This window comes from Populus alba, chromosome 6 (assembly GCF_005239225.2).
Source record: "Populus alba chromosome 6, ASM523922v2, whole genome shotgun sequence".
Classification (NCBI taxonomy): domain Eukaryota; kingdom Viridiplantae; phylum Streptophyta; class Magnoliopsida; order Malpighiales; family Salicaceae; genus Populus; species Populus alba.
Genome location: NC_133289.1, coordinates 4,471,804 through 4,741,363, shown reverse-complemented (window position 1 = coordinate 4,741,363; position 269,560 = coordinate 4,471,804). Strand labels below are relative to the sequence as shown.

General features: G+C 32.9%; 28 protein-coding genes, 2 long non-coding RNA genes, 1 other non-coding gene and 2 pseudogenes across 45 annotated transcripts; 17 read left to right on the top strand and 16 right to left on the bottom strand.

Annotated features, from left to right (window-relative positions):
• Window positions 1-8,923: 8,923 nt before the first annotated feature.
• LOC118032644 (protein RGF1 INDUCIBLE TRANSCRIPTION FACTOR 1) lies at window positions 8,924-10,934 on the bottom strand. Its single transcript, XM_035037410.2, has 4 exons — window positions 10,444-10,934; window positions 10,055-10,300; window positions 9,813-9,953; window positions 8,924-9,441 (listed from the first exon to the last, which is right to left on the bottom strand). The coding sequence occupies exons 1-4, from the start codon at window positions 10,444-10,446 to the stop codon at window positions 9,100-9,102; spliced, it is 732 nt and encodes a 243-aa protein (XP_034893301.1). The 5' UTR covers window positions 10,447-10,934; the 3' UTR covers window positions 8,924-9,099.
• A 4,799-nt stretch (window positions 10,935-15,733) lies between these two features.
• LOC118032646 (uncharacterized methyltransferase At2g41040, chloroplastic) lies at window positions 15,734-20,193 on the bottom strand. The gene is made up of 8 exons (XM_035037411.2): window positions 19,940-20,193; window positions 18,960-19,060; window positions 18,727-18,867; window positions 18,288-18,369; window positions 17,790-17,983; window positions 17,541-17,652; window positions 16,862-16,966; window positions 15,734-16,140 (listed from the first exon to the last, which is right to left on the bottom strand). The coding sequence occupies exons 1-8, from the start codon at window positions 20,090-20,092 to the stop codon at window positions 16,012-16,014; spliced, it is 1,017 nt and encodes a 338-aa protein (XP_034893302.1). The 5' UTR covers window positions 20,093-20,193; the 3' UTR covers window positions 15,734-16,011.
• A 5,929-nt stretch (window positions 20,194-26,122) lies between these two features.
• Window positions 26,123-28,477, top strand: LOC118032647 (probable flavin-containing monooxygenase 1). The gene is made up of 5 exons (XM_035037412.2): window positions 26,123-26,695; window positions 26,800-27,037; window positions 27,260-27,435; window positions 27,538-27,896; window positions 28,023-28,477. The coding sequence occupies exons 1-5, from the start codon at window positions 26,258-26,260 to the stop codon at window positions 28,372-28,374; spliced, it is 1,563 nt and encodes a 520-aa protein (XP_034893303.1). The 5' UTR covers window positions 26,123-26,257; the 3' UTR covers window positions 28,375-28,477.
• Window positions 28,478-28,952: 475 nt separating this feature from the next.
• Window positions 28,953-30,804, top strand: LOC118032648 (protein CHLORORESPIRATORY REDUCTION 6, chloroplastic). Its single transcript, XM_035037413.2, has 4 exons — window positions 28,953-29,258; window positions 29,777-29,911; window positions 30,007-30,215; window positions 30,307-30,804. Exons 1-4 carry the CDS (start codon window positions 29,048-29,050, stop codon window positions 30,508-30,510), a joined length of 759 nt encoding a protein of 252 aa, XP_034893304.1. The 5' UTR covers window positions 28,953-29,047; the 3' UTR covers window positions 30,511-30,804.
• An 11,715-nt stretch (window positions 30,805-42,519) lies between these two features.
• Window positions 42,520-44,243, top strand: LOC118032649 (uncharacterized). Its single transcript, XM_035037414.2, has 5 exons — window positions 42,520-42,729; window positions 42,835-42,884; window positions 42,994-43,078; window positions 43,559-43,626; window positions 43,754-44,243. Exons 1-5 carry the CDS (start codon window positions 42,669-42,671, stop codon window positions 43,958-43,960), a joined length of 471 nt encoding a protein of 156 aa, XP_034893305.1. The 5' UTR covers window positions 42,520-42,668; the 3' UTR covers window positions 43,961-44,243.
• An 11,142-nt stretch (window positions 44,244-55,385) lies between these two features.
• LOC118032650 (ubiquitin-like domain-containing protein CIP73) lies at window positions 55,386-65,608 on the top strand. 4 transcript variants are annotated; one of them, XM_035037416.2, is made up of 16 exons: window positions 55,386-55,546; window positions 57,350-57,493; window positions 58,322-58,439; window positions 59,504-59,584; window positions 60,407-60,522; window positions 60,621-60,695; window positions 61,269-61,421; window positions 61,540-61,609; window positions 61,706-61,884; window positions 62,160-62,324; window positions 62,416-62,487; window positions 62,590-62,725; window positions 62,818-63,264; window positions 64,046-64,455; window positions 64,646-64,723; window positions 65,318-65,608. In XM_035037416.2, exons 2-16 carry the CDS (start codon window positions 57,371-57,373, stop codon window positions 65,324-65,326), a joined length of 2,232 nt encoding a protein of 743 aa, XP_034893307.1. In that variant the 5' UTR covers window positions 55,386-55,546; window positions 57,350-57,370; the 3' UTR covers window positions 65,327-65,608. The 4 variants fall into 4 exon arrangements, with proteins under 4 accessions (XP_034893307.1, XP_034893306.1, XP_073266056.1 ...); XM_035037415.2 differs by lacking the exon at window positions 65,318-65,608 and adding an exon at window positions 64,971-65,247; XM_073409955.1 differs by lacking the exons at window positions 55,386-55,546; window positions 65,318-65,608 and adding exons at window positions 56,425-56,449; window positions 64,971-65,248.
• Window positions 65,609-67,655: 2,047 nt separating this feature from the next.
• On the top strand, window positions 67,656-68,946 carry LOC118032522 (uncharacterized). Its single transcript, XR_012170085.1, has 3 exons — window positions 67,656-67,829; window positions 68,518-68,654; window positions 68,741-68,946. It is a non-coding gene; the product is annotated as an uncharacterized lncRNA (long non-coding RNA).
• A 1,242-nt stretch (window positions 68,947-70,188) lies between these two features.
• LOC140955677 (uncharacterized) lies at window positions 70,189-70,824 on the top strand. Its single transcript, XR_012170071.1, has 2 exons — window positions 70,189-70,468; window positions 70,514-70,824. It is a non-coding gene; the product is annotated as an uncharacterized lncRNA (long non-coding RNA).
• A 3,272-nt stretch (window positions 70,825-74,096) lies between these two features.
• LOC118032651 (probable protein phosphatase 2C 27) lies at window positions 74,097-78,746 on the top strand. Its single transcript, XM_035037418.2, has 4 exons — window positions 74,097-74,688; window positions 75,867-76,070; window positions 77,312-77,523; window positions 77,865-78,746. The coding sequence occupies exons 1-4, from the start codon at window positions 74,509-74,511 to the stop codon at window positions 78,430-78,432; spliced, it is 1,164 nt and encodes a 387-aa protein (XP_034893309.1). The 5' UTR covers window positions 74,097-74,508; the 3' UTR covers window positions 78,433-78,746.
• Window positions 78,747-82,137: 3,391 nt separating this feature from the next.
• On the bottom strand, window positions 82,138-86,798 carry LOC118032653 (CDK5RAP3 protein homolog). Its single transcript, XM_035037419.2, has 10 exons — window positions 86,523-86,798; window positions 86,304-86,438; window positions 86,126-86,220; window positions 85,937-86,031; window positions 85,698-85,833; window positions 85,454-85,603; window positions 84,766-85,332; window positions 84,333-84,544; window positions 83,393-83,525; window positions 82,138-82,516 (listed from the first exon to the last, which is right to left on the bottom strand). Exons 1-10 carry the CDS (start codon window positions 86,581-86,583, stop codon window positions 82,385-82,387), a joined length of 1,716 nt encoding a protein of 571 aa, XP_034893310.1. The 5' UTR covers window positions 86,584-86,798; the 3' UTR covers window positions 82,138-82,384.
• A 1,554-nt stretch (window positions 86,799-88,352) lies between these two features.
• Window positions 88,353-93,026, top strand: LOC118032654 (outer envelope pore protein 16-3, chloroplastic/mitochondrial). 3 transcript variants are annotated; one of them, XM_035037420.2, is made up of 3 exons: window positions 88,353-88,512; window positions 88,832-89,178; window positions 92,571-93,002. In XM_035037420.2, the coding sequence occupies exons 2-3, from the start codon at window positions 88,848-88,850 to the stop codon at window positions 92,717-92,719; spliced, it is 480 nt and encodes a 159-aa protein (XP_034893311.1). In that variant the 5' UTR covers window positions 88,353-88,512; window positions 88,832-88,847; the 3' UTR covers window positions 92,720-93,002. The 3 variants fall into 3 exon arrangements, with proteins under 3 accessions (XP_034893311.1, XP_073266088.1, XP_073266087.1); XM_073409987.1 differs by having other exon boundaries at window positions 88,388-88,512; window positions 88,839-89,178; window positions 92,571-93,026; XM_073409986.1 differs by having other exon boundaries at window positions 88,394-88,512; window positions 88,836-89,178; window positions 92,571-93,026.
• Window positions 93,027-96,149: 3,123 nt separating this feature from the next.
• On the top strand, window positions 96,150-98,899 carry LOC118032655 (rhodanese-like domain-containing protein 9, chloroplastic). 2 transcript variants are annotated; one of them, XM_035037422.2, is made up of 6 exons: window positions 96,150-96,379; window positions 97,001-97,251; window positions 97,330-97,480; window positions 98,261-98,346; window positions 98,443-98,547; window positions 98,662-98,899. In XM_035037422.2, the coding sequence occupies exons 1-6, from the start codon at window positions 96,336-96,338 to the stop codon at window positions 98,700-98,702; spliced, it is 678 nt and encodes a 225-aa protein (XP_034893313.1). In that variant the 5' UTR covers window positions 96,150-96,335; the 3' UTR covers window positions 98,703-98,899. The 2 variants fall into 2 exon arrangements, with proteins under 2 accessions (XP_034893313.1, XP_034893312.1); XM_035037421.2 differs by having other exon boundaries at window positions 98,632-98,899.
• Window positions 98,900-99,614: 715 nt separating this feature from the next.
• Window positions 99,615-105,826, bottom strand: LOC118032656 (uncharacterized). Its single transcript, XM_035037423.2, has 9 exons — window positions 105,222-105,826; window positions 104,200-104,364; window positions 103,555-103,938; window positions 102,916-103,020; window positions 102,284-102,424; window positions 101,574-101,777; window positions 101,091-101,183; window positions 100,768-100,879; window positions 99,615-99,967 (listed from the first exon to the last, which is right to left on the bottom strand). The coding sequence occupies exons 1-9, from the start codon at window positions 105,711-105,713 to the stop codon at window positions 99,924-99,926; spliced, it is 1,740 nt and encodes a 579-aa protein (XP_034893314.1). The 5' UTR covers window positions 105,714-105,826; the 3' UTR covers window positions 99,615-99,923.
• Window positions 105,827-113,397: 7,571 nt separating this feature from the next.
• On the top strand, window positions 113,398-117,302 carry LOC118032657 (FT-interacting protein 3). 2 transcript variants are annotated; one of them, XR_004684684.2, is made up of 3 exons: window positions 113,398-113,678; window positions 114,424-116,981; window positions 117,091-117,302. XR_004684684.2 is itself a non-coding variant. In XM_035037424.2 (2 exons), the coding sequence occupies exon 2, from the start codon at window positions 114,555-114,557 to the stop codon at window positions 116,880-116,882; it is 2,328 nt and encodes a 775-aa protein (XP_034893315.1). In that variant the 5' UTR covers window positions 113,398-113,678; window positions 114,424-114,554; the 3' UTR covers window positions 116,883-117,302. The 2 variants fall into 2 exon arrangements, 1 of the variants encoding a protein (XP_034893315.1); XM_035037424.2 differs by having other exon boundaries at window positions 114,424-117,302.
• Window positions 117,303-133,855: 16,553 nt separating this feature from the next.
• On the top strand, window positions 133,856-140,051 carry LOC118032660 (bZIP transcription factor TGA10). The gene is made up of 12 exons (XM_035037428.2): window positions 133,856-134,013; window positions 134,175-134,518; window positions 134,688-134,788; window positions 135,426-135,499; window positions 135,638-135,772; window positions 135,922-135,993; window positions 136,098-136,157; window positions 136,282-136,359; window positions 136,450-136,513; window positions 136,597-136,868; window positions 137,616-137,855; window positions 139,464-140,051. Exons 2-12 carry the CDS (start codon window positions 134,217-134,219, stop codon window positions 139,611-139,613), a joined length of 1,548 nt encoding a protein of 515 aa, XP_034893319.1. The 5' UTR covers window positions 133,856-134,013; window positions 134,175-134,216; the 3' UTR covers window positions 139,614-140,051.
• Window positions 140,052-141,646: 1,595 nt separating this feature from the next.
• On the bottom strand, window positions 141,647-141,718 carry TRNAC-GCA (transfer RNA cysteine (anticodon GCA)). The gene has a single exon. It is a non-coding gene; the product is annotated as a tRNA-Cys (tRNA).
• A 2,091-nt stretch (window positions 141,719-143,809) lies between these two features.
• On the bottom strand, window positions 143,810-146,922 carry LOC118032659 (FT-interacting protein 1). Its single transcript, XM_035037426.2, has 2 exons — window positions 146,545-146,922; window positions 143,810-146,444 (listed from the first exon to the last, which is right to left on the bottom strand). Exon 2 carries the CDS (start codon window positions 146,291-146,293, stop codon window positions 143,903-143,905), a length of 2,391 nt encoding a protein of 796 aa, XP_034893317.1. The 5' UTR covers window positions 146,294-146,444; window positions 146,545-146,922; the 3' UTR covers window positions 143,810-143,902.
• A 4,835-nt stretch (window positions 146,923-151,757) lies between these two features.
• Window positions 151,758-152,981, top strand: LOC118032662 (polygalacturonase inhibitor). Its single transcript, XM_035037431.2, has one exon. The coding sequence runs from the start codon at window positions 151,792-151,794 to the stop codon at window positions 152,803-152,805; it is 1,014 nt and encodes a 337-aa protein (XP_034893322.1). The 5' UTR covers window positions 151,758-151,791; the 3' UTR covers window positions 152,806-152,981.
• Window positions 152,982-153,126: 145 nt separating this feature from the next.
• LOC118032663 (polygalacturonase inhibitor-like) lies at window positions 153,127-155,908 on the top strand (annotated as a pseudogene).
• Window positions 155,909-156,263: 355 nt separating this feature from the next.
• On the bottom strand, window positions 156,264-159,237 carry LOC118032661 (uncharacterized). Its single transcript, XM_035037430.2, has 5 exons — window positions 158,287-159,237; window positions 157,855-157,939; window positions 157,581-157,750; window positions 157,123-157,397; window positions 156,264-156,699 (listed from the first exon to the last, which is right to left on the bottom strand). Exons 1-5 carry the CDS (start codon window positions 158,660-158,662, stop codon window positions 156,523-156,525), a joined length of 1,083 nt encoding a protein of 360 aa, XP_034893321.1. The 5' UTR covers window positions 158,663-159,237; the 3' UTR covers window positions 156,264-156,522.
• Window positions 159,238-162,088: 2,851 nt separating this feature from the next.
• LOC118032665 (3,9-dihydroxypterocarpan 6A-monooxygenase pseudogene) lies at window positions 162,089-163,466 on the bottom strand (annotated as a pseudogene).
• Window positions 163,467-165,195: 1,729 nt separating this feature from the next.
• Window positions 165,196-167,091, bottom strand: LOC118032666 (3,9-dihydroxypterocarpan 6A-monooxygenase). Its single transcript, XM_035037432.2, has 2 exons — window positions 166,115-167,091; window positions 165,196-165,925 (listed from the first exon to the last, which is right to left on the bottom strand). The coding sequence occupies exons 1-2, from the start codon at window positions 167,024-167,026 to the stop codon at window positions 165,284-165,286; spliced, it is 1,554 nt and encodes a 517-aa protein (XP_034893323.1). The 5' UTR covers window positions 167,027-167,091; the 3' UTR covers window positions 165,196-165,283.
• A 5,708-nt stretch (window positions 167,092-172,799) lies between these two features.
• LOC140955664 (3,9-dihydroxypterocarpan 6A-monooxygenase-like) lies at window positions 172,800-173,153 on the bottom strand. Its single transcript, XM_073409648.1, has one exon. It carries the CDS (start codon window positions 173,151-173,153, stop codon window positions 172,800-172,802), a length of 354 nt encoding a protein of 117 aa, XP_073265749.1.
• A 1,775-nt stretch (window positions 173,154-174,928) lies between these two features.
• On the bottom strand, window positions 174,929-176,833 carry LOC118032667 (3,9-dihydroxypterocarpan 6A-monooxygenase). Its single transcript, XM_035037433.2, has 2 exons — window positions 175,875-176,833; window positions 174,929-175,775 (listed from the first exon to the last, which is right to left on the bottom strand). Exons 1-2 carry the CDS (start codon window positions 176,784-176,786, stop codon window positions 175,146-175,148), a joined length of 1,542 nt encoding a protein of 513 aa, XP_034893324.1. The 5' UTR covers window positions 176,787-176,833; the 3' UTR covers window positions 174,929-175,145.
• Window positions 176,834-179,177: 2,344 nt separating this feature from the next.
• Window positions 179,178-182,039, bottom strand: LOC118032668 (protein POLYCHOME). The gene is made up of 3 exons (XM_035037434.2): window positions 181,916-182,039; window positions 180,827-181,191; window positions 179,178-180,078 (listed from the first exon to the last, which is right to left on the bottom strand). Exons 2-3 carry the CDS (start codon window positions 181,184-181,186, stop codon window positions 179,692-179,694), a joined length of 747 nt encoding a protein of 248 aa, XP_034893325.1. The 5' UTR covers window positions 181,187-181,191; window positions 181,916-182,039; the 3' UTR covers window positions 179,178-179,691.
• A 3,770-nt stretch (window positions 182,040-185,809) lies between these two features.
• LOC118032523 (ras-related protein RABA4d) lies at window positions 185,810-187,943 on the bottom strand. The gene is made up of 2 exons (XM_035037233.2): window positions 187,701-187,943; window positions 185,810-186,316 (listed from the first exon to the last, which is right to left on the bottom strand). Exons 1-2 carry the CDS (start codon window positions 187,922-187,924, stop codon window positions 185,878-185,880), a joined length of 663 nt encoding a protein of 220 aa, XP_034893124.1. The 5' UTR covers window positions 187,925-187,943; the 3' UTR covers window positions 185,810-185,877.
• Window positions 187,944-191,347: 3,404 nt separating this feature from the next.
• LOC118032669 (transcription factor bHLH130) lies at window positions 191,348-194,233 on the bottom strand. 2 transcript variants are annotated; one of them, XM_035037435.2, is made up of 6 exons: window positions 193,295-194,233; window positions 192,364-192,671; window positions 192,113-192,283; window positions 191,888-191,953; window positions 191,744-191,812; window positions 191,348-191,662 (listed from the first exon to the last, which is right to left on the bottom strand). In XM_035037435.2, the coding sequence occupies exons 1-6, from the start codon at window positions 193,674-193,676 to the stop codon at window positions 191,591-191,593; spliced, it is 1,068 nt and encodes a 355-aa protein (XP_034893326.1). In that variant the 5' UTR covers window positions 193,677-194,233; the 3' UTR covers window positions 191,348-191,590. The 2 variants fall into 2 exon arrangements, with proteins under 2 accessions (XP_034893326.1, XP_034893327.1); XM_035037436.2 differs by having other exon boundaries at window positions 192,364-192,572; window positions 193,295-194,231.
• Window positions 194,234-200,003: 5,770 nt separating this feature from the next.
• On the bottom strand, window positions 200,004-204,224 carry LOC118032670 (receptor protein kinase-like protein ZAR1). The gene is made up of 2 exons (XM_035037437.2): window positions 202,698-204,224; window positions 200,004-200,872 (listed from the first exon to the last, which is right to left on the bottom strand). The coding sequence occupies exons 1-2, from the start codon at window positions 204,022-204,024 to the stop codon at window positions 200,235-200,237; spliced, it is 1,965 nt and encodes a 654-aa protein (XP_034893328.1). The 5' UTR covers window positions 204,025-204,224; the 3' UTR covers window positions 200,004-200,234.
• A 5,848-nt stretch (window positions 204,225-210,072) lies between these two features.
• Window positions 210,073-213,760, bottom strand: LOC118032671 (OVARIAN TUMOR DOMAIN-containing deubiquitinating enzyme 4). Of its 4 annotated transcripts, XM_035037441.2 has the most exons (7): window positions 213,407-213,620; window positions 211,941-212,348; window positions 211,743-211,835; window positions 211,474-211,595; window positions 211,111-211,151; window positions 210,607-210,705; window positions 210,073-210,426 (listed from the first exon to the last, which is right to left on the bottom strand). In XM_035037441.2, the coding sequence occupies exons 2-7, from the start codon at window positions 212,335-212,337 to the stop codon at window positions 210,267-210,269; spliced, it is 912 nt and encodes a 303-aa protein (XP_034893332.1). In that variant the 5' UTR covers window positions 212,338-212,348; window positions 213,407-213,620; the 3' UTR covers window positions 210,073-210,266. The 4 variants fall into 4 exon arrangements, with proteins under 4 accessions (XP_034893332.1, XP_034893331.1, XP_034893330.1 ...); XM_035037440.2 differs by lacking the exon at window positions 213,407-213,620 and adding an exon at window positions 213,627-213,760 and having other exon boundaries at window positions 211,743-212,348; XM_035037439.2 differs by having other exon boundaries at window positions 211,743-212,587.
• A 6,586-nt stretch (window positions 213,761-220,346) lies between these two features.
• LOC118032672 (protein cornichon homolog 1) lies at window positions 220,347-225,263 on the top strand. Of its 2 annotated transcripts, XM_073409797.1 has the most exons (5): window positions 220,347-220,632; window positions 220,953-221,134; window positions 222,587-222,709; window positions 224,198-224,291; window positions 224,661-225,263. In XM_073409797.1, exons 1-4 carry the CDS (start codon window positions 220,558-220,560, stop codon window positions 224,259-224,261), a joined length of 444 nt encoding a protein of 147 aa, XP_073265898.1. In that variant the 5' UTR covers window positions 220,347-220,557; the 3' UTR covers window positions 224,262-224,291; window positions 224,661-225,263. The 2 variants fall into 2 exon arrangements, with proteins under 2 accessions (XP_073265898.1, XP_034893333.1); XM_035037442.2 differs by lacking the exon at window positions 224,661-225,263 and having other exon boundaries at window positions 220,348-220,632; window positions 224,198-224,586.
• A 15,599-nt stretch (window positions 225,264-240,862) lies between these two features.
• LOC118032673 (transcription factor bHLH48) lies at window positions 240,863-246,344 on the top strand. Its single transcript, XM_035037443.2, has 7 exons — window positions 240,863-241,594; window positions 241,686-241,808; window positions 241,895-241,960; window positions 243,794-243,862; window positions 244,438-244,509; window positions 245,243-245,450; window positions 245,972-246,344. The coding sequence occupies exons 1-7, from the start codon at window positions 241,139-241,141 to the stop codon at window positions 246,025-246,027; spliced, it is 1,050 nt and encodes a 349-aa protein (XP_034893334.1). The 5' UTR covers window positions 240,863-241,138; the 3' UTR covers window positions 246,028-246,344.
• A 6,461-nt stretch (window positions 246,345-252,805) lies between these two features.
• LOC118032674 (uncharacterized) lies at window positions 252,806-253,144 on the top strand. The gene has a single exon (XM_035037444.2). The coding sequence runs from the start codon at window positions 252,806-252,808 to the stop codon at window positions 253,142-253,144; it is 339 nt and encodes a 112-aa protein (XP_034893335.1).
• Window positions 253,145-264,579: 11,435 nt separating this feature from the next.
• Window positions 264,580-269,288, top strand: LOC118032675 (uncharacterized). Of its 3 annotated transcripts, XM_073409738.1 has the most exons (9): window positions 264,693-264,735; window positions 264,978-265,082; window positions 265,285-266,416; window positions 266,509-266,800; window positions 267,075-267,284; window positions 267,470-267,643; window positions 267,943-268,137; window positions 268,235-268,348; window positions 268,707-269,288. In XM_073409738.1, the coding sequence occupies exons 3-9, from the start codon at window positions 265,329-265,331 to the stop codon at window positions 269,040-269,042; spliced, it is 2,409 nt and encodes an 802-aa protein (XP_073265839.1). In that variant the 5' UTR covers window positions 264,693-264,735; window positions 264,978-265,082; window positions 265,285-265,328; the 3' UTR covers window positions 269,043-269,288. The 3 variants fall into 3 exon arrangements, with proteins under 3 accessions (XP_034893336.1, XP_073265839.1, XP_034893338.1); XM_035037445.2 differs by lacking the exon at window positions 264,978-265,082 and having other exon boundaries at window positions 264,580-264,735; XM_035037447.2 differs by lacking the exons at window positions 264,693-264,735; window positions 264,978-265,082 and having other exon boundaries at window positions 265,351-265,490; window positions 265,571-266,416.
• The last annotated feature ends 272 nt before the right edge of the window (window positions 269,289-269,560 follow it).

Sequence of the window (269,560 nt, the reverse complement as noted above, 5' to 3'; positions counted from 1 at the left end):
CTCGGTTGAGTCCCTCAACTATTTAAATTTTGATAAATCAACACTACTATGATCTATAAATAACGATCCATTAAATAACAACTTTATAGATGTATAAAGCTGCTTTAAATTTTATGTGGATTATTGAACTTCAAGAATTATTTATAATAATCGTTTTAAAAAAATTATATAACTAGCTGGATTATGTGGATTGTTGATTTTGCAAAGTTTTGGTTAAGATGATCAATCAAGCACTATGCATTCAATTTATGCACCTCGCATCAATGTTATTAAGACAGATTTTTTATACAAATTCTCTTAACGGACATATGTTGGAGTTATTTTTTTAATTATTTATCATATGTTTTTTATTATTTATAGATTGATAAGTAGTTTTTATTGAGATTTTAATATGAAGATTTTACTTATATATCACTTTCCTTGCTGTAAGGCACCAAATTAATGGTTGATCCAAGTGAGTTAAACTTATAAATTGTTCGCTATTATATTAGTTTATGTTTTTTGTCTGGTCACGGAGAAAGTAGCATTTGATTAATCAAATAGTTTTTATTTTTTTTAGTAGCCTGACAATAATTGCATGATTATTGCATTTCCACCCTTGTTTAGGTGTGTTTTCATTGAAGAAGCATCAAATAAATGTTTTTTTAGTATTTTTTTAATAATTTCAATGAACTAATATAAAAAATAAACAAAAAAACCTAAAAATTGATATTTTAATCTATTTTTAAATGAAAAATATCTTACACCACACACATACTTAAATAGGTTTCAAACTTTTGTTTTGTTAAAGGTTTAAAAATAACATAATAATAAAAAAGACATGTTTTATTTATTTTGTATGCAAAAATCCATCCCATGATAATAAAAAAAACATATTTTTTTTAAATTTAATTTTTTAAAATTACGATTAAAAATATTTTTATAAAATCTATTTTTGAACACACACTTACAAATGGAGAATTCTAAAAAGACAAGGAAAAAAAAAAAAAAAAAAGGAGGAGAGATAGGTAAACCATGACACGAATAATGGAGGGGCACCCTGTCTTTTCATAGAGTACTGTTTTTATTTATTTATTTTTATTACTTATTATTTTAAAGTTTTGATCAGGCAGTGGCGTGTTATGGTCAATATACATTTGAAAACGTAATGGATGAAAGCTTCCTCCCTTTTGACACTGATAGTTCTTTCCAGTAACAAAAGAATAAATAAAAAAAATGAAGGAGGCTGTAGTTAAAAAGAAAAGAGGGCAACTACATATATTCACCCCTATAATTCAGAGATATGCCACTTTGGCTCCCGTATTGAGATTAGATTTCAATATAGCCCCTAACCGATAAAACCTCATGATAGGATCACATTTTGAATTATTTATTTTCAAATTACTTTAAGTTTTATAGTATTTTCATTGTAAACTATCACATTTTTACAATAAAATAAACATTCTTGGTTTTCTTATAAGATGCATATATCACCTGTGACTAGCTTCGTAAAATAAAATAAAATGATGAATTATTAAATATTCTTATAGAATAGCCATTATTAGTAATTAGAGAAGAACATGGGTGGTACTGAGACTTTTTGAAGATATAAAGGCTGATATTGAAATAAAAATTATAGAGATAAAAAAAGGATAATTTCTTAATCTATCAAATCGGCATATGCCCATCATACAAACAGACAAACCATCCACGGACTCCGACACACCGCGGCATCCCTCCAGCCACCATCTCCCGCCCCCCCTTTCTCCTGTGGAAAGCAGCTATGGATGGCTATCTCTTCTCCCTCTCCCAATCAAGTGGGCCCAGGAGATTCTGGACACCTTGTTTTTCCTTTTTTGTAGTTAACGAAAGAGATCGTTGCAGGTTTCGTTTCGAATTCTTACAGGTTTGCCTGTCACGTGGTGACCCCCCATTTGTCAATCTCACTGATCCTTATGGCTGACGTGTCCACTGTCCACCCACCACATTTCCCCCCTCATTTTCCTCAACGTTCTGCCTAGCTCATAGAAGTCTTTTGTGAGCTATGCGTGTTTGGTTCTTAATTTTGGAATACTTGGTTGCTACGTGTGTATTTTTTCTTACTGAATTTTGATCCTTTTTGTTGACCTACTACCAATGTTGCTTAATTAGGACAAGAAAGAGGTAAAGGTCCTCGCGAGAAGGAAATTGTTCCGGACGAATGATTTCTTCTGACAGAAAAAGGAATTATCTTCCTGCTCTTGTTTCAAATAGTCAACCTAATAGCTTCAAACAGAAAAGGGAAAATACTCGGGGTATAATATCTATATTGTTGTTGTTACTTTTTTGACATTATAGTATCAATATTATCAAAAATTTATAGGATAAAAAAAATAGAAAAAATAGAGTATGGGATTAAGGAATTTTGCTACTCACGTGATCTCAGGACTCTATTTTTGTGTTAATACGATGACTACTGAAAACTTATATAATCATTAACTTCAGGGCTCGTGGGATTAGTCGAGGTATACAAAAACTGGTCCGGACATCCATATTAATAAAAAAAATTATAAAAAATAAAGACAATATAGCAATGTTTTTGAGGAAAGAAATTATTCTAAATCCATAAGATTTACAATTAATGAGTTTTTTTTATATAAGAGTTCATTAATGCTTCTAGATTTTAGATATGAAAGGATATCAAATGATTTTCTTTTTCTTTTTGGTTTCTTGAAGTGTACCTCACCCTCAAGTACGCATGGCTCCTCCCTACTTTTCATTATTCTTTTTCATCCAAACACGTACATATATAATTATTGTAAATTTCTTCGTTGGTTTTATTCCACCGAAAGTTAAACCGATGGGATTTTTAGGTTATATAACGGATTGTTTTCTTTCAATTCCTTAGACTTTACCCTACAAATCCTTTTCAAGGCTCCAACCTAAAAAAAATTTAGTTTTAAAAAATAAATTTACAAGTGCTATTTTTTTTTCTAGATTAACATAAAAATAATTTATGCATATCTTAACTAATCTTTATAAATTATAAAATTAATCTTAGTATAATATAAGTATAAAATGCAATAAACAACATAACAACGTCCAAGACTGGAACATGCTAAAAAATGCAAAATGAAAGAAAATTTTGGGGAAAAAAAAAGTTTTAAAAATGTAATATAAGAGAATGAAATTGAAAAATCAAAACTTTAAAAGATAAAAAAAAAAAAAAAACAAAAAGCAAATGAGAAAATAACAAAAATGCCACATGAAAGCAGCCACAAAAATTTTAAAATTTACACATCTCTACAGTAATTTCACTGCAGATAAACCCATTTATTCACCACATAAGGGGGGAAAAACAAACAAAAATTAATTGCATTAATGGAAAAGGAAGGTTGGGTTTATTTACCATGGTTTGCCCTACCACGTACAGATATGAAATTATTTGCTAGACACCAAACAATGGAGCAGTCCTTACTTGAAATAAAATAAAAAAGAAGATGGATTAATTTGTGGTTATGATCGAGTGCCAAGCAAAACCTTATCTTCTCAGCATTTGGCTCTATCACTCGGCACAAAATTCTAAAGAACTTTTACGAGTCTTTGTAAGAACAATGTCCATGGCAATCATAACATCGATTAACAAACTGTGAAAAAAGCCAATTAATCATAATTTGTAGTGACTAATTAAGTAATTAGCTAATTGCCTGGTCTTAATCTTAGTCTTCATGATAATGTTTGGGAACGCGGTTGAACGGCGTTTTTAAAAAATTCAAAAGTTTTTTTTTGTTAAAATTTAATACGGTTTGTACTTTTTAAATCGTTTTGATGTGCTAATGTCAAAAATAATTTTTAAAAAATAAAAAAATATCATTGACACACATTTCAGCACAAAAAATTATTATTATTACACTGCCAAACACGCTTTATATATCCAAAAGAAAACACAGAGATTAATCCAAAGATTTGAAGTCTCAAGATCCTGCAGATTGAGCAGTAAAATGGCTTTTACTAACCAGTTACATTCTGGAGTATTTTCTGGGGATTTTATAAAAAGGAGAGCAAACCATTTTGACTTGCAAATATTTAATCCATGCCCTCCCTTCCCCACAGAAAACCTCATAGATACACCTTCTTGTTGCAAAGGACAACCCTGGGTTGGGTTTTGATTCTTATTCTTGGCTTGTTCGTTTGTCACCATTTATCAAAAAAGACTACAAGACGCGGTTTCTGGTGGCAGAAAATCTATTATACCTCACATACATGCATTATTTAAGCAAAAGCTCGTGGTGGTGTTGACAATGGTTTGTTATACGGTCTCTATAATTTGTTCCAAATGGCACCGTTTTATTTGATCTTGCTTAAATAATCATGGCAGCACCGTCCATTACTAGGATTTCTTTTCAATTTAAAGAAGGTGATCCGGTATCATGCTTTCTTTCTTAGTTCTTTGAACTCAAATCTTACAGCTAACATCTAAAAGAATTTATTTATGTGCTCGTTTGGTGTGAAGAAACTTTAAATTACTCATGTATACATGTATGAATTTCTCAAGAATTGTCCAACAACTCTTCCATGTGCATTGATTTCACGTAAAAGTTGTTGGGGCCAGCATTGACTATCCTGTGGACTAATATTGAATGAAATAAATATATTGTATTTTCTGTAAAATTAGAATTAATCGTGTAGGGCACACCGATCATTGTTCAATGATATATATATAGAATCTGAATTTGTTGGATTTTAATAACTTTACGTGTTGCAACTTTGAGCTAAAGTGATTGGATTCTCTCCTTCTTGTTTTTTTTCTTTATTTCAGTGATTTTTGGATTTGAATGTTGTATATGGGGACCATTTTACAGGGCTTTATTCCATTTTTTTAAAAAAAATTTATCTCAGCAAGCTTTATTCTCACACAGTGAACTTGCATTGCATGTGTTATGGAAAAGCAACATTCCTAGATATCTCTTGTCGGAATACGCACTACCTGTGTTTGCCAGCTATGGCCAGCGGTATCTCCATGATCTTGATAAACATAAAGTTTCAAAAATTAATGTCACACATTGGAGGTACTATTTAAGGTAGACAATTTCAAATTATTGAGCTTGCAGCTTAATGAATATATAATGTTTCCTTTCTTCCTAGGTTATCTCGATGAGCTTGGACCTTTCCTAGGAAAACAAAAAAAACAAAACAAAACTAGCCGATTTCCGTATACACCCGAGGCATAATTATAGTAGCCGAACACTTGCTTAGCTTATTGTCTAGGCAAATCAAAAGGGATTAGTAAAAAATTAAGTTCTTAATCAGGGCATAAAAATTAAGTTACAGGGCCGGAGACATCGATCGGCAAGGCCGGCCACTCAAGCTTCGTCCCTTTATGCTTGATGCGATGTAGCCGAGGGCCGCACAAAAACAATTTTTGCTTTGCCATTTTCCTTTTCCTTTCTTACGTAACATTAGAATGTACTTTGTAGATGCTTCATTTAATTAGAGACAGCATAATTAAAGGAAAGGAAAGAAAAGAAAATCATATTCTATAATCTCATTTAATAACTTAAATTATTGAGTTGGAATGGTTTTATGATATGGTATTAGAGTTTTGATAATCAAGTGGTCACGAGTTTGAATCTCATTATCTCTATTTATTTAATAAAAATCAAGCACAAGATAATATGAGCATATGTAAATTTCAAGCTCGAAGAGCTTTTACTTGAAGAGGTGTATCAAAATATAATATAAATTATATCATGAGATCTCACACTAATTTTCATGGGGATCAAAATTTATCTACCTCCAAGGCATTAAATTGAGGTTCTCAGCTTGCCGACTTGGGCCGACTTGGATAACTCAAATAATATTTTGTTTACTCAAATAAAGTTTTTAAGATTTATTTTTATACTTATAACCATTCAAAAGATCTAAAAAAAAATAAATTTAATATTTAAACAAAAACAATTCAAAACATACTTTAAAAACAATGTATTATAACACAGAAACAAACACCCAATTACTACGAAGCATGTATTGTGACTTGTAAATGCAAATGATGCACACTTTGACTAAACTGGATTAATATCTAGTGCTTGGGTATAATATTAGCTAATCAATCTTGCTAGGTAATGAGAAATTGGTTCACATTCAATTAATTACAAAAGTCAAGTGAGTAATCATAATAAGAACAATAATTTTCAACTTTGGACACTTCAGTTTTTTCAAAAGCTAAATTATTCGAGTGACATAAGCGATGCTAGAGTCCCTTTCAGCTCACAGATGGAAGTAAATTGAAACTTAATTAGACTTGGTGCTTAGCAAGTCCTACGCAATTGGAATATATATATTTTTGGCATTTAACTTGGATATTTGGTTGATGTAAAAAATTGGACAGCAGAGCTTCTTGCACCCTGCCTTTAATCTTCCTGTTTTTCTTTGTTTGATTTTTATTTATTAAAAAGGTGGGTTTTGAACGTAAATATTTTTTATGTTTAATAATAAATATTTAAATTCACGTTCTCCTGTATTTTTCCTGTCACCCAATTCCATAAAAAAAATCCTCAGGTTCAGCAGAACTTTGATGGGTTAGGGTTCAATTTGCATCATGTAACTGGGCTAGCCTGAATTAAAAGGAATTGGGCCAACACTTACAACATTTTGTTTATTGTTTTTGATTTGTGGGTCAAATAATTTATTCCTCATTTTTTCTAACCTATTAATTTGTGGGTCAAATACTTTATACCTCATTTTATACCCCATTTAGCTTACTTTCCAGGCTCTTAGCAACAAAACGCAGCCCAATAAATACCCAAGTCTTGTGGGCAACCTTTGAGGGCCGAGTTTCGACTATAGGCCACAAATCATTAGCCCATTCATTTTCCAAGATAATCCCCTCCTGTTCCAGGTTTTGCTTTTGAAACTTTGGAAGTCAGCGTTTTTCTTAAAACAATACAATCAAATATATATAGTTTTTCCTTTTTATAAATATTACATTTAATAGTTCATTCCCGACATTATACATTGATGTTATTAATTATTTATTTTATATTAAAAAATCCTCTCAATTAAAAGACTTAACCATTAAATAATATCTTATAAATGATTTTATATTATTTTTTAATAATAAATAATAACGGGTGTTTTAACTATTTGGAATTAGCCCAACAGAAAAAGAACAAAAAAAAAAACTGCTACAGAAAAGGTTAGAGTCAAGGTTGTAAATGCTTGGGATAGTGATTTGATTTTAGAATTATGATAATAATTTAAAGTTACTGTAATAAAATCTCATAACAACTCAATCTTCTTCTTTGTTTTTTTTTTTTTTTTTTTTTAAATTTTATTTGTTATGATTGGGCTCAACACTTGGTTGAGTTCAAAAAATACTGGGTTTTGTAGTCTTGACAGACTGATGTAAGTTTGGGTTCGACACTTGACTAAGCCAAAATACGTTAGGTCTAGTACCTTTATCAGACCCCTGTATGATTAGTTGATTTTGTCAGAGAAAAATATACTTGACTTTATAAAAGAAAAATCAGAGCTTGGTTGAGCCTATAGACATTAGGTAAAAAAAATATATGAAAAATATTGATCCATCAAAAAATATAGTTAATTTGATTTGTTTTTATGTAATAAAATTAAAAACAATACCCTTATTATATTAATATTTTTTTCTTATCCGTTTTCTTTAACATTTATTCTTTTATTTTTAATAAAACTCACCAAATAAAGAATTCATTAATTGTGATTAATTTTTAAACTTTTATTCCTTCGGGGTTTGAAACAAAATTAATTATAATTTGAAATCACTGTTTTGTCATAAAGAAAAAAATTAGAAAAAATAGTAGTATAAATCTTTCAATAGAAAACAAAAATGGATACAATTACTCAAATTTTAAAAATATGATTACAAATATTTTAATAAAAAAGAAAAAAAATGAAAACAAGCACCCTAACAGAAAAAAAAAAAAAAAAACAATAAATATAAGCACCGATTGGACCATTATTTTTATGATTACATAAATGAGATAGAATGAGGCGTCGAACACAGTGCTATGTGTTCACTTAACAACCACAATCAATTTTAACAAAAAGATAATTGAAGTACTCGATTGATAAAAACAAAACAATCCATACCTTTCAATATAAAAAATAAAAAATTCAAGTACTAATTTTATAATTAAGTATATATGTAACGGTCAAAAGAAGCCCACCCTAAGGAGGTGGTGCTCAGAATCTATTTGGGATTTATGTTCCATTTTAAATACCAGGTCGAATGACTTTAAAACCAAGTTAACCATATTCAGATTTCTAAGCTTTACTGAAAAGGTTACTTTTATAATAAAATGATTTTGAATGCAAATAGATGCAACTAGACGAAGATACTCCAACAAATACGAGGAAGAAACTAAGCAAAGTGTTTACGAGTACGGAAAATTGGGTGTATTTTACTTTTAAAAAAATATTAAATTAATATTTTTTTTATTTATATGTTGCTGATTTTGTTATACCAATGTTACAAATAAAAAAAAATAATGTATTTTTAAATGATAAATATTTTTAAAAAATATTATACATCACAATACTAAATATACATACACACACAAACAGGATAAGAAACGGGTATGATTTTCAATTGCCAACAACCATAATTAAAAAAAAAAAAAAATGTTAATTTGTTCAATTCAAACCTTGTGCTGCCATGAAGCCAATTTGTCTTGTTGAAATTAGAGTACTTTAGCTTACAAAATTCATTCATTGCTCCTTCCCTTCCCCCTTTACCTAGTAAAAGCAAATGTCGTGTACCAATGCGAACGAAATTAACAAATATGAAAATGTACTATATAATTCCTAGAGGTGTACAAGTTTGGAACAATAAGGCCCTCGAATTGATGGCTTGAATTATTAATATAAGCATAGAAAAATAGAAAAATGTACGAAACCATAACTTGGAATTGGGAATCACGTGATGCCATTAAGACAAAACCCCCCGATCAATTGATTAATTAACTTAAGTTTATGAGTGAAGAGAGATGATGAGATATTGAGAGCGAGAACATCTTGAACGTGAAGGATTCAGTCAAAATATCCAAGTAAAACTAGTTAAAATTTTAGTAGTAATTAATAAATGTTTTGTTTTAATTTATTTTCCTAACATAAAGGAGATCGATGAGGAATGCCTTTTCTTCTACTCATGCTCGAAGCAATGTCCTCATCAGAAACCTTATTCATTGATCTTGCACATACGTATAATCCACTTCTCTTCTTCCGTACAATCTCACTGCTGGCCATGCTCATGTTCTCGGAGCCCGATGAACTCGAAGACCAGCTCATCGGCTCATCGGAGTCCACGATTGTTGAATGAGGTGTCTCATTGGTCATCTCATCATCTGCTAAATCTTGAGGGATGAAGAAGTCAGGCCCAAGAGTTAATGTGTTGCATCTCCTCAAGTATGGAGAAAGATCCTTGTAATGTTTCAGCACAAAGTCCACCTACAATAAACGTAGAAGGAAACGTTTTAATGTTATATATTAATTGTCATATAGCTAGGTTATTAAGAATGAATGATCATAATTAAGACATCCCTCTAGAAATTTGGTTCGTCCTAGAACACACACACACACACACATGTATAATTCCTTATCTCCTTAATTATATATCATTTAAGTTGAATTAACTTGTATTATTAGTGTGTGCCACATTTTCTATCTCGTTTGAAGATGATCTGTGGAAATTTGATCATAATTGAGTGCAACTTTATTATGATATGCTCTTTAATTAAAAGGGGTAGTAAAAGGAATATTTCACCAAAGGTGGAAAAACCCTAACTGGGATTTAGGATGAAAATTGAGTGGTGGAGTACCTTGCAGCCAAGAGAGCAATGGGTAAAGGGTTCTTGAAGGCTTCTGTCACAGGAAGTACAATAGTTTCCGGCCCCTTTGAATTGCCTGTTCTGAGGTCTCTTCTTGATGAACACCACTTTAGCACTATTTATAGTATAGGCCTACAGGCAATGCTAATAGATTAATATCTAGCAAACTACGTACTGAATTTTGCTAGAGCAACATATCAAGACAGAAAATTAAGATTGTTTAGACTACTAACCTGAACATTTGAGCAATCTATCAGCTTTTCGATGTCTTCTAATCGGACAACATCATGATAAACATAACGACGAACTTGAAGGAGCCTATGGAAGCGGTGAGATGGTATACAATGAGGGCAAATACTAATACAACAATCCAAACAACATACGTTCTTTTCGTTCTTCTTCGCAGCGTCATGATAAGAGCACCCCACAAAGAACTTCTGTGCGTAAAGAGCTTCCAACCATGCAGGCTTTTGAGTTCCCTAAAAACACACCATGTTCACAAAAATTAACAAGATTAAGCAAAAGAGACACTTAAAAATTCAGTACATGAATCAAAATTCAGGAGAATTTCGCTATAGATCATAGAGATCAAGAACCAGAGAGAGAGATCAGTGACACACACCATGATCACAAAAACCAACAAAAAAAGACGAGCCCTCTTGAGCTGATACCAAGATAGTGGTGTAACAAGAGAGGAGAGAGAGATTAGGGTGAGCAGATAAGAGTATTTATGGAGGTTCACAAGAGATGAAAGGGTATATATTTATTCCTTGGAGAAATAGACAACATTTTGTCAATTGGGAGGGCCTGTACTTATATGTGTGAGTGTGTGAGGGGAGAGGGAGGGGGGAGGGAAAGGAAGTATTATTAAATAATGAAAGTAAGATATGAGGAGAACGTGGGAGCTGTTTCTGTGTCTCCCATTCTCTACCATCCCTTTAAACTATTTTTTCTCTCATCTTCTTGGCTCAAGAGCTCTAATGCTAAACTAACAAAACTCTTCTTGGAGCAGCTGCCCTAGCTTATATTTTTTTTGCCCGTTTCTTTCTTTCTTCAATTATCAATATCTTTGAGATGAGCTACACACTTGAATTTGGACTTGGAGATGAGAGAGATGCAACAATTTATTCAATATATATACTGTTTTAGGTTATAAATGTATGGTTTACTTTGTTTACAAATGGTCATTTATGAGTTGTTGATAGCTAGCAATCATAGAAAATTGTTTGATATATGTCATTAGAATAGTACTTTTAATCTTATCAAAAGATTCTTCCCCAAAAATAGTATTTCGCAAAATCTCAACTATTGAATTTATAAGATTTATTCGTTCATTTTTTAGAAACTTATTTTCGAAAGAATATTCATATAAGAACAATTTACGTCCTATTCATTTATCAGCCTAAGATGATTTTAAAATACGGCTATAATTAATTCCTTCTATGCATATCTAAATCAAGTAGCCGGCAAAAAGTTAATTAGTTGAAGTTAAGAGCACAACTTAAAGTGGGATTCACTATAAAATTGCACCTTTTCCATAGAACTTCCTTTTGCCTTAAATATTGCTTTTTGTCACATGTTTTTCTTCGAGTCTAATATTACACAATTTCTCTCATTCTTTTATTTCAAATCTACTCCAAAAGCAGGCGGTACAATCATATAACAGGCAGCTGGGTGGCAATATCAACAGCATAAATTTAATTTATAACAAATCTTGTAATTAATTAATTAAACCTTAATAATTAATGACCTGAACTTGTAAAAGTATGGCATGCTCACATTCTGTCTGAGTGCACGATCCTCACACGAGTGCTTGACTTGCTGGGTTCCCAACTATATACACGAGTGCTAAGGGACTATATACAAGTGGTTCTAATTCAAAAAATAATCGTATATTGATTAATTCTTAATTAGAACTATTTAAAAAGAGATAATTTAATCTTAATTAACATACAAGTTATTCAAAAAACAAATATATCCCTTATCATAAAAAATAAACATGTAATGACGTCTCTATGTATCATCAGAAAATCTATTTGTCAATGGAATTATTACTTCTATGTATCTGGTCGGTATTTACGAATTTAACATTACAAAATATAAATCAATTGGACTTTGAACTGATGATACAAAGCTAAGAACCAGACATGTACGAGGAAACCCGGTTTTTCTGGAATCAAACATGGCAACATTAAGCAACCAACCACTCCACTAGCGAGCTAGCTAGAAGCTGTGGTTTGAACAATAATGTGTGGTCTTGTAACAAACACCAGACAGACAAACACAACTCATTGAGCACTTGCTCGTAAGATTTATTAGGCTTATTAATTTGCCCTTTTACTAATTTTGAGAGAACTTTTCTTTGCCTTTAGGCTCTCGCCAAGAGCTGATCTCGGGTTTTGCCACTCTTTGTATCTTTCCCCTTATGCCCTTCTAGTTCATCCCTAGCTAGACCATATTAAATCTTTCGGTTGTCAATCATAGCATGCCATATTACAGTGCCGATGGCTCTTCTTTTGGTGAACATATTTACTCAAAAACAGGAGAAGGTTTGATTATATTACTTTACTTCTGTAGAAAAAATCAACTCTCGTTAAGAACTAATTATATATGCCTAGGCTTGAGTTGGCGTTGGACAAGAACTGATTGCAAATTTGACAATTCATTGGCCATATCTCTTTTGCAAGAATAATTAATCGCTTGACATTTGCTGTAAAGGACATTAATAATTACAACAAGCATAATCAGATTCTTGAAGGCAAAATCTCAGGAATAGTACTACTCAGTGTCATTTATTTGCTTAAACCATAACAAATCTCAAGCTGATCTGTGTAATTTATCCTGAATTAAGCTGTTTAGACTTGGATTTTTTTCATTTTCTGTACACAAAGTGGCTCGAATCTGAACATTATTAAGAGCAGACAACATGCAAATTGAACTTATTGGCTAATGATCATTTCCTATACATAAACCATCAATTGATTTTATGACTTCCTTTTTCGTAAAGTCTGTCCTAGTGAGATTCATACCGTTCACAGCTTGCCATGTTGGACTCGTGTTATACTACGAGCAAAAAAACAGGAAAAAGTCTAAGAGTAAAAAAAAAATTGTTAAGAGAACACACATTTGTTTTCAAAAAGTTAAAAAAAAAAAAATCATGATTTGGGTCATAGACCTAACTAGATCAATTAAATTTATCTTATATAAGGATATTTGATGCATTGATCTAAGAAAAAAAATGATTGATTACAATAAAAAAAAATTTATTAAAAAAATCAATAAAGATATATTTTAATCTAATCGGTAGTATTATAAATAAATTCAAAATTAAAAAGAAAAAAAATGACCCAGGTGAAGTGCACTTGCCGACATGTGACCCATGCCTGAGATCGTTACAATTTTTCAAGAATATAAAGTGTCGAAAGATAAAATTAAAAAAAAAATTAATTAAAAAAGAAAAAAAAAAAACCAATATCACCCGGGTTAACTTTCGAAACTTGTTACCTCAGTTATAAGCTCGATGTAACCCAATTGGAGAAAACCACAACCCTCAATTTTCAACCAACCTAATTTAAAGGACAAAAAAAAAAAATGAATTTGACACCCACCCAAAAAAAGAGAGAAAAAAAAGAGAGAGTAACATAAAATAATGAGAACCAAATGTCAAACAAAAAACTAGGGGAGGAAATAAAATTAAAAAAATCAAACATTTTACAAACGAAATAAAAAAAAAAAAGAAAGAAAGAGGATCATATCTTAAACCAAAACAAAAATAAGAGGGAAATTAACATTTAATATTAGAGGATGAAATTAGAAAATAAATTTAATTTGACAAGGCCTAAAAAAAAAACAATAATAAAAGAATGAGGATCAAATGCCAAACAATGAAACAAGGGGGAATGATATCCATTGATTTAAGGGTAAAATTGAAAATATTAAAATATTTTACAAAAAGAACTCAAAATTAAAAGAAAGAAGATCAAATCTGAAACCAAAACAAAATAAGAGGGAAAATAGAATTTCAATCAAGGGTGAAATAAAAAAAAAAATTTTAAATTTACAAAAGAAATCAAGGAAAAAAAATAAAAAAGGATTGAATCAGATATCCGAGAAAAATAAAAGGACAGTGTGTGTTTTTTTTTGCTTGGGCAACGCCTTTTTCTAACCACAAAGATGGAAAAAGAGAAGAAAGAAAGAAAACATCGTTGGAGTCAAATCGCCACACGCAACACAACACGCGCCACCTGATATAGACAGGGATGCCGTGAGATTTCGAACATCGTTGGGATTGCATAATTTTCACGTCATAATGTTGTCGCACTCGCTGCTTTAATCATGCGAAGGGGTTCCAAACGCCGGCGTGAGCTACACACGAGTCAAAAACTTTTCTATCAAATTTTTTATTTATTTATTTTAAATATGTAATTGCACCTGTCTTAACCTTATAATCATGATGTAACCAAGTAAATTGAATATGGGTCCTTGTACAATTACAAAACTACTCCCTAAGCCTAGCAGATGAGTTTTTTTTTTTTCAAAAAAAATATATTTAATATCCGTTCTTTATTTGTATGCTGTATTCCACAGAGAAAATCTGTATTAGATAATTGCAAGAATGAAAATATCCAATCTTGATTGCATAAGATATTTACCCTCTCCTAGTAGTAATTGTCTAATACACACTCCCACTCGTCCTTTTCGAAGAAAGTATATTTCCCAATCACTGCTTGACTTCATGTAAGGTTGCCAGTACAATTCCCACTTAAAAACTCCATCGAGGACGACTGTTAGTAGATATTCTTTGCAACTTGCGAGAGGAGAGATCAGCCATGGGTGCTTTAGAGTTCTTAAGTTATAAAGCATAATTACATATATTATAATAAAAAGATATTTGGGACTAAAACTAAACCATTTTTTAATTTTATATATATATTACTTCTTAAAATATCCATCACACCAAGTGGATTCCGTCGATGATAATTGTGATTTCTAGGGGGTGATTGGGGAAAGATCTTCGATTAGAAGTAACATGACATGTAAGAATTTGAAGCAAAATAAATAAATAAATACATAAAATGCTAAAGGGTTACCGACCCCCACGTGCCATGGAAAGCAGAATGGGATTACAGTAGGAAAGAAGGTCACGTGCAAGGGATCCAATGGCCTGAGCCTGGCTTCGAAAAATAAACCAAGGGAAACCCTAATAGGTACTTGTTCTTGGACAGGCCAAATATTCCTCTTTATTTTTCTTTTGTAGCTGTGCATTTTGTTGGCTGGTCAAAGGTCAAAGATACAGACGATAACAGAGATTATATGATGGGTTCCTTTAGGGCAAAGAGCATAGTAGAAGAACAAACAGAAAGCTGGTCAGCTTGTGAGCCGCACGAGGGGTTCTCTCTGCCCATATTCTAGACTTCACAGACCCACTTTGCCTTGTTTAAAAAGGGCTTCTTTATTGGTCGAACCACCTCCTCGTGGACTATTTTTTATTCACTTTTGCCCTTATTTTCAAGGACGGGGTCATGTGCGAACCCTTTCCACTAGACCCTGACTTAATCATTTAATAACCTCTCATCATGTGAGTTCTTGAGTCATGCCTGCATAGATTATATGTTGCAAATATCAGTCCAAAACCATCAGTCCATTTCATCAGTCACAAGAATTGTGTTGCAGATCGATCCTACTAAAGAACTCCATCAAGGTGGTCCTGTCATGAGGAAAAACCAGTTTACATATGGTGCAGAACTGCATATGTGCATGCTTGACCTGACAACACACAGCTAAAACCAATTTCATGAACCAAAGGCGGGCAAAAAGACCTGACTGACTGATCCATATTTTGCCCAACCATCGCTCGTTAATTAGGTATGTGTTTGTGGGGATCGTTACAATGATTGTGGACTCCAACCATCTCAGCAGCATCAATTGCTTTCAGATCACTTTCGACAAAATCTAACAACAGAAAGGCCTCGCCTGTGATTAGTGACAACTAGCCACTGACGAGGTTCTAATCAAACAGTAAAAGATGGGACTTTTTCATCAACAATGACACTTTACATCTCCCTAGGTTTACCACCTTTAAGGTCTTTCTATTATTTAAAATGTCTATACAATATTCTATATCCCATATCAGCAATGAATGATATAGCCAGCCTAGATCAAATGATGTTCAAATGAACTAAGCCTTGTTTCATGGCTTCTGAGCAGAGAACATGATGAAGGATCGCTGAACAATTCTAGTGTAGTTGGTAAGACCACATGTTGTGCACAAGTCTTCGATTTCCTCCTCTGTGAAATAGTTGTAGTTTTGCATAATCCTCTGCCGGATGCATCAAGAATTTTCGATCCAAAGAAAACAAAATATAGTCAGCAAAGACCAAATGATCCTCCAATCATTTAGATTCAATTATACTCGTGAGTATGGACTACCCAGCAGTTTAGATGGAGTTCCACCTATAAGTAGACACACCACAAGTAAAAACCTAGGTTACAAGAAGAGAGGATGCCGCACTTGCAGGTTTCACCTTCGTAAAGCTGAGCTACCTTTTACTGTGCATATCCAACTTTCCCAACAAACAAGCAAGCAGTAGCTTAGGGTTGAGATGGTCAATTAACAGACCTGAACCATCCTAGTTTAGCACTTTTTGTACTCCAAGTTCTAAATAAATGCTGAAGTCTCCATGAAATGACATGGAATATAATTGAAATGTGAATTTAATATGGTATAGGAATGGACAAGCAAAATAGAAGTAAAAGGGTAAGCTTCACTAACAGAATGTTTTAGAAACTTGAAAATTCTAAAACTTCAATGCTTTCCACTGCCTACTGTAAAATTCACAATCTAAATTAATCTGGACAGGATTTTCACCATTGCCAGTTTGGCAGGTGAGTATACCAGAGCAGCCAACATTTAAGGGGGGAGATGCACAAGCACATACTGTCTTGCTGAAGGAAGTATCTCAAGGCATAGTAATTAATGCAAACAGTTAATGTTACGATTACGATTTAAAGAAAATAAAACACTTGATGAAAAGTATTACCTCTCGGAAAGGTCGTTCTATCCAGGAAGTGGTTGAACTGTATTGAAGAAAAGTGGTCCCAACAAAGACTCCACCACTTCGCAAAGCACGGCAAATTTCAGCAACCTGGTATTAGTAGACAGTATCACTATTTGAACAACAGGCTTCTGAAAAAGTTCTATGCCTCTTTCCAGAACTTGGGCGATCAATTCTTGATTACTGGACCAACAATGTAATTTTACCCTGCTCACAACCTGATGCTTGGTGCTTATGCACCAACCACATGATGGGCACCTAACATAATTGATTTTGTCATATTAACCACATAACTTAAAATGATCAACTATGTAACTCCATTTATCCTCTACTTAAGGATCTGGCTGCCGGGATACTGCTATTAGAAATATCTACTACATTCCTAAACAAGAGAAGACAATACCAGCATATACCAGCATGACATCTTACACTCCAATGGTATATTCAATGTGGGGATCACCCTAAACAGAGTAAGATGATGGACAAGATCAAGACACCACCAGACAGCAACATAGCAGGGACAAATTGCATTAGTTTTTAGACATAAAGCGGGTAAGATTTCACTGCCTATTTTCAAATTCAAAGGGATTTTGGCAGATTGGTTTAGAATATCCAAAAGCCTGAGTCACCCATAAGAAAATGAAAAGGAAGAAAGATCACTCACAGCATTGGAAGCAGATGGCCAGCAATGCAAGGCAGCACCAGCATGAATAGCATCAACTGAACCTGAAGCAAAGGGAAGTCTTGAAACATCTGCCCTGACGAGAGCAAGATTTCTGAACGCCATCCAAAAAAATTTGTGAATCAGTTCTCATTTTTTAAAAGTCCTATGTATAGGAATAAAAACATTGATGTTCGAGCACAATTGCTGATCTAACTTTTGAGATTCTAATTCAGGAAAAAAGAAGCTTACCTCGTTGACATAGTATCATCTTGCTTTATGAAATCATAGCATTGGCGAAGCATATTTTCAGAAAAATCAAGTGCAATAACTTTAGAATAGGTTCCAGATTTGGCAAATTTTCTGGAAAATAAGCCACTACCACAGCTAACATCTACTAGAAGACCACCTTCTGTGGGTTTGAAGTACTCCTGAGCCATTTTGAACTGCAGTAACATCAAACTATTACAAACTTAATTAATAATTATGGACTCAAAAGCAAATTTCAGCAGAAATGAAGAACAAGAATGAATATTACTGCCATTTCCGCAGGTGTTAATTCCATTTCACAGTATATCATCTTCCATGTTATCCAAGTTTCATAGAGAGAATTCATAAGTCAGCTTGCTATAACTCATCTTTTCAGAATGACCTTAATTAAACATTCTCAATAAAGAAAAGACCTTAATTAAAGATTCCTCCTTGAGCTAGTGAATTTGAATTCCTAAACACAGATGAAGGAAAACAAACCTCTTCATCAGGACCAGGAAAGCCACTTTGATTAAAATTTTGACGCCAGCCACGTTCATACAAGAATGAAACAAGTGGACTCCTGAAAAAGGTGAAAGGAACTAACATGAGACATGACAATTTCCCCAAAACAATTCAATCCCATCACAAAATGTCATATTCAAAAAACACCCACTTTCCTATTTTTTCATCATAACTCAAAACCAAAGAAAGGATCTTGGAAATTGGGATAGAATATAACCGGCTACCTCTCTCATTAACAGAAACTATGATGCATACTGCTAATAGAGACACTCGAATAAGATAAGCATTATTTCAAGGGTTAAAGACTCATGGGGTTATAAATGGGAGTGCATGAACTTCATACGCTTATTCATGGATGCATCAGCATAGTGCCAAGAATGATACAACAACATCAGTATCAGTAATGCATGTATACCGGAATAGCTCAGTACGAACTGGTTTGACTTCAGTGTAGTCCTTCATTCCAGCAGTAATGGTAAGGTCTAGATAGTTTTCTTTGCTGGAGTATGTTTTGTTGCATCTATTACACTTGAAACCAGACCGGTAGATTGCTGGCCTGCAGGTTTTGAGTTATTATTCTACCAGACCCAACAGAAAAATAAAAATAAAAATAAAACTGATTTATACCACTATGTGAACTCAACTTACAAGTTAAAACCTGTAGGACCTTTTCTTATCAGAGGTTGGTAGCATATTGGGCATGCAAATGGGTCAACCTCTAAAGTTTGACTCTGCTGTGTGCTTAATTCCTGAAAGCAAAAGTTCTTAGAAATTCGATATGCAACTGAACAAGGATAAGATGTGACAATGGTCAGAAGAAAATCCTTTCCTATGAACACAGATTCAGTAGTGCCTCACTGTTAATTACAAGGACTAATTAAATGTCTATATTTTCCGAATTCGCATATCAAACAGAACACTCCTATCTATAACTAGCAGAAAACTACAAAAGCCACCCAGCAATAGCCAAACTCTTTGATCACACAGTTCAGCAATAACTTCAAATTGCCAAAAGCTATGATGAATAATCAAATGTGACCTTTGATTCTTGAAAGCTCAATCTACTGAGCTATTTGCGAATGTCTACCAATTTGGGTCATAAACAATGACAAAATTGACATTCAAAATTCTAACTTTTCTCAATAATCCACAAATCAATCTACTGAGCTATTTGCGAATGTTTACCAATCTGGATTATTAACAATGACAAAACTGACATTCAAAATTCCAACTTCTCTCAATAATCCACAACCATCCCATTTTTCCTAGAAAAACGCCAAGATAAATTCAAAACCTTTTAGAGCAGCTCAATTTTGATTCTTACTTCACACTTTTATTACCTCCATAACTGAATATAAAAACCCAGAATAGCGGAGAAATTAAAACGTTTATTTTTTTTAATATCCCTCCATTTTTCAATCATTTTTTTCTCAGCAACCAAACAAGAACGACCCTTTTACCAGCACTTCATTTTCACAACTCACAAGTATCCAAAAAACTATAATTAAGTATTCCAATTCACAAAAACCTGTAGTGGCAGTGGTGGTTTAGTGTTAAAACAAAAAAAAAAAACAGAAAGCAATGACTACAAAAAGTGAAAATAGAGAAACAAGAGATGATGGTTTTACAGGTTCAAGAGAAACAGCTGAAGTGGCGCGAATTGTAGAGGGAAACCGAAGGGAGGTGAACCGGAGACGAGTGGGAGGAAACCGTGAATTATGAAAAAGATGAGGGTACTTTGGAGATAAAGATTGGTGAAGAGAAGTGGAAGCCATTGCCATGAAAGATTTGCTTAGGCTTAGCTCTCAAGAATTCTCACTCTTTCTGGGTCTAATTTCTTGTGTTTGTGCGGTGTTCCGTGGAGACGTGGCCATGCGTTTGTAGTTTATATGAGTGATGAGGGAGTTTTCAATTTTTTGTGGAAATGGTGGGACCACGTTAGTTTAAAGTGGACCTCTCAAATAACAAGTATACCAAGGAATGGTGATTTTCCATAGCCATAAACACACTTCATTAAGAGTACTGTTAACATTATGCCATTAAGCTATAAACAGTTTAATTGTTTTGGAATCAGGAATATTTTGATATTTTTACATGATGTATTAGTTATTTTTAATTTATTTAGATATATTTTAATTTATTTAATATTTTAATAAATAACTAAAATACTTCTAAGAGTAAAAAAAAATCAATTGTTTCAAGTATGAGTTTTTCAGTATTTTTGTTTTTTTATACATTAAAGAATTACACATGTATACGTGATCAAAAAATAATAATTATTTGAGGTGAGAGGTATTGGTGTCTTTTAGCCTCATTTCGTTTTGTGAGTTGTTGGTTTAATTGAGAATAATGATGTAATTAAACATTAAAATAATATTTTTAATTGAAAAGGTCGTTGGCATGTGAAAGCTATCGTGTAATTTGGTCATCTCATATGGCAACTCCTAGTGGTAAAAAAAAAAAAAAAAAGCTTTCTCTGTATCATTTTATTTCTTATTGTCTCCTCTTTCATTATAAATGAGGCATTAGTCCAAATATGACTAGTTTTATTGCATGTAACCCTTTCTTTTTTTTTCTCTTTCATTTATATCTCCTACTCTGATAAATACACCATGGTCCTCATGGTTATTGATATTTCAGATTCATTCCTTTTAGTTCTAATTTTTGTCATTTTTCCTTTTATTCAAGTTTTATTTATTTTTAATTTAACCCTTGATTTCTAATTTGTATATATAACATTTATTGATTTAGTCCTTTTAATTTATTTATTTTTTCTTTGCTCCTTTGTCAAAGTCTTTATAAATTTCAATTTTATAATTTAAATAAGGTTTATGATTTTTGTTTTTTCAATGATAATAGTAATGATTTCAATTTGATCCCTTTTCTTTTGATTTCTTATTATTTTTCTTGGTTATTTTGTCAAAGTTTCTTTAGTTTTTAATTATATCCTTCAAATCAAGTTCATGATTTTTATTTTCTCAATAGTAGTAGTGGTGGTGGTAATAATAATAATGACAATAATAATAGTAATAATAATAGTTTATTATGATGGTGATTATAAGTTTGATAATAATAGTAATGATAATCATAATTGTGATAGTAACAGTAATACAAATAATAAAAATAATATTAGTAATAGTAGTAATGATAATGATGATAATAACTACAACTACAACAATGATAATGGTGATAAAACTATTAATAATACTAATAATGATTGTAATGATAATAATAATAATGGTGATGATAGTTGTAATAATTGAAAAAATAGTAATAATACTAATAAGACGCTACTATTATTACTAATAATGATAATGCTAGCAATAATGGTGGTGACAATAACAACAATATTAGTAATAGTAATAACAATAATAGTAGTATAGTAGTAGTAGTAGTAGTAATAGTAATTTTAGTAATAATAGAAATAATAATAGTGATAATAATAATATTGATGATATTATTTATTATTAATAATAGTAATAATGATTTTGATCCTCATTTTTTGAATTGTTATTTTTTTAAATCCTTTTGCATGATTGTATTTTTTTTTTCAATTTCATTGTCTAATATTTAATTTATTGAAACTTGAACTTCATGATTTTTCTAGATTAAATATTTTAGATCTAATGACTTGGATCACAAGTTTAGAAAGTTAACATATTTTTTTTAAAATAAAAGCTTTATAACTTTCTTTATTTTTTATCGGGTAATTCTAATTACATAATCTGGATTGTGGGTTTGACATGTCATTCCATGTTGGCTTAGCTCTAATTGGTATTGTTACACATTTTAGGAATTCTTTTTATGTCATTTTTTTGTAACTCCATTTAAATATATAAACACTATTTTTTGTATAAAAAAAATTTATCGTTTAATAAGTTTTAGAGATTAATTTTTTTTCCTAAGGTGTTTAAGGTTTATTTTGATTATATTATTGCAATGTGAAATATCTAGATGATTTTTTTAGTATATAATACAATGTTAGACAAGTTAATATTTTGATTAAAATTTAGATTAATTACACAAGTACTGTATATTTATCGGTAACATCTCCTTAATGCCAAGCATATTCTTTCTATTTCTCCTTTTCTTTTTCTTTTTTTTGTAAATTACTCATATCGAGTACTTTTTAATTACAAGTATTATTTTTAATTCATATTTGGAATTTGTATCATACATGAATTAGACTTTTCAGCATTGTCCTCGCAACGCATGGAGGATTTGTCTAGCTATTTCGATAAAAAAAAACACATTCATTAAATGATCGTTGCTGACTTCTCCATAAATTATAAGGAAAAATCGCCGAGTATAAAACATGATATATGGCTTAAATTTCTCAGATAAAAAAAAGAAAAAGAAAAAGAAAAGAAAAAGAAGAAGAACAGAGGATGGACAGTCGAAAAGAAAGAACAAGGAGAAGAAAACAAAATGATAGGAAGCAAAGATAGCTTGGCTAGAAGTGTTTGGATTAAAAAAGAAGAAGATATAACACAAGTTAACCTGTAACCCCGTTCATAAACTCTATTAGATTTAATTAATTTGTTTTATTATATTATATAATAAGAAAATAAAAACCAATAAATGTGAAGGTTGATTAAATTAAGGATACAATTAAAAAAATATATGATTTATAAATCTTAGGAAACTAAGGATTAAATTGAAAAGATAAATTAATTCAATTAATTCAGGGTTTCAATTGAAAGAAATTCCAAGATTAAATAACTTAATTGAATTGGAATTGAAAAATCCAAAAGCAAGGGCTGCAATGAAAAGGAGGAAATATTCTAGGGACCCATTGGTTTTTTTCTAATTCATATTCTTAGTCCAACTGTTTCCAATTGAATCAATTCAGTTCAATTTTCAATTCAATTTTGTCCAACTGATTCAACTTAGTCCTAAAGCAATTCATGTTTTATTTAAGTCCAAATAAGAAAATCAGTCTCTCCACTCGGCTTTTCAATCCAAAATACCAGATAATTTTGCAAGATCCAAGCTCAAGTTGATTGACTACAATGAACTATCCAACAAATATAGCCCAAATTGAATCAATCCCCAAAATCTTGCCTTCAATTGATTTTCCAGATCGTTAAAACTCCAGAACCCTAGCCTTTCCTCTTCATAAAAACACCAACAATCTAGAAACAAGGGGGGAGACAGATCCAACACCAGCCTCTCATTCACCCAGGATAAGAACAAGACCGAGAGAAAAGATCAACAACAACGAAAAAAAAACCTTACACGCACCGCCTCTCACTTCTATTATGCATTTTCCAAAAAGATAACCTCATTGTTTCTTCTCCCCCAATAAAAACTATCACTTCTACCAAACACAAGACGACCTCCCTTCCAGAAAGAAAAAAACCCCATCATCAGAGCCCTCAATTCATCAACCCCCACCATCTCTGTTGGCCACTGAACCAACACTAACAAATCAGTGCGTGGGATACGTGGGCTAGTCTATATTTTCCCACTGTCTTTTTTTCTTTTTGGGTGTTTTCCGTCAATTTCAAACCCCTAATAAATGTTTGCGTTATCTAGGAGTTGTGTATGTTTATATTTTATTTGTGAATGAATTTTATATATGTGTGAGTACAGATATTATCAGTAATAAATATTCCCCATTAAAATATAAATAATTCATAATATAAAAAATTATTTATTGATGTAAATTTATTGTTGCACATATGTTATAATAATTTAGGCTGGTCAACATCTCCCATCAAAGCATATTGATTAAAAGTTATATCTTTTGGGTCCATTTTGAATTTTTTTTTTGAGGCATATTGATTAAAAGTTGCATCTTTTGGGTCCATTTTGATTTTTTATTTTAATGAATAACCAAAATAATACGTCTTTTTTTTTTTTTATATATAGAAATCAATATCAAAATCTTGCAATAAAGAAATCTTATTTTTAGGGGAGTAATAATAATTTTTTCATGAATAACCAAAGCGACAAGTTTTTTATTTTAAAAAGAGACTAATGTCAATAAAACGAAGATTGAACCTTGTTACCAAATCTAAATTCAAAATCATTGTTTAGATCTTAGTGTGTGTATCAGTTTAGACAAGACTCTTAGCATAGCATGTAAGTGCAGTAGATATATTTATCATTAAAAACTTTTGATATAATAATATACATAATGATTATTATTTTTCTTATTATATAATCAATCAATCTCTAAGGAGCAGCGACTCATTTTATATTCTTAATTTTTTATTTTTGTACGTGTAGTTCACCTCAATATCCGACCAAATACTTTAAATACAGAAATCAAGTAATGTGACTAATGCAATGTCCTAAATGCCTTTGGTTAATGTCTATCATCATGATCTTTGCCTTCACAGTCATTTTGAGTGGCATCTGAGTTTCTGCTCAAGAGTCCTAAGTGCTAAAAACTAAAGGATAAGCTTATCTCAATAAACAGTCCAAGCCGGCGCTATAGTGGACCACCAAAACTTTTGCAATCGAAAGAAAGAAAGTTGTCTTTTCTTTTTCCCTTAAAGGCAGACACATTTCTTGCAACTATATCCCACTTCATTCCTCCAACTAAGTAGATGCAAAAACTTGACCCCCACAAACCATATTAACCCAAAAAAAAAAATTTACGAGGATATAACTTAATTGATCAGATTCCTTTCACTATTTTAAATCTCATAAATTTCAGGGTAATTTGAGGCTTATATGATTTATTAATTTTAAAGCCTGTAAATTAATTGCCGAGATGCGTATACAGTTAGCCCAAACATCTAGGTTAATTTAAAAAAAAAAACAAAAAAATTTTCTACTTGTGGTGGCAGCAGATAACTCACAGTTATTTGGTAGTTTAGCATATAATATTTTTTATTTAAAAATATATTTAATTTTTTTTTTTTTAGTATATTAAAAAACACATAAAATATCAATTCAATATTTTTTTAAAAATAAATATATTTTTAAAAAATACCATAAAATAAAAGTTACTGCAAACCTAAACATTTCAATTGATATAGTGGCCAGTCTATTCATAGAAACAAAAGATTGTACTTTTACATTATTGCCGTGAAGAACATGAGCCTTTGATGGATTTTGATATCACTACTAATTAATTAGTATTTAACTAGAATGGTGCCCGCCCTATATATTGTATTATTTTTTATATATATATTTATACATCGTAGGTGCATTTTTTTCAAAAAAATTAATAATTCAAGTTATAATCTGATCAACTAAATAAGCTGATTTTATTTAAATTTTATATATAAAAAGACAATGATAGTAAATGAAAAAAACACATATAAAAAAAATGATTGCAATAACATGGAAAAAAAAACTTTTATTAAAAAGTAAAAAAAGAGTTATTTATCTAGTTGTGCTTAATAACTTTTTTTATTAAAATTAATTTGTGAATAGAAATCGACACATATATAAAATTTATTAAATAAAATAAAATAAAAAAACTATGTACAAGGCTGCACATGTTAAAAATATAATAAAGAATAAATATTTAATCTATAAAAAATATATAAAGATTTACATATAATCATCTTTTATCAAATATATAATCCAAAAATAATAAATAAAAAAGATAAAAACAAAAAAAAAAGAAGATAAAACATTTTTTAAAGTGAAAAATGTTTTTCTTTTAGTTAATATTTTAATTAGTTCCCAATCAAACTTTAGATTTTGTTAATATCCTGGTACTAAATGCATCTCACAGTTAAAAAAAAATTTTACCCCCTCAAGCCAAATTAACAAAAGAAGAAGAAGAATAAAAAAATTGCTACTTTTGTAGACATCAGACAAGCCATACTGTGGCCAGCACTAATCAGAGAAGAACCAAAGATTCCACTTTTACATTATTGCCCTGTAGAACCTGAGCCTCTGATGACTTCTGATATTACCTAGCAATATATTACTATTTAATGCAATGATCCTAAATGCATCTCTCAGTTGACACATGACAGATGGAAAAGCAGATTGTTATCATCGGAGCAGGAGCAAGTGGTCTTCTTGCCTGTAAGTACGCTCTCAACATTGGACTCAACCCGATTGTGTTTGAAGCTGAAGATAGAATTGGAGGAGTTTGGTCTCATACTTTGGAGTCAACCAGACTCCAAAACACCAAAGAAATTTTCCAGTTTTCTGATTTTCCATGGCCGCCCTCGATTACAGACACATATCCTACTCACACTCAGGTGATGGAGTATTTTGAATCTTATGCACAACATTTCAACCTCTTTCCTTGCATCAAGTTCAATTCCAAGGTCATCGGTATAGACTATGTTGGGGTGTCTGATGAAGAGATGGAGTCATGGGCTCTTTGGGGTGGGACAGGCAAGCCCTTTGGCACCGAAGCGAAATGGCATGTCAAAGTTCAAGACACAAAAAATGGCAGCATACAAGTAATTTCATTTTTTCAAGAAGTCAATTAATAAATATATCCATGTTGTTACGGACTCTGGTTGTGGCTGTTTTTTCATAATAACTAAAGAATTATGTCGGTCAGGTGTTTCATACAGAATTTGTTGTTCTTTGCGTTGGACAATTCAGTGGCCTTCCAAATATTCCAGAGTTCCTTCCAAATAAAGGGCCTGAAGTGTTCAAGGGCAAGGTGATGCATTCAGAGGACTTCTCAACCTTGAACAATTCGACTGCAGCAGAGTTGATCAAAGCAAAGAGAGTTACAATTGTTGGTTCTCATAAAACTGCAGCTGACATAGCAGCAGAATGTGCCAACGCAAATGGTAAGAAAACTTTCTGTTAAGGCAAATGTTCCCACTTGAACTCTTTTATCAGCTTAATGAAAAGACTAGCGTGTCTCAAGTAATTCCTTTAAGAAGCTGCAAGGTCTACGCTATGTTCAAAAAAGCCCTTTATTTAGTTAGATCTGTGGATGGAATGCTTGATTAAAATCCGCGTTGTCGTCATTTGAAGTTTACTCTGCCTTTCTATAATCAATGATTTAGGAGTCAGGTACCCTTGCACAATGATTCAAAGGAATGCTCACTGGTTTTTGCCTAGTGACGAATTTAGTGGACTTCTACTTGGTTTCTTGTACTTCAATCGATTCTCGGAATTCCTGGTTCATAAGCCTGGTGAAACATTTCTATTAAGTTTTGTGGCCACCATGCTTTCACCCTTGGTAACTTCTATTTCACTCTCCCAATTGCTTTTGTTCATGATTGTTATATATGTGTGAATTGCTCTGAATTATTATGCCAATATCTTGCTTTTAACTTTTTAGAGATGGGGAATTTCAAAACTCATTGAGACCTACCTTAGATGGAAACTTCCACTGAAGAAGTATGGAATGTTACCAAAAATCAGCTTTCTTGAAGATGTTTCTGCCTGTCAGATTGTAATGCTGCCTGACAAATTCTACGACAGAGTTGAAGAAGGAAGCATCATTATCAAGAATTCCCAAATCTTAAGCTTCTGCGAAGAAGGTCTAATCATAGATGGAGAAAATCAGCCAATAGAAACAGATGTTGTGATTTTTGCTACAGGATTCAAGGGTGATGAAAAACTGAGAAACATTTTTGAGTCTCCTGTTTTCCAAAACAACATAATGGGGTCACCGACCTCTACAGTTTCCCTCTATAGGTCTTTTGTTAACTTCTTATTTCTTGCCATCTATCTTTCTATACGTTCTTTAAGTTTCTCTATGAATGCATCCAGCTTGATATTTCATGGTTAGTGCTAAAAAAATCTCTTTTGCATTTCCCTCAGACAGATAATTCATCCTCGAATTCCTCGATTGGCTATCATAGGATACAATGAGAATTTCTCAAATTTGGGTCGCTCAGAAATCAAAAGTGTATGGCTATCACAATTCCTTGATGGCAACCTTGAATTGCCAAGTATAAGAGACATGGAAAAGGAAGCAAACATGTGGGCAGATCACATCAAACAAGTTACAGGCCGCTACTTTAGGAGAGCTTGTATTAGCAACTCAAGCATATGGTACTATGACCAACTTTGCAAGGACATGGGATGCAATCCCAGAAGAAAGAAGGGATTTCTAGTAGACTTGTTTATACCATATGATCCAACAGATTATGCCGGTCTCACTAGCAAGTGAGGTTGTCCAAAGTTTGTGAAAACTCCATCACAAGTTGAAACTATGTAATTTTATATGCTTGCTCCTGCAAGCTGCTCAAAGCAGAATAATTAATTCAGGGCAATGATATTCTCTGGGTAGCAAACTAGTAATGGATTTATATTTCCAGTTTATAATTAGCCTTCTGCTTAAAATTTAAGCAGGAGTCGTGGACTTGACTGTTATAATTGATGTTTCCTCCTAAGCCGAAGCAACATTTTCTTCCGTATTCCATGACCTTTGTTAAGGCATATACCAGATGAAGATTTATTTGTATTAGAACTGCTCACCCATTATATAGTTTTTGGATTTTCTCTGAAACTTATCAGATTTGATCAAGCAGCATTGGCAGACTAAGAAATTTTGACATTTCAGTGTAAATATGCATATTTCAATGTCACGAGGGTTCCCTTTTGGGCCATGGTGTTATATTACTTAATGGATACCAATGTAGCATCACTTTTGTAGTAAAAGATAAATGAGAGGACCACAACAATTGTTAGGTGATAGGACTGGGCTGCGTACCATCAAAACCAAAAAAGATGTGAGCTTCTTAAAGACTAGGCCACAAAACAATAAAGATAGATAAACTGAAAAAACAAGACAAAGCTGCCTCATACCATATATTATGAGACTTCCTGCATAGTTTACCACCATGGCTACAATCATCAAACCTTTTTTGCCAAATTTTCCTTTGCAAAAACAGACACTACCGTTGAACTCTCAATGGATTTCTTGCAAACCAGTCTCAGATTCAGTGACTACTTTGCCAGTTTCTCACTTCAGACAACAAGGACAATTTGCAGCTTCTGTTGCTTTCAATCCCTCTGGAAATTTCGACCTTCCTATATATGATGGAGAAGAGGGTAATAATCTCATTTTAATTCTATTCTTGAGTCATTTCCGGTTATAGTTATGCGTCCTCCAATTAAAATACTGCTACAGAATTGGTGTCTTGTAGTACTAGCTCAGTCTTAACAATCATCCCATTTGAAGGCATTATCAAGAAGAAGAGCGAAATATAAGGCTATTTTCTTAATTTAGCTGTTTTCCTTTGGAAGTTTTGGGACATGTTCTAGCTTAGGCCTTGTAGCTTCTAGACGTTAATTTTGATGTGAAGCAGATGAGACCTGCATTCTTGGAGATATTATTGTTTTAGATATCAAGTTTCCCTTTTCCTGCTATTTCAAAACTTGCCGAATTCGGCAGTCAGTAATGTCCATGATTGGTGATTAGTTCACGATAGTTGAGTTTGAACAATGCTATGAATATGATTCCATTAGTTATTGAACTTTTCAGTTTACATTAGCTGTGGTCTAGTAAGTTCTGTTTAAATTGTTCTTGGTATTCAATTCTGTTTAATTTAATCTGTACTGATTGACAGATTCAACTGAAGTTAAACCACCTCCAATGCCCCCAACCGAAGGCAGATTCGAGATTGTAATCGATAATGATATAGTTCGCCGTCTTGACTTGTCCCCGTTTCACAACGTCACAGGGTTTGTTTCACCCTCGCGAGGTAAGCACCATATAATCAAAGCTTAAACTCTTGTATCTGGGACTAGTTATATGCCATGTAGCCTTGATAAGGCCTTCTTGGCAACCTTTTTGTAGTGGAACCGAAAGAGTTTCTTGAGCGTACAATTGGATTTACCATAAACTACACGAGAGAAGATCCGATGGATCCTCGAGAACTATCAGAGTTCCCTGATATAAGACTCTGGTTTTTGAGGCTTGATGCTACTTATCCTTGGTTACCTGTCTTGTTGGACTGGCGAGCGGGAGAACTGGCTCGTTATGCAGCAATGTTGGTCCCTCACCAGGTAATAGATAATGAATGAGAGTACTGCATATGATTTAAGCAGCTAATAGAGCATGATGGGAAGGCCTGACTTCTGAATTTTCTACTGGCAGGTGAACATGAAATTGGGAGTAGTTTTTAATCCTGAGGCACTGGAACTGTTTGTGATGAAGAAAGTTTTCGTCGTGTACTCTTGGTTGCAGCAGCAGAATGTTCCAAAGCCTAGACTCAAGACTAGTGACATGGCTAGGATGCTTGGATTTGGGATAGGAAATGAACTCTTTGACTTGATCGATCAACATTCTCCGGTTTCATAAGTATGGAAAAACTTTGCTGTCAGGCTCATCCAAGATTTCAGACAGGCTTAGAGTTCCCCTTGCGATGACCAATTGGTGTCACTTGGGATCTTAGAAGAGCTGCAACCCACAAAAGGAAATCGACGGAGCCTGAGGGGGACAAAACCTCAAATTGCATTCTTGCCGTGGAGCTGCACAGAAAGGGTTCCCTAAAGTCCCAACAGAACAAAATAATGATATCAAGTATTATGCACACCTCTATTTTGCTCTTCAATGTGCCTTTACTGGTAATATTATATTAGATTTCTGTGTCCAGATGTATGAGGTGTTTTATGCATTTTGAAATTTTCCCAGAAAGTAACCTGAAATGATAATGGCTTAAATCACCAAATTACAGTATGTGCAAGATGTTTGCGGCAGTAACCTGCTAATGCTGTGAAGCTCTCGCTTTAAGAAATAATTTGGCTTCACTTTTATGTTAACTGTATCTCCTTCTCTATAATCTATGCTTAAAATAAAAAATACATAAAAATTGAGGGAAGTTATTAACTAAAAAAATTGCAATTTTTTTTTTTTTAAAAAAAAAGGAGAAATAGAGGTCAAACGTTAATAAGCGTGAAAGGTCACGTCCAAGCACCTAACCAACTATACTAGCCTAGGCATGCCTGGGCACATAAACCCGCTCATGTATTTGGGCTTAATTTTTTTTCCTGCAATAAGAGTATGAGTTTAATTTTTAAGAATTTAAAAACAACTGATGTTTTGTCTGATGTTGCCATCTCATGCAGTGGAAACTTATTGAAAAGTCGGATTTTTAACTTTTAGTTCAAAAAATCTCATTTTAACATATCTTTTCACATTAAAAAATCTAAGAAACATTCTTAATAAACTCATTTATGTCATTAAAATAGCAAAAGAAAATCATTTGAAAATCACAAAAACAACCTAAAATCATAAACTTTACAATGATCGATCTATTTTTCCAGGCAATATAAATGTCATAATCTAAATATCAAACTTTTCTTGCTAAATGAAACCTTTTGATGCCGCTTTAGATCATTTTAGTTTTTAGAATCATGAAAACTAATAATTTTATCTCTCTAGATATTTTCCAATGACTTTCTTTCTTTTCTTTTAAATTTAAAGACTAAAAAATTAACAAAATGAACTTTAGGATCAAAATGAAAAGTTTTGTAAATTTCAAATTAACACATGTATTATATTTATGTTTAATATTTTAGTTCTTGTTTTTTTAATCTGGTATCACTTACATAATTTCAAACCCAATCACATAGGCTATAAAGGGACTAAATACAAAAAATGATATTAAATTGAAAATAAATAAATGAGGAGTTTAAAGAGTGAAACTCCATAAGAAAACCCATAATTTTTTTTTATTGGGATTTGGGGCATAAAATATGTATGGTATGCATCTTTTGGAAACCATATGGCCTGGCAAGAATGTAGTTAGGGTCTCTGAGCAAGAGCCCATAACTTTATTATGGAAAAGGCCAGTCATGGGCTTTTGTTTTGAATGTTGAAAACCTTCTCTTTGGTTGCAGAGAAAGTTTCTCCATTATTATGGAAAAGGCCAGTCATGGGATTTTCTTTTAATTAAAAAAAAAATTTCTCCATTATTTTAAATAAAGTTACGCATCAAATATGCTAACGTTTTGCATGATTATATTTTAAAACCTTGAAGTTCTTATTTATATTATCACCGTATTCAACTCTCTTTTTTTTAACTTAAAAATTACTTTCTTAATAATATAAGTTGAAAAATTTATATAAATGAAATGTATATGTTTAATTTTTTTTTTGTACAATTTATATTTGTTATCTTATATCTAAAAACACAATAATAAAACTTAACCAAATGCTTTAAATATTTATAAACATTACATAGTAATTAGTGCCACACAATTATCAGAAAATATCCTTTCATCTTCCTGCATGATCGCTTGCCCTTCTCGATAAAAATGAATTCTTTAAAATGATCATTTTCAAATCAGCCGAGTCGGTAGGGAAAATATCATGAATAGGCGTTTGATGAGAATGCAGCGTCAACAGAGTTTCATTAAAAAAAAAAAAAATTGGTTTAAAATTATTTTATTTTGTATGTTTTAAATTATTTTGATATGATTGATTTTAAAAATAATTTTTTTAAAATAAAAAAATTATTTTAATATATTTTAATATAAAAAATATTTTAAAAAATAATTATAATTACATTTTCAAACAACGCCGTAATGAAATGTAATTTGTCACTAGCTAGAGATTGTTCCTTGGGGGAAAGCTGTTTGTTATATAGAGTTTTTTTTTTTTTTATAATCATTTTTTCCATTAACGACAGGATATGTTACTGCATAAAACCCATGTATGACAATCTTATCATTTTTTCCATCAACTCTATATAACACCTAACAACCTGCATCCAATTTAAAAAAAAAAAAAGTATATCTTGCACTAAAGTAAAACTACATAGATTCCTTTCTTTTATGATAAACCTAAAAAAAAATATTAAAATCATAAAGAAAACATCTAAAATAATATCAATTTAATATTATTAAGAAAATATTTTAAAAAAAATCATAACCACTTACAAAATATAAAGAACTTTTAATCTCGTAATCTCGTAATCTGTTCACAAGTATAAAGAATTCATTATTATTGAGTGAACATAAAACATATTAGAGCTTATAATAGATGTCGAAGTTACTGAATTTTCATGAATTTTTTTTAATTTTAAATTATTGTTTTTTATATTTTTGGATTGTTTAGATACATTGATATAAAAATGAATTAACAAATATTATTTTAAATAAAAAATATTTTAAAACTACAAACATCCTCTCTCAGTTGAAGTATATAAAATGACTTTGTGAAAAAAATAATTCCAACCTTGACTAAACTAGCTAGATGAGTGGGTTATTTTAAAAAGAAAAAAGAAAACAAGAACTAGAAGAGTGGTGAGACGGTGCGCAGAGCCACCACATTGACTTCAAATATAAGGTTAAACTGTCAAGTACATCAAGTGAAGTCATGTCTCTCAAAGACATGTATACATGGCACTTCATAGACGGGATCAAGTCTAATCAAATGGTCGGTGAATTTGATGGCAAATCTTGACGAACCATCCTAACCCTTTTGAATTAATTGATCACGAGCAGCCGCTGCTGGCGGGGCTCATGCCCATGTGAAGGTGTTAGCACAAGAACATGTGAGGGTTTTCACACGTCGGTATGGGAAAGCATAGAACTGATCAAGAAAAGGATGGGTATTAGGAATTATTGTTTTTGTGTTTTATAAGTATTTTTGAAATTGTTTTTATTTTTTTATTAATTTTAAATTAATATATTTTTAGTGTTTTCAAATCAGTACTAATGTCAAAAATAATTTTTAAAAAATAAAAAAATCATTAACATGCATTTTGACACGAAAAGTTATTTGAAAAATAACCACAACCACCCTGCCAAACAAGATCTTAAAATAGGATAGATCAATTGGTTAGATTTTAATTTTGTTTTTTAACAATTACAAGTTTGAGTCTTTTCAATGACACTAAAAATTTATATAATTATTAATTTTAGGACTTATAAGATTAACTAAAGTATGCAAATGCTAGCTCAGACACTACATGTTAACACACAAAAAAAAAAAAAACAAAGGGATGTTTATGGACATTGTGAAGATACAACAGGACGAATTTATATCTTTGTGTTGTCAAAGATATATATGCACGGAAAGATTTGATTGCCTTGCATGCATATATACTTTGTGAGACAGGTTAACAAAAAATTCAACGTCTGTGCCTAATGGAATTTTGTTTACTTGTGTAAGAGAAGATGGGTTCCTCCTCTTGCGTTGACGATCATGTTCATGTTGTAAGGGATGTGGGGACGTTGTAGTAGACGCATAATTTGTTTCATTCATCTCTCGTCGTGGGATTTTCTTCTAATAACGTGTGCAAGAAGACCTAGAGAGTTGAGACAGCTGATATTGCAGCGGTTCTCCGGCGAAGAAAATTAATTCTCAGTTATGTGTTTTCGATATATGTGCCAGTTATAGCTCATACCAAAATTATAGTGGCTGCAAATCAGTTAATCGCTTAATTAATTAAGTCTTAAAAAAGTGGCTAAGATGATATTTCCTTCTATATTTAGAGATTATGTATTTTACAGAGGCTAGCTCCCTTTCGGATATCTCCGTCTGCGTGGCTGGGCATTTTTTTTTTTTTTTTTACTTGACAACGTGTATTGTCTGAACTTGCCTAGATTATGATCATAACGGTGTCAAAAAAAAAAAAGTTTAAGTTGTTTTTATCTAAAAATATGTTTTTCAATTTATTTTAAATCCAAAACACCTATAAAACATTTTAAATACCGTGATAAATCTATTTATTGTCTAAAACCATCCCAAAAATCAAAATCATCTTAAAACAAAAAATCTACTCGAAAGCTCATATTTGTTTTTTCATTAACTTTAAAGGTTAAAAAAACATAACATAAACTCTACTCATAAAAAGAAACAATTTGACACAAATATAATTTCGTTTTAGGTAGCCTAAATCTATATCAACGACGTATTTTTTTTCTTATCGCTAAAATCTGAAGACCTTCTTTCTCTCTCTCTTTTCTCTATTAACCTGGGATTAAAAAATAACAAAAATAAATTTTTATACCAAAATCAAATTTAAAAAATATTAAAGTATCGAAATTGTATAATTTATGTTATTTTTTAAGTCGGGGGACCAAAGTGCATCTTTCTCAAAACTTATAGCACACCACCTATGTTTAGCATCCTTTTCATTTAAATTCCTTATTCTTTCAATCTTATCTTTTCATAAAAAATCAAAATCAATTTGTTTTAAATTAGAACTAAATCATTAGGAAAAAAAGTTTGAGAAATAAAATGAAAAGACAAAATTTGTGTACATGTACATACAAATTAGTAATATCTAATATATACAGTTGCATTTTCTTGATACGAGACAAATGCATATTAAGATTAGTGTTTTTTGTACAAATAAAATACACACAAATGCAAATATGAATCACGAGTGACTTATTGTATGCGTCGAAGACATATTTTCATACACTAAACTTCACCCTGTGAGTTGGAAATAAAGATCATGAACACAATTGACTCAATTAACAGCTATACTAAAATTTAATTAACTATAAACGTATAAAAATCCCTGGAGTAACAATTTTTTTTGGTCATTTTATTTTCACTTGTATATAATTAAATTTTGTGACAAAGTTGGTATATAAGCAATAACTATAAGGACCGTCGATCCTGGCGGAGCAGAGGCTAATTGTTCTCTCTGCTGCCCTGCCATCATTTTCAAGGATGCATGTGCATCAATAAAAGCAGTGGAACCTGACAAAGTTAATAAAAATTCTCCAGATTTTGTTGATATAATTAGAAGTGGTTATAAATTCGGGCCATCCTAAAGTCCACACGACTCTTAATTATTCAAGTCAACTTTATCATGCATATGAGCATTTTCTCTGAATTTGAAAACATTTCAATGAAGTTTCAGGAGAAAATCGCGTAACAAAACAAATTAGAGACCAGAAAATTAATAGCATGTAAAAACAATCACACAAGTTTTTGTGGAAGACATGTTTTCAAGGAAGGGGTGTGTTGAATTATTTGCCTCTGGTGCCCATTTACTGCTACACCGGCATGTTCTTTGCATAGAGGTTGGTATCAATGGAACAACGTCTCTTCATTTTCCGAGAGCTAGGGACACCTTAAATTAAAGGGACTTTAAGCAGATCTTGACCTTAGGGACCCAAAGTATAGGGTGATTATTTTCGGTTCGATTTTTATAAAAAAAAATATAACCAAAACATTTTTTTAAAAAAAAAAAACTGGTTCAAATCGATCAATTTTGATTCGGTTTGGTTATTTTAAAGTAAAAACTAAGGTTTTTTTTGTTTTGTTTTTTTCTGATTTGATTCAGATTTTTTTTTATTCGAGATAACTCAAGTTAAAGGGATTTTTAGGGACCCAAAATATAATAATTCAGATTCAGAGACATAGATAAGCACACTCAAGCTACTGGTCAACGAATGTCTGCGAAATTGTAAAACATGAAATGCTAGCTAGCTATGTCGCAAGAAAAAAAATGTATGCTAAAAAGGGTATATATAAATTTATTTGTTGGAAATATTAATATAAAAAAATGTAATTAATGGTGGTGCCTATATGAAAATCAATATTTTGGAAATAACTTCAATGTCTTTTTTTTTTTTTGGCATGCATTAGACATTGCTATTTATAGTCCAATTTGTTACATCAACATTCTATTGATATATATTTTTTGAAATAAATTATAGTTACACTCATGGGCTATTTAATTTTGTTATCATTTGTATGATTTATGGCTGACTTGAATATTGATTAAGAAGATTGCTTTTGGTGGATTAGTGCTTGATCTTTGATTGCAGCTGATATGATGTCTTTCATAGTCTCAACAGGAGTTCATGAACATTGAAAGAGGTTTGTAGAAGGTTGAACCTAGGGTTCTGCAATTGTTTAGTAAGTATATCAACAAGTTAATCCGCGAAGAAAATGAATTTAACATGGAGAGCATTAGAAGCAACTAGATCACAAACAAAGTGAAAGACATCCTCATTATATTTTGTACAAGCATGAAACAATGAATTGACAATGAAATAGGTAATGATGATGTTGTCACCCCAAATAGAAGATGGTGAGGAGGGGGGGGAAACCAATTTCATGTAAGAGAGATTAAATCCACATAATTTCGATAGTAGTGTTTGATATAACTTAATATTCAATTTCAGCACTACTATGAGCGACAATGGGTTACTTAAAGAAGCTCTAAGAAATAAAAGTATGATCAAGAAAAATACAATAACTATTAGTAAAGCATCTATCATCAGTTGAACCTTCCCAATCAACACCCGAAAAAAGCTTGCCACGAGTGAGAACCAAACCATGATTCGTAGTTTGCTTAAGATACCATGATATTATTTTAACAATACTCTAATGATCAGTAATTGTAGAATGCATGAATTGACAAGCCTTAACTACAACATAAGAGATTTATATTTGTGTAATTTTCTTGGTATTTATCGATGGAATATTTCCATCGGTGTTTACTGATGGATACTGCAAGTGCATATGCTGTTGGTAAAATTTACTACAATTTATCGATAAAAACATTTCGTCAGCGTTTCTATTTGTATTTGCTACTGTTTTGGTAATGGACATGGTTGTACTTCTAACGACATGATAAAAAGGGCTTTTTTATTACGTAAGGAGGCTATGCGCTCATCATTTGAAGTGCGTGGATGTCCCTCATGCGCCTTTTATTTTTTTATATTTAGATAAAGAGTAATTTTGTATTTGTAAAAAGATGAAAAAACCCTTGTGGCTAGTTTTAATTTTTCAACTTTCAATGGTATTTGGATCGTGTTACCATGCTTTTTATTATTTTGTATATTAAGGCAAATACAAAATTACTCATTATCTTAAATAAAAATATCAAATTGTCCTTTGTTGTCGGTATTGAGTTTTTTATTTTTAAATGTACTTTGATGTTTTCAAAGTGCTTTTAAAATAAAAAAAGATATACTTATCCCTGATCAATTTGATAATGACTAATGCGTCATGTAAAAAAACCTTAATACCCACAGTAGCGAGTTTAAGTTTTTTTTTTTTTTTTTTGTGAAAATCACAAATACACCTTTACACCTTTACAGTAAACAATGCCAATGAGTATGCATCTATAGTATTTTTCAATCCTCATTTAGCTTTTGATAATTTTCCTTGTATGATCTTGAATTTATTTATTTTTTTCTTACAACACCCTAATTTGTTTTTTTAGGAAAAATAAAGAAAGTGAATAAAAGAAAATGAAGATGGATGCGCCTCGGGCGTCTACCCTGACCAAATTTTAGGATCCGTCTCAGCTACAGCCCGTGATTGTAATAAATGAAAGTGGACCCACACCAGCAGTATGGGACACAGTAGCCCTCAAGATGTTTATTTGCTGTTCAAAGCATGAGCACACCTCGTGAACCGGCATTGACCACGTGGCAAAATGTCTTGCCACGCCATACATTACGGGGCCCTTGGATGTGGACGTCCACGTGGATTGCCCACCCATTCGAGCATCAATCGGACCAAAGTGGCCAAGTTGTGATATGTGATCAGACAATTGGTGGTGACTTTCAGCCTTGTCTGTCACCAGTCACATTAACTCCTCTTGTTCCCTCTTCAACATATTGGGCCAATGGCTCATGACCCTCGACGTTCGATCTCTCAATTGTCTTTTGCTTTATTTTCTTGCCTTTGCAAATGGAAGAAACTCCTTTTTACTCTCCATTTATTACGTTTCCCATTCTATATGGAAGAAATTTTGTTTTTTTATAAAATGAAAGTGAAGGTGGATAAAAAAAAAAAAACAGAGGATGGTAATGCATCCTTTAATTAGATATAAATATGTTATGTCAGATCTAAATAATTTAAATTTCACAGTTATATTAGACCCATAAATCTTAAATTAAATGGTCATGCCAAACTCATGGACCCAAGTGTCTTGGGTCTTGCAGTCATGACAAACCCGAGACAGTCATGTCTAATTATTTTTTTATAATTTTTTTTTTTTTTTATAAAAAAAATAAAATATCCTTAAAATATCCTAAACAAAAATTTTAATTAATATATATATACATATATATAAATTAAATTATCCTTTAAATATCCTTAAATAGAAATCCTAACTAATGTTTTTATATATTTTTTATAAAAAAATATTTAAAATATCATTAAAGTATTCAGAAACAGAAATTCTAATTTAATTTTTTTATAAAAAAAATATTATTTTTTATATAAAATAACATTTAAATTATCCTTAGATAGATATCCTAAACATAAATTAAAGTCTAAAAATTATTTATAAACAACAAATCATCATCAAAATCTAATCTAATGTCTTAGATCTAAAAATTTAAAATCATATATTTCTATTAAAATAATTTATTTTATATTTTATGAATTTGTTATTGCTTCAATTGAAATTCTCTCTTCTCTTTTTTTTCTCTCTTCTTTTTATGAACTTGTATTTTTATATATATATTTTTTACTCAAACTCATTGCAAAAAAACTTATGCCGGACCAAGGCATCTTAAGTTTGAAAAAGATGTAAAAATATTAAAACGTTTTCATGGTCCTCTTAATTATACAAAACACTCATATAAAAAATATTAAAATACCATTAAAGGCAAAGCCTCTTCTTCTTTCTTTTGTCTTTTCTAAGGCTAAAAACATTATTTGTTTGTACTTGAAAATTGAAAAAACCTAAATACTCATGTGGAAAAAAGTTAAAAAAATGTTTTATCTACCCGTAAAAAGATAAAAAATTAAAAATGAAACTACTATATATTACAATTCACAGTAACATATCTTTTGATCTATAATGATTTCTTCATACTATTTAGGTTATGTTATAATTATATATGTCTTCCATATATATATATATATATATATATATATTTGACCATCTTCATTGCTATAGAATCTCCACAAATGTATGAGAGCAACAAAATTGAGCACCGACAAGTAGATACATGTTCAGACAAATTTTAAGGTGAGATTAGTTTACCCTTGTTCAATTGACAATAAAGGACAAACTCCTAAACATGTTCTCTACAACCCTTCTATCGTTATTTGTGGACGAAATTGATCTGCTAGTAAATACCGATATGGAAGAATAATTTGCAACCTTAAACAATGTCATGTCATATGATTACCACGGCCAAAAAACTAAAAAGTTTCCCGAAGAAGCTCCAGCAAAGAAAAAAAAAATGACTACAAAACTCGTGCATACAGAATGGATTCAGCAAGATGCCCCGTCTCTTCCAAATTCAGCCATGTCGTTTACAATTAACATTTTAAAAAAAATTATAAATCAAAGAAGTTGATTTCTATTTTATTTTATATCATTTTTTGAGATTGAATTTTATTTACAATTCAATTTTTAAAATTTAAAATAGTTTTAAACATGAGATTTTATTGAAAGTTTGAATTAAATTCAATTCAAAGATTCCAAACATGACTGTAAGTATTTTATTAAAAAAAATACTTATATTTTCATAATTTATAAGAGAATAAATAGAATCCCGTGACTACTGAAATCACGATCCTTGAAGGGAGGTCAACTAAAGATTTCAAATGATGGTGAGAGTTTTAAAAGAACAAAAAAAAAAAATGACTACAAAACTCATGCATACAGAATAGATTCATCAAGACGGTCCATCTCTTTCAAAATCAGCCATGTCCTTTACAATTAACATCCTATCATCGAAAGCCAGCATGCGTTAAATATAATTAGCAATGTGGTATGGATCGATCACTCAAGAGGGAAACTAGCTACCTATGGCTATAGCCATATCATGATCTGATCAATCATCTATGGGGATCTAGGGCTTAGTGGCTAAGATCTAGAAGATATAGGCATGCAAATGATGGTGATAGTAGTGCTAACCAAATTGCCAAATCCAATTTTTAGTCTAATCCGAAATAACGAGACCTAAAACACAATGGGACAAGAATTACTCATGTAATGGAGTGGTAGCGTGCTTTTGGGAAGAACAAGTTGTGCTCGATGAGACAAAATTTGAAAAGGAATTCTCAAGATATCCTCATTCTACAGTAATGGAGTAGGGGCCGGCAGGTCCTGAAATGCACAAAAAACAAGTCTAGCTGTGCTCGTTTACCTACTTTTAACTAGTTTCTAAAAGTTACATTTCTGTCGAGCACTTGTTTTGCAATATCACCCTTTATATTTATATATATAATTGATGTATTATTGAAGTTCTCGTGTCATTAAGTAAATGGCGAAAAGAAAAAGATTTCAAAGAATATAAACCAAACCAAATTTAATAAGAAATGACAAGAAAAATGAAAAAAAAAAGTTTAAAACAATATCAATTACTCCAAAATAAAATGTTTTCTGAATCTCTGAATAGATTTAAACCTGGATAGAAGAATTTATTATTGAAATTTCTCAATCATAATGTTAAATGATGAAGAATGAGCTCATAAACATCATTGCAATCTAGTTCCTCATGTTTATAGCAATCCAAATACCTTAGGAGATAGAAGAAGAAATGAAAAAATCTTGCAATGTCACAATCTAATATATAGAACAACAGCAGCATCAAGCACGCGTGGTTTACAAAAACACAGTGAAATGTGATAAAGAAAATGACTGCTCGTGTCTCTTTACATTGAATTACCCCGCTTGTAATATATATATATATATATATATATATATATATATAAAAATTAAAAAAATGAATTAATTTTGACGAGAAAAAGGTAAGTTATTTACAACGAAATTAGACAATTTATGAAATTTTATTTCTCATGATTTGACATAAGATTTGAATTTCGATAGCTAAAGAGATAGTGTATTTTACCCTAAACAACTCTTAACACTTTCAATGGGAAGAAAAAGAAAAAAGGGTTGAAAGTGACAAAAGGAAAAAAATGGAGAAGCCGTCTTCTGAAAATACAAATCTAACCCCATAGGCTTTTAAACCCCATCTACTCGTAGTTAAACCAAGCTAGTCCCCCACAAGCCTTCGCTTTTTCCTTGCTGAATTAAGATATAGGTTGCCCTAATGAGTAAGTGATTCGTCATTTCCTTAAATAAATAGCTGCACTTTACTCTTTAAGATTTTTGGCAGTCATGATTTTTAAAATATTTATTTGTTTGTAAATGTATTAAAATAATATATTTTTTATTTTCAATATAAACACTGAAATAATTAAAAAACACTAAAAGTAATAATTTAAAATTAAAAATTAAAAATTTAGAAAAATACAGTAAAACCGCAGTCCAAACATCACCAAAGAAAAAACAAAAGGAAGTGGCAGAAAAATTCCCCTTCTTATTTTAACTTCGTGTTGGAGAGCTTGCCTGTGGACCCAAAAGCTTTGTCTCTATATATACATCTAGCATTCATTCACAATATCTACAACACTCAAAAGTTCTGCAAAGAATTACAAGCAAACATTAAGAAAAACCCACATTAGTTCTGTCTCTTCTTCTATATCTGACTTAAAAGTACCAAAACCGATCATATCCTTCCCCTTCCCTCGCTCTAATCTCTTGTTTGCAGTCTTTTCTCGAAATGAGGCCTTCTGTAGTAGTTTCTCTTCTGCTTTTGTCCTTTCTCCTTCAACAGGCTCAAGGTATATATGTGCTAAGAATATCGATCGTTTCAAGTTGGCAAAGAGTCTTATTTTTGCATTTTATATCGTTAGGTTTTAACATCTGTTGTTATTAATCTTCTGCAGGGATTCGTTTAGAAAAAGGATTCAAGCAAGTTGGAGCTCAAAAGGTCCAGGTGGGTTGCATGTTCAGCATCTTGATCATCCATTGTGATGCATTCAAATGAATATTTTTACTTATTTCTAATTTACCTTCAGTTCTGATGGAAAGCAATTAATGTGCAGGCGGAGAAGAGTCCTTCGAAAGAAAAAAGTAATGATGGTGGTGTACTGGGAGAAGCCATTCTCTGCAAACAAGGGCAATGTACAGGTACCAAGGAGAAAAGAGTTTCTAAATCAGTTTCCAAGAAATCTTCACATCACTGGTTACCAAGCATTCATGAAGATTACTATGGTCCTAGGAATCACAAACCTAAACACCATTAATTCTCTCTTCTCTCTAATTATGACTGTCTTTTAGTTCATGTCCATGGCAATTAGTACTACTAATGCCTTTTCTTTTTCTTTTATTTTAGCTGAGATTCTGACATGAGAGCTAGCTTCTGGGTTTTAGGAGATTTAATTAAACCCTTGATCATGTACTACTAGTATTCTCTAAAGCAAATTATCCCCAAGAAACATATTATAAAACTGTCATTCTTCAATCTTCTCACCAATTTAATTAACTTCGGTCCTTAAATGGGGTTCATGTCTGAAAGTTTTGAGTAGAAACTTCATGGATCAAACTGCTGATCCCATTCCATCCAATCATAAACATATCGTAAATCAATCTCCATATCTATTTTTGCAGGAATGAATAGGAAACTTATTGCTGTGACAGCCACTACTTCTAGCAGTACTACTATCACCGTCTCTAAGGTTGGTTATTGCGTTAAAACTCTATAGTTTGCAATAATAACTAATTAAATTTGCTTAGATAAATAGGGAATGAATAATAAGAGCTCCAGCTTATCTTTCTTACTCTCTTTATATGACTGTACTACAGAATGAGAAGAATGGAGAAAATAAAGCTGACCCCATATCCAAGGGGAGATCAGCTAATGGAGAAATAGTAGGAGAGCATGAAAAATTATCTGTTAGTTCTTCGCCGAATTCTGAGCATCGAGTTACCAAGGATCATTATGAGGAAATTATGGACTTGACTGAAATGGACTATTCTCCGGCAAGGCGAAAGCCTCCGATACACAACTAAGTGCAGTAGGTACAGCACTGAAGAGAGAATTAAAGGCTTCTTGATTAGGATATAATAAAGTGAATAGAAGTTAAACAGCATTACAGGAATGCTGCAGGTTTTTAGGGTTAGCTAGGAATGATTTTGTACATAAGATATCCTATTTTATTAATATTATAGAGATTCTTATACCATGATGTTGATGATCATTGAATCATCATGAGCACATTGTGGAAGCTGACTAGGCTTTGTAACCCTTGAAGTTACATGAAAGGATAAAATAATATCATATCGTTACAATGCATGTCGAGCGTCTGTGCTTTTTTTTTTTTTTTTAATTTCTTAGATGCCTCGGAGCCTCGGACAGAGGACAGCTAACAAACTAATTAATGAAAATTCCCCCTGAATCTAATTTTAAACTCTGATTAAATAAGAAATCGAATAAATTTATCAACTTTTTAAACTGGGTTAAACTAGTAATATATATCTAAGTAATTCAGCCAAGAAAATCTTAAAAGTGGCACCCAAAAAGATCAAAATATTGTATTGGAAGCATGTGCTAGCTAGGATCCTATACTATATAACTCCAATTTAGACACCAAAGGTCATTAAAGCACAATGGGTATGAGAAACTACAAAAAAAAAAAAAAAAAAAAAAAAAAACAAAAAAAAACCTAGAAAGGCCGACATATTTAATGAAGGAGGTGTGACCATAGGTAAGCTGCCAAGAGCTCTGTGGGTGTTTCCTTTCTTAGGCAAATGGGATTCTGGGCTGGGTCCACCATGTCTCACTTATTGAATGCCCTGTATGACTTGTCACTTTTGCATGTGGGCTCACATGTTGCCTGTTGGGTCGTGTAGGATTGTGGCCCAACAGAGCCGAGATTGCGGGGAACCATGAAATTCAAACAGAATTAGGGAATGCATTTAGGTGATTGTCTTATTCGATCCTACATCGTATTCTCTTACAAGTTTATACTTCAATTATTGATATTATTTTTTTAAAATTATCTAAAAACGCATTTCTTGCATTAGTTTAGTGCATTTAGAGCTTCGCATATGTATTATTTAACCCTTTTTTCTGATTTTTAATAGAGTGTTTAAAAGTTACTGTAAATGTAAAGCAATTGGATGTTTTAATTATTCAATATGCATGTTTTATTTTTAAATAATTTTTTATAAATATAATTTTTTGAATTTTTACTAGATTTAAGTATATATTAGAGTCATAAATTGAACTATATTTCAAGTTTTAAATAAATAAATGTAAAATAATTATTAAAAGTTACATTACAGCCCTTTTCAATTATAGGTGACGTGAGTTTAAATAAAAAATGCATGCGTGAACAAAACTTTTAGAAATTATTTCTTAATAAATCATGTCATTTTTAATATTTTCAGTGTTTGTTCAAAAGAGTAAAAACATTATGTAAGAAAATAACAAAAAACAATAAACTATACAAAAATGAACTAAGGATTCAATTTTATAATTCCATAATTAGATGTAATTCAATTCTTTATGGATTTTAATACTTTATGTTTTTATTGTATTTTTAAGAATTCTTAGAGTTTTGATAGTCAAAATAAAGTGCAAATTTGATATTATATAGTTTAGGAGTGATTTAAGTGGCTTATTTTATATTAGTTTAGATTTCATGTGGTCTATAAACAATGAAATAAAATTAAAATGATTAAAGTATTTTAGGACTCATTCTTATTTATTAGGAATTAATAAATTATTTTAAAAAATTATCAATATTAATATTTGTTTAATAAGATATAGGGTTATTTTACTGTACAAATAAAAATTAAAAAAAAAACTAATATACTCTTGATTTCAAGGTCATTTGTGCTTCGTCAATAAAAACATTTATTATTTTATTATGAGAATTTATAGTGATAATGAAATAATGTGAACAATAATTAATATACAGTAAAATAGGGAGGTCTTTTAATTTATCTAACAAGAAAGAATGAAAATTAGGGGTTTTTTAGTAACTGATGGGCCAAAGGCTAAAGGCCTAAAGCCTAACAAAAAAAGAAAGTTGGGCTGTAGGCCCAACCACAAGATCGCCCAGTTTATGTCCAATCAAGAAGTTAATTGGGCTAAAGGCCCAACCTCCCCACTACATTAAAAAATTAAAAAAAAAAACAGAGGACCGAACAGCGACCCAACTATTCGAAGAGAAGCGCAATGGAGAAGGGCTAGCTACAGTAGCCTAAAAGAAACCGAACAGCAGGAAAACATGAGAGAAAAAAATGATCGGTGAGCAAGTCGAGGGAGGAGGAGAGAAAAGAAAAGAAAAAATGATTGATTGCTATCATAACTCCAATCAATCAGACCATGTCTCGTAAGATAAAAAATATCTTGATAAATTCATTAACATCACGAAAGGCCGTAGAAACCTTGAAAATTCTATAACTTTTCAATTTAGTCTTTAATTAATTTGCTGGACCGAATAAGCTTGGAGGGGAAGGGAAAAAGAAGGGAAAATATTATTAAGTTATGGAGAGAGGGATGGAAAGAAAGGAAATATTCTTCTCAATTCCTAATTGTTTGATGCCTCGATCGGCCTAGATGTTTTTGTTAACTCAGAAGCCCTTTTGCTTTTACTGAACGCTGCTGTTTTAGAATGCTTGGTGATGGACTGCCTTGCCTTGGTAGCAATTTGCTGTGACCTAGAGCATGGCTAGGTACGTTGAGCAGCTGGTTTTGTCAGGTTGTCAGGTTTAAGTTAGTAGTTCCTAGATATTCGTTTCCTTCATCCTTGAGCTTAAGAATGGAAGGGAGTTATGAGAATTTGACCCCTAAGCTGCTAGAGAGACTGTGAATTCAAGTTCTTAGATATTCGTTTTAATCTTTTCAATTCTTTTTTTTTTTCCCTTGTGAATTCTTCAATCCATCTACATGACACAATACCATATTTTCTTGTTTCCCTTTTTAACACAGCATGAACTGAAGCAGTTGCGATATCAGCCATTGCAAAACCGCTGTCTAAATGACAACTCTTAGCTATTAATTGGCTTGCTTATATTGCTTTTACAGGGTCAATATTTAAACTTGACCTGTCAAGCTGACATGTATATGGTGCTCTTAATTAATTATTAGTTAATTATCTGTGTTCTTGATCCTGTCATATGCTCGACGTCTAATTATTTTCTAGGATCGATCATAACCGATGTCTGTGTGATGTGACTGTTTGTTTTAGGTTACGTTTGACAGTATTTATAACGCAGACATGGGACTTGATACGATGTTGTTTGATGATAAATATATTAATTACAAATTCTGCATTTTCTAACATCTATATATATATATATATATATATATAATCTGTTTTTCCATCCCATCCTCACTAATTTGTGACTTTAACTTTGTTTCTTTATTGAGAACCGTATATCTTTTGACAGATAGTATTCATTGACAAATCCCAGGTATTGCTGGATGCTGTACTCTTTTTTGTTCTTCAAAACTCAAAAGGAGATGATCTTGCACTGCACTAAATATTAGTTCTAAAGAAATGTTTCCCAAGTAACATCACCTCTTGCATGCCCCCTGCGATGTCATGCAGGAATAATTTTAAAATATTATTTGGATTTGAGTTAATTAAAAGCTAGCTAGGTAGATAGTACTCGCTCCTTGTCATTAATTAAGAATGTGGAAATATAGTGCATAGTTTATTACAATTATAGAGCTTCGCTAAAAGTGATACCATCTTTTCTGCTTTGGATATTCTATTATTAGCTAGCTTAAACTCTTCTCGATGACTACCAATGTCAGCTTTCCATTTAGCTAGGGAAACTGTCTAGCAAGCATGTTGTAAACCCAAGAAATATTACCAGTAGTGCTGTCTCTGTGTCAAACTAGCAAACTCAAAACATGTTCTATTAATTAGTTGAGTGATTGTCGATCCCGATCAAATTCAATTTTCTTCTAGCAAATGCTTGATTAGTTTCCCTCCTAATTAAGTCCTAATTAAATTTACTTACAGAGAAATAGTACTGATCATATATATCAATCACCCTAAGTTTTTTTCTTGTCTGAAACACGTAAATGCAATAATATGCAATATTCTTCTACAAGAGGAAATCGATCCATGAATATTAATGAAACGAACAATACATCACTGAGTAAACAATTTCTATGTTAGACAACACAAAGAATTATAATCAAGGTTGATTTTATACTGAAAATAATTGACCCCATTATAAGCTTTAAAACCCTAGCAAGCTGCTCATGGTTAGAGACTCACATTAACCTTGTTATTTTTCTTGCTGAATTAATTTATTAGGGTGCCCTAATGAATCAATGACTAGTCATTTCCTTTGACAAACGTTTGCACTTTACACTAGAAAGACAAGGCAAAAACAAAAGATAGTGGAAGAAAAATCCCCATTTTATTAAAGTTCATGTTGGAGAACTGCGTGCTTTGTGGCCCCAAGAACCGAGAATATAATCAACCTGTTATACCCCTCCTGCTATAGTAGCTAGCTAGAATCCATTCATGCACAATCTCTAAGGAATTATAAGTTTCAAAAAGAGATACTTAGAAACCAAACCCGCATTAATTCTGTATACCTTAGAAATACCAAAACTGCTCATCCTTTTCCCTTCTATTAACTAGCTACTCTAATCTCTTGTTCTCAATCTTTTTGTCCAAATGAGGGCTTCTTTAGCGGTCTCTCTTCTACTTATGCTCTTTCTCCTTCAAGAGGCTCAAGGTATATATATATGCCAAAGACATCATAATCGTGTTAAGTTGCCCGAAGAGACCTTGTTTTTTCCTTGTACGGTTTAAAGTAACATGAGTTGTTATTTGGTGTAGGGATTCGATTGGAAAAGGGGTTCATGCAAGTTGGAGCTCAAAAGGTTCAGGTAAGCATTCAGTTCTTTACACACTGTATGATGCGTTGAAATTAAGGAATAGTTATAAATATTCTTCATATTAGCTTCAGTTCTGATGGGATTTCTTGTGATGTGCAGGCTGATCAGGATAACGCTTCTTTGAAGCAAATTAGTACTGAGGTTCTTGGAGAAGAAGTCATTATTTGCAAAGAAGGGCATTGTACAAGTACCCTGAAGAAAAGAGTTTCTAGGTCAGTGTCCAAGAAATCTTCACATCACTGGTCACCAAGAATTCATGAAGATTACTGTGGACCTAGGCATCACAAACCGAGACACCATTAGTTTCTCTTATCTAGAAATGATGGGTTTTAGAGATTTAAATCCATGATGATCATATGTACTATAAAGCACTCTTGTTCCCAGGATACTTATTAAACAGTTATTCTTTACAAGATTAATTTTTAGTACAAAGTTCATTTTCTATCAGCAATTAATGCTGAGCATTTCTCGAAAGAAAAATGCTAAGAAGCCAGTTAATTTTTCTCCTGGTACCGCATATCCATTAATATCCAATATTGTTGCAGAAATCAACAGTGAAATGATTTATAACTACCTCTACCTATGCTTTTATCACTATCACCGCGGCCTCTACAGTAGGTTATCTCAGAATTATAAGCTTTTGTGGAATTCGCTATTAGTTACTTCATAATCACAAGATGTAAATTTGCTTAATTAGCTAGCAAGGGTACTGTATATATAGGGGCTACCATCACTATAAAAATACATCTTATTTGGTAGTGTGATTACAGTTGATTTTCAAATAATTTTTCGTGTCAAAATATATGTCAATAATTTTTTTTATTTTTTTTAAAAAATTATTTTTAACATCATCACATCAAAATAATTTAAAAATACTAAAAATATATTAATTTAAAATTAATAAAAAAATTTAAATTTTTTTTTAAATGTTTTAACAAACAAGCCTGAGTAAATGATTACATAAATGATGGAGTCTTTTGGGTTTGGGAAATATTTTGTACAATAGGATATGGTTCTTATAGTATGATTTTGATGATTATTGAATCATCATGAGCACTTCGTGGATGCTGTCTAGGTTCTAACCGTTACCCTATAAGTTGCATGAAAATGATTTCAAATTCAGCTTGCATTTACTTTTTTTATTATTATTATTTATAAGAGGCCATGAAGCTTAGACAGAGAATAGGAAACAAAAAAGATTATATATATATATATATATATATATATATATATATATATATATATATATATATATCAGTGTTTTCAAACCCGGACCAGCCTGGCGGGTCGACCCGGGATCTGGCCGACCCGAGCATGGGACCGGTCCGGGTGGAGGCCAAAACCCGCTTGAGAATTGGCCCGGCCAGACCCGGTCGACCCGGGACCTGGTCCACCAGGCCAGACTCGGGTGAGACCCGGTCATTTTTTTTTTTTTTTCTGTCATTAAACGACGTCGTTTAATGACATCTGAAGACTAAAATGATTTTGAAGAAGAACGAAGCACTTAACAATAGATTACTCTGTATTTGAAGAACAACAAAGAACTAAAGAAGAAGAAGAACTGAAGAAGAACGAAGCAATTAACCATTGATCTCAGCGAAAAAAGTTTGAATCTCCTTCTTTCGCTCTCTGTTTTGTTTATTCTTGGCCGTTTTCTTATTTCTAGCATCAATTTCAATTGCAAGTTTCAAGTTTTCAACCCGATTCAAGTTCATCCTACTTGGACTGAAGTTCATCCTTCTTTCCATGTTACTTTCAATTATTCTTACAATAACGCCCCTCTCCCCCCAAGTCTCTCTCTCTCTCCCCCTCTCGCTCTTGTCTTTCTTCTATGCATTAGCAGATAGCAAAAGCTAAGCTCTTTAATTTTTCCTCTTTCAACACTATTTGATGCGACTGTTGCCAGAGATTTATTAGCTGTGAAGTCAACAGGAGTCGTTTTTCTTCTCTTTCTTTACCCTTTGCCAATTTCTTCATTTCACGTCTTCCACACTGCTTTAGATTTTGAATTCTGGCTTCCTTATACTTCAACCAGCAGTTTCTTTCCTTGCGGCCTCATTTTAAGGATTTTTAATAGCCTGGAGGTTACCGAGACTGGATTCTACCTCTTTGTTTGTTTCAGGTACCCATCTCTAAATTTGAACTCTTCCTTTAAGCCGGTCATTTTAGCTCTTTGTGATTTTATTTTAATTATATAATTCAAAATGGGTTTTTTGCTAGTTTGGTTTGGTCTCTATTTGTTGCTTGCAATGAAGGAAAATTTACTGGAAGAAGACACAAACACTGCAATAGTAACTTCTGAATAGTAAAGTCTTAGGGACACATGTGGAATAAAGTGGTTTTGACAGCTTTTGCCAAGAAAAAAAAAACTTGTGAGAAAGTTTTAGGCATGCCCCTTTCCTACAATAATTGTCGCAATTAGATGCAGTCACACTGGCCTGTAACCAACTTGTTTAAAGTTTGATTCTGTGATGACTTATGCTGTTAACAACGATTTGATGTAGGATTGGCAATTAGAAACTTGGAATATATAGGGTGAGGTGTAATCAGTTATTGCTCTCTCTATGTGTAAGTTAAGTTGAAATTTAAGAATGAGTTATTTGAATGGTTAACAAGTTTTCTCTTCATTGGACCAGATTTTTTGCTTGAACTTTCTAAAGCCATGATAGTCTAATGTGAAATTTAATTGTCATTTTCCCGTGGTAGTGTTGCCAGCATTGTTATGTGTTTTTTTTTTTTATATATAGTTTTTTTGGGTTGACATCTGACCCGTGACCCGATCACTTGACCAGATCAATGACCGGGTCGGGTTTCAAAACTATGATATATATATATATATATATATATATATATATATATATATATATATATTCACTCCCAAACTTGCTGTAGAAAATACAAAATATATGCATATGGCATAAAGACAAATTCCTACTCCCGAATCCAATCAATTAATTTAAAATTAAATTTTATAAATTTTTGTATATAAAATTATCTCAATCTTATTATTTAAATTAAAAATTTAATATATTAAATCAGGTTGGTTTAAACTTTTTTATATTTTTTAATTACTTTTTAATTTTATCATTTAATATTATATTAATATAAAATTAAATTTCATAATTCTTTTTTTCTTTCCTGAAAATATATTAGTAATATCTAAATATTTTTTTCAATATTTTTTTTTTAAATCCATCCAAGCACGGCTAAATGATCTACTGGTAGTATGAGCTGAGATTTTGAAACTTATGCATTTTGCCCTTTGCACGCAAAATAGTAGCACAAGTCTACCAACAGAACACTATCTTATTTGTGGATCCAAGTAATCCACCAATATGTGTATTATTACAATTATTTTTTTTATTTGATGATAAAAATATTTTCAAATCCAATGCACTAAAATCACAGTCATTGCTAAAATAAATAAATAAATAAATGCACAAACAGGCGTGTGCATATTCTAAGTGGGCATAAAGTCAATCACTATGACTGTAGCCCAGGTGTAGAGTCCTGATGGTTTGTGGGCCTTAGTCCTCTTCACTTTGGTTATGATCTGTTAGTCACTGGGCTCGAGCAAGATAGATATTCTGGGTGGACCTATTTGGTCTCCATCAATTTAACCATTCGGAGTAGGAATTGGATTGACTTTTTTTATTTAAAAATTTATTAAAATAATATTTTTTTAATTTTTAAAAATTATTTTTAAGAAAAAAATAAATTAAAAAAAGGGTATTCAAAATGATAAACATGTTTTTATTTCATTGCTATGATTGCTTTAGTTGGAAAATCTAATGGTATTTATTCACTAGATTTTACAACTAAATAACTTCATTAGATACATTACAGCTTGAATGGCATAAGACACGTTCAATGACACTGTTTTTTTTATCACCCAACTTTATTTCTTCTTAATTTCATCCTCGCAGGGTATAAACATCGTTTTAAATTCCAGAATTTATTTCTCTTTACTTGTCATTGTTTTAAATTCTAGGATTTACTTCTCGTCACATGTCCTCGCATATACAAAATGTATTTAAGAAAATGTGCAGTTAAATTAAAGATTAATTTTATGAATAGAATTTAAGGTTATAGTTAAAAAATTAAAATAATAGAGAACAAAATAAATAAGAAAAAAACATAGTTTTTTTTTCTTTTCATTTTCACATTAAAAACTTCATTTTGGTCACTAGAGTTTAAGTCTACACATTATTTGGTCTCTATTATTTTAGAGTTTTATACTTCGGTACATAACTTTATTTTTATTACATTTCAATCCTTGAAAGCTAAGAAATGAGATATAATCTTTGGAAAAGAAGGGGAGAGGTGAAGCTCTTGAAACCAAATTTCAGCCGCCACCAGCAATGATTTTGATGTCTATGTTTTGTCTTTAAAAAAATAACTCAATAAATATAGTTTATACCCTCAAAGACATCAGAAAAAAATAAATTAGAACTCAAAATGATTTTTTTTTAGTTTTCTAAATTTGTAGGCCAATTATAATGTGTTTTATAATTATAATGTTTCCCTGATGTGTGTGTGTGTATATATTATTTTTTCTTTTCTATTTTTGGATTTAAAAAGGATTGAAATCTTTGTTTTGTAAGTCCATAAACTTGTATCTCGAAGCTATCTTAATGCATGTTTGGTAATGTGTGGTTGGTCGTATGACCAAACAAAGATTTAGTGTAGATTATATGCAAATACACCTCACTTCCAATAAATAAATAAACTATCTTTAAAAAAAAAAAAAAAAAAGAGAGAGAGATATCGGTCATTTACTATAGAATGTAAGAGTTTTTATTGTGGTTTTTTTTTTTTTAAAAAAAAAAATAGTTTTGTGATTTTCTTTGATTTCTTCTCTTATGGCACATGAAGCGAGTTTGATGAGTTAACCTAGGCCGACCCATCATTGTCCAAGTTACATGTCTATCATATTAACTCAAGTTGACTATGCTAGTTTTTTTGTTTTTTTATCAAATTTCATCCATCCATACTTATTAGCTGAAAATTTAAGAACATTGTTGTTTGCCCATGGGAAAAAGTTTTTTCCCGGAGTTATGGTGATATTTTTGTTTGTTTATTATTGTTATTTATTTTTTTATTTGATTCAAATAAAACTATCTTACTTAACCAATCAGGGCTATAACTCGGGTCGTAAAGTTTTCTTTTTTATTTAAAATGCATCTGCGATACTTGAACATTGTTTTTTACAAAAAAAAATAATTCGGACCTGCAACTTAGTGTAGACCCATGTCCAGTGGATCCTAAGCCAAATTAAAAGAAACTAAAAAAGGTAGTGATTTCACCGTAGTATTTTTATCGTGGATCTAAACTCATTGCGTGTGAATTGGAATAGTAAAATTAATGATTTTACCCTTATCAACAAAACACAGTTGGCTTTGGCAGAGAGGGTATAATTGTTTCTCTCTCTTTTTTTTTAACACAATAAAAGAACTAATATAATAATTTCATCATTCTATGAGGTTATCTCGATCTCATATGATATATCATAAGTTTCGCATGTTAATCCATGTTAAATCGGGCTAATTTTATTTTTTTTTTCAATTTATCTATTGTTATTTATTATTTTTTATTACATTATTAAATCAATTGAAGTTATTGAATCTAATAAAATTAATAACATAACTTTCAAATTTCTTTTATCTTTTTAAAAATATTGTCATCACTTATATATTTTTTTAATGTTAAAAAAAATCTAGTCTATCCCCATAAGATATCAAGGATACAAATCTGAGTTAATCTCTTGAAAAAAAATAATCTCCCACTCCATACGAATACCCAATCCTATTTAGGAGTGTGGTTATGGTTGCTTTTTTAAAATGTTTTTCATGCAAAAATATATTAAAATAATATGTTTTTTTTATTTTTTAAAAAATTATTTTTGAGATCAGCATATCAAAACGATTTAAAAAATATAAAAAATTAATTTTTAATAAAAATAAAAAATTATATTTTTTTTAAAACACGGGTTGGCCGTGTTCGGCAAAGATGATAATTCAATTAAGCACAATCATACCACTGTCTATTTTAAGGTGAGGCATATGACAAAGGAGAGTAGTTGATGAGATAGATTTTATACCTTATTTGTCTTGCACTCCTTCCATAACCATCTCTTCAATATCTCTAACTCTCAACTTCACCACCATACAAATAAATTGGATTCAGGCATCCTCGTTACTTTGAGAATCCATCCAAATAAATAACTCAATCTATTTGATAATTCTTTTATATACACTCATATTTATTATATTCTTACATAATATTATATTCTTTAATATATCATTTATCAGGTTTTTTTCATTTAAAATGATTGAATTGTTAAAAAATAATCTTGAATCTTATATGAACAAGAATATAGAAAAAATCTTTAAAAAAATGTTGTTATTATTTTTATATATATAATTTTAATGATCTTTAATGATTGAGTAGTTTTAAACTTTTTATTTCTTTAATAATTTTCTCAACCTCGTCCTCCATTGGCCACGGTACAAACAACACAGTTGACACTTGACACTTGACAGAGGGGAGATAAAAGTTTTGAGTTCGTGTAAATAGAATTCAGGTGTCAGCCCCAGAATACAGAGAGAAACTAAAACAGAGAGAGAGAGAGAGAGAGCGCACAGTATCTCTCTCTATCATTTTTATTCTAACCTCTCTCTCCCCCCATCTACTTTTTAAACCAGAATTTCTTTTCATTCCAGGTAACTTACAGACTTATTTCTTATCATGTGTGCTTTCCTTTTCTCTGTATTCTTTACTGAGTTCTTGATTGTGTGAATTGGTTTGTCAATCTTCGAACCTGATGGGTTGGTTTGCATGGTTTTGATGATTGGTTAGGACCCAGAAGTTGAGAGTCTTGATCTTTTTTGTTTGATCAAGATTCGGTAAACCCTATAGAGTGAGAGATAAATGGTATATGGGATTTTGATTGTTTGCATGTGACTGAAGGGAAGGGTTGGTAATTGGGTTGTGGTAACTTGATCAAGCTTCAATGAAAATTATTGGGTTTATCTTTTTTTAGTGATTTATGTTTAATTGAAGTGCGAGCGATGGGAGTTAAAGATTGTCAATCTTGGTGGTTAATGATAACTAGGGTTAAAAGTACTCTCACTAGATATGTAGAATGTGGTAAGAGAGTGTTCTTTGTTCTCTTTATCTGTTGGTCAATGGAAATGTCCTAAATGTTTTTATCTGGGCAGTAGTTTAGTTTTGTATACTTGAATTTACCGTTTGATTTTCCCTTTTCTACTAATTAGCTTGGAATTGGGTGCAGGCCCCAATTCCAGATAAGCTGTTTCGATGGTAGAAGCTTGGATTTTGAATTCTTCTAATTTAGAGTTTAAATTGAATTTCACTTTGTGGAGCGAAATATGAAGTAAAAATATGTCGGTAATGTCCCTTAGGACTGAGACATTACTTCTTGGAGCTTGATTTCTTCATTATATACAATGGATTTGATCCTGGGATTTTATGGCCTGAAGCTGATTTCGGTAGGAAAACACAGCGCAAGTGTCTGCACATATATACACATGACATGGAATTAGAGTTGTTCGGGAAACTTGTTTTCTGCTCCTGGTAACAAGAAGAACACAACGAACTCCAAGGTGGGAATGTTACTTGGCTACTTAATCTAACGCCGGAGAATGCTTCTCCTATGATTTGCAGGCTACAACGTTCCATTTAACCATCCGCATGAGTTTTCCAATTTAATTATAGAGGTCGAGGAGGAATTGGGAAAACACAGTCATGACTGTTGTAGCATTATTATAACACACTAACTTCTCAAATTGGAACATGATGATATGTTTCTCCTTTATGACCTCTTAAAATATTAACTAATAGCTGCAGCAGGGATTCCTGAGTAGTCACCATCATCTAGGGAGTGATATCCTACCGAGTCAGTGAATAATGGAAAGAATATCAAGAATCAGATCAATGCTGTTCATCATGGTTGGGTGTAGGACTTGTTATGTATTCACACAAATTGTTACCATCTTTATGTGTTTTGCAAGTCTGGAGATTTTTCTGATCGTCTCATATGACACACATGCATGGCGCTCACACACGAGCACACATGTACTCACAAAAAAAAAAAAAAAAGAAAGAAAAAAAGAAAATAAAGAAAGAAGCAGAAACATTGTTTCGAGTTGTCTTGAAGTACATATTGCTTTGGCAATACGTGTATATGGTGGTGGCAGCCAAGATTTTCTTATATGCGACAATGTTCTGCTTACCTGTTTTTGTTATTTTTTCCGGCATTTCTGCTCCTTATCTCTCTATCTCTCTCTCAACAATGATGTATTATGACCACAATGAGGGGAACTTCAGTCCCTTTTATAGGCGTTAGTGCACTTATTGACTTATTGTTTCCGAAGGAGCCTTATTTATGTTACCAGTATAACACTGTGACTTATCTGGTTGATATACAAGCATGCTGTTGCCTCATCCCAGCAACTTCCAAACCTAATCTCCTGCATTTATTTCTTTTTCTTTCTTGTTTGTAGGTGTCCATTCATCTGACGAGAATGGGAAGTAATGTTGCTGATAAAATTCTGAAAGCTGGTGAGGCGGAAGGTTCTGAAACAAATATTGAAATAAAAATAAAAACATTGGATTCTCAAATCTATACTTTGAGAGTGGATAAACAGGTAATTTCTGGCTCCCACTGAACTGTGGCTCACGTCATTGCAGTGGGTATTTTATTGTAAACTTATCTTGTGTTATTATACTTTAGGTGATCAATGAGTTTGAATAATCAAATTACATCTTAAAGCCAGCTCTTAGGGAGCAATATGTATATCCAAGGATCGACCTCTTCTGTTTTTATTTTTTATCTTTTTTCCACCTTTTTCAAGAGCTCCAAATTGTGTTTTGAGCATATTTCTATTGTCATAATGAGAGACAGAGAATTACTAGAATCTGAATCCTGAAAAAGACAAACAAGAAGAGGAAATTAGGTCGTCTTAACAATTACACTTAAAGCCTCTTCACCAACATAGTCAGAGGATTTCCAGTCCTTATAAATGATTTATTGTGTTGTGCCATTTATACCTGCCTAATTCCACACAGCTGACATGAAGACAACGGTCTCTAGCATCCAACTCCCCTTCGCCTCTCAAAAACTTCTCTTCAACAAGCCCTTAGGTAAAAACCATAGAGTATTATCCAATTGTCCAACATTTTACCTACTATTCATGCAGAAAATCCTGAGGAGCAGATATCATGAGCGACCAGTCAAAAAGCAATCACAGAAGATCCACTATTTCCCTGTGTCTTTTATACATGAAACACTGTTGAAACCTTTTTTGTCATCACTAGATTCTTAGTTGTAAGAATGTACCCTGCAATACAATCTTAATAGGGCCTGTATGCTAATATGTGAGTGAGGATTTTCTAGTTGATAACTTGTACATGAATTTTGTTTGTGGAAGCCATTAATTTCATCATATTTTCACCTTTCTTGAATATCCTTGCAGATGCCAGTTCCTGCTTTGAAAGAACAGATTGCTTCTGTCACTGGTGTGCTATCAGAACAACAACGTCTAATATGCCGTGGAAAAGTTTTAAAAGATGACCAATTACTCTCTGCCTATCGTATCCTTTTTTCTTAAGATTCAAATGCAACTTCAAGTACATTATTTATCAGAAATATTGTGGACCCAAAGTGAGGAGATTGATAAGAATTTACTTCAAATTTCTTTTAACAGTTTTGATGAAGGTACTACATAAGTAGTGAACCAAAAATAGACATTTATTTCTGACAGTAAACTGTAAAGCTAGGTAGAAAAGTGGATAGAGCTTTAACACAATGTTGATGCAAAAGAGTTATATAGGGGCAACTTGGAGTTTGTGCATTGGCTGGTAAAAGGCTGAGTTGTGGTTGGATAGTGTTGCAGTGCTGTTCCTCACAGTTGATTCCAGCTATGCTGATGCATAAATCCCAAGTTAGCTCACATTTTAGTGCTCCATGTCCATGAGATGTATCCTGCAATGCTAAACAATTTCATGTTTTCCATCAGCAACAGTGAATTGTAAGTCTGTGAAATACTAATATGGACGTGAAATGGGAAAAAGCCTTGGCAAAAAAAGAGGTCAAAGGCATGTGGTATAAATACATATGACTGCATGATTCTCTTCATTGGTTCTTCACTAACATATTTATAGGAGAGAGTGAATGACTTTGGACTATTTATAGGAGAGAGTGAATGACTTCATCTGATGTCATATTTCAATTGATTCTATCACACCCAAGCAAACACCCAAACTCACCTATGTAAATATTCCAAATAAGTCCACATCTGCAGTTTTTTTTTCCGAAGTAAATTGAGTTCTGCTAGTTTATGGCAATTGCTTTTTGCAAGGGTAATTTTCTTGCTAGAAGGAAACTTTAAATGCAGGTGAAGCATTTGAGTCAAAACATGTGTTGAATGAACTATTTAGAATTTTACTTTTCCATAATAAATTTGCAAATATTAGATCTTGTATGGATTGGGATCTTCATTGATTTAACCAGCAACCTTTAAACCATCCTGCATTAAACTTTTTTTTGGTTCCAAAAGGAAAATTGATGTGTACCTGTTATTTTTTTTTACTCAATTAGCATTATTGTCTTATTATATTTAGGGTTTGGTTTGGTTTATTCACTTAACGCAAGTTAGATGTTGAAGATGGTCACACCTTGCATATGGTGGTTCGGCAACCTATACCGCAATCATCTGAGGGCTTATCCAATCATCCAGGTTTTGCTCACCTTAACATTTGCTTGCATCATTTTCTTCAACTGTACTAAGTTTGTCTCAGTAATGGGTTGCGTATTCATTAAGCTGTGGAGGACTAGTTGTGGTGGTCCAAAGGTTCCCACAGATGTCCCACAGCCGGTAAATGTCAAAAACAAAAAACTGCTGCACAAGGTAATTAATGGCAATAATGGATGATTGGCCCACATAGAGTGTTTAACACTCGTTACATCAGCTAAAGTATGGCTTCCTGTGCCGCTTTAATTATATTACTAAAAGCTTGGTATAGTACACTGAACACCCCCCCCCCCCCAAAACTAAAAGAAAAGAAAGAAAAATCCTCAGTGCTGGACCTAAAATTTTGTAATCTTGGAAATTGAAAAATCTTTTACTTGCCTCTGTGAGAAGCAACTACACCTTGGTGCAAAGCAACTAGATACCAGGAAATCCATTCTTTCTGTTGAATCAATGGGATTCTGGATATAACATATTAACCTTGGAATTTAATTTCGTTGATTGCTTAATATTGTCATATGATTGATCAAAAAGCAGGTGGTAGTGTTTTGCTGGTTCTCATTGAATGCTTATATTTTTATTCAGAAATGATGCTACAGCATAAATATAATAATAGTCACTGTCATCTATAGGAACTTAGAAATTGTTGTAGCAATAATACTTATGTTTGTGTCACACTCAAAACTTAGTGGAAGACATCCTGACTTTCTGAAATGGAATTGTATACCTTTTTTTCTTGTTTTTTTTACTATATCTTTCACATGCTTGTAAAATGAACCAAGGATTAACACCTACATGTCAATGTTGCAGGCAATGATCCTGCATCAGGTTCAAGCCGTCACACTGGTCAGGTGGCTCCCAGTGTTGTAATAGAAACTTTTAGCGTGCCTGATCAAGGGGATGGAGTTCCTCCAGAAATCAGTAGGGTGAGGCTACAGCTAGATGTTGAATGTAGCAATCTTGGATTTTCATACAGATGATGTAATCGTTCCATAACTATCTCTTAATCGATTCTTTGGAGCAGATTGTCTCTGCTGTCCTTGGATCTTTTGGGTTTTCAAATATTGAAGGTGGCAGTGAAGGGGTAGATGTTGCCAGGGTAAATATTTAAATTCTAAACTCTTGGACTAAATACAGTTTAGTTTTACTTTTGAAAATCTATTGTTGTTTTTAGGGAGGGGGGTTTACTTCCCTCCCACTTTTCTCACTCACAGAGACAGATAAACAAAATGTTTTCAGAGTAAAATGTACAGTTTAGTTTTACTTTAGAAAATCTACTGTTGTTTTTAGGGAGGGGGGTTTACTTCCCTCCCACTTTTCTCACTCACAGAGACAGATAAACAAAATGTTTTCAGAGTAAAATGTACAGTTTAGTTTTACTTTAGAAAATCTACTGTTGTTTTTAGGGAGGGAGGTTTTCTTCCCTCCCACTTTTCTCACTCACAGAGACAGACAAACAAAATGTTTTCAGAGTAAAATGTCCTGCATTTTTGTATTTGGAAGTTGTCAATCTTAGTCTTTTGTTTGGCTATAGATGTTAGACCTATTTTGCGATATCAAGCTAATTCATGTTTTGCCAAATTAAAAAGATGCACCTTAATGCTTTTGTAGATCTGTAAATGCACGTTTATGTTTTTGGTCTTACTCTCTTTGGTTGGGATGGATGTTTAAGGAGCGTGGTATGTCAAGAACATCAGCTGCTGGTGGTAGCACGGACACAAGCCAGCTGCAATCTGAACAAACGGGCACCAGGGGCCTGTCTGACAGAGCACAAAATATTTTTGGGCTTCCATCAGCAGTTTCCTTGGGGTCTATGAATCCTCCTGTAAGTTGGAGTCCTCTTCTTACCCACCCTCTATCTTCATTCTCTAACCTGAATTCTTTGGCCTGCATATCTTATTGAAGTTTTAAATATTAGGCTCTAATTTTCTGGGTCCTTGTAGGTAATTCCTGACTCTCTGACAACATTGTCCCAATATCTGAGCCATATGAGGCGAGAATTTGATGCCATTGGTCAGTCTCTTTTTTGCGAAATTCTGTTGGTTAATAAATGTTGTTTTTTCAACGAGGCTGACTTGGTCATTGGATTGCAATCCTTTTCATTGACAGGCAGAGGCGGGGAAAACAATGCACAAGCAGATGCTGCACACAGGGCTGAGCAAATAGATTCTAATTCCATGTCACAATCAGGAACTGGACAAGAAAGGCTTCCGACACCTGCATCCTTGGCAGAAGTGATTCGGTCTAGTAGACAATTACTCACCGAACAAGTTGCAGAATGCTTACTTGTGTGTTATTTAACATCATTTTATCTACAAAATGTGCTTCAGTCTTCCATTATTTTTTGGCTAGCCACTTGTATACTCTGTTTTTCACCAGTGAAGTTTAGTTGCTTGTGGCCATAGGAATCGGTCATCTTCTTATTATGTTTCTTCGTTTTGTTTAATTTATAGAATTTGATTCTTTTTTAAATATAACAACATTTATCTTTCTTTTATTCATTGCCAGAACTAGAACTTAAATACACTGGATCCCCTTCCCTGTTTGTTTTGTATGTTGGCAGCAACTTGCAATGCAACTAGAGAATCAAGCAGATATTACTGATCCTGCAGTGCGACACACCACTCAGTCTAGTGCATTGAGAACCGGAGTCCAACTTCATAATTTAGGTGCTCTTCTACTTGAACTTGGACGTACAATCATGACATTACGACTAGGTCAAGCACCGGTAAGATTATATGTAATTTCTGATTTACAGCATCCTTTCATGCGTGGCATCTTCTGAGCTGTATGTGTTGCTTTGGTTTGAATATCTACAGTCTGAAGCCATTGTTAATGCTGGCCCTGCAATTTTTATCAATCAATCTGGTCCTAATCCTCTAATGGTTCAGGTCATTATCTTGACATCCTTATGAATTCTTTTTATCTGTTGTTTTTCCCCTTTTCATTTTGCTTTAAATCATGTTTTCTGCTGATCACTCCTATGCATGCAGCCCCTTCCTTTTCAACCGGGGACTAGCTTTGGTGCTGTCCCTGTGGGATCCAGGCAACCTGGATCTGGTTTGGCTAATAGTACTGGTACTGGTACTGGGATTCTTCCGAGGCGAATTGATATACAAATACGAAGAGGTTATCTTCAAATTTGATGCCTTGAATTATTAATATGTATGGTTTCTTTGATGTGTGAACCTACTTATCAACTTATATTCTTCTAACCAAAGGTTCATCAACTGCTACTCCCAACAATCGTGTGGACCGTGGTCAGACACAGCAGACTGCTGGGCTGAGAAACCCACCAACCATTTCTGGTGGTGAAAATCCTAGTAATCAAACAACTTCAAGGGTCTCAGAGGGTTCATCTTTTGCTGGGGAGGCTGTACGAGTGGTGCCTCTTAGAACCGTGGTTGCAGCCGTTCCTGGCACATTTGGCCGCCTTCCTTCTGATTCGTCTGGTAATTCTATAGGTCTGTACTATCCTGTTCTTGGAAGATTTCAACATGTAGCTTCTGGGCATGGGAATGGTGGACAAGGATCTCAAGCATCTGGCGAGCATCATGCTGCTGGGGTCCAGACTGACCAGCCGCCAACCCTTGAACCTGCTGTACACCAGCAAAACACTGAACAACCTGCTGTAAACCAGCAAAACACCGAACAACGCACAAGAGACGGTAATGTGACAATACTGCAGTTCAATGAAGTTACGAGGATTACTTGGTTCATGAAAAGTTGCAAGTTTCTAGTTGTGCACATCTCTTCCAGTGCAAGCTCAGGAGGCTTGAAGGGAGATGTTATGGTTCGACTTGTGTTTACATGTGTATCGGTCGGTGGTTTTACATGTGGTGCAGCTAATGGTGGTTGATATCTTTGTCAATGCCTTATGGCTTATGCATATTGTGTTATTTGTTTTGCCCCAACATTCTAATTGTCCCTATCCTGCACGAGGGAGGGATGGCGACTTCCACATATTTTGTTCCTTTTGAACATTCCACATATATTGTTCTTTCCTAGAATGCATGCCATGCTTACTATTACAGCACATACACACCCTTCTTTGATGATTCTGATCCACACTTATGGAGATTCCAATTTGACAGCAAAACTTACATGCCCCATCCTGATCCTCACCCTAAAAAAATGAGGAAAATAATGTGTAATTATGCATTTTCATTTTTCAAAAGTTTACTGGATTTTCTTCCATGCTTTTAGCCTGTAAAGATTTGATTGAGACCTTTGGGAATATGTTGTAACAGGCTTGCATGGAAACGACTTCTCCAGCTAACAGTAGCATATAGAAATTCTATTCTATTGAAGTTAACATTGTGCATAAAAGTCAAGGTTTTGATGGTTGCTTGCTGTATCTTGCCTTAATAGTTGATAATATGGCTCCATGACAAGAAATGAGCTTATTCAACTGTTCTTTGTTTGTTGACCAACCTTTCTTTCTTCCAGGATCACTGCCACCAAATTCAAGACAAGAGCCTTCTATTTCTCGCAGTATAAGTATCAACATTCTGTCAGCTAGTGGGTCCCAAAACAACCAGGATTCTGAGCAACCTATCCCCAGCAGTATTATGCAGCTCCTGAGGACCATCTTACCTGGCGATGTCCACATGGAGGATGCCAGCTCACGATTAACAACTACTAGTTCTGTCCTTGAGACTGCAGAGCCATCTACTGCTACTGCGGAAGCGGAAGTGGAAGTGGAACCAAGAGCTACTGATGAGGGGATATTTTTGTCTAATCTGCTTCGTGAGATCATGCCCCTCATATCTCAAAGTGGTGGAGCAGAACCCAATGCCATACCTCCAGTAGAAGCACGCAGCTCTGGGCATCAGAGGCCTCAAGATTCTTCAACCAATGTAAGTAGCTTTTTCAGTTGCTCTTTTAATGGATCTTTGTATTTCATGCCACTTTTATTCTGGATTTCTTACTCTAGACAATCAAATGGCTCATGAAGGCTTCGGCATGATTTTGTAAATATGTTGAGCTAAATTGTCATGTGCATAGAAACACGCACAACCACAAGGCTAACCGGTGGCATTTTTGCAGGCCGAAAACTCTGGTGTTGGAACATCTCATCGCCATAGTGATACTGAACCAAGCCCACCAAATTCAAAACGCCAAAAGGTATTAGCATGTTTAAGGAATTTCATTTCATTTCTTTTCTGTGAAACCATTTCATCTTTCAGCTGTATTAATATTAACTGCAAATATGATTTTCTGAGATGCCCTAATAACTTATCAATTTTACCCATTGACTATAGATTAGTTTCTGATTATTCTTTTGTTTCCCTTTGTTACTTGCCTGGAAAGATAATTTTTGTGTATGATCATCCAGTATGTGATAAAAATGGGAGACAGTAAATTCTTGCAGGTAAGCCCTGGTTTGTTATATTTTTTTTAAGGCTCCAGTCAACCCCAGTGGATGGGCGGAACTTGTTGCACAAGATTATGTATAATAAATAAGCACACAACACTAAGCATTGCAGAAAAGTTTTTGCCAAAGCTTTGTCAATTGCCACTTGATCATATGGCATCTCTCTGTGTTTTCTATTGATAGCAAATGTTCTGCTGAAAATTTGCTTCGTTCTTAATAGTTCTTCTATAGTCAATGCTGAAACAAAAAGAATGGAATCAAATCTATTTTTTTCATATTGGAAACATTACTGTTGTATATATATATATGTATATATTATTGATCTTACTTATTTACTGGTGCAGACTGAGTGATTTATCTTATTATCTTTGGACAAAGGATTCAAGTGCTGAAGTTGTGATTATGATCTCAGACAGCTAAGGTCTTAAAAATAATGCGTTTCTTCTATAGGTGAATGGCGGTTGCTCTTATTTTTTTCTATTCTGTGTATCATGACAATGATGGTTGGACATTTTCTCGAGTTAACTGTCAACTAGTAGAGATGGAATACTTAGTTTCCGTATTATACCATTACAGCATTGTATACTTTGGAGTCTTTATCTTCAATAGGCAAATTAGCCTCAACTGTTTTTCAATATCTCATCACCATCTGTTTTGTTTTACTCAATTGCTCTGCTAAGTGGTTGCTGGGAAGGTTTTCTGATATAACATTATTATTGAGAAAGTATTTAATGCGCTAGATGTATATCACTGTATATTTCTTCCCATTGCTTTCTTGAGACATTTATGGATCATCTTCCCTCAGGATCAACAGTGCAGAATTAGAAGTTAAATTTACGCAGGATGGTGGACATGGAATAAGTTGCGAAGACTAGTTTAGCTACTAAGTTTTGTAAGAGCCTGGTTGGGATTGTGGTAGCAGTTGTAGTTTAAAATATTTTTTTATTTAGAAACGTATCAAAATGATTTTTTTTTTATTTTTGTAAATTATTTTTTAGATCAATATCAAAAAGATCTAAAAACAAAAAAAAATTTAATAAAAAAAAGAAATTTTGAATTTTTAAAAAAATGCAGTTTTAACATGATTTTAAACATCCTATAAATCTCTAGATTCAGGGATGAGAACCAAGGGAAGGATCATGAAAGATAGGCATATCCTTGGCTAATTATCATGGTGAGAAGTTGATAAAGGAGGACAATTTTATATGAACTTGTTGAGGCTTCTAAAATATTCAAGTAGATTGGATTTATATATTGGATAATAAATTAATATTTTGATTTTAGTTATGATAAATTATGTTTTAGCTAAATTGATTAGTGTTTGGTAAGTTAAGATGGCTTGTGGTTGGTGGTCAGTCCATGCAAAAGATTTTTTTTTAAAATTTAAAGCTTAAGTAAATATATTTTTAGATAAACAAAATATAATGATATTTTAAAAAGAGATTCTGAAATTATATATGTTAAAAATGTTGAGAATGAATAGATTATAAACATGGAGCTAGAAGGATTTATGGGGTATTTATAATCCATGAGTCTTATTTTTTGTGAAGAGAAGTTGAAGAGTCGTTTTATTCCCGTGATATTGAGTTGTATTTCACTCAAAATAATACTTATTGGATCTGTATAAAATATTAAGGGATCAAAGTGGAGGACCTGAAAAATTATTGAGAGTATTGAGCTCAGGCAACTCGCTTGAGTCTTTAGGGGCAGAAAATGGGTCGCTGAGGGGGTTTTAGTCTATTAAAGTTTTTCATCAAATATCTACCTAAATGTGTATAAATTATTTTTGGTCATTTGGGTTCGGGTGACATTTGAAGTCAAAAGAATATGAGTAGTGCCTTGACCGACTCAGAACTTAACCCAAACCCGACCTGTACCACATAAATAATCTTAAAAATTTGAAAAATTACATTTATACCAAGCATATATAAACAGAAGATTTAGGTTTTTTTTTTTTTTTTTTCATGCACACTCTCCTCTTCAACCACTTCTTCTACCTTCTATATTGTCCTCTCCTTATCACATGGTTTGCCACAAAGAGGGAAACAAGGCAAAACTTCATGTAAAAAATTAAAGGGTTATCAAGTATTGAGAGAGAAGTTAGCATTAACATTAACAAAACTATTTATAGGATTTTGCTCTTATGTCATAGTCCCCCTCTCCCTTTAGATCCTTTTATTATCTTACCATGGACTTTGCAGAAGTAGTAAGGTTTTGAGGGCATTGCCAAAGGTCTTTTTGGCTAGTATGGATGCTTGATGGATATCTAATAAATACTCAATACCTAGTTAGATTTGGGTAAAAAATTTGAATTTGAGTTTTAGGATGAATATTATAAAACTTAATCCATAAATACCCATTATCATTTCTTATGTGAATGCACCAATGAAATATTGGTCTAACGGTTAAGGTATTATATCTCTTTTGTATATCTTGCCTCTCCAGAGAAAACAAAGAGCTTTCAAACATGGCTGAGCATGTTCTCTTCACACACACACACACACGCTCACTCTTTCTATTCACTGCTTCTACTTTAAAAACGTTTCATTTTTTATCTTTTTATGGGCTCACATTATGGTTTTTTTATTTCTGTGTTATAGACTGAGAAGACATTTTTAAAACAACCTAGAGTGTTTTTTTAGGTAATGTGTTATAATAATAAAAGAAGCAACCTTTCTGTTATGGGGTGTTTTTATTTGATGTGGGGTTTTTGATGTTTTGTGTTTTTTGATTTGTTTTTGTGTGTTCATGGCAGTTTAGAGAAGTCTTGGAAAGGAAAGAGGCCTGGTAAAGGTGAAAGCAGATTTTGGAAGAGTAATGGATTGGGTTTCAAGATTCCCCGAGAAGCCATTGAAGGTTTGTCTTTTCTACTAATTATAGTTGTGGGTACTAATGTTTATGGATACTAGAGTCGAGTAGCCAAAAGTGTGTCCTTCTAATGTAGGATTGTAGATATTGTTATTTACCTGTACATTTTGATTTTATTTATTGATGTAGATATAGATTTGTGCATTACGTGTAGCGAGAATTAGGGATGAGTTTATTTGCAGTTTATTTATTGATGTGGATATAATTAGTTAGTTTTTAGCTACTATATTATGTGGTCGAAGGGCAGAGATTTAGGAAACCATGTTGAGAGTAGACTTACTATAACTGAGTAATTTAAATTTGTCAAGTATGTAGGACATGGAACTATAACATTTGCTCTGTTACAAGTCAATTTGTGATTTGAAGGAATAAGAACCATGTCGATGACTATATGGAGTTTAAATAGTTATTGAATGTTTAGGAAAATCATTTTTTTTTAGGAATTACAAGTTCAGAGTGCCATGGGCATTGTTTCTTTTGAAATGCTATTTATATGTTGCCATGCTTGTTGTCTTTTCATCCTTTCTTGCTTATGCCAAGTTCTTCATTGGCAACTTGATTCACATGTTTACTCCACTTTCATATGCTTTTTCATATAATCGTGCCTTCCCCTTCCATGTGATATTTTGGTAGGATATGAAATTTTTTGATATTATGTTCCTCATGCTATTGACAGGAACTTACACTAGTAAGAAATGCCCCTTTAGTGGCATTGTTTCTATTTAAGGTCGTATCTTAGCCGAAACCTGTCATAATGGTGAGGACCATCATTATACGGTGGAATTATCTTCACTGGGTCAAGAAAGACCAAAGGTCTACTCTAGCTTTGGTTTTGATGTTTTCAGTGCATATTATCACTCAATTGGAAGTTAAATATCATTTCTCTTCCCCCCCTTTAGATATGAGAAGAGGCATTCAAATATTCCAGCACATATATCTCCATGCTTCCGTGTGAAGGAAGGTAATCATGTTATCATCGGGTAATGCAAGTTAAATTTTGATCCAAATTTCATATGTTTTATATCATTATCATGAAGGTGATTTTGTTGTTATGAAATGTGCAATTTTGATCTTTAATTCATATTTTTTCTTCTTTCTCTATTCAGGCCACTATCCAAGATCGTGCGATTTAATGTGTTGAAAATTATTTCTGCTAGTTCTTTTGTTGATGGGAAGAAGGCCTTCACAAGAATGTGAGGCTTAACTTTCATATTTCCTGTTTTATGCTGGTGTTATAGTCATAATGGTTTTTGAGTAATCTGTTATGTAAGAGTTCACACTGTCGCTTTTAGACGACATGTGCGGAATCCTACGACTTCCAAACCCAATCGTCCATGGTTTTCTAGGAAGCGTCTTGGTGGCGTATAGCGTTAGATTCTCCTTATGGGTGGTCAAATTTCTTTTTTCTTTTCTTCTCTCTCCACCCCTTGAAAATTGAAACTCATACCTGTTTTGTTTTTCTTTTCTCCGAGGACTTGTTTCTTCTCATTTATTAATTATAGTCCTTTGATTTTTGATTTCCTGAAAAATGGGAAGCCTAAACAATATCTTGCAAAATCAAGGCTGAGAAAAATGATGAAACGTTATTTTTTTCTATAATAAATTGACATCCCTTACAAACAAAGCGGAGAAAGCATAAAAAAAAAAAAAAACCAAGAGCAAGAAAAAAAAAAACAAAAGCAAAAGAATAAATATGATTGTGCGATTTCATAGTGCCGCTGCTGCTACAGAAGATGCAATAGTGAAAGACCCGGGGCCTTGTAGTTTTTCTTAATTAATATTTTCCTGCAGTCCAAGATTCTTGCTTTTTCTTCTTTCGGTGGCCATTTACACTACATAGTGTCAAGCCCATTAGCACTAGATATATTTTGGGTTTTTGACATGCAATAGTTCTACTGCCATCACAGTCAAAAAGTATAACCCAGATTTGGAGAATCATGGTGTGGTTTTTATTGCTATCGATTCCCTAATCATGCAACCTTAATTAGCTGCCTCCTTCTGCTCACCCGACACCTAAAAAGATTATGTCTTAATTCGGATGTAATGATTTAAAGTTCTACTTTCCCTTCATGTTTAGCTTTTCTAATCTGTAATCACTCTGGCATTCTCCATCAGAAGTGATGTAATCATGGTCCATTATTTGTCTTCTTTTACCAGATATTGAAGCAAATCCATGAACTGTGAAGCTGATGATTGTGCAACTTAGAGCCATGAACTTGACACCTCACCTGCTTTCCAATGAGTAAGAATCCCTCCAGTGAAATGTGAACACAATCAATTTAATTTTTATTCAACTTCTTATCCTTGTCCTTTTCAATATAGTATTTTTAGTGCCCAGATTTCCCCATCTCATTTGTGATTTGATGTAAAATGAGAGTGAAGCATGATGGACTCCCGAAAAAGAGAGAAAGCAATCCCACATCGGAAGCAAAAAAATAATATCACAACATTATGACCCTCATTAATCCATCTGTCCATCAGCTGAGCCAGGTAGCGTGGGCTTGTAACCCAAGTGGGAGCTTCAAGGTGGTGGAATGTTGACTCAGCTCCGAAGGCTGGGTTCGGACCAGCTTGATTCTGACCTGTCCGTTTCAAGCCACGAGTTGAACCATCGCATCCTAGTGAAGGTGTCCGTTTCAAGCCACGAGTTGAACCATCGCATCCTAGTGAAGACATGGTTGCCATGGTTCCTAGAGCGGAGGGCACAGCGTGAGGCTGGTTTCACAGAGCAGCGATCACCTCCCTCTCTTGGCAGTGAAAGGATAACTGGTCGGTGCTGTCCGAAGCCATATGATATGGCTTAATGGGCTGGTCTAATTGGACTATCACTTTTTTTCTCTTAAATTTTTAAGTAAGAAGCCCTTTTCTTTTAATTCAGAAACTTGGTTCTCGGGAAATTTAAGCGTGTTTGGTGCAACTTTATGGGGGAAGTTAATTATTAAGAGGGTATTTAGTATTAGTACTATCCAAAGTAAATATATTTTTCTATTTCAAAATACACACTAATCATTGTTAATAACTTAAGTATTTTTCTCACCTTTCATTAACATTAATAAATTATGTAGTCATATTAAAGAAACTACCGTGCATTACTTAATAATTATTATCAGCAAGTTTTGCTTAAACTTAATTAGACAGTCTTATTGCATCCAAACCTCAGGGCATGTTTGGAAGGGAAAGAGAGCAAACAAAAATGAAGAATTTAAAAAAGTGAAAACGACAATATGCCTGAAGCTTAATGGATTTTAAAAAGGAAACACACTAATTCATCATTTAATGGATCAAAGTGTGACACGTCAGTCCACCATTTGACGACCCTCTTTAGGTCACGTATCAAGCAACCAAAAAGATTCCTTTGTCAACAAATAATAATGAAAGTGGCTCCATCTTTGGCTTTGACCATGTAAAGTGCTAGAAAAAGGTTGTAATTATCATAAAAGCTATCAAGGTTTGCCCACCAATTGTTTTTTGTTCTTCCTTTTCGTTGTATAGAGATCGTGTGGTTTTGTGCTTGGAACCGCGTGTTTAAGTGTATTTTAAAATTGTGTTTTGTTTGATGTTTTATAGTGTTTTTAAATGGTTTTAGTGTTATAAAAATAATTATTTTGATATATTTTTATAAACAATTACTTTTAAAAAATATCATATACTATAATATTTAACATATTTTAACAATGGTTGTTATGCTTTTAAAAAAAAATTAAATTTATATGCTTCAAATATGTTTTATATTATTTTAATATATTTTTAAAAATTAAAAAAATTAATTTTAATATATTTTTACCAAACTCTCTTAAGAATAAAAAAAAATATTGCTTTCTTTAAAGACAACGGAAAATAATATCCTACTTTCTTTGCTATGAAGAATACGTGAAGTCACCTTGTGTTCTTTTTTGTAGATAGCCATGAATTTTGTGAGCCATTCCTTGAAAGGAGGTTTCTTTACATAGCTAAAAAGACAAGAAAGGTAGCGTAGGATGTGAACTCTTTGTTTCTCCATTAATGGCCATCTTGGCATTGACTGCGAAGATCTTTTTAGCTATGAACATGAAAGATAATATTTTTTTCTTATAAAAGAGAAAATGGTGTGACTCATTACCTCTTGTAGAAAGCAAAAGGGTAATCTAAAGTCATTGTCTTGCATCATCTTCCCATTTTATCAAATATCTTCTAGTTCACACAAGCCAATTCTCATAGCATATCATTTTCAGATCTTTCGAGCAATTATTACCCAATTAAATAAACAAAACAAAACCCCGTGATGCAACTTGTCATTAGCATGGAGAGTTTATTCTTGAAATGTTGAAATCAATTGCTCTCTTCCTATTTGACAAAAATGGCATAATTAAAAACATTTTAGGAACTTTGTTGTAATCATCAGCAACCTTGATGGATGTAGCTCTTAAAAAAACAAAATTATTATCTTTCTATATTTTTAAATATTCATGAATTTGATTAAAATTATGTTTGTTTTTGTGGTGTAATGTATTTTATGCTAATTATATATTTAAAAATATTTAGTTAATTAATATATATATCATAGTTCTATTACACAGATCTCATTAAGTTATTTTAAAAAAAAATTAATAAAAAAATATAATTTATAGTTTTTCTTACGTTTATTATTTTCAATTATAATCATAAAAACTATCTCTATAAAAATAACGTATATTAATCCCATAAGGATCTATCTTGATGATAAATAAAGATGAAATTCGTCAATTATATCTTAAATTGATGCTTTCAATAGGGTAGCTTAAGAGTGATTAATAGTCAAAATCAAAATAATAATGTAAGATAATGATGTTCTTTGAAGAAAATCTCATATTGGTTTCTTCGTGAAAATCATTGCGTTGGCCATCTTTCAATTATAGAACACAAAATAGGGAAAATATCTTGAATTTGAGTCTTGCTCTTGTCAAGAAATTATTTCTATTAGAATTGTAGGAGTACATAATTAACTTTGAAATATTATTTTTGTATAATTTATATATTAGTTTGTTGTAAATTATTTTTCAAGACAAAAAAAAAATATCAACACCACGATTTTAATTTTTTATAATTTGAATATAAATAACTTGACAAGAGTCAAATTGCAAATAATCCTACAAAACTAATCTAAGCTTCTTTCCATGAAATGTTTAAATATATATTTTGGAATGAATCGGGGTGAAATAGCAATCATCCCATGCCCTGAAACACAAGTATTCTACTGTTGATTTTGACAAAAAATGAGAACCTTCCTTCCATGAACTTTCGTGAAATTTCTCAAAAGTTCATGGAAGGAAGGTTTTATATATATATATATATATATATATATATATATATTATATATATATATATATATATATATATAATTCCACAACCAGGATGAATTTACGTGACAAAGGCGTTTTTTTTTCTTGTTCGTTAAGCTTTTCCAGAAATTCAAACAATAATATTCATTAGCAAATACCCATTACATATGTAGCATTATGATTGCCAATAATATTATCCATAATTACATATAAAAACACAAGTTTTATAGAAATTGTTTTATTAATTCGAATACTTTTAAAAGACTATATTATAGCCTTTAAGTTGTTTAAATGATTATTATACATTTATTCAATACATATATGTTTCCTATATTTTTAATATAAGTTTTCAAACACGTGTTTTTACAACAACTTTTCTTTTTACAGAACCATAAACGCATTAAAAAAGAATATTTGTTTTAAGTGTACATCAAGACATCATAAAAACCTTTTTTTTTTTTTTCTCAAACCACCGTGGAAAAATACTTATTTATTTATTCACACAATCTATACATTATAAATTTAATTTTTATAGTTAATTCAGTACACAACAGAAATAAGGCCACATTGCTTGACAAACTCTCTATTATTTTTTAAAAGGGACTTCTATCATTTCCATAATATTATTGAGTTATTGAAAATAAAATCTCTGAATGTTTTATTTTTAGATATTTAAGTTGAGGATATTATAAAAATCTCATATTTGCTAATCCATTAAGAATATGTTTTTTATATATAAAAAAAATAGAGCATATTTCCTTGGATAATTCTTCAAATCCCTAAAATTAATTGTTCTTCTATTTTTTTTTATATAAAAATCCCTTTTCCTATCAATGATTATATTTAATCAACAACGACAACAACAAAAGGCATAGCTGTAAGGGCATTACGTAAATAAGAAAAAGACAGAGTACAAGATTTTTATTTTATGCATCCAATATCCACGATGCCCATAAGAACAACGTTTGGGATAATAGAGTACAGCAATTACAACTGCAACTACAACCTAACCAACTGATTTTCAGCCACGCTTTCTTAGAAAAATCTCTAATTTAACGGCTCTTGTTTATACTCTCTCTCTCTCTTCCTCCCTCTCTCGGCCCTCAACAACTCCTCCATAGAACCCCATTAGCCTCCATTTTATTCCTCATAGTCTTCCATCCCTCTCTAATCCAAGCTTTTTCTCTTTGATTCTCTCTCTCTTCTTCTACTTTTTCTTTTTCTCCTCTCATGTGAGGCTTGCTGCTGCTGCTTTGGATTCCCACAAAGACAACAACTAGTTGCCAAAGACTCTAAAAAGTCTTTTTTTTTCTTCTTCCTTTTCTGTCACCAACATAATAATAATAATAATAATAATATTGACCATAACCATGTGTGTAAAGGATGCAGAGCAAGAAATAGAGAACGCAATTGACAATAATAGTAATAGCAACAAGATGCAATCTTGGCCTTTGCATTGTGACCTATTGCAAACCCGGATGGAGAATTTTGATCCAGACTCTTCTTTGATTTGTTCTAGTGGTGGGATTAGTGTTGCCAACTCTTATCCTGTAAGAATCCTTCTTTCTTTTCCTTAGTTGGGTTTTTCTTCTTCTTCTTCTTTTGTTTGTGTTCTGTATTCTGCCGGTTTTTTGTTGGAATTGATTTACTGTTTTCCAAAGTTGGGATTTTTTTTATGTTTTTGTCGGTGCATGTTTGTGTTCTGAATTATGTTATTTCCTTTGAAGACGTGTTTGGTGAGAATTGAGTTGTTGACTCTATGCAATCTGTTCATTAATGCCATCCTTAACTTGATTTTTGTTGATGAATTTGTACTTTTTTTTCCTCCTAGCTGTTGAAGCTCTTGATGATCCATATTTAGAGTTGCTTTCTAATTTCCTTTTCCTTGTTTGCTCTAAAAGGTTTCAGACTTTTAGCTGGTTGTGTAATTATGAAATTGTTGCTGTTTCATGGTATCCATATTTAGTGTTGCTTTCTAATTTCCTTTTCCTTATTTGCTCTAAAAAGCTTCCGACTTTTAGCTGGTTGTTTAATTATGAAATTGTTGCTGGTTAATGGATTTTGTGGGCTTTTGGAGATATGTGGATACAATATTTTTCCTGCCTTGATTCTTGAAGTCTGTTCTAAAAATTTTCTTGTTTGTTGCTTCAATGAGCTAGTTACAGTACTGTGACTCATTTATTTTATTTTTTTCACCACCTGCATGGTACTGCTTTGCTTTGGTAAATAATTTCTCTTCAATTTTATTCCCTTGACTCATTTACTACTCTGCTTGGACTCATAGTTGTCATGGAGAGATAGATAGATAGATAGATAGATAGATGGTGAAAGAGAGAATCTTTTTACTTCCATTTTCTCCTGTGACTTTGGTATTAATCAAAGAACAGGGCTGGTTGTCAATCATTAATCCTGGTTGAACTTTTATTTTTGTAGTATCTTGTAAACTGTACGTACTGCTTGGAACCCTGTCTTGATTCTTAATCATTAACCATTTCATGCCTTTCTATGTCCGTAATCTCACTTCTGTTATTTAGAGGTCTTGAATTTGCACTTAATCACAAGTATTATTAGAATCCCATATTACTTTCTCTTTGGTGGTGATAACCCAAGACTTGGTATCATCCTTGTTTACTTCATGCTATAGCCTTCTATGGAATATTTATCTTCATCACTATTTGTTCTTCTGCAATCTCATTTAGTTTTATTTTCTTTGTGGTTGCTCTTTCAGCTGGAAAGCATCTGCGAGGATAGAGTGGTCACAGAAAGGAAACAGAATCTGTTAACAGATTTTTTCCCCACCCTTCGCTCAGGAGAATGGTCTGATATTGGTGGTCGGCTTCACATGGAAGACACACACATTTGCATCAGTGACTTGGCTAAGAAGTTTGGTTCCAATTTGCTCATCAGCGAGCATGCTATTTCTTTCTATGGTGTAAGTTATTGTCCAATCTGTTGTTTATCTGCTATTTTAGCTGCTAATGAATTTTATGTTTTTCTGTTGTTTTGGTCCTTGTCAAGCATTATATTTATAATTGTGCTTTCTGTTCGGTAATGAAAAAAAAATCATAGCTTTTGGTCTTCTAGCTCATATGGTAGAAATATTTTAGGATGAGGGCTTCTTTCGCTTCATGATTAGCGAACTTCATTGTGGTATACCTTCATAGGGTACCAGGTTGACTTGGAGGACAATGAAGTTGTCTTGATCTCACTTTTCTCTCTTTGAACTTATAATGAAGATAACAAGTGTGTAGGTTCTAGAAAGTACTATTTAGTCTAAAATCTAATCAGAACTTGTCACTTTAAATTAATTTAATCTGAGCATCACTTTAGACTTGAAAACCTGAAGGTGCCACTGTTTTCAATTAGCATGCTTAAAACCTGTGCTTTATATCCTGTATTCTGCCATCATAATTGTGTCTACAGTAACACTATAAAAATATCAACTCCACAAATTCAGAGTATCTATCAGCTTAAGCACTCCGCTGTAACTACAAAGAGGCAAAAGGGACCTCAAGCTTCCTGTGGTTAATGAGTTTTTGATAGCAGTGTTTCCTATATTTAAAGATGTTATGCATTCTGAATAAGGACATCATTCATCAACACTTTCACTCTTTTAGTTGTGCTAGATACTTTAAACTAGAGGGTTATTATCTACACAGGAAAGCAATCATCACCATTTTGATATTTTAAGCATGCAAAACTGACAGTATTAATTTGAGGCTGATGTGGAGCCATTAGCATGACTGGAATCCTTCTTCGGGGTCAATGATTAGATGTTGATCATGTTTTAAGGATTAGAAACTACCCATTTATAACACAATTTTTGGGAGCATGGATCAGATCTCCTTTTCCTCTTGGTTAAAAGTGCACATCGTTTGGTGATTAATTGTAACACACAGAAGAGGTCCTGAAGTTATTTTTTTGATAAAGAAAGGAAGTAATACCCTTGCTCTCTAATTCATCTGAGTTGATCCAAAGTTCAAGCATGCTCCTTTGTGCTGATCAGACACCAAGAATAGCTCTCTTACTTTAACTATGCTCGTCTGGAAACAGATAAGATGTAATTGCACTGCATAAATCTTTAGAAAAATAATGCCAACAGGCATATACAAGCTATAATAAATGGGACTTTTTCGTTCTTATTTTGACAATTACATGTACTTTGGAAAACAGGTATTTGATGGGCATGGAGGAAAGAGTGCAGCACATTTTGTCTGTGAACATTTACCAAGAGTCATTGTTGAGGATGCTGATTTCCCTGTAAAACTTGAGAAAGTGGTCGCAAGGTCATTCATTGAGACTGATGCTGCATTTGAAAAGTCATGCTCCCTTGAGTCAGCCCGTTCTTCTGGCACTACTGCACTTACTGCAATGATATTTGGGAGGTGAGTGCTTCCTATCCTATTTAGCGATCAGTCATCTCCTTCCTATGGTTTATCCAGGACTTTCTAGTTCACGCCATCCCTTTTGTTTAGTCCATATCTGACTTTTCCAAGATCATCCTGTCCTGGGTAACAGTCCTGAATGAGTTCTAGTAGTCAAGGTAAAAGGCAATGATGACCCAATTATATAGCTTTCTGTCCTATCATAAAGATCTGCAATGAGACCTAAGATCTTACCTTGTTAGGAATTGCTCCAAACATTTAGTAATATCATATATTGGCATTCTATTATGTCACTTGATAAAGTGCATTGCTTGATAAAAAAATGTTTTCATCTTGGACAGGTCATTACTTGTGGCAAATGCTGGTGATTGTCGGGCAGTATTATCACGAGGTGGAGTAGCTAAGGAAATGTCAGAGGATCACAGACCTTGCTGCATTAAAGAAAAGACTAGAATTGAGTCCTTAGGTGGATTCATTGATGATGGTTATCTAAATGGTCAGTTAGGTGTTACCCGTGCATTAGGTGATTGGCATCTCGAAGGAATGAAGAAAACAGGTGACAAAAGTGGCCCATTAAGTGCTGAACCAGAACTTAAATTGGTTACGTTGACCAAGGAAGATGAGTTTTTGATAATCGGAAGTGATGGAATATGGGATGTGTACTCAAACCAAAATGCAGTAGATTTTGTTAGGAAGAGACTTCAAGAGCACAATGATGTGAAGCAGTGCTGCGGAGAAATGGTTGGGGAAGCAATAAAACGGGGAGCAACCGACAACTTGACCGTTGTAATTGTTAGCTTTCACTTGGAGCCACCGCCACCGGTGGTGGTACAGAGGACAAGATTCAGGCGGAGCATTTCCGCTGAAGGACTTCAGAATCTCAAATGCTTGCTAGAAGGTAATGCTTAAAATCTTTCGTTAAAGTTTTCCCCGGTAACGAAGGGTAGAACCTGCCAAATAACAGTGCATAGCTACATTGGTTGTTCTCAAGTTTTATTTGTGTATATTGTATATAAACTCGTTGGCGAAGAGAGTTTGCTTTTTTCTTCCCTCGTATCATTCTTCCTTCATTAACAGGAGTCTTTATGCATTTTCCTTTCTTCCTTCTTATTGTCTGCTAGGTTCCATAGGTATCAAGCCAAAATTGTTCTAAGTAATGGATATTTGTATGTTTAAGGTAGGGATTGATTTGCTGCAAAAGTAAGCATGCCTTTCAACTGCGAGATTTTACCTCTCAAGTATCCTTTTTAGTTGTTTTACATTAGATAGATACTGAAGAATTCCTAAGTTTTACATTACATACTGTACGCAATTTCTCGGTTTTCATATGTTGCATGTACAATTGTTTTAAAATTTTGATTGTCATAAATATAGTTTCAAACTGTTGATGCTTGGTACCTGTATATAAAAATTAAAAAATTAAAAAACCACACCAAACTAAAACGGAAGGATGTGTACTAGACACACATGATACTATCCACTGCAACAGTTCAATTATCACTTTGTTATTACCCCCGAAAAATCAATGGCTTGGTGTTGAGGTAATTCAATATTTTTGCAAGTTTGATTGATTATTATCAGATTAAAAGGGAGTAGAATTGTTTTTCTGTTTCTTAAACACAGTAGGATGATTAAATTATTTTCAAAAGAAAAATTTTTAAAGCTAAGCATGCAGGGATGCTTTTTTTTGTCTTTTTACTTTTTTAAACATGGTAAAATAACAATTAGTTTTAAAAGCAAAATTTTTAAAAGTATTTTTTTTTTTTTCTTTTTAACTTGGTTTTTTTGTTATTATCAAATTGAATGTAAACGATTTAGTATTTTAGTATTTTAATAAATATAAAAATATTTATTTAGAGAAAAAGTGGTTTCATAAAAATTCTCTTCCGTCGTGCCATTAGAATAATTGTGATGTCTTCTTCCTAGTAAGGAGATAAATGGCAACGGTTATGGGATGGTTTGTCACTAATAATGATTTTATTTTTGTCTTTTTTCTTCACCTTGGAAGTTATGCTAACCATTTAAAATTTTAAAGATATTTTTTTATTTATTAAAATTTTAACTTTATTCTTTATTTTTTTTTATTTTGAATTTTTTTCTTTATTTTTTTTTATATTTTATTTTATTTTATTTTTAATTTAATTCTTATTCTTTTAATTGTTTTTTTTTGTTAAATTATTTTTTTTAGTTTCACTCTTCAATAAAAAAATTTATAGTTGTCTTCTAATTTCCTTTTTATTTTAATTTTAATAATTATTCTCTTAATTGCTATTTTTTGTTTCAAATCATTTTGTATAATTAGTTTTCTTTTCTAATTTTATTCTTCAATATTTGATTGGTTTGGTTTGGAATTGGGTATCCTGATTTTTTTAGGTATGGTACTTTCAATCTAATGATCTAGGTTACAAGCTTGAAAAGTTAATGTGAGTTGATATTATTTATTTTATTATTTTTTATTTCATCATTTTTAAATGAGCTCCATGTTTTGCTTTGTATTTTTTTTTATGGGTTATCCTGATTTTATGACTTGACCTGTAGGTTATGTTGACTTAGTCTTAATACTTGAATTACAAATTTATCATACTAAATTCAAATTGTTAATTTTTTTCTTTGTTTTTTATCCAATCTTGTCCTTCCATGTTTAATTAACTAATAATCGAGCAGTTTTTTTTTTTTCACAAATTTTTTTTTCTCCTGTTATCATAATTATCTTTTATTTGTTCCGTTTGCGACTATTTTCTATTTTTTTAATCTAATTTAAATAAATTTCTTTTGTTTTTAGAATGGCTGCAGCACTTTAATATCATTTTTTATGAATAAAATAATCCATTCACAACGGTGCAGCTTCCATGTCTAATGATTCTTATTTTTGCAAATTAAAAGGATGACATCTCAAAGTTGATTCTCACCAAAAGCAGGACATTTTGACTTGGAAGCTTCCAAAACTGCCCAACACAAATTCCAACAAGACAAACTAGTATCATAACTCATTGTATCACAAGTTTGGTTCCTCTATCCTCCGCCTTCACCACATAAATTTGTCGTATTTTTGTGGTGGCGTGTTTGAAACATCATGGATAACAGTCTATTATAACACAAAGTTCGTAAATTACAGTGGTTCTTTTATTTCCAGCAATCAATTTACTTATCAACCACGTTTAGGAAATCTGTTATTTGTGTGACTTTTCTTTCGTTCTTGGATAAATTGCTGTAAAACATGCTTTGCTGGAACTCCTGACAGACTGATAATAGAGCTCAAATCACTCACAAATGATGCTTGAGAGTTCTTGCACTTTAGTCTGCTTAATGCCCAGCAAATATGCTACAATAAATGGGAACACGCTCGTTAAAAAAACCAGAGTTTGTAGCTACGAGGGACTCTTGCATGAGCAAAGGGGGTGAGGTCTGAGGTTGAGTTTCGTTTTTGTCATTTTTCTTCTTCTTTTCTTGATAAGCCAAAGTAGATCAACAGAAGACACCATGAAAGCAAAAGAAGCCCCCAAGGAGAAACACAGAGCATGGAAAGAAGCAGAGCACTGGCTCCCAAGCAGAAAAGGTGAAGACACTGAACATAAACTAGAACAACAGAAAAATGACAGGGCAAGGTTGCTAAAAAACATACTTGTATCCTTCCATGTGAACCTGCTGCATGCGACAGCCATGGTATAACCTCTGGAGCCATGGCTATTTATATTATAGACTACGATCTGTCGAGGACCAACAGTGACATCCCCAGTGAATATCAAAGCCAAAACTTTGGAAGTTATGTACACATGATACGGATACGGAAGTTTTAAATGTGAAGTTAGAAAATTATTGATTGGATCCTAGGAAGATGAGATTTGGATTATATAATATAATTGTGTGTTTAGTATTTTTCAAATAAATAAACTCATGTATGTTAGTTAAAAAAAATTGCTTCTAAAAATAATTTAATTATTCTATTGTATTTTAAAAAATAAAAAGTAAAAAAAAACCTTAGATATCAATTTTAAAGATTTTACTTTCAAGAATAATTTAATCATTTCACTATATTAAAAAAAAAAAAATACATATCCCACACTCAATCTTATAATGACCAATAAGCTTTATAAAAAGATCCAATTACATCATTGATTTTTTTAAAAAAATATAAAATGGTAATTGCACTCTGTGAATAGTGATTTATGTTTAAGAATACAAAGAATTTTTTAGTTATTTTTTATGATAAATAGCTCGTGGAGAGATGATTTTGCAAAAGAAAGAAATCTTGCCTAAAAAAATAAAAAGTTTTAGGGATACAATACTTTTTGTCGATCCTTCTTACCACCAATATGGGATATTCATTTTTTATTTAGTTACAAAATATCTCTCACTCATTAAGTTCTTTAAAAAAAATGTTTTCACGTCCATTCATTAAAAAAAAAAAAAAAAAAAAAGTATTTCCTTCCTTGTCAATGAGTACAAGCCTTCAAGCATATGACAAGTTCATTTTTTAATTACTACGGCGTATTCCACATGGAAAAACTTTTAAAACAATGTTAATGTTGTATTTTTTTTTAGAACATGGTACCGTGCGATTAATCAGACAAACGTACTGTAATTCATCAATGCATTATATGATCAACAATAATGTTAGCAATAAAATAATAATATCATTAGCATTGTTTTTAAAAAAAGGAGACAGGTGAAAAATAATTTATAAGAATTCCCCCACCAATTATTTCTTAAAGCTAGTTCAAAGTACTCAAGTCTTTCTTTTTTTCCTTGTCTATTGAGAACGTTGGACTAGCTTTTCCAACGTTTCTTCATTTTCTTTTCGAGCTTTAAAGAAGATTCTTTGAGCCTAAAGTTTACAGCATGAGACAAAAGTCTCAAGAGTTTACGCACCAATTCCACTGCTCAATAAGGCATTGATCTCTCCGATTATATTAACAGGTCTTCCATCAAACATGGACGAGAGTGTCCTCTCACAAAGTTTCTTCAGCTCCCTGGTTTTAGAAAGAGCTGCTTCCTGCAATTGAAACACCAACAATTCAGTTTGTTTCCAAAAACAAAACTCCACAGCTAACTTTAATTTTCCTTTCTAAAGAATTTTCACCCAAGAAAAAGATTTGAGTGCATCTGAGTCCTTTTTTTTCCTAAATCCAAGGAAAAATCAAGAGGTTCAGTACAGTTATCCAAAGACCGTTCACCAAATATATGCACCAGGATCATATTTTTTCATTATCGTGAAAGTAAACTAGAACGCATCAATGAAAAGAAACAGTACAGGATGTGACTAAACGCAAAAGTATAAAGAAATTTATCTTGTAAATTCCCCTGGTGGTTCAGGAGTTGAGGGATAACAATTGCCACCCGAGCAGACTTAGAGAGTATCACTAGTGTGCGTGCGTGCGTGTGGATTCCTTTATGGTATCCACTGCCCACCCATACAAAAAATACTATAGAGGAAATGTGGTACGGAATTTTGAAATCTTGCCACGAAAATAACAGTTATGCTTGGGAATCAATCACCATCAAGGAACAAAGACAAGCGTGGCAAGGACATTTTGCTGGTAGATTCGAGAATGAAGTTATGCACATGTTACATGTGAGCACAAAAGCCAATGAACAAAAAACTTCATATTTATTAACTTATGCATTAAAAATGTGCAGTTTGGATCATGGACCCAAACAAACACTAGATGCATTTTTCTTGTTTTATTTTTATTTGGAAGTACGAAAAGAACAGAAGCGAAAAAATGGAAGGGTTTGTGGAAGGCAATGAGAACTCAAAATAAATAATGGCATGAGAACGACACAAACAGAGCACTTCCCTCATTATGACAATAAATACTCTCTTTTTTTCCTGGAAGCAGAATCAACTTTATTATCCAAGAAAAGCTACCTGCTTTGGCCATGATGAAGATATAGAATTGTGAAGTTCCATGCGTTTAGCAGCCACATCTTTTAACCCCTCTTTTAATTTCAACTCATGATGCTTCTTTGCTTCCAATGTACTCACTAGTCTGTCCAGATATCTGGAATTCAGGATAACACATTAGAATTAAGTATTACAACTTATCATAAAGAAAAATTTGCCTATTTTTTTTATATTATTCTTTGGATGAAAAGAGCAGAGCTTGACCTCAAGACATCCCTCCCTCTCCTCTGGAAGAGTACCAGTAGACTAAACAGACATTGGTTAAAAGCATGCCTACTTTTAATACAACACCTATACCTTAAAAGGTATAGCCACAGCCATACATTTAGCAGAAGAAAATCAACACAAGCGGAAAAAAAATGAATTTACCATATATATGAAGACCAGAACAGCCATCTTCAGAAAAGGACCTACAGACCTCCCCACCTCCTTTCCCAGAATACTTAAAAAAAAATTCCCATATTAAAATATCTGCTTTCATGGCTACTATACACCAAATGATTGTTTGCAGTGTAGGTCCACTTTCAAATTTTCAAAATTATAAAATGCATTAACAGATTCCTACAGCCTAATAACAAGACAAACAATTTCACTGGTTGGGCAGTTGATTACAGAGTTTTGCAATTCTCAAACAGTGACATTCATTACTTGGTATTTTCAAGCCTTTCACCACATGCAATAGGAAGAATTATATAGTGTTCATCACATGCTGACCCACGGTATCTTTTTCAAGTTTCAACACAATAGGAAATTCCACTCAGCTTATCTCGTACATCCACTCTTCTACTTTTGCAAAACTATCATGCACAAATTCTTTTGCAAACTTTGTTTAAATGAGTAAAAGAACAAAATAACACTTGCCAAGCTGTAGATGATAAAACCGACTATCATTATCTATAAGTACCTTTTAGAGTTAAGAAGCATAATCAAGTCTCTTGTTTTCCCATTTGTCAGCAAAGAAATGGCCAAAGAAACATTAGATGACATTGTATCAATAGCATCAGGAGTATACTGCTGCAGGCACACCAAGGGAGCAACCGACTGGACTTGATGTTGCAAAGACATGGTCTCTTCATTACTCAACTCTGCCAATCTTTGACTCAAAAATGCTTTTATCTAAAATGAATCATTAATAGCAAATATCAACAATTAATCTAAAAATTGTAATCTCATTTAAAATACAAGTAGAAACCAGTGAGTTCCTCAGGGCTTTGTTAATGCTGGATCATCCATCTTAGTTCTCAAAGAGGAAGATACAAAATATTTACCAATACAAAAGAAATTACTTCAGTAGCATTATCCAAACTGGCCTTACAATATGAAAAATTAGCCTATACCTCGTATAAATCATCAAGAATTTTATTCCGATATTCTGTATCCAAAAGCTGGCTCCTGCCTTCCTTCATTCCCGGGGTGTGAGTTATAGTATCTAGAACATATGTCTGATTTTCCAAACCCATGTTTACCAAATTAGTGTCATTGATTGCATCAACTTGAGGTGTTTCAACACTAATACCCCAACAAATTTCTGATACAGAAATCTCAGTATGAACATTTTCTTCCTCTTTTTTTAATGGAGTCTCACCGGATTCTACAGCTTCATTTTGTGAAGAGTTCTGCGAGATGTCACTGGCATTTACGATTTCATAAGGACCTAAACCATTACCACCATCATCTGTTTCTTCTACAGTGCCAATATCCCAGTCAATATCAGCACCATCAACAGAAATATCCCAGTCAATATTATTGGCAGCAACATCCATGTCCCCTCTCTCATGGTTTGATTCATCCAAATCCAATTGAATATTTGAAGAATCAAGGATCACAGGGTCAGCACAAACATCCAGAGAAGGAGGATTCCCGCGAATATCTTTCAAGTTCAACAACACTGATCTCAAAGGTTTCTGCAATTTTATAAATTAATCAACAATAAAATCCAATCTTCATAATAAAAACATAATTCATGCAAAGAAAAGAATGTTGCAATAATCATTCGAAAGAAAAACAAAAGGCCATCATCTTTACATCCTTTTCCGTATGAACTTCTTTGACGAAGTTGGAATAGTACTCTATTGCCTGTGACATGGTATCGCTGTTTATAACTTCCAGAATTTTGCTAAATGTGCTTGGAAGTGATTTTGCAGTCTCTAAAAGCTCAACCCTCACATTGTTTCCCTACAGTGAGAAATAACATCACTTAATTCATTAATCACATATATCCATGTCTATACAATTTCACAACCATCATTGAACAAGGCCAATATCTCACTTGCAATCCAAGCTCTTGACAAGCCTCAACATATTTAGTCGCAGAAAGAGCTGCACTTCTTTTTATATCAGTTTCCTTGCGCTCTAGCTCCGCCAGTAGTTGCTGGATCTTTTGCACCTGCTTTTTCTGATACGGACTTTGCATTCACAAAAATAAAAACCATATTAACAAAAAAGAAAATTCAGAACATTCTTCAACAAAACTATGGAGCCAACCAAACAGGAAGATGGCAAACTTACATTTCATAATTCACATTTTGGATGATTATTTGCGCAGCTTCACCAAGGTAAACATAATCTTTCTCGAAAGAACGCACAATTGCCTCCCAAGCACCCTACAAAAAGATAGCAGCATTTCATCAACAGAAATATTAAAAAAAAAAAAAATGCACACCGAGAGAGAGAGACAGAGAAAGATAACTAACTTACAGCAGCACCTGATAGCCGGCCAAAAATGTTACGGCTTTCTGGATTCGATTTCATAAGAATTTCATAAATATTTTTAGCCTCTAAGTACCCTATCCCTGTAAATAGTGATAGTGGTGTCAATTTAGTAATTATGAACTCAATACATCTGGACAATACAGATTAACGAAACGAAGCTAACCTTCAGGGTCTAGGGTTTGGAAATAGGGATCGATTTCTTTGGGGAGTGAAGTGAATTCTTTTGAAATCCGAGCTCTTATTGATGCAATTCGTTTTCTCCAATCGGCGGGGATTCGTTTTCGATCAACAAGCCATTCTTGAGTACAAAAACGACGACGAAATTAATGAAAAACGTCAGAGAATGAGAATACGAAATCAAGTAAAGGAGTAGAAATTTTACCTCCGAGACGAGAAAATGAGATGTCGATTGGAAGATTTCGGATGTCATCGGGATTCTGCATTTTTATTTCGGAATTGAATTGTTTTCTCGAGAATTTGTGGAATTGAAATCAAATTCTATTCTTTGTTTCAGTGTTTTGGGTGCAGAGTTGGGTTTTTGATTCCTGAGTGAATGCAGTTTGCGTGCGTGCTGTTACTAACGCCAGTCTTCCTGTTTTTTGTTTTTGCCTTTTTGGTCCGTTATGTGGTTCCGGGTCGGGTCAAGAATTTGATGGAGCAAACGATGACTGCTCTGAATGAAATGACTAGAACACTCCTCTAAACTCGATAAATCACAGGCTTCGTCCCCGTCAATTTAAATTGCCAAAAAGTAAAAAATATTATTTTATACTGTGATGGGGTAAAAAAAGTAGAAAGAAAAAAGGTTAATGTTTAGAAGAATGGTAATGGTTATTTTTATAAGTATTTTTTATTTAAAAATATATTAAAATAATATTTTTTTTATTTTTTAAAAATTATTTTTGATATGAAAATATTAAAAATAAAAAAAAATATTAATTTAAAATAAAAAAAATCATTTTTGAAATAGAAAAATAAAGATGAATTAATTTTTTTTTTTATCAAATTAGAGTTTGCAAGAATGCCCACACATATGGTCTACTATTCAAATTCCATCTTTCATGGTTTAGCTTAAAAAAAGGATAAAAAATTCATAATTTTTTTCTATTTTTTTTTACTATCAACATAGGAAGATCATCCTACACATATTCATACAATTTACATTTTTATTGGATAAAATTAAATATAAAGCTAAAATATTTATTTTTATGATAATAACTAGTTACTTTATGCATATAAAAGAATTGAGTTTGAAGTAAATATTATACATTATAAGCTTTTTTTTTTGTATTTTTTAATACAACCTTTTTTTATTCTTTTTATTTATTTTAATTTCAATTTTTTCTCAAATTCATTCTCAAATATTTTTTAATAATTGTTCGATTTTTTTTTGACTAAGTTTACTTGTTCTTATCAAAACAATTCTCATATAATTTAATTTTAAAATCGAGGATTTTTTCTATCAATTTTATCTTTATTTTTTTAATTTGGTCCTTGGATCTTTTTCTACCAACCAGGTGGGTTTCCAATCAAATTAAATGAGTTATATCAGAATAGGTTTCACACAATTGAATTTTAAACTCAAACTAGGTAAAGAGTTGGGTTGAGAATTTTTTTTCTATCAATTTCATTATTTTTTTTCCTTTTAATTTCATTTTCAAACTATTTTTATCGGTCAACTAAGTTACTTTTGCACCAAGTTGATTGAATTATGTTGGGACAAACCTCACATAATTTAATTTTAAACTTGAATTTCATAAAGAGATGGTTCAAGGTTTCAAAACTGACTCAATAGATTGTATTTAATAACAATATCAAATTGTTTTTATGATTTAAATAGTTTTTATTATGTTTAATATATTTTTTTATCCAACTAATAGCATAGTGGGCCAATAAACTAATATTAAATATTATCAATTGTAAAGAACAAATGTTTTATCAAATCAAATAACATAATAACAAGGAACAATTCTGGTTATTGTTTAACCTTTTCTGTTATATTTTAATATTAAAGATACTCATCTTTAAAATGTATACTGGCTGGAATGTTAAGATATCTTTGTAAATAAACTAAATCAGAAGTTAACACACCATCTCTTTAAGTTTTAAATTTTATGCTACAATATAAGATATCCATTAAACAAACAATTACATAAATAAATAAATAATCTTCAAATAAAATGATCCGTTAAAAGCAAATATTTGACAAGAGGGAGGGTAATCTGGTAAATATGGACTAAGTTAGCTGACGTAGGGACGCAAGAAGTAGATGATGAGTAAATTCCGACTCCACCAAATCACCATTCTTCTACTCAGTGCAGTTCTCCCTCTCCTTCTCTTTTGCTTCTTCTAACAGAACAGCAATCATAAATGTAAGTTTCAATTTTTTGAGATCTAATTAGCAAATCAATTAGTTCTCCAATTCACTTTTGTCCATCAATTATTAATTTCTCTAGGGTTTACTTTAGTTTCTCAAATCTGATTTTGCCTTGCCTGATTTCACTTATCAACCAGTCTCTATATCATATGCTTCTCATTTTCTTCTAACTAATAGGTGATTTCAACTGGGTCATCAATTTCTCTTGAAAGATCAATTTTTTTTTTTTATAATGTGGGATTTTCTTGGTTTCGTTAAATGTGGTGGAGAATGCTAACTTTTGGTTCTGTTTGTGATTTTGGGGTGGGACGCAGTTAGAAGATATTAGTGATGGATCCATCAGAAATGAGGTATTTGGAGGATGATGATACTCCGATGATGAAAACTATCAAGGGTGCGACTATGGGTTTGGTCTCCGGAACTATATGGGGGACTATTGTTGCAACTTGGCATGATGTGCCTCGTGTTGAGAAAAGTGTTGCGCTTCCCGGATTGATAAGAACAATCAAGATGATGGGTAACCATGGCGTGACTTTTGCTGCTATTGGTGGTGTTTACATTGGTGTCGAGCAGCTTGTGCAGCATTATAGGATGAAGAGAGATTTTATTAATGGAGCTGTTGGTGGTTTCGTTGCTGGATCTACCATTCTAGGATTTAAAGGTAAGGATTACTGTTACTTTTTATTGATGCTTTTTTTTTATGTTGATTCATTGTTAGAGTTATCAAGCATGACAGTGTGTGGCTTGGCGTGGAAAGCAGTGCATTGAGAAATTTGATCTTATTTAGATGTATTCTATTGACGTTTCTTTTAACTTACCCTGAAGCAAAAATAACTTTTCAAATTTTGAAAACTTGCTTTCTTTCTTGAGAGATTTACTATTACTTTAACGGACACAGTAAAATTATATATGTGCTTTGATCCTACTGGCCATCTTTGTTAATGAAGCAAATGAGTGGTAAAAGATATAATTTTGCTTCACGTGTGGTGAGTGGTAGAAGGCATAATTTTGCTTCACGTGTGGTGAGTGGTATAAGACATATCAAGTGTAGCGTGTTTTAAGCTGTAAAATGCCTTTGATTAGCTAGTGGGGAAACTGCTACAGAATGGAACTTAAGTTGATTAGAATGAACATATGGGCATCCTGGTACACTAGTAACTTCATGCATCATTGCCCCATTGTATCTTTTTGAGGTGTTTTCATTTCGCATACTGGATAATTGTGAACTTTTATGTTCCAGAGGAAAAACATTTGTTTTCTTGAGCTATGGTTTCTTTGTTTTTCACTTGCATAATCCAGTGTTTATAGTGCAACCAATTAGAAATGCCTGCATATAGGACCTAGTATTTACGGAGGATGCAAATTGGTGGATCTGAAGCTTCATCTATCTAGAGGGGATCTGAAAGGGAACTAAATATAGTATAGGATGCTGTAAACTGGTCTAGAGTTGAGGTTCTGTGATTTTGGTTTGAGAGTTGACATGATGGAGCTGTGGGTGGTTTGTTTGCAAGAGCTCCTGTACAGGGCTTCAAAGGTGAGGGTTATTGTGTGTTATTTTTTAGCTGTCCTTGTTAGCATCATTGAGCTTGGTTGCAAGTGCTTCCTGTGGAAAGTATTACTTAGGACATTCAATTGTATATTGATAAATTTGATCAATATTTCAGTCCAACTTGTTGGGTAGCAAAACTAACTCATCAAAGTTTCTAAGCTTGCTTTATTTATTTATTTATCGAGAGCATCTTTTATTTTGAGAGTGGTGAGAGAGTCATATTCGTAATTCTACTGACTACTGTCAAAGAAGATAAAAGGGCTCTATAAAAATCTTATATGGTGTAATTAGTGGATGAAAAGGCTGCTATTAAAGTTTGGTGACTGAAAAATATGTTTCCTAAGCAGCTTGAACATGTCTTTGATTTGTTAGGCAAGCTATTTCATTCTGGAATTTTATGCTGGTTGTAGTAACCATGCTGTGTATCCTAGTCAGTGTTGCAAAGGCGAAAGATGCTAAAAAGCGCCAAGCCTGAAAGATGCTTGAGGCGCATGCCCAAATGAACCAAGGCTCTCAACCTGTATGATATACAATATTATATATGATATAACTTAGTATAAATTTCGGCAGCATAACAGGAGAGAGAGAGAGAGAGAGAGAGGAATGCCTCAGTTGTTCTTAAGTCTTCACTAAAAAAAGTGAAGAAGAGAGAAATTAAGAAACAAAAAGATGAGATGACAGAAGAAAAAAAGTTCAAGGAATGCCTCTGTTGTTCTTCAGTTATCACTCTTGACTCTTCTCTCTTCTTCTATGGTGGTGTTTCACGTTTGTTTCTGTTCTTCTTGTTTCAACTTTCACGTCTGTTTCTCTTCTTTAACTTTCACGTCTTCTCTTTTGTTTTTACCCTAATCTATGTTTTTTACAAACATACCCTTAAATTTTTTCTTGTATAAGACCAGAAAAAAGAGACAAACAAGACAAAACACAAGTCCTTTTATATATATATAAAAAAGCAGAAATTGAAGAGACGCCTCTTCAAACCAATCCTTAGTGTCAAATAATTTTCATCAGGCGACGCCTTTATCGCCTACCTCCCATGCATAGGCGCTTGCCTAGGCGGTGCCTTTTCAAACTTCATTGCCTCGGGCTAAGAAAGGTGCCTTTGCCTCACCTCCTATGCTTAAGTGAGCGCCCAAGCGCCTTGTGACAACACTGATCCTAGTAACCTTGTCCCTTAAGCATTATTAGTACATGTTATCCTTTTGAGGCATTTATTTCCATGTACTGGATAAAGAACTTTTATGTTTCAGTTTCCAAGTACTGTATAAAGAAGAACTTTTACGTTTCAGAGAAAGCAGTTAATTTGTTATGAAGTTTCCTTGTTTGTCACTGGCTTAATCCTTGAGTTTATAGTGTGAGCCATTATAAATGACCATATATATCCTATAGAATCTCATATTTGTGGAGTGGATGTGGGTGGATTTATTCCAGACTGCATTAATCCGATGGGGATTTAAAATGGAATAACCAAGAGTTGGATATTAAAAACTAGATCTTAGTATTGAAGTTTTGTGTATTTGTTTGAGGCTTTTTAACCTCTATGAACTTGACAAATCTAGTTATTAATCAACCTTAATCTTTTTATTGATTCAGTTTATCACAAGAAATTTTTTGTGGTGGTCATACATGCTCAATATTAGCCTTTTAGCCTTGTGAATTTGTCAATGGTGGCAATCAGTAAACTGGAGACAGCAATAACGAAATTCTAATGTTTTTCTTTTCCATTATTTGTACCATCTCTAGATTTGCACAAATTAGCTTATTTTCAATCATCATTGGTACAGTTATCCTTCCTGAATTCATGTGCTTGAGAAAAGCAATTGATTTTCTATCTTTCCTCAGAATTTTGGAAAATAAAAGGTGAAACAATAATGCTGATAAATTCTAGATGGGATGGAAGACTCTGTTAGGGAAATGGATATGAGGCTAATAGGTTAGTGGCTCAGAATTCCCAGGTTTCTTGGTTCATGTCGGGGAGAAAATATCTGATCTGAAGAAAAAACACTTGTAAAAGTCTTATCTTCAAACATCAGAAGCAGTTGACCCTTAAAATCTACTAACATTTTGTTTTGTTTTGTTTATCGTGAGTCCATGATAAAAGATATTAGGTAATCTTTGACAGCCCCCTCATTACTTCCAACCTTAGAGATTTTGAAGGCTGGCGTTTATATTCTATGCACATGCATGTTCCTTCAAGAAATGGGAGGGATTGGGAGAGATCATAATTTTAAATTTTCAAAATTCATGTTAAATTTTGCAATCTCTCTCTTCTTGTGGTCTTATATTATGAACTTATGTCTGAATGATGTTTTTTTTTCATCCCATTTCTTGGTCTTAAATTAGATGATTTCAAAGAGCATACAAGTTACCTGTTCATGGTCCATGCTGGTCTTTTTTAGCACATGATTGATTTTCTGCTGCATGCTAACCATGTCTGTTCTGTCCTGTTGTGTTGAACTGTTATGGTTGCTAATTGATGTGATTGATTTGTTACCCGTTTGCAGGAAGAAACATAAAAAATGCTATTGCTGCTGGAGCAGCACTTGCTGTTACTTCTGCAATCATTGATGCCGGAGGTCAGACCACGAGAATGGACACTGGCAAGGAGTATTATCCTTACACTACCAAGAAAAGATCCGCTGTTGAGGGATAGTTTTTCAACACTGTTGGTAAAAATGAAGATATTGGCAGGTTGATGGGAGAGCAGTTATAGATGTATGCTGAATTGCCTGTATGTTTTCGGAGATGAAATCATACTCGTGGATCTTCCTTTCTTGAATTTTACCATTAGGTCTGGATGGATGATTTGAATAAACATGTTTCGGCAGTTTAGTCAACTGTTACATGATTATTTTTTTCCCAGTTTGAGACAACTGCTTTTGTCATTAACCAAATTGAAACAGATACAACAATAATGGTTAAGCTACTTCTGAAAAGTGGTAGAGGTGTGATTTACATAATCATCTTTCCCATTATGCGAACGTAGCAAAAACCGGGGAGTTTTTTTATTCAAATTATGTGATTTCTTATGGAGTCCAGTTTCCATCAGACTAGATATTCATAGTTTTGTCTGAGAGCCGACAAAACAGTACATGATGGATAGTTGGATACAAAAGGCGAACTTGTATCTTTTAATCGATCCTATCTAGAGTTTTTCGTTGATTCCAGATTCAAACAACCTGAATCATCAGTACATAGCTTTTTTAAACTACAAGCAGCAGAATCTTACAATTTACATGATTCAAAACAGAGAGTTCAAGCTTATTATCTTACTCCATGAACGTTGTACAAGATGGCAAGACGCTGAGAGTGAACAAGACTGCTGATTACAAACGAGAGAACTTCGAATTCACAGGGAAGTGTGGAACTAGAATTGGTGCTCGAACATCTGATTCAATGAAATTTGACCTGACAGGCTGCCTCGCCGCTCCAAGCACTCCATCACTGGCTACGCGAGTAGGGCGATAAAAGCAGCAACAGATGGACGAGAAGAAACCCATTTCGCCCCTCCCTCTGCGAGTGATGCAAGTAATTTGATTTCACAAACTTTTTGTTGACCTTAAATGACTGGTGCTTAAAGCAAACAACCATTCTTACCCACAAGTTCTATTAGTCAAGAACTCGTGTCAGTGACTATACTTTTTTAATTACGACTCAAATGAAGGTTGATTACAATTAAAAAGAAAAAGAAAAAGAAACTTTATTTAAAATTAATTTTTGTTTTATGTTTTTGAATTATTTTGATGTATTAATTAAAAAATAAAATTTTAAAATTAAAAAAATATTTTTTTAATAAAAAACACACACTACCATATATATTAAATCTCATCAGTCAAATAACAACTTTGAACTATTTGAAATAACTCCTTTTGGTCTATCGTTGTTGATAATTGTTTTAAACAAGTTCGTCGGAACCTAAACCTACCAGTCAATCAGTAAGATAAGTGAAGAATGCAAAGAGAAGTTAAATAAAGAGATCCATATTCAGTGAAAACGTGGCAGGAAAAGTTGCACTCGTCACTGGAGTATCTTCTGGCATTGGTGAGGTCGGTATTAATCTCATAAATATCTCTAGAGCTTGAGGGATTTTTCCTAGTAAGTTTTTATAGTGTTAATATAGTTGCTGTCGTCGTCTGGTGGCCATGATTAGCATCTAGCTTATGAGTATGCGAGTAGAGGAGCTCGTTTAGCCCTTGCTGCAAGAAGAGAGGCCAGACAATCTTGGATTAGTGGCTGATAAAGCCAGAAAACTCGGATCACCGGATGTTTTTTTGTGGTTTGTGCGGATGTTGCCAAGGTTGAAGACTGCAAACGATTGTTGAGGAGTCATGGAACCACTTTGGCCAACGTAAGCATGCATGCATAAACTAGATTTTTTTGTTAAACAGAAAGTATCCTTGAGCCTGTTTTAGTAAACTGAACGTTTCTGATCATATGTTTTGAAGAATTAGTGGCGTAGCAAGGATTCTCGATACATTTTCGTTTAGATTTCTGCATGTTTGGATTTTACATGATGGCATGCACAAATATCGAAGCCTGAGTAACTGGAGTTGTAAGAATTTAGCTGTGTTGTGGCTTCACAAGACTTTTGCGATGACAACAATAAGCTTCTAAGCTGCATAATTAATCATGGATTTTAGGTTCTATGCAACAGTGGATCATCTGGTTAAGACTTAAGAATTCTGGGACTGCTGCTCCGTCTTCGCTCTTCGAAGAGTGAAAAGAAGTCATTAATTGGGCTCCTATAATTGTATGTATCATCAGTAAAATCCAATGTTATAGTTGAGGGCCCCCCCCATAGAACCATGAATTTTTCTATTTGTTTTGTCTTAGAGGCGCGTCGTCTCCTTTGATCTCGTCAAACAAAGCCTTTATCTACGTGTCTAGCCATTTTTTCACTTCAAAACAAGGCCTTTTTCTAATGTGAACTTGGGGGTGATGGTGTTTTTCTTAATTAATTCTTTCCCAAGCTCCCTACCTCTCACCGGAAGAAAGCATGGCCATGGATTTCACTCACGAGGTGTTGAATATTGTGTTTCCTCTTGCAATAGTCATTCCACTCCTAAACATCTTAATTACCACCATATCTTGTGTTCATGTTGCTAAGCTGCATCAAAAGATGCATATTCAGTGAAGATGTGGCTGCAAAAGTAGTACTCATCGATCACTGGAGCATGCGTATCTTCTGGCATTGGTGAGGTCAGTACTGTCAAAATCCCAATATGCATTAGACTTTCAGGAACTTCTGTTTAATTATAATATTGCTATTGTCTTGTATGTGGCCACAAATAAAGATCCATATCTAGGTCATGTTTCATAAAAAAACTGGGGGGAGTTGACCCAATTAAAAATGTCAGTGACCTAGGGAAAAACTCAATTAAAATTTATTGATTTTTTAAAAGTTCTTTTTTAAATACAGCTATTTTAACATTTAAAAATAATATTTTATCTAAGACTTGAACTTATCTCAGGTTATATTTAATAGCTATACATGTAGTGAGGACAATTATAAAAAACTCTAAACACTGGAGCAAAAACAATTAAGCAGACTCTCATATTTTATTATGGATTCACGGTTTTTTTTATTATTCTTATATTTTTTTTGTTGATTATATTTTTTTTGAAGTCAAATTAAAGCTCAATTGTTTCAAATTTGTTAACCAAAAACAAGATAAAAAAAAGAAGGAACAAAGTGAAAAGGATTGAGAAAATAGATGAAGGTTTTGAAATGAGGTCAAAAGGTTTATTTTGGTCTTCTTACTTTTTAAATCATAAAATTTTGATCCCTTAATTTTTTTATAATTCAATTTTGATCCAAAACTTTATTTTTTATAATAATAATAATAATAATAATAATAATATTTTAGTAGAGATTACATAGCCATCCCCCTCTCGTTTTCCAACATTTATGGAGCTGGCTAATTAATTAAACTGCAATGGAGTGTGGTAAATTAATGGCCCGTGATTGGATTCTCTACTGGATCACTTCTTAGGCTTATATTCCTTGGGCTAGGCCCAATGTTGAATGCAGCAAATTTATTATACAAAAGAAAAATGAACCAAATAAACTAAAACAAATGCAGGGAAGCTAGAGACGGGAGATCTGGAAATATATCCCTTCTGCAGTGCCACGTGGCAGCGACCCATTGCCTCTCCCAATTTCATGTGGCCATGCCAGCAAATCAACTGATACTCAAAGTTGCCAAGGCAGAAACAGAGACAGAGAAAGAGAGTTGGAGATAATCAAGGAGTAGAACTGCAAACCAAGAATGGCTGGAATTGCTACTTGTGCTTTAACTCTCTCCTCAAGAAGGTAATATAAGTTGTTCTCGGTTTTTGTTAGCACTTTTTTCTACTATGCAAATCCACAGCCTTTTTATTTATAATTTCTTCAAGAATAGGTAGCATGCATGCTAATATGGTTCACTTTTCCAATAAAAGTTTTCAAAAAGAAGCTGTTTTGGTTTGAAAGCTTAAGATTAAGTTTATTGTTGAATTCTAGATGTTGCCTCGATGTGTAGAACATTACAAAACAATCCCAAACTTTCTTATGTTTCACTACTCCTATTTTCCACTTTGGTTTTGAAGATTCATGGGATTTTGGAAAAACATTGATCAATCCAAAGGTTTTTTTTTCTTGTCCTCCTCCTTTGGGTTTCCGAGTTTCAACACTATTGCAGCTCAACTATTCAAGTGATCATGTCGCTCTTAGAGACTAAATATAGAGGAAGACTAATATTCTGTTTGTTTATAGTATGTTTTTCTCAAGAGCCGAAGGAGATTTTGGACCGTTTCTTGTATTTTGTAGGTACAAAAAAATTGCCTGAAATAAGTGAATGTATGAGTAGATGAAAAAAATAAATTATTCAACATTTATAGAAGTGAAATAGATAATTATGAACACAGGAATAAGGGATTAAGGGTGTGATTTCAGTAATTTCGGGACATCTTGGTTGGAATTTGACACTCATCATAGAAGAACCATCCGGGGAAAACCAAAACGTTGGAGAAATTTTGGAATTAGAGCAGAAGTGAATTTTGTGAATCCAGATGAAGCAAAGAAACTTGTAACGGATGAGGGATATGCTGTGCTTGACGTACGAGACAAAACTCAATATGAACGAGCTCATATAAAATCATGCTATCATGTTCCTCTTTTTATCGAGAATCAAGACAATGACTTTGGTAAAACCTCGTCCTTTGTAGTTTCCATTGCTGATTTATGTTCTTGTTTGTTCATTCCCTTGGAATAATTTTCTGCAGGTACAATAATAAAAAGAACTGTGCACAACAATTTCTCCGGTTTGTTCTTCGGCTTGCCATTTACTAAGCTCAATGATAAATTTGTGGACTCTGTGCAGAGTCAGCTTTCACCTCAAAGTAAACTGTTAATTGTATGTCAGGAAGGATTAAGGTCAGTTATTGTTCTGCCACTGATGGCATGACCAAATAACGCAGAAGTATTTTTCAATTGGTATTTGCTCTTGGAATTTTGCTGCATATTTTTATAGTACCATTTTGAGGGTCCTTGAATTAAGAGATTCAGAGAAGCCGCAATTGTGTTTCGTGTGGAGTTCTGTTTTTTGGTTTCCCTTTTTATCATATATAGATTTTCGTGGAATGCAGCAGTGTAGATAAATAGAAAGGTGTAAATTCTATCAAGGAGTTTAATTCGGTGATATGTCAAGAATATATGACTTTAATATATAGATTGTTTATTTGTTAAGAGCCCAGAAATGTTTAAGTGAGCTTTATTTCTTAGAAAGTCTGGAAGATGAAGTTCAAGATTCCATACCACAGTTAGGTCTCCTATAGTTCAATATCTTCAAGCAAAACCATTGATAGCACAGGTGAGGACATGTTTGATTGAAGTTGCTCTAGGAGAGGGGCATTTGATAAGAAATTAGTAACGGGGAAGAGAGAGATGACAAAATGTTTTCTTGGTTACCTATCTTGGGGTCCAAAGATCCATCATGGCGTAGAAATTAGTTTTTACTCATAATTTTATCTCTCCTTGTGCTTCCTAAGTTCTTATCCTATTATTTTCTATTGAGAGATGGTATTGCTGTTTACCAGTGTAACTTGCAACACCATATCTACTTTCTTATCGCTTCAATTTTTCATGGTTTCACTGTTTTGAACTTGCCTTGCCTGGAAACTATATGACACGACTCGGTTTCCTTTGAATGTCAAGGTCTACGGCTGCAGCCACCAAATTAGAGGCAGCTGGTTTCAAGAATGTAGCATGTGTGACATCAGGGCTTCAATCTGTAAAACCAGGTTAAAACTCTGGTGCCAACCCTTCTTTGTCAAGCAAAGCAGTTGTAATGTATGCAAAGCAAGGGAAACGAGGGTTTTATTTTTATTTTTGTTCAGGAACATTTGATTCTGAAGGTTCTACTGAGTTGCAAGATGCTGGCAAAGCTGGTTTGATCACAATTCAAGGCAAGATCTCAGCTGTTCTTGGAACTGTACTTATCTGTAAGTCCAACTTGTAGAGCTTACATGATGATGTTGTTGAGCCCTTACATCAATTCCCCTTTTCTGACTAACTTATGCGTATAGGTGCATATCTGTTCATCACCTTCTTCCCAGATCAAGCAGAAAAGCTGCTTCAACTAGCCCCTTCGAGCTAGTCAGCTAGTCCTTGTGATAATCCCAAGTTTTGCAAGTGTAAACGGTGACATGATCCAGGAAATGTCGGTGTTCCAGCAGCACAATGTCCTAATGAACAAGAGAGAGAAGTTAATGACATTGATTAAGGTCGGTGGTAATGTAATTTTTTTTAAGATTAAGCACATCGGAAATTAAGAACCAGCAATGAATTTCCAAACCTCGCGGATTTGTTCGTCTACCATTCATGGACAGCTTTGATATGAAAATTAGAAAGCTGGTCAGTCTTCACAAATTACAGAAAGTTCTTTATTATTACAGCATGTTTCTTTATATATAGTAACAGGGTAAAAAATTAAAAAAACACTTAAAAAGCATTAATTTGATTTAAAAAAAAAAAAAACAATTTAAATAGACATGTTATAACATAAAACAAACACATTCAAAATTAAAAAGGGCGGAGTAAAATGCATACTGTAACAAATCATCTATAAATTGAAGATCATTAAATCCATCAAAAACTGTTGTACATTCGCTACTTCTGCCCAGTGAAAGACATCCCACGCAGTAAAAATGTACTCTAGCTGAGAACCAGAACAAAATTGAAGGCATGCTTTCACTTTTTATGAAAGTTCCAATTTTTAACCCGCCAAAGTTGCCATATCAACAGCGTCTCTTGCTCAGCAGCAAACTCAAGACCCTCGTACCAAGACTATGATTTCATATTTCATTTAACATCGCAGACTCGTAGTCCATTTAAAATTAATTAATATTTTTTAATATTTATTTATTATCTTGATATATTCATGTTAAAAACAAAATTACTTTGATATTTTTTCAATTAAAAAAAATCACTTTGAAAAATAACTTCTATCATAGTCTCACAGTCTATATATATTAGAACCAACCAAGCATGATTGTGAACCTAAATCAACAACTATTAAAGTAAAATTTCCTTTCCAAAAATTATTACAATTAGATTAGCATAGACAACGCATTTTAGGCACCAATGTTACCGGATAAATGTCCACTCCAAAGAATCAAAGTGCATAGGGTTGATTCTCTGATGCCTCTATCAAATACCAAATAACGATAAATGTCCACTCCGAATTATCAAAGTGAATAGGGTTGATTCTCTGCTGCCTCTATCTACTACCAGTCGATATACCACTGAAACAGAAACAACAAGAAAAAGCTTCCGAAATCATCCTTGATTGCACCACATAATCATCCATCATTTGACATCAATCGCCTTGTAGGCAGTAAAGCTGTCTGACATTTCCTGAAGCTGTAGCATCATTAAGCGATGACAACTCAATATTTAACAATTGTTAGCAGAAACATCTTATAGGTTTGTTTCACTATATATGCATTAAATGTTTTGGATACAGACAGTTTCACATTAAATAACATACAGTAGCAAATGCAGAGTTGCTAAGTATTGCTAAGTTTATAATCTATAAGGGATGAAGTGAGTATTGACAAGTATTGTTAGGTCTGGGACAACCACTTCCCCACTAAACCCCAGGATGAGATACTTCCAATTCTAATTTTCAAACCTTTTGTTGAAATTTCACATAAACCTAATTTGAACTTCAATAACATCATACTCTTATCTTAGATCCCTCGAACAGCAAGATATTCCATTCACCAAACAATCTTGATTGAAAAGTAGACCACATGACCAAAGCAAATACATTTCCTCGGACTAATAAACCATGTAAGCTATAACACTATGAATACTGAAAATAATAATCTATTATGTTTTATGATCGGTATCAATGAACACAGATATGTAAATGGTTAGAATATCTTTGCATCATATTGCAAAGACTGTTAGCATAGATGTGTTAAAAATCATAATCATGAATAAAACTAAATGAAGGAAACAAGATGCTTATATACTTGCATACACCTACTCATATTTGTGTGTGTGTCTCCATCTATCTGTCTGTGTAGGTCTATTCCTATAAGTCAACTTTTGATTTCAGAATATTTGGGAAGTTTATAATGGTTGCATCAAACATATACATTTCTAGCATATTACTATATTATTGAGGAAATAACAAGAATTAAGGTAATTATTACCATATAACCAGTCTTTAAATAACAGGTGGAGTGCACTTGACAATTCTCGCTTTTGATTTTCTTCAAGAGGAGCTTCCCTCAATAATTTCTTTGTCTCTCCCAAATTCTTTTGCTGGAAAAGATAAAAGGCGTTACACATAATCAAACACCAAATACTAGCAATCATAATATGGTGGCAAGGGGCAACACAGGCAAAATCCAAACTCATGAACTATAAGCAGCTCTAAAAAATACAATTGTATAGCTCTCCTATCATCTTATTATAAATGATTCTCCAGGAAAGATCATCTTGTTATAATCAGTTTGAGTGCTAGTCCACGTACATTTCTCTGCTGAGATGCCATGTAAGCCTCGGGTAATTGAAATGGGTTGTCTTTCGTTGACCCTGGGGATTCAGCTCCAAACCAATTGGGAATCTGTTAAATCAGGAAGGGCAAAAGGCATGTGAAGGTTTTCATAAGTAAAATTAACCCAAAAAGAAACATGAAATTCCATGTGATGGATGTTCAAAAGGGAAGAGAAAGCGACCCCAGTCAATAATACCCAACCTCCATCCCCAAAAACCCCAGGGCCAAAAAAAAAGAAGAAGAAATGAGACAGGTAACAACATAGAATGCGAAAGAAGTAAAAACAATAAATGATAATTTCAAATACTCTGGACATCAAACTTCACATACTTGCAGAAGATCAAATTAAAAAATGTGAGATTCAACAGAATAAATAGTGAAATCAACAAAGGTGTTTAAAAACAAACAAACAAACACACCAATTTTCAGTAAATTAACAAGAGAATGTATAAATTATACCAGAAAGTTTGTGAATTGGTCAGGATCTACCCGTGCAGCTGTTTCAGCTTGAAAATCAGAGACACCAGCAGGGTGGGATAATGAATCATGGGGATCAACCACTCCCAAGGCCAAAGTTTCATCCCATCTGTTGATGGTTGCATCAATGCCTACATCAGCCATGTGCTCCTCCAACTCTGAATAAAATGTATTGTATGGTGCCACCTGATTAAAATTTAACAGAATGCTTTTAGTGTTAATCTTCATTACTACTTGAAAAATATAAGGGAGAGAGGATGTTAAATTATAACCAATGAACTGCTTAATAGGATGCAAAAGTACAGAGGTTTCATTTTTTTCAATAAGCAAATCACATCATAGCAGTATGCATGTGTTCAAGAGTAAGGTTAAAGAGTTCAGCTTGTGCACATCTCCCTTTTGCAGGCCCCCATCTAGCAATAACCAATACAATGAAATACCAGCAAACTGCAAAAGGCTCCAGAACAAAATAATTTAATCACCAAACTTAAAAAGAATCTAGAAAACCACAATGAGGTCCAATTATGAGTAAATTTTCTTTATGTTCGAAACCAGACATGAAAGGTAAGTGGACACTTGCATCACCAAGAAACTTCTCTCCTCTGTAAGTCTGTAATTTACAATGCAGAATATTATAATAGCCATGACAGCTAACAGTTTATGGCACAAAAGGAGGATGGTCAAAAGCTCACCTGTAGCTTATGGTTATCACCAACAATTAGTGGTCGTTGATTTACCCCAAGAAAGAACACACACTCACGACAATTGGCAATGCAGACTCGTTTAGCTGCTGTAATAACATGAACTCGCTCACAATGTTCAATCCTTACAGCCTGTAAAAGACATTGAAAGACATACACGTCATCATTTTTTTACCTAGAAATAACCCATAACCTTCAACATGAGTTGATGAAGGCACACACTGCAAGGCTAATCACTCACCAAGAGTAATGGCTACTAGGAAAAGATACAGCAGTTGAAGGAATGTGTAAAGGTACGCTCTCCATACAGAATATTGACAACTATAGATTCCTTGTTAAATATTATTCATGTAAATATCAAGTGGTATGTCAACACATGAAGAGTTAATAAGAACTACAGATGCTAAACGCAATAGATGATAATGCCATACACACTTGCACATACACTCATAGACAGCAATGTGGTGAAAAATCAATTGTTAAGAAATTTATACCATTCGATTTCTCATTTAACAAAGGAGGTACATTTGGTTACTAAACCGCAAGAGAAAGATTTCCAGCAGATATGAACACTAGGTGACTGAAACAGTCAGTACTCACAAAAACCAAGTGTTTGTTACTACCTTGCCAACAGCTCCAAGGACTATAGTAGCATCAGAGCATCCATAAATGGTAGCATATCTCAGAGGTGCTAAGATGTAAAGGATGGAATCATGACAATTCAGAACCTGCAACCACACAACACAGTTAAAATGGCCAAAAAACAATACAACCTTGAAGCAGACAAATTTAAAACTATGCTGCATAGACAAGGCAAGCAAAGAAATGTTCACCAAAACAATGGTCAAGGAAGGGGTCTTTTCTCTTCATGAGATAGTACACATGATAGCATATCAACATTGTATGGTGCAAATTGGTTCAGACAACACATATAAATCTCAGAGATGCCAGGCTTATACAAGACCAGAGTTCATAACCAAATTCATAAAGTCAAATCCCAAGCTAATCTAAGTTTTAATTATGTGATTTGCATGTTAACATACCAAGGATTAAACCTGCCATGCATTTTAAGGGAAAAACACATGCTTTTAAGTCAAGCAGAATTGTATTGAACTAGGCTCAAAAATCTACCACATATCCTTAACAATCCCTGTTAGAAGCAATAGGTTCAAATTAAGAAATCATAAGTTCACAAAAATGCTATCTGGTTATTTTTATGAAGGAACACAGATGGAACGACAAATATTCATTACAATGCTAACCTTTACAGAAGAAGAACCTTTAAGATCTGATGGTTGCTTTACAAATGATGACTTGGAGATCCCCTCAATAAAACATGAACCCCTGGCACTAGGTGGGGTCTTGATAGAACTTGTACAGGCATCAGTCATGGCTACATCAGAATCAGATGAATTGGCTGGCCCATTTTCTTTTGCAGAAATTCTTTCAGTAATATGTTCCAAAGCAGATGCTATATTCTGTGAAATCCAATCATGGACTTGTGTAGCAGGAGCAGGAACGGCAGGCATGTCAGGATCTGAATTGGCAAAAAATGGGGCAGCTTGGCTTAAGGTAACTACTTCAGATCCTTTGTCGCCAAATTGAAGAAGAAATCCAAGGTGCTCGAATCCTTCCATGGACAAAACCTAATAAAGTGTAGTTAAAGTAGCAAATTAAACCAGATGAAAAAGAAACCAACAAGCAGAAAACAAATTATGAAGACACCAAGAGATCCATGCATTAATATGTGTGAATAAAATTTCACAAGTTAACCTTAAAACATTTTCCAAATCATATTTATTCTGGAAATATACTTTCATGAGGAGAAAGTTATAATGCCTAGAGCATGCATGCAAAACATATAAATATTCCTATTTAACCAACTATTGAGAAATATTTTTGCAAACCAGAGAATCTTCTCCTTCTCCTTCTCCTTCGCCTTCCCCTTCTCCTACCACAGGCTCTGCCAAAAGAGAGAGAATGTTGGCCATGTGCTTTTGTAGGTAGGACAACTGATGAGCCTCTTCATCTGCCTGCGATGGCATAAACCGGCGGTTGTTGCTACGCACAAGCTGCAATCAAAGAAACACCAATTAAAAATCAACATTAACAAGTTACAATCAAAATTTAAACACCAATTTCAGGTTTTGGTTGAAGTAGACTGCATTATATTCATGCAAACACAACAAACAAAACAAAATTCAATCCATACAATTTGAAGATTTCTCAAATTGGGATTGGTTTGCAGCATTCTAAACATCTAAGGCATCAGCAAAAGTTGACGAATCTAAGATTGCAAACTGTTAGAGAACCTATCCCACATGGAATAAATAAACAATAGATGATTAATATATAAAGCTGAGAATGGACCACCCGCCACAAGGCTTGAGTGTTTTGGATGGAACTCAAACTCAACTATCTAATTTAGTACAAATAAACACATAGCGCCAACAACATATAAACTCTAGTCAATCCACCATAAAAAGCGAATACTAAGAGCATTTGCTAGCCATATAGTTCTACAGAATGAAGCTGTATACCAGATAGTGTACAAAATCTATCATCTAATCTCTCAAACCAGAAATTCACAAAACAAGATCATTTTTTTGTAGAATCCGAGATAAAAGGGTCAAGAATGGAATCAACATAAATTCATAACTTGCTACATGAACCCGTAGCACTAGGTGAGGTCCGGACCGTATCCTACACCAAAAAAATTAAAAACACATTCTTGATTGCAGTGATCAATCATTATGATATGAAATGCATTAACCCTTCCTAAATGTTATCACATTATATAATTGCAAAAGCTCTCCATCCAATTGTTCATAGACACGAAAATTACATTCCTAATCAACATACTAATCTTAAAAAACACCAGCATTTATAAAATTAACCAAATTAATCCCTCTAATTACAAAAACAATACCTGAAGCGGCGATAAAGCCGACAGGTAACCATCAAAAGCTGAAGTCGACGGCCAAACATCAGCAACAGAAGCGGCATCTTTATGCGTTCTCGGCAACAATTTCTTGTAAGACTGAATATATAGAAACAATATCAGATCACGCAAATCGGCGCCAGCCGAATCGACCTCATCGGGCCGGGCTTTCACAAGCGGGTCGGAATCAGAGTGCAGAACCGAAGCAAGCGTGTCGAGAATCAGCCTCGCGTGGTCGGTGGAGATCTGGAGAGAGTCAGCGAGTAAGGAAGAGTTGACTCGGTTGTGAGTAGAGAGCTGTTGTTTGAGCTGTATTAGGGTTGGGGTCGGGTCAGGGAAGAATAGTTTGGGGATTGGTAAGAGTCCGTGCTCGAATGGCTCCCGGCGTGGGTGGATTAGGGAGCTTGGATTCGGGTTTGGGGTTGGAGTTGGAGCAGGATTTGTATTCGGGTCGGGCGTGGACGTTGTTTCTGTTGTCATGGTTTTCAAGAGAGAGAGAGAGAGATTAGTTCCTTCTGTGTGTTTGGAGATCTTTGAGTAACTATGGATGGTGGTTCTGTGAGGGAAAGAAGGAGAGTGAGGGTTGCAGTTCAGTGCGGGTACTTACACGAGGAAAAGCTGCGTGGCGGGATTTTATTTGATGAATCTGACGCTAAGACAATCAGATTGTGACATGTCTGAGAGTTGTTATTTATTTAATGTGTGTTTAGGTGAGAGGTTTAATGTTTTTTTTTTTTAAAGGTATAATTCTTTTAAAACACACTACACTATCTAAAAATAAAAAATACATACTTTTCAAAAACAATTATTAGTGACTCTTTTTAAATTGTTATGGTAAATAAAAGTAGCCTTTTTTTATGCAATGGAAAAGTTTTATCAGTGACTTTTTTAAATTGCTGATGATAAATAAAAGAAGATTAAGGGTTATATCATGTAACCAATTTCAAAAGGTTTTTTTATTTTATTTTATTAATTTGATATTCAGAATAGTTTAGTTTGTATGCCGACAAGCTCTTTCTCAGAATCAAGCTGGCAAATGCCCGCAAGAAACTCGTTATCTCAATGAATTTTATTAATTTTAAAATTAATAATGATATAAACTTTTAATTAATTTAAAGGAATTCAAACTTATAATTATTAGAATATTCAACTATTTTTATTATTATTTCAAAGATATCTTTTGACTATGAAGCTATTGTCTCTGGCATTATTTTAGGTCTATGCTGATAGACCTAAAATTAAAGCCTCAGATCTGACAACATCAAGGATGTCTAGCTGGCTATGATTCAATGCCCATAGAGGCTCCATGGGTTTTGTATTACAAGTTCTGGGTCAAGTCCAAGGGATAACTTATGATCGATCTGTGACTTCGAGGCCTAACCATACCCACCAACGAGACCATACAATGCATGCCTTAATATGCTCAATTTCATATTAATGCTTTTTTACATCCCTCTATTTTCTTTTATTTAAGAGATTCCTTCACTATTTTTTATCTTAATATCATATATATATATATATATATATATATATAGTATTTGTTTCATCATCATCGGTTATTGATATCAATACCAGTATAAAATTTTTACTAGTAACATTAAAAATTTTCACATGACATGTACATTTTTGTCCTTCAATGTTTTAAAAAAATCAATTTGGGCCCTATGTTTTAGATTTCTTAAAATACAAATATGATATATCTATTATGAGATTTTTTATTTTATTTCTTTTAAAAGAATTGTTTCCCTTCTTTTAACCTAAAAACAATCGAGGCAAAAAATTAAAAATAAAATCATAAAAATATATAATATTATACAAATAAATTATATCTCAAATTAATATACCAGTTGATGGGATATGGTTTTCTAAAAACCTTCCATGTTTAAAGACCATCACATGAAAACTATAACTCACAATGAAATTATATTTTCTCCACAGCCAATCTTGTATTAGATTAGAATACACTCGCGTCCAACTCTAAGTCAGGTCACAACGCATTCACACCCAGCTACTTTTGAGTTCAACTTGCAGCTGAACTCAAGTATACCTGAGTTTACTGTATAGCTAAAAAGTAACCCCATTCTAAACCACTTATATTTTGGATCTGAGTTAATTATTATGATATTTATCACATCCCGTTAATTATGAACAAGCATCCCATATTTATATCAACAAGATGTAATAGCATCAATAATATAATAATATTATTTTACCATTATGATATTACATCTCTACTTCGCACACATCGAGTGAAGCAAATCAAGGCAAGTAATATAAAAGGAAGCTTAAATACATTAAAAAAGGGTTTGAAATTTTATGATCTTATACATAAACACATTCCTTCTCCTCTCCCCTTGCATCTACACCTTCTTTTTATTCTCTATCTTCATAGCAGCTTATTAATGTTTTTTTATTATACAAAATACTTCTGATTGACTTGATTTTTAAAAAGTCTCCCAACAACACCCTCTAGAGGTTTCTAAGAGATTTTATGCATGTATTCAATAAAGTGAACATTTACAATCCTTGAAATATCCATAAAGAAGAAAACCGATATTGTTTGAAAGTGAAAGGTCGTAGAACACAATATGAATAATTTATAAGAATCTTAAAGAATAATTCATTCTAAAACTAAATTGCATTTGTTGAAAAATAAAACACGAGAAAAATCAATTAAGGATTTTTTTTTTTAAAAAAAAAAAAAAACTGAAATATATGGACTAGACTAAAAATAATTAAGGATCAAAATGTATGTCGACAAAGATTTTATGTTTTAGAAATACGACATATGTTAATTCTTAACGATATCAGTGCACCAATTGATAAAAAGATACAATGAAAATGAAAATATAATATACAAATATGATATTACAATAATAATAATAAAATAAATTGTTGTAGAAAATCATTATTTCGTTCATTTTCTTCATCAGAGCTTAAAGCGATAGCTTGGAAATTCTTGGCACTACAAAGACAGACGGGCGGACGGGCAATGATGTCAACATGAAAGATGTGGAGGGGGTAAAAACTGGGCATGCTAAATGTTTTATGTGACAATTTTTGCTATTATGGTTTTAAAAAAATTAGATTATATTTAAAAAAATATTTTTTTAGTTAAAAACATTGTGAAATAAATTTTTATATGCAAACTAAATAAATAAAAACAGGTTTTTATAAATAAAAAAGGATAATATTTTAGTTTTTATAAAATCAAGGTTTTAATTAATGTAAGCATTTGTGTAGCAGTTCAGTGCAGAAAACATAAATTATACAACTAATGAAATATTTTTTTTTTCGTAGTTAATCAAATAACATAAATTACCACCATATCAGATGATCTCTTCAAAACATAATTAACTCTGGGTTAAAGTGACGGTATAAATAATTAATGATACTTCATCACGAGTTTCAAGTTTTGCACAGACACCATTTTAGTGATAGGAAAATCATCCATGTCTTTCCCCACCATTTACATGATCATGACGAGAAGAATTGATGGAAAAAAACATAAAATTCTTAAATGACAATGCATGCGTGGGCTTGCGAGCACCATAAAACAATAAAACGAGCATGGCCAGTGGTGACCCGGTAACATCTCAGCAATCGAGCGATGGCCGATGACCGATGACCGGTAGATATACGTCAACTTCTTGCTAAGGTCAATATTCGATATCAAATTAACATTGAAAAAAAAAAACCTCATGAAAAAGACCCTGTAACAAAGATATTCAATTATTGATAGGGAGAGAGATCGATGGAATAATTTAGAGAAGAGGATCGAATTCATGTAGTTGATTGCTTGTTGAACCCACCATGCTTTTATGAATTATTTTTTAAAATGTTTTTTATTTAGTATTAAAATTATATATATATATATATATATATATATATATATATATATATATCATTAAAAGAGCATCATCGTCGAGTATTTTTAACGCCACTTTCCATACAAGTCTCCATCTATTTCACTGCACTTTGAAGTTTTTGGTGCCGGGTGTGTCAGAGAATAAGCGGACGACTGGGTTTGTCAATTTTTCCACGTGTGCAAAACACTTTGTGTCTGGAAGTGTTTTTATGAGTTTGTTTTTAAATATTTTTGGTTTAAAAATATTAAATTAATATTTTTTTATGGTTTTATATATGATGATATTTAAAAAAATATTTGAATAAATTTTTAAATCAAAAACTATTTTAAATAACATTATATATTATAATCACAAACATATATACGAAGTCTTTCACAACTTCATCTAACTCAACATTCAATGTTTCTATTAGAAAAGAATAGCATAAGTAAAAATTTACATAGATCAAAATGTGAAGCCTGATTTATTTGCTAAAAAACGAATTCATTTTAAGAAAAGAGTCATCAGAAAATAATTATTAATTTCTTATTTTATATTTGATTGTGCTGTCATATAAAAACTAACCTGAATTTTTATATTTAATACACATTGAAAAAAAAAAAAATCCTTTCTCACACAAATAAAGAGAGCATAAGCTAATATTTCGAAGCTGTTTGGCCGGTCCAAACAGTTTTTTGTAAAAATTTAATTTTTTTTTTTTTGCTAAAATTGAGTTCGGTTTGTACTTTCTGGAATCGTTTTGATGTGCTGATATTAAAAATAATTTTTAAAAAATAAAAAAAACATTATTGGCATGCTTTTCGGCATTAAAAGCTATTTGGAAAAGCAACCGCTACCACACTCTCCAAACACCCTCTTCATGGCACATCTATCCCAGCACGACGTTTTGTTTTTTTTTTTTATAAAAAAAACAAAAGCTAAATGTATCAAACCTTTTCTAAACTTGGAGTCATATAAAAATTGACCCCTCAACTTAAAAAGTTAGACTCCAAATTTGACCCATTTGAAATTGAATAATTTATTAGATTTTATAGGGTTCTACCCATTAATTAACGTTTAAGAATCACCAATTGTCTTTATTTGTGCGAGAAAGGATTTTTGTTTTTCAATGTGTATTAAATATTAAATGATTCAGTTCTACCATTAGAATTTGGTTGAACTGAATCATTTACTTCAAATCTCTAGTTACTTTGAACCTCTCATATATTTTTGCATGTGAAAGTCACATGATTTATGCATAATTTGATCTAGATTTTTAATTTATTGGATTACTTTTTAATCTTTAAATGAATTTAACTTTCAACCAGAGAGAAAAAAATAAAAATAAATTTACAAAGTGACACAAAAATATCCATGAGTCTACAAAATATCCATAAAAAAAACAACAAATTCTCCATAAAAACTAAAAAAGAAAATTATTTTAATTTCCATTTTTGACTTTTTTCTTTTTTTATGTTATTTGATTTATTTTATGCCATCCACGTGGAACTTACCCAAACGATCAAATAATGCTCACAATCAATCTAACATAAAAAATAAATGATAGGCTCAAAGTAATAAAAAAAACCTGGAGATAAAGGGTTTAATGTGATGAAATTATTTCTATAGAGTTTAAATTGACCATATTCCAACAATGAGGGAGAGATTGATGATTTTCAAAACATCAATTAATGGATGGGAATCATGGGATCATACAAAAACCCTGCCAAGGAGATACCTATCTTCTTTGAGGGGGTAGTGAAGGGTCCAGACTTGGTTTTTTTATTTTTATATATTAAAAATAATTTTTTTAAAACTGGTTGGATTTATTTTTATGGTTCAATTTCAGTCCAGACTAATTCTTCGTCCGCTCACTGGGAGGAGTAATCCCGTTTTCAAGAGAGTCATCTAATAAAGGGATCCAATTTCAAATAGACAAAAATTACAAGAGATTAATATTTTTTTAGAAATTGGGATCTAATAAAGAGCATGAGTTGCGTTTTGTCCACTAAAATTGAGTTCGATTTTTTTGAATCGTTTTGATGTGCTGATATTGAAAACAACTTACCAAACACGCTCTAAGAGCCTGCGAATTCAACAAAAAAAAAAGCATCAATAAAATTATAGTAACTATGAAAAAACGCTAAAAGGCACGCGTTTTAATGTGGATTTTTGGGTGATATACTGTTCATTATAATTTTTTTTTTCCTAATTTGATTCTTTTGCATTAGATTAATTTATAATTGAATTTAATTAATTTTTTTATTATTATTATTTTAGGCTTTGGCTACTCATAGTGTCGGAAAAAAGCCTAACTCTTAGTTGATGCTCAACTTGGAAAAAAATAAATTACAACAATTGAATTAAAGCAATGGGACTTAATTTGAACAGTAAATAGGTATTGGGCCTCTTTTTTACAAACATTTAAATTGCATAATTATCAACTTTTTATTTTTTATCACTTGATTTTTATTTTAATTTGATCACTTCATATTAATTTTTAATATAAATACGAAGATTGGATTCTAAAAAAGGATCGCATACGAGAATTAAAGCAAGAGTGCATTCTAGGATTTATATTGAAAATCTGGTGATCCAATGTTCGCTTTTCTACGTGCCGACACAGCCACTGTATATTCTGAAACAAATAAAATCTAAAAGTTCCATTTACTTTGTCTACTTAATCTATTGTTGTTTTTTTAATCACATTATTGATTTAATTAAGTTTTTAAACACTGTTGAGTTAATTATTTAAATCTCAATTTTTTGCTCATTATTATTTTTTTTTGCTTAGAAAATAATTGGCCGGAACCCTACTGCGTAGCGGGTACAACCATTCCCGTTAGTAGTCAAGGTGCAAATGGATCCTGCCAAGAAACCAGGAGAACTAACAATGTCCTCTCAGCAGTATAAAAGACCTAGCTCACAGATCAAAGAAAACACAGCAGGCAAACCTCCAAAACCATGGCTCCACTGTAGGGAAGCTTTAATTTGCCTTTCGTTCTTGCAAAGCCAACCGTACTCTCTGGACCATCATCTCCTGTGACAAATGGACATTTTAGAGAGATGCTCTTGCTTGTAACGCCGGCTGCGGTGATCCTCCGAGCAATGGAATCTCTCTCTTGGTGAGCATGAAGGACACCTGTGAATAAAAAGCACAGGCCAAACACTGCATTACACGTCCTTTTGCCCTTGTACGGTTTTAGTGTGTTTCACGTTCCGTTTCAAAACATTTTTTAAAATAATTGGCTTTTTTTTATTTTAAATTAATATTTTTTTATAAATATTTTTAGATTATTTCGATAAATTAATATAAAAAATAATTTTTAAAAATAAAAAAATATTATTTTAAAATAAAATACATTTTAAAAAACAACCACCCCATACCTCCAATCACATATTTACCATGAAACCTGCATCACTGAAGGACACGTAACCCCTGGACATTCTTGGAAATTACAATGCTGTACTTTAACCTTAGAACACACGTCGGGGATGTTGTATGTTACTTCAGACGCAAGTTAACTTTTAAAAATACTTTTTTTTTCATGATTAGAACACAGTATTTCACATTTAATATTAAAAACTAATATAAATAAAAACTTGGAATTTTATTAAACAATTTGAGTTTTTGAATTTAACCTGTTGTTTAGCAATGAACTCTCTATTTTTTTTTTGATAAATAAAATAAATTCAGGCTACACATATATTTTTAATAATCTCGATTTTTTCTTACATTGAAAAACCACAACGGAGTACCAGGACAACAATCTAGTACTATTGCTATAGCATTATAAAACCCACACCTATCATTATCTTAAAATCGAGTAAAAAATCATTTGACTTACACTTTGTCAAGTCGTAATAGAACTCGATCTATTGTCGTTTTCTAAAACTCTTAAAATTGTTTTTATTTTTATTTTTTATTTTATCACCGAGCCGAGCCTCCTCGTACAAGTTAAAAAACCAACAGCAAACCCAATTAAAATATGGCCCAAGTCCACGCAATTACTTGTAATCCTAACTCTAATCCATGCTTAACTAACTGACACTAAAAAGACCAAAATAAAACCCCATCCTTCCGAAATATCATTTTCACCACCTCAACCAACGTGAAAAGAATCCAATGACAAAACAGAAAAGACTCTTTGCCTACCAAAAGTTTCCTTGCCGCTACTATCAGATTCACCCACCAGAAAAAAACACACCACAACGCTCCTAAGACGAAAGGTCACGCACGCGCGAGCCCCTATCGCGGTTATTTACACGCTCCCCTTCTCTGGACGCAAACAGAGACAAAGCAACGGAGAGCCCGAAAATAGAGAGAGGGGCCAGAGGGCAAAAGTGAGAGAGAGAGAGAGAGAGTATGTTCTGTGTGTATTCTCACAGATTCATTAAAGAGAGAAACAAATACTGCTGCTAGAATAAAAACTAAAATAAAATATAACAAAAGGCAAAAGCACTATTGCGACTCCTCCCCTCTCTAGAGTTATCTTCTCTTCTCTTCTGTTCTCTTCTTCGTTATCTCTTCCCTGTTTATGTAGATGAAGGAGCGCTAGGGTTCTTTTTCTAGATCTCCTTCCTCATGTTTTTCGAGGTATGCGAGAAGCAATCCTTTTTTAGCATTTTAGTTTCTTACAATTTTTATTTTATTTTATTTTGCCTCTGGTTTTCAAAGTTGTAACGTTAGCTGTTTTTTTTTTTTTTTTTTAAATTTTCCGTGACCTTCTTTGCTTATTCAGTACTTTAATTTTCTGTGAAAATGAGATAAAAAGTGAAGGACAGCCTGAAAAATCTTAACTCTATGCAAGCTGTTTTAGAACCCATCTTCTTCTTGTTAACTTTATGAGAAACCAAACAAGAGTTTTTGAGTGTGCTTTTTTATTAAGTTGATGAAAAGGAATATTCTTTAAAAATCAGTGATAGTAAACGGTTTATTTTCTTGGATATTTCTACATTTTCTGAGCAACCAAGCGGAAAAAGAAAGTTTACGGTGCAGTTTGTGAGCATTTGTTTTTTTTTGTTTTTTACCGTGTTCGGTTTCAGATCTGAAGATTTAAGGATTTTTTTGTAAGTAACAGTCATTTAAAGGATCCGATGAAGTATTAAAGATCATGTTGTTTAGTTTTTCTTTATGCTTATGTAATATGTCGTTTTGAGTTCTGTGTTTCAATTTTCTTTTGGTATTCTGTTTCGTATTTATCTGTTAAGGTTATTGTTGGTTCTTTGAATGTTTGGATTTTTGGTTTCTTTCCTATTATGAAGTCTCCTTGACTATTTAAATTACTCTTAGTTTGGTAATTAGTAACGGCTGATTGGGATTTTTTATTCCTATATTTCAGGGTTTTCAAATTGAAAGACTTTGAATTCAAAGCCTGTTTTGATTTTGGTTCCTGAGAAGACAAGCTCTTCAACTTCAACCTGAGAAGGACTATTGGGGTTGTTTTTTCGGGTGTCTCTCGTTTGAGCCAACATGATGCAGAAGCCACCGCAGGATGATTTTCTATTGAAAGAGACCAATCCCCATCTTGGAGGGGGAAGGATCACTGGTGACAAGCTTACGAGCACCTATGATCTTGTGGAGCAGATGCAGTATCTTTATGTCCGGGTCGTTAAGGCCAAGGACTTGCCTGCGAAGGATGTTACAGGCAGTTGTGATCCTTACGTGGAAGTTAAACTTGGAAACTATAAGGGCACTACTCGGCATTTTGAGAAGAAGACGAACCCGGAGTGGAACCAGGTGTTTGCATTTTCAAAGGAGCGGATTCAGGCGTCGGTGCTTGAGGTTACTGTTAAGGATAAGGATCTTGTGAAGGATGATTTCATTGGCCGGGTTTTTTTTGATATGAATGAGATACCAAAGCGTGTTCCTCCTGATAGTCCTCTGGCGCCACAGTGGTATCGGTTGGAGGATAGGAAAGGAGATAAATTTAAGGGGGAACTGATGCTAGCGGTATGGATGGGAACACAGGCAGATGAAGCTTTTCCAGAAGCATGGCATTCAGATGCTGCTACTATTACTGGAACAGATAGTCTTGCTAATATTCGGTCCAAGGTATATCTCTCCCCGAAATTATGGTATTTGAGGGTCAATGTGATTGAAGCACAGGACCTGGTACCGAGTGATAAAGGCAGGTATCCAGAAGTATATGTTAAAGCTGTCCTGGGAAATCAAGTCCTGAGAACAAGAGTTTCTCCTAGCAGGAGTATTAATCCTATGTGGAATGAGGACCTTATGTTTGTGGCATCAGAACCTTTTGAGGAGCCCTTGATTTTGAGTGTGGAAGATAGAATTGCGCCCAACAAGGATGAAGTGTTGGGGAGATGCACGATTAATATGCATTATGTAGACAGAAGGTTGGACCATAACCCTGTGAACACTAAGTGGTTTAATCTGGAGAAACATGTTGTTGTAGAAGGGGAAAAGAAGAAAGAAATAAAGTTTGCCAGCAGGATTCACATGAGGATCTGCTTGGAGGGTGGTTATCATGTTCTGGATGAATCAACACACTATAGTAGTGATCTTCGTCCGACAGCTAAACAGCTGTGGAAGCACAGCATAGGGGTACTTGAATTGGGTATTCTCAATGCTCAGGGATTGATGCCCATGAAGGCAAAGGATGGTCGGGGAACAACTGATGCATACTGTGTGGCAAAATATGGGCAGAAGTGGGTTCGTACCAGAACCATCATTGACAGTTTCACGCCCAAGTGGAATGAGCAATATACTTGGGAGGTTTTCGATCCCTGTACTGTCATAACAATTGGGGTCTTTGATAATTGTCATTTGCATGGAGGGGACAAGCCCGGTGGGTCAAGGGATTCAAGGATCGGAAAGGTACGAATCCGTCTTTCCACACTTGAAACTGACAGGGTTTACACACACTCCTATCCACTGTTGGTCCTTCATCGTAATGGTGTCAAAAAGATGGGAGAAATTCATTTGGCAGTTCGTTTTACATGCTCATCATTGCTCAATATGATGCACATGTACTCACATCCTTTGCTGCCAAAGATGCACTATATCCATCCACTGACTGTCAGCCAGCTAGATAACTTGAGGCATCAGGCCACTGTGATTGTGTCAATGAGGCTGAGCCGGTCAGAGCCACCATTAAGAAAGGAGATTGTTGAATATATGCTGGATGTGGGGTCTCACATGTGGAGTATGAGAAGAAGTAAAGCCAACTTTTTCAGAATCATGAATGTTTTCGGTGGGATAATGGCTATAGGGAAATGGTTTGATCAGATATGCAATTGGAAAAACCCAATCACCACAGTGCTGATTCACATTTTGTTTATAATCCTAGTCCTCTATCCAGAACTTATCTTGCCCACAATCTTCCTGTATCTCTTCCTGATTGGTGTCTGGTATTATAGATGGAGGTCAAGGCATCCTCCTCACATGGACACTCGTCTCTCTCATGCGGAGTCTGCTCATCCCGATGAATTGGACGAGGAATTTGACACATTCCCAACTTCACAGTCTGCTGATATTGTAAGGATGAGATATGATCGTTTGAGAAGTATTGCAGGGAGGATTCAGACTGTTGTTGGTGATTTAGCTACTCAAGGGGAGAGGCTGCAATCTTTACTGAGCTGGAGAGACCCAAGGGCTACAGCTCTGTTTGTGCTCTTTTGTCTGATTGCTGCCATTGTTCTATATATTACTCCTTTCCAAGTTGTGGCACTTCTCATTGGGTTGTATGTGCTTAGACATCCCAGGTTCCGCCACAAACTTCCTTCAGTTCCACTCAATTTCTTCCGGCGGTTGCCAGCAAGAACCGATTCTATGCTGTGAGCAAAGCCAGTTTTATCTGCAATTGCATTTTGCATCTGATCTTGTCAAGTCAGAGAAGAAGATGGTGGTTCTGGCACAACGTGTAACCTTCCTCTGAAGGTAGTAGATTTTGTGGATTTGCGGGTTATTTAAAGATATTTTAATAGGATTCCTGTTTCAACTTTCGAGGTTTATGGTAATCAATCCATCTTCATTTGTAATTTTATAGGTTTTGGTTGGAATTTAACCTTTGGTGAACCTTCTCTATGCTTCACTGCATCTAGTAGATATTGTCCACTGGGATTTCTGATCTCAACCTTGTTATATTCCTGCAATGGAATTGCTTCTTTTTCCATGGTCATTTTTTACTAAAACACAGCCTATGTCACCCGTCCTGCTCGTTTCTTTTTTCTATAAAAAAAGAATTGCCCGTTTAGATTATATTAATGAGCACCAACTTGTTCTTTTCTATATTGTAATGTTCTCTTGCTTGTCTGGTATTCTATCATTCCCAGGACGTCCTGAATGGCCAGCGAGAAAAAATTATATCCACTTCCTGCCTTCTTGTCTAACTTACAGCAGACTTTGTTCATGTTAACCTTTGTTTATTTTACTTGATAAATTATTCAAAGTTAACGGGGAAGACAAAGATTGCCTTCCTAATTATTGGGTATTTCTATTAAACAAAAGCATATTATAAATGCTATTACTGAGCAAAGACTAGATCTACATGTGCATTCTGTTTTCTATTATACTCTAGATTTGCTTAAATATTCTGTATCTAAGCTGTGTGGTGGGACACATACCAGGATGTGGTAAAGATGCAGCAGTTTAATGATATATTGAATAAATATTTTCGCAGTCCAAAGTAGATTATGTCCGCCTAAAATATGCCTATGTCTACGTAAAATATCACTTGAGGGATTTTTTTTTTAAAAAAAAATTTCACGCAATGGATGGAACAACGCGTGGGATCGGACTCACCAAATAAAAATGGAATAAATAAACAACAGACAAGGATATACTAGAAAATGAAAGTTCAGAGTTGGTTTTAATAGGGCTAGAACTTATTGTTGTGCGATAATAAATATGTACTATGGTCTTGAATAGGATAAGCTGTCCATAGTGATTCGATTGTGCCCTACAGACATTATTATTATTATTATTATTATTAGGGTTTTGAGAGAAAGCTATGGTTCGAGAGATGGACCGAAACATGGCAAAGCAGGTTGACTCACTGGCTCACTCCATTAGGGACCATTCTTGCAATTGACAAAGTGGTGATATTCTTTAATGAAGAGTAACGCACCATCTTTATCATCTCGGTGCCCCATGACGGGAGCACATCAAGCCACTTTGAGACCCAGGAATCCAGATAAACTAGACATGGGGAAAACGAGTTTTTTTTTGGAAAGTAAATTATGAGTAAAGTAAATTTCAAGAAAATATTTTTTAATGTTTGGTAATGTAATGAAAAATAAGTTGGAAAACACTTTCCAGTGTTTGGTTATGTCATGGAAAATAAGCTGAAAAATAACTTATTAATATTTTATTTTTTCTCAAGTTTATTAAAATAATGAGAAACAAATCTTGCAAATTAAAAATTTGAAATGGGAATGAAATTGAAAAAAAAATATAATTTCATAAATTATCTCAAATAAAATAAATAATAATCAAAATAATAGAGATGAAATCTAAAAAATTAAAAAAAAATGAAAGATGAAGAAATTAAAATAATAAGAATCAACATTTCATAAATTATTTTCAAATAAAATAAGTAACAATCAAAAGAATGAGGACCAAATTTGATAGATAAAAATTTTCAATAAAAAAATGATAAGGAAAAAGCAAATAGCAATTATAAAAATATGGATCAAAGTTAATATAAAAATAAAATTTTAAGAGATGAAATTAAAAAAATAAATATTCAAAACAAAATATATATAGCAATCAAAAGTTTGAGGATCAAATTTGATATAATCAGCAAATAATGACATTTCTAAATTTTTCACAACTTCGGAAAGTGTTTTCCCCCAATTTTTTCAGGAAACCACTTTCCTGAAAACCAAGCCAAATTTTTTTTTTACTGAAAAATGTTTTCCATTGATCAATTTTCCTACTGGCAAACAAACACAAGAAAGTTTGGAAAATGATTTCTCGAAAACCACTTTCCGAAAAACAAACACAGCTAAAGGGAAAATACTTTCCTGAAAACCAAGTTAAATTTTTCTTTGACTGAAATTGACCGGAAAGTATTTTTCGTTTACCAACTTTTCTAATGGAAAAACAAACAAACACAGGAAAATTTAAAAAATAATTTTCCAAAAATTATTTTTCAAGAAACAAACATGGCCTCTAACTCATGGAGTATTGCTCTTATTAATAATATGATTAATAGTGTGCCAGGGTTACCGTCCAAAAATAAAATTTAAGATTTTTTACTTTCAAGTTACTGATATAGTCATGGACTTAGGTTATTGATTATACTTAACTAATCTAAATTAACTTAACTAATTAAAGAATAATTTCTTAAACTAGTTCAACTCCTAATTATTATTTTTTAAAAAAACTATGGAATTGACCTACTGGGTCCCAGGCCGACAAGCACCGTGATGGAATTAGGCCTAGCAGAGATGTTAAGGCGCAACCCAGGCTTGTAATAAATTGGATGGACCAATACACAGTGGATCGTACATTAGACATGTTATGATTTTTTGTTTTTTATTTAGAAAATCTGAATCTCAGGCCCAGCTTCCGTTGTCCTAAAATAATATTGGAAACTGTTGTTTTTATGAATGTTGACTGTTGACTCATGTAATTTATGTATAATAACTTTTCCAAATGTTAGAGGGAGCAACGAGTACTTGAATACTTTCATTCACACACAGAACTAGGTAACATGTCTGTAAGACTACAAACCCAGCAACCCCCTTGTCGTTTCTCAGGGAATGACTTGTCGTTTCCCACCACCATCATTAGCAGAGGCTGACGAAAGAGTTGAGTGGTCAATTAATCCCACGTTCTGATTTCCACTCCTTGTACTCTAGAGCTGATATTTGATTTCTCTAGTTGAACATATTTGAAGATTCCTTATGGAACCCAAATTGAAATTCTTAACCTTTTTATTTAATCTGAGCTGGAATGAAATGTTTTCTTTCTACTAATATAAATAAAGAACAATTAATAAAGAATTGGTGTAATTTTAGGTCATGAAAAACATATCATACAACAATTGAATTTATTTGAATATTCTAAAAAAAAATTACAGCAACTTAAGATTTTAAAAATACATTATTAAGATGTATAAATGATCACTAAATAAAAAAAACTTGATTTAACTATATGAAAATTAACTATATAAAAGCCTCCAGGTCATCTCATATCCTTGACGATTAATTATTTTGGTTGCCGCGTTAAATATTTAATTAAGATGTTAACTAGTGGAGTAAAGATTTGAAATTTATTATGTTTGTTTTTCGTGTAGTGGGCTTCAAAATATACAAGGATATGCACCTTTCTTGCTTTATGCCACCCATGCTTGCCTATATATTCATAAAGAGTTGATAGATTGTTTTTACTATAAATTCAGAGGACATGGTAATAGCAATTGATCTGTGTGCTTTCCCTTAACAATGTCGAGTCGTGTTCTAACTGTCAATCCCAAATATAAAGGCAAGATTACGCAATCAAATCTGGCAATATCATCTAATGTATATTGCAAGCGGCCATGCTTGTATTTCAATAAAAGAAAAAGCTTGCTAGCGAGTAAATCTGCAACACCACTCTTAAGAAGGAGGTTGTCATTTCTAACTCTCTGTTTGAAGAATTAATTGATTAAGTAATTATCAATAATCTTGGCTGTAGTAGTTATGTTTTATATCATATGGGGATTTTTTTATTTTTTTTTGGTAGCGTGTTGGGTTTTATTGAAGGTAATTATTTAATTAGCACTTGTTGGGCTTACCATTTTAATTTTATTTTTTTCTCTCCTGTTGAATCTCTCGATCTCGCGTATGAACCGAGTAACGGTGCACGTACAAAAACAATGCATTAGGTTTGAAAAGGAGAGCAATAAACTCAGCTATCGTACTTGTGGGCAAGAATTAAGACAGTAGAAATTAAGGAAAATAAGACCAGGAGGGAGCTGGTGCATGCACAGAATTCATGGGTGTGTGAAACCTTTGAAAAATCGCTTAGTAAATTTGTTTCTATTGTCCTTTTCAATAAAATTCAATTCATCTTTTGCTAGTTTTTCAAGTGAAGCCAAGTCAAAGTAGACTAAATGCGAGGTAGAACTAGAATTACGATCAAGCTATTAATTTGTATGCCTTTAATTTCAACCGGGATATCAATTTACAATTTAAAGAGAAGAAAATAATCTGAAGTAAACCATCAACCTGTATATATATATATATATTTGCGTGTTGGATCAATAATTTGGCTATGGATAATTATATACAGCTGCCCACCTGCATGGCCAAGGAGCAGGAATGAAGTAGGCATCTAGGTTAAATGAAAACATGGAAGTTTGCGATCAGGCCATAACAGAGAAAAACCCCCATTCAATGTGGTTGCCAGCTAAAACAGATAACCCTAGGAAAGAGTTCCCCCTCCTGAGCAATATTTGCTATATTTAGAAACTGTGAAAGGACCCCACATGAAGATTTTGGACTTTATTGATGGCTTTGGGAATTATTAAGGTCTATAATGGCCGCCCTCCCTCAAATATTGCAAAAACAAAACCAGTGCTATAGATAGCAAATCGTTATCCCCACCATCCCATTTATCAAGAAATTCAATGAACTTCGATCTCTTAACTACAAAGATGCTTCATGAGATTCTCAACCAAAACCTTTTACTATTTTCGGCTGACAAAGCCCTGTATTCCGTACAAGACATAAATGGCGTTGGATGTGTCCACCTTATCAATGGCGCCCCTTCCCATCCCTTCAAGATAAGAAGATGCATCCCGTTCAAGTTTTGACCTCTTACTTGGAAGTTTCAAATTGCCTAGCACAACACGATTTCCCTTTTATGTTAAAGAGACGCTCGCCTGATTCACGTGGCTTTGAATGGCAGGTCTTAACTGGCTAATCCACAGAACTTATGGGGACATGATCTTAGAGAAAAGTTAATCTTACATTACACAAAAGGCATAATTTTACCTCCAAGGGGAGATTTATACACGTTCTTCAAGAAAAATACAAAGATGAGGGTGATTCTGAACAAATTATAATCTTTGGAAGGCCATATATAGCTCCTGCTAGCGGTTCTCTGAATCCATAATTGATATACTATAGTTGAGCAATGAGCTTTTTCGTGAAATAGTGTGTTGAATTCCTAGGCGATACACTGAAAACAATGATAGCGAAATTGTGTTTTATAACATCAGAGTGTAACCAGCACTGTTACGCAATCTCAGTGTTTGACTTGCCGAATATACAAGGTGGATACCATAATTTCACAATATTAGAGGGAACACCAACACAGAGCTCACATGGCAAAAAAAAATTAGGTGAGCTTGTGAAAGTAGGTTTAGACTCATGAATTTTATTGCCGTATGACTTGGAATTATTAAAATTAATCTGGTCAAAAGTTATTGGGATTATAAATCCCCAATAAAAACATAAACCATTCAAGGGAAGCAAAATTAGGCATACAATATAGCATTGGGTATGGTACTGTTAAGCAACCTAAGTCATTGAGGAGAGTCAAACCCTAATTTAAGCAGGAATTAAAGCATAAACAAATAGTACAGGGGGGAGGTGGCAACCCTCGCTACCCCCTCTCCCCCTGAATATGTCAAGAGTCTGCTGCAAACTTCAAGGGATAATTAAATTGACTTATGATCTCCTAACCTAATTAACTGCAACAATTTCCAAGCCCACAGCAAGTATATATATACATTGGCTTAGCTAACACTTCATATTCTAGCTTGTACACCTTCAAGCTTAGTTGACCAAAGGCTTAATTTAAAAAACTCAACCAAAAAATAATGTAATGGGTTGCATTTATATATTGGATGGTTCCAATTAATGAGTAAAAAACTTTTCAACGCAGAGAAGATGCAATGAATGTGATGCTGTTGGTCCTCAATCATTATCATCATAATAAGGAAATCATAATCTATTTCTAGAATAATTATATCGAAATCATCGATCTCTTTCTCAGAAAACTATTTGTTAAATGATAATTAAATTTAATTTAAATATACACCACATTCAAAACATTTTCCAAATAAATTAAACTGCATTTCCCACGCCTTCTTTCCCACAAGAAGAAACTGAACATATAATATTTTTTTCTGGGTAGAAGATGAAGATGACTTTATATATTGACTGGACTGAAACACAAAGCTCAAGAAACAACAACAACGTTATTAGAGCCCAAGCCTTTCAGTAATGAAAAGTCTTACTGCATGCTGATGCTATAATTAGCTGCTATTAATTTCCTAGCAAGCCCCTTGCATGATAAAGTCAAATTATTCCCCATACAAAATGCATATGGCTAGCTAGCTCCAGCTTTTAAAAAAACTGGTATGCATATTATATTAATAATTGCAACAAGATGATTTTTGAACGACGAGTAAAGAAGGGAGCGTGCATGAAAATAATCTGTAGCAGACAGCATCAAGCCGACACACAATACTTCAATCTTCCTATGTTTGTGTCGACCATGAAGCTGCTGCAACTCATTGCTGTTCTCTTCTGGAACTCAAAACGAATGAAGAAAAAATATTAAATTTATTTTTCTTTATGTTATACTTGACAGTATCTAGAACACCTTGATTGCATCGATCGGGTGACCTAAATCTACATCAATCATTGGAAATTAATGGTATTCTTACTAAGATATAAAAAAACATCATGCTAGGTAGACTGCAAAAGAAGTTGACATAAATTTGCTTGACATCCTGGTGTTCATATGATTTACGTTAATATCAGTGGTAGGTTTGAGTATCACACATATATGGATTTTTTTATCACGAATATACTCTTATTCGTGATAAAAATTAATGCCCGTCAATGCCATACGTGTCCTGTCAAGAATCTTGTATATGTTTTGGGAAGCAAATTTCTCTAATCAACACACACATATAAGCTGATCAAGTGTACTTTTCGAACTAGAACTTAGGGTTTCCTTTGGTATACGTTGTCATTTTCAGGCTGGAAATGTCGTCTGTGCCAAAGATAAGAGTTGGTGAAAATACTAGCATTTGAATGGTAGATTATAATAAATTATTTTACTTTATTGATGTGTGATATACCTAATCCAATATATAGTTTGTCTTTCTCAGGACAAGGGATTGATGTGGGCTTCGAGACGAGCCAAAAACTATAAATAAATAAAATTCAAATCTTATACTGTTTTATGTAATAAGGGTTCTGTATCTCTTTCTCTTCTTTATTAATAACATCAAACGGAAAAACTGCTTTGACAATGACAGTTCGATTAAGAAATTAATTAATATTTTTAACTAACTAAGGTTCATATAATCAATGCTATAAGAAGTCATTTTTACTGTAAGCGTATAAATAAACAAAATATGCACAGTTTAAACCAACATTCACACGCCATATATATAATTAATTCATAGAGCTGCAAATTGCTTTTATTAGTATTCTTCTTCTTCTTCTTCTTCTTATTATTATTATTTTACCAAAAACAAGGTTTCATAAATAATGAATAACTAAATGTTTATTATTTGAAAATTACCAACAAAGCTTAAGGGACTTTTTTTTATCTAAAAAAAAGTTTTTTTTGCTGTAGATTGATCGGTATGTGCATATATTATCAGGCTACCTAGTTTTTGTACATCAAGGCTAAGTTTATTTTTTCGTTATGATCAAAGGTAATATACAAGTACTGATTCCTGCCAATTGAAACTATAAAATTCAACCTAATTTTACTTTTCAGAATTTGATTTCTAATAATTAAAAGGGAGAATGTGAACCTCATTAGGTTTGTTAAGGGATACATACCAACCTATTTAATTTCTTGCAACTTACTAGGAATCACACCTTCCAAAAGATTATTTGGTCTACATGTTTAATTATTGAATAGTATTTTGATTAATTGGAATATTAAAAAACCAATTCGACTTGATGATTGGGTGGTGGATTGTATTGGTCTATCCACTAAACCAATCTTAGGTTTTACAATACCTTCTTCACTTGTTAAATTTGAGTTTTATAACAATTAGAATATTTATCAATTTCGTCAATATTTTTTTTATCAATAATATGCATTCCATTAATTGTTTTGATCTAACAACATTGAAAAAATATTCAACTTTCAAATGGTATTAAGGCATGGTTAGCTAAAGGATTAGGAGTTTATATTCTCTCATTTACAATAATTCTTAATATTTATCATGTTAATTTTTCTAAATTCAAGCTCGATGGGTTTTTTTTAAGTAGTTATGCATTTGGATAGTAAAAAAAAAAAAAACCATTATTATGAAATAAAATTTCAACATAGTAGCATAAATCAAAAAGCTTAAATTTTAAGCATAATACATTGAAAAAAGACGAATGGGGTGGTAATTTTACTGTGCACATAGGCTCAGTGTACTGTGGAAGGGAATAATATAATGACTATTTTGCCATTCCTAAAAAAAACTCATTTGCTAAGCTTTTAGGGTAGTTTTATATTCGTATAAGGACCAATTAGTCACTGTAATATTTATTGAGGTCAAAAAAGTCTTTTTACCTTTTAAATTGCATAGTGCAATGGCTATAATACTCTTGAAATCAAAACAAATCTATGTTTGCTTGAGGGACGAGTTCATCTTTTTATTTAAAAATACACAATCAATTTACTTGGTCATCTCTTTAATTAGAAATTTTTAAACTTGTGTTTAAAGGTTTATTTGTCTTTTTAGTGTAGTTATTTTGTAATTATGGGATAAATACATGGGCAATTTTGTATTTTAAAAAGATCATTTAATATTTTAGGAATAAATGCACAATAAATTATTTGGTTATCCATAGAATCATATTTTTTTAAGCTTGGTTCAAAGGGCTTATTTGTCTTCCCATTATGGTCCTTAATTTGTAATTATGAGGTTAAAACATGTGCAATTTTGTATTTTGATAGAAAAATTGCAGGCGTATGCTACGCACGTGTTAACATTTGAGACTACTCTGCACACTTACAATGGTGCATATGGCGGTGGTAGGAGATGGAAATTTTGCAATCATGGTGGTGTTCAAAAGCTCACAGCATTGCTGTTTAGATAAGAGAGTGCATGTGGTGGTGTTTTTTTTTTTTTTTTTTGGTTTAGCTCTGATAACCTTTTGTTTTCTTTTTTTCTTCTCTCTTTTTACCTTGAAAAACACACTACCCAAGCAAAAAACCATGTTGTCCTTTTGATTGAAATGCTATATACCCTTTTATTATGTTTTAGTTTCAGATTTGATCCTTTTTAGTTTGATTAAAAAATTTTGTTTTGATTTCTTTTGTAGAATATTTGAATATTTTTAATTTCATCATTAAATCAAAAAATTTTATTTTTCTCTTGTTTTTTTTTTAGCCTTCATTCCTCATTTTTTATTTAAAAAAAATTTGGGGCCTTTTATCAAATTAATTTTTTTTCCTTATTTCATCTTCTAATATTAAAATGTTATTTTTCCTCTTATTTTATTTTTGTTTCAGATTTGATTATTTTTCTTTTGATTTTGTGTTTTTGTTTTGATTTGTTTTGTAAAATATTTGATTTTTTTAAAACTTCAACCTCAAATCAATCAATGTTATTTTCCCCTTATTTTTTGTTCCCTTTTGTTACAATGTGTTTTTTTTTTTTGAGGTCTTTTGTTAAAATTATTTGTTTTTTCAAAAATGCTTGGGGCCTCGTAATGAGGTTTTGAACTTAAATCCTACACGTATATAAAAAAAGAAAAAGAAAAACGAGGGGTCACAAACTCAAACGTATAAAAAAACGTTTGGAACTAAAGAGGATTTTACTACAGATCTCCGGTCTATTATAAAAACGTGGTGGGCCTACCTCAAAACACACACACACACAATTAGCTAGATTGTCCAAATCAGCACAACATTTATGCAGTTTTTCTGAATAAAATCCACCCACAGACATTACCTTGTGGTATTCGATAATCGAAATGTATAAAACAAGAAGACCTTACCTTGGGATACGACTCCAAGGGGTCAATTTGCGTTATATGTAAATGTTGATTTTCTATGCATGGGAAAAGCATCAGCTTTTATCTTCACTTGAACACGTCGAGGTAGTCGTTAACGATAAACAGGAAGAAGATGTTGAAGTACATTTTCTAGCGGAGGCTGGATTTTTTCTATGATGGCTACCACACATATAATTTTCTTCTTCTATTTTTTTTTTTAAAAAAACTTAATTCAATGCTTCATATGTTGTTGTTGAACTTTGTCAGGTCTGATCTCCACTTACGATTTGGAACTATATGTTCGTACAAGAAATTAATTGTGAACATTTTAAGTCAATTGGATATAAATGGGAATGGCTGAAAGCTAACTGCTCTTGTGTATGCCAAAATTGAATTAATGGCAATGAAGAAAAATATTTCTCATTTGCACAAACCGTGGGAGTATACACATATAATTAAATAAATACATGATTAGCACATGTATGTTGTAAAAATGAAGTTTATAAATTATTTCAAGTTTTATTAAAAAAACAATTTTATTTTTATGAATATAAAATATATATACTAATGGGTTTTTAATTCTACATTAAGAAAATAAAATTTTATTTTAATATTTATATTTTAAACTTTAAAATGGGTTATAATAACCAACAAGAATAAGATGATTCGCTCATATACATAAAGATATGCGGCTATGCAAGAAAGAACATGTGATTAATATCTTACTTGTTTACAAGGTAATAATTATAGTTTTTGAACCTTTCATCTTTATTAATGGTTTTTTATATTTTATAAGAGCTTTTTAACATTTTTATATGGGAAAAAAACTATTAATAAAAACAAAAGTTTCAGAAAATACAAGCATTCCCTCACGCGCAGGTAAGGCAATCAAAAGTTTTTTCTTGCGCGCACGCCCTCTTCCATAGATGAAAAAAATCCAATGATTTTCACAGAAAAACTGTCATCAGCAACAACAAATTAAAATTTCCATCTTCTTTCGAACATCAGGTTTTGATATGCTAAAAAAGGTATATACACGCGACCCCCTTGCTAAAATTAGTCTCAAGTTCTAGGCTCTCATAAAATATAATAGTCCCGTTAAGGTGACCAACCATATCATGTGTTGCTCATGCAAGTGAGAGATTTTTTCCTTGCGACACATCATGAAAAAGCATCCTCCCCCACTTTGGACGGTCTCTCATTTCTGTCCCACGCAAATATAAATTATATTCTTCTACTATAGTAACTTAGCTATAAATTATATTCTTCTATAAAAAAATGATTTTTTTTTAATAAATTAATGTGCAAAACTTGATTATGTGTTTGAGAAACTAATTAGAGCCCGCATCATTATTTTGGTTCCAATTTCTTCTGATGGATAGAATTGATCCACATGTAATGTAATAGAGACTTATTACAAATTAATACTAAAACAAATTAATTTAAAAAATAAACGAATTTTTTTAAAAAAACAAAATACAGAAAACAAATGTGCTCGAATGGAATTCTCTCCATGTTCTAGAGTAATTTTCAGTTGGAGTCAAACACCGCATGTCTTTTGATTTGACAAGCAATTTGATGCCTCGTACAATTAATGACTTGCCCCTATGGTAACTTCCATACGTCAAATGTTGGAATTGAAAACATTGGCCCTAGCTAGGTATAATCAGTGCTATGATTCGGGTTTGACAATATCCAGAAGAAAAACTCCAAGAATCCTCTAATTTCACAACATAAAAAATAAGGGTTCACACTTGGGAAATAATCTATTTTTTTTTAATTTCATTTGAATTTAATCACCTTAATTTGAAGCACCCACGTGGAAATTAGAAAGATATCAAAATCATAAAGTCTACTACGTTAACTAACATTGATAAACAAGATCAAAGATCAGGATTAGGTGTGACCCAAGTGATTAGTAACATTTGTAATGGGACCCATTTGTGGCAGTGGGATCTATTCCTAATTTCCAATAAAAAATAAAAAATAAAAAATAAATAGGAGGTGGGCCTCTAGAAAAAAATGTGAGTGCCCACACGTAACAAAACATCCATATATTTATATTATGTTTTTTTTTTCCTTTCGGATATCCTTTTCTTTGTAGTTAGCAGACAGTTCTTATTTTTGGGAGTGGTTGGAAATGGAATTATAAAATATAGCGGGAAAGGTGTGGGCCGGTTCAAGTGGGTCCCATCATCTCTCCGACAACGACTTCTGTTTTCTTACACTGAAATTTGCAGCCAGCGGTCAGATTCTATTGATGATCTGATGGGTCCCCCATCCTGCCCCTTAAATTAGAAATGGGTAATTCTAGCTTGACACGTGTTTTTTTAGTCAACGGTCTCTAGTTGATAGCTGCCCAAGAAAATAACATGGAGGGAGTTTTTTTTCTCCCTATTGACGATTCTGTCCCTTAGCTCTCTAAGGGCTGCTGTCATCTTGAAATGAACTTGGCCATGAAGATTGCTTCCTCATGTGACTACAAAACCTTCACTAAAGAATTTTAATGACATCCCCATTTCGTTTTACTTTTAGCTACTTGTTAGCTTATAATTATAAAGAAATTAACAAAAATTGGACCCGAGGACACAGCTTACCCTTTGAGTTTTTTTTTTATATATATATAATTAAAAAAGAAAAACTATATTTTTGAATTATCTTGTGTGTATAGATTGTCGACACCATAAAATATTGATTTAAATTGGAATTCTTGGATCAATTTCTTAATTTGGGGGGGCAGGGGACGTATAGAACTCTTAGCCTTCTTCATAATTCTATCTATCTCAATTCGAGATTGAATTTTTTCATTTTCATTTCCCAATAACAATTCCGATTTATGGTGTAGATCTCGTTACGTTGCAAGGATGGAATTAATTTCCAGTGCAAGGGTTTGGGGTTCTTATGGAGAGTGTCTTACCCTTGCCCTAGAAGCAAGGACTGCTAGAGAAACTAATTAAGGCTGATCAGTAAAATGGTTGCAAAATTAAGGGCTAATTAAATTATGGATTGCTAGGCCATCAACATCCCTTGAGATAGCTAAGGACAACTTTGCTAAACTATGGTTCACCTAATATGTCAATGACATGTAGTACGTTGAGGCATTCTGCCCGTAGCGATTCTAACTGCCTCCTCATCAAATTTTATTAATTTTAATCGCATATTTATAATTAGCTCATTGAAAGTGATCCCCTAATTGATTTGATAAACTTAAACTATACATAAAAAATATTTGTAGTATAATTCTTTTTTTTTATTAATATATTTTTAAAAAATATATCTTTTTTTTTTTTTTTTTTTTTTTTTTGTCTTGGGTTCTTAATTTGATGAAGTGTAACTTTCATACTATAAAATCCATGAAAAAAATCTCTTGAACTAGGATATCAAAAAAATTAGATGTGTTCAAACTTTTACATGTTGTACTGTAATGAATAAACCCAATATTGATAGAGGAATGACACTTATTGTATAAAAAAAATGAGATATTTTCCAATCACTCCTAAGCTATAAAAGTTATTTATGTTTCAAAAGATTGTTAATCACATGATATGACACAATTCACTTGATAAGGTGGACGAAGCATTGTGCACTCTCCCAATGGTAAAGCTTGGAAGCAATAAGATATATCCAGAGTTTTTAATGAAATCATAAAATATACATCCTTGTTTGTGTATTGATGGATTTAATTTATTTGGGTCCTTTATTGCACCCTATTCTTGTTGACTAGTTATACTATTAGTTTACAACTTGCCTAAGAGATATGTATAAAGCCAAAATCCATGCTTATATTTTATGGTCATTCTTGGTGCTTACAATCCAGATAGAAATATAAATGTTAATCTTTAATCGTTAATTGATGAATTGAATTATATATGGTTAGTTGAGGCTTTAACATATGATGTCTCAAGAAAATTAAATTTTCAAATGAAGACAACAATATTGATGTGGACTATAAATGAGTTTCTTTCATATGAGATGATTTCATGTTGGAGCACACATGAAAAATTAGTTTTTCTTTATTATATGCATAATAATAAGCCTTCACCTTAATCAATGATTATACAACATGTTTTTCCATTACCATAAGAGGTTTTTGCCAAGTCATCATCGATTCAGAAATAACAGAAAATAATTATTAAAAGGTAAAGTTGAAAGAGATGTTGCATCATTGTCATTGTCGAGTGAAAAATTATATGATAAAGTTTCTTAGTATGACAACATTGTATTTGGTTTTTATTATGAGAAGTAAAAGTTTCCTAGTTTTGATATGATCCATAATTAGGTAAAGAAATATTTTTTAGCAGCTTTGTTATCGTATGACTAATGTTATTCACCATAATTTGGATGTCAAGTGTATCCAGAAGAATGTATTTGATAATATTTTTAACATGATCATGAACGTGAAAAGAAAAAATAAAGGACAATATGAAAGCTAGAATGGATCTAGCTTTGTATTATGATTATGCATGGAAATATAGAGTTGATTGATGATGGGTTCCATATTGCAAAGACCAAAGCCACATTTATCTTAGATAAGGATGAACAACTTTTGGTCTATGAATAGCTTAAAAGTTTGCAATTTTTTAATGAATATATTTCAAACATGGCTAGATTTTTGAATTTAAAGGAATATAGATTGCATGAAATGAAGAGTTATGATTACTACGTGTTTATGCAAATACTAATTCTAATTGCTTATAAGACTTTTACTGCCAAAAGTGATATGGAATGCAATGACAAAGATTAATCATTTTTTTTAGAGATACTTATTTGAGCAAATTGAATATCCAACTCATCAAGCAACTTGAATGAACATTATTGAGATAATTTTCAATCTTAAAAGTATCTTCTCTTCTTTATTCTTTGACTTAATGGAGCATTTACCCATTTATTTAGCATATGAAGCAAAATTTAAAGGTTTCGTGTTGTATAGATACATGTATTCATTTGAGAGGTTAAGGATTACATGCATTCTAAGTAATTATCCATTTCCTTTTTCTAAACATTCAATTATTTAACTCTAATTACTTATATTCAGATACTTGTTCAACCTTTTAAAAAAATTAAAAATAAAGCGCATGTTTAAACTTTAATATTGTTAAAGATATTTCAATATTTACCTGATATTATTTGAGCCTCGCTTAAAAAACAAGAATCAACCACATTCTAATAAATGATAATGGTAGTGAATTGCATTCAATTGGGATAAGCATATAATTATATGTTTTTTTATATGTAAGCATTTAATTATTGTTATCTATGTTAACTTTCTTATAGACAATATTATTAATTATTGTTATCTCAATACATGTAAGTATTTAATTATTCATAACTCCTAAGTTTAGATTTAATTATGTTTTTGTTTTACCGTGAAGGGTTTTTAATTTTAACCAAGTGTTCAGGAAGGGAGCCAATACTGGTAGATTAAAATTTCTATCTTTAGATTCTAAAAAGAAATCTAGTATTACAATGAATATTTTATCAATGGATAAGTCTTTCATACTAAACAATACGATGAGGGTAGAAAGATCTATAAGAGTTAGGTTTGTGTAAAGAATTTTACTTCTGATGAGTTTGAAGTTGATTATTATAACAAGTTACAAGAATTATTAAATTGCGATATTATAGGTCACAAGATAAAATATTTTTATTCAAATGCTATTGGTATGATATATTTTGAGAAATTAAAGTAGATTTTCACCATGATTTAGTTGAAATAAATAGAAAAGATAGATTTCGCTACATTAATGATATTTTTTTTCTATTCCAATGCACCAAAAAAAAAACCCGCTAAAGATTTTCAACATGGCCAATTTCATTCACCTAAGACTCAAATGTAGTCTCTTTAGTCACCAATACAATAAGATAAGAAGCTTAAATGATCCAAGATAGTTATAACATATTGATATCAACATTATTATTAAATCTGAATCGATAAGTAAATTGAGTATCTGATAAATTTAAAACTTGACTCATGCTAAATTTTAAATTAGAATAAAAGTTAAACTGGTCAACTTATGACTTAGTCAAAACTTAGATTAATAAATTTAAAATAACATCATTTGATTTTTTTTAAAATGATAAAATAATACTATTTTAGTTTAATTAAACTGGATTAACGTTTTCAACTTATAACTTGAGCTTTGATTGAATCATAAACCAAGCCAAGTTTAATAGCCTTAGCTTATTAGTACTACAAGATAAATATAATTAAAAATTAAAATCCAGAATCTAGTCCCATTCCATTTCCAATTTCATAGGAAAATGAACATGACCTTGTAAAAGGTTTTAACAATCCTTTAACTTTTTACCAGATTTTTCCAATGTCTCAAAATCTTGCAAAAATTAACGCTTTTTATAGAATTTTTACCCAACTTTACATAGAATAATACTTCATATCGTAATCAAATTGAACTTAGAAAATCCAGTTTCACATTGAATTTTTTTGATCGTCAAACTTTTTTTGGTAACTTTGAGGTGAATTTAATTTATTGAGTGTATCAATCCCATTACTTTTAGGTTCTTTTGACAATTCCTACAAAATTAAAAAGGGATGGCACCACTTCCTCTATATACCCTATAATTTGGAGAGAAAAAAAAGAAAATGAAAAAGAAGAAGAAAAAAACCTAGTGGACCTGTAGAGATTAAAAGAAAGAAAACGGCCAAGGGGTTAGGGAAATGAAAAAACACTGCTGCCACACCTATCTATACGTGTAAGGTTGCATGAAAATGTCAATAGGAAACTCCTGAGGGCTTTCTTGTCATTACAAGTCCTAAGAATACGAAGAAACTTGGACTGTGAAATGCCTTAAGCGGTTTCCTTGTTCTCTCCGAACAAGCCAAAGTGGTTTTTCTTCAGGTCTTCTCTGGTTTTTATTTCTCTCTCTCTCCCTTTGTCTGAAGAGAGAGAAAAAAATGAACAGGGTATTTTAAGACCATTTTATAAGATATTTTTTTTCATTCACACGAAGTCGGTCGTTTTGTTTTGTAGATAAAGAAAGCTGAAAATAAGGTTTGTCTTTGTTTCCTTGCAATCAACTCCATATTTTCTCCCCTCATTCATTCAATCTTATTAGTATACCTCGATCCTTTTCCTCTTTTTTCTTTCTTTTCAGTTTCATCTTTACCAAAACTCTCTTTGTTTGTTTGTATGTATGTGTGAGAACTAAAAAGATATGGTGATGATCTTTAAAGGAGGAAAAAGAAGGTAGTTTTATGCCTTTTATGGGGTTTTCAAGAGCTCTTGGAGGAGGAATAGTGGAGGAACAACAACAATTAGAAAGCAAGCTTTTTGAGGGTTCTTTCATGGCTACTACTGCTACTAACAATAAAGTCATCAATCACTCAACTCATCTATTTGAACAGCAGCAGCAACTACAAAACCATCATCAACAACAGCAAAACCATCAGCAGCAGCAACAACATGATCCTCGCCATTTACAAGAGCAACATCATCATCAAATTCCTTATGGAATCATGCAGTCATCATCATCATCCTCAATCCCTGGGAACTTCATGTAATTTTTACAGTACTAAAGAAAGTATCAAGAACCCATTTTAGAGTCTATTTTTATTATCTTTTTTAGAAGTCTAATTATTAACAATTAAGAAGGTTTGACCCTGCAATTTAATCATTTGTTTCTCTGTGGGTTTCTTTTGTTTTTACATGTGTACTTTTGGTGTCAGGAGCAAAGACGCTGGAGCTTATGACTTGGGAGAATTGGATCAAGCCCTTTTTCTCTATCTGGATGGACAAGACCCCTCCACTGTTAATCAAGACCAAAGACGTGAGCCCTCGCTCCCTCCCTCTCCCTCTCATTTTTTTACAGTATTCTTTCTCCTTTCCACTTTTCTGTTTCTGCTGGGAAGATTCTCTTTGGAAAGGGCTGTTTGAGGGTCACAGGGAAAACATGTTCAGCAGCAGATTGCAAATCTGCCTCTCTGCCAATAGTACTTCCTTTGACCAGATCCTGTGCCTTGCAGCTGCAAGAAAGATATTGTTTTTTTCAAATTTCAAGAAAAAAAATGTTTTCTCTCGTTATTTTCCCATCCCTTTTTGAATTTATTTATGTTGCTTGTTGTTTGAAGCATTAGACCATGACATATAACAACCCTACACAAATATCATGATCAATTCCTCACTCATTTCTCCATGTAATAGAAAGGATACGGATAGGGTATGGGTTATTTCAGCCTTTCTCTCTCTTCGATTCCTTCCTTTGCTGTTTTGATACCGTAGAGCTACAATTGCATGACGGTCCCTATACTTCACACTCATGTTCATACCTCTCTAGCTTTGTATCCCTTCCCTCTCTCTCGGGTCCTTTAATTACTCTCTCTCTCTCTCTCTCTCTCTCAAATTTATAGCTATAAAGAGAAGTAATGCTCAAGAGAATTTATGTTGATTTGGGTGTGTGTGTGCAGAGAGTGGTGCAGGAATGAGACCTCCAACTTTGAATATTTTCCCATCTCAGCCTATGCACGTAGAGCCATCAAAGGTATAACAAAATCAAAACCGTTAATAACTTAATTAATTTAGTGGTATATATACATACTTTCTTGCTGGTTAAGTTAAACCTTAATTATATATTATAGTACTGAATTTTTTTGTAATGGGTTTGTTTTGGATTTGGTAGGCTGATACTACTAATGCTACTGGATTAGTTTCTTCAGCAACTGGTGGTTCAAAGAAATCATCAGAACCGTCCATGGAATTGGCCAATACAAGAAACGTTTCTGCACCTGGCCGTGAACCAGCTAAAGCCATCAAGGTAGAATACGACCACTACTTGTACTTATAAAATAGAGCATTTATAATATTTAAATAATTAAAAAAAAAATTAGAGTCTACATATATAACTGAGATTCTGTGATTCGAATTTGTATTTAAAATGTCCGAGTTTTTTGTTCTTTATGGCAGCGCGAAGGGAAACGTAAAGGTCCAACAACATCAAGTTCGGAGCAGGAAGGACCCAAGACACCAGACCCTAAGGTGACTTCTTTTGGTTCACTTTTTAAGGCATATATTTTCACATTTGTTGAACTTTCGTGTAAGGTAAGAGCTTTGAATGTTTGTCACGATCGATTTTTATGCAGACATTGAGGAGACTTGCTCAGAATAGAGAGGCAGCAAGGAAAAGCAGGCTAAGAAAAAAAGTCAGTCCTTTGAAAATTATTGTCTTTGATTTGATTTGATTGCCAATTATTATTGTTCCCAAACCATTACGTTCAACTCATAAAATCATAAGGTTTGTTTCCTTTTCTTGGTTCATTATTACAGGCTTATGTTCAGCAGCTAGAGTCAAGTAGGATTAAGCTTACCCAATTGGAACAAGAACTACAAAGAGCCCGAGCTCAAGTGAGTTAAAAGCTTAACCTGCTTTAATTTATTGTTTATTTATAGTGTTATCTTAGCATGTATCAAGGTTTTTTCTACTGTTCCTGCTAGGGCGTATTCCTATGTGGAGGTGGAGAACAAGGCCTTCCTGTTGGTATTGCCAATATTAACTCAGGTATTTATTTATACATATATATTACTCATTTTATTTTTTAGGGCATCAAAGTAATGACCTCTTTTCCATCTTATGATTTCTAGATGCTGCGTTTTTTGATATGGAGTATGCAAGATGGCTTGAGGAGCACCATCGCCTGATGTGCGAGCTTCGAGCAGCGTTACAAGAGCATATACCCGAAAATGAGCTCAGGCTCTTTGTTGACAACTGTTTGGCACATTATGATGAGATGATGAATCTCAAAATCATGGTTGCCAAGACCGATGTCTTCCATCTAGTTTCCGGCATGTGGAAGACTCCGGCCGAGCGGTGCTTCATGTGGATGGGAGGTTTCCGCCCATCTGAGCTCATCAAGGTACCGAACAACCTACCCTTTTCAACTATAAGTATTTGGTTAGTTTTCTTTCTTTCTTTTTTCTCGGTTCTTATTCAAGAACTTAGACATTGCAAAAGCATATATATAACATCATCTGTGACAAGAAATTAACAAAAAAGATTGCCAAAAAAAAAGGTAGGTCGAGAACTAACAATACTTAATCTAATTTAAAACTTTTAGATTAGTTTGGTTTTCTGGAAATATCTGTTTTACACACACACACACATGTGCGTGCGCTCATAAATAAGAACGGTGAAATGATGTGTGAGGATATTATTAGATTTTGCACGAGGAATATTGGACGTTATAATTAATGCATGGTGCACAACTTTTGCCGGTGGGAGTGGCAAAGAGGATAGCCTAAAACACAAAGAAATTATGAGTATCAATGAGTGAAGAAACAGATGGTGAAGGTTTCTACTAATGGGCAGAGTTAGGTGTCAATCTAATAAAGCCCATGTTTGTTACTACAACTTGTGGTTCCATTCACACAAAAGAGAATGAGAAACAATTGCACGGCTATCCACTCCCTGTCTTTATCTTTGTTTTTCGTTTGCAGATACAATCATAGGTCTTGTTTTCATGTTCATCTTTTTCTTTGGTCTATAGTGAATTAATTAGCAAAGCCCTCAAAACGGTAACATGTCATTAATTAGTAGTTAACCCCATTCTTGTTTAGATTCTTTTTTTCTCGTTTATATTGCTAATTGTGTGCTAATAATGCAGATAATAGTAGGTCAAATCGAGCCATTAACGGAGCAACAAATCTTGGGAATATGTGGTTTGCAACAATCAACACAAGAAAATGAAGATGCTCTCTCTCAAGGGCTTGAAGCTCTCAATCAATCTCTTTCAGATACCATAGCTTCTGAATCATTGAGCTACCCTCCTAATATGGCCAACTACATGGGCCAAATGGCTGTAGCAATGAACAAGCTCTCCACCCTTGAAGGATTTGTTAGACAGGTACGTACGTATGATAATGATCATCTATCTCTAGCTCTCTTTAAGCTGCTATATATATATATATATATATATATTGGTGTCAAGTATATAATGCAGCTTTTGTTCGGTGAGTAACGTTAAATTTGCTGGCGGGCCCCTACATAGTGTGGTCCGGTAAAGGAATCCGGTCCTGTTTGGGTTGGGAAACCTACCCCAAACCATGAAACTGCTCCATGTCTCACCCTCGTGAGGTTGGGTGGTGTGTTGCACATATATTCGTGGTTTCTATGCGTGTATGTTATGCCATGATTTTATGTGGATTATCTGATCGTACATCAATTTTTTGAAAGAAAGCAACAGACAATACAGGATTCTTAGTACATTGGTAGGCACAAATCAACGTATTAAAGGCTTGTTTGTTTGTCCGGCCAGCCACGCTACAAACAAACACACACACAAGCCTATGCTTGAGCTACCAAACATGATCATATGGTGGTAAATTGATCATTACCAGCATCAAAGGTCTCACATGTGGCAAGAACTGGTGGTCCCACGGAGATAAATATCGACACGTTATGAGTGATCTGTTAAGCCCATGTTTGTATGATGTCATGGTCGTAACTGTTTGACTTGAAGACAACCTAAGTCCATTCTTCATAACTCTCTTTTTGACTGCTCAAAACCCAGCCTGATCAGCTGATCATAACCTCACTCGCTGGGTGTACCTTGAGTTGACTCGTTAAATCTTTAATGAAATTACCATTCCACTGGAGCTGCTCATCAGCATGAACTCCATTCTAGACCCTACACCCTCGTTTTCACTTAGCGAACGAGGTCTCTCAGCTTTTCTTTGAAGATTTAGGGTTAGGTGGCCCCAAGTTTGAATGCTAGGTCAGTTCTTTGAAAAATATCACCTTAGGGAAGAATATTAGCAAAAGATTGATGAGAATTAATTGTCAATCACGTTTCCATTGGGATTCTAATTCAAGTTATATTCCAGTCAAGATGTAGAAATTCATAATAATCATCTCAGGCATTCACAATATATATATGAGCAATAAATAGTTTGACCACTTCTTAATTGCCATCAGTTGACTTATATAATTAATTACATATAATACTTTGAATTTCCTGTTCTGTCCTAAATACATTATAATCAGATCAGAGGAGGGCACTAGTTAGCATACAAAGATTAATTGTTTGAGATTGATGCATTACTTTGTAATTAATTTCTAGGTTAAACTTTCTATTGTGACTGCATTTTTTTTAATATAATTTATCAAGCTTCTAGACATGTGTGATAGTAAGAATATTTACCAAGACTAACACACGTTACACAGGCTACATTTTCCATTCTCAAATTTTCTTCTTATAACTCGATCGTTTGACAATCAAGACCCCAACTATCACAAAGTCAGGAGTGGATATAATTATTTATTATAGTTAAGAACCTACTTAAGAAGATAATTTAATTTTTAATGTTGTTTTTATGGTCAAGCCTAATCACACCATATTCTAAATGACGACATGCATGGATTTTTATTTATCTTTTCTATTTGGAATTTCTTTGATGTGAAATATTCTTTTGATATAAATTAACTTTTTTTTCTTTTTTTTTTTTACCTACAGGCAGATAATTTGAGGCACCAAACAATTCACCGGCTGCAACAATTACTCACAACCCGTCAAGCCGCAAGGTGTTTGCTTGCTATTGCCGAGTACTTCCATCGTCTTCGAGCTCTCAGCTCCCTCTGGTTAGCTCGTCCCCGGCGAGAATAATGAATAATAGAAACCCTAGATCCTTAGCACCACTTTTATATCTCTTAGTATCACTCCCCCTTAATTATCAAACATGTCTTCTATATTTCTTTTCCTCGTCGTCTACAGAGAGATGTATAGATAGACCAAATAGTGGATTAAAAAAATTTGAAGTGGTAGAACTCTCAATTTCTCAGTTGATCAATATTTCTTCTTTGAGAGATTATTTGAAGTAATGATTTGGCAGCCATCTTTGACCATGAATGCATAGATGGTCAGGAAGGAGAATTGATGAAGATGGAAAAGAAGATAATTAGTGCTAACTAGAAAGGGGTTAGTTTGAATTAGAAGATGACCGAGGACATTAGGGCGTTTTTATTTATATTTGTGTCAGAAAAGACAAAAGTGTTTGGTTCCAGAGAGAAAGAAAAGTGCTGAAAGTTGAAACTTGAAAGTCCATCCGGACTAGGTGTTTGATGCATGCTTGCGTTTTATCCCGTGGCCTGAGATCATGAATTTGAAACTGACAAGCTAACATCTACATTGTATATATATGATACTGTATTTGGAAGAATAATAGAGGTTATTTTTTAAAATATTTTTTGTTTTAAAATGTATAAAAATAATGTTGTTTTGAAAAATTATTTTTGATATTAATATATTAAAATAATTTAAAACTAAAAAAAGATCAATTTTTTTCAAAAACAGAATCCAACTGTGACGTAAAACACCTTCCAAAAAGCTTCATTTGAAAGCTGTGTTATAGGATATCATGGAAAATTGGGTCCTGCTTGTGTTCACGGACCATGAAAGAAACACTGAACTTTTCTCGTCCAGGCCGCAGAAGAGATTTTTCCCTCTCTCTCTTTTTGAAACGTCTATGGAAGTTTATAAAATATGTTGAAAAGAAAAAAAGAAATTTGACGGCGTCTGAAATCGTTTAGTGGGCTTCATCTAAGGCTCCGTTTGTTTGCAGGAAAGTGAATTCCTTTTGGAAAGTGAATTCCGGGGAAAGTGAATTCCTGGAAAGTGAATTCCGGGAAAGTATTTTCCGATGTTTGGTAGTGTTATGGAAAATGAACTGGAAAACACTTTCCAGTGTTTGGTTATGTCATGGAAAATGAACTGGAAAATAACTTATTAATATTTTATTTTTCTCAAGTTTATTAAAATAATGAGGAACAAATCTTACAAATTAAAAAGTTGAATGAGAATGAAATTGAAAAAAAAATATAATTTCATAAATTATCTCAAATAAAACAAATAATAATCAAAATAATAGGGATCAAATCTAAAAAATTAAAGAAAAATGAAAAATGAAGAAATTAAAATAATAATAATCAACATTTCATAAATTATTTCAAATAAAATAAATAACAATCAAAAGAATGAGGATCAAATTTGATAAATAAAAAATTTCAATAAAAAAATGATAAGAAAAAAGCAAATAGCAATTATAAAAATAAGGACCAAAGTTAATATAAAAATAAAATTTTAAGAGATGAAATTGAAAAATAAATATTCAAAACAAAATATATATAGCAATCAAAAGTTTGAGGATCAAATTTGATATAATCAGCAAATAATGACATTTCTAAATTTTTCACAACTTCCGGAAAGTGTTTTCCCCTCAAATTTTTCAGGAAAACACTTTCCTGAAAACCAAGCCAAATTTTCCTTTTACTGGAAAGTGTTTTCCATTGACCAACTTTCCTACTGGCAAACAAACACAAGAAAGTTTGGAAAGTGTTTTCCCGGAAATCACTTTCCGGAAAACAAACACAGCTAAAAGGAAAACACTTTCCTGAAAACCAAGTCAATTTTTTTTTTGACTAAAATTGACCGGAAAGTGTTTTCCGCTGACCGGAAATTGTTTTCCGTTGACCAACTTTCCTAATGACAAACAAACACAGGAAAGTTTGGAAAATGGTTTCCCGGAAACTACTTTCCGGGAAACAAACAAGGCCTAAGTTTAAAACGTCATGTAGCCGGGTTAACCCAAAGGGTCTTGTCGGGGTCATTTTATTAGAATGAAAAACATTAAGAAACATTTGAGGGCCCTACCGGGTTCGAACCGGTGACCTCTTGATCTGCAGTCAAATGCTCTACCACTGAGCTAAGGACCCCATTTGAGGAAAAGCTGTTCATTAATTTAATAATACTATTATATTAAAGTTCCTTCAACAATTGCATATTTGTTGTATGACAAGCGTCGATGTGACTTAGTTTTTGTTTGATATTGCTGTGCTTTCAAAACACATCTGGTTTTGGATTACAAACAATATTTTATAGCAATTATCACTTTTAAAAAATGGTTTGCTTTTAAAGCAAAACATGTTCTCTTGTTTTTAACCAAAAACATTGTTAAGAACAACTTTCTTCATTATTTTTTAAATACATGCTAGTACACTTAGTGTTTTATATAATTCTATTTCATAATCTTTACATATGTATATAACCTTATTCAACTCTTTCAACATTATTTTTATCACACAACATATCACTTAAGCTTAATATAATCTTGAATTTTTTTTAAACCCAAACCATATTTTTAATTGATTTTTAGGTTATTCTTGCACACATTAAATCAATTTAATCATATTAAGAAAAATTTTATAAAATTTAATTTTAATTTCGAGTTGGACAAGAAATCAAGTTAGAATATTTTAATGTTTTAAAAAGGAAAATAGCTATTTTATTTGTATACCCTATTTTTTAAACACTCAGTTATGCGGAAAAAATTATATTAGTACATGTTTTACAGCTTGGTGAAATGAGATATTTGTAAAAATTCTGTGCAATAACTCAATAATTCCAATACTAAGAGTGTGTTTGACATTGCGGTAGCTGTTGTGGTTGTGGTTTGAAAAAAGTTATTTTATAAAAAGTACTTTTAGTTGAGGTTGATTTGAAAAAATGAATATTTGGTTAAAACTGTGGTTGAAATTGAGGTTGAAGAAAAAGTAGTTTAATGTGTTTGGTTTAAAAAATGCTTTTCAAATTGAGGTTATAAAATAATTTTAAAAAATATATATTAATATTGATGGTTTTAAATTTAAATATTGTAAAATTAATTACTCCTATTATATCATGAAAAAAATAATACTTTATATAAAATATTTTTTATTATTCTATTAAACTATTTATAATTTCATTACATACAAAAATTCATTCGATAAAAACTGCAAAATTGATATTACTTTGCGAGTGAATTTAATTCACTCTATACTAGTTTTTCAAGAAAAAATTTCGAGAAAAAAAAATATTATTCACGTCGCGAACGAATTTAATTCTGAAAACTAGTTTTTTTTTTTAAAAAAAATATAATACAATTAACACATTAAAAAAAAAAAAACCTGCGTACAGTGCAAGTGAATTGCACTGTGAATTGCACTGTTCCTTGTTTTTTATTAGCTGCAGAGAACGAAAAGCATGTTTTTGTTGCTTTTTCGTTTTAGCGTTTCAAATGCAAAATTCATGTGGGTCCCATACACAGTAAATCACTTTTCTTAATTACCAAACGGCTGCGGATTGTGTTTTAAATAAAACGCAGCCGCAGCCGCGTAGACAAACGGACTCTAAGAAATGCAATGGAGGAGTCCACATTTTTGCCCCTTTAAAAATAATACCTTTAAATTAATTTATAAGATAATTACAAAAAAACCTCACGTAGTTTTCTTTTATTTTCATTTTACTTTTATTCTTTCAAAAATTACAATTTATGTATTGAAGTTTATAAGTTCGTAACACTTTATATTCTCATTATAGAACCCCAAGAAATACCAATAAAAAATGTCAGATTAATTACAAAATTATTATTATATTTCAATTAATGACTAAAAAATCTTTATATTAAACAATACAACTTTGTCATCAAATTTCTTATAAAGAAAAACTAGCCATTAAAACTTTGTCAAATATTTTATTGAAATTGTTTATTCTTTTTACTACTTCAAGGAATTAACCTATGATTGCTCTATATGACAAAACATTCTACATCCAGAGCATGATTAGGGTACGTGTTTGCCCCAAAGAATGAGGAAAATGAAAAACCAAACGCAAAGGTTGTTAAATAAATCTAATCAATTTTATGTTTGTGTTATTAAAACATCAAACCGGTTCTGAATAAAAACTGCTTTACTACATAATTTTCTTGAAAGCAACACAGAGATCAGAGATTAGGATCCTAGCATGAAGAAGGAAAACGAGACACCAGGAAATCCAAAGATTTTTTTTTTATTAAGAAACATTTCCAACCAACACAACAAAAAACCGAAAGCAGAACAAGAAACAGAGTATTTTCCTTTTGTTCAGAGCATGCTGTCAGCACGAGATGGCAACCTCCTGAAGAAATTGCCGGGAGCTGATGGTTGCTTGCTGCGAAATCTAGGATGTCGAAGCCAGAACAAGCCTGTAACCAAGGTAATTATTTTAAAAGGTGTTATATAGAGCACCACAGCTGCAATGAGGCAGAAAATCACGAAGAGGCTGGTTGCTCTTGGGTCTCTCCAGCTGAGCAGAGCCTGAAAACGTTCCCCTTGCGTGGCCATGTCTCCCATCACGGTCTGGATCCTTCCGGCAACACTCCTAAGTCTGTCATACCTCATTCGAGCGACATCTTGTTGCTTTGATGTGGGAAAAGTGTCAAACTCCTCATCCAGTTCATCGGGGTGAACTGCTTCTGCCCATGAAAGTTTGGTATCCATGTGAGGGGGGTGCCTTGGGCGGAGACGGTAATTCCATATTCCGATTAGGAACATATAAAGAAAAATAGTAGGCATAATTAGTTCCGGGTAGCAGACCAAAATGAAAAATAAAACATGAACTAAGGCTGTTGTGACTGGGTTCTTCCATTTACACACTTCACCAAGCCACTTGCTTATTGAGATCACACCAGAAAAAAGCGACACAATACGGAAGAAGTTAGCTTTGCTTCTTCTCATGCTCCACATGTGAGAATCCACGTCCAGCATGTACTCCACAATCTCTTTCCTTAGTGGTGGCTCTGCTCTGCCAAGCCTTACTGCTACAATATTCATGGCCTGATATCTCAAACTGTCTAGCTGATTTACAGTAAAAGGATGCAAATAATGCATTTTCGGCAACAAGGGGTTCCCATACAGGTAAATCATGTTTGCTAGTGATAGGCAGGTGAATCGAACTGCTAGTTGGAGTTCTCCCATCTTTTTCAGTCCAGATGGTTGTAGGACTAGAAGTGGATAGGAGTTCGTGTATATTCGATCTGTTTCCAAGGTAGATAGTCGAATTCTTACCTTTCCAATTCTCGAGTCAATTCGAGCTCCACCACCAGTTGCCGGTTTTTCACCACCACCCAAGTGGCAGTTGTCAAAAACTCCCAAGGTAATCACCGTGGAGGGGTCGTACACCTCCCATGTATACTGCTCATTCCACTTTGGATTGAAGTTTTCGATGATCGTTCTGGTCCGTACCCACTTCAGCCCATACTTGGCTACACAATAAGCATCAGTAGTTCCTCTCCCTTCCTTCGTTTTCATTGGAAGAAGCCCTTGCGCACTTAGGACACCGACTTCCAGGATTCCTATAGGGTGCTTCCAGAGCTGCCAAGCTGTTGGTCGTTGGTCGCTTATATACATTGTTGATTCGTCTAGTACATGGTAAGCACCCTCAAGGCAAACTCTGAGATGAAGCCTAACTGAAAATTTGAGTTCGTGCCCCTTGTCTCCCTCCAGAGCACCGAACCCAAATCTTTCAAGGTTGAACCACTTGGAGTGAACTGGCCGGTAATCCAGGCGCCTCTCAAAGATTTGGAGTGGCAAATCTACTCTCCCCACAACTTCATCTTTTCCAGGACTTGCTTTATTTTCGACAGTAAGTATCAACTGCTCCTCAAAAGGCTCTGCTGCTACAAAGATCAGATCTTCATTCCACATAGGGTTTGTTGTTCGGGTTGGGCATAGCTTAGTTTTGAGTATCTGGTTTCCAACTTGAGCTTTCACCAAAACTTGTGGCAACTGACTTGGGTCAAGCGGTTCTACATCGTGAGCTTCAATCACATTTACCCTAAGATACCAAAGTTTTGGTGAAACATAAACCTTTGATCGGATATTGAGAACACCCTCCCTATGAACTGAAGCAGCATCTGAGTGCCAGGCCTCCGGAAATGCTTCATCAGCCTGTGTACCCATCCAGACTGCAAGCATCACCTCTCCTTTCACCTTGTTATCTCCATGGAGAGCCTCTAATCTATACCATTGTGGGGCTAAGGGGCTGTCTGGTGGAACCCTTGTAGGCACTTCATGCATGTCAAAGACCACCTTTCCTACGTGATCATCTCTTTTCACTTTCTGTCTATCTCTTAGTATTACTTCAACTACCGAAGACTGAATTTTCTCCTTTGAGAATGCAAAAACCTGTTTCCATTCAGGGTTGGTCTTCTTCTCAAAATGCTGTGTTTCTCCTTTATAATTCCCGACTTTAACTTCTATGTAGGGGTCGCAGCTTCCAGTTACTGGGTTTGTGGGAAGATCTTTGGCTTTCACAACTCGGACATACAGATAAAACATCTGCTCCACAAGATCATACGTGCTTGTTGCTCTTTCACTGCTAATCCACCCACCTCCACCGCGTGGTCCTCCATGAGGCCAACGTTCCCCAAGCTGAGGCTTTGTGTCCTTCAATTTGAAGTCATCTTTGTGGTGAGGTGCAGCTAATGGATTCATTGGTGCAAAATCGAGGGCACCCTTTTCCAGTGATTTTTCCTAAGAACTTCTTGCTGCTTGCGTTTTGATGCACAGGATCGACTCCAATTAACTCAGTCCGCAAGACTTGTGGAAGTTGAAGTATCTTTAGTTGCTCGTGTAGTTTCAGTGCCTGAAGTGGAAACAGCAAAATCAATATTGATTAGAAGAACCGATGCAGTATGTATGAAAAGGACTGTTCATCTATATGTCATAGATATTTAATTTCTCACCTTCACATGCAAGAAGAATTTTTGAAGCCAGAGTTGCTCATCTTCACCTCCTTTCGCTGACTCATATCACAGCCAGGAACTCTTACCCTTCCAAGAAAGCCGCGATCAGCAAATGATCTGTTCTCCGAGTGTTATGATTTTTTAGGCATTTGGAATCTTTGAGGGTGATGAGGAGGCACTGATTGCAAGGAGGCTCAAGTGCAGTAGGAGTTTAGGTTTTAAAAGCTATCTGCTAAAACCAAGTTTATATAATCCTCTTGCTGAGGCTTAACTTGAGAGCATGTATACCAACTCCGCTGACAGTTTAACAATACCTGTCTCTGGTTTGCTTTGAGCAGAAAAAAAGAATCTTAATTTTGGAAGGAAAAGGTAAGAGAGAATTACTAAGAACTGCTGCAATGCTACGAGTTCCACTAGATGAAGTGTAGCGGGGAAGGCTTGTGTTTTGCTTACAAGAATAAATGCAAGGCTGGAATGGTCCATAATGAGTCTCAGATTAGGAAAAGGTGATTGCCACCCCACTTGAAAGGACAAAGATAATCTTTTTAGTTTTTAAAATAAAGTGATTCAGTGCATGTTCACTATCCTATATTCTTTCAGCTATCTTAGCTTTATAAAATTGTCAACTGAAATATTAAACCATCCACATTACCCTTCAATCTCCGGTCCAGAAAATCTTGTCTTTCAAGGCATGGCAATTCTGGTTACTTTATTTGAGCTGCATAACTTGGTGAGGACAGCTCGCTCCTGATCTCTTCTTTCTGGGTTCTGAAGCAAAGCTAATGCGAGGAAAAGGAAGCAAAAACCATTAACTTTGGAAATTTTTATGAGTTAAAAACACCGTGTGGGTTCTGAAGCAAAGCTAGTGCGAGGAAAAGGAAGCAAAAACCATTAACTTTGGAAATTTTGATGAGTTAAAAATACCGTGGTGAGCTTAAAGAAAGAAAAAGGCAGCCTAGAAATCTGTTTCTTGTACATAAAGATGCTTTATCCAGTACTCTCTCTATCTTTATTCTTCTTTAGTTTAATTTCTTGCTGTCAGGATGACTTTCTTCATGGAAGGTATGGAAATTCTGTTTCCTTCATATAAACCGATTCCCTTAATTTAGGTCAAAAGGTCATCAGTAGCCATAGCACCAGAGCTGCTGTGCTTAAAACTCTTTGTAGCTTGTACTTGGTTTTTTGGTAGCTTAGGCAGTGACAGACAAGGCTCCTCCCTCCTCCGTTGTTGGATTCTATTTTGCAAAGTTTTTCGGACCAAGAATAAATATCCCATTTACAGATTGAGCATCTTTTGCTTTAGAGAACTCTGAACAATGATGGCTCCGCTAAGAATATTTCTGTAGATATGCAAATCGTTGTTAGCAGAAGGGCACACTTGGTGCCTTTGCGAGGAGAAAAGTAGACTGTAAAGTAGACAAGTCTTATTTTTATTTAGATGCTTCTGATGAGTCGACCACCATGATTATTGGTTGATCACGACGGCCATCTGGATGATGGAATTTATGCGATTCATTTGTCTGATAATTATTATGCAATGACTGATGCCAAACTCGTACTTCAAAGAATTATTTATAAGATGTACTTGTCGCGGAACATGTTCCAAATATCTCCTGCGCGCGATCGCATTCTTCCTGCAATGAATTACCTAATTAGCTGTATCATTATTTTCAACGAAATATTAGAAATTATGCAGAAGAAATGGTTAAATCCATCCTCTGATACTCCAAGATTCAGTGATTGATGAACATTATTTTTTACATTAAAAAAAATCAGTTTTTTCTTTTTTTGTAATATTTTTTTTCAAAATTATCTTCGTTGATTTTATTTTTTTTAATATTGAGTTGATTAGAATTTAACTTTATAATAAAGCTTAATCATGTAGGAAAGCACTGTAACTTTCCTTACAAAACATTGTGGATTGCTACAGTGTCTCTCCGCATGGTTTTTTTTTTCTTCTTATAATTGTTTACAAATTATCTTTGTCAATTTTATTTTTTTAATATTGAGTTGTTTGAGAATTACAATTACAAGTCATTACAAATAAAGCTAAATCATGTGAGGAAGCACTATAGCTTTTATCACAAAACACTGTGAATTGTTATAATATTTCCAGCCTGATTTGTTTTCTTTTTTTTGGTGTTTGTTTTGTTATTTTTTTTTCTAAATTTTGTCTCTGTCGATTTGTTTCTAATATTGAGCTGATTAATAATTTAACTTTGTAATTTTTTTTAAAACACTGTGAATTGTTGTAGTGTTTTCCCATATGATTTTTTCCAAAATTATCTTTGTTGATTTTTTTTTTAATATTGAGTTGGTTAAGAATTATAATTACAATAAAGTTAAATCATATGAGGAAAGTATTGTAGTTTTTCTCATAAAACACTGTGGATTGCTACAATATTTTTCTAAATGTTTTTTTATTTTATTTTACTGGGGAAAGCACTATAGTTTTCTTCACAAAAACATTGTCAATTGCTAATATGTTTTTCCTAATGAGTTTTATTCCTTCCAAAATTATCTTTGTTGTTTTTTTTTTAATATTAAATTAATAAAGAATTTAGCTTTGTAATTTTTTTTGTTTTTTATTAACAAAAGAGTTAAATCATATACTGAAAGCACTGTATTTTTCCTTACAAAACACTATAGATTGCTATAAATTATTTTGTTCAGTTTTTAAGTTTTTGATCATTAACATAATTTTTTTTTTTGTTATGAAATATTTACTCAATTATATTTTTAATTTTTATTATTTATCTAATATTAATTCATAATTATAATACTATCAAGTATATTTTTTTTATATTCGAACATTTATCTCATTAAAAATGAAACCGCGTTTACAAAGAGTAAGTTGCCTAAATTGTAACGTGGGAAAACGATAAAAGACATTCCAAGTCAAACAAAAACTGAATTTAACCTATTTGACTGGAAGCTGGAAACATGGGGCAAGCGGCTAAAAAAAAAAACTAGATGACAAGCGCTAATCGTGGTGGCCTCTAGAGGAGAAATCAGTGAACAGACTCGAAAAAACTGAAGAGTTAAATTAACACAAGAAATGATGAATTTAAAGAAAATTGGCTGGCAACATTCACGCAAGCAAGATCTAGCTATTCCATCCTATATATATATATATATAATATATATAACCTTTACACTTTTTATTCACAATTACTCCATACACGGTTTCATTTTTTAAATACCTTGTAGGGTCTTGTCAACGTCGACTCTTTCAAATCTTCTTGTTTTTAATATATGTATCCAAACAATATTATGCATGTAAGAATCGTAATGTCCACGTAATACAAAAATATCTTCTTCTCGAGATTGGGGTTAAGTCAATTGGATAAAAGGTTATTTGATTGTTTTTAAAAATACTTTTTTTAAAAAAAACAAAAAAAAAAACTAAGTTGTTTGTGATGGAGGTGTGTTCAAGTGTAGTTCTATACTATATCTTTTTTATTTTTTTTTTGAGATTTCAACCCCTAAACAATATCCTTCCAAACCATCTATAAATTAAGATCCGGATTATTAAGAGCCAGGTTTGTTTAATAATGCGGTTTATTGCGTGGGTCAAACAAAATCATTCGCCTAACAAATTAATTACAGCCTTTGAAGCAGTAAAGGAGTCTTTAATTACAACCTTTGAAGCAAGACAAGTTTGGACTTCATCTTAAGTGAGTATTACGTGGGTCAAACAAAATCATTCGCCTAACAAATTAAGTGCAATACAAAAAACAAATGGCCTAACAAACTCTGATTATACGTGTAAGAGAAAAGTCAAACCCGTCGTTCTGTGTTTTTTATAGATTGGACCAAAAAAATAAAAATAAAAACTCTATCCTCAAAGTTTCTATAGGATCGAGATGAGAATTTTAAGAACGAAGGGTTAGCCATTTAACCTTCCACTTAAGAAAAAAAAAAAGATAGGATAATAATATCTTGACATTGTGATTAAGGACCGTATTCTCATCCAAATGTGCTCTACAAAATCTTATTTATAATGTGAACAGAAAAGAGCCGGTGGCTTCGAAGGTGGAAAGCAAATTAATCCCTACCAAATTTCAAAATGAGATCTATACATAAAGTAAAATTCGCATAAAACTATTCTTAAAAAATCATATAAACAATAATAAGTGATATTTGAGTTCCTTGTAGTACAATCCAATCAAATCACTAAGCCACTTGCAACCTTATCACATTTTGATTCCATATAGGACCTTCCGTGTATAACCCCATGAGAGATCAATCGGTGAAGTTGCTGTTGGTGGAGGTGTATTCAAGTGTAGGTAGATACTATATTTTCTCTATGAATTTTTGAGAGTTGGTTTTTGAATCTATTTATTTCTATATTTTAAAAATATTTTTTAAAATAAAAATATTTTTTTATTAACTTTAAATTAATATATTTTTAAATCATTTTGATGTGTTAATGTTAAAAATAAATTTTAAAAAAATAAAAAAACATCAATAACATACATTTTAGCACGAAATGTTATTTAAAAAATAACCGCAACCATATTGACAAACAAAACAAGCTCACTAGGTGTATTTAGTAATGCGGTTCGATTGATTTTTTAAAATTATTTTTATTTTAAAAAATATTATTTTAATATGTTTTAAGTATTTTTAACGTAATAATATTAAAAATTTTAAATTTAAAAATATATGCAATTGAAAAACATTGGGGAAGCAAGGAACATGGCCCCCGGCCCTCGTCATTGACTGGTCCAAACTAGTTTGGTTTCGTGTAAAGTTCGATTATCAGGAAGGCTTTGTCCTGTGCAGACTGCAGAGTGTTTTATGGATGAAATTATATTGTATTTAGTTTATTTGTCAGAGTTTTATGGACTGAATTTTCCAGCCCTCGAATGGATATTATAACGAGGCAGGACAAGAGGGAGGAATATGTGATGGGATCCATAATAAAAAATATAATACATCGCCAGTAAGGATTATATAACTTGAACACTTGGCCAACAATTGAAGACAGGTAGAGTTTAATTGAAGTGGTCAAGAGGATGAACACAAACTACTCACGTGAGCAAAAACGAATTGAAATCTGACACATTTATGGCATAGTTTAGTCAAATATTTTGGCCAAGATATGCTTGGACTTTCCCTCGATGAATCCAGCTTTGAGGTGCCTGTAGTCTTTCGTCATACTATACGAACATATCAATGCCAAGAACCCTTTAAATAGAGCATCTGCACTCCATTTCTCAAAGAACAAAGTGAAAAAGGAAGATGAGATCTACCAGAGCAGAAGCAAATATGAATACCTTTTTCCTTTCCCTACTCATTTCCAGTACCCTTCTTTCGCTCTCCCTCTCAAAAGAGCTTTGCAATCCCCAAGATAAACAGGTTCTTCTCCAAATCAAAAAACATTTTGGCGATCCTTACCTCTTAGCCTCATGGAAGTCAGATACTGATTGCTGCACAGACTGGTACCAGGTTGAGTGTGACTCCACAACCAACCGCATCATTTCTCTCACCGTTTTTGCTGGCAACCTTTCTGGCCAAATCCCCGCTGCAGTTGGGGACTTGCCCTATCTCCAGAACCTTGTGTTTCGCAAGCTGACTGATATTACAGGCCCCGTACAGCCCGCCATTGCCAAGCTCGTACACCTAACGTCTCTCAGACTTGACTGGCTAAATCTCACAGGGACAGTACCTGACTTTCTCAGCCAGCTCAAGAATCTCACATTCTTGGACCTGTCTTTTAACGGCTTCTCTGGATCAATACCAAGCTCACTAGCTTTGCTGCCAAATCTTGGTGCTCTTCACTTGGACAGGAACAAGCTTACGGGCTCGATCCCAGAATCATTTGGTACCTTTAAAGGCAGCGTACCGGATCTTTACTTGTCTCACAACCAACTTACTGGAGAAATCCCTGCATCATTAGGGAACATGGACTTCAGCGTCATTGATTTATCACGCAACAAACTTGTTGGTGATGCTTCCATGTTATTTGGGCTAAACAAAACTACTAATAATGTGTATCTCTCCAGGAATCTATTCGAATTCAATCTGTCAAATGTGGTATTTCCAAGTACCATGGAAAATCTGGACATTAGTCACAACAAGATTTTCGGTAGCATTCCTCCACAAATGACTCAGCTACCTTTGCAGTCCCTGGACGTGAGTTACAACAGGCTGTGTGGCCAGATTCCGGTAGGTGGTAAGTTGCAGAGCTTTGATAACTCCAGTTATTTCCATAACAGGTGCTTGTGCGGAGCTCCACTTGGAAACTGCAAATAGTTCAGCCGATAAAGAAGCATTTCCAGTGTAATAAGGATTTGCAATATTTCTGAAAGCAACATGTATTGAGAAAATAAGATTAGTCAAAGATAAGAAATATCTATTATTATCTTTGTTTTCAATTATTCCTCCTTGTACTTATTCAAGTCCATTGAATTCACAGTACTTTGAGAGTATTTGAATCTTGCATAAGGCTATCTTACTTACAAATTACTACATTTGAAATTACTAACAAAACTGTCCGACGCTCAGAGCCATAGACTAGTTTTTAGCAGTTCTCCACCTGGACCTGCTGCAAAGAGCAGGAGGAGAGACACTAAAGTGCCTCTCATAGAAGAAAACAAATCTTGATTTATAATGTTTGTATTAGTAAGTTATATTTGTGTTATTAACTGAGAGAAAAAGACAACAGTATCACTTGTCCCATAAGAATTGTCAAAGCACCAAGATTTTGCCCATTTTAGTCTTTATCACATCTTGATAAATGTCGTTTTCATTGACAATACCTGCTAGGGATCACTTAGTGGTGAAGTTGTTTTTGGAGGTGGTATCAAAAGATTTCCAGAAGTGAAGGTTTATATTCTCTTTCGAAGACACAGAAATTTAGATCCATCTTATATGAGATTAAGAATGGCGTCATTATTGACTCGTCAAACGATCTGTTTTTACAATAGCCATGTAAATAGCAGCTAAGGAGCCTCTATGGTGAATTCAGACGTCAAAAAATCCAAAGTCGGCCAAGCAAATTTTAAGGCTATCAAGCTTTGAAGAGGATATCAAAGTTGCAGAACTTTGATTACTCCACATATTTCGATAATATGTGGCTGTATGGTTCTCAACTACAAAACTGGACAGAGGCTAACATAAGTGTCAAAGCCAAGTTATGGATTTCACTAAGAAACCATGCATGATTCTACAAGTTCTTAGCTTCTGTAACAGCTCACGGGAGTCTCTCATTTGCAACTTAATAGTCTCCCAATGTAAGCTATATATATAAACCTACATCATAGTTTTAAGTGGAGTTGCAAACCTGTATAATCACCCACAGCTGGAACGTTCTTTGAGATCATCAACTTCAAAATCTTCTCATAGTGTCTGCAATCTACAGCCAAAATGGCAAACTAATGAAGTACCGGAACTCGTATCGACAACTGGTTGCATGGCACGCTGCAACAACTGTGTCTCCTCAACACATCCTTATTGGATCAGGGCAGTTTTGGTCTGTTCCACTCTTCCATTTAACAAATATCTAAAATTTGAGATCCAGCTCATATGAGATAAGAAAAAAAAAAAAAAAAAAAACCGAGGCCATCATAATTGACCAGTTGACCATTCCAAGTCTGCTGAATATAGCCATGTAAAGTGGCAAACCGACACAGCAATATCCATTCATATCTGTTCAAAAAAAAAAAACAATTTCCCACTCCACCACCATAGCACTTTTCTATAGCTTTATTATTCTGTCTAAAAGTTTCCTCACTTTCGAAACATTAACGAGGGAATCAGATACCAGAACTCCTTTTCAGTGTCTTCAAACATTAATGGACGGATAGGTAAAATCCAAGCAAAACTTATTCCTTTGGCAGCTTGATGGCTGCTGCACTCTTTACTCGATCTGTTTCCTGAACACACAAGTCTAAAGATGACATCAAGTTGAGCTCTCAATAATGGCTCACATGGCACCTCTATCCCTATTAACAGAAACGCTAGCATATCATTTCTCACAATCCCAAACATGAAAACCCTCTTCATTTCCCTACTTATTTTCAATCTTCTTTCGCTCTCCCTTTCAGAAGAACTTTGCAATTCCCGTGATAAAAAAGTTCTCCAAATTAAAAAACATTTTGGTGATCCTTACCACCTAGCCTCATGGCTGCCAGGCACTGACTGCTGCACAGGTTGGAACCAGGTGGAGTGTGACCCCACCACCAACCGCGTAGTTTCCCTAAGGATTTTTCTGGCAACCTTTCTGGTGAAATCCCTGCCGAAATCGGGGACTTGCCGTATCTCAAAACGCTTGAGTTCCACAAGTTGACAAATATTACCGGCCCCGTACCAACCTCCATTTCCAAGCTCATACACCTCATTTCACTCACGCTTAGCCGCCTCAACCTCACTGGCCCAGTACCTGACTCTCTTAGCAACCTCAAGAATCTGAGAGTATTGAACCTGTCTTTCAACAGCCTTTCAGGGTCAATACCAAGCTCACTCGCTCTACTGCCAGAAAATTGATATTCTTGGCTTGGACAGGAACAAGCTTACTGGTCCAATCCCAGAATCATTTGGCAACTTTGTAGGCAGAGTATCGGGTATTTCCCTGTCTCCTAACCAGCTTTCTGGTAAAATCCCCGCTTCACTAGACAACAGAAACTTTCGTTTGGTTGATTTCTCGCGCAACAAACTTGAAGGTGATGCTTCCATGTTTTTTGGTCTAAGCAAAACTACTCAAAGTGTGGATCTCTCAAGGAATTTGCAACCACCTTGACATATTTGGATATTAACCACAACAAGATTTTCGGAAGCATTCCTACTCAGGTGACTGAGTTAATTAAGTTTCCTGTCCTTGAACGTGAGTTACAACAGGCTTTGCGGTCTGATACCCCAAGGTGGTAAGTTGCCGAGCTTAGAGTACACCGCATATTTCCATAACAGGTGCTTGTGCGGCACTCCACTGGAAAGCTGCAAGTAGGCGTTGGCTGCAAAAGCATTTCCCCTGAGCATGGATTTGCCACTTAAATGTACCTTGTGGTATGAGAGGAAAATATGTATCTTTTTCTTTCGTTTCTTCAATTTACAATTATCCACTCAATAAACCAATACAGGCCCAGGAGACATGGGGCAAGCCAGTGTTTGTAAACTGACATTTCCTTTTTATGATTCTGTTGAGACAGTGGAGATTGCCAAACATTCTAACTGCTCCTTTCCTAATTCTTCCCCAATTCTTCAACAACCAAAGCTTCAAAATGCCAATGTTTTCTGTTGAAACTACCATGTAATATTGATAATATCAGACGAACTTCTCATAGCTAGGGATTTCCCGCTTCCCCACTTCTTTCTACCCTAAGTCTCTCAAGTTAAAAAATGCCGATGATTGCGAGTTCTTATTCCCCACCATCTTTAGACAACCTTGTTTAGTCAGAATGTGCATTTGAGTTCACGACATGTCGCCTGATTTATAAGAGCAGGTTCTAGTTGAAGTACTCCAGGTAGGATTAGTTCTTTCTGATTTCAGCCTGCAGAGCAAGCTCCAGATTAACTAAACAAAATCCTGGAACCTGGAGTATATAGACTCAAAAACTGCGTGTCCATGTTCATGCCATGTTTTTTTCATGACGTGTATGTAACGCTTTCCTAAACATGCAAGCGCTGGGATTGAAAATGCACACTTCAAGTTTGCGAAGCATCGATAGCAGTCGCCACTAATTTTGTAGCTGAACATGATCAGAACTCCACAACCAAAAAAAAGATAGACCTTTCATGATTATTTCAGAATTTTTATTGTTAATTCCAATTAAGTCAAATACATTGTACCCTCAATCAGTGTTGTTCCTTTTACAGTCAAGAGAGCAAATAATTCAAAAAACACCCCATTTTCCCTTCTATCTGAAGGGTGCTCCTAAAAATCAGATGTAATACATTGTACAAGTTTAGCAAGAATTACTGGGTGAAGAATATACCAAAGAGAACAATTGTTGTCTTCTTCATATGTGATCCATTTCACAATGAAGGCTCCTTCCACTCTAATCTGTTAAGCCCATCAACAATTGCTCTTCGAAATTCATCATTGTGTAGAAGGAAGGACGAGACATGTCCTCCAGTAACCCATCTCACCTCTGAACCTGGCCAAGCATTTTGAAGCTCTAAAACAGAATGTTTTGGTATGTAACCATCATCCTAAAAACACAATTACAGTTGATTAAGATATGAAATAATATTAGATTTAGCAGGAAGGAATTTGAAAACTGTAAGCAGTAGAAGCAGCCTAAAATGAAAATGGCATAATGCATGTATATCCAGGTAACAATAATTCCTAGAGCCCATGGGGACTAATTTGCTAATTAAATAGTCTAAGAAGTGCTTATCAATAGGTTCAATGTTCGCATTACCTGTTTGGCTGTCCAAACTAGCATATATTGGCATGGTAACTTGCAGTTTTAATGGAAAAAACATAGACTTGATAAACATGTTGATGCTAAGTGGAGAAATTGATATCAACCCATCTAGAAATATAGTAAAGGTTGACTGGAGAAATAATCACAAATTCCTCAGATTTTCTTAAAATAGCATCATCTGGTGATACAGATATATGATACTTACAGTGGCAGCGACAAATATTACAGCATTGGGATTTTTGGGAATTGGAAAGCGCGTGACATCCGTGAGAGACAGCACATTTCGCATCCGTTGTCTCACCTCCTCAAGAGTCATCACAGTCTTTTGCACTGCAAGATCCTCTCTCAGTGCCTCCCAGGCAGTGCCATACCTTAGTATCCCATCACAGAATGCCACAACAGCAGAGTGTGGAGAGAGAAAAGGAAGGGTTGCAACAGGTGTGGGATGCAGTGATCCAACCATTGCAGCATGTACTCCTCCTAGATTCAATAAGAGCATCAAGATTTTTAAGAGGAAAATGGACCAAAATCTTGGACATTGTTTGATGTTCTTCAGAACTCTGAACTAGCATGTCGATTTTAAGAAACTCAATCAGTCTACTTTTTAATAGTCACCAGGAAAGATAAGTGCAACCTAGAATTTTAAAACCAAAGTGTTCTTACCCATGCTAAGTCCACAAACGCCCATCTTTCCAAACCCTCCCTCGGAGTCTAACCAATGTAAGAGACTGCGTGTCTCTTCAATGGTTGCTCTACCTAATAAAAGCAAGTCACTAACACACAATAGCTTTGCACCGCGCTGCAACATGGGTCGTCTCCGTCCATAGAAAGGGCTGCAAATTGTATTTTCAAATCAAATCCAGCACTTGTAGTATACGCGATACAATCAACGAGATTTCACCTACTAGATTGACTAATAAGTCAAGATTACTCTAACCTCTCTAGTACCATGGTAGCAATATTTTGCTTCAATAATGGTCCACCAAGACGCAATCTACGATCAAATGTATGGTCCCCAGTGCCTGCAAAATGAAGGTTTAGAATCTAGTCCATAGTAACCATCAAATTAAGGCAGAAATGAGGTTGCACGCATTCATCACACTGCCAACAGAGGCAACCCCATACTCACTTTGCAATCACCCTAACATTTCGATAAGTATTAAACTGGATTGAAAACTATCAACAAACATTTAACCAACTTCCACGACAATCCGTGAACCAAATAAAAACATTTCATTCACAATTTCTCCAATCAACAAAAAATATCATCTAAACTTCTGTACAAACACTCAAATTATAATTAAAAAAATTAATCTAAAACTATAGCTACTATTCAAATTCAAGCAGAGCTAAAGATATACCGTGTTACCTGCAAGATGAACCACACAGGCCGTCTTCTGTGGTGGGACACATTTGGGTGCAAGAAAAGCCACCCTTGCAGTGTGACTCTCAGGAGGCAGCGCACTAATCAATTGCTCATCACAAGTAGTCCTAAAAACCCCTTCTCTTAAACAAGCAGTTCTGGTTTCCCAAACTGTTCTCCAAATAGGTTGTATCAAAGTTGGAGGCCAATTTTGGCCTTCAACTTCAGGGAATAAGTCCTTAATCATTCTCTCTAAAAGCAAAAGCTTTGAACCACCCCATCCCCTAGAAAAGAATGGCGGGCTTATTTTGGTTCTGTGCATAAATGCTCCATAAATATGGTCTATCACATAATGAAGCATTCCTATATTGACTGTAACCATTTTTTGAGAGAAACCCAGAATTGCAATCACTGAAAAGGAATGAACTTTATGAGAAATTCAATTAATTTAAAAGAAACCCAGAAAATATTTTTCACAGTATACGATACTTTTGAAGAGAAATATTGAGATTAGAATGTAATTAGAGCTGGATTGATTAAAAACAATCCCACGAGTTATTACGCACAACAATCTCTCAAGTATTGATTAATTTGGTATGTAAAGCTGGAAAAAGAAAAAACTCAACATAAAAAATATTAGGTTTTTATAAAAAAAACATCATAAAAATTAAAAATTGTGTAACAAAATTTAGATCTGGTAAAACGAATTAAAACATGGGAAAGAATAAAGAAAGAAAACATAATCAGATCCGACAAATCAGAAAGACAATGTAAGTGATGTTAATACAAGAAAAGATAGAGATAAGACAGTCTGTACTATGAATGACTCGACTGTCATTGATAAGGAGAGGCTAGAAAAAGGGAAGGCAGGAGAGAATAAGAAGATAAAATGTGACCAAGCCCAGATGGACAGACTGATTGCCTAATTGAGACTATTACACGGGGAGAGGGGGGAGGAGGGGGGAGGAGGGGAGAGAGACAAACCGCTGGCCGAGAGAGAAATAAAGATGGCCAATGACATGGTGGGGGATGTGGCTATATGGGTCCCACGATGTAGACGTTCCATCGAATTTATTTTGTGTTTTTTATTTTTATTCTATTTATTCTTATATTTTTTGACAACTTACAATAAAGATAATATGTAGGTTGGAAAGCACTAAGTATTCTTTAATAGTTATTTTAATGTTTGCACTTAGCTAACTGGATCTATTATTGTTAGATCTTCAAATCCGAGTAACTGTTTCGTTTTATTAAGTTTTTTTTTATTAGAATTAAAAAAAAATCATATTTTTTAATTTAAAAATACCCTTAAGCTCAACAATAATATAAATTTTTTATTTTTTTAAAAAATAATAAAATCTTTATTTTTTAAAATTTTGATGGTATAGTGATTTTGAAACTTTAAATTTTTATAAGTATTTTGAGAGATTTAATTTTTTATATTATATTCTTAATATAATTTTTTTAAAAATTTAAAATATAATTTTATCAATTTGAATGGAAAACTTAATAAAATAATATATTAAATAAATAAATACTATATAAAAGTATAATAAAAAATAAAAACAAACAAGTGTTTTAAATAATATTTTGTTTTTGTTTTGGGATAAAATAGACGAAAATTATAGGGGTAAAAATATATTTGATTGAAGATAGAAACATAAACATAAATATCATTGAAACAATTTCGCAATGGATTTCAAAATTTTCAAAATAGAAGATATACATTACTAAAAATTTTATTATATTTTTATTTCTAAAATATTATTATAGAAAAAATTTAATTCTAAATTTATTTATTTAAGATAAATAAGGATAAAATAATTATTATTATAATTTTAAAATTTAACTTGGAACTCTCAGAACAAGACTCGGGTCACAGATTTAAAGGGTTAATATTAATTGTTTTTTATTAAATAATCAAGATAATATTGTTTTGGGTTTTTTTTAAATAAAAAATATCAATTTATTTTTCACTTGGGTTTTTAACAGGTTTTAATGTAAATTAATATAAAAAAATAATAATAAGTAATTACTTCTTCTCTTACATGTCACTGCAAAACGAACACACGTTAATTGACACCAATCACATTAGCATGTAACAGTCTCAAGTAATGGAATACACTTAAATATAAGACAAAAGATTAATAACTCAAATGTATATATAAAATATAAAATAAAAAGAGATGAGATGTATTATGGATGGGTTATTTGTCAGGAATCTATTAGTAATATTTACCAATTGATATATAATTGATCATCATATATTTTTATCATTAATAATAATCTCATGTATTAACCTAATATTTGAAGTGGTCCTTAATCCAAATTGTTGCATGTGGTCCAAGGAATTAATTCTAAATTTATTAATTAAAATATATAAGGAAAAAAAATAATTAATATAATTTTAAAACTTAACTTAAAATTCAACTTTGAACAAGTATCAAGTCATGGATCTAGAGGGTTAACATCAAATTTATTTAATAAAATAATTAAAATAATATTATTTTGATTATTATTATTTATTTAAAAAAAATCAATTGGTCTTTCACTTGGGTTTTGATCGAGTTTTAATGTAAATTAATGTAAGAAAAAATAATAAATAATTATTTTTTTAATATTTAAATTAGATAATAATATATATTAAAAATAAAACATATTTTTTTATATTTTATTGCATTCTGTACATTATCAATCAAATAGGATACATAAATAATTATTTTGTTTTTTATGTTATTACCAAACATAATTTTATTTGTATTTAATGTTTTATCTTATCTCCTTTATTATTATTATCTCTGTCTTGACGATAATTAAACGTAGCCTTCAAAATTTGTTTAATTATAAGAATAGAAATTTAAGCTATTTATTTATTTATTTTTGTTTGTTAGTAATTTTTAAGGCTGGTAAAGACACGAGAGGATAAGGTTGAAACTTAAAATAGATTATTTGTAAAACAATCTAGCTTTACTTATGGGACCATTACAGTTGGACGTGAACAGGACACCTATCTCGACACGCTGGACAAACGTGGATTTTATTAGGAGGAGGAGGAGAGCCTAGTTTTGATTAATTGAAAATCTCGAATCAATTAATTTCTAATTTCTTTCTTAATCAATTAAAGGATTATTGTTTATTTGCTAAAAAAATAGAAGAAGGATGATTTTGTTCGTGTTTTTTTAGGAAAAAAAATAAATGATCTTAACTAAATATTTTATATTTTTATTCAAATATAAAAAATGATAGATATAATATATATTAAAAATTATTTTTCAATTTTTGGAACGAGCAAATAAAATTGAAAAATAAAATAGAGAGAACAGGGCAGCATTTCATCATATTTTTTTGTCCAAATTTTGATTTCGTTTGGCTATCCCATGACCGCCATCACAAGAGAAGTGAGAATTCGCTTTCATACATCTGATTATTGGCAGCAACAAGGCTAGAAGAAATCGGACACGAGTAATTTTGTAAATCTCCTTTAAAGCCATGTATTTTATCCTGTTACGATCACTCAGAATGATGAAAATGGATAGAGTCTTGCCACTGGGACACAAATTAATGGACGAGCATTGGAGGTGTTATACCAGGTCCCTCTTCCTTTTTTTTTCTTTTTTTCTTTTGATTAGAGAAAATCCCATCCCTCAGAAAATACACTTTATAAGTTTAAATGAGCAAGTAAAATCTCGATTACCCTAGACTCTAATAAAAAATACATATCCTGACTTGAACTCAAAATTTACTATACAGATTTTAAAACCTTTATCATCACATCACGCACTTTGAAGAGAGGTCCCTCTTTCATATCTATGATACCATGAACTTTCCAATCAAAACATTGAATCAAAGCAGCGAGGCTTGTTTGAACCAATTAACTAGGGACTTGTATTTAATCATAAAAGTTTTGTGTCTGATAGACTTTACCAGGATGAATTGCTTGATTCTTCTCTGGTCAGTTTCATTTCTGAGCTATCATCTTCGGATATATCAAGCAAAATATCAAGTAAATCCTTCCCTGAATCACCTTCATCAGTTTCTTTCTTCATCTTCCTCACCTCTTCATGATCCTTTCCATCATTCCATCGAACTTTTTGTGGACTTCCTTCAGCCTTTTTCCAAACCCCTGCAGATCCAAGTTCTTGCAAAACCAAATAAAATCTGATAGATTGAACTTTCCTGTAAGCTCAGCTACATCGTGCACCAACTTCCTAACCCCGTCAGCTTCATCATCATTATCTGGACACCTTTGGTTCATTGTCATTCTCGATATAACATTATCAGTTAGCCTCATAAGTTGACTTCCAACATTAATCAACTCTCTTGCATTTGCTTTCTTTAGCAAGAACTGTAAAAACTGCCCTATCTCTTCATGCCTAGATGGAAGCAGCTGGTCTAACATTCGACTTCCAAGAAGTTCAGTCACACAAATTTTCTTCACGAACTTCCAATAAGGTCCGTGAGGGGCAAATGAGAAATCAGTTGATCCATATGTTAGGAAATCAACAGCAGCTGACTTAGGACGATCGCAGAGAGAAGTTTCGTGAGTTTTGAGGAACTCTTTCGCAGTTTCAGGTGTAGAGGCAACAGCACAAGGGACAGAACCAAGGAATATATGAATCAACGGTCCATAGCGGGTTGAGAGCTTGTGAAGAGCTTGGTGAGGTATTGGGGCAAGGAGATGGAGGTGTCCAATGATTGGTAAGGCAAATAGGCTCGGTGGAAGGCGAGGTTTGGTTCGTTTTTTATCGAGTATTGCTCTGACCAAAATGGTGGAGACTATCCATATCAGGAAAAATATGATATAGCCCTGGAAATCAGCGATGATCGAAACCTTGGACATTATTTAAGATTAACAAGGTTTCAGAGACTTATATATAAGGGAGACATTGTCTTTTCTTCTTCTCTTCTTTTTTTTTTTTTTCTGTTTTTTGAACTAGAAACTTCACTTGTTTCCAGGAGGAGGGAGGGAGATGGGGGACTGCGAAGATGGCACATCATAGAAATCATCATAGAGAAAACCAGATTCGTTTTTTAGAATTAACACAATCATAAACACAAAGAAGGCCACAATTAATGCTTCTTTAGAAAAAGCTCATCGATTTTTCTTAATTATCAAAAGTTTTATTGCGAAAGAGTAAAGCCTTTGACTTAGCAACTTTTTTCATATTTTTCCCCTGCCACCCAGAAATGAGACAGGCACACAGCAAAGATGAGCCCCAAGATTGAAAGAACGTCTACAAGCATTCTATAATTGTATGATAACAACTACATAATATTTTAATTTCATTGTTTTTCCAACTTGTTTGTATACTGATGTTTATGGGTTTATTTCTGTTGTTCTATTCTTAGATGATCATTCAAAGTTTTGGACAGTGGCATTTGATCTTTCCTGCAAGCAGATGGCCAGGTCAAAACTGAACATCAACCAAACATGTATCTCCAAGTATGAACCAAACCCAGATTATCTTTCTGTTTATTATCTTTCTGTTTTTTATAGAAACATAATGTTAATATTATATGCAAATTTTATTTTAATTAGATTAAGTTCTTCTCCTTCTCGACTAATGACTGTCATAATTCGTGACTCTGGTTGCTCTTCCTCCTGTACCTGAACTATCTCTGGGTTTCTTCACTCCTCACAGTATATGTATGATAGTTTAGAAGAGAAAAACTGCGATTACAATGTGATTGGAATTGGATTGGTTTTAAATAATCCCACAAGTTATTATTCCCAACACTCTCTCTCAAGTATTGTTCAAATTTATTTGTAAAGCCGAAGAAAAAATCAATGAAGAAACATAAAAAGATTAGATTTTTATCAAAATCATATGATAAAAAATAAAAATTGTTTGAATATAACATATTAAAATATGGGAAAGATAAAGAAAACATAATCAGATCCAATAAATTAAAGACATTGGAAGGAAGTCCTTTGATATGGTGGTGGATATGGGTCCACCGCGTTGGACGGACCATATCATTAACACAGAATATAAATTTCAACGTGGCACCAATATTATAGTTTAGAGTGAATTGCTATAATGAAATTATTATTTTTATTTTTAGATAGAAAAACTAAAAGGATGGGAGTAAGTTAGAATTTTTTTAATGATTTATTGATTATTAAAAAATTATTTGAGAGGATATTAGTTTTTTTATTTATTTACATAGTAAAAATACATATTTATTTCCAAGATCAACAAGATCTAGAAATGTTAACTAATAATTATTAGGTCTATTTAAAAAAATTTAAATAGTACAATTACTTATTTACCTCTAGGGTCAAAAAATTTAGAGTTGTTAATCAAGGGTTTTTATAGTTTTTTTTAACAATTTTACCCTTATAAAAGACAAAAAAAACAAAGCATGTATCTAGGAGCATTTTTGTCCTTTCACATTTTATTTTTTTTGTAATTTACAAGTAGAGTTTTTTGATATTTTAAGTTGGAAAAATAATTTTTTATTTAAAAAAATTACTGGCGCATAATCATTATGTTGACATAATCTAATAGCTAAACTTGTCATTTCATCTTGTATTTGAAAAATCATGTTGTTTAAAAGAAAAAAAATCACAAAAGGATATGTTGTTTCGTCAAAGTTCAGAAAGATATTTTACAATTTAACATAATTTTTAAGCTAGTGATGATAATTGATCATAAAAGGGTGGTTTGGAAATTGAAGGACCATTTTTTCTTATATTAAGCTACAAGCTTCAGTCAATTTTTGTTTCTCTTTTAAATTCATTATCATGAATCATGATCAATCAGCCGGGTGAGAATCTTCAGTCGATTATTAGATGTTAATTTTCTGTCTGCCACTTGGAACTTCAACAGGAATCAATTTAGGAAAAACAATTAGATTCATATTTATGTAATTGCAGAAGGGGTTGAATAGTACCAGAAGAACACTTACATTCATGCATGAACACAACCAACCATGCCACCACCAGGGGCAGCATTTTACATCACATGAAACAAGATCATAGCTGTCTCAACATCTATTATCAGATTGATAAAAATGGACAGGGCCTGGGGACTGGAATGCAAACCAGGGAACGAGCCCTAGGAAGGGTTAGCCCAGGTCCCTCGTCCATGTCAACAGTACCGTTCTCTCCATCACCAACCTTCCACTCAAAGCACTGGATCAAAGCAGCAAGAGTTGTTGGAACAAACTGCAGTGCAAATGAAGCTCCAGGGCAGCTCCTTCTTCCAGACCCAAATGGCAATAGATGAAAACGTTGCCCTCTCACATCCACCATGTTACTGCTTGCACTCCACTCTTCACTGGTAAATCTCTCTGGCCTAAATTCAAGTGGATTTTCCCAGTGATTTGGGTCCCTCCCAATTGACCAGATGTTAACAAACAGTCTGGTCTTTGCTGGAATTCTGTAGCCAGCAATGGTGCAGTCTTCTAATGATTCTCTGACTATTAACGGGCCAGTAGGGTGGAGCCTTAGTGTTTCTTTTACGACAGCCTGGAGGTATGGAAGGTTTGCTATGTCTGATTCCTGTACTAGCCTGCTCCTTCCCACAACAGAGTCAATTTCTTGTCTAACTTTCTCCATCGTAATCGGGTGGTTAATGAGCTCTGCTAGTCCCCATTCTACTGCAATGGAAGATGTGTCTGTCCCAGCACCGAATATGTTCTGAACAATAACTTACATGTCAATTTCTAGCAAGTTCACACAATTCACGAGTATGTTAATTGCAGCACAAACCTTTTTGTCCGTCATAAATAAATTCTACTAACACTTTGAACTCTACTCATTTATGATCCTGTAAATTATGGTGATTCAATTGTGTGTGCAGATGTTTGCATAAATTAGGCTTCTTACCATGATGAAGGCCTTAATGTTCTCTCTGGTTAATCTCTTCTCTGCATTCTCATCTTCATATATGTCAAGTAAAATATCAAGCAAATCCTTCACTGTATCACCTTCATCACCTGTCTCTTTCTTTCTTTTCCTTGCATCCTCATGCTCCCTCATGATCCTCTCCATCATGGCATCATACCGGTCCCGAGCATCCTTAAGCTTTTTCTCAAATCCCTGCAAATCGAAGTTCTTGCAGAACCAAATTGAATCTGAAAGATTAAACTTGGCACCTAGAGTATTTAACTCTTTCACCAACTTTCTTACATCATCAGCTTCATTTTCAGTATCAGAACACCTTGTTCGTAGTAACATTCTTGACATGACGTCATTTGCCAATCTCATCAACTCTCCCCCAACATCAACAGCTTCTTTAGCCTCAGCTCTCTTTAACACTAACTTCAAGAACCGTTCTCTCGCTTCGCATCTAGTCGGAAGGAACTGGGTTAATGTTCTACTCCCTAGAATTTTAGTCATGCAAAGTTTCTTCATGAACTTCCAATGAGGTCCATAATATATGGTAGCAAAATCAGCTGAGCCATATGTAAGGTAATCAAGGTTGGCTACTTTAGGACGGTTCAGGAAATTAGCTTCATTGATTTTGAGGATTTCTTCTGCAACCTCCGGGGTAGAAGCAAGAAGACAAGGTTTTGAGCCAATGAAGAAGTAAACCAAAGGTCCATAGCGGGCTGATAGCTTGTGGAAGGCTTGGTGAGGCATACGACTAAGGAGGTGCATATGTCCGATGATTGGCAGGGCTCTAGGGCTTGGAGGGAGGCCATCGTTGCGACGGATCTTGGCCAAGATGATTTGCACCAGCAGGATGGAAGCTAGGAAGATAAGGAATGGTATTGCATAGTCTTCAATATCAGCCATGGATGATAATGCTTATGCTTGGATGATCATCCTGCTTAACCAATTCATATTAATACAAGTCTAAGCGACAACTATGAAAATGACCAAAAATAAAATATGATCAGCATTATTGTCGCACCAAGTCTTTGCACTATTCCTCGATTAGTAGGTAACCTAGCTGGGGACCTACCCTACGTTGCAGACTTTATTTTCTTTATATAAATATAAAATGACGTTAGATACCACGAATGTGTTTTAAAAAAGATAGAAAAATCTGCAATTCGAGGCTCATTTGTGTCAAGTAAAATGGATTTATTTTAATTAGATGATAAAACATAATAATAATAATAAATTAATTGAATTTTTAAAAAATGATATAACCTAGGAAAAAAGTATTTAAAAAAAAAAAAACAAGCTATATAACTCAATTATCTTCTTATTAAATATAGAAAGACAAGTTCTACCAAGGCCGGGATCTAAAAGAGAAGAATAACTTTTGGAATTTCAAGTGACCCTTCAGAAGCCGAACGTCTTTTCCTGTTGTTTGAGAGAAAGCGTAGGGCGCGGGATGAAATTAAGTAAAAAAATTTTTTTAATAAATTAGTTTGAGTTAGCATGACAAATATATGACCTGATAATTAGAATTGTGCTAACTTGAGTTTTTCAATTAAATATGCAGTCTAAGTTATGTGATCAAGATAACTCAATAGAAAAAAAAACGACAAAAATCACGAAGCTCATTTCTAAAAAACCAATGTCGACCCATGTTAACTTTTCAAACCCGTGATCAGAATTATTAAACCAAAAGCACTTTATCTGAAAAAACCATGAAACTCAATCCACAGTCAGTCAAATGTTAAAGAATAAAATTTTAAAAAAATGTTCAATTTTACAAAATGATTCAAAAAAAAAAATAGCGATTAAAAAAATGAGGATCAAACTTGAAATACAAAATAAATTTTATCTTTAATTGAAGGATGAAATTGAAAATAAAAATCAATTTCACAAAAGAAAAAAAACTATCAAAATAATAAAGATCAAAATTGAAATAAAAATAAAAATAAAGAAAAATCAATTTAACAAAAGACCCAAAAAATAATCAAAAGATTGAGGATCAAATTAAAAAACATAGTCTATGACAAATTGGGATTGGATCGAGGATGAAATTGAAAATAAATAAAATTATATAGAGTCAAGAATAAAAATTAAAAAACAAAATAATAAGAAATGAAATTGAAATGACAACAACAAAAAAGGTCATGCTATAATTTTCAAGGTAGGATAAAGAAGAAAAAGAAAAAAAAAATGTCAATTGACAACAAACAAGAATATCATTTTCAACATTAGTTGCAGCACTAAAACAAAATTCGACGACGCCTCTAACAACACAGAGGAAGAGTATTTTTTCGATACCGGAAGACACTATATGCATCGTTTAGAGGGTATAGACACCTTTAACACGTCAAAGATTGTGTTACATGTGTTTTTACTTTTTTATTTTTTTGTTGAGTACCAAATTCCCTCTCAGCTAACCATGCAATATAGAAAAAAAAAATTGTGAAAAGATAAAAAAACACTTTGGCATTAGTTTTAAAATCTTTGCTTGTAAGGACATTTTTAAATGTTTCACTATACTTCTTTTTATATATATCGCTACAAGTTTTATATTCCACGTGTTGTCACATTGAGCCTTCTAAAATCTATTTTGATATTTTAATTAATTACAAAAATTTAAAGCGTTCAAAACTAAAACCAATCAATGTTAACTGCGGAATTTTTTTCGAGTCATTTTGCATTTTTCAGTGTTTATTTTATGTTTGAGTTTAAATCAACTTTATGGATATGCTTGATCGTTAAAAAAACATGCAAATAACTTTTTTTCTTACATGTCACTACAAAACGAACACACGTCGATCGATACCGATCATATTAGTATTTATCGGTCTCAAGTAATGGAATACACTTAAATATATAAAAAAAAAAAAATCAAAGATTAATAACTCAAATGTATATATAAAAAAAGGAGATGAGATGTATTATTATCGATGGGTTATTTGTAATATTTACCGATTGATATACCAATAAAAATTGATCATCATATATTTTTTTCCATTAATAATAATATTCCATAAAACTAACCATTTGTGATTAAATCAATAATAAAATTATTGACAGATGTAAAATCACCAATGCAATTTTAACTAATTAACGACATGATTCCATAGGATATGCTTTTATGTATAGATAAACAATTTTTCCATTAATGGGATATTTCATCAGTATAATTCATTTTTTATTTTTCTGTGGGTTCCCGTTAATTAGCTGTAAAACTTGTGTGCTCCATTTCATTCTCTCTAAATCAGTCGATTTGGATGGCCAAAATAACAAAGTTCATTTGCAGTGGTCCTTAATCCTATATAATTGCTGTGGTCCAAGGAATTAATTATTTCCATTTAATTATATGATGAGATGAGAGCTACATATATATATATATATATATATATATATATATATATATATATATATATATATATATATATATATATATCTCATGTATTAACCTAATATTTATGGGTTGGTGATGCTAGCTAGACAAAAATCCATATGCAGTGCCCTTAATATATATTGATGTGGTCCTTGGAAATATTGTTTAATGTATACAAGGAGCTCTCATGGCCCTAATGATTCCGCCTTTTGTTTTAATCACTAGCTTAATATATATGATTCAAAATACGACGTCCAAAACTAGCGAATCATTTTTGTGTTGTCACGAAAATATAAGTGGTTTGAAGCCATTCATACATCACATCCCCAACATTTTTTTTTATTATTGAAGTTTTACTTCGAATGGTTAAAAATAGAACCCTACTCTTCTACCTATAAAAAAATATAAAATTCCATGCCAATACCTAAACGATGAGTAGATACAGAGTCCGAAAATAAAATTAAAGGGAGCTATAATTTATTTTACTATTTTGGCTATAAATGTTATAAAAAAAAGGCTAGAAAAACAAATTTTTTGTAGGGCTGGAGTCGTGCCAACCTCCCTTATCTTCGTCATTGACAATGAAGATCATAGTTTTGAAACCCGACCCGGTTATTGACCCGGTCAAGTGATCGTGTCACGGGTCAAATGGGTTGACCCGAGTTAACCCGGGTCAACCAAAAAAAAAAGTTTCTAGTTGAATTAAATCCTTCTCCATGCTTGCAAAGTGCATCTCCATAGCTCCCAGTCAGATCCATAGTTTTTCCAACCATTTAAACAAAGGTTCAAGAACCTGCAGATATGCTCAGAGAAAATTACAGAAAATTAATGAGCTGCTCATACCTCTTCATTCACAAAAAACAACTCAGTTCCAACAACTGCCCTTTTCTCTACAAAGCACGCACAATCCACAGGATTAAAAGGCAAGAACAAAACTAAGATGAGTTACTGGACGCCAAAGTATCTTAATAGTGACAATTTTCGTCCACAAAATTGTTTCACACACATTCCTTGCCTTCATCCAGAGCCTTCTCTGCTATTTTTGCATCAGTAGAACTAATTAGGATGATCATAAATTCCATAATAGCTAGGTGAAAAAACTCCCAGAAAGTGATACGACGGGCATCATCAGAACCGGCAACTACCTCCAAAGTTTATCTAAGAAGCACAACATGCTTAAAATAATAGGAAGTTAATACCTCACAGAGCAATTTGTTTTCTTTCCCAACTCGGAGGCATAACAAATACATTTGTCCATAATGTCATAAGACGGAACCGTTGCGATCTCCTATCCTACAACAAGCAGTTGAGATTTACATAGCCAGAACTGGCCAGTAGATGGCAACTCTTCAGTTTAAAGAAGAGGTTTAGGATGCTGTGAGTTATACAGATACATACAGGCATCTAATTACATTTAGCGAAGCGGCTCAACATCAGGAGAAAGGTAGAAGGCTAGAGGCCACAAAAAACACAGAGTGAAAGAAGGAGATTCAAACCTTTTTCATAGAGAAACAACAGCGATCAATAGTCAGACGTCCCTCTCTGCTTCTTAGCTGGGTTTCAAAGAATTAATTAGGTTACTGATTTTGTTTCATTCTCCTTCACTCTTCAGCATTTTGGATTTTAGAAAGCCAAAAACGACGTCGTTTAATGACAGTCAAAATAAAAAAAAAAAATTGAGCGGGTCTCACCCGAGTTTGACCGGGTGGACCGGGTCCCGGGTCGACCCTCCGGGTCGATCGGGTTTTCCCGAGCGGGTTTTTGCCTCTACTCGGACCGGTCCCAGGCCCGGGTCGACCCGCCGGGCCGGTCCGGGTTTTAAAACATTGATGAAGATGATAAAAAAAAAATGTTTTTTTTTTCTATGTTTTTGAATTGTATATTGTTAGATATCTATATTTATCTTTTATATTGTTATATTTATCTCAACTTATATCAATTTTAAATTGTTATATTTATTTTTTTAATTAAATATATTTTTTATCATTGTATGTCATTTAAATTTGGAAACCGTAATCAAACACAATCATATTTAAAAATATTTCTCCACGTACCCCCATTAGTTTTACTTTTACGTAATCAATACCTTGATGAAATTGGGATCCTATTCTTCATTATTACTCACCAAAATATTAATTTTATTGTTCCCACGACGTGGCACAGGAAGGAATCATGGTGTGACCAGATACATCAACGTCCAGGATTGCTGTGATAACGCATCTTAAAGTTTTGTTCTGCACGTCCATCTCATCGAAATGTGATCTTCAGCATAAACAATTCCAAAATCAGGTTAAGATTAGAATTATACAATTAATCAATGACAATTTGCCGATAGCATCTTAGGTTTTGCATGGTAATTGCTAAATTAACTTCATTAATTTCATTTTCTCTTAATCAGATGATTTGGATGGCTGATATTTAGTGAAATATTTCGTTGTGGTCCATGGAAATGTAAATGTATGACTGAGAGCGACATACATATCTAATTAACATAATTATTTTTATTATTAGTTCAATTATGATCATTTAAGGGTTTGAACTTTGAGTGTTAGGGACAACAGCAAGAAAATAATTTCTTGTATGGGTAAAATCAAACAAGCTGCGTGAAAAATCAAGGAAAAGATCCCCCAAAATCGATAAGTCCCTTGAAAAAGATTTGGTCTACCTACATTAATTTGTATAATTTAGTAAATTCAATCCTATTTAACTAAATTGCATTATACTATAAAATGAGTATAGGTTAGATTTTTTAAAAAAAATGTTTAATTAAGAAATAAAATACTTGAGTTTTCAAAGAAATGAAAATGTAAAAAATAATATATTTGAAAAATAAAATTCTAATATATAGGAAAAATTATGAAAATACTTATTTACTAAAAGTTCTAATTAAGAAATAAATTATTACAGTTTAAAAGTCACAACGTTTAAGAAATCTTTTATTTCTTAATTTCTTTATAAAAATATTAAAACATTTTATTTTTTTGAAACATTTTCTAAAATTTTAATTGTTGATAAAATTCGAAATATCTTTATATATATGTTAATATTTTTAAAAAATCCATTTTATTAAATTTAAAAAGAAAACCAATAGCAGAGCTTTTTTGAAATTTTTATTTTTTAATAATATTTATTTATTCATTAAATATTTCTTATGAAAAAAAAATATTTTTTTTTTATTTATTAAACATTTCCAAAAATTTTAATTGATAGTCATATTACTTAATAAGTATACTCTTATTGGATAAATCTTGCAAACATAATATAAAAGTTGACAATATTTTTATTCCTTTCTCACAGAGGTTTATTTGCCTAATCAACACCGTCCGGCGATTTGGCCGATAAGAACCTCTCCGGCATGAACTCATCTGGCTTGTCCCACGTATTTGAGTAACGCATTAGGGCATACGCATTGATGAGGGTTCTACTACCAGCTTTAATGTCATAACCATTGATCTTAGTATCTACGTTGCATTGTCTTGCCCGCAACGTTCCTATAGGACTTAACCTTAGGGTTTCCTTCACAGCTGCTTGTAAGAAAGGAAGATTTGAGACGTCTGATTCCTTGACTAGCCTGTTATCGGACCCTACATTCAAGTGAATTTCCTCCCTGAGCTTCGTAAATACAGTGGGGTTCTGTATTAACTCTGTAATGGCAGATTGCATAGCTGTTGCGATAGTTTCCACGCCCGCAAAAAATATTTCCTGTACAAAGAAAATAATTCATAGGTAGAGTTAGTACGTTTGAATTATTATACAAATGAACTACATTAGTACTCGCGTGATTGGTTGTTTATTTCTTATTTTAGACTTTCTTGATTTTAGAGAAAAGTTTTATATATACATATTGATTTTCATATGAATATTGATGGTTGCATTAATTTGATGATCAATAATATCTAAGATAGTTAGGACAGAGAGTACATGTACTCTTGTCTTCTTATATTTAATTAGCATTTAATTACTATTTTATGATAAAAAAGATAGTTAGGACAGAGAGTACAAGCTAGCCTTGTAGCTGGCTTTGACTTTACATCAACGCCATTGACTCGATGCCCTGTAGCGAGCCTTATGGATTTGCATGACAAGGTTACTTCGCCAAAGCCATGTAGCATGGGTTGATAATTAAACTGCTGATAAAGTACCAATAATTTTGCTTGCAAAAAGGAGTTCTTAATACAATATTTTTAACAATGAGATCAGGTCGACGTAATTCAGCACTTAAATTATCAATTATGCTGTCTTAGTATATATAATATTTATTTATAAGAGAACTTCTTAAACAAATTAATTATTAATCTAATCGCTAAAAAATAAAATTGAATTCAAATCCTTCTCAAAAAGATTTATTATTATAAGAAATTCACGGGGAAGTGTTGTTGGCACACCCTTATTTTTATTCTCTCAAAATGACGAAACTATCCTTAATTGTATTATCAATATAATAAAAAAGACTCCAAAAGGCATGGATATTTTAACGTGGCAATCCACGGAAAATCACCCTTTAGAAACAAAATCAAATAAGAGGGTATTTTTATAATTTTACAGGATTCCATTGCTCGCTGTTACATTTAAAGGAGGCAATTCAGTATTGCTTATAATGCACAGTAAAATGGTTATTCTACCCTTAGAATCATAGTGTTTTCGAACTAGAGTATAGTGGCATTTTTGTATTTTTAATTTTTAAAATATAGTAAATTGACTTTAATATTTTAAAGAGTAATTTTTTCTTTATCTTGCATTCAGTGGCATTAATGTATTCTCATTTGAGTATTTTGTCAGTTTGATAGAGGATAAATTTTATAATTTTAGAAATATAAATATTATTTAAAAAAAAAAAGTTACTAACGTGTTCGTCGCACATGTCATCACATGAGTAGTTGTCGACTTGTCGCGCATTTCGAACCTGTGTCCACCAGCTTTAAAGATAGCATTTGAATCGTATTGGTGACCCTTTTATTTCTGGACAACATGTATTGTCAATAGATCTCTGATTTGACATCAATGATCTATTTTCCCTTGCCTTTTCTCTCTTGTAAATTCTCAAAAAATTCTTTTAATTTAGCTTTCCTTCAAATCTAGTTATTTTTTATTAATATTTTTTTTATTTAAAATAACTTATAAAATTGAGTTTTTTTTCTCATTTTATTTTTAAATTTGTAGAAAACAATACTTCACCGAAAATATAAAATTGATTTGGAATGATACCAAGCATTATGGATATGTATATAAACATGAGAAACAAGAAAGAAAAACAGGAGAGAAAAAAAATAAAAAATAATTTTTAAAATATGTGAAAATATTAATTTTATCATTTTATGTGGAATTATATGTAATTAATATATATTTTTCTTATATCTATCTCGATCTTATTGATTAAGTATTGGTACTTAGAGTTTCAATATCATTAAATTTTACAATAAAGAAGAAGAAGACGGATATAAGACAAAGGCGTGCACAAGGTATAATACACACACATTAATTTATTTCAATATATATTTCAAAGCATAACTTTGTCCCCGGTACTGATTGAGGGAAATAGTTGCATGTTTCTAAAACCAGACCTAAGGACTTTCGAAGTACATACATATATAGGCACACATTAATTACTAAACAAAGAAGTAAAGATCGATCGATGAGAGTTCCATGGTGGCTGTCCTAATACCCGTTCATGTGCTTAATAGGGTAGCACACGAGTGGATGAGCCATTTCTGCTGCAAAACCAGGTCCTGGGGTTAGATCCACCTCCTTCCCGTCCTTGATTTTCCAATCAAAGCACTGGACCAAGGCCCCTACTGCAGCATGCATGACCATCATAGCAAGGGATGCACCAGGGCATCCTCTTCTTCCACTCCCAAATGGAAGGAAACGGAAATTTTGACCCTTGAATTCCATCTGATGCTCGCCAATTTTCTCCTCGGAGCTCTCCAGAAACCTTTCAGGCATGAATTCGTTGGGATTAGCCCATGATTCCGGGTCCCTCATGACTGCATAGACATTGACAATAACTCTTGTCTTGGCCTTGATGACAGAGCCGTTGACCTTGCAATCTTCAGCGCATTCTCTGATGATTAAGGGTGCTGAAGGGTGAAGTCTTAGTGTTTCTCTCATGACTGCTTTAAGGTAAGGGAGGTTTGGGACATCTGATTCCTTAACAAGTCTATTAGGCCCGACGACCGTGTTGATCTCATCTCTAAGCCTCTTGAATGCCTTGGGATTGTTGATGAGCTCTCCCATGGCCCACTGCATGGCTGTTGATGCTGTGTCTGTCCCGGCAAAGAATAAGTCCTAATTAAGCACATATTGTAGATGTTAGCAATGCCAATAATTGAAGAAATATACAAGGGAGCCACATGTATTTGTAGAGGGTAAAGAGAAGGAACTTACAAGCAAGAAGGACTTGACGTCATTTTTAGATAGTTTAATTTCAGCAGTTGGATCATTATATATCTCCAACAATATGTCCATCAAATCCTTCCTCTCCCCTTCCTCGAAACCTTTATTTGCCTTCTCTTCATGCTCCTTGAATATCCTCTCCACTAACCTATCATAGGCTTGTAGTGCACCAACTAGCTTTTTCCCGTTCCCGGAGAAGTCAAAAATCCTGAAAGGACCCAGAATATCCCCTAAACTTAACTTTCCGGCAAGATGTAAACATGTCTTAACCAACCGCTTAATCTGATCAGCATCATTATTACCACCTGAGCATCGTGTGCTCATTGTCATCCTACAAATAGTATTGTTTGTCAAGGCTGTAAACTCCCCACCCAAATCACACAACTTCCCTTCCCTAGCACACCCCATCACCGATTCGACAAGCTTGACCTTCTCTTCATCAAGGATGTCGGTGAACTCATCAAGTTGAGGGACAGAAAGGAGCCTTGTCATGCATAGTTTTTTCATGAACCGCCAATAATCACCATATTGGGCTGTGACGAATCTTGATCCTCTATAAATGAAGTATTCGGAGCCGCCAAATTCAGGTCTAGAGGAAAAATTGAGATCTTGGGTCTTAAATATTTCTTTGGCCACCACAGCATTAGAAGCAACAACACATGTTGATGCCCCTAGACGGATCTGCATGATTGGACCATAGCGAATGGCAAGGGTTTGGAAAGATTTTGCAAGGACCGACCCAATTAGGTGGAGGTGGCCGATGAAAGGTAGAGCTGGCGGGCTCGGTGGGAGGTTGTTTTGACTACGGGATCTTAAGAATGTTTTGATGAAGAAGTGTGCTAGTAGCGCAGTGACAAACCAAAGAAAGAAGAGGAGGTAATAGAACATATCAGTTGTAGCCATAGCTAGTTTGGATTGAGGTTTTCTCTTGGGTTTTACACTTGTAAGTAATGAAAGTTTATGATGGGCTTATATAGAGAAATTGCTGTCGTTGTTGTTAGCCAGCCAAAAAAAATATACATGTCATCATTAAAATAATATTTTTTTTATTTTGTTAAAATTATTTTTAACATCAATATATCAAAATAATCTAAAAACATCAAAACAATATTAATATAAAATAAAATAAAATTTAATTTTTTTAAAAGCTATTTCAAAATGCAAAAACAAACCCCTAGTATGTATGCGCTCACGCGCACATAATCACGCTCCGCTACAAGTTGATATGGTTGTCATATCTAAATCGCTTGGGTTTGGCATAGTTGCCAAACCATTGCACTTAGGTATTGCCCAGTTATCAGCCCCAGGACACTTAGATCTAGCCAACAACCCACCGGTGTGTGAGCGCGCGGGCATACCCACGCTCCGTTGCAGGTTGATATGGTTATCATATTTAAATCACTTGAGTCTAGCGCAATTGTCAAATCCATGACGCTTCTATCTATAACTATCTAAAAACATTAAAAAAAAATAATTTAAAATAAATAAAAAATCAAAATTTTTTAAAAGTATAACTATACTGTTCTCCAAACACGGTATTAAAAAGGAATATACCATGTCAATAATAACTCCATAAATGCCAAAAAAAGAATATACATGTCATCATTAAAATAATATTTTTTTATTTTGTTAAAATTATTTTTAACACCATCACATCAAAAAATAATTTAAAAACACCATAAAAATATTAAATTGAAGTAAAAAAAAAAAAAAAAAATTTAATTTTTTTAAAAGCTCTTTCGAAACGCAAAAACAAACCCCTGATATGTGTGCGCTCGCGCGCCCATACTCGCGCTCTGTTGCAAGTTGGTATGGTTGTCATATCTAAATCGCTTAGATCTAGTGTGGTTGCTAGACCATTGCACTTGGGTATTGCCCAGTTATCAGCCCCAATGCACTTGGGTCTAGCCAACAAGCTAGATGCAAGCAGTTTTTTTGTTTTTTCTGAAGCTAAAAGCCTTATTTTACTGTATATGAAAATTAAAAAAACCTGAAATATTCTTATCCAACAGTCTATCCTTTTTTATTTTGGGGAAAAAGAAATATTTTTATTATTATGAATATTCTGAAAAATTAAGAAATCTCTTGGTCAATAGTTCTAAATTTTGTTGGCTTTAAAGGTAAAAAAAAACATTTTAATTATGTTAAAAATTGAAAAAAAAAATACATCCCCAAACAATCTTCTAAGGACCACTAAACCAGATGAAAACGTAAATATTTTAATAACTACTAAGTCAAATGAAAAAATCTAAATAACCCTGAACTAAAGGCTTAAATTTAAGTCTCTAAAGGGTAAAAAAATAATTTTATTATCGCAATTCACAATAATATATATTTAGAGCTACAGTAAAATCCTAACATCATTTAACTTTTTATATATATAGATTAACCACACATGGAAAAAATTATAATAGAACCTCTTTATAATTGATTTGTACAGGGGATAAATAGTATGGATTGTTTCAACATTTTATTTTTAATTGGGATTGGCAAAGAAATTCTGATTTAAAGATATTTGAGATGATAAAAAAAGGTTATTTTTTTGTTAGAAAATTGTATTAAAATAATATTTTTTTTATTTTTAAAAATAAATTTTAAAATTAATATATTAAGACTATCTAAAAACACTAAAAAATTAATTTAAAATTAAAAAAATCAAAATTTTTAAAAAGTATAAGTATAGCGTTTTCCAAACACGGTATTGAAAAGGAATATACCATTTCAATAATAACTCCATAAATGTCATTTTCAGGACATAGGAAGGATGGGATGGCTTGAAAATTAAATATGGGATCGCTATCTCGGGTTTTGATCAAAGAAACAAGTAGCGAATAAAAAAATGGGATTTGTTATACCAAAATCTGATTGCGAGATTTAATATGGTATTCGTCGCCCTTTGCACATTATTGAAGGTGGCAGGATGCATTTTGTGGTCCAGTTACCGATCATTAATATGGACATTAATCCTTGACATTATCTTCCGTGATTATCCTCCAATTATTAAATCTTGATTATTCTCTTAATGGTTGGCCGATTAATAAAAAAACAACTTAGACAACTCTTTATTTGTCAGGTTAGATTCCGAAAATTCGAGAGGTCACTAAAAGGTTTGGGCAGTGATTCTCTTCTTCGAAAACTTATTTCCAACCTATTTTTATACTTGGAATGTTTCAACTCTGGAGTGTCAATCGGAGATGTCGAGTCTATTGTCTATAGAGGCCCGTAAAGAATGGCCCAAGAAGCAGCCCACTGTACGAGCTTAACATAACATGTAACTAGAACAAGGCAAAAGAATTCAAATGATAGAATTGTACTTCATCCATCTACAAATTACCATAAAATGATAGAATTCAACTGGTCAGAACTGTTTCAATATTACACTAGGAAGTAATAGATCATAGGCAAAAGACAGGAGTGCTATACCTGGTATTCTAACCTATGTACATCAGTCAAAACAAATACGTAGCCCTTGTCCTACACACCTTCAAACGAATGAAGGGACAACAGTAAAACCTTCATGAGAATGAAGGGAACACTAGTGAAAGATTGCCCAGCAGCAATCTTTCACTAGCAAAATTGAAATCCAAGAGTCGCCTGCCAATAAGTACAAGACTCACTGAAAAGATATCACAAGAATGATAAATCTTGATGCACAAGGATATCACCAGAAGATGATCAACCTCGATTCACGCAATGATATAACCACGACGATGATCAATGTCACTGCACAGGTCGTCACCGAAGGTAGTGACTCTATTCCTCCTGTTAGTTTACGAATACTGTGGAAATATCATCAGAAGATGACCAATCACCGCATTGACATAAGAGTTCGCACTCTTTTCTCTCTCTCAGCCCTCCTAGCACTTGGAGTCCTCTTCATTTTTCGCAACTCCTCCATCACTGCTTTCTCAACTGTGTCAATTGAGTCCAGGAGTTTCTTCTGAGGTGTTAGAGAGTCTGGATCTCCAGAGGCTTGGTTTGTAATATGCTGCAAAATTTTCGGCACTTTACCAATGGTAGAAGAACAGCCCTTGACTGCAGTAGTTGGTTTTGGGGACATAATCCTGTTGCTGTGCTCGAGATGAGCATCTAGTGTTGCCTCAGAAGAGTCATGATTCATTCGGACTAAAGGCATTGGGCTCCTGATTTCTAGGCCATCACTTCCTCCCAAGCGTTCCCTTCTCCTTTCAATGGCCTGATCAAAGAATTTCCCCAACATTAGTTGAACAGGAAAATAAGCAAAACCAAAAACCATGAACTTTATTTCAGCAACATTCCCACCTTACTTCAACCATAACAGGTCAATAAAGGTTCCAAGTTGAAGCCTCTGAGATTAGAGAATGAGTTGGCCTTTTGTCAACAAGGCAGTGTGCAGAGGTTATTTGACAGCCCATTTGACGTGGGCACTCGAGTTGGACAATGAGGATTTTTATTCAAAACCAGTAAGATTCTGTTCTTTGACCAATTTGACAAAACACGCATACGAATTGATCTAAAAACCTAGGAAACAAACATGAGAGCAGCCCATCCCCTCGCAGTGACAGGGGGAATAGAGACCCACACACACATTTCACTTCACTCTGCAGGGACTGAAATGAAACCATATAGAACATGCAGAAGTTTATCCAGCAGTATGTTCCACTCCGCACTCAATACACACCAGATATCATAGCATTGATTGTTTTGAAAGAAAACCGGCACAAATCTTTTCCTCCTTTTCATGCAAAGACAAAGGTTTCTTGAAAATTTAATTACATGAAAGCCATATATTTTATATTCCTCAGAATAAAAACTAGACAGGCAGCCTGAATATAAGAAAATCAAATTCATAGTAGCAATACTTTGTCAAGAATGATCCATGCACTTCAACATCGCTGCTCTTTTGAACCAAACTTTCCCAATTAAATTATAACCAATCAACACGAGAAAAAAAAAATTATTACCCTAACAACAGCGGTGACATCACGAAGAGGAGTTCTAGGGTACCAAGCAGGTAACACACTATTTGATCCACGACCCCTTCCTCTTCGGGCACTCCCAGGTGGAGGAATATTTTCTCTGCCCAATGGAGTCCGGCCACCTCGGCCCCTTGGAGTGCCCAAACCACCTCTTCCACGCACAGTAATGGTACCCACACCCACTGTTTGAGTTCTTGTTGCTGCGTTTGGTCTAGGAGAACCAAACAGCGCCATGTCAAGCTCTGGCTGGTCTTGATAGACACCAAGAATCCTTGATTGTCTTCGAGCAGCAAAGATTGCAGCTATGTCTACTGGGCTTGACAATCTATCTCTTGATACCGGCATTTTAACTGAGAAAATTTGACCAAGCCTCTGTCAGATTGACTAGAAAAATAGAAGATTACACAAGTTTAATTAACAAAAGAGAAACTGAGTTTGATTCTTCAAAGAAAACAGAGATCTCGGATTGTGTAAAGAGAACCCATTTACTTTCCATGAAAATGTAGAGATTCCCGAGAAAATGAAGGTTTTCTCGGAAAATAAAAAGAGAATAATCAAACACGGTTTTGTTACATTGATCATTGAAGAGAGATGCAAAATCATTTACTGGATACAATAAAGAACCTAAGCCTAAGGTTTACATTTATCATTTCAAGAACATTAGGTTTTCTTTCACCGCAAACGAAACAAAAAATAAAAGAAACAGAGATCTCCCACATTATCCGGGTAAACCTCCCATTTCCCGAAAAAACTCCCAGTTTATCATCATTCAGACCCAGATTCTATTTCTTTCATGAAACAAGAAATCTCCAGCGACGCACTCGAGGAAATAACATTGTCTTAAAATCCATGCCACTGATTTTAAAAGAAGAATAAGAATCTATAGAAACCAGGATAAAAGCAATTAACATGTAAGAGAACAAAACGAGAACAAGGTTTTTTTTCTGATATAAAATGATAAATCTCCAACAACCCAAATAACAAAACAACATTTCAATGGAACCCAAATGAAAGATTCTGAAGAAATGAAAGAACAGAGAAATGAGAAGAGTTTCTTGTTTGTATGGTTGTTACCTTTGAAAGGCAAAAAAACACTAGGGTTTGGGTGCTTCTTTTTTATGAGGGAAGAGGGGCTGTGTTTGGTACCTCTGCAAGTGTACAGAAGAAGAGAAAGAGCTTTGTTAGAGAGAGAAGAGATATTGGCAAATTCTTTTGAAATGAATATGGGCGGTCTTATAGCAGGTGAAATTTTTTCTGCTTCTAAAAATTTTCAGGCACGTGTTACTCAAATTTTGAAATTCGTCCAAGGGCGGGATACTTGCAGTTACTTTTCTGCCCCTGCCATTGGGCTTAGTTATTGGGCCATGACTGAAAAAATGGTTTTTGGGTCAAACTAAATTGTGAGCCCACAAAAATGTGATCAATTACTTATACAAAAATTTAAGATATATGAATTATTTTTATAATAGATCATATATATTTTTATGAGAAAACATAGAACAAATCTTTACATATCTAATGATTTTTCATGATTTATATGTTACACAAGCATATACTCCATGAAGAAGATGATGCTAAGAGTGTCTGGCACAGCTTCTACTTTTATTTTTAAATGTTTTTTAAAAATGAAAAATTATTAAATTATATTTTTTTTACTATTTTATGATATTTTTAATGTGCTAATGTAAAAAAATCTTAAAAAAAACCTTATTTTAATATATTTTTAAATAAAAAATTATTTTAAAAACATCTTGCATCTCAAACACCCCAAATAATGGTCTTATGTTAAAAAAAATTAAAAATAAAGACTCAAGTGTTTTCCCGTGGGGCTTTCATTGGCAAATAAAAATGGAAAGGATGGTAAAAATATTGCTATGTAGAGATATTGTATTGGGGACAAAATAGTATTTTTATCATTTTACTCTTTTAAAAAAAACTCATAGATTAATGATTGGGGGTAAAATTATATTCCTAATAGGATCATTTTAGTATTTTAAAATTAATCAAGAACAACACGGGTATTTTACTTTTTAATTGCACAATAAAATAACATAAATGCTTTTAAAAGTAAGAAATTGTTTGGTTTGTATAAAGGGTTGTTTTTTTATCTTCATTGTCTTTGGACGATGTGTGAGGCTAATTTTGATGGCTAAAAAGGTTGTTCTAAGATGACATCTGAATCGTCTTAATATTTTCTCCATGACTCAACGGCACTTCTATTTGGTGTTGATGATCATTTTTCTTCTTCTTTATTTTCTATTTGGTGTTGATGATCATTTTTCTTCTTCTTTATTTTCCCTGTACTCCTCGGTGTTTGTGCTCTACCCTTCAATTTTTCAAATCAGCCGCTAAACTTCTCTTTCTTTTTTATATAATCTCTATTCTATTGGTTGTTATTTATTTTATTTAAAATAATTTATTAAACTAGAGTTTTGTTTCAATTTTATCCTTGTTCAAATTTCTATTTTATCAAATTTAGTCTTCATTCTTTTGATTGCTATTTATGTAATTTGAGATAATTTTTAGAATTGAATTTTTTTTTCTTGCAATTTCACCCTCCATTTTTTTCGTATTAGATTTCATCCTTATTCTTTTGATAGTATTTTTTTCTTTGTAATTTTTTTTAGATTGCTATTTTTTTACTCAATTTGCTCCTTCAACTTTTAATTGGTTTGGATTTAAGTTTCTTAGTTAAACTCATGTCTAAGATTTCACAGGTTGCAAGTTTTTAAAATTAATCTAGCTTTAGGAGGTTTATCTGAGATTGCTTGTTTTTAGTTAATATTTTTTTTTAGTTCCATCCTTCAATATTGATTTCATTGGAGACTGGGCTCTTTTTTTTTTCTTTATATGTCCTTTGTTTTATTTATTTAATTGAGTTATCTCGAGTCTTTTAATTTATTCTTATTTGTTAAATTTATTTTTTAAAAAATAATGTTTTTCTCATGCAGCTTCTTTCGATGTTATAATGCAACTTTTGCAATGAGGTTTGAATTGTCTCATCAAACTCTTTTGGTGGTGGGCCATGTTCATAGTAAAGTGACGATGAATCTTCAAGGATCTTTTCTTCTTCTTTTTTTCTTTTTTCGAGTATGATATCAGTGGCTCCTTTTTATTTAACTGCTGCCAAATGATTTTTTACAATTCATCTGCTATCATTGCCTATTATTTAAATTAGATTAACATATGTTAATGAATCCATTCAAGTTAATGATTCAAGCATCAAATTTTTATTTTATTTTAAGAAAACACTATCATTACTTGAGTATCTCTTTTATAAGTTAAACAAAAAAAATAGACCGTGGAGGTCACCACTCTATTTAGATACTACTAGTATATTGACCCGCACTTCGCAACGGGTCAATATACATTTTTAAAAAAATATATAAAAAAAATATCAAGAATGTATAGAATGGTTAAGACTTCTTGGATCTGATAGTCATATTAAACCCACGCAACTTAGATCTAACAGTTGTACCAGGCACAAGAGTCTTGGGTTTGGTAGAAATGCGAGACCCAAGAGACATGGGCCTGGCACCCCTATTGGACCTAAGTTTCTTGAGTATGACATCCCCTTCCAAACTCAAGTTATTTAGGTATGACACCGTTGTCATACCCTAGTTCCTGGGGTATGGCCATGCCAAACCCAAGAGTGATCTTATTTCTATTTTTTATTAATAGTAATAATATTTTTTATATAAATTTATTAATAATTATATTAACAATAATGAAAAGAACAACAACAACAACAACAGCAACAATAATTTTTAATTTTACCCTTCAAATCAAATCTATGATTTTTTTCAATAGTAATAATAATTTTAAAAAAAAATATTAATACTAATATTAAACATGTCTGACCCAAGTTCTTATAGTTTTTACACTTCAAATCAAATCTATGGTTTTTTCTTCAATAGTAATATATTTTTTTCAAATTTAATAATAATAAGAAGAATAACAATAATAATAATAATATGACTAACATTTCTTAAATATGACATCCCCTTCCAAACCCAAGTAACTTGGTAGTCATGGCAGACTTAAGCAACGTGGGTCTTGCAACTATGCTAGGCACAAGAGCCTTAGACCCGAAAGAAATGCCAGACCCAAGTTACTTGGGTTTGGCTCCCCTGTCATAGCGTGGTTCTCGGGATATGGCCATGCCTAACCAAAGAGTGATCTTATTTATTTATTTATTTTTATCAATAGTAATAATATTTTTTTTATAAATGTTTTTATAATTATATAAATTATATTAACAATAATGAAAAGAATAATAATAATAACAACAATAACAATGATAATAATAATAATTTTTAATTTTACCATTCAAATCAAATCAATAGTTTTAATAGTAATGATATTTTTTTTCAAATTTATTAATAACAATATTAAACATGTCTAACCAAAATTCTTATAACTTTAAATCAAATATATGGTTTTTTTTCAATAGTAATATTTTTTTTTTCAAATTTAATAATAATAATATAAACAACATTCCTTGGGTATGACATTCCTTTTCAAACCAAAGTAACTTAGGTTTAATGACCTTGCTAGACTCTGGCTCCTACGGTTCAGCTGTGCCACACCCAAGTTCCCGGGGTCTGGTCGAGCCAAACCCAAGTTTTTTGGATATGTTATCCCCTTCCAAACTCAGGAGCCTTGGGTCTCGCGAGCAAGGGAGACCCAAAAACCTTGAGTCTGACATGATACCTAGACCCAGGGTGCTTAAGTTTAGCAGTCTTTGTTTAATCTAAGGTACTTGGTACAAACAAACAGAGAACAATTTACATTTTAATTGTTAGGAGAAAGAAAAGAAAGAAAAAACAAAAATAACTAAAGAAATGTCTCACAAAAATATAAAATTAAAAATTAACCTATTATTACAATCCACAATAAAATATCAGTTGATTTACAATAATTTCCCCACACCATATAGCATATCCGCTATCTAAAGAATACATGTAGCATTGTCCAGAAAAATGGAGAATAAATAGACAGCATTCCAAAAATCAAACAAATTTCCAAATTGGAAACTAGAATTGCAAGCAACAACCCTTCTTTTCAGAATCCTGCGCTTGTGAAGGAACCAAAATCCTAGTTCCCTTGAAGACACCTGGATTTCCATCCGACTCATCATTGCCAGCAAGAGTTTTCTTGCTGATTATCGTATATATTTCTGTCAGCACTGTCCAAAAGGCAGTCTCAACATTGGTGGCCTCCAGTGCTGATGTCTCCATGAAGAAGAGATTCTCTCTCTGAGCAAACTCCTCACCATCTTCTGTTGGAACTGCTCGAAGACTTCCCAGGTCACACTTGTTGCCTATGAGCATGATGATAATGCTCTTATCTGCATGGCCCCTCAGTTCCTCCAGCCATCTGGCCAAGTGATCGAATGACTGACGCTTGGTCATGTCGTAAACTAACATCGCACCCACTGCTCCCCTGTAGTATGCACTCGTCACTGCCCTGTACCTGACAGAAGAGAAGAAACAGTTCAAGCACAAATTCAGATTTAAGCGACATCGTCTTACCTTTCTACAAACACAATGGAAGAGCTCTCAGTTAGCAAACTAAATCGGGATTCAGGATTGCTTCAAATTAAATGAGAGAGTTCCTCGATATAAACAAGGCCATAGGTCTTGCAGAACTGTTGATTTATTACTGTTTAACAAGTGGGTTCAGTGTCAACACCATACAAATAAAAAGATCAGACTTTGTTTCAAGATTAGGGAATTTAAAGCATCAATTGTTTCCTGAAAGTTGGGTGAAAGAGCTTCAAGTGAAAAGGACAGAGACAAAAGAACTAAGATGTTTATCAAGGTTGTGTTGGTCAAGATATTTGGAGAGTCGCATAGAATGCCCTGTGTGCATGATTAGATTCTCTTAAACAAGGCACAATGCAGAAGGACTAACAAAAACAGGTCCTGAGAAATAATGACAGAGATGTAGAAAACTTCAGACAGTTGAACTTATACATCCACAGAAGTCATGCCAAGGGGAGTTTCATATTGCCATAATAGCAAGTGTTCAAGAAATCTAAAATGTAAGATCTATATTTTTTTTCCCATGCGAAAGCCAGATCATAAATTTTCAAGCTCAACAACTTATAAAGTAAGAATTGAGTGTCGTTTGTTGAGGGGGTGAGCCGCATGCTCCTCCATGACACTTCATTTATCTGCATCTTGAATCTGTAGCCATGGCTACTGAGTTTGGATTACTATAAAAGGAAAAAAACGGAAGTATGGTGCTGTATTTGATGCCAAACCAACCTTCAAGCAGGTGCAAACTAAATAGAAGCAGGACACAGCAAGAAGAAAGATGGTACACAAAAAAGAAAAAGGGTTTAAAACAGAAAAGGGAATGGTGAAATGGTCATCCTCTAACAAGCTTCCCTCATTCAGCAGCATCACCCACATATGTTCTTGTGTTTACATATGAAGTCGAAAGGAAAAGGAATTTGCTTCGAGTTTTGATAATGAAAACGGTAGAAGGAACCGATCCCCAAAAGCATGGAAGTCAAAATTTGAGAAAGAGAAAAAGGTGATATAAAGCAACCACTTGAATTTTAATGAATATTTCAATTTGTATAATTTATTAACAATTTTAGAAAGCCGTACCAAAGGAAATGTTTCACCTTGTCATATACAGTCATTAATTTAATTTCTTCAATTGTAAGCTCATTCACTCGATCCACCATAGCATTATCTATGTTAGACTGGAACATATTGAAGCACATATTTTCCAATCTGATTTTTAATCTTCAAATATAAAATACTCAAGCACGTATCGCAAGTGCTCTAATATGAATCACAACAGCAAAATATCGAAAGAAAGTGTCTGAAAAGTAAAAGCATACCTTTCTTGGCCAGCAGTGTCCCAAATCTGTGCTTTGACCGTCTTGTTATCCATTGCAAGCGTTTTTGTCTGGAATTCAACCCCAATGGTGGCTTTAGAATCCGCATTGAATTCATTTCTTGCGAACCTTGCAAGAAACTGTGATTTGCCAACTGCTGAATCTCCAATTAGCACAATTTTGAAAACATAATCAATCTTTTGATTGTAATCTATATAATTCGACATTTTCAAATCCAAAATTAAATCCCACTAGATTCCCTCCTCAAAAACATATAAAACAATGCAAAAAAGAAAAAGATAGAACTTGTTGTGATCTGTTGTCAAAACAACATTATATGTCCATGCATTAAAATCAATAGGAAGCTTTAAAAAAAGATCAAATCATGGCTAGCAAAAGGGTAAAATGGGAATGATGGGTAGATGATGAAGCAGAAATGGGAATTGGAATTGAGGGTTAGGGTTAGGGTTTGAGAGGGAAAAAAAATGGAGTTTGGAAATGGTTGGTTTTGATTGTGAAATGGCTTGCGGAGAGGGACAAGCGTGCGAGTAAGGAAGAGGGAGAGATGGAGGGAAAGACCAACGGCCAGTGCGGGGCCCATTAACGGTTTGTTATGGTAAAGGTTTTGGTGCATTATAGGATACACAGATAAATCAAGTGGGTAGATCTGGTCCGTCCATTGTGATGAAGTTGATAGGGTCAGTCATGCCATTTTCTTAGGGTGTTTTGGCAATTAACCACCTGTACACAAAGAATAATATATTATTTTTGAAGCCAAAGAAATTTTATATTTTGAATTTAAACTTGGAGATAAAGGAATGAGAAAACCAGAATAAAAACCCCATCACTCATGAAATTATTTTAAAAAAAATGGAGGATATTTTTTCTATTATAGTCACTAAAAAGAATTATCATACTAGAAAACGATTGAGAGGATAAATAAAATAAAAATTTCAAGATTCTCTATGTTGCAAGAGAAAGAAAGAAAGAATTGTCGTGTTGCTTAGAGAATCTTCTAATATTTGAAAAGTATTACGTTTTAACATAGGTTAGATTTGATTTCAGATATCTCCATATTTGAAATTTATACAAATTATTATATTTGCTTGAGTTATATTTTTTATTATTATTTTAAGTGAATACAAAAATTTGTAGAATAATTTATCAATAATATTCACATCAGTAAAATTATAACAAAATCACCATACATTTGCGCAATCAATTACTAGTTTATGATGGTAATATATTAAATTTCTATGTAAATAGAATAAATTAGTGTTAAAAAATAATATAAATTATATATTACAGTCTCTCGATTATAAAATAGCTTATATATACTTTATATTAAAAAGATAAGAGGTTTTTTTTATAATTTATAATATAAAAAATACCAAATCAATATATATATATATATGCACACACATGGCACCTTATGCCAAGTTATTTTGTTAATTTGATTGAAAAGTTGTTTTTGAATTTTACGGACATATTAATCTAAAAAATTGTGCCTTATAAATGACAATTTAATTTTGATAAAAATCAATTAGAAAATAATATTTTTCTCTCCTTATTTTTCTCTTTAAACTTAAATTTAGCCATTAGTATCTCTTGTTTCAAGGGTTTTGACCTTTAATAAATTCTTGATCAATCTCCGATATACTTGTTCATGATGATCCATTGTTACTGAACCAATCATAATATGAGCTATCCATAGCTGAAGAACTTGTTGCAGAATCTGGAGGCAAATCTGAATTACCCTCTTTGGATAGTAAATATCTGAGGGTCGAACTGTTCTCTTGTTTTTCAGTATTGCAATTGCAGCCAGCTGCTGCCTTGTTCCTTGGTTCCTTCCTTACGGTAGATTTTTTAGTGACAGATGCGACCATCTTTGAATAATAATAATAATAAATAAATAAATTTTAAAAAATATTATCATTTAACAAAGCTAAATCAACATGTAAAATTTATGATTTGAACTTGAAATATATCCATATTACATGTTAATTTTGCGATCTAGATGATGAGATTATAATAATTCAATAAAAATATAATTTCACAAAAAATAAAAATAAAATATGAAAAATTAAAAGACATGTGATAATTAATTATTTTTTTATATCTCAAGGATTATTTTAATTTTTTTTGAAAAATTAATAAAAAATACTAATTTATAATTTAATAGTTTGTTAACGATGCATTTTTGCGTTATCAATTGAAGATGGGTTCAAAAGAGCTTCCAAATTATAAGCATTCAAAGAATTTTTTGTATCAACAGAATCCTTTAAGTATTCAAAAATTTCTAAGTAAGGCTAGAAATTGTATAATAACATCAAAATATATATTTTACAAATTTTATAACATATTATTCATGTTTGATATTTTTTTTATTTTGGCTTCTCGTTTTTCAATCTCATTCTTTTATAAAAAATCAAAATCAATTGTTTTTTAATTAAAACTAAATTGCTAAAAAAAAAATAAGAATCAAATTAAAAAAATTTATACAATCCATACAACAATAATATCTAGGGGATTAACAATATACTTCTACACATTAAAACTCGCGCCTATAAGTTATATCCTTAAAACTTAATAGTACATTGCATAACCACACGTGTAAAGAGGTTACAGAAATTGTATAAATCGTAAGAGACAAATAATAAGAAATTCCGATTTAATATCACTGCATTTCTCTCTTTCTTTTCTTCTCAATTCTCATTTCATTGTTCTCCTTAAATTTTCATTATTAAGAGAAGTTCTTTTAACAAGTGTTAAGAGTGACTAGCAAAACATTTATTATATATCCACACCTTTCATAAAAAGCTTCAATAATTACTCTACATGAAACAATACTGGTAATAATTAATGTCTAATATATATATATATATATATATATATATATATATATAAAAGTACAATAATAGTATTGTAGGAATCAAATATAAATATCTTATCAGTTTGAGTCCTATAAATATGGATGTCTAGATCAATTTACGTGTATTTCAACTAATTTTATAGGCTTTAAAGTCAACGATTATGTAAACATTCAATGGTCCTGAGGTTTGAGGAATGAGATATTTATATTTGATTGCAACAATACTATTATTGTACTTTTTATATATATATATATATATATATATATATATGTATGTGTGTGTATCATCAACATCATATAATTAGTTTAAATAATGACATTTCTTTCGTAATGGGATGAAAGGGTGCTCGAATAAAAATTGATGCATGGAATCTTTGGTTTGCTTGAACAGTAGGATGTCGTATGATTTTAACACAGAGATCATATTTGGACAAACATGAATCCCACCAGGGAATGGACCAACAAGGCAACTTTGCCTCCATTCAGTCACCGTTATCGGTTGACATATATGAGTTTCCATTAAATTGGAAAAGCACCAAAACAACCAAGGGCATTGAATCAGTTCAGTTCAGGCTATACACCAAAGAAGAAAGATTCAACTTGCCTTGTTAATCCACTCCTCCATGTAAGAATTGAAAAATTGAGAGGATTTGTACAGACAACTATAATATTCCCCTCTTCATCTCACCGTGTGTGTGATAGACCAAGAATCAAGATTATACAATGATTGACATTACTTTCCTTGAATGTCAATAAAGATATAGCAAGACAGCACAAGGAATTAATGCATTTATCTTTTCATAACAAGGAATTGATGCGCTACAACATGTTCTGTACATTTATGGCTTTTTTTCAGGTATTGTGTAATTGGAAGCTTTGTTAGCTTCAGGATCAGAACATGAGGGTGGGAATTTCTACCAAACTTGCTACATAAAAAAAAAAATATTTATCTTTGCTTACTGATGCTAAAGATCAACAAGAACTGGTCGTACAGCCCCTTGGATTTCTGTACAGAAGCACCTCAAACAATTCTGCTTTGCACTGGCTTCTGCTTGCTGAAACACTTGCAGTTGGCTCGGTTGTCACTTAGTGTCTGCAAAGGAACATAGATTCGTGAATGACGGATGATATATTAGGAAACAATTCCTTGGTTTTTTGTTTTTCTCCTCCATACCTTGTACTGTTTCTGAAGGTCTTTAATGTACACTACAGCTAAATCTAACATGTCTGCTGTGTTCGTTTGCTGTCAAAGAGAAAAATGAACATATAAGATTTCCAAGACAAGTTTGAAGCTGAACCGTACATGGAAAAATCCTACCTTGTCCATGTTTGGAACAAGCTCTTGTAGTTTCCTCATTCTTTCACTGATCCGAGTTCTTCTGACCTGAAAAATAGTTTATGCCATCTAATTATAACTACGATCACTCATTGAGCAGATGAAGGTGAAGGTGACTGTAAATATGGTGATATGTGATAAGAGGCTCATTATCTGGATACTAAAAAACGGAAAGTTTATGGCATGGGATTTAGATAGATCACATACTCTTTCCGCGATACTTCGAGGATGAGTGGCACAACCACGCTTTGCTCTAATTTTACAAGGAACAGAATCTTGGAAATGGAGAAACTTTTCCATGGCAACCATTTCCATCGCAGTCTTCGGCAAACTGAAGTGGTGGGATAATACATGAGCCCGATTTCCAAGTTCTCCGTTCTAAATTTAAGCAATCACTTGGATTAGAAATGCGAGGAATCAACAGTAATGGATAACTTAACACCTAATACACAAATTACCTGAGCATTAGAAAACAAGTTTCCATTTTCTTGCTCTCTTTTCATGCTGCTAAAGTTCTCTAATAAATGCGAATCATTCCAAGAACCATACGGAAACCCGTGACTGCTATAAAATCGACCGTCAACACTGACACTTGTGAGTTTTCCACTGTCAGGGCTGCCTGCCTCCATGCTTTCGCTCCCAATTTCAGAAATCTGTGACAGCAAGCCTAAGGAAGAAGGTACTCTTGATGAGAAGCTAAGTTGACTCTGCAATCTCGGACTTGCTTCTCCATTAGTATCATTCAACCCAGAATAGTTTCCCACTCCTTTTATGGTGGGATAGCCAGCAATTTACTGAGAGGTTTTCTATAAATCTTTCTACCATCTACCACAATAATATATATATAAACACTCGAATTGCATTCTTGAAGATTCTTCAATCATTTAGGGATAATGGAACCTTTCTGGTCATACTAATTCGGAATTAGGAATTCCTAATGCCGAAACACCATACTTGTTCAACAGAAAGGAAAAAAAAACACACACACAAACCATTTAGTTGCTTCAATAAAATGTTATCTTTAGATCAACCTTTCTACGAATCTGATGAAACATTTTTAGATTATTTCAACTATCTTCAAAACTCAAAGACATTTTCTACCATCTCGGATCAATTTCCCTAATACAAGCATCTTGTACTAAAACACAGATTCTAAATTAATAGCAATTGATGGTTTGATACAAAGACACATACATATACTCTATCTTCGGAGCAAATGAGCTTCTAAAAACAATACGATGAACACGAGTATCAGAAGCAAACATGTAAATTCAGTTCAAGAAATCAACCTCCATAGTAACAGAAACTCCCAACAATACAAATCTAAACAACCATGTATTACCAAATCGCTCAAAAACACATCATTTAGAAATGAGAATAAAAAAATACCATTTTGAACAGGAAGGTTCCCAAAAAGTCCAGCGGGAGAGCTATTCTGCCTAGCAGGATTTGAATGAACCTTTTCAACTCGCTCATGATGACCCATTGTTATTGAACCAATAAAACCATATGAACTATCCATAGCTGAAGAACTTGTAGCTGAACTCTGCCTTGGATAATGAGGAGGCAAACCTGGATAACTCTGCGACAAACTTGAATAATTAACAGCTTCCTCTCTCACTCTTGCAGCGGATTTATCCTCAAACTCTTGGAAATTCAAAACAGAATCATTGTCGACTCCATTATCAGTGAAATTTGCAAGAAGTGAACTCGGAGCTGAGCGAAATCTCAAAGACCCTGAACTGGAGTTGTGACTACTACTCGAATCCATTAACAAATGCTCTGATTTACTCTGATTCTCTCTGTTTCTTCTTAACTATTGTGGGCTCAAGTTAACAGATTTGATGCTGAAGAACCATTTACAAATACCTTGGTAGTAACTACTTATTAAAGCTGGAAGAAAATTCTGGGAATATTTTAGCATCGCTTTCTTGATAAAATTTTCTGTCAGCTTATTTTTTAAGCAGGGTAAAGATAAGATCGTGAAGAGGAAGCAATCAAGAAAAGAAAAGGTTTAAACCCTTTCAAGAGAAGCATTAAAGCTTAATGAGAAGAATGAAAAACCTCTAGAAAAGGTTTTACTGATTGTATGCATGTATTGTCAAGTGAAAAGATTGAAAGTGAGAGAGAGAGGGAAAGGTGAGTTTTTTGTGAAAGAAGTGAAGAGGTAGGAACCTCAGATTTGCTTTTCAAAGCACCGAAAGCAAGGAAGATCTTGAGCTTAAAGGGCGAGAGAGAGCGGTGGGGGCGGTAATGATGAGAGCAGTCGAGAGAGGAAGACCGAAAAGGGAAAGAGAGAGGCAAAGGTTTTTCTTTCTTCTTTGTTTGCGAGAAAAGGTGATGAAGTACGGTAAGCGGTCGATCTAATTTCTCTACCAAACTTTCGTGTCTTTTCCTACCTTACCAAAATGCCCTCGTTGTTTTCCAGAATAATATATTTACATATTTAAAATTGTTTTTTAAAATTATGGTAAAATGGTAAAGGTACATTTCAAACTTCCCAAATATATGGTAATCATGAGACAACAAGGTTCAAGAGTATCTAGCGTTATTTTTAACCCACACTGTTGAGATTCATGTCTACTTTCTTTTATATTATGGTTAATTACAACATATTTAATTAATTTCAATACATAAGATTTGTTTTAGAAAATAATATCAAATCGTAAAATAAATAAAAAATAAAACTAATAGTAAAGTAAAGAAATCATGATAGTTTGAAGATACCGCTTGAGAACTGATTTGAAGAAGTTTTGAATCATTGAATCATTGAATTATTGAATTAATTTACGAGCTGTCAGGTCAATCGAGATCGATATTTTTTTTATTAAGATAATGTTATTACCATCATCTCATCCATGAATTAATTTTACTGTTCGAGATTAAGGAAGATCTTCACGGGGAGAGAGAGACGGGGTGGATCGAGCGACGCTGACGGCGCTAATCCTCGAGAATAGTGGAACCGATACCGTGGACAAGGCATCTTAAGAAAAAACACAAGGGGCAGGAGGCTACAAGATTGTTGGCTGATTATGCCTCGACGTCACCGTTAGATCCTTTGAGAACAAGATTCATGGCGCATCTGATTCGTGCATTCCGTCTTGTCACTTTCCCTCCGCGCGTGGCTGTGATAACTATCGCAGGCGCCGCCTTTCCATTTCGTCAAACCACCGCTCCTCACATATACAGGCTCCGAGAGCCCGTTTCGGCATGCTTTCTTTTTTAATTTTATTTCTTCCCCTCGAATGCTTTAACTTTTTATCGGTGTCGGTATCGGTATCAAAGCTTGAGAATCTTTGTGTGGGGAGAAATAAAAATGAATAATTCCTGATTCTTCGAAATAATCAAATCCTCACCTTACCAGGGAATCAGTTGTTTTTACGCATCCCAGGAATAGAAAAAAATAAAAATAAAAGTAGGAAAACAAAGCAGAGGAGAATCTGGGATCGGAGAGTGCATGATTTATTTATTTATTTATTTATTTATTGTTGGTACTGGTATCAGCTTATTGTTAATTGCTAGATACAAGAAGAAGAGATCCCCTTTTAAGCATTGCTTTTGTTTTTTCATTAATGTTTGTTTAATCATTGATTGAATCTAATCTATGTATTGGAACGTTAATTAACTCAATCATCCTCATTTGTCCCTTGTGGTCCTCCTCCTCCGCTCATCGTGCCTGCCATGGAAGGACCCAAAAAGGGCAAAGAAATAAAGTCAAAACGAAAATGAGCGAGGGTTAAAAGACAATACTACCACAATATTAAAGTAAGGTTGTGTGTGTGGTGGGTAACAAGTACACGTGAGAGAGCATTTTTCTTCTATGCTTACGTAATTGAATGAAACAGTGGTCCTGCGGTTTTCAGGAGTTTGAGAATATTCGAGATTCTGATAGCAGTTATAGTTTAAAGTTTGTTTTATTTTGTTAAAAATATATTAAAAAAATTATTTTTATATTTTTATATTAAAACAATCTAAAAATATAAAAAAATTAAAATTTTAAAAAATATAGTTTGCACCACATTTCCAAACACCACTTACATCTTTTTAGAAATAAAAGTAAAAAAAAGGAGTAGGATAGAGCAAGGTGCTAGACATCTCTTTCCATGTTCTTGAGAGGGGGAGAGAGAGTTGTATAAGAGGAGAATAACCTGTTTATTTTTATATTTTAAAAATATTTTTTTATTTTTTTCCTTACTTCAAATCATTTTTTTATTATTTACAAATTAATTTGATGTACTAATACCAAAAATAATTTTAAAAAAATAAAAATATATATTATTTTGATATATTTCTAAATGAAAAATATTTTGAAAAGCAATCATTACGAGACTCTTAAATATTCTCATAAAATAACCCAAAACCTAGATAAATTTTATAGTGATTCTATTAGCTACTTCTTAGAATTCACGTATAGCAAAAAAATTCTGAGTAAATATATTTTAATTATTTTTTATAGATGATGAATTTAAATATTTACATCCTCCTTGTATTTGTCTATTTCTTCAACAACTACTTGCGTGTCACTGGTTACTCCCTTCAACGCCATATAGAATTTTCTATCCTCTTCAAGGATTTAAGTGTTTTTATCAGAAACATTAAACAGATTCCAATGGTCCTAGAGAATAACTTCGCGTTGAATTATACTGATTTTTCCTTTGAGGCAAAGCTAAATGCAGTGGAGTGATATTTCTGTACGAGTTTATGCTAAAATTATCATTTGTGATAGGCTCGGGCTTGATTAACATATTTCCTAGACATCTTTCTTGTTGTTGATTCCCAGTTTATTGTATAGTATAATAATAAAAGAAAAGTGACCTGCATATACCGCAGGTTTATAGAAAAGAGCTGAGAACTGCTTTCTATAAATTTACGGTTTTAGCAAAATTACATAGGTCCCACATAACTAATAAATTGTGTTTTATTTTTAATTTACGTGGGTGTCCGGGCCAACTTGCGCATACCACGACTAATCTTATGGCCCACTGAACATCCTACAAACCTAGTGAACATGTAAGGCATCATAAAGGTAACAGACATGTACAATAAAATTTGAATCATGGTGTAGAAATAAAAAAAAAAAACAAGCTCCTTTCACTGCTAGACCAAGACTTCAAATGCAAACAAATAGTATAAACCTATGGTTGGCTTTAAATACTATCGCAGTGTAAACAAACAAGATACATATCTTATATATAGCTTAGACAGATTTGGCTGGGCCAGAACAATTTTAAGCCTGCGTTTTGGATTTTAGGTGCTCCTTTAGAAAGAGAATAGGCCCATTATATGGTTAGTTACATGTCTTTCAAGTGTTAGGAATTGATATCACAAATGAAGATTCCAAGTGTTAAAAGACAAATTAACTATTAATTAACATATCCTTGAAAAGCATTTGCATTTAGTGAAATGCTTTGTACTTTTGCAATCTTGTCTTCAAGGTTTTTTTTCTTTCATGTTCTTCGTCCAGTGATTATTGGATTTTATAATTTAGTTTAATTTATTTTTTATAAAATTATTTAGAATTTTTTATTTTGGTTTTTGATAGGTTAAATCGAGTTATTTTTTTATTTGTATTTTTAATTTATTTTTTTAATTTCATCTCTTAACATTGAATTGATTGTAAATTTAGTTTTCATTTACTTATTATAGGGTTATCACGGTCTCATGACTCGGATAATGAATTTGACTAGTTAACTAGTTTAGCTCAAGTTTTTTTTAGTCATTTTTTAATTGAGTTTTTTTTTAATTTTATCCTTTAATATTAGGTTGATAAAGAATTTGACTTCATTTTTTTTATTTCCATGGAGTTATCCTGGTCTTATTATCCGAGTTTGACAAGTTAACCAAGGTTGACTTGAGGTATTTTTTTGTTTTTTAATTAATTTTTTTAATTTAATCCTCCAATGCTGGGTTGATTAGGGATTGCGTTTTATTTTTTTATTTTCTTTCTATATGATTATCATCGTCTTATGACTGGAATTGCGGGTTAGCCTGGTTGCCTCAGGTTTTTTTTGTCTTTTTTTAACTTTTATTTTTCAATTTTATCCTTTAATATTGGGCTAGTTGTAAATTAAGATTCATAATTTATTTTGATTTGCTTTCTAGGAAGATATCTTGACCTTATAACTCGAGTCACAGGTTTGGTCAGTTAACTTAGGTTGACTCAAATGGTGCTTTCATTTCCTTTTTAATTTATTTTTCTTCAATTTCATATTTCAACATTAAGTTTATTGAGAATTGAGTTTCATAATTTGTTTCAATTTACTTTCTATGTAGTTATCCAGATCTAATGAATTAGGTATAACAAATTAAGCTGGGTTAACTTGATTTATTTTTTCAATCAATGTATATTTTTAATTTCATCTTTTAATATTACATCAATTAAGAATATGGATTAATATTATTTTTTTGTTTGCTTTTCACATGATCATCATGGTCTTATGACCTGAGTAGGAGATTTTGCAAGTTAATCTGAGTTGATCTAAGTCGATCTAGGTAAATCTAAGTAGATATAATATGTTGTCTTCTCAATATTTTAAAAAATATGTCATCTTGATTTTTTTTATTTAAACTATATTTTTAATGATCGTTTTAGGTTGTTTTTTTATTTGCAAAGTCAATTATGTCACATCAAGTTAACCTGTACATAATTATTTATTTTTTTAATTAAAAAACATGTCGACAACACCTAAAAATCTTTTTTTTTTATGTTCAACAAAAATTCAGGTGGGAAATTATATAGTGACTACCTATTTCTATATTTATACAGTACTTTCTCTATCATGCTCTCATTGTGGCTTGAATCGTAATTTATTATGAATTTTAAAGAATAATATTTAAATTTTTAGAGATTTTCTGACATTATTATTAAACTTGATATAATATAATGATTCAAACTTGAAAAAATCATGAACCAAATCTTTGCTTAACCTAGGATTTAATTAAGCCATGTGAAAATTATCCCAGTGACCTTATTCGCTTAATAGGCTCAAAGAAAAACAAATAAGTGCAAAAAAAAAAAAAACAAATCATGTTCACCTTAATCAACCCATAAAATTCGCAACTTGGGATAAGAACTCCACTGTGCATTCTCGACTTCAGCTTTGGAATAAGGGATTTTCCAATGAAATCATCAATTCCATCATATTTAGCTTTAATGGGCTCCTCATTTTGTAAGGTTTAACTTATTAAATTTCTCAAAACACATAAACACAACAAAAATAATAAATTTAAAATGTTTTAAGAATCCCAAATATCTTGTTAAATAAATTTAGAGTTGTTTAGAATTTATACAAAAATTAACTGAAGATCAAATGTTCTTTTTAATTTTGAATAATTGCTTCACGTCTGAGATGTCACAAACTATAAGCCATCTAAGTATCTGGTCTTCAATAATAATCCATATTAATCACCAATGAGAAATCTCACACACCTTTTTATAAGAGAGATTACTGTATCTTTGAGTATTGCCTATTTTCTTTTGTGCTTAAGTATTTCAATATTGTATTTGTTGTGCTATCTTGTATAAAAAATAAGAGATATGACATTTTATTTATAAAAGAAATCTAAACACTCTATAAATAGTAAATTATCAACTTACCTCTTAAATAATATCATATATAATTTTCTATGAAAAACATTTTTGTTTCATAAACTTCAGATTCATTCATCAAACATTATATTCATTAATTAAATATATATTTTTTAATAATAATATATTATATATAAGTAAAATCATTGCTACATGTAATTAAGAGATTAACAACATGATCAGCTATCCCTGTAAGCCATTCAATAAACCTAACACAATAACTTCCTGCAAAACAATGCCAATTGCCAGCTTCACCATAAAACGCAGCTAGATTTTTTTCCTACCTTTTTGCCTCTTGACTTGAAGGTGTTAGCTGTAAACTTGCACTACAACATACCAGTGTGGAAATACCCTCCTTTTATCCTTTCCTTTTTTTCCCTCTAAGTTGATAATCTCTTGTGCTTCATCTAGATTTGCTATAGACATTTGACTACTGATAAATGTAGTCAAGTTTTCCCAGTCGGGAAGTTTCAAATATCTGCATGTCTATCATGCAAAAGAACCACAGCAGGTCACGATGGACAGCGATCATCACATTCAAAGAGAAAAGTTGCCTGGAATAATCTGTCTAACAAGACATCCAGTCCTCTCCAGAGCTTGGAGGGGACATCAAATACAATTGGAATATTACATTAGACATACAGAATACATCCGAAGAACAGTACACAGATTTCAGAAGCAAAGCAAGCTTCAGCATCAGTCGCAACTGGAAACAAAACTTTATCAGCGGTCTTCCTCTCTTCAGTGCAATTTGATGCAGTCAAGATTCTCAGACACAGTTCTCATCCTAGGACGCAATTCAGGATCCAGTTCAGTGCAATTGAGTGCGATATGAAACACTGCAACAACATGTCTCTCTGCGTTAACCTCAATTAATAGTGCAGGGTCTATAATCTCAGACAAGGCGCGCTCCTCTCGAAACATGTTCCTCACAAGGCTGTCTAGTCCCTTACCATCATTTTCTGGTCTTGCATCTGGTAACCGACCAGTTAAAAGCTCCATCAGTACAATTCCAAAAGAGTACACATCACATTTCTGAGTGAACTTGCGGCCAGCGACTCGAGCTTCTGGTGCCAAGTAAACGTTAGAGGGAGCTGAAATTTTCAAGCCCGTTACAGAGGAAATGGTTTGGTTCAAATACTGCTTTTTTGATGCTGAAGTAGTGAATTTTGAGCCACTAGATACAAGACGAGCAAGCCCAAAACTGGAGATGTAAGGCTGGAGTTCATCGTCCAGCAGAATTTTTGTAGATTTTAAGTTGCCATGAACATGCTTTCGAGGGCTGTGCTCATGTATGTACATTAAACCCCTAGCAGTTCCTTGGGCAATTTTCAACCTATCCGCCCATGATAGCACTGGCAAAGTATTAGAAGGTCCTCCTGCAAAAATTTTAACACCATATGGAGATTCATTACATTGATAATTGAAACCTTCAGGGGCTGTCTTTAACACCACATGGAGATTCATTAACATTGCTTATTGAAACCTTCAGAGGCTGTCATTAAGGTTCCGAGTGAAATAATAGCAACAAATGATCGTTGCAAGCACGATAATACCAGTGCTGCAATGCATATTCTCTTTGATAATTTAAGATGCAAAAAGGAACTTAACATGCATGTGTCAAGAGTATCAGTTAACATGAGAAGATTATTCGGTGTACTGAGAAAAATCAGATAACTTACACGCCACACACCGATATATAAAAGAACAAGGTTCCATATTTTAGAGTCAAATAGCACCTATGATGCATGATGAATCACAGTAATACAAACAAAAAGCCTGCCCAGGGGTCCATGATTTGGAAAATGTCACAGAGAAATATCAATAGTGAGAAAGACATCGACCTCAGCATTTACCCTCAAGGGCTGTTAAAAACGTTAGATCTTGTATTTATAGACACAAGCTATGGTAGATTGAGAGGACCACAGCATCAAGTATACTTCCTGAAGCTAATTACCATTTATGGGAAATCAAGTGAGACAAATACTTTGAATATTTGCAGGGAAGAAAACGACGAGAATGATGCCTCAGGTGCATCAGAACAGGAGTTATTGCTGCTTCAAAGAAGAGGAAGGCATTGCAAACTTGAAATATTCCAAAGTTGCCAGTCCTAACTGCTAGGATAACTCCAATGTGCATGCCTGAGCATATTCTTGTGGTTGAAACATATTCAAAACTTGGAATGTGACATCAACACGTTCCACAACTGAAACATAACATCAAATTGCCCCCCAAAAAACAACACGAAGTATTTCAATTTCAAATATTTAGGGTCAAGCATTGCGGCAGGTCCTTTTCAGTTGCCAACGAATTTGACCCATTGTTGAATATGTGCTCTTCTTAAAGCACCCAGCAACCATCTCTTAAAACCGAGGAAAACAACATTTGACACAATTTACTAGCTTCAACAGGCTTCACTATTCCAATCTCACCACCCAACTTAAAAGACTGAAAAACATTTTGTTCATGGAGATTTACGACTCTGAAGTGTGCACGCAAAGTAATGATATCCAGATAGAGCATTAAAAATCGAATGCAAAAACAATATCTCGAGAGGTTACAGCAGATAAAAGCAAAAAACATCTCACAGATGCAATTAACCGTTTGAATTTTCACATTTTAAAGCATAGTTATCAATTCAAGCTTCGAGGTTTGGTTGTTAAAATGAAACGATATCATTTTAAATAAAAATTAAAAGAAAAATCCTTGGAGTTGACCGAGCTAGGTCTCTCACCCAGGTATGACCGAGCGTACCTCCAAACTGGTTCAAAATAAAAACCGGTTAGAGCTAGGCTCAGGGTCAGGTCATCTTGGGTTTGTTAACTATGTTTTAAAGTTCTTTGTCGTCTATGGTTTGATCAACTAAGCGTTCCTCATACATGATCTGAATTCACTTGTTTTGTTCGGGAAATAAGCATTAGGCAACAAGGCCAAGGATCAACACATGAAATTTAAGACTCGTTTTATTTTTGGATAGAAAGGTTCCACCTTTGGACTCCACACTTCATTGTAAGGCAATCAAGACATTATTTATCGGGTTTTTTTTTTAACCAACGACATTATTTATCATGGAATATATTGTTAGTGGAAACTTTAAGTATATTGTAAAGTTAACAACATTTGACTTGCAAGTATGAAGGGGACAGATGTTAAATTCGATGCAGAAAGACATAAACATGGCTAAGAGAATTAGAGAAATGTTACCATGCAGCGCAGAGTATAAACTTCCATTGCGGATAAAATCAGAGACCAACAACTTCTCATCATGAGCAAAGTAATAAGCTCTCAGCCTTACAATATTAGGATGATGGACCCTCCCAATTGCTTCAACCTCGGACTCAAATTCCTTCAGCTTCCACGTGGCATCATCTTCACTCAGCCTCCTCACAGCAACAACCATAGGCACCACCGTACCAGACCCACGACCACCCACTGCCACCTTGTACACTATCCCACTCCTACTTTTCCCCACCACAGAAGCAGATGCCCTCAACAAATCCTCTAATTCCAGATTAAACCCTTCATCGATCACCAGAAATTTACCATCCTGCTCCTCCTTTTTAAAAGTACCCTCATTATTGTCACTCTTGTCTATCTTTTCTTTTCCCACTTTACCCTCATTAGCCCCCCATTTCTTCCGATACAGCAACGCTGATACCGAAACAACACCGATCACCACCGAAACGCCCGAAATTAAGGGAACTGCTATCGACTCTGTTTTGATTTTCACGTTCTCAACACTCCCAGGGATAAAAACAGGATTTGGGCCTTTTGGGTTCTCAGGATTATCACTAATCGTGATATTAAGAGCTTCAGGACATGGAGTTTGTAAAGGAAAACCACAAAGACTTGGGTTTCCAGCAAAAGCAGTTGGCCCCTGGTTCACTAATGACCCAACTAAAGGCACTTTGCCACTAAGATTATTGTGTCTTAAATCTAAACTCAACATTACTGGAAAAAACCCATATGACCCTGGAATCTCCCCAGAAAACGAATTGTAAGACAAATTTAAAGTCCCAGTTAAGCTTTTTAGCTTAATCAAAGATGCAGGGAGAGACCCGTTAAGACAATTAGAAGATAAATCCAAGTGGCTTAAGGCTTGCAAAGATTCAATCTTGGCAGGAATTGGACCTGACAGAGAATTGTGAGACAAATCAAGAAAGCGGAGAGTTGATGCATTGAAGAGGTGTAAAGGTATGAGTTTAGAGAAGTTGTTGCGAGAGAGAGTGAGTCGAGTTAGTGAGTCGAGAAGGCCAAGTTCAGAAGGAATGTAGCCAGTGAGGCTTTTGTTAGGGAGCGAAAGAGAGGTGACTCTGTGGTTAATGCAAGTGATACCATGCCAGTGACACGGGGTTGGGTCAGTTTCGGTCCAGGAAGCTAGAGTGTCGGTTGGATCAGTTGTGATTGCGGCTTTGAGGGCTAGGAGAGCTAGACCATCAGTGTTAAGAGACAACGAGAGAAATCGAAGGTTGGTGAAGGTGATTGTGACGAGAAAGGCTGTGACTTTGAAAGGGATTGCTGACATTTTCATTTTTTGCTGTTTTAGCTCTGAGTTTTAACCATTTAGGAGAGTGAGAGAGATCGGAGAGGATATTTTGCAACGAGGAGTTGCTGAAGAGAAATAGTGGTTAAGTGTGAGGGAGAAGAAGAAGAGTAGAAGGTTTTTGGATTTGAAAGTTTTGAACTTGAAATTGAGTTTCGAGTTGGGAAAATCGAGGCTGGCAAGCACCGAGCAACATGGGAACGTGAGCAAATTTGAATTAACACAACGTGTTTTTATTTTTAGAAATACATTCAATTAAAATAATATTTTATTATTTTTTAAAAATCTACTTTTACGATATAAAATAAAATAAAACAAATAAAATTATTTTTTTAAAAAATACTTTTAAAATATAAATACAAACATAAAATATAGCTGCTGAAGTTTATGGTTGACTGTTCTACTACTCTACACACAACCTTTTTATTTATTTAATTAATTACTTTTAAGATAACTTTTAGTATTATAGCAGTGATAAAGTGTTTTTTTTAATATATGAAAATAATATTTGTTTAATTTATTTTTGATATTAATATATTAAAATTATTTAAAAATTCTAAACAACTTAATTTCTAAGAAAAATAAAATATCTCAAAATTTTGTAAAATACAATTTCTAATTGAAAAACAAACACGCTCTAACTTATTGTCCACATACTTATTCTTAACATGGTTGAAATTATGTTTTATTTTATTGTAGTTTTAAAAATATCTAACTAGTTAATAAACATCATAATAATTTGTTTTCTGTTAGGAAAAAATTATAAAACATGTAAAACACACACTTAATTGAAAATGCTCTTATTTATAATTTTATTCTACATCGTATTCTCATATCATAAAAAACTCAACAATATTGATGTAAGGGGCTAGAGGTAGAAGATTACAACATAATTTATAATAAAAAGTTCTAGCTTAGGTACCGAGAGACGAGAACAAAACCTCGGTCACTTGCAACTTCGAGCGTGTTTAGTAGTGTAATAGTGATTTCTTTTCAAATAATTTTTTGTGCCGAAATACATATAAATAATATTTTTTTATTTTTTAAAAATTATTTTTGACATCAGCACATCAAAACGATCCAAAAAATACAAACTACATTTAATTTTAACAAAAATAAAATTTTAATTTCAAGAAAATATAATTTACACTATATTCCTAAACATATCCGATCGACTGGAAAGGGATGGAGCATGTTTGAAAGTATTTCTTCACTGAAAAAAGTACCCTTTCTCGAGTTGGGTAAAAAGCTGGAGTTTGATTGTCCAGTTTTGGGAAGATATCCAAATGATGAGCATGTGTTAGGTGCATTGAAGATGGTTAGAAATTGATTTGGATTATTTATTAAACTGGATTTAATAACTTTTTATCTTATCAATTATTCTACATTTAATTGCGCACCAAAAAATAATTAAAAAGGAACAAACATGACTCACGTGTGAGATTGGAAAACAAACATGACCTTTAAATAACAATTTTTTAAGTATATTTTTTTGAAAAAAGAAATCTACATAACAAAGGATTTTTTTTTTAGTTCAAGGAGTTGAAAATGCTTCATGTAGGGAATGCCTTGTATATGTATAAACAATCTTTTTGTGTATGAATCATCCATACACCTCTCCCATAATAATATATAACAAAAAAGAGGAATGAAAAAGCCTCGTTTATTCACAAAAACTAACTTTTTAAAATTTCTTATGTTTTTTTATCACTAAAAAAATTGAAAAATACTTTTAAGTTAAAGAAAATTTTGATTTGATTTTTAGCAAATTGTTGTCCTTTTATTCTGAATGAAATTTTTTTAAAAAAAGTTATAAAAAATTTAAAAATATTATATTATTTACTGATTATATCAAATTTGATCCTCAAACTTTTGATCACTGTATATTATGTTTTGAATTTTTTTTATTTTATCTCTTATAATTTTATTTTTATACTAATTTTGGTCTTTATTTTTATGATTTTTTATTATTATTTTTTATTTTTTTATTGAAATTTTTTATTTATCAAATTTAGTTTATATTATTGTGAAATTATAATTTTTTTTTAATTTCATAATCTTTCAAAAATTTTATATGTTAGATTTGATCTCTATTATATTGATTATTATTTATTTTATTTAAAATAATTTATAAAATTAGATTCTTTTTTAATTTTATTCTCATTCAACCTTTTAATTTATAAGGTTTATTTCTTATTATTTTAATAAGTTTTAAAAAAAATATTTAGAATTTATTTTTATAATATAATCAAATAATAAAAAAATATTTTTAATTTATTTTTTATAACAATATTAAAAATAAAAAATTATTTTCCAGCAAATAACATTCACAAATCAATTTCTTATATTCTCTGTCGCATTCCATTTATTTGAATTCGGTTTAAGAATTTTTCATTTAATCATACAAGGGCACGTGATTTGTTTTGAATAGAAAACTTTTCAAATAACAATTGACAAGATTGACAAATGACAAATGACAAATGACAAGATTTGGAATGATTGTCTAACATGTATATCAATCTTTTTATACCTTCTCTTATCTTCCTTCCCATTTCTTTTCTTTTGTTCTCTCTTTCCATTAATCTCGGATATAGATTTGTATCTCTCTCAAATGTCTTGACTGGTAGTAATTTTAGACTAGTTTGATTTATATAGAAAGTATTTTTTTTGAAGAAAAAAAATTATTTTCTTTTATTTTTATTTATTTATTATTACAAAAAAATGCTCTTCAATCAAAAAAATTTTCATTTAGTTTTTACAAAAATATTTTTGTTAAAATACTTTTAAGAAATTTTCATAAATTCACAAATATTTTATTATTTGTTAATTATTTTAAATTTAGTTCTTAATTTTTTTTTATTGTTGTGTATTTTATTTTGATTTTTTAAAAATTTTATCTCTTAAGATTTGATTTAATTTTATTTTTTTATCAACTTTGATCCTCATTCTTTCAATGGTTATATGTTTTTCTCTATTTATTTTTTAATTAAAATTTGTATCTATTTTGATTCTTATTTTTTATTATAATTTATTTTATTTGAAATAATTATATATATATATATATTTTTATTTTCATGTCCCTTTAACTTTTTATTTGTAATATTTAGTAACTATTCTTTTAATAAACTTGAAAAAAAAACATCAATAAGATATTTTATAGCTTACTTTTTTTAAAATTTAAATATTGAACAGTGTAATTCAATTTATTTTTCATGACACTACAAAATATGATAAAATAATTTATTTTCAAGAATTTACTTTTTATTAAAAACCACTTTTCAAAATTTTTGTTTTCTACAAATAAATGAGCTTTAGAATTATTAGCCGTTTGAAATTATATTCCAAATTTAAATAAAATAAATACTTTAAAAAATATTTACCACTATATTTTCTAAATAACCCAATTAAAAACACAAGACCAATGTGGTGTGCCAATAGCTCTTCCCAGATTTTAAAAGGAACTCTATCCAGTTAACAGTGAAAAAAACTAAAAGAAAAAATTTCTTGTACCTTTTGCAGTATTACCTCTCAATTTTCTTGATATGAAATCTACCACTTTCTATAATCATATTTTTCATGATAAGATTTTGGAAGATTCATCCACTTTTCTCGTAAATCTTCTCGTAATCAAGAAGTTGAGATGTTATTATCAAGCGCACACCTCCATTCTACTACCATAATACAAAGCGATGCGGTCATCCCAATTTTTTTTTCCCCTCTGTATAATAATTTAGTGGTTTTGAATTTTGATACATAATAAATTTAAAAAAATAAAAAAATATATTTTAAAAAACAATACAGTACCATCGCTGCCTAATCCCAGAGCAGCAAAAGGTGGCCAGAAATTGGAAGTGGAAAGTAGGGACGGGATTGTAAATGTGCTGTTTACAGACTCTGTGGTCTGGTGTCAGAAAATCATTTGAACAAGGACACATTGCAGACATGCTTTGATGCTGGTGAGCTTCCCTTTTCAGTTTCCACTAGCCATCAGGACCACTCTCGTAAACTCTACATTGGCTGTAAGATTCGAAAAAATCCATCAGAAACGACGATCGGGAAAAAGTAGAATTCTGTAATCCTCTGATCTTTACTTAGACACAGATTTATTTTTTTAATTAATATATTTTTTAAATTATTTTAATACACTGTTATTAAAGATAATTTTTTTAAAATAATTTTTTTTAATATATTTCATCACAAAAAATACTTTAAAAATCATTCTTCAAGACATGCAAAACATGCTTCCTTGATTGAACCCTATCGTAAATCATAGATTATTAGCCACCAGAAGCTAAAAAAAAAACCATGCGTGTGATCACAATAGGCCAAGAACGAGATGTGGATTTAGAGCGTGTTTGTCAGTGTAGTAGTTGTTGCTTTTCAAATAGTTTTTCATGCCGAAATACATGTCAATGGTGTTTTTTATTTTTTAAAAATTATTTTTGACATGAGCACATCAAAACGATCCAAAAAGTATAAATCGCACTCAATTTTAACAAAAAAAAATTCAAAATTTAACAAAATACAGGTTGAAACGCACAACCTAACACTACCTTAACAACAAACATTTCAAATTAATTATCCCATCAAGAGATAATTAATTATCCCATTTCAAATTAATTATCACAATAGGCTCTTTTGGACAAGAAGAAGAAAAGGCCAAGCCTAAAAGCCATCAAGAGTTCGTTTGTGCTAGAAAATGGAGCACCAGCACAAGTGTCCAGACTTTAACAAAGAAGAAATGGACAGGTGCCCTAGAAAGTCCATCTTTTTGGTTTTACGTGGTCGCCCATTTGGGGTCCAGACTTGTGTACGCTCAGAATCTAATACAATAAAATAATTTTAAAATATAATAAAAAATATTTTAAATAAAAAAATTTAAAAATTTACAAAACTCTAAACTACGATTTCAAACACCCTCATGATGAAAAGTGTCCTATAAGTTCAGGCTGACACTGCCCACAAGGCATTACACTACTGAGCAATGAATACCCAGAAGTACACCTCTTAACAAATATACTGAAATTGATGGAGTTTAAGTAGTATCTTTACTGTAGCTCTGAACTTATTTTAATGTTTATTATAATATAAAATAATTATTTTATCCCTCAGTCAAATAATATTTGGCATGGCTGATGGGATGTCTTTTGTTATTTAACGAACAATAAAAATACTAAATTTTTTTTTTAGTTTAACGTGGATGTTCGGACCAGCTTGCGCGCATCTTAATTAATAAAAATACTAAACTTGCATCTAGGGGTAGTTGGGTTTTTCAAACTTGAATGAACAGTTAGACTACTTAAAAGCCTTTAAAGTAAAAAAATTATCCTTTGTCAAGGGCTAATTTCCTTTATCTTCTAAATTGGTTTTTTTATTATTTAATGTTTTATTAAGAATATTATAATATTTTTACCTAAATTAATTAATATTAAATTTTAATAAATTATCAGTTCGCAACACAGAAGATACCCACGCACTTTAATTGACGTGTGCAACACCTCCTAGTTGTGAAACTTGTCTTTCCATTGTGTCTTCAGATGTACCATTATATCATTTTCTTCCTACCGTGACACGAGTCAACAATGGATTGGTGGTTGGTGATTTGCCAGTAGTCAATCTTTTTTTAATGATATTCTCTCTCTTCTCTTCTGTAAATTATAGATTGATCTTGATTTTTTATATTTTTATTTGACCTTTTTTCTTTGAATTTTTATTATTAGTTTTTTTTATATATAAAAAATATTTCTTCTCAATTTTCATATTCAATTCTAATATATATATATATATATATATATATATTAAAATTTAATCCTTATTTTTTTTAACCACAAAAAAAAAAACTATTATAATATCAACCGGACACTAATTCACTAAAATGCCTTCTTAGTTCGCCCTAGCAGTTAGACTAAAGAATTATTTCTCACTTTAATTAACAGTGTAATAATGATTGTTTTTCAAATAACTTTTTGTGCTGAAATATATATCAATAATATTTTTTATTTTTTAAAAATTATTTTTTATATCAATACATTAAAATGATTCAAAACATACAAATCATATTAAATTTTAGTAAAAAAATAATTTAAATTTTTACACCTATTCCCAAACAATATCTTAATCTGTTAAGAGAATTACTATAGCACGCAACATAACATAAAACGATGCAATTACATTCATATATCATGATTTTCTTTCCAGTTTCAGTAAAAAAGCGCAGCTAAAGTTTTGATTTACCGCCTCTGGTTCCAGGAAAATTGCAAGGCATCATAATGACCAAATCCATTGTATATAACTCTAATTGGATTTTCCACCCCGTACTCCTGACCATACTCTGCAATGGATATCAAGCCCCTGGCATTCTTGTCGTGCATGTACACAGTGATTGGCATCCTGCAGTTATTTTATGGCTTCCATCAATATTAACCCTCAATGAATCTTCCTCTCTCTTTTTCTCAAAAGTTGAAGACAAGTAAATGAAAATCATATGCTTTCAAATTGCTACAATTTTCAAAGCCTGCACATTCTGTTTTTCCTTATAAGAGATGAACACATCGAGAGAGAGGTCCTTACTTGAGAACATGCGAAGCCATTAACAACTCAGGCTCGCCACCCCACACATGTGGCTTCCTCATTTGTGACACATAGGTGTCAAAATTGCCTTCTATAAACCTGTTGGAATCATGGAGTTGTCAAACAAATTTATACATAAAAGTTTACCACTGGTGGTATATTTCTTCACTGTGATATCATATGCCCTGAGAAATAGTGCAAGTAGTTCAGATCCCATGTAAACTCGATTCACTTTACAAAGGCATGTACTGTTTGAAAAAGTATGTGGGAAAAATTAAGGGGCGTGATTGAACCATTGAAAACATTGACAGCAAAGTTGCATCAATACATCTGAAACCAGTTTTCATGGTTTGCCAACATGAACCCAACTTCTTTCTTTTTTTTAGTTTCTATTACAGTGGTTCTGTAATATCACACAAATTGGATATTGTTTGTCCCCTTATATAGCATTCATTATTGCTATAAATATAGTGGAAAAAATGGTGTATAGCCAAAAATTCTCACCATTCTGTATCTTCCCTTCTCTTGATAAACTCATCAGCAACCTGGCCAATTTAACAAAACATCACAAATCAAGAGTCCTGTAAATATTAAATATTGCAATTAACATGCCCTGGATGGAAAATTTAAGAATATGATAGGGTAATGGCTAATGTCATGGAGTTTTTCTCTTGTTAAACAAATTGTTATCACTTAGCATTTTATAAGAGAAATGTTGATTTTTCTATATGCAAAAAGACGATCAAGAGAAAAAGGCAAATTCATAAAATGATAGAAGGTGATGAGGCAATAGGAGGTTATGCTTTTTGCTGAAACAAAAAATGTAACACTTCTCATTATCAACATGAAAAAACTTAAGAAAAATACTTTAGAACGCAAGTCATCTGCTAATTCTCTCTGAAGGCTTTCACTTGGAGCTCGTTTCCCAAACCGTAGACAAGCCCCATGAGCCACGGAACGGAACAAACATCTACCATCTCCTGGTATTCCTGCACAGAGTGGACATTGACACTTCAAGTCACAACTAACTAGTATAACGTTTTGCCCCAGGAACCAAAATTTTATATGTACATTTTGGTGACAATAATGATATGTGCATGCACCACTAGCGAACTGTACAATAAATTGACGCTCACCAATAATGGAATAGTCAGTGTAGACTTCCTTCCCATGTGAGAATTTAATATCTGATGAATTGCAAATGTCCTCTTCTTTGTTCTTCCGAGTAGCTGATTCAGCATGTGTTGGCTCAGAACTTGAATAACAAACCAGAAGACCAAAAAATATACCAGTGGTGGTATGTCTTTGTGAACAAGAAACAGATCCCACATTACCCTTGATTTTGGAGAGCAGTCCTCGTTTCGAAACTGAAAACCTCAGAGCCATGTTTTGGCTTGGCAATGAAATATTGAATTGTCTCTTCAGAGGACCTCCAGAATTAACTACACCTTTTACAGTTAATGATAGCAAATTATACCTTTGCTTGATTGAGTCGGATCCAAAACAGTTTCTATGCAACTTGTGAAAGCTAATTGATGGACAAGAGAATGTCTTTGAGACAGACAAACGAGAATAATTTGATCTGGAACGACTAGGGTACAAAGAAAAACAGCGGGAAGTGGATTGTCCTCTAGACACCACATTCAAAATAGTGCTGCCCATTTGTTGAACACGGCCACTCAGGTGGACAACATTCTTCACACATGTATTGATAGCAGAGCAAACAATCATGCTGGCATTGCCTGGAAACACCTCAATGCAAATAGTATAAGTTGCCAACTAGTAACAGGAATCTCCTAAATGAAGACCTATGTAGAGGGCTATACACCATAATTCACCCTTACGAAAAACACGTATAATATATATGACATATAACATAATACGAGCCTAATATTCCTGTATACTCAAAAGTTCACTTATCAGATCTCATGGATTGGATCGGGGCTTTGAATTTGACAAGTTCTCAACTTGATACCTGGACCTGAACTCATTTTAGAGTCATCGGCTTTTTGCACTACAGTCTCATTATGCCCCCTGAAAAGTAAATCCTAACTACACCGACGAAACTAGAAAACACAAGACAGTTTGAATTATCATGTAATATTATACAGCCCTGGTTTTCTTCCTTAATCTACTCTATAGCAATATAACTAATCCCTTCAGTTAAACAAATCAATAATAACACTTCAGTAAAGGATATAGAAGCAGAAACACAAAGCTCATAGTACAAAACACCATTCAAATGTCAAGTTGCACAACTAACAAAGAGAACAAAATTTGGTCTCGCCCTCACTTTCTTAGAGTCACTTCAATTTCAACAAACAATTTAACTTTATAAAACAACTAGCTTATCAAAGCCTAATGTAAGATCATTTTTCCTCAATATTCACAATACCCTCAAAGTTTATATAACTGCTCAGGCTCAAATTAACAAATAAGAAATCCTCAATTTCCACATTCCCTTCACTCTATTCTAAATTAAACCCAGAATCTGTCTTGCCAAGAATCCTTCTTGTCAATCAAGATCATCAACTACGCTACGGTCTAGTCAACATGCCTCAAAGGATCATCATTCTTGTGTGCCATTTTAATTAACATGAGCACCAAATAGAAAAAATAAAAATCATTTCTTTTTGTAGAGTAGTATGTAAAAATTCTTAACATTTTCACCCTTCAAGAAAAGAAAAAAAGGTTGCTGGACAGTTGAAAGCTCCTTTTGTCAAATTTGCCAGAACAGGGAAAAAACCAACATGATTAGAATTATAGAGAAATGTAGAAGAGAAAAGGCAGGAAATAAAACCTCAAGAAGTGATCCAACAACAGCGAATGTAATTGGGAATTGAGAACAGTATCTCACAGGTGAAACAAAACCCAGAAAGAAAGCAACAAAAAGGCTATATTCTGGGTGTGAATTTTAGAGGAAATAAGGGATCATAAAAGTAAGGAGAGAAGGGGTTTTAAGCAGAGAATTATGCATACTTGCTATAACCAAGAAAACAAGCTACGGAAAAGAAGCTTACCAAGGGATGTTTTGTAGTTCCTTCAATGTTTTTGGTTTGGTTTTTGTATTGTTCAATAAGTTGACCATATTTTCTGGTCCGGTGACCTACAAGGCAAGCTGCCCCACAGCTTCGCTTTCGTTCTGGTTCACATGGTTAACGACAGGTCGTTCGTCTTAGTTTTAAACTTGGAATGCTAGTTACCGTTTTCTGGCTGTACGGTTGCGTTTGATACGACGTGTATCTCATTCAAGAGCTTGCAGATTCCTTCTTGATGACTGCTGGTGATTTGGACGCTTGCCACTTTTTTTTTTTTTTCTTTCTCGTGACGAAGAGATGACCCGATACAATGATCAGGTCAGGAGTCAACAAAGTTGACGCAGGTCAACTTAAAAAACTGAAGAAAAAATGAGGCTAGAAGAAAAAATTCAGAGAGACCATTTCTAAAATATGTAATAGTAAGAATCAGCCAACTCGTGTCGTTTCAATCTATTTCACTAGAGAAAAGAGAATCCAGCAACATTTTTTCAATTATTTAATAAAGGAGGCTAGAAAAAAATAAATGACAAGATGAACATATGCTGAATTTCGTTATTGTTATAGATGTGCTTAGAAATATATTTCCTTTTAAAATTTAATTGAGAAAATATTTTTTTGAATCACAATTGTAGTTTTTGTTATAAAAGTAACAATAATGCAGGATCAGAATCGATAAATATTATTGAAATAAGGATGGCTTTATATAGCCTTACATAATCTCAGTTGAAAGAGATATTCACGCAGACAATAATGCAGAAATATTAACTAACAGCCTGTGGACTAGAACTTTATTAAACTGAATTCAAATCCTAACTGAATGCAAATCCTAACTACTTCCTTAACAGAAGCCTAGACTTTCTCTTTATTCCCTCCCTTAAACTAGTTCCCAGCTGTTACTAGTTTATTTAGGAATTTGACAGACTCCCAACTGATTTCTACACTTCTGGAATGCGGCTAATGGGAGAGGTTTTGTCATTACATCTGCCAGCTGGTCTTCAGTTCCACAGTGGATTAATTCAATTGTTCATTCTCGTGTAAGATCACGAAGAAAATGAAAACGCACATCAATGTGCTTACTGCGGCCATGTAACACAGGATTTTTGGACAACTTAATTGTGGAACTGTTGTCACAGAAAATTGTAGTGCCCTTGCTTTCCTTCAGACTTAGTTTCTCAAGTATTCTTTGCATCTAAACAGCTTATGAAGCACAAGCAGCTGCAGCCACAAACTCTGTTTCAATGGTTGAAAGTGTAACTATAGGCTGTTTTCTTGAAAACCAGGCAACAACTCCAGATCCCATCATGAAAGCATACCCAGATGTGCTTTTCCTGTCTTCTAAATCACCTGCATAGTCACTGTCAGTGTATCCAATTAATCCTTCATGCCCTCCCTTCTTGTAGAAAATCCCAAGTTCAGTAGTTCCTCTTAAGTAGCGTAAAATTCTCTTGGCAGCTAATAAGTGTAACTTAGTTGGTTTAGCCATGTATATGTTAATTAAACAAACTGCAAACATTAAATCTGGCCTTGTAGCTGTTAAATACATGAGACAGCCCACCATTTGTTTAAATAAAGTTTCATCAACGCAAACTCCATTCTCATCATTGTAAAGTTTACATCCTGGGGCAATAGGATTATGGATTGAGTTGCTGTTTTCCATCTGAAATCTCTTTAATACCTCTGCAGCATATCTTTGTTGGCAAATGTAAATGCCTTCAGGTCTCTGTAGAACTTCGATGCCAAGAAAAAAACGCATTCTTCCTAGATCAGTTATGTCAAACTCCCTTAACATGGATTTCTTAAATTCAGCAAACATCAATTCATTATTGCCAGTAAATATTAAATCATCGACATATAAACTAACAATGATAATATTACCTTCCCTGTCAGTTTTTATGAACAAAGTATGCTCACTATAACACTTCTCAAACCCTTCATTCATAAAATGCGCTTCAATACGGCCGAACCAAGCTCTTGGAGCTTGTTTCAGCCCATAAAGAGCTTTTTTTAGTTTGTATACCTGCTGTGGATTCTGCTTCTTCTCATATCCTTTTGGTTGTTCTACATAGACTTCTTCATTAAGTTCTCCATGCAGAAAAGCATATTTGACATTAAGCTGATATAATATTCATCCTTTATGAGCTGCTAAAGCCACAATCATTCTCACCGTATCCATTCTTGCAACCGGTGCAAATACTTCTGTATAGTCTATCCCTTGTTGCTGCACATACCCTTTGGCCACCAATCGTGCCTTGAACTTGTCTACTGCTCCATCCTCTTTGAGTTTGGTCTTATAAACCCATTTTACTTCAATTATTTTTGCACCGGCTGGTAGATCAGTAAGTTCCCAGGTGTGGTTCTTCTCTATGGCCTTGATTTCAATATCCATTGCTGTCCTCCAATGTTCATATTTTACTGCGTCTTCAAACTGTACTGGATCTGATGAAGTAAATAAAATCAGGTTAACATTTGCATCTTCTTCCTCTGAAAGTTCTGCAGTTACATAGTCTCTTATCCACCTTGAAGGTCCTCTAACTCTTCTTTCATGAATAACTGATGATTCTCCCCTGCTCTCACCATGTTATGAACTGCCACCATAATACCCTATCGATGTCCTGCTATGCTCACCAGGTTGAGGACTAGGTTGAGGACTGCCAAGAAGATTTTTAGTCAAACTGGATGATTTTCCCCGAGTTTCATCAGGCTGAAGACTGAAAGTTAAGTCTCCATTTGTATCTGCTCCATTTTCCAGTCCTTCAGAAATGTCTTCAGGAACGTCTTCCTCATGCATGGATGTTGCAGGATCACCTTCATCTCCACATTCTAGATCAGCCACCAATTGTTCATTATAGCTTTGGTCCCAATCCCAAGATTTTTCCTCATCAAATACTACATCCCTGCTGATTATAATCTTTTTCTCAACTGGATCATAGAGTCGGTAAGCCTTAGATTCTTCACTGAGTCCCAATAGCACACAAGGAGTGTTTTTGGCATCGAGCTTTGTCCTGCGTACATTAGGAATATGTACATGAGCCATGCATCCAAAGATCCTGAAGTGTTCAACTGAAGGTTTGATGCCACTCCAAGCTTTTTCAGGCGTATAATTTTGAACTACCAAAGTAGGACTTCGATTGAGAACATATATTGTCCAATTTACTGCCTTTGCCCAGAGATTCTTGGGAATTCTCCTTTCAGTTAGCATGCAGTGAACCATATTCATTGTTGTTCTGTTTTTCCTCTCAGCTACTCCATTCTGCTGTGGAGTATATGTTGATGTCAGCTGCCTCTTGATACCATGCTCAATACAATACTCATTGAATTCAAGGGATGTGAATTCCCCTCCTCGATCTGTTCTTAAGCATTTTATATAGCTCCCTATTTCTTTTTCAACGTAATTCTTAGAACGTTTGAACATATATAATGCTTCAGATTTCTCTACTAAGAAATAAGTCCATGCGTTTCTAGTAAAGTCATCAATAAAGCATATAATGTACCTCTTTTTGCTGTTAGAAATAGGAGATATTGGTCCGCAGAGATCTGCATGGATGAGCTGAAGCTTCTCTGTGGCTCTCCAATTGTTGTGCTTTGGAATGGGATCTCTGTGTTGCTTTCCCATCATACAGGTGGCACATATTGTTGACGGAATCTGAAATTGAGGTATCCCATGCACCATGTTCTTTGTTTGAAGAGTCTTCAATCCTTTGTAGCTCAAATATCCATATCGACAGTGCCACAAATGTGCTAAATCTGGTGTTGAATTATAAAGGCAGGCTGGTTTCTGATGCAATGAATTTGTTAACAACACAAACATTCTATTTGCTGTCATTTCAGTGTGTATAATAAGCCCTTTCTCTGGATGATAGATGTTCATAAAACCATGTTGAATAAGGATTGTCAACCCTTTATCTTGAAGTTGACCAATGCTAAGAAGATTAGTCTTCAAATCTGGAACAAAGAACACATCACTAACAACATGTATAAGACCATTTACTTGTAGTTTCACGTTGCCTTTTCCCAACACATCCATTCTTGTATTATTGCCCAGCTTCACCTTCTGTCTAAAATTCTCATTTATCTCATGAAATAGACTCTTGTTACCACACATGTGGTTACTGCACCCAGAGTCTAAAAACCAGATATCTTCCTTTCGAGCATGCTTCATATCCACATATGACATGAGTAGCATTTCTTCTTCTTCTTCCAGTTCAGCGTAGTTAACTTCTTTATCCCAGCTTGGACATTCATATTGAAAATGTCCAAGCTTATGGCATTTGAAACACTCCACTGTTGCTTTGTTGCTGTAGAACTGACTGCTTCTCCCTCTGCCTTTATAGGCACCTCGCCCTCGTCTTCTGGGATTGAACTTATCTTCAGAATTGGTGATCTTGAGTGCTTGTTCTTCTCCTGTGTGATGCTGGAATTTCTGCTCATGGACAATCAAGGAACTCTGTAGTTCATCAATTGAGAGTTGATCAATATCCTTGGACTCTTCAATTGAACAGACAATGTAATTAAACTTCTCACTCAATGATCTGAGAATTTTCTCCACCACTGTAATGTCTGTCATTCGCTTGCCATATGTTCTCATTTTGTTAGCAACTGTTAGTACTCTTGCGAAATACTCAGAGACTCCTTCACCAGCTTTCATCTCTAAAGTCTCAAATTCTCTACGGAGAGCTTGCAGATGGGATCTTTTCACTCTAGCACTTCCTTCATACTTCTTTTTCATTGATTCCCAGATTTGTTTGGAAGTATCCTTTACAAGGATGGTTTCCAAAATCGTCCGATCTATGGCTTGAAAAAGATAATTTTTCACCTTCATGTCTTTCAGCTTTAACTCATCAATCTTCTTTCGTTGCAGTTCTGTCTGCTCTAGGCCACTTTTAGTCTCAACATAGCCATTTTCTATCAACCCCCAATATTCCTTAGAGTGCAAGAAATTCTCCATCAATATGCTCTAGTGGTCATAATGGCCATCAAAACGAGGAATGGTTGGCTGCACAAAATTTCCTTCGGGTGTCATTTTTTTCTACTGCAAAAGATATTCAAAGACTGCTGCTTTGATTTAAGTAGAAAGGCTCTAATACCATAATGTTATAAAAGTAACGATAATGCAAGATCAGAATCGATAAATATTATTGAAATAAGGATGGCTTTATATAGCCTTACATAATCTCAGTTGAAAGAGATATTCACGCAGACAATAATGCAGAAATATTAACTAACAGCCTGTGGACTAGGACTTTATTAAACTGAATTCAAATCCTAACTGAATGCAAATCCTAACTACTTCCTTAATAGAAGCCTAGACTTTCTCTTCAGTTTTAATCACTATCATGTGAACAAATTTAAAAACTCAAATACCTAAAAACAAGTGCACATTACATGTTAAATATTAACAGAAACCTAAAAGGGACTAGGGTTTCATTATAAATACAAATACAAAATGTGGATTAGAATATGTTTATGTTGTTCTCAATACAAATCAATGACAGTTAAGGATAATACAATTTCTTTTTCATGATTCATTAGTTATTGTTGAATTGATTGAGATCATGTTGATTTTTTTATACCTTTATAGCATAATGATTGAATTACACTTAGAAATAAAAAAATCTTAAACTAATATCTAGATTTTTTTTAATTTTCACCATTTAAAGTATGATAAAATGATTGAATTATCATTAAAAACATTTTGAACTAGGTTCTATTTTTTTTTTGTATTCTAATTTTTTTTTAATTATCAACTGATTGAAGAACAATTTGATATTTTTTTTTAAAAATAATTTAAAGAAAAAAAATTAAATTTTAATGAAAGACATGTTGAAACTCAATCTCAAACACCCTCTAAATATATCTTATCGGTTTGTATTTATATCAATTTTGACTCTTATTTTTTTTATTATTGTTTTGTTTACGTTTTTAATATTTTTTGAAGTTGACCTTGTTTTTCAATTTCATTCATTGGCATTGTATTTCATGAGTTTTTTTTTTTATCTAACTTGATCATAATCTTTTTAATTATATATTTTTTTTTAAAAAAATTATTCATTTCTTGATTTATTTTATTTTTTAATTTCATTTTTTTTTATTTTATTTCATTTAATTTTTATTTCTATTTTGTTTTTGCTTTTAATATTTTTTAAAGTTGACTTTGTTTTTCAATTTCTCTCACTGACATTGTATTTCATGAGTTATTTTTATCTAATTTAATTATTAATCTTTTTACTTTTATTTTTTTAATAATTTATCCATTTCTTAATTTATTTTATTTTTTAATTTCATTTATCGTTATTTTATTTCATTTAATTTTTATACTAGATTTTTATAAAAAAAAATCTTTGTAAATCAATTTATTAAAATAATATTTAAGCCATTTATCAATTATGCCATTGTTTTTTTAAGGTGTTTAGGGTTTTATGTGATTATATTATTAATTATTTTATAAATTATTATTTATTAGCCTAATATACAAAGTTTTTAAAATAATTTACCTATTAATATTTAACAATAATAATATATTTTTTTATGGAAATTTTTTTTATATAATCTTCTTAAATCTTTAATATATTTTTTTCCATATTGATGCTCAAGAAATGATAGATTCATGATTTTTTTTAATTTTTTTTATTCTTTCACAATTATAATAAGTCTTCACTTAAAAACAATATTTTTCATAAAATGTATTGGCTACTGACTATTGACTATCGAGCCCAGACTAGAACACCGAAAAACGCTGTCCAGAGTTCCCTCTCCTTACACTCTCCCTTCATCATCCCTCTGCTTGCCCCTTTTTTTTTAGTCCCCCACAACAAAAAGCAAACCAAAACCCCACGCTGCTCTCTCTCTCTCTCGGATTCTTTGCCACTCTCTCACTCACTCACTAAAAAGTGCGGAAGAAAGAAGGAAGCAAAAAATGATTTTGAATTTGATTTTCTGGATCCTCTGTTTACTCATCAACTTCGGCCTCCTCGCCATCGTCTTCTACGCGGTATTCACTATACTCCTCTCCTATCCTTCTGAACAAACCCTAACTCTACTTCATACCTTGTTTCCTGTTTTTTTTTTGCATTCTATTTGCTCGCTATAATTAATCTAGCCAGAAATTCATGCTAAAATTAATTATTATTGATGCTAAAGGTCATATACATTATGCGCAATTTGAATTTTGAATTATTATTATTATTATATACCTCTGTATTCTCTAATATTATTTATTTATTTATTACTTTTTTTAGATGTTAATGGTACTATTTATTGAACTTGTTTGATTTTTTTTATATTTATTTTTTGTGTGTTTGAGATTTTTAGCTTTTATGCTTAACGGACTTGGAGGTTGACCAAATGGATCCGTTTGTGGCGACGGCTAACATCAACAGGTGGATACTGCCTGAGTTTGCTTTGCAAGCTGTACTCAGCCTTCTTTTGCTCTTGACAGGCCACTGGATCTTGTTTTTGTTGGCAGTTCCTCTTACCTGCTATCATGCTGTGCTGTAAGTGTACTTCTCAATATACTCTCTGTAGTATCCTTAACAGGCTGCTGATATTTTTTCCGTTGCATTTGTTTTTCGCTTGCTATCTAATTCCATGTTTCAATCAACGTGCATTTGTTTTGCATTGTTAAACCGCAACAAACGGCTTCATTTTTGTTCTGACTAAGAATTTGGTATGTGCTCTTGCTTTGCTAGGGGATGTGTTATGGAAGCAGCAGCTTCTCTGTGATATGCGGGTGAATTTTAAAAGTAGATAATACATATACCAAATGCACTAAACCAAAAATATTGATGCAAAGTAAACAGTTTAAAATCTTTTTTATACCCAGGACGTAACTTGAAAATGCCATTTGAACTATGGCATAACATCTTGCCCTTAACAATGCATTTGAACTTCTTTTCATAACTTCTCCTAGTAATTAGTAAACCTTGTAAAATGAAGGCTAGGTCCTGTTTCCATAAGTTTTAACATGCTATTTGTAACGACTATATTTTCATTGTTGCTTTGTGTTGTTCAAGTAGGAGGAATTCATGGTCCTGAATCACCAGATACGTGACATAAACCATTATCCCAAAGACATTTCTTTTATTGTTTCACACGGGGTTTGTTGATTGTTTGGTAATGATGATTAAATGATGGTCCTCTTGTACCCTGCACCCGCTCTCCATGTCTGATTCTGCCTCGTAAATGTCCCTATCTTAGATCTGGCTCTTTGGATCAAATATTTTGGTTCTTCCAAAACTATTAATTGTTTTCTGTTTGCCAACTATCACAGTGTGTGTTATCCAAAATCTTTATGGTTGTATTTAACCTATTTAATTATCAAGAGAAAACAGCAAAGCTCCTTTGCCGTCAGAGAATCATCAACCTGTCCAAAGAATCAGCTACTTTTTTCTAAGGTGTCCTCCTGAAGTGCTCTAGCACTGCTTTATAAGAGCAGTGTGTCTACCAATTTCATCATAGTGACTCCCTCAAAATTATAACAACCTATTTTCTTTCAATTAGTTGGTAAAAAAGAAGAAGAGTTGTTTTCGTATCATTCTACTTTCTCCAGTTTTTTTTTTTTTCCTGAAAGAATAATTACCAGCTTTGAAAAATCTGAATTATCAATTTTTTCTTCTGATTGCACATTAGATATCTAGCAACATGATATGTGTTACTGCTAGAAAAGAAACCAATGGGAATATTGTTCTTTCAAAAAAAAAAGAAGTGTTACCACTTGTGCATTTGAAAAAAAATTGATATATCATCCTTGGTGGAGCCAATTATATTTGTTTAGTCATGTCAAAATTTGTAAATATTATGATTCTTGTTGTACAAATGACAATGATCGGCAAAAAGAAAGTGAAAGGTCCCCAGTTAGGTTCCTACCCATATTAATTACAAATGTGTTTGGTATATGCTCTCCATGCTTGTGTGTAAAATGTATGTTTTCTCCCACGATACTGCAGGTTTATTAGACGGCAACATCTTATTGATGTCACTGAAGTTTTCCGAAATCTCAACACTGACAAGAAGCGTAGGATGATCAAGCTTGGTGTATACATGATCTTCTTCACAATTTTTATATTTAGGTTTGTTCTGACCTCAATACATAACTATCCTAGTTTCTCATCAAGTACGTTTTTCTCTTCTTTCTTTGTCTGATATAGGTTTTTTCTTCCGTTTGGGTATAGAATTGGTGCAGGCATCTTAGCACTATTCAACTCTGAAGAATTAGATATCCGCTCATCTTTTTTAGAGTTCTAGAAACTTACCATTATATGCTTGGATGCTTAATTCTTTTTAGTGCTTTGAAATAGGAGAGCAATTGATCATATGAGTGCTCCCAGGTTTATGTTTTTGTAGTTTTGCATTTTTTCAGAAAAAGTAATGCTGGCATAAAGTGTTTCATTCTATTTTTTTTTGCTGTACCATTTCTTTTTCTACACATTACATACAATTGTGCATAAAATTGATAATAGCTTTTCTGTTGTACAGTAGTTCATGGACTATATATAATGAATAAGGCAGTTCCATTTGTGAAGAATCTTAAGTTCCTACTTTAGCCAAATCACTTACTATCATTGTTAAAACATTGACATAATAGTTCAGGGAACTTGATGCTGCTATATAGACCTTTCCTCTGAGTTCTCATTGGTCATGCTTTGGTAAGAGGCTAAGATTGTATATCAACGATTTTGTAATTGGTACATTGATAAACATCTCATATGCAGTAGAGGACATAAGCGTGTTAGGGGTATGTAATATGCATTTGATGGTAATCTGTTTTTGGCGTTGATTTTTCACTAGATAACCGTGATTGTATATTAATAAATGACATGATTAAAAAGGAGTATTTTAACCTCACATCAGAGTATTTAAAAATCCATTACAAGTGGCATTTATGAACCTTGCTGTGGTTTTGAGTCCTCGTTTGGCAAGAGTATCTATGTGAGTGGGTCTGATCAGTCATTGTGAAATGCTATGAGTGTTGTGGATCTGACCATGTTCAAAGGTTTTATGTATTGGAAAGGTTTACCTATTACCAAGCTTTTTAGAATATCTAAGAATATTGAAAACATTCAGATTCAGATACTCGATATTAAGGAACTCAAAATTGCACGTGTCTGATGTGGCTTAACATGTAGCAAAAGGGTGAAAGCCCCATGTTCTGGTGAGGTTTAAGGAGGGAGGGGGTATTTGCAAGGTGTAGGATTTAAAGGTGAGTACAACAGGGCCAATCAGGATATGATATGGCCTCCAGGATCCATCTTGGGGGTGTAGTGCGCATCTGAGCTGGCATGTTATGTTTGAATAAGAGGGTGTTCTCTCTTTCACTACAGTTTCCATTTTTTCTTCTTCTTAGTAAACATGTTTGCAAGGTTCTCTTTTACTTGCTTTAGGTTCCAAGATATTTGCTGATCATTTTGAATTTCACATGGATTCTGTGGGAGGGCTTTTCTTTTGTGAAGGGTGGTGTTACTATTTTGTGTCCATTTAACCATGGACTGTAGTTCTCTGCCTTTCTGAAGGACCTAGGGCTCTCTCTCCCCTATGCTTACAATAAATTCTTCTTGCAGGGTTGTGTTGTTCGCTGTGAACCATATACTAAATGACGACGACGACGACATAGATTCATTTTGATTAGTACTCGAAGGGTTTGAGCTGAACATTGTAAGCGGGTTTACGTCCCTGATCCATACAAGAGAACAAGGAAATGAATTTTAGCCTAGCGAAATATGTCTTCTGATCTTCATGCTAAAAGGAACATCTAACTGTTTTCAATGTGGTTAGTTTTAACATGTAATATGCTTATTGATTTATTTTAAGCTGAGCTTTACAATTAGGTAGTTCCCACGAAGGTGTCAACCTATCACAAAAAAAAAAAAAAAGGAATGAACAGGCATCAGCCAACATTGATGGATATATTACTTTGTTTTCAAGTATATAATGACCTGCATTTGAGTTCTCTGTCTTTCTTGATGGAATACCTTCTTTAAATGTCTTTTATCAGATTAATATACATGTGTGGATTTTTCACAGTTACCTGCACGAACATACAGATAGTGTGCAGTCCCTTTGCTGCCGTTGTGGGAGTCAAACGTGTATGAATTAGGTAGGCGGTGAAAAATTTAAATTATATTTGCCTTTCTTTACCAATTTGGCTCTGCTACATATGATATGTTGAAATATGTTGTTGGGGCCAAGCCTAAAATCATGATTACGATATAAAACCTTTCCTATCATTCACTTGCATGTTTCAAGTCATTCTTTCCTTCTTTCTTTTTCTTCTTCTTTTCTTTTTTAAGGTAAAGAGTATTCTCGAGCTAGCTCATGCGTAAATCTAGAGGAAGTTACCTTTTTAAGAACACATCTTTACATAGGTATGGTGCATACAGCAGAATAAATTACCCTGTATCGGTATGGTGCGTACAGGATAATAAATTACGGTGTTGATCCTAAGATTTACTTAGGAAGCACGTAATTATTTCTATGGTTTATTCTACATTTAAGTGGGGCATTAATTGATTCGAGATCTCAACGGCTACAGAGTAATATGAAAATTAGAGCTGCTCCCTGAAGTCTTACCACAAATAGGGCTCTACTCCTTAGAAACAATCATCTCTAGGCCAGCACAAGTTGCTTAACCACCAAGAAACCCGCAGCGTAAGGCACATGTTGTTTGTTGAACAAGTTTGAGCTGAAATGGGTTAGATTGCCATGGTGTGAGCTTATAATTATAACTCTAAGTTAAACTTAAAGCTCCAGCTAGCAAACTAGTCGAACCCAAGTGGAGTTTCAGGTTTGATTGGATGTTGTTTAGATTGTATGAAGCCCAGCTCGAGAGACTAGACTAGTACTGGAGTCTTGATTTTGTAATTGAAGCTCCTTTCTAATCTATATATATATTAAATTTGAAGAATTTGGAGTCTGTCTTTGAAGTGGAAGAAGTCTAGTTAGATAGTCGAGGTTACTGGTTTCAACCCCAATTCCAGGCTTAGGATGCTGTGAGTTGGCCCTTGGAGAGGCTATTAAAAACGCAGTAAAATTGTGGTTATTAGCACAAAAATTTTAAAATTTTAAAGAAATAACACAGCTGTAAAATAAAATCTTTTGGCAAAATGTACTTGTGGTTTCAGAATGCAACATATAAAAGAAGTTATGATTGAAATATAAAAAGGTTATGATTGAGAAACGCAATATCAAATAAATATTGCAATTCTGAATCTTACGGGTTGAAAATTGTCGGGGGAGAAGGGAGGCTGAGGTTTAATTTCATTAAATATTGTAATTTTGAATCATGACAGTGTAAGTGGTTGCATAAATTTTCATGTTTTAGAACATGACATCTATAAAATATTGTATTTTGAATTGCAACGGTTTTAAATAGTTTTATTTAACTATTTTTTTTAATTATGCTGTTCTGTCAATATCTTTAATTTGCTGTTCCAATTATATATATAAAAAAACAATCCTAAATTTTTAACTGCATGTAGGGGGCGGGGGGGGGGTCTGAAACTGACCACTGCGTCATGGGTCCAGTTTACTTCCATAAGCGTACTCTTCCCGACAGAGTGTAGGCAGCTTGACAGCTGCTTGCCCTTTGTACAGCAAAATAGATATTGATAATTGATTATTGGGCCCATATGAGAACATTATGAAGGCCCACGGGGCCCATTTTTCTCCCTTTCTTAGTCGGGTCCCAGTCCCGATGCGAAAATTTTAACCACCTTGATGGGTTGACCCCACACCAAAACATCACAGAACAAATGGTTCGTGACCTTTAGTGGCATGTTGGGTAATTTTCAGGCCCTAGAGTTGATGCCGTTGTCTTCCTCGCGGGCCTAGCATGATTAAGCTCTGTTTGAGCTACAACCACTGGGTCTTATTCCAGATGAGTTACTTTCAAAGTGGGCCAATCCTGGGAACAAGATCCGACCATCCAATGTACCAGCCTTATCTGTGATAATTAATTTTAAGGGCTTTGTGGGAAACTGGAAACCAGTAGGGTGGAGCCCAATAATTTCCTTCTGTTTTTTGCTGTTTGGGAAAATGTCTTCAGTGCTCAAGGTTTCACCACAGGCTCTGCTCTCATGTCACACGCAGCATCTTGTCGTGACAATTGTGGTATCTTTCATTTAAAGATTGCAGTGTGTTGTTCAAACGCTGACCTTGTCCACAGCTTCATGATCTACTTATGAAATGCGAGCATAAATAATATCTCAGCGAATCACTTGCCAATGAGTCAATGATTTATTCATTAAAGAAGAAGAAGAAGAAGAAGTTGGATATTGCTTCACCTCGTCAAGGACTTGATGTTGAAACCTATGGAAATGCTCGGATTGCAATTATTTGCCCCCAAAATTATATCAAGTACGAATGTAGAATTAGTTGGTTCCAACCAACAAAATCTGAAGATTTACAGCGGTGTCCTAATCACTATTCATGAGGAGGAACCCTATCCAAAGATCTAATCTGCAAAGATTAGTTGTTACTATCATTAGAGACATGACCTTTCATCACTTGATGTTGATTTTTCGTTTTGCACCATAAACTTCACACTCCCACCTCTTTTAACTCTTAATTGTGAAAAATACTCAGGTCGATGTTGTTCAGCTTGTTAAAAAGAAAATCGCTATAAAACGGTACCATGGTCAATGGGTGCATTTAAGATAACCGGATTCCACTTTTTTTTAAGTTAAGTAAATTATGGATAAATAAGAAATTAATTTTAAAAAACTCTTTTTTTTTTTGTTTGTGAAACCCAAAACACTTTCTCCCACGTAGAAAAAAAAAAGATTATCTTGTAATTTGTATAGCAAGAAGTTATAGGATCATAAATGAGCCTAAACAAAGTAGTATGAGTTTAACCCCATGCGTGCTTGGCTTGAGCACAAGCTTGGGCCACAAGTATGGGTTTTTAATTTACTAACATAATTTGGATTTGGATTTGAGTTTATTAAAAAGATTTGAGAAGAGAAGAGAAAGATAGATAAAGATTTGGGAGGAGAGAAGAAGTTGTAGAGGAAGAAAGAAGAAGAGAAACGTGCTTTTGTGTGTTTTGATTTTAGAGATTTTGATCTTTTAATTTGGGAGATTTGTAATGAACAATTAAATATTAATATTTTTAATATATTAGTTTTTTTGTTTATAACGTCAGTTTGAAACTTTCAATTTAATAAAAAAATTTCAAAAACCCTTTAAATATTATCGATGACTTTTTTATTCGTCGATGATTTCATCTGAAAAAAATAGTAATTAACAGAGCAATTGATAAATGAATAGTTTCTAAGCTCTTGAAAAAATACTAATATATATTAACCATTTGTGATCCCGTATGTAATGGAGAACATGAACAATGAAATAAGATGTGAACAATTTCAAAGTTCTTGGAAAAATATCGACAAACTTACTCCGTCAGTGATACCCTCTGTATTTAACATAATGAACAATACCAGAGAGAAAAAAATAGTTCCAATTTTATCTGGAATGTATTGACAGATTTATTGTATCGATGTATCTTTTATATTTTACAGTCTATTGGTATTTTCATCAATGTAAAATAATTTATGTTGCCAGATTGTATCTGTATTTTTTATCTATTCATCCTATAAATGCTTCAAATCAAAGTAGCACACTCAGTACAATAATATCAGTTTTGTGTATAATAATAAATCATATAAAATAAATATTTCCTTTTCATTTAATAACAAATTAATATCATTGTCATTAAATTAAAGTTAATTTATCCATAAATATTACATTATAATTTATGGCATTACAAATTAATTGGAAATAACCATTTCAGGTGAAAACAAAGTTATTTCAAAACAAAACTATTCATCTTCTTCATCCCACCGATTCATCAGAAACGACAACAAATCATGGTCACATCTTTATCCAGTATCACTCCCCCACAATGTGCCACTAATAGTCTACACTATATTGGGAGAGATGAAGGGGCATTCTCTTGCCCTATATAGACCACAACACACAAAGATCAAAAGGGGGTAAAGTCACAGAGAAGACAGAGAGACTTGTGACTTCCTCCAGCAAAAACGAACTTCAATTTCTGTTCATTGCAGGTTGTTGATCCAACCAACCAAATACAAACTCAGAGAAACCAGAACTATAAAAAGAGAAAAATACACACTGAGAGAATAAAAAAAAAAAGAGGGGGATGAAACCCAAAAAGTAAAAAAAAAAAAAAAAAGGGAGGAAGAGCAAATAACAACAAAATAGAAGAAAATATCTGGTATTGATTCATCCGATCCAACAAAAAAACAGAAAGATTTCCCCTCCACTAACATGTACAAATCATACATTCTTACAATAAAGTTTTATGAAAAAAAGCTATAAACCAAGTAAACACCTAACAAAAATACATACACTACAAAAACATACAATAAAAATTAACATTTTAAATTGAGTTCAAATAAAAAATGGGTAATTTTTCTTACTTGAAGTGAGAAATCTTCAATAAAATTTGAATCAGAATATAAATGCTGACAAACTAAGTGTTGCAGTGGCTGTATTTATGGTGGGAGGTTGATTTATGATAATATGGGGGGGGGTGTGCTATTTACTGTAGAGAAAAATACAGGGAGAAGAGGATTACTCATCAAGTCATAAATTAAATATTATAGACGGATTTACCGACGAGTTAATTTTATCAGTAATTTTATCTGTAAAATTGATATGTCATCAAAATTCTTGTTCTTTTTTTTAATTTCTTCTTTTAATTTTCACTATAATTTTCTCGGTATATACTAGGATAATATTTTCATCGGTATTTACCGATAGAGACAACAAGGGAATATTATGTCGGTAAAACTCACCACAATCTACCAATGAAAAAATTTCATTGGTTTCCTTTCTATTTACCATTTTTTTCCGGTAGTGTTCTTTGACATCTTAGAATACATGCTAAGTTTCTACTTTTATCCTTATTACAAGTTTCTTTGATTATATAAATTACATGCTACTTTTATCCTTATTAAATGGAAGAATATAAGAGAGCTTTGTTAATAAAGTGATGTGTATATTAGACTAGAGATCACAATTGTTTAATATATATATATATAGCTCACTTATATTCTTCCATTTATTAACTAAATTGGCGGTGTCAAGTCAAGCTCTAATTAATATCAACTTTGTAGGTTTAGTTACTCTAGTTAGTAAGTGAATTCACTTGTGGGTTATCATCTATATTTCAATTTTAGATGAAGATTGTAAGAAGAAAAAAAATTGTCATGAATGCATTAGTTCAGTTGTTGATGACTTCTAAAACCTAATTAGGAATGGATTAATTTGGTTTCGATATACGAAAATCGACGCACAAATCCAATAATTGTTAAATTAGCAACAGTATATACCATGCATCAACACCAAAAGCATGTATATGCGCTGGCAACCACCACCAACCAGGAGCAATACGGAGCACCATTCCCTTTCACTGTTGAGCACACTCACAGAATATCGACGGCTAAGGCCGCATTATTTCCTTCTACTCTCACCATCAATGTTTCCGCTGCCATGATCTCTTCCTTCACCTCCACATAAACCACCGTACGTAGGCCCATAACCACTGCTGCCAGCCTCACATTCTCACATCCTTTTGTATTTTGTTGGGTTCACAAAAACAGTATAGCAAGATAAACCAGTCATATTTATGATATTACCAGACCTTGCCGTCAAACACCACAGCCATTACTCAAAAATCATACACGAGCAGCCCACCTGTGCAACCTTGCTTACTTCCAAGTATGCCTTTTGGATGGCGAAGTTACTTCAGCAACTTGAAGGAAAGAAATGACATCTTTAGGGTAGGCCATCAGCTCTGAATTGGACAATCGTCAATGGTTCAGTCTTGTATAAAGCTGTAGCTTTCAGTGACGCAGATATGCCCTAAACCATGGCCCAGAAAAGAAGAAGTCTGCATCACCCATAATTTAGCCGTAACAGCCTACAATATCTTCTAATAATTACGTCTACTTCAATAATTTTTATAATCAAGACTATCAATATTGATTTTTTAAAAATGGATGAGTGGATTCTCGAAGTTATAATAATTAAATATGTATGATATAAATTTAAGAGATTACATGACAAATGATTAATAATTCAACAATTAAAAAAAAAAAACACTTCTACAAGGAATTTTCTCCTCTCTTTTTAACTTTTCAATTTTTTCTTAACGTGGGTTTGAGATTATATGTAAAGTATTTTTAAAAAAAATATTTTGTATTAAAATATTATTTTTAGAATATTTTTGTATTTTCAACATCAAAACCATAAAAAATACTAAAAAATAAAAAAATTTAATAATCTTTCAAGCCAAAAACACTTTTAAAAAACAAAAAAAAAAAAAAACACTCAATATTTTTTTAAAAAAGAGAGGGAACAATTCTAATTTCTAGTTAGGTTAGGGTTAGTTATTTTTTTATATATATTTTATCATAAAAAAAGTAAAAGAAAACGAAAAAATTCCATCCAAAAATAGTTTTCTTTTTGTTAATGTCATATCATCAATCATCTTCCACATCATTCTTTGAATTCATATAATGTATGCCACCTTAATATTAAAATGAGACTTAAGTAAGAAATTTTATTTAATTATTATAATCTTGAGAGTTCACACGTCTATTTTTTTTAAAAAAAATAATATATTAGCACACTTGATTATAAAAAATTTCAAAATATATACACTTGTTATATTACTATCTTAGTTTATTCCTAAGCTTCTATATATCCAAATACATTTTATTTTCTTACTAAGTGTATTAACAAACATTAAATCATTAAAAATAATATTAAAAAAAGTGGACAACTTAAATTAGAAATATTAAGCACTAAATCTAAGATAAGGACTATATTAACACAATCTAAGTGTATTTATCTAACATTAACACATTAAATCTAACAATTTAGAAAGTCTGACAATGAAATTAGTACATACAATTAAAACCTTAGGAACTATAACAAGAATTCTTAAATTAAAGAAAAAATAATAATATAAGAGTGTTTTGCGGTTTGGGAAAATCTTTTGTGGTCCGAATTCCCAGCTCAGAAATAAAATGATTTTGCATTTTATCAACTTTTATGACCGCATCCGGCTTCTTTTCTTTCTTTTTTTTTTTTTTTTTGTGGGGGGGTATAATAACATATATACCTAGATTCATTTGAGAAATCTATATAATGTCCATCACAAAGATTTCCACCATGCCGCCTTTCTATCTTCTTTGGCTGACCTTAATCATAAATGTATAGATCAAATGATGTGAGCTTGATTACACTATATATGCTCTATATATGGCTATGTTTCTTTTTAAGTAGATAATTAACTCATACCATATGGTTCTTATAATTAATATTTTAAAGCAGACAAACCATTTTACAATAGGCCTATCATATAAAGTTTTTGTATATTTAATCCTTTTTTGTGCATGCTAGGGCTTGAACATGGAATTTATCACAAAATAGATCGAGGCTACGCTAAGCCTAGAGAATTAAATTGAGAACTAACCTAAATCATTTCTTGAAATAATTACAATATTGTTCATGGGTCACACAGCCCTACCTATGATTCTACATGATAATGGAATAAATGCACATATACAAGGCTAGCAGCGTATGATCAATGGAAGTTTAATTAGTTCAGCAACCTGCAAAGCAGAGAAATTAAATGAAAAAAGATTTAGTTTGATTCTTGTCAATATTGCCACCTTAACTCTCGTCAATGCCTGTATTGGTTCTTGAGAGCATGAACAGGAATCGTGGCTGTAGCCAATCTGAACAGAAAAATCAATAAAGCAATGGAAAGAATAAAGGCAGAAGGCATGAGAATTATAGAAAGCAACAAATAATTAATATTTTTCAACACGGGATCGGAAGAATCTATAATCTAATATCAGTACAGCTGCACATATCAAGGTTATATATATAGCTAGGGTTTACGAATATATATTTCCTTCTGAGATATTTGTAATAATAAACTATATCATCTTTTTCATATTGATTTTCCCTGTCTGTTTCTCTAATTTTAACACAAAGCTTGCTTCCATACTCAAGTCATTATCCTCTGGTAACGCCGAGCTCCCATCCCTCAAAACCATGAGTCGGTGTTAGGCAATTCAGGGCAACTAGTCGCAGGCGGCGGCATAGTTTTGCCGGTGATAAAGAGTGAAGAGTCAAGATTGTTGTGTTCGAACAGTTCTCCTCAATTATTTACCAGATGCTTTTGGGGACAGCAGCAATAATTTCTGCACCATACTTAATTGGTAAGTCCAAAAATGGATGTACTCCTTCAGCTTGTCAGTGTCATGGCAAGATATACAACAGCTGTAGGAGTGCACAGAATCAATGGCAGAATCTAGCTGCCACTGTTTCCTTTCTTTTCTTTGCTGTCCCTTCTTACATGTTTTTACTATCTCCAAGAATGATGTTGAAAAATGGTTGAATTTCCCTCCCTCTTTCTTGTGATGAACTGACATATTAAACCCGTTATTTATTGGTAAGAATAATTAATCAGTGGACTGTCTTCTCACTGCATAATATTAGTCAGGGAGCTGATGATGATCATTGTTGCTCCTTACTCTGGTGAAAATAGGGTGGACTTATAATTGTTGCTCATGCTCGCCCCATTAATTAATTATTCCACCTATCTACTTTAATTAGCACGATATGATAATTTAGCTGGTTGCGTATTAACTGGATCTTAATTACGCAAGGGGAGTAGATTAATTGTCAGAATAGCAATACTATATGTAATGATATAGCTAGGTGATTGATTAATTTTTCCAAAGGAGCATTTGGTAATATACATCAGTATGATTTTAATAGTTTTTACGAGATTTTATATAGAATTTCAATATTTTACGTCTTTGTTTCCTCGCATTTTAGTTGTGTTATATAAGGGTGATCATTTTTCCAAAGGAGCATTTTAATTTTTCCAAAGGAGCATTTGGTAATATATGTGTGTGTGTGAGACTTTAATAGTTTTTACGAGATTTTATATAGAATTTCAATATTTTACGACATTATTTTCTCTTATTTATTTTCGAGACGTTGTATTGTTAACTGAAATTTTGTTTTGAGTATCGCAAGACCCCTTGATAAAATGGTTCCTCACTTTAAAACTGTCCATTTTTGGGCTTTGTGCCTCGTGTATAAACTCTATTTTATTAATTACTGTTTGATATAATGGTAATAATTATTTTTTGAAGTAATTTGTGTTTGAAAATAATTTAAAATAATATTTTTTTTATTTTTAAAAATTAATTTTTGATATTAACACATTAAAATAATTTAATAGTAAAAAATTTAATTTAAAAAAAAATAAAATTTTTAAAAACTCTAATTGAAAAAAAAAAACCCCTTGAAAAGACTTACATGAGATTGGTATCACTTTTTTAAAAGCGGTAAAAAAATCCCCTCGATGAGCTGATATATAAATAGCACTTCTCCCAAAACACATGTCGCATAACATGTCTAATATATTTGTGATTTATCTTTACAGCTCTCGAGAGGAGAAATATATTCAAATTGATCAAGGGACAAAGACCATAGGTCAATGACAGATTTTAAAATAGACAGTTTATCAAGAACAAGGCTCATTAAGAACGTATCTTTTTGCCCAGAGGTCTGATTTCACGAGGACTTGGTTCTTGAAGATGCATGTAACTTGTGCTTGTATTACTGCGTTGCCATGTCAAAACTAGAGGTCTCATTTGTTGAAGAGAGTCTAGATCGATCAGTGGCTTTCTCTATGATTTCAGAAAACTTCAACGACGTTAACAGCTCAAGCAGGACATGAAAAAGACCAAGCATAAGATCTGCCCTAATTGATTACCGTGTCTCCACATTTTCTTGCTGTGATTATGTGTTTCCCGCCCAAGTTCCCAGTTTATCAGTCGTGAAATTATATCATGACCAGGCACGTATAGCCCCTCCAAGGCTAAACCTAAACCTAAACCTAAACCCCTGGCCTGAGCCCTAGATAGCTAGCTCATGGAGCATCATAAATATCAGATTGCATAGCAGGCCATGGAAAGCTGCAGAATGGTCCTCTTAATTATGCAATCTCAAGTATAATGAATGGAAAATCTTGTAGTGGACAATTAATGAATAATTATTGGATTCTATCATTATTAATTATTTGTTTTTGTAATTACATTTTATTTAAATCTATTGAAAGTAATTTCACACATCTGATAATTAGACAAACCCTGTACGAAAATCAAGCCTAATTAATAATTAGCGATGGGTATATAACTAATACAAGGGCTTTTATTAATTCAAGTAAAATCCAACACAACCATGAGCAATGTCGAGAGTCCCTTCTTGAGTACTTATGATCCCTCTCGAGCAAACATATATACTTAATTAGCTAGGCATAAAATGATTCGGATGTGGAACTATCAAATCCTTGAAACTTTATTTTTCAGCAATCGATATATTCATCATGGCCATGGATGTTGGTTGATACGATGTCTTAACTAACATGCATACTATCATTTCTTCCAAGGAATTGCTTACCTCTTTCAAGTTATTGTTACAAAAAAAAAAAAAATCTCAACTAATTTTTTAGGGGAATCTAATGTCTCTTCGATCAACATTTAAATTGGAACAAATATATTGTTTTTATTTCTAATAATTAAAGTATTTTTGAATCGATTTTCTCATATTGAATTTTTCTTTCATTGAATATTAGAGAGACCATTAGAATATCAATTCTTAATGATAACCATGGGATTGCCTTTGAAGGATAGAGTATATCAAACTGTTTGGGAACACGGCGTTTTATAAAGATTTAATTTTTTTTTTACTAAAAATTATTTTTTTACATATTTTTGAATAGTTTTGATGTGTTAATATTAAAAATAATTTTTAAAAAATAAAAAATATTATTTTGATGCATTTCAATACGAAAAACACTTTAAAAATCAATCGTAATCACACTCCTAAACAGACATATATTAAAGAGATGTGAATTGAGTTTTTTATTCTTATTTTATTTTTCTGTGGTGGAATAGGTAATAATTTAATGGTTACCTCTGCCTCCTTAATTTCATAGCTCCAAATTTTGGTGAACCATTTTTTTATAGAAAGTCTAAGAGTGATTCTGGATAATTATTAATATTTTATAAGAGGGATAGACACAAATAAATAAATAAAGAAATAATATATAAAAAATATTTTTAAACCTAGATTAAAATATCTTTATCCCTTTTTATGGATCCAATTAATATAGTTTCTTTCTTTTATCATATATCTCTTTTTTAAATTGGACTCGTGTAGCAAGTATTCATTGTTCTTCTAGAATGCTTTTAAATTTTCTTCTTCTTGATTGCTGTCGCTATTAATAATAAGCTTAAAGAATAAAATTAGTTTGAAAAAAAACACTGATATTCTAATTATAACGTAAATATTTACATCCTGGAAATCATAACGTACGAGTCCCAAATTCAATTATCCAGTCATTGTATAATTGGGGAACGCAAAATTGATGTGACAACTGCTTTTCTCAACTACCAATCATTTAATACAGTATTCGATGTAGTAATGATTATAATTATTTTTTAAAATATATTAAAATAATATTTTTTATTATTTTTTATTAATATATCAAAATAATTTAAAAATATAAACAATTAATTTTATCATTTGTTTATAGTTAATAAACACAAGAATAGGATAAATTGGAAAAACACATTTTCAGAACAATGAGACACGTGCAATAGCATTAAATAAACGAGCCGTGAACCTATAGGAATGAAACACGTGTTCTTCCAGGGTATCTAAACGTCATAGCATCGAGTCCAACCAAAAATAAATAAAAGAACGAGAAAAAAAAATATCTACATTTTTTTTTTTTTATCATTTGTTAACCCCCAAGAAAAATTAACATACATTTTTCTTGGCTGGTTAATTGTGCATTTGGTCCCTTCATTATCAATCGCTTCTTGATTTGTCTTCTTACTAATTTTTTTTTTCTAATTTCATCCCCTTATTTCTTATTTACATAGCAATTTGATCTTTATTTTTTTAATTTCATCCCCGAATTATCATCAAAGATTGTGCTAATTTTAATACACACGTAACATTACCATCATGAACCCAACAACATGATGATTTGTAAGGGGATGATTGCAAATTTGAATAACTCGAAAAAAAAGTTAATTTGAATTTAATTATTCTTCTTGTTGTCAAAATCTTCAACTCAAAATAGTGTTTTAATTCTCTTAATTTTATTTTATTTGAATTATATTTCGAGTAGTTTAAGTAATTTCAATTGGCTAAGTTTTAAATCCAATTCACTATTTTGATTAATTTTTTTTATCCAAAATTCATTTAAGAATTTAAAAAACTACATAAAATTAGGCCCTAGAAGATGTTCTACCATACAATTATAGTTGTAAAGAAAACTAGAAGCCCATTATTTGAAACAATTATTATAAATAAGTATATAGACAAACAAAACTATAATTTGAGTAATTCAAGTAACCTGTTTTTTTCTTTTTACCATATTATCCTTTTTTCAGAATTTAATACAAGAATTGATTCATATAGTTTGGGTAATTAAGGTTTTTTCTTGGTTAGTGCTCACCCCTAAGTGCATCAATAGAGATTAGAGGAGGAAATTAAAATAAAAGATTGTAAGAGGACTAAACAGAGAGAAAGCAGAGATCCACCACAAACCGTGCTGCCTATGAATGCAAGATAAGGACAGGTCATCTTCAACAAATAAAAACCTTGTCGGGCTTTGGTTGGTTTCCGGTCCCCGCCTAACTGGACCTCTACAGTAACTTGCGGCCCACACTCTCTCTCCCCTCTTTCTTGCGTTTTAACTTTTATAGAAGCTCCTGTCAAGCTTCTTAAAAACACAGATACAAGGGTTGTACGTGCCAAGATCTTTCACCAGACCATGATTCTCAAGCAATCAAGGACCAGGGCAACAAAGAGCTCTGCAATGAATGAAAATTAACAGAAACAATAAAGAGGGCAGAAAAAATACTCTGAAAATCAATCAATGTTCACATAAACACACACACAAAAAAAAAAAAAAAAATTATTTACTGTGACAGTTAAATTATGCTTTTGTTCTTTGAAGAAAAATTTGGAGTGCCTTTGTTCTAAGGGTAATTCGGTTTTTTTTTAATGGTCTATTGGTTATAAAAAGGATTGTCATGGTGTATTTTTATTTTTTAATTTTTGTAGAGTAGTAAAATAATTGATTTACCTCTAAAATCTAAAAAATAAAAATGATAACTAGTAATATTTTTATTTTTTAAAAAAACAGTAAAATAATTTTTTTTGCTCTTATAATCATAAAAAATTAAGGCATGTCTTCAAGGGTGTTTTTGTCTTTTTACATTGTTTTTATTTCAAAATCATGAAGGGCATTTTAGACATTTCATGCTTAATAATTATTTCTAAAATTAAAAAGTTGTTGGTGTGTTTTCCTTAAGCATTAGTGCGGGAGGTACCCAAGTTTTTTGGGCGATGCATCCTAGTGAGCAAATTTGTTGTTTTGCAGTATCTTTGGAAGTAATGACTTACCCTTTTTCTCCTAGTGCAGCATGTGACAATAGTTAATGGGTGGTTTGTAGTTGGTGATTTTTTTTTCTTTTTTTTTCTCCCTCTTGCCCTGTAAAGTACACCTTAGCCCTTTTTGTTTCTGGTATTTTAATACAATCCTTATTTTTCTCAATTCGATACTTATTCTTTTGATTTTTTTTTATTTTTTCCTCAGTTTGTTTGTCAAAGCTTTTTTGGTTTTCAATTTCTTCCTTTAATCAAAGTTTATGGTGTATTGTTTTTTTTTTCTTTCTAATTTGACCCTTGTTTTTTTGATTTGGTTTTTCTTTTGTTAAAGTTATTTTTATTTTCAATTTAACCCTCCAATTAAATTTTTTGTTGTCGTCTAATTTATTTTTTATTTGGATTTTCACTCTCATTCTTTTAATTATAATTTTTTTGCTTTGGATTCTTTTGCTTGATTGATTTTTTTTTCTTGGTTTTATCCTTCAACGTTTGATTTGTTGGGGATTGATCTTTGTAATTTTTTTATTTATTGTGTTTTCAATTTAATAACCCGAGTCACAAGTTTGAAAAACTTAATGCAGGACAATATTTTTTGGCTCATTTTCTTTTCTTGATTTCATCGTTTGAAATTATGATTTTTTTGTAAAAAAAAAAAAATGGTTATGTGGTTATCTTCAATTTCTTTTTTACCAGTTTATCTATGTCTCGTGACCTAGGCCACATTTTTTTTAATAGAGTTTTTTTTTTTTAAATTGTTTTGTATGTATTTAATTTTTAAAGATATTTCTCTGATTCATCTATATTTTGTTTTTTTTTCTATGGATGAAATTTATTTAAAAAAAATAAAAATTATTTATTTTTAGATAATATTTATAATATGTGCAACTTTGCACTATATTTTTCATTTCATTTTATTCAATTATTTTCATGTGTGTCCATTTCTATTATTGTTTGATTTTAATAACATATAGGCTTTAATAAAAAAATCCAGTGAACACATTCGAGTAAATTTTTCATGTTATGAGACCAAATATTTTGATCTATAACTATCTCTTAAATTTTGTAATTTTACTTTTAGCTATTGTGAACGATGTTTTTTTTTCATTTCACTTATACATATATTTATTGATTTTTTTTAATTAAATGCTTGCGCGAGCCTTTTGATTTAAACTTATAATTTTTTTTTGTGTGTAAAAAAACATGTTAAGAAAACCTGCATATCCAGATTTTTTTGAAAACAAAGTGTGTGACACATGGCAAAGCATGAGTCAAATAGATAGTAATTAACTAGATTACTTCCGGTTAATATCTTATAACATAATGAAAAAATATATAAAAATAAAAATATATTTGGTTAAACAATAAAGATGAAGAGCGTGTTTGGCAGTGTGGTAGCGGTTGCTTTTCAAATAGCTTTTCGTGCCGAAATACATGCTAATGATGTTTTTTCATTTTTAAAAATTATTTTTGACATCAGCACATCAAAACGATCCAAAAAGTACAAACCACACTCAATTTTAGCAAAAAAAAAAATTCAAATTTTGCAAAACGCAGGTAGAAACGCAACCCCAAACACTACCGAAGAATTAAAATAACTTCTTACATTTTAAAAACTTGAAAAAACATGGACATATATCTTCTTTATTCCCTTTGTCTCCATTTGTATGTCTTGCAATGGTAATTACATGTTGTTCTAGATTCAACTCATCAAAATAATTTGAAAATATTAAAAAAATATTAATTTGAAGTAAAGAAAAAAAATAAAAAATTTTAAAATTTTCTAAAAAACGCTTTTAAAACACAAAAACAAATAGGATCTAAATTTAATTACTTAGATCAACTATATTGCAACTTTAAATACAAAATCATCTTAACAAGTTTGATTTTTTATATTATTTAAATTTCTTATAAATATGTTTCAAGATAGATGTTTTTTTAGAATTTTGATTGTTGTGAAAAATATTTAATAAGCTGAATCTAAAAGTATTCTAACCATTAAAAAATACAATATTTAGAAAATTTTAGTCTTTTATTTATTTTGGAATCATGACAAGGCAAGCTCTACAGTAAAATTGAAAGAAGGGCAGGAGTGTTATATAAATAACAAATCTAAAAGTCTTCCCGAAACTCATTTAACCTTTGTATAAATCAACCATGAGCACAAAAAATCAACTCAAAAAATCTAAAATAATATATCAATTAAAATAATAATAATAAAATCTGATAATTGTTATGATCATTATATAATTTAGTTGTTTTTATGTTTATATTTTATGTTATGAAAAGTTACAGTTTATATTATTAATGAATATAAAATAAGCTAAACTATAAAATCATTTATGCTGTAAACTGTTATGCGCAGTAAAATTTAAAATATAAACTGTAATTTTAAAAAAGTAGGAAGGGTAGAAGGAAGAAGAACTAAATTATAATTATGATGAGTTATTTTTTTCATTTAATATTAATAGTTTTTATTATTTTATTTAAATTCAAGAATTTACCGAGATTCTACAGTCTCTCTAGACTATAAGATAGTTGATCCTCTACGCTATCAATTCTCAAGTCCCGAGCCGTCCCTTTTACTCTTCCTTTTTGACAAGGAGTTGATCCTCCCTACAGTAAATTTCCAGTGGGTCCCAAGGCCTCCAGTCTATTTTCCTCTTCACCAAATCGAACTGTACCGTTAAGAACTGTACACTCTCCCCAGCATCACAACCCCTCTCTCTCTCTATAAACACCCTCACTCACTTCCTCCCCCCCCCCCTCTCTAGAAATTCCCATTTATTTATTTAAAGCTTAAACACTCACCCTCCACAACACCAACGTTGCTTCTTTCTCCCCTCAAATAATCAAAAACTCTCTGTATACTCTGAAACCAAACACGCCACAACAGAACTCATAACAGACAACCGAGCACTCCATCATTTGACCCTCTGCCTCTCTATAAACTGACCTTCTTAAATTAAATTAAGGAAATGGATCTTACAACCGCATCCGGAGCTAGATCCGGACCCGAGCTTGACGAAACCGGACTGGATTCCTTCCAACTCGGTGAAGATATCCGTCACTTAATCACTGCGCCATCAGAAAACGCGAGTTCTTTCACTGCTTTACTAGAATTACCAGCTAATCAAGCCGTGGAGTTGCTTCATTCGGACTCAGGTCAAAAGCAGTACCCGAACTTGACTTTTCCCTCAGACACTCCCGCCATATTCCCCGTTTTTAATGGCGGTAGTAATTCAACGGATTCCAGCTCCGTTCCGTCAAACTCGAGCTCGAAGGATCTCGAGAAAGCATCAGCCGTTAAGTGTGAGCCACTAGAGACGGGGTCTTACCTTGATTCATCTCATCCGTTGGTCTCTGATCCAACCGTGGATAATTCGGCGCCAAATGCAAGGCCGTCCTCGAAGAGAAAGGAACGAGAGAAGAAGGTAAAGATTAGGGTTTCTTCGAGGGAATCTTAAGATTTGCGGCAAATTAGTGAATTATGTGTTGAATTGAGATCAATTGTTGTGAAATTAGGTTAAAGCAGCACCAAAGAAGAGCAAAACTGAGAGCTCTCAACAAGAAGAAGACAAGCTGCCTTACGTTCATGTTCGAGCTCGGCGGGGACAAGCAACAGATAGCCATAGCTTAGCAGAAAGAGTAATTTGATTTAATTTTGTCTAATTTGATTATTATTAAGAAGTTGATTAAATGGAAATTAATTGATGTGCTAATTTTTTTTCTAGGCGAGGAGAGAGAAGATTAATCAAAGAATGAAGTTATTACAAGAACTGGTACCAGGCTGCAATAAGGTTAGTTAGCAAGATATGGTAATGATGTTGGTGTTTTGTCTTTTTAATTAATCATTTGATTGTGATTAATCATCATTTGATTGTGATTTGTTTTAATTATGATTACCTTAAAAGCGGGTTTGGGATTTTGGATTATATGTGAGTTAATTTAAGGGGGGTTTGTCATTGTCACCTTTTTACATAAGAAAAAGTTGTCCTTGCTTTTGCACCAAGAAAAGTGTTATCTGGGTTTCATGGTGGCATTTTTGTAAATTTATCTGTTTTCAGTGGTTTTTCCTTTTGTTTTTTGCCCACTTTTTGCTTGTCAGAGGTCCCTTTTGAGGATAGTTTGGTCATTTCATGGGTTCTGGGACTGTGATTCAGTGGGGAGGATGTCCGTGTTCCAATAAAATGATCCAAAGGACCCTTTAAAATTTTCTCAAAGTTTGACCTTAAAGTTCATGGAAATGACAGGAATGCCCTTATGGGATTGGACTAGAAATTTATTGTGTGGAAACTAGCTGGAGGTGCCTGGAAACAGTTAATATTCTTGCTGTATATATTGATCGGGTCCCATCTCCTTGGACATAAAAAAATCTGGTCCCACTTTGAAAGGTGAATGGTACCAACTTATCTTACAAGTTTGGTATCCATCTTTGATGGACAATGAAAAAAATGACAAAAGGCATCCATGGGAGAGTTTGTGTGCCTAATTTTCTAGACCTAACTGCAAAGAGACATGATGTGATTGTTGATAATCAAACCCATATAATTTGTTAAAACAAAGAATAGACGGTTTTTTTTTTTCTTTTTTCCCATCTAGCTCCTGATAAAAGGAATGACAACATGGATATATTTTGCTTCCTGTCTGAATAAAGTGATTTTGACCACGTATAGATTACAATAACCAGTGATAACCCTCCCTCTTGGCCCTCTTGGGACCACTAATTGTGATTTTCTGAAGTTTCAGAAAGTAACAGAAGTTTAATTGTCAACGTGACTGCGCTGTAGATGCTTCTCATGCATGTTGCTTCCGTTTGCGTTTCTCTTATAAAATGAGCACGTACAGCATAAGAGGCTATTACGTGAAATTGAAACCATAAGTTAGTTTTGGGACCATATGTATTATGTAAATGCGCTTCGACTCTAACTGGGATTAATTGAGCAAAAGGCCATAACTGGCATGCCCCTTTTGTGTCGTCTCTAGACGAATTATTTATTGAATCCCAAAGTTCATGTTATATTCCACATGCACCTAAGTAGTTTATAAGGGGCTCTTGTGGGCTTCACCAAAATTTCTTCAAGTACTGAATATGTTGTCATAAGAGTGTGCGGATTAATCAGTGTTCAACCTTAACTTTTGATCAAGTTGTCTCTTTCTTGCTAGATGTTGTTGCTATATCTTTGCTGTAATTCATGGTGTAAATTTTAATACTACCGAGTTGAAAGTTCTTCAAAGTTACACCCATGTAATGCTGCCAGCAAAAATATGTCTAGTGCTTTCTTATCTTCAGATTGATTATTGGCTTGTTATGCTTGTATTTGATCATTGTCTTTTTTTAACTAGGATTGCTTTTCAATTTAAAGTGGAAAGAGTAAAAAATGAAGCCCAATCCTTTTGTCTATACAAATAATATTAGTGTCATCATAACTAACTGGCATGGTGGTCTCTGTAACTGTAAGCAAACATATATATATCTCACCTGTCTAGTTATATACATGTCTTCTTTGCTTTGATGTGATCGAATTATTTACTTGAGATTATCTCTAACTAGCTGCCCCTGGATCATTGCAGCTTGCTTCCTCTTTAAATTACAACTTGTCTTAGCTATTGAAAGTTATCTTTCTATGCAGATTTCTGGTACAGCATTGGTTTTGGATGAAATTATCAATCATGTGCAGTCCCTGCAATGTCAAGTGGAGGTGAGAATTTCTTCCTTTTATTTTTTTGGTTTTGGGGGTGGGGATGGGGAATATTAGGATTCGTAAACAGCAGCAGTTAGATCAACTGTTCTTGGGTGGGTTGGGCAGGTGTTAAATAATCTTAACAGGATAGGAAAGGGTGATTCCAGTTTTTGAAGGGAGATGGGGGTTTCCCTATTTTACTTAGACCACTGGATAATGGGAGAAGGATGTCAAATTCGACCACTTGATGTGCCCACTCATTGAGGAGCTGCAACATCTATAATTCAGTGGTTTCCCTATTTGAAGGGAGATGGGGGTTTCCCTATTTTACTTAGACCACTGGATAATGGGAGAAGGATGTCAAATTCGACCACTTGATGTGCCCACTCATTGAGGAGCTGCAACATCTATAATTCTAGACCACTAGATTTATTGATTTTTTTGGATGCCATTTTTTGTATCATCTCTGTGTATAGATGCAAAACTTCTGGAATTGTCAAGCTCGTATCATCTCTGTGTATGTTAGCATGCTTACCTACTTCCATAATTCAAAGCCATGATCTTATTCTGGTTGTGCGATTCTTTGGTTCCAGTTCTTATCAATGAGACTTGCAGCAGTTAACCCAAGAATTGATTTCAATCTCGACAGCATGTTGGCTGCAGAAGTAAGTATCGGTTTTTGCCTTTCTATTTTTCCTCCTGGGTTTTGTGTCACAGCACAGCAAAAGTTTATACCTTGTGTAGCTGCATGCTGGTTGAGCTATTTCTATATACCCTTCATAAATCCGCTCTGGTGCATCAGCTGTTCACCACCTTGAAACACTTCTACTTCTATTGGATTTCTAGATTTTCAGTGCCTACTTGTTATGTCTATTTTATTAGCATTTTGCCGGTGCTTTATTAAGTAGTTGGAAACAAAAAAGTAAGCTTTTGTAATTATGATACAGTTATCACAGTAAATTTACATCTGTTTCCTGATAGGACAGTTTTCCTTCACTATTACGTGCAAAGCGTTGGGTCAAATTTGGGACCATGCCATTCCATCTACATAAATTTTTACCTTCAACTGTGCAGTTGTTCTGGAACGGTTGGTCTAAGGTCCAATTCAATTATATCTCCGCAGAAAGTACACATTACCTGCCTATTGTATTTGCTGGTTATGTTTCTGGCATTGCTGATTTACCCTGTACATTTGAAATCACTGAATTTTCCCAGGCATTGTGGCATTTCATGCCATGATCTGTAATTTAAATGAAATCCTGATGCTTCATTTAAATTATTTCCTTGATAAAAACATTTCCTTGGTAATTATAATTCATTTACTTAATAATCTCCACAAGTTCATGCAGTAAAAATGTATATGAATTAGCTAATTTGCTGCTCCTTCTAAACTTGCAGAGTGGATCTCTAATTGACAGTAACTTCCCCGGCATGCTAATGCCTCTGATGTGGCCAGAAGCCCAAGTCAATGGAAACAGACACCAGTTCCAACAGCACTGGCAGTTTGATGCGCTTCACCAGCCAATTTGGGGCAGAGAAGAAGACAGCCATAACTTCATTACTCCCGAGAACTCTCTTTTAAGTTACGACTCTTCAGCAAATTCAGGTAGATTACATGCTAGTTTATTCTTTTATATATTTTGTCAGGAAAAACAAAAGAATGAAAGAAACCAACATCCCTCGTTATCTCATGACGTCCGCCTATCTTATGTATAGAAAAGCCCCCCTCCCCCCCCCCCCCCACACACACGCGCGCGCGCTCGCGCATTTAGAAGAAAATGAACACTGTTTAATAAAAGATCATATCATAGAAAAGGTAATTCATGCAAGTAATTTTTCCAATTTTTAAAAATGTTTATTTATTAAGATTTGAAGTATACATGAAATAGAAGAGCATTTTATGTTTGGATGTTAAAACTGGCAAGGGAATTTGATTGCTGGCTTCTAGCTTTGCTAGTCGTTACTTCAAAATCCATGGCGACTGTTAAAACATGGACGGTGGAATCTGGTGTCTATGATCATTAACATTTCTGAGTTCTTTATAAGATGGAAAAGTTACTAGGTCACTCCTTTTTGTTTCAAACATGAATAGATTGAACCTTGACTTAAATTGTCGTTGTGATGCAGCATCTCTGCACTCCAATCAATTGAAAATGGAAGGCAGAATGAAGCTCCACCAGTAGCTAGTACTGTATATATCAATATTAGCAGTTAGCAGGAAATGGAAAGGAGGCCTCAAACATTTAATCTGGTTTTCCATGTCTTCAGTTGGAAATCCAGAATTCTCTAGCTGGGGATGAGAAATTTCAGCTCGTATCTCTTGTATAGTTATAAATCGATATATGATTTACTACATACATATATCTATACTAACTCATTTGAGAGTCATTCAATCCAATGCTTCATGTGCGACATGATTGGTGATTCATATTGTAGAAACGAACAATGATCGGTTAACTATTATGAAAGCCGCCACCTTTTACCGCATCTTAATTTTCCTCCTAAATTCTTCTCTTTGTAAGGTTTTCACGCTGCAAGTTTCAGGATCCATTTGAGTTTTACCAGCCCCAAAAATCAGAACTTGAAGTAGCAAACACTTCAGTTCATGATTTTATATGGAATGTTTGGAGCAGCGGCTGACCCAACCATTGTTTCATAATTTTCTGATTATTTTTTTTTATTTTAAAGTAATTATTTTTGTGTTTTTTTTATTGTTTTGATATACTGATATTAAAAATAAATTTTAAAAATAAAAAAATATTATTTTAATATATATATATATTTTTGAAAAACAAGATTTACTATTAATATAAAATACAAGTTGTATATAGCGTTTTTTTTCCTTGAAAATAGAAGCTGCATATAGACCAAAACAACAGAAAGAGTTATCAGTCGAAAGCAAAGCTCAAGAAACCCACAAAAGATCCCAAAGGAATGCTTCTACAGAGATTTTTACAATATTATTATTTGGATTTAAGGAAAAAAATATTATGCAACCTTGGCGCTTACAAATTGAATGCAATAATATTTTCAATGCATGTAATAGGCTTTCTTCCGTGTGTTTTGAGCAGTTTCTTAATGTTAAAACATTTTGGTTAATAAATTTTTCGTATTTCATTAAAAAAGAAGTCAGATGTAGGGTTGGTGATGGTCAATGATTAAAGTTTGTGAAGAGGTTTAACAAAAGAAAGAATGTGACGGTGAGTTGGAATTCCACCGGAGCTTGCTTGGGGGATGAGAGGAGGCCATGTCTTCCTGGGTTCATTGGATGTAAAAACGGCAATGTTTCGATATCAAATTACTCTAGTAAAAGAGAAGACAACCTCTCTTTCATGCTATAATACTCTCCCATAGAAAAGAAAATGCCATGGACTTGGATTTACGTTACAGTATTTTCAATAAAATATGTAAGAGGATCATCTTGCAATTAATTTGTTAGAGGATTATTTTGTTATGGTTAACAAACCATGCTCATTTTTCGTTGATGACAAAAACTTCAATTAATGTCCTTTTTTTGACATAGTTACCTTGCTGCCACTATTTTTGTATCTTCCATCCTTTTATCTTAAGAAAAGTAGACTTTTTATTATACAAGGATTCCATTCTCGCAGGATGTAGATATGGAAAATCCTTTTTGGTACCCGGACTTCTTAAAGTTGATCAAGTGATCATTTTGAGGAGAATATGTTCTCCAAGGAAAGGAAAACCTACGCTGATTCGCTATATGTTATCAATTTGATACGGTTATCTTTGGTGTGTTTGATTATTCTTTTTTATTATTATTATTATTATTATGGGTATTTGAACTAATTTATATGTACTTTAACTAATTTTACAGATTTTAAAATTAACGACCATGTAAGTCTCCAATGATTTATAAAATTTATGAAATTCGAATTGATAATCTTTAAAAATCAAATCTAAAATCTGACCAATTAATTAACACTCCTCGGAATTATACCTGTATAGATTTTTGACTGGTTTATCAGATATGCTATATGGAGTGGATGACGTCTGTCTGTCTACCAAATTAAAAAAACCATGGCCGCGAATGAAATGGACTGAGACACTAGCTATGTTTTGGCTGTAATTGGGACCTGAGTTCAATTAACAATACTGATCGTACCCTTGTCCTTGATGGTGAAATATTGTTGTCTGATAATTTGAATTCATCCCTGCTATATCTCAAGTGAGCTGTGGCTAGTTGATGTGACAATCCCTACATTTGATGGCCACCTAAATTAAAGTACTGTCCTGTTGACAGATGAAAGCTCAACTGCAAAGCCTGTTCGGGTGTGTTTGGTATTGTGGTTGCAATTGTGGTTGTGATTTTAAAAAAAATGTTTTTATAAAAAATATTTTTAGTTGAGAATGGTTTGAAAAAATATATGTTTGGTTAAAACTGTGATTGAAATTAAGGTTGAACAAAAAGTAGTTTTATGTGTTTGGTTAAAAAAATGCTTTTTAAATTGAGGTTATAAAATAATTAATATATATATATTATTTTTAATTTAAATATTGTAGATTTAACTATTGTTATTACATCATGAAATAAATAATATTGATATCAAATATTTTTTATTATTCCATTAAACTATGTGCAATGTAATTACATACGAAATCTATCCAACAAGGACTATATTTTCCATGATTTTTTAAGCGCGCAACAACAAAAACTAATTTTTTTAATTTATGTAGTGTTATTAAATAATAAAGATTGTGATATCTTTATTATTGGAATTGCGATCAAATTCCACAAATGTTACGTCATCATGCGATATCGTTCTAATTTATGTAGTGTTGTTAAATAATATTAAACACAATTTTTTAAAAAAAATTTACAATTTCATTACGTACAAAAGTCATTCGATAAGAACTACAGTTTCCATATGATTTTTTGAGCTTGCAATAAAATTAGGCAAAATATTATCAGGAATAAAATTCAGATTACAATACGAGTAAATTTAATTCACCTTAAACTAATTTTTTTAAAAAAAAATATTGTTCACGATTAACAACACTGGTTTTTCTGGGGAAAAAAACTAAACTTTTCTCATTGTTTTTGTTTTTATAAAAAAAATCTAAACTTTTCTCGCTAGTTTTCAAAAAAAAAAAAAAAAATCAAAGAATAAGGAACATTGTGACGAGTGAACTCGATGCTAACAAAGAAGGCTGCCTCCTTTCGAAGAATTGTTGAAGCTGCCGGGCATCTACGTAGGACCTGTTGCGAAGTATTTCAACAGTGAAGCCATGCTCCACTGTTCTTAAAAGTAGCCACGAGAAGCAGCAAAATGCTGCTTCTCAAATTCTACGGCTGCGCAGCAAAAATTAGTGGACCCTACCATCTAAAATCAAGTTTGTTTCCTTTACCAAACGTTAAAATGTGTGGCTGAGGGTGAACCTCATCGCAGCCACATTGCCAAACACCACCTTCGTCAAGATGATTTCCGGTAACAAATGAGGAACGTTGCTGGATTGTTAGTTATTCTAACTCTTACAGGATTGCCAATTATTTTGCAGGAAATGTAAGTCACATCACCTTCTTAAACATAATCATTAGCACAAGATACTATGACCCGTCATGGTGGGGAGAGCAGAGCCTATTATTTATGTGACAACCTGTCTGCGATACTGAGTTCAAAAGAGGGTGATATCTAACCTGGTAATGAGATGGTAACAGGCCAATAAAAACAAAATTCAATGTTAAATGACCTATAACTTGAATTATAAAATCAAAAAAATTTCTAAAAAAAAAAGTAAAAAAAAAATAAATTTAATTGTGGTTAAAATGTCAAAAACCAGCTACTTTGATCATGAGACCAAGATATCCTTATATAAAATAAATAAAAACATATTATAAAACTTAATTTTCAATCGACCAAGTGTTGAATAATGAAATTGAAGAAAAAAATCAATTAAAAAGACAACTCGAGTCTATTCGGGTTAACCCTATAAGCATTATTCCCGAGTCATAAAGTCAAAATAATATGATAGAAAGTAAATAAAACAAATCATGAAGTCTAATTTCCAATCAACCCAATATTAAAGGATGAAATTAGAAAAAAAAAAGTTAATTAAAAAAACTCGAGTCAATAGGATTAACTCGTCAAATTAGATTAACCTCTTAAACATGCTATCCATGTTATGATCAGAGTATAATAACTTAATAAAAAATAAATTTAATATTAAAAAATAAAATTATAAAAAAAACATTAATTAGAAAAAAAAAGAAGACAAAATACCATTTCAAAAAATAATATTCCGTGAGGAGGAGGAACTCTTTTTTTAGTTCATAGTTAATCATATATAGTTTTAGATAACAAGGAATGTGATTAAATGCCAAATTTTGTTCAAGGACTACCTTTCCTAATAATTTGTTTAGGGACTGATCGTACTTCAACCAGTAGTTTAGAGGGCTGAACACATTTTATCCTTTCAAATAGCACCATTTTACTTTGCTGCTCTTCAAGATTTGTAAACCTTAAACATAAGATGTCAAAAAAGAAAGAAAGAAAGAAAAGAAAACCTCAAACGTAATTAAGGGCTTATGTTACCTACGCTAGCGTGTCCAGTGCACTTTCTGGGCTTTCTACATTGCATCATATGGCAAACAAGTTCACAGCCATGTGCTTAGATGTGAATTGCCCTTTTACGTACGTAGATCTACAGAATTCTCTGATTGATATGCACTCAAAATGTGGAAACCTTAACTTCTCAAGAAAGATCTTTAATAGCATGCCTGAGAGAACTGTTATTTCATGGAATGCAATGCTTGCGGGAAAGATCAGGTGCTCGAACTTTTCAAATTGATGGAAGAAGAAAGTAAAGTCAAACCTGACAGTGTCACTTTTCTGGCTGTTCTATATATCTGGCTACAGCCATGGAGGATTGGAAGATAAAGGGCTGGAAATCTTTGATGAGATGGTGGAGGGGAACGATGAGGTCGAAGCAGAGATTGAGCATTATGGGTGAGTAGTTGACTTGCTTGGGCGCGTGCTGGCCGAGTGCTTTTGCTTTTATCAAAAAGATGCCTTTTGAACCCTACCGCTGCTATTTGGGGTTCGCTTTTAGTGCTTGTAGAGTCCATTCAAACACTAATTTTGATGAATTTGTGGGTCGCCATACGGTAGAAATAGGGCCTGAAAAATGCTGGGAACTGTGCCATTCCTTCAAATTCATATGCCTCTGCAAGGAGGATGGAAGATGTGAGGAATGTGAGGGAGTTGATGATGGAGAAGGCAAGCTGTGATGGAGGAGACTGGAAGAAGCTGGATTGAAGATGATCAAACCCTTCATCCTTTTTATGCAAGTGACCTGTCCCATCCTTGGAGAGAAGAGGTATTTTCGAAGGTAAAGGAATTCTTGGTGAAATTCAAGGAAGCTGGATATGTTTCTGATGACCAGAGTTGCGTTTTATATGGTATGGATGAGGAGCAAGTAGAAAAATACTGCTAATGAGAAGCTGGCATTGGCTTCTAGACTAAATATAAAATAAAATGTGTAATAGAGAAAGGCTGTGAAATTTAAAAGGGGTTGGTTGGCCTACATTCAAAATAACTATAGAGATGATTATGTCGTTTTTCACACTATATGTTTCGAGTTAAATCAGTATTTTTAACATATAAAAGAAATATTCAGATTTTGTTAATATTTTTTTTTAGAAAAAACATTTAAATAATGAGGAGATTAATATAATGTGACCTAATTAATATAGGGCAGAAAACAACTCAAATGACCAGTAAAAATATAATTTGACTCATAAAAATTAATATTTTTTTTAAAAAAAAAAAATATTGAAAGAACAATATATTGGATTGATTTGGACCAATCTATATTAACTTAACCAATCTGCAACCTGAATTATAAGACTATGATAACTTATATAAAACAAATTAAAACAATTGATGAAACTCAATTCTTAATCAACTCAATGTTAAAAAGTAAAATTGAAAAAATATAATAAAAAAACAAAAAAAATCAACTTGAGTTAACCTTTCAAACCTTTGACTTGAATAATAAAATTGAGATAATCTCTTATAAAAAAAAGAGAAAAAATGACTTGAGCTAACATGGCTTAACCTACGAAACCTGCGATCAAGATCAAGAGACTGTGATAACCCTATTTAAAGCAAATCAAAATAAATTATGAAACTCAATTTTCAATAAACTCATTGTTGAAGGATGAAATTGAAAAAAAAATCAATTTAAAAACAAATACTATAAAATGATCTAAGTCTATCCAGGTTAACCTACAAAACATGTGACTCTAGTCATAAGATTAGGATAACATCATAAAAAAATAAATCATGAAACCTAATTACTAATCAATCCAATACTAAAGAATAAAATTTTTAAAAAAAATGTCAATTAAAAAAAAAACTCTGAGTCAATTAAGTTAATTTGCCAGACCCACGACTTGAGTTATGAGACTAAGATAATCTCATAAAAAACAGATTAAAATAAACCAAGAAGTTGAATTCCTAATTAATCTAATGTTAAAGGAAAAAAAAACCTAAGTCAACTAAGTTAATTCGTTAAACTCGTAATACGAGTTATGAAACTAAACTAACCATATATAAAACAAATCACAATAAATTATGAAGTTTAATTTTTAATAAATCAAATCTTAAAATATAAAATTCAAAATAGAAATATAAATTTAAAAATATAAAAATAAAAGGAAAAAAAAATACTATTGAAATAAATAATATTTTATGAGGCGATGTATAATAAAAGAAAAATCCCTTTTATTTTATTTTTAATTAATAATAATTAAATTTATATTAATTTCCATTTTATAATTTTCCAATTAAAAATGTTAAAAGAAATAAACACAATCAGACTGAAAAACGACGCTGTTTTGCCTTATTCCCAAAATACCTTCAAAACAGACTTCTCGCATTAACCACACTCTCTTCTGTGGACGTTCTTCACACACCTCTCTCAGAAAACCCAAAAACAATGCCCTTCACGACGGCATCTTCCATGCTCCGCCACCGAATCTCCTCCGCCCTCAGAACCCGCGGCGGAGCATCATCTGGGAGATGGACATCGCCGGGACACGAGGAACAACCGAAAGGTTACTTATTCAATCGGACCCCACTACCACCTGGACAGCCTCGTAAATGGGAAGACTGGGAGTTGCCTTGCTACATCACTAGCTTCTTAACGATTGTGATCCTTGGTGTTGGTCTCAACGCTAAGCCTGATCTCACTATTGAAACTTGGGCTCATCAGAAAGCACTTGAACGACTCGAGACGGAGAAGTTGGGCCTCTCCGGTTCTGCTGATTCTGAGTGAAATTGGAGATCTGGGTATGTTTGTTTTTTGCGAAACTTTCGTGGGTTTTTGTTGGGGTTGTTGATAATAATGTGTAGTCAGATTAAAAGGTTTTTTGACCGACTGACTGATTGACTGTCTTTTGGAATTTGCATAATTTTTTTTTTTGGTTAATGTTTATGGTAGTTTTGTAATTTTCTTTTCAGCTAATATGTGAATTGAATTGGCTGTGTGGATGCGCTTTCTTTTCTTTGAATTTGAGATTTAATCATGTTAAATGACTTAATACTGTGTTTGTTTGCTGATGAGAATTGTTGATTCATTGTTTTATTAGCAGCTTGGAATTTGTTGCTCGTAATTTTAAATGGTTTTTTTTTTTTTTGACTATATGTTGGTTTTAGCTTACAGTTCCTAGATGAACTGGTTCACTAAATTTGAATTAGCTAAATACCAATGTGATTAAATGATATGATTATCCAGAAGTCTTCTGTGATGTTTTCTGTGTATTAGATGCTTGAGATATTATGAGTCTTCCTGACTCAGTGATGGTCAGGTCAGGATTTAGGACTTGGGATGCTAAAGACATGTTGTTCTAGTATGTCAGAAAATTCATGGTTGCTGTATAATATATAGGCATTAGGTGTTTCATTACTGTGTGGCAGAAATGTAAATATGCTATTGTGGAAATTATGTAATGCAACTTGGACCTGGAGCTCCGCATGCAAAGGATGCATATAATCATTTTTTGATGTGAGTATATTGGATTCTTGATGTGCATTCGAATGCTTCTACAAAAACAAAGGTAGCGAGGGGGGTCACTTGAGAGAATGTAGGTTTATAGTTTTGTGAGGAAGGTGGACTAATGTGTTTTCGTTAGTACCTAGCAAGCTTTATGTTCTGAGATATGTTGCATCTTTATTTGTTCTTTTTGGTGCTGTCTAGTTTGGCAGCATGAGTTCAAACTGTTAGGATTGTTCAAGAAGTCAGTTGGAGAATTGACGCATTAAGAGTGTTATAGGGAAATGAATGATATATAATGGGATAGTTGCCTTGGTAGGCAAGGTTCATGGATGGGGGTGTGCCAAGACAGTGTCATGGAGGTGCGTTGCATGATAAAGTTCTGCTTAAATTTGGGTTTCTCACTGCATAATAGAGATTAAGCATTTGTGGAAGAAGCAACTGCATCCATTTAGTAGGATTGACTGGCTGAACTGTTTGAAAGAATGGCTACTGAGAATTGTAGCATCGTCAGAGGTGGATAGTAAAACTGGGATGCTATTTATTAGAGATGGCTGTGTATGTAGGTGGACAAGTAGCAGTGTTGCGGTATATGATAACACACTATGGTGAATGACACAATTAATATCTTTTTTTTAGCATGAAATCTAGTTGTTTGTAGTTGAGTGATAGCTTTGGTTTTGTTCGATCATGGTTTTCTTAACTTATACAATTCAGTTTCTTCTAATATTTTGATTTGTTATTTTAAAATTATTAAGTTTAAAATATTGGGCTTCTTTGAAGCTTTATTAGTACTACAGCTTTAGATAGTTTTTCTTTCAATGTTTGACCTTTGTTTGCATCAAATAAAAGGTTTCTTCCTTCTTTTGTTTTTCTTTGTGTAGTGATTTAATTGTTGTTTTGTGCTTAGTAGTTGCTTGGTAGCTTGAGTTGGATTTGTTTGGGCTTTGATGAGCTCCATCTGTATATTAGCTGCCTCCTGCTAGGCTGTTCAATTTCCAGGTCTTGTGCATCTTGCTTGTTAGTTGTTTGTGATGGTAATAGTGGTAATAGTATGTTAGGAAGTGTATCATTATCATATTCTGTGTTAGAATTGTTGTTTAAAGGCTCTGGCTAGTTCTTTATAGTGCAAAATATTGATGCACGGTTTTAAAGTGGAAAATTTTTAAACAACTTGGACCTGAAGTTTGATCCACCTAGTTGCATGTGTTGTTTTCTGTTTGCTTTGGTATGTCTATCTTGCTCTGCATGTACATACTTGTTGTTAAAACAAAGGTAGGATAAGGTTTTGTGATGTAGCACACTGAAGAGACGACTAGGTCCTATTTGCACCCACCATGCTTTAGTGGGTGGCGTGATATTATTTGTTGTCCTATTTTGTGTTTTTTGATGGTTTGGCTTTTGAGGAATGAAATTATGTGATAGCATAGGAGTCTATTTGGACATGATTATTGCATTCAAAGTGTGTACATGGTGCCTGTTCAAAAATGAAAGTGAATGGAAATATAGGAAGGTGTGTAGTTTTTATGGGGATGGTTGCATAGGAGGTAAAGAGGTTCATGGATGTGCTGTGGTATGAAGCATTGTGAAATGGTTGTCCTCGATGCTTGATCTTCATAGTATTTCTAAGAATAAACCAGAGATGAACCTCAATTCTATTCAATTATTAGGGTTAATTGGCAGAGCGTGTGGGGAAAATGGACATGGAGATGCATAATTAATTGTTGAGGACCTTGAGGTGATAGACATTACCCGTTGCAGAACAGAGGAAAATGAATATTGTAGCTTATAGAATATGGACATGTAAGTGGACTGGTAGCATACTAGCATTGTGATAGGATATGTGTGGCACATGGCCACATATATGGAAAACATCTTAACTAGAGTAGAAGTTGTCCATGTTGAGTGAACCAGAGTTATCACTAATTAGAAATTAGAATTAATTAATGAAGCTTGTTAGAGAATTTTCAGATATATATATATATATATATATATATATATATATATATATATATATATATATTACATTTGTGGGTGATGGGCCTTTGGAGAATTATTATTCTTAAGGGGATAGCCATCTTGGAGAATATCTTTATTGGAGATAGGAAAATAAAATTGGTATGCATCAAGATATACCTTTTCTCAGTTAATTTCTTATAGCCAATGTTCCACCACATATTCATTCTTAATCAATTTTTTTCCCCTTCCCTCAACTGTTTATGGGAAGCAAGAACTTGCAATTGGCTTGATTTTTAAATAATCCAGAAATGCAACTACTACTTGCCTTGAAGTTTCAAATGCCATTCACAGGCTGACCCCTCATCCTTTGTGTTGTTTCTTTCTACCTACACTCTTTTTGGCTACTCTGATGGAGTGTGAGCAAGGTTTTTGAGTTTATTGGATCATTCCTTTGGTTAATGATTCTACTAGATGTTTTTATCTGCCATATTCATCTGGTTGGGATTGAGAAAATACAGAAAAAGGAATTTTCTTTGTCTTGTTTTATGTTCGATTCTGTTGCCGACAGTTCTTATTCCAGTTCTTACTCTTTCCTTGCCGCTGCTTCTCTTAACAGGGTCTGCTTTTGCCTTACAAATTAGCATGGCCAGTTGCTGAACATCAGCCTGGATATAGTTGCTCCCAGCGGCGAGTTTGTGCCTTGGCTCACCTGCAATAAAGTGATTTTTCATTCCCAACTTCTGCATTTACTGTTTGGTTAGACTTAGTAAATATGTTTTTATGTAGTTTGTTGTTAATTATTAGAAGGATGCAGCATGTCTGAAAGTACAATGGGTGCAGGACATCTCTTAATAATTCGTAATTTTGCTCGTGTTCATGGCAGTCTCCCTATGGGAGACTCGTATTTTGGATATACTTTTCCAAATGAGTTTGTTTTGAAGGATTGTTGCGCTGGGGCTTCCTCGTTTTCTGTTAGTTTCGTGGGCCTAGAATTGGGCTTGTAACCCTAATGAAAGCAAACCAATCTAAGGCCTCTGATGTAAACGCTATAAAATGGGCTGATTCCGGAATGAGCTGGGTTTTAATTTTTTTTTTTTTTTGGGGCCATGAGAAGAGGGGTTTTTACTTTTTTGAATGGCTGATCATACCAGATGTTGAAAACCCACGCAGCCATTTGTCATTAGATAATTGGCCTGGGAGATTTTTAGCAGTTATTTAGGTATTGTAATTGTTTTAGTTTTTTAAAGTAATTTTTGCTTGTAAATATATTAAATAATTTTTATTTTATTTTATTTTTTAAAATTTATTTTTAATATTAATACATCAAAATGATTTAAAATTATATAAAAATAAATATTTGAAGTAAAATTATAAAATTATTCTGTCGAAGTCTATTTTTGACCATTGAGAGTTGTCATGCTTGCTTTCTAAAGCGTGTGGTGGCTTATGCTAATAATTTTTTTAAATTTAAAAATATTAAGTATGTAATTCAAATAATGTTTTTTTATCTATTAAATATTAAAAAAATAAAGAAATAGTTTAAAATAATGTTTTTAACATGTTGATTGCAAATGGTCAAGTCCTTCATGGCTATAAATGTCATGTGCCTCATTTATCTTATATATAATATTATAAAAATATTTTATTTTTATAAATTATGTGATATCCCTAAAATGTATAAACATAACAATTTAATAGCTCATAACTTGCCAATTTAATTTATACAATATGAAAATATTGCATGCTCACAAAATGTTAACAATACAAATAATATAAAAGACAAATATAATTTCATTGATTTTATTAGGGGCAGCTAACCTAATTTCATGTGTTGTCTTGCAACCTAAGCAATGAATTTCAGGTATGCAATCAAAACATTTTTAATCCTAAAAAACACATGAAAATGTAGAAAAAATTTTCTTGATGTAGTAAATATTTTTTTATTGAACCGGCCTATGTCCAAAACTGAGGAGCAACAACTTTTATAAGATCCTTATTTTTAATTAAAAGACAGAACAAAGGTAGAATTTAAGATTTTAATCATTTGATTCAAAAGACACTCTCATTTCATATTAAAGAATAATCTTAATTAAATAATTAAACTATTAGATGAAACTTATGAGTAATTTTATATATATTTAGCTTCCAAATAAATATTAATATTTTATATTACTTTAAGAAATTATCATTTATTTTATAAAAAATAATAAGAATATTTTCATTTAAGTTCATTTTTTTTTAATTTTTTCTCTTTAATCTTATGTCAATGTTATTCTACCAAAACTTTTAATTTATTGTGATAATTTAAAAAAAAAATACATTTTTTCAAGCAACTATGGCCCCAGAAAATTAAAATTTTTTCTAACCTGGTGTCCTATGATGCCTGACTATTTTTATTTATTTTCTTAGAAAAACGTGGTCATAAAAATCTCTATTTCAAGAAACATTATCAACACGCCCGCACCAAACTACTGTCTCTCTCTCTCTGGAAGGAGCTGCCTAATTGAATTGGGAAAAACAAAAACAAGAATACAAAAAAGGTTGAGGAAACAGAACGTTTGGAAATTTAGTTATATTTGTATTTTTTAAAAAATTTAATTTGTTTTTGCTAAAATTTATTTTTTTATATTTTTAATTATTTTAATACACTAATTTAAAAAATAATTTTTAAAGTATAACAAAAATATCATTTCAATATAATTCAACACAAAAAAAATATTTTAAAACATAACCATAACCATAACCACTCTTCCATCAAAAGCCCCTAGTTTAATTGGCAATAGGCAACTAATAAGAAATTAATTAGGGGAAATGACATCAATCCTACTACTTGTACTTTTTAATTTACATATAAGTATATGATTCACCGGAACTTCGAGCCGAGGAACTCTTCCTCCCGGATTTAGCTCTTAAGAGTGGCTATCCATCCATAGATTACGTCCAAGAATATGTATATGATATAAAAAAGAATCCAAACTAAAAAACTCTCTCTTTTTTTTCCTTGTTTTTACTGTCATTAGTATTGCCTTTTTTACTTATCAAGAAATGTAAAGATTTAAATTTTACTATCAAGTTGATCAAAATACATAAAACCTTGCTATTGTTATCATCATCTGTATGCATTCTGATCTTTCTTTTGTTCACTTTAAGAAAATTTTGCTGTCTAATTAGTAATTGAATTCAATATGGAGATCTTTTCTTGATATGGTGGGATTCTTAGTATCATACAATAAATAAATAGGTGTTTTTATTTTGAATAATACTCCATAAAATACTAAATACATATCACATTAAATTCAAAAAAAAAAATAAAAGTATATATCTTTGCTATCTGTGACATTGATGATACAAAATTTTATTTAATTATCAAAGAAAATCAAAATAAATTCAAAAGAGAATACGTGACCTTGTTATTTGATTTGTTGATACAAGTGGGTTTGTACGTGCCTCCATGGTTTTTTCTTATACTATATATGATCCATCCACGTTTTCACTTTTTGGTAAAGATGTTTCCTTGTAAGAAAGAAAGAAGTAGGGTATATCTTGGATTCTTCATTGCTTTCTCGCAGTTCAATATGCCTCTGGGATTTGCATGAAACAGAAACAATCCGTGCAAAATTTACAAATCCATGAGTTGTAACGTGTGGGAAGTCATGATCATGGAGTTTAATTATTCTCTAATGTAATTAGTTGAATATTATAGCAAAGACCTATATACCTGAATAAATTTATTTTAATTTCTATTTATTTTAATTATATCCTTAACAGTTTCCCGGTAATTTGATCACTTGTGCAAGCAAGTGGTGTTGTGTAAAATCTGTCGCAAAAAATAAGAGCTGTGGAAGGACACCAAATGGATGATAGGTCACAACAAATTCTAATCAACAATTAAACCGTTATAATCAAATATTTATTGAGGACAATTAATGAAATCAAAGTTGCATCGTTCAGAAATAGTTGCATCATTATCCTTAAATGTGTTGTTAGAAAAGTACTACAATAATAATTAAAAAAATAATAATAATTAACTAATCAGGTTTTGAGTTTGCTTTTTGTAAATTACTAATTTGAGTTTTATAAACTTTAAAATTAGTGGAGAGTTACATAATCATTAACTTCAGAGTCCGTTGAATTAGTTGAGATATGCGAAAGTTGATTCAAATATCTATATTAAAAAAAAAAATGATTATGACATGGAACCATGCATTTACCAATGAACTGAAAAAGTAACACAACATCACTTGCTTGATAATGGTATTCAAATGATCAACAAGTTTATCCCATAGTTGTTAATCATGATGACTAATCATGAATTATAGGTAAATTCAGATTAATTTAATTTTAAAAATAAATAAATATAATATTATTTTAATTTTTTTATAATTAATAAATTTTAAATGGGTTATATTAAATTAATACTTTTTGGTTAAACTCTAGATTAGATTTGAATTGATTGCTAAATAATTTTTTGATACTAGTTTCGTAATAATGATTTATCATGATTTTTTTTTCATTGAGATAAAAGAAGGGCATGAAATCGATGACATATTTTTGCCACTTTCTTTTCTTGATTAAGGTATTTTTTTTTCTTTCTAATATAATAATTTATGTAGCAGGTGATGTTAAACGACATCATGACTTTTAGTGCTAGTTAATAAATGAATTCTCTTGCATCATCAAGCATGGCAGGGAGTCCAATTATCGTGACTCTCTCTTGAATAGATCCAAACACATATATTCTATAATTTATACAAGCATAGGATAGGATAGCCAGAAACTCATATATTCTATAGTTGATTTAATGATCTTGTTTAATATTTAGGCTTTTTTAAATGATGTTATACCTCGATATTCCCACTAAACTCATGTTTAGGAGTGCCCAATAACTTTTGTTTTAAGTTATTTGTTAAAAAGTGTGTTTGTTTTAAAAAATGTATTATATTAATGTTTTTTTTTAATTTATTTTAATAATTTTGATATACTAATATAAAAATAAAAAAATTATAATATATTTTTTAAATAAAAAATATTATACACTACAATACCATTATAACTCGACAGACATGAGGCAAAACTCAAACATATATGCCATCTTCTTCAGCTAGCAAGCTAAGAATGTTGAACTACTTCTCATAAATCCCAAGGACTCGCCATTGGCTATTGTGGACGAAAAGAATTTAATTAGCTGGTGTAATTTATCATTAATTAAAACATATAAAAAAATCATTACATAAACCCAATTAATATGAATTAAAAATTGTCGGTTGGTATTTGTATTATGAAAAAGGAGGAAGAAATTACAGATTTTTCTTGCCTATAAACACAACCAATGACAGGTCTTTTTTAGAACCAATAATAGGTCTAATTATTAATTATCATCATAATTCTTGTATGATATATATGATGGTCAATAATATAATAATGTTCACCAAATTATATTAATACATAGATTTAGGATATTATCACATAGATCCATAATTAATGCATATTGTATAATCCATAGCAGAAGCATTGTAACTTGATGCATCCTTGACCAGGTATGGGCAAGTAGTGATACAATCACTTCTTCTTTTTTTAGCTAAATTGTGGCTTTTGTTAAAGGTAACGTGGAAGGCAGATAGATCTTTTAACAATAGTGCCTCTGCACACAGAGATGGGTCTTTCTTAGTCACCATGGATCCAATTCCCATATCTGTACAAGAAAATCCTTGTCGGTGTTCAGCTGGCTTTGTAGAAAATGATACAATGGACGGTGATCATATATATATATATATATATATATATATATATATATATATATATATATATATATCACACCATAATTTTTATAGATCTCGCCATTATAATAATCTCAATAATCTTATTGTTAAATTCAAAACAATTTTTTAAATTTATAATTAAATCGAATTAAAAATAATTTTTTTTTAGAATTAAAATAATTGTTTTCATGGTTTTTCATGGTTAAAGAAGAAAATCACTTTATAGTTGAGTATATTGAAATCAAGCTCTTTCTCTGTGATGAGACTATGAGAGTTAGACTCTTTTCCTAGACTGAGTTCATTGTTTTAGGTTCTTTTTTAAGGCTAAACCCATGAGGGCTAGGCTCTTTTTTTTTAGATTGAGCTTATGAGAACTCGACTTTTCTTTTAGGTTGAACCCGTGATTTTTAGTTCTTCCCAAAATTGAAACTATGAAAGCTAGGTTATTTTTTTAGTCTAAATCTATGAGAGTTGAGCTTTTTTTTAAGACCAAGCCTAGACAATTTACTTAAAATCATGGGTTTTTTGGACCTATGAAAAGTTTTTTAAACCTGTTAAATTTGAGTTTATCACATTTTTAATTTTACTTTGTTCGAATAAATAAAATATTATTATGTTTTATTGTAATTTACAGGTATCATGAACATCTAACTTTATATATACTTAGTCATTTTGATGTTATATATCATGAATTATGACTCGTAGGTGAGGTTGGGTGAGACTACTTCAATCTAATGTAAAAGGTTTGATAAAAAGAAAGAAAGAGGGAAACTAAAAGGAGGAATAACATTTTTATTTGACAATTTAACTACGAGAAAAAGACATATTTGTCTCCTACTTACTGTGGGATTCTCAATTTAGTCCTCCAATAAAAAATTCCCAATCGCATCCATAACCCCCTTCATTAGGTAGGTTAACAGTAAGTCATTCTCTTGCTTGATCACGAAGATGAGATGGTTCTCTCTTCCCATTTTCATTGATTTGTGAAATCCAAGGACAATACAATTAGTTGTAGCTTTTTAGTCATGAAATTGTCTTTTGTTTCCGATGAACAGTTGGACTCAGCCACTTGATAATTAATTTAGAGCAATCACCTGACTAAACCCACCGTTTTCACTTGAAGGGGATTGATCGTAGAACCTTCAGTAGCTAGCTAATAACTCCAAGAAAGGAAAAATTTTAAAAAAGAAGAAAAAAACCAAATTAATTAAGTGTATGTGTGCGTCATGAATCCATAACGCAGTCAAATTTACTTGAATCAATGTCAGATTGACCACAATCCACATGTTTCCCTGGCCTTCGGTAGGAAGGATGTCTCTTCAGTCTTGTTTATATAGGGCCCTTGAACCCTTTTTAATATTTTTCCTCCTGTAGTTCTTGAAAAAAGGGTTTCAAAAATACTAAACTAGTAAAAAAAATCCAAATTTCAATTTAATTAAATGATTGCGCAAAACACAATAATAATCAAGGAAACTTTTGCTCATATAAATCCAAAGACTGCCCTCAATTCGACGTGCATGCTATCTTGCATCGATCAGAAGGCGACCAGTTCTGAAGTGACGAATCTGGGGCGATCATTTCTCTGTCGAGTGCTTTGCTTCCATGCACAGGTCAAGATGAACATGGCGACCCAAAACTTGAGGCAATGCGAGGCCCTCGCATATCCCAATGGACAGGAAACCATATATGAACTTGGTGGGAGTCAATAGTAGAAAGCCATCATAAAATTCGATAAAAAATAATATAAATTATGTCCTAAAATTTCACTTAACAGTTTAAATTATTGAGTTGAGATAGTTCTTGATATGATATCAAAGTTTTAATGACCAAATAATCACAAGTTCAAATTTTATTATTTCTATTTATTTAATAAAAATTAAGCATAAAGTAAAATGAACATGTGCAAGTTTCAAACTTAAAGGACCTTTTATTTTAAAAAATGTGTTAGAGAATAATACAAGTCATATTTTAAAACTTCACTTAGTTTAAATTATTAAATTGAAATGAATTTTTTTTTTTTTTTTACAGAATTGGATATGTGTTTCCTTCTGCTACAGTTTACTATTAGTGGACGGCCTGTTCAAGGAATCAATAATTTTTTTTTTTGTTTTTTGTAAGAGATTAGCTATGGAACACTGAAGGCAAATAAATTAATGGCTAGCTGCAGCCTGGCTGTTAATGTCGTGAACGTGTAAATACCTAAACACCCTCCTCCTAAATTATTTGATTTCGAGTATCATGGGTCAAGCATGGCCTTATTATAATAATGAACATGTCTTTTGATTTTTCTGAACAGTTTCTCGAAGCACTATTTAAATCATAATTGATTTCTAGATAAGTTAACTGTAAAAAATTGATTGAATGAATCATGCAACGCAAAACATGTTCAAATCTTGACGAATTTTAGGATTAAACTTGGTGAAATGCATTTTTTTAAATATGTAGAAAAACATATATTAATATTTTTTTTTAAAAAAAAAAAAACAAGTTAAAATTCAACAGCAAAGAGGGCCTTGAAGCATCAGTTTGAAATATGAAAAGGAAAATTGTAGATCAATTGCTTGGAAAACAACTCCAATCGGTGTGCACTGTGCACATGTATTTTGATCCTAGTTACTGACCATGCAGGCAGATTCTTGAATCTGCACGCATTGTAGACCTTACTCTACTGAAAATATATACAAATTTAATACTGAAAAAACAACCTAAGATGGTTACATGACACCTTCCTTCATGTCCCCCGGTTTAACTTAAATCCAAATAAAATAACACTAATCCCCCTCCTTCCTAACGGTTTAGCAGACAGTGACAGACCCAGTTGGGGTAATTCAAGAAAAACAATGATGGCAGTTTAGGTATACCGATAATTCTTCCACGTAACGCGTCAAGCTCCAAACCGGTTATCCCCAGTCCCCTCCCTCCCACCGACAGCCTCTTCCCGGTCATCAATATGCCCGTACAAATATACAAGCATCTTTTAAATGCCAGCCAGCTTCCCGCACTCGCTCGCTCGCCCCCAGCCAGTTGCAATATAAAGCTTCACATTTCACATGTCGTCTTAGCCAGAGAGAGAGAGAGAGAGGGAGACAGTGAAAAGAGGAGAGAAGATTATCATTTGGAAGCATTTTCTGGAAGCTGAGCAATAAAGACGATACGGTAACTTCTTTTATTTTCCTTTTTTAATGGCGGTGACCACTGCTTTTCTCTGTCGTTTCGTGTAAACTTTTTCTGTCGTTTTTGGCATAATTAATTTGAGAAGGCGAAATACTTTTTCTTCTCTTCTCTTGATAGTTACAGTTACAGATTATTATTGTTGCTCGTTCGTTCGTTTTCCTTTTTTCTGTGGTTGAGCTATCGCTTTCTAGTGTTTTTGCTTCGTTGTTACTTGTGCGATACAGAAAACTAAGGTTGTCATAGATCATTTGGCTTGGATTCTCTTTTAAGGTTTCTGAATTGATGATTCTAAGCTTTTTAACTCTTGGCATTCTTCGAAATTGTTCAAGGTAATCATTTTTCATTTCTTTATGCAATGACTAGATCTGTTTTTTGAAGGCGATTATAGTGAATGCTTGAGATTGGATTTGATGATGCTCTGTGTTTTCTGCTTGATTTTGAATGGAGAAGTGACAGCAATGTTCAATGTTGTTCACATTGTTAAGTGCTTTTTTTCATGAGGTTACATATATTTTCTCTTGTTGATAACAGCTCGCTTGATTGATTGTGGGAGGAGGAGGTGAAAGAAGTAAAGAATGAAAGAGACTGACATGAGAAGAACTCCCAATACTAATCAGTCGAAGCGCTCGGGAAAAACTGAAAGGAGAGACCGTAAACCGAATCAAGCGTCGAATATAAAGGGAGTTGAATCTAAAGCTCTGTTTCTTGCTAAACCGGACTCCTCCAGTGCTATTTTAGTAAGTGATTCGAACACGGGCTCAGAGCCCCCTGAAGTTTATGAAAACTTGGTTATACATTATGTGGATGATGCCAACAGGTCTGAGGAGGCTCCTCGAGATTCAAAAGTCAATCCCATGATTGCCAAAGCCAGCAAGGATGAGGCTTTAGATGACCATTCTGATGAATTAGATAGGGAAGTTAATCAGGGGAAGGAAGGGGAGTGGGATTCTGAGACAGTAAAAGATTCAGTTTCATCTCAAGGGGACTCTGTGATAGCTGAGGATGAGAAAGTAGAACATGTTTCGAGAGTCCCGAAATCAGTTTCCAATAAGAATTCATCAGAAAGTGGTCCTCGCGGATCAAGGGCGAGATCTGATCGCGACAATAGTAAATCTAGGTCTAAAGCAGTAAATAACACTACTAAAAAACCTGCAAAAACAAATAAAGGGCTGTCAAAAGTTACTTCGAAAAGTTCTTTTGATAAAAATTCTAAAGACATGACAGTTCCTCCTAAACCTTCTCCAGAATCTTCTGAAGGAGCTGATGATAAGTCTGCGGAAGATGTAAGAGAAATAGATGTTTTAGATGAGGCCTCGAATGGTACTCAGAGTGTTGCAAGTGACAATGAAACGGCTGATGCTGAAGAAAATGGTGAACATGAGGATGAAGCAGAATTAATTCAAAAGATTGAAGACATGGAAATGAGAATTGGGAAACTTGAAGCAGAGCTAAGAGAAGTTGCTGCTCTTGAAATTTCACTATATTCTGTAGTACCAGAACATGGGAGCTCGGCACATAAGGTGCACACACCTGCACGACGCCTTTCTAGACTCTACATTCATGCTTGCAAGCATTGGACCCAAGATAAGCGAGCTACGATCGCCAGAAACACTGTTTCAGGACTTGCATTGATTTCCAAGTCCTGTGGTAATGATGTTCCAAGGTAAGTAAATATCACGTTTTATGTCAGAATTGTTTCCAAGTGTTGCTATTTTTTTATAGTTGACTAACATAATTTTCCTTTTGTTTGTTAAGGTTAACATTTTGGTTGTCCAACACAATTGTGCTGAGAGAGATCATTTCTCAGGCATTTGGAAGTTCACGGAACTCCAGTCCCCTTGCAAGGCATGCGGGGTCCAATGGGAGTAGCAAGAAAAGTGAAGGAAAGTCTACAGCAGTGAAATGGAAGAGTGGTTCTGGTAGTAAACAAGTTAATGGTTTTATGCAGTTTGCTGACGATTGGCAGGAGACGGGAACCTTTACAGCTGCGTTAGAAAAAGTTGAATCGTGGATATTTTCCCGTATAGTCGAATCTGTATGGTGGCAGGTAAGAAAGTGTGGGGATCATCAAATTTTATAAATTTTTCTGTTGATGCTTGTAGGTAGAACACGAAAATCATCTATCAAAAAACCTCCTTTCCTCTCTTTTTTGTTTGATAAATGAATTCCAGGCCTGACTTCATTTGACCCTGTCATTTGTCAAGACTGAATGCTCAAGTCTCATTATCATATTCTCATTGTAATAGGCCATTTATGCTATGAGCTTTAGATATTCATTTTATTTATCCTTGTTATTTTCTTCTATGTTCTTATGTTTTCAGGCTCTGACTCCACATATGCAATCTCCTGCTGCGGATTTGCCCTCCAATAAAACCTCTGGAAGGTTGCTCGGACCAGCCTTGGGTGATCAGCAGCAAGGCAGATTTTCTATCAACTTATGGAAGAATGCTTTCAAGGATGCTCTCCAACGACTTTGTCCTGTTAGAGCAGAAGGTCATGAGTGCGGTTGCTTGCCCATCATTGCAAGAATGGTATTTAATTTTTCTATTTGTTTGGCCTTCATTTTCTATATTTCAGTATTAAAGGCATGGAATTATTAGTTCAAGCTCATGAAATATCCCTTCTTTCACAAATGTTTAGATGACTGCAATCTGGTTTAGCCTTATTATCAACTCTTTGCTTTGGTGGCTTAATTGTAATTTAATTTCTTTCACAGGTGATGGAACAGTGTGTTGCCAGACTAGATGTGGCAATGTTCAATGCTATTCTACGTGAGTCTTCCCATGAGATTCCAACTGACCCTATTTCAGATCCTATCGTAGATTCCAAGATTCTGCCAATTCCTGCTGGAGACTTAAGCTTTGGTTCTGGGGCACAACTCAAAAATTCTGTACGTATTAGTATAGCCTTTAATTGATTTCACTGCCCTATCCATCCTAACAACAGCTTGATAGCGAGTAGTATTCTGATGAGTAAAATTCTCTTCACTCTGGCCAGACAATTTATTAAACATGTCAAAACCTTGCAGCTATATATTTCTGCTTGGAAAGAATATGTACCGATGGAAACATTTTAGTCTTAAACAGGCATACTGAAGCTTTGCACTGCATCACATATTTCTCTGCAAAATCAAATTGAACGTAATGTTCTGCAAGTGTAAAAACAATGTGTGGCTTACTCTGCATACAGGTTGGTGATTGGTCTAGGTGGCTTACTGATATGTTTGACATGGATGCTGATGATTCCCTGAAAGAAGATCAGCACGACAGTGAGGGAGATGACAGGCGATATGGTGAAACTAAATCCTTCCTTCTTCTTAATGACTTGAGTGATCTTCTGATGCTTCCAAAAGACATGCTTATGGACCGATCAATCCGGAAGGAGGTTGACCTTACAATCTTATCGCTTTTGTATTTAAAAATCATCCTTTGAAGTTGATTAATCTCAGAACTGATTGATTTTCTGTCTTTATGTTTCAAAGGTATGCCCATCAATTGGTCTTCCGTTAATTAAGCGGATTCTCTGCAACTTTACTCCTGATGAGTTCTGGCCAGATCCCGTCTCTGGAGCTGTATTAGAAGCATTGAACGCTGAGGTAGATCTTCCTTTCCTTTTATTTCAATCTCACCTTTGTCATGTTTAAAGCCGGATGGTTTTGGGAGCATTGAAGTCCATTTTTATTTTGGATATTCTAGAAAGATGATGCTGTTCAAGTTTGGGAGATAACATGCCTAATGATAAAAGAATACCTATTTGATGTTCCTGGCCTGCCAATGTTCTACCAGCTTGCTGGGAATACCTCATTGACTTTATATTATATGTATATGTGGAAAATTTTATGGTGCACAGGGAGTAAAATCTCTCTATGTATATATGCCTTCATGCCAGAATATTAAGCAAAAACAACAAATGTATGCAATAAGCCACTGGATTATGTTGATTACATTTGACAGGGTATCGTGGAGCGGAGATTGTTAGGAGATGCTGCAAGAAATTTCCCTTATACAGCTGCTCCAATTGTGTACACTCCACCTTCCTCATCCGATGTTGCAGTGGCCGGAACCAAGTCTCAGTTGTCAAGGAATGCATCTGCTGTACAAAGGAAAGGTTACACCAGTGAGGAAGAACTGGAGGAATTAGATTCTCCTCTTACCACTATAATTGAAAAATTGCCATCATCTCCAACTATCATGGCCAATGGAAATGGAAATGGAAAGCACAAGGAACATGCAGGGGATTTAGTAGCAAATGCAAGGTATGAACTCCTTCGTGAGGTCTGGTCTGCATGAGGGTTGGAAGTGAATTTTGTTGCACATCTTTTGCTTCTTTTTTTCCTTTTTATCAACGTAAATATAAAGAGAAAAGAGAACACTTTTGAAAATAAGCAGTAGAAAACCTCTGGTTGATTCAAAGTTTCAGGTTTGTTGGAATGCAGCAGAAGCCACGCCTCTGCTTTCTTGTAAACTATACAGAGCTTGTTATCAAACAGCTTGGATGAGAAATTCAATTCAATTCAATTCAATATAATAAATAAATCATTGCCAGTTATGTGCTTGAGAGTCGTGTAGAAAACAGCAGTCATGCTCCAATCTGTCAGAGGTTTCTGTTTGCAAGCTTTTGCCATACTCTACATAGCAGTAGCAGGCTAGCAGCTAAACTAGTGGTCTAGACTTGACCCAAGACAGGGGGAGTTGATGAGTTCAAATCCGATTTTTTATTGTCCCAAGCTGTGAAGAACTCATTTTGATGGACTAAGGGATTCAGTGTATATATGTATATATATTGGATGGTTATGATTTAGGTTCGC

What these genes read in the sequence shown, in the direction of transcription:
- LOC118032669 (XM_035037435.2), bottom strand. Translation starts at nt 193,676, where the DNA reads ATGGATTCGAGTAGTAGTCACAACTCCAGTTCAGGGTCTTTGAGATTT. An exon ending in CTCGAAGTATCGCGGAAAGA is followed by an intron (nt 191,954 to 192,112) that starts GTATGTGATCTA and finishes ACTATTTTTCAG; the next exon opens with GTCAGAAGAACTCGGATCAG. An exon ending in ACCTTCAGAAACAGTACAAG is followed by an intron (nt 191,663 to 191,743) that starts GTATGGAGGAGA and finishes GTTCCTTTGCAG; the next exon opens with ACACTAAGTGACAACCGAGC.
- LOC118032661 (XM_035037430.2), bottom strand. Translation starts at nt 158,662, where the DNA reads ATGGTTACAGTCAATATAGGAATGCTTCATTATGTGATAGACCATATT. An exon ending in CTGTGTGGTTCATCTTGCAG is followed by an intron (nt 157,940 to 158,286) that starts GTAACACGGTAT and finishes TTCATTTTGCAG; the next exon opens with GCACTGGGGACCATACATTT. An exon ending in TAATATTTGTCGCTGCCACT is followed by an intron (nt 156,700 to 157,122) that starts GTAAGTATCATA and finishes TTGTGTTTTTAG; the next exon opens with GATGATGGTTACATACCAAA.
- LOC118032649 (XM_035037414.2), top strand. Translation starts at nt 42,669, where the DNA reads ATGAGGCCTTCTGTAGTAGTTTCTCTTCTGCTTTTGTCCTTTCTCCTT. An exon ending in TCTCCTTCAACAGGCTCAAG is followed by an intron (nt 42,730 to 42,834) that starts GTATATATGTGC and finishes AATCTTCTGCAG; the next exon opens with GGATTCGTTTAGAAAAAGGA. An exon ending in CAAACAAGGGCAATGTACAG is followed by an intron (nt 43,079 to 43,558) that starts GTACCAAGGAGA and finishes CTATTTTTGCAG; the next exon opens with GAATGAATAGGAAACTTATT.
- LOC118032674 (XM_035037444.2), top strand. Translation starts at nt 252,806, where the DNA reads ATGCCCTTCACGACGGCATCTTCCATGCTCCGCCACCGAATCTCCTCC.
- LOC118032654 (XM_073409987.1), top strand. Translation starts at nt 88,848, where the DNA reads ATGGATCCATCAGAAATGAGGTATTTGGAGGATGATGATACTCCGATG. An exon ending in TACCATTCTAGGATTTAAAG is followed by an intron (nt 89,179 to 92,570) that starts GTAAGGATTACT and finishes ACCCGTTTGCAG; the next exon opens with GAAGAAACATAAAAAATGCT.
- LOC140955664 (XM_073409648.1), bottom strand. Translation starts at nt 173,153, where the DNA reads ATGCAATCTGCCATTACAGAGTTAATACAGAACCCCACTGTATTTACG.
- LOC118032656 (XM_035037423.2), bottom strand. Translation starts at nt 105,713, where the DNA reads ATGACAACAGAAACAACGTCCACGCCCGACCCGAATACAAATCCTGCT. An exon ending in GAGAAGGAGAAGATTCTCTG is followed by an intron (nt 103,939 to 104,199) that starts GTTTGCAAAAAT and finishes ACACTTTATTAG; the next exon opens with GTTTTGTCCATGGAAGGATT. An exon ending in ACCAATTCACAAACTTTCTG is followed by an intron (nt 101,184 to 101,573) that starts GTATAATTTATA and finishes CTGATTTAACAG; the next exon opens with ATTCCCAATTGGTTTGGAGC.
- LOC118032646 (XM_035037411.2), bottom strand. Translation starts at nt 20,092, where the DNA reads ATGGCAATGGCTTCCACTTCTCTTCACCAATCTTTATCTCCAAAGTAC. An exon ending in GTTCGTACTGAGCTATTCCG is followed by an intron (nt 18,370 to 18,726) that starts GTATACATGCAT and finishes CACCTTTTTCAG; the next exon opens with GAGTCCACTTGTTTCATTCT. An exon ending in GATGATACTATGTCAACGAG is followed by an intron (nt 17,653 to 17,789) that starts GTAAGCTTCTTT and finishes GATGGCGTTCAG; the next exon opens with AAATCTTGCTCTCGTCAGGG.
- LOC118032667 (XM_035037433.2), bottom strand. Translation starts at nt 176,786, where the DNA reads ATGGCTACAACTGATATGTTCTATTACCTCCTCTTCTTTCTTTGGTTT. An exon ending in ACGTCAAGTCCTTCTTGCTT is followed by an intron (nt 175,776 to 175,874) that starts GTAAGTTCCTTC and finishes GTGCTTAATTAG; the next exon opens with GACTTATTCTTTGCCGGGAC.
- LOC118032651 (XM_035037418.2), top strand. Translation starts at nt 74,509, where the DNA reads ATGTGTGTAAAGGATGCAGAGCAAGAAATAGAGAACGCAATTGACAAT. An exon ending in GTGTTGCCAACTCTTATCCT is followed by an intron (nt 74,689 to 75,866) that starts GTAAGAATCCTT and finishes TTGCTCTTTCAG; the next exon opens with CTGGAAAGCATCTGCGAGGA. An exon ending in ACTGCAATGATATTTGGGAG is followed by an intron (nt 77,524 to 77,864) that starts GTGAGTGCTTCC and finishes CATCTTGGACAG; the next exon opens with GTCATTACTTGTGGCAAATG.
- LOC118032660 (XM_035037428.2), top strand. Translation starts at nt 134,217, where the DNA reads ATGCCTTTTATGGGGTTTTCAAGAGCTCTTGGAGGAGGAATAGTGGAG. An exon ending in GCCCATCTGAGCTCATCAAG is followed by an intron (nt 136,869 to 137,615) that starts GTACCGAACAAC and finishes CTAATAATGCAG; the next exon opens with ATAATAGTAGGTCAAATCGA. An exon ending in TTGAAGGATTTGTTAGACAG is followed by an intron (nt 137,856 to 139,463) that starts GTACGTACGTAT and finishes TTTTACCTACAG; the next exon opens with GCAGATAATTTGAGGCACCA.
- LOC118032671 (XM_035037440.2), bottom strand. Translation starts at nt 212,337, where the DNA reads ATGATTGTTTGCTCTGCTATCAATACATGTGTGAAGAATGTTGTCCAC. An exon ending in CACTGACTATTCCATTATTG is followed by an intron (nt 211,596 to 211,742) that starts GTGAGCGTCAAT and finishes CACTCTGTGCAG; the next exon opens with GAATACCAGGAGATGGTAGA. An exon ending in AGAAGGGAAGATACAGAATG is followed by an intron (nt 210,706 to 211,110) that starts GTGAGAATTTTT and finishes TGATTCCAACAG; the next exon opens with GTTTATAGAAGGCAATTTTG.
- LOC118032659 (XM_035037426.2), bottom strand. Translation starts at nt 146,293, where the DNA reads ATGAATCCATTAGCTGCACCTCACCACAAAGATGACTTCAAATTGAAG.
- LOC118032670 (XM_035037437.2), bottom strand. Translation starts at nt 204,024, where the DNA reads ATGAAAATGTCAGCAATCCCTTTCAAAGTCACAGCCTTTCTCGTCACA. An exon ending in TTTATACTCTGCGCTGCATG is followed by an intron (nt 200,873 to 202,697) that starts GTAACATTTCTC and finishes AAATTTTTGCAG; the next exon opens with GAGGACCTTCTAATACTTTG.
- LOC118032657 (XM_035037424.2), top strand. Translation starts at nt 114,555, where the DNA reads ATGATGCAGAAGCCACCGCAGGATGATTTTCTATTGAAAGAGACCAAT.
- LOC118032675 (XM_035037445.2), top strand. Translation starts at nt 265,329, where the DNA reads ATGAAAGAGACTGACATGAGAAGAACTCCCAATACTAATCAGTCGAAG. An exon ending in TGCCCATCATTGCAAGAATG is followed by an intron (nt 267,285 to 267,469) that starts GTATTTAATTTT and finishes TTTCTTTCACAG; the next exon opens with GTGATGGAACAGTGTGTTGC. An exon ending in TAGAAGCATTGAACGCTGAG is followed by an intron (nt 268,349 to 268,706) that starts GTAGATCTTCCT and finishes TACATTTGACAG; the next exon opens with GGTATCGTGGAGCGGAGATT.
- LOC118032523 (XM_035037233.2), bottom strand. Translation starts at nt 187,924, where the DNA reads ATGTCGAATTATATAGATTACAATCAAAAGATTGATTATGTTTTCAAA. An exon ending in GACACTGCTGGCCAAGAAAG is followed by an intron (nt 186,317 to 187,700) that starts GTATGCTTTTAC and finishes CTCTTCTGTCAG; the next exon opens with GTACAGGGCAGTGACGAGTG.
- LOC118032653 (XM_035037419.2), bottom strand. Translation starts at nt 86,583, where the DNA reads ATGCAGAATCCCGATGACATCCGAAATCTTCCAATCGACATCTCATTT. An exon ending in CTCATTTTCTCGTCTCGGAG is followed by an intron (nt 86,439 to 86,522) that starts GTAAAATTTCTA and finishes TTTGTACTCAAG; the next exon opens with AATGGCTTGTTGATCGAAAA. An exon ending in CTTCATCATGGCCAAAGCAG is followed by an intron (nt 82,517 to 83,392) that starts GTAGCTTTTCTT and finishes TTTCAATTGCAG; the next exon opens with GAAGCAGCTCTTTCTAAAAC.
- LOC118032673 (XM_035037443.2), top strand. Translation starts at nt 241,139, where the DNA reads ATGGATCTTACAACCGCATCCGGAGCTAGATCCGGACCCGAGCTTGAC. An exon ending in CCCTGCAATGTCAAGTGGAG is followed by an intron (nt 243,863 to 244,437) that starts GTGAGAATTTCT and finishes CTTTGGTTCCAG; the next exon opens with TTCTTATCAATGAGACTTGC. An exon ending in CGACTCTTCAGCAAATTCAG is followed by an intron (nt 245,451 to 245,971) that starts GTAGATTACATG and finishes GTTGTGATGCAG; the next exon opens with CATCTCTGCACTCCAATCAA.
- LOC118032655 (XM_035037421.2), top strand. Translation starts at nt 96,336, where the DNA reads ATGGCTGGAATTGCTACTTGTGCTTTAACTCTCTCCTCAAGAAG. An exon ending in GTATGTCAGGAAGGATTAAG is followed by an intron (nt 97,481 to 98,260) that starts GTCAGTTATTGT and finishes TTGAATGTCAAG; the next exon opens with GTCTACGGCTGCAGCCACCA. An exon ending in GCTTCAATCTGTAAAACCAG is followed by an intron (nt 98,347 to 98,442) that starts GTTAAAACTCTG and finishes ATTTTTGTTCAG; the next exon opens with GAACATTTGATTCTGAAGGT.
- LOC118032668 (XM_035037434.2), bottom strand. Translation starts at nt 181,186, where the DNA reads ATGCCGGTATCAAGAGATAGATTGTCAAGCCCAGTAGACATAGCTGCA. An exon ending in ATGTCACCGCTGTTGTTAGG is followed by an intron (nt 180,079 to 180,826) that starts GTAATAATTTTT and finishes TTCTTTGATCAG; the next exon opens with GCCATTGAAAGGAGAAGGGA.
- LOC118032644 (XM_035037410.2), bottom strand. An exon ending in TAGATTGCTCAAATGTTCAG is followed by an intron (nt 9,954 to 10,054) that starts GTTAGTAGTCTA and finishes CATTGCCTGTAG; the next exon opens with GCCTATACTATAAATAGTGC. An exon ending in ATTGCTCTCTTGGCTGCAAG is followed by an intron (nt 9,442 to 9,812) that starts GTACTCCACCAC and finishes CGTTTATTGTAG; the next exon opens with GTGGACTTTGTGCTGAAACA.
- LOC118032647 (XM_035037412.2), top strand. Translation starts at nt 26,258, where the DNA reads ATGGAAAAGCAGATTGTTATCATCGGAGCAGGAGCAAGTGGTCTTCTT. An exon ending in CAAAAAATGGCAGCATACAA is followed by an intron (nt 26,696 to 26,799) that starts GTAATTTCATTT and finishes TATGTCGGTCAG; the next exon opens with GTGTTTCATACAGAATTTGT. An exon ending in CCACCATGCTTTCACCCTTG is followed by an intron (nt 27,436 to 27,537) that starts GTAACTTCTATT and finishes TTAACTTTTTAG; the next exon opens with AGATGGGGAATTTCAAAACT.
- LOC118032666 (XM_035037432.2), bottom strand. Translation starts at nt 167,026, where the DNA reads ATGGCTGATATTGAAGACTATGCAATACCATTCCTTATCTTCCTAGCT. An exon ending in ACATTAAGGCCTTCATCATG is followed by an intron (nt 165,926 to 166,114) that starts GTAAGAAGCCTA and finishes GTTATTGTTCAG; the next exon opens with AACATATTCGGTGCTGGGAC.
- LOC118032672 (XM_073409797.1), top strand. Translation starts at nt 220,558, where the DNA reads ATGATTTTGAATTTGATTTTCTGGATCCTCTGTTTACTCATCAACTTC. An exon ending in TCGCCATCGTCTTCTACGCG is followed by an intron (nt 220,633 to 220,952) that starts GTATTCACTATA and finishes TGAGATTTTTAG; the next exon opens with CTTTTATGCTTAACGGACTT. An exon ending in ACCTGCTATCATGCTGTGCT is followed by an intron (nt 221,135 to 222,586) that starts GTAAGTGTACTT and finishes ACGATACTGCAG; the next exon opens with GTTTATTAGACGGCAACATC.
- LOC118032648 (XM_035037413.2), top strand. Translation starts at nt 29,048, where the DNA reads ATGGCTACAATCATCAAACCTTTTTTGCCAAATTTTCCTTTGCAAAAA. An exon ending in TATATATGATGGAGAAGAGG is followed by an intron (nt 29,259 to 29,776) that starts GTAATAATCTCA and finishes ACTGATTGACAG; the next exon opens with ATTCAACTGAAGTTAAACCA. An exon ending in GTTTGTTTCACCCTCGCGAG is followed by an intron (nt 29,912 to 30,006) that starts GTAAGCACCATA and finishes ACCTTTTTGTAG; the next exon opens with TGGAACCGAAAGAGTTTCTT.
- LOC118032650 (XM_073409955.1), top strand. Translation starts at nt 57,371, where the DNA reads ATGGGAAGTAATGTTGCTGATAAAATTCTGAAAGCTGGTGAGGCGGAA. An exon ending in GCGAGAATTTGATGCCATTG is followed by an intron (nt 61,610 to 61,705) that starts GTCAGTCTCTTT and finishes TTTCATTGACAG; the next exon opens with GCAGAGGCGGGGAAAACAAT. An exon ending in CAAATTCAAAACGCCAAAAG is followed by an intron (nt 64,724 to 64,970) that starts GTATTAGCATGT and finishes AAATTCTTGCAG; the next exon opens with GTAAGCCCTGGTTTGTTATA.
- LOC118032662 (XM_035037431.2), top strand. Translation starts at nt 151,792, where the DNA reads ATGAGATCTACCAGAGCAGAAGCAAATATGAATACCTTTTTCCTTTCC.